The sequence below is a fragment of the Thamnophis sirtalis genome, unplaced genomic scaffold, assembly GCF_051295495.1.
Source record: "Thamnophis sirtalis isolate CommonGarterSnake01/CBP01778 unplaced genomic scaffold, rThaSir2_p1.2 scaffold_4, whole genome shotgun sequence".
Classification (NCBI taxonomy): Eukaryota; Metazoa; Chordata; class Lepidosauria; order Squamata; family Natricidae; genus Thamnophis; species Thamnophis sirtalis.
The window spans coordinates 135037593-135298043 of record NW_028261384.1 but is presented as its reverse complement, the minus strand read 5'-3'; the positions used below and the strand labels follow the sequence as shown (position 1 = coordinate 135298043).

Here is a 260451-nt window from a genome sequence, read left to right as displayed (position 1 = left end):
ATGGCTGCAGGCCTGACAACAGCAATGTTTCTCAACCTTGACAAAGTTAAGCTGTATGAAGTTCAACTCCCAGAATTCCCCAGTCAGCTCTGTTGGCTGGGGGATGCTGGGAGTTGCAATTCATACAGCTTAAAGTTGCCCAGGTTGAGAAACACTGGAATAGAGCATTAATGCATAAAATTCACAAAAACAGCATATAGAATATACATCAAAGTATAAAACACCAGAACAGTGAATTCTTTTTAAAATGCACAATATGAATGATGAATAGAATTATGCAAAAAAAACAACAACATTAAATTATGTATGAGCAGTTATTAGATTCCTAAACTTTTGACCAGATATCTAGATTATTTAGACATTGGGTAGCAGTATTCTCAAGATGATGTAATTCTTGCAAAGGCTCAGGGAACCTTCAGTGGGGCATTCCATCCAGTGGTGGGATTCAAAATGTTTACTACTGGTTATGTGAGCGTGGTTTGGTGAGGGTGGCATGGCTTGGCGGTTGTGGCTTGGTGGGTGTGGAAGGGGAAGGATACTGCAAAATCCCCATTCCCACTCCACTCCAGGGGAAGGTTACAGCAAAATCCCCCCTTCCTCCTGATCAGCTGGTACTCGAGAGGCAGAGAACAGATGGGGATGGGGCCAGTCAGAGGTAGTATTTACTGGTTCTCTGAACTACTCAAAAATTCCGCTACTGGTTCTCCAGAAGTGGTCAGAACCTGCTGAATACCACCTCTGATTCCATATCAATATGATGTAAAGCTTGCAAGACATTCTCACAATCACATTTAGTATTATCAACCAGCCTCTATTTGTTTTTCCAACATTGGCACCTGCCCTTGTCAGTTTGGATCTGATTGAGTGCTGTCTAGTTTCACCTTCAAAGATCAAAGCCGGAAGAGTATTCAACTCTATCAGATGGTAAATCAAACAGATCTGGTATGGAGTTGCCTATTCCTGGCACCATACTGTCTCAATATCAAAGTCTATCAAGTAATATTAATTAAACAGGAATTAATTGCTCTCTAGGTTTCCATGGTGGATTACAAAATCTGAGCCTGAATATTTGATCACGATGGGTTTGCCTCAAATTTTTTTCCACTCCCTTTTAAAAGCTGACTGTCTTCTAAGGTTTGTGGGTGGTATGTTAGATAGTACTGGCCATTCGGAAGGCATCAAATTCATCGTTCCTGCTTTTGTGTGAATACTATTTAGTCATACAGGAATGCAAGACTTGCAACTAGAATTAGAATAGAGCTGGAAAGGACCTTGGAGGTCTTTCAGTTCAACCCTCTGCTCAACCAGGAGAACCTATAATATTTCAGGCAGGTGACTGTCCAGTTTTTTTTCTTAAAATCCTTCAGGGGTGAAGCACCTACAACTTCTGGAGGCAGAAGTGTATGTGTTTGTTTGTTTGTTTGTTTGTGTGTATGTGTGTGTGTGTGTGTGTGTGTGTGTGTAGCAATAGCAATAGCACTTAGTCCTATATACCACCTACAGTGCTTTACATCCCTCTCTAAGTGGTTTACAGAATCAGCCTATTGCCCCCAACAATCTGGGTCCTCATTTTACCAACCTTGGAAGGATGGAAGAGAAAGTGAGATTTGAACTGCTGAACTGCGGCTAGCAATCAGCAGGAGTAGCTTGCAGTACTGCACACTATGGCTCTTTATGATATCTATCTATCTATCTATCTATCTATCTATCTATCTATCTATCTATCTATCTATCTATCTATCATCTACCATCTACCATCTACCATCCATCCATCCATCCATCCATCCATCCATCCATCCATCCAATCATCTATCATCTATCATCTATCATCTATCATCTATCATCTATCATCTATCATCTATCATCTATCATCTATCATCTATCATCTATCATCTATCATCTATCATCTATCATCTATCATCTATCATCTATCATCTATCATCTATCATCTATCATCTATCATCTATCATCTATCATCTATCATCTATCATCTATCATCTATCATCTATCATCTATCATCTATCATCTATCATCTATCATCTATCATCTATCATCTATCATCTATCATCTATATATCTATATTATCTATATGTGTATGTGTATGTGTTTGTGTGTATGACATACAGATTAATGGAGCATTATCCAACATCACAAGAGCAAGTGTGTGTGTGTGTGTGTCTGTGTGTGTCTGTGTGTGTGAAATCTGATTTTTAAAATTACTTTTATTTCCAAAAGAGGAAGAAGCAGTTTCTTGAATGGACAATTAACAATTTTCTTTTTTAAAGCCAGTTATAGGGAAAATGTTTAGTAGATAATTAGCTTTTCCTTGAAGAGTCCAAATTAGTGTGCACTGTGTTTACCTCCTTAAAGCTCCAGAGAGTTTCCAGAAAGCAGTGAAAACTAGAAAGCATGGATGAAAGAGGTTATAAACTAATCCTGGTCACATGAAGAACTTGGGGTGGTGGGAAGGGGTGAAGAGTTAAAGGGGATGTTTCAACATCTCTTCTTTCTTCAATCAGGCCAATTTCAGATTTGAGTTGTAGAAATCTCAGTCATTATCCATTATCTGTATCTCCATGGAAGTTTAAGGTTAGATTGATGCTTTTCTCCTAGGAAGTGTGTTGGGAAAACCTAGTATGTTAAGTCAGATCCATTGGTGTGTGTTGATATATTGGAGAGCTCTTTTAGAAGATTTTTGGGCTGTTGATGTATTATTCTTCCTGGTGTTCCCAGGGATCAAGGGGAATACACTCAACTGTTCAGGGGTCGATCCTTTTCCTATTCTGCATGAATGGTACCAACCAGGTGACCTCCTTATTGGAGCTGTGGTTTCACAGAACCTCTATCCCTTCAATGAACATTTATTCCAACAGCATCCATTTCAGGAGCTACATGGAATTTCAAAGTAAGCAGGTCCTACACATTGTTCCCTGAAAGGATGACTTGTTTATTCTAAGCTTCATTCAATGTCCACATCAGTTTCTTTGACTTACAATGATCTTAAAGAAGGCAGCTGAAGTTATAATACAGACCAAGCATTTACTGAATATTTTGAGATTTCAAATCCCACCTCTCGGTACTAATGAGAGAATATTTATTTATTTTGAAATATTTATTTTATTTTGGAATATTTATTCTATTTTGAAAAAAAAGAAATGCAAATGTAGACTAGACTAGACTAGACTAGACTAGACTAGACTAGACTAGACTAGACTAGAACAGAACAGAACAGAACAGAACAGAACAGAACAGAATAGAATTCTTTATTGGCCAAGTGTGATTGGACATACAAGGAATTTGTCTTTGGTGCATATGCTCTCAGTGTAGGTAAAAAGACAAGATACATACATCAAGAATCATAAGGTACAACCCTTAATGATAGTAAAACAAAATTCAAGTATGAATTTGAATGCCCAAGGAATACCTAAATTACTAATAAAAGAGAACATTTTTAGCCCAGATTCAACTATGCATTCCTTGGTGCTCTGTGACCTTGGTTGTTTTTTTTTGCAGATATTTTGTTACTTGGTTAGGTAATATCTTTAGTGTCCTAAAGAGCACTTGAAAGCACTGAATATCTTACTTTGTTGGGTAGCAAAATATCTGAAAGAAAACAATGAAACTCAGAGAGCACCACAGATATCACAATACCTAGAATATAAATACATGAAAGTGGGAATTCATAGTAGAAGAAAATGTTCAAAAATATGGGTTTCCTATTACATGGGGAATGGGTGGCTCAGTGGCTAAGATCCTGAGCTTGTCAATCAGAAGGTCAACAGTTGAGCAGTTTGAATCCCCAGCACCGCGTAATGGAGTGAGCTCCCATTACTTGTCCCAGCTTCTGCCAACCTAGCTTTTCAAAAGCATGTAAAAAGGCAAGTAGAAAAATAGGGACCACTTTGGTGGGAAGGTAACAGCGCTCTATGCACCTTCGACATTGAGTCATGCTGACCACATGACCATGGAGACGTCTTCAGACAGCACTAGCTCTTCGGCTTAGAAACAGAGATGAGCACTGCCCCCTAGAGTCAGGAACTAGTATGTATGTGCGTGGGAACCTTTAACATTACCTAGCACATAAAATAAGTATAAAATGGGAAAAGCATTCTTCCCAATTACCAGATTTCCAAAGAAGGAAGAGGAAATGGAGGGGGGAGAGAAATAATTAAAAGGAAAGTAAAAAATAAAGAAGTGGAATTAGTTTAGTTTACATAAAACAGGGCACACAATCTTTCCCATTGTTCATTAATAGAAATCATAAAAACATTAAGTAGTGTACTTTGTAATGAATGACTTCTATGATACAGTGCATAATGTACAAGGAAATTTGAACCATGATATTTTGAAGCAGTATAAAAGGAATTTAACTTAATTTGATTTAATTTAATTAATGAAGGATTCCCATGATATTATGCACAACAAAATCCACACCATGGTACTTTGAAGAAAAAGTAGAAAAGGAATTTAATCATTTTTTTTTATTTTGACCACGGAAATGGCCATTCTTGATAATTCCCTCATTTATTCACTGAAAAATTATTTTCTAAAAGATTTTTTTATTTGCAGTCTGATCACAAAATTCTATCAACATGTCCTTTCCTTGGTCTTTGCTGCTAAGGAAATCAATGAGAATTCAGAAATCTTACCGAACATTAGTCTTGGGTTCCATATTTATGACAGCTACTATGATGCAAGGCTGACTTATCGGACCACCCTGGACTTAATTTTCAAATCAGATAGATTTCTGCCCAACTACAGATGTGGCCTTCAGAAAAATCTCATGGCCATTATTGGAGGACTTGGGTCAGATACTTCATCCCATATGGCAGAAATTGTACAGTTCTACAAAATTCCTCAGGTAGGTCCAGGGATGAGGAAATTTCTCTTATTCTTAATTACTTAAGAGCCTTCTTCAGTATTTATTCTCATATGTTTGTCCCTACAAAAACATGATTGTAGAGTTCTACAAAATTCTACAGGTGGGTCAAAGGGATGAGGGAATTTTTATTCTTCTTAATTAGTTAAAAAAGAAGAAGAGCCTTCTTAAGTATACATTCTCATGTGTTTATCCCCACAACAACATGATTGGAAGGAAATCTGATTGCATCCTTAACAAAAGATTAGAAATAAAATATTAGCCTGCAATGGTCAAGATGGATTTATATACCAGCTGGTATTTGATCATGTTCCAACTAGAAAAAAAATGACAACAACTAAAATGGAACTGCATTCTTTTATAAATGGTAAGATATATGGGCAGTCTAGAAACTGAGAATAGAATAGAATAGAATAGAATAGAATTCTTTATTGGCCAAGTGTGATTGTACACACAAGGAATTTGTCTTTGGTGCATATGCTCTCAGTGTACATGAGGAGAATAAAATACATTCTTCAAGAATAAAGAGATACTTACTTAGTGATAGTCAAGGTTACTAATCAGCTATCAAATTGTGCTAGTAAACATATCAAACAATATAAATTGAAAGGTACAAGCAACATGGTGATTGTCATAAGTGGGAAGAGCTAGACTCTAGCAAGGAAGAGAAGAATAATAGTAATAAAGTCTTAATAGATAATTTGACAGTTTTGTGGGGATTAGTTGTTTAGCAGAGTGATGACAATCGTGGAAAAAACTGTCCTTTTGTCCAGTTGTTCTGGTGTGCAGAGCCCTATAGCATTGTTTTGAAGGTAGAAGTTGAAATAATTTATGCCAAGGATGTGAGATATTTTCACAACCCTCTTTTTGACTCGTGCAGTATACAGGTCCTCAATGGAAGGCAGATTGGTAGCAATTGGTTTTTCCCCCCCCTGCAGTTCTAATTATCCATCGAAGTCTGTGTCTGTCTTGTTGGGTTGCAGAGCCAAACCAGATAGTTATAGAGCTGCAGATGACAGACTCAATCATTCTTCTGTAGAATTGAATCACCAGCTCCTTGGACAGTTTGTGCTTCCTGAGTTGGCACAGAAAGAACATTCTTTGTTGTGCTTTTTGATGATGTTTTTGATGCTAGCTGTCCATTTTAAGTCTTGAGATATGATAGAACCTAGAAAGTTGAAAGTCTCTACTTTCAACTGTGTTGTCTAGTATTGTAAGAGGTGATAATATAGGAGGGATTCTCCTAAAATCTACCACCATTTCTATGGTTTTGAGTGTATTAATTCAAGGTTGTTCTGGCTGCAACACAAGGCTGGTTGTTCAACCTCCTGTCTGTATGCAGATTCATCGTTGTCTTGAATGAGACCAATCACTGTTGTATCATCTGCAAACCTCAGTATACATTCTCATGTGTTTATCCTCACAAAAACATGATTGGAAGTAAATCTGAAACTAAATAGAAACATGAGATATGAAATGAACGAACGAATGAACGAACAAACAAACAAACAAACAAACAAACAAATACATTATTTAAATCCTCTGATGAATATTCTTTTGTTTTCTTTTAGCTGCCATATGGATCCTTTCCCCCAAAAGAATTTCGTATCAGTAGATTATCTCCTTTTTATTGTATGGCACCAAACGAGGGTCCTTTATACATTGGGATTATCCGATTGCTTCAATATTTTGGATGGAAATGGGTTGGGCTCTTTGCTGTCGAAAATGAGAGTGGAGAACAATTTTTGAAGGAGCTACAGGGGATGCTTTCCCAGCATGGAATCTGTCCAGCCTTCATAGAAAGAATCCCCCTTCTGCTTCCAATGGATGACCTCCATACATTTAGCGATAAGATGAAAAGTTTGTATGTACATCTCACAGACATTAAAGCCAATGTATTTATTCTCTATGGAGAGGCTTATACAATTCTATGGCTCCTATCACCCATATTTCTAAGCCACCCTGAGGATCAATTAAATATATCCCTTAGAAAAGTATGGGTCACAACAAGTCAAGTTGACTTCATACTCACAGGGAGTCTAAAGATGTGGGATCTCCAATTCTTTGATGGAGCCATTTCTTTTCAGATACATTCAGGGGAAGTTCCAGCATTCAAAGAATTTCTGAAGTCCATAGAACCTTTTCGGAGACAAGAAGATGGATTTCTAAAGGATTTTTGGGAACAAGCATTTGACTGTTTCTTGTCTAATTCAGAAATACCAGCAATGGACATGGGAAAATGTACTGGGGAGGAGAATCTCCACAGCCTTCCTGGACCTCTCTTTGAAATGCAAATGACAGGTCATAGTTATAGCATCTATAATGGTATCTATGTTGTGGCTCATTCTTTGCAAGCCTTACTATCAAAAGAATCCAGTCAGAATAAAATATTGGTGGATAAAATCCCAGAACTTACAAATCTACCACCTTTTAAGGTAAAGTTGTCCAAAAACATATTAGAAAATGATTTGGATCACAAGATGGCCACAACTAATTTCTTGGTAAGCTAAAAAGAATAGGATAGACAGCTATTACCACCAGATGGATTTGTGTTCTGACCCCCTCCTCCGTCCAGTAACGAAAGCCAAGACACACTTAATGAGAATGTCCTTTAATAGCAAGTCCAGACTCTCAGTGGCTGAAAGCCAAATAAACAAACAGATAAGGACCTTGGCAGCAAGGCTGACAAACCTTGGCAGCAATTCAGACAAACTCTGGCGGCAATCCAGCCTGCCAAGTTAGTTTCTCTTTAGTCCAAGCGTTGACTTCTGCAAGAAGGGCGTGGCACAAGCAGTCTTTTTTATAGTCTGGAGAGGAGCCTAATGACCATCAGCTGAGTGTAATTACCTCCTGTAATTAAGTAGTTGTTCTTGACGCCGAGTAGCTCTTCGACGGCGTGCATCCCGGAACAACTCATTGTTGGTTTCTGGATCACTCTCCCTTGTCTCCTCCCCACTGATCCAAGGCTCAGGCGCCACCTGGTGGCCAACAAGTCTCTCTGCACCCTGCTCAGAGTCGGAACCCTGTCCAGGGTCCTCCACATCCTCCAGGGCCGACTCATAGGGTCCCTCGCTGTTGGAGTGTGGTGGCAGCTCCAAAGGCTCCTGCTGGGCCACAACAGATTTGTAACTGGCTGGCAAATCACACTTTATTTTTATTTATTTATTTTATTTATTTTGTCAAGCATGTATAAGATGACAGATATAAGTATAAACATGATTATGAATACAGGAAATGCATACAAATAAGTGGGGACAGTAGGACAGGGATGGTAGCCACGTTGGTATGCTTATGCATGCCAATTACAGACCTCTTAGGAATGGGGTGAGGTCAACAGTAGACAGTCTAAGCTTAAAGTTATGGGGGCTTAGGGATGAAACCACAGAGTCAGGCAGTGCATTCCTGGCATTGACAACTCTTTAGTTAAAGTTGTATTTTCTGCAATCGAGTTTGGAATGGTTTACGTTAAGTTTGAATCTATTGTGAGCTCCTGTATTGTTGTGGTTGAAACTGAAGTAGTCATTGACAGATAGGATATTGTAGCAGATAATTTTGTGTACAATGCTCAGGTCAGACTGAAGGTGGATTAATTCTAAGTTGTCTAAGCACAAAATTTCAAGCAGGTGGTATGTGAGCAGAGGAAGGGAGGACTCTTCTCGTGAAATATCCCTGGCCCTGCTCAATTGTATTAATGTCAGATTTGCAGTGTGGGTTCCAGACAGATGAGGTGTATTCGAGAATAGGTCTAGCAAAAGTTTTATATGCCCTAGTTAGCAGTACAATATTACCCAGAGAAGAAGCTTCACAAGATTAGGTTAACAACTCTTAATGGCCTTTTGGCGATGTTATTACAGTGAGCTCTGGCACTTAGATCATTAGAAATGAGTACTCCAAGGTCCTTGACAAAGTGAGGGTCATCCATGAGGTGTAGTCTTCAATTGAACTTCATCTAGATGGAAGGAAGGAAGTAGCGAGCACCCCAAAGTTCTGTTTTAGGCCCAGTAGTCTTCAACCTCGTTGCAAATAATTTACATGAGGAAATAGAAGGGTAACTCATCAAATTTCCAGACCAGCCAACACTTCAAGATTCAAATGCATTTCGACACAGTTATACATTGGGCCCCATCTAACAAAATGAAATTCAGTGTAGAGAAAAGTAAGGTTTTACACTTAAGCAAGGGGAGGGGGGAATCAAATATGTAGATATAGATGAGGTGAGATCTGACTCAATATCATTAACTGTGAAAAGGATCTTGAAGTCCTAGGAGACATTTTTTTAAAATTTGAGTCAGCAATGTGCAACAGCAGCCAGAAAAGCCAACGCAGTCCTAGGTTGCATTAACAGACGAATAGAATCAAGATTGCATGAAGTGTTAGTATCGCTTAATAAAGCCTTAGTATGACACCACATTTAGAACACTGCATCCAGTTTTTATAATATGCATATTATAAAAAAAGATGCAAAATATCTGAATACCATGCAGAAAAGATTATTAGGAGGCTGGAGGCTAAAACATATCAATAATGGTTGCAGGAATTTGGCTTGTCTAGTCTAGTGAAAAGAAGGACTAGGAGTGAAATAATAGCAGTTTCCAATGTTTGAGGGGCTGCCATAAAGAAGAGAGGGGTCAACCTATTATCCAACACCCCTGAATGCAGGACAAGAAACAGTGGATGGAGACTATTCAAGGAGAGAAGCAATCTAGAACCAAAGAGAAATTTCATCAATTAACCAGTGGACTGGCTTGCCTTCAGATGCTGTGAGTGTTCCATCATCGGAGGCTTGTAAAAAGAGACTGGGCAGCCCCTTGTCTGAAATGGTATAGGGCAAGGGTCAGCAATCTGTGGTTCTGGAGCCGCATGTGGCTCTTTCATCCCTCTGCTGTGGCTCCCTGTAGCTCAAAATATGTCATAACCGCAAACGTGTGTAACCAGCACACAATTTATTGAGCTTTTTGACACCCAGTAGGCCATCCATGTATAAATCCAAGAAAAGTTTCAGAAGAAAACAGAACCTTTAATTCAAATACATATGCTTGTTTTGTGAGCGGTCACGAAATAGTCAGGCGTGGGAATGGTTTTATGGCTCCCGGTGTTTTCTTTTGTCTGGGAAATGGATCCAAATGGCTCTTTGAGTGTTTAAGGTTGCTAACCTCTGGTGTGGGGTCCCCTACATGTACAGGGGTTGGGCGAGAAGACCTCCAAGGTCCCTTCCAACTGTGCTATTCTGTTATTCTATTAATGTCAGGGTTCTGATGGATGCCCTAATTAGAGTCTTAGACCAAGTTTCAAAGGAAATCCAGTTATTTATTAGGAGCAACATGTGGGCACATTACCCAAGTGAAGCTAACTCTGACCCCACATAATTTACAACCCAATTATGACCCTGTTTCCCCCCTCCCCCAGGGTGTGTCATAAATCACATCCTCCAATGGGCTGTACAGATCACGCCCCTTCGGCTGCTGCGGGTAACCTGGGAGACAGCCTTGAGAAATATATGTGTGGAATGTGCTTCTGTTTGTGGCTGCCATGCTGCGTTGTCAGTTCCCTACCTCCCTTGCCTATGGCAGAGATGCTTTCTGAGTTGACAATTAAGATGACCTCAGTCTTATTTCCAGACACAATATATCATTCAAATAGCTATGATTAAATCAATGATAAGCACATAAGGAAAATACTGTTCTTTTGCCTTTCGGTTAATCCTACCACTGGGTTATATTCAACTTTCTACCCAAGAAAAATATGTGAACTACTATTCATAGTACAGGTAGTCCTTATAATGGTTCTATTCTATATGCCATCAACCTTATAATGGTTGATTTAGTAACCATTCCAAGTTACAAGAGCCTGAAAATAGTGACTTATGAATTATTTTTCACACTTATGACCCAATAGTTATGTGATTTACATTCAGATGCTTAACAATTGATTGATATTTTTGATGGTTGCTCCTGATGGTTCAGGAGTCATTTCACGATCTTCCGACAAGCAAAGTCAAAGGACAACCCAGATTTACTTTACAACCATGTTACTAATATAACAGCTGCAGTGATTCATTTAACAAATGTTGCAGAAAAAAGGTAATCAAACGGGACAAATTCACAACAATTTTTTTAAAATTGAACATCATAAATTTTGTGGCTGTAAGTTGAGGACTGCCTGTAATACTTTTGCTTTTTTATATCCATGAAAATGGAAAACATGGTGCTCATTACTGTATATAGTGATGTACTCCTTGTTAATGTTAAACTGTAAAAATACATTTGGAAAGAAGGGGAAAATGTCTCATAGCATGTTTTATCCCTCTATTTTTAAAACTTCCTCTTTTTCTTCTTTTTTTCAAGTAGCTGCACCCATTTCTTCAAAGCATTTCTTTCAACAACTCAGCGGGGGAAACGGTGTCCTTTAATGAAAAGATGGAAAGTGCAGGAGGATTTGACATCGTCAACGTGATCACTTTTTCAAACAATTCCATCCAGAGAGTGAAAGTTGGCAAATTAGATGCCAATGCTCCAGAAGGAAATGAAGTGGTTATTAATGAAAATTTGATTGCATGGCACAAAGATTTTAAACAGGTATGGTTATTCTTGAGTGGGTCAGACTGCTGCAAAAATTTGCTACAACATGTGTCACATTCCTCCATTGTACTCATTAAAAAAAACTGGTGAATTCCTTTGCAACTTTTTTAAAATGGATTGATTATTATCAAACACATGATTGAATGGTTTTAGCCAGGTTCTTGAAAGGAAGAGACTTCAATTAAAATGTCTCCAAGCAATCTCTCCTGGCCATAATTCTCTTTACAGCATGTTTGTTAATGTTAATGTTTAATAAATTTATATGCCACCCAATCCCGAAGGACTCCAGGTGGCTTACATAAAAACAATTTAAAAATACTAAAAAAATTAAAAAATAGAAAGACAGGGAAGTTAAAAGACACAACATGCACTCAACCTTAGTGGGGCTGGACCTCATTCAAGAGGTCAACAGCCCCAGGCCTGCCGGAATAACCAGGTCTTAATAGACTTATGGAAGGCCGAGAGAGTGGGGAGGGTCCGGATCTCTGGGGGTAGATCGTTCCATAGAGCCGGGGCAGCTACAGAGAAGGCCCTCCCCCCAGGGACCACCAGATGACATTGTCTAGTCGGCGGCACCCGGAGAAGGCTGGATGACTAACTTGCTGTATCTCTCAGTGGATGAAAAAGCCAAACAATTTACAAATTACCTCTGCATTTGTTTTTGTTTTTTTCATGTTATGAATAGGTTCTTCCAGTTTCTCTGTGCAACGGACACTGTCACCCTGGGTATTGGAAGAGAAAATCTGAAGAGAACCTTTTTTGCTGCTATGACTGCATTCCCTGTCCGTGGGGGAAGATTTCAAGCAAGGCAGGTCAGTGATGAAGTCCTTAAATTTTTAGAGACACTGGCTGCAAAGAAATTGTTTTGTCAAACAAGTTACAGTTTGTTCAGATGCATGTATCTATGTCAGAGATGGGTTTCACATAATCTTACTGCCGGTTCGCTGTGCACAAATATGTGAGCGCACAGCCTTCCACGCATGTGTCTTGCTCGTGCGTGCAGCTTGCACGCATGTACGCAGCTTAGAAAATGTGACTTAAAAAGGATGGCATAGCACCAAGGCAGGTGGATGGCCCCATCTGCAGGTCCACACTTCCTATTTACCCAAACCGGTCTAAACCATCTGAATACCACCCCTGATCTCTTCCTTTCTAAAGATGAGGTTTCCCAACCTCTAAAGCAAGGAACAAGCATAATTTCTATAAACCTCGGTTAATAACAATTTGAGGATATTATGAGACTTTGCAGAATCCTAGCATGCATACATACAATCTCTTCTCTTATAACATTTTTAATCTCAGGTTTCAAAATACCAACTAGAAAACAAAAGTGATTGTTTATATGGCTTCCTCCAAATGTCATCTGTAAACCAAGATATACATAGTGACGACAGTCAAATCTTGGCCCAACCGCATTTTACATGGTGGCCACCCAAAAGCATTACATTTATATATGTATAAAAATGGCTGTGTGTGTGTATGTTCCAGCATAACTCTGGAACACCTGGAGCAATTTCAACCAAACTTGGTACACGATGACTTACTCTCTGGAAACAAACTTTTGGGGTAAGACACCCATAAAAACCCTTGGGGTGTGGGTTCTGTTAAGATATAGCCTGTTGTTCCTTAAAAAGGCTGCTACTGTACTGCCGTAAAATGGCTTCTACTGTGCAGTGCAGTAGAGTTGCCAGGGTAATGGCTACATAGTACTCCACAAGTGCGCTCCCTCTGGTAAGGGGGGGAATTCAACATTAGAAACATTGGGAAATATAGATATGTATGTATACACACACAGTTATATTGAGGAACATTTCTATCAGCTTGCTTAAATGTACACAAAAAATGTACTTCCTCTAAAATTCCGGAAAAAACAATTGAATGCAAACGATGTAAGTGATCTATGGACAAGAAAACAACACCTTACTGTAAGAATAATGGGAATGTATAGAACTGATATTCTTTCCACATTGCAGTCAGCCATGTTTGAACACAAGAATTAAACTGTAAGAATTTCAAAGGATTCATTTGTTGCTCACCAATCAAAATTTTTAGAACCTCTTCTGTAGGTGTGGCAAGCTTTGTGGGAGTGGCTTGCTGGCCATGTCACCAGGTGGGAGTGGCTTGGTAGTCATGTGAACTGGGTGGGAATGGCCAACTTGTAAAATGTGATGAAACTCACTTAACAACGCTTTTGCTTAGCAACCAAAATGTTGGCTCAGAAACTCTGGCATTTGAAGCACGCAAGTCTTAAAGCTTTCAAGTTACAAGACCCTTGCACCCCTAACCCTTTAGGAAAAAAAACCCAAGGGTGTTCAAACTTGACAGCTTTAAGACTTCAACTCCCAGAATTCCTCCTCTCGCTCTTCATCTTGATGATGTGCGGACAAGCAGGGCGAGGGAGCTGGAACTGGTTCTAAACGGCACTATAGATTTATGGAACTTCTTCTATAGAAGAGGTTGGAACTGGCAGGAACCCATCCCTGCTTTTAAGGTAAGCAGCTGAGCTTCTAAATGCTCCATTTTCAGCACTCCAGACAAGCGCTTAAAACGCATGCACCTACAAAGCATGTGCTTACCAAACCAGTTGTTAAACTGACAGCATCCCACCACTGGCTGCTGATATAAATTTTCTGTCTCTGCTTAAATAGAGGGGGATGGGACAAAAAAATCCCCTTTGAATTGAGTAAAATATTTAGAATGGTCTTTTGCAGTGGATAAATGAACAGGTGTATGAAAGGCAGTTTTTGAAAAGGACAATTCTGTAACACTCCCCCACCCCCACCTCCAAACACACATACAGTTTTCTCTTCTAAACCCAGATTTAGTAATTGGGATATTTCAAGGGATATTATTAAATAGAATTTATTTTTATTTTCAAAACAAACACAACACATAAAATCTTCCTTCTTTACATACTGTAGAAAGTGTATCAATTGGTTACCAAAGGTTTTCATTCGTCTCTTCCACAGTCATCAAGCACAATTCATATTAACTCAAGTATTTTAACTCAAATATTTATACATGTTACCCCTATACCACCATTTGTATTTGACTATAATTATTTAAACTTCCTTCATTATAAAATATACCAAGGTTTAATACATACCCACATACTGGCATTTCATTTAATATTTCTAAAATCCTCCAATAACACTGAATCCTCATGGCCTATTCTAGCTAAACATCCAAAATATTTAATAACAAACTTTTCTAATCCTCCTTTCAAAATCGCTGTTGGCAATTTTCATCTAGTTTCCTTATATTATACTCATACATATATATAGGTTATCATCATTATCCCTCCTTTATTTGACTATATCCTGTATCATAACATTTTCCCCCTAATAATCAAAACTTAACTGTATCTAACAGTTCTTTTTTAATAACCTTTGTATGTAATCCAAGAGAATTTCTAATCTTCCTTTCATGGGTACCATTCAATATTCATATCCAATTATTACTTATCATAACACTAGACATTGTATACATTATTATCATTATCAATTATTTATTTAACTATATCTATTATCACTAAATTTCACTGTTTAACTAGTTTTAAGTTATATTCCAGGGATATTATTGATGGATCATTTTCTAAAATTATTTCTGTCTTCAGCTTTACGTGTTGCTTAACAGTAAACAGTAAATCCAACAAAGACTTGAAAGAGATGTGATGAAGAAGGTCAGTTTTGCTTTAACGCTGTAAATTCTGCTTGGAACACAAGGCCATGGGGCCACAGGGCCAAGTCATATTGGAAGGAATGTCAGTCTTCAAACAATAGCATAGAACATTTGAGAAAGAAGTGGGAAATAGAAAGTGAATGAGGGTTTTTTTTTAATCTTTTTATCCAGACACAGAAGATTGTTTCAAATGTCCTGAAGATCAGTATGCAAGCAAGGAGCAAGATCGATGCCTTAACAAAACAATGAGTTTCCTGTCCTTTGAAGAACCTTTAGGAATCAGTCTGGCCTCAGCTGCTGTTTGCTTCTCCCTCATGACAATCAGTGTGCTTGGAATTTTCCTTAAGCGTAGAGAAACGCCCATCGTCAAGGCCAACAACCGAGACCTCTCTTACACACTACTCATTGCCCTTCTGCTCTGCTTTCTTTCTTCCTTGTTATTCCTTGGTCAGCCAGGGAAAGTAACCTGCCTTCTCCGGCAACCAGCATTCAGCATCATCTTCTCAGCTGCTGTTTCTTGTGTGTTAGCTAAAACTATTACTGTAGTTGTAGCTTTCATGGCTACTAAGCCAGGTTCTTCAATGAGAAAATGGGTGGGGAAAAGATTGTCTCTTGCCATTGTCCTTTCTTGTTCTCTTCTTCAAGCAGGCCTTTGCATTATATGGCTGGCAACCTCTCCTCCATTCCCTGAGTTAGACATGAATTCCCTTACAGAAATCATGATTTGGCAATGCAATGAAGGCTCCATCTTCATGTTCTATTGTGTCCTGGGCTATCTGGGCTTATTGGCCATTGCCAGCTTTATTGTGGCTTTCCTTGCCCGTAAATTACCTGACAGCTTTAATGAAGCCAAGTTCATCACCTTCAGCATGTTGGCCTTTTGCAGTGTGTGGATCTCCTTTTTTCCAGCCTATCTGAGCACAAAAGGACAAGCCATGGTAGCTGTGGAGGTCTTCTCCATCTTGTCCTCCAGCGCTGCATTATTGGGATGTATTTTTTCCCCAAAATGCTTCATCATTGTTCTTAGGCCAGAATTAAACACTAAGAGACTAATAAAATAATAAAATAAAATGAAGTTATTGAATCATGTGAAAGGGCAGCATGGTGGCCTTTTGGTAAAGATTGATGGTGAAGGTTGAAAGTTCAATCTTAGTTAGTGGCAGATAATTCTTGCCCAAGGCACAAAGGAAAAAAATCTGCTGTGAACTCCGTGTGGTGTCAGGAAGGACATCTCACCAATAAATCCTCAGCTCCATCCTGTTGCCCCAACTCTAACCTGGATTACGCTTTTACAGGGTCATAAAAAGAGAGGGTCTTTTAATTATATCACATAAGTGTTATTTTTTTCTCAAGGATATTGAGTTTAAATGGGGTGGATAAAATCCAGGGGTGGGCTCCTGCCAGTTCTAACCTCTTCTGTGGAAGAGTTTTCACAAATCTACAGTGCTGTTTAGAACCGGTTCTAAGTCCCTCCCCCCACCCATTCACACATCATCAAGATGAAGAGCGAGAGGAGGAATTCTGGGAGTTGACACACAAGGAATTTGTCTTTTTTGCATATGCTCTCAGTGTATACAAAAAGACAAGATACATTTGTCAAGAATCATAAGGTACAACACTAAATTGAATTGAATTGAATTTATTAAATTTATAGGCCACCCAATCCCGGAAGACTCCGGGCGGCTTACCCAAAACAAGAAAAGAAAAAAAATAAACAAAATAAAAATAAAGATTTAAAAATTATCCAACACACATTCAGAGTGGGGCTGGACCCTACATAATAAGGTCAACAGCCCCAGGCCTGCCGGAACAGCCAGGTTTTAACAGCTTTTCTGAAGGCCATGAGGGTGGGTGAGGTCCGGACCTCTGGGGGCAGCTGATTCCACAGGGTTGGAGCAGCCACAGAGAAGGCCCTCATCCGAGGCTCCGCCAGCCGACACTATCTGGCTGACGGCGTCCTAAGGAGGCCCACCCTGTGGGATCTTATCGGCCATTGGGAGGTATGCGGCAGTAGGCGGTCTCGCAAATACGCTGGTCCTAAGCCATATAAGGCTTTAATGGTAATGACCAACACCTTGAATTCCATTCGGAGACCAATTGGCAGCCAGTGCAGCTCACGGAGGATAGGTGTAATGTGGGTGTATCTCAATACACCCAATATTGCTCGCACAGCTGCATTCTGGACTAGCTGTAGTCTCCAAACGCTTTTCAGGGAGTCCCCACAACTTCTTCTTTTTTTTTTTTTTAAATATATTTTATTCAATTTTCACATTCCATTTGCAATCATTTATATACAGGGTATTCACTATAAGAAAAGAAAAAAAAAAGAAAAAGGGAATAAAACGAACAAATAAAAAGGAAACACAACTCATCATTCACAACCCCACCTAACCCTTCCATCCTCCATACACCCCATCTACCCCCTCCAACTTTCCTTTCTCCCTCTAACACTCCCCTCCTACTTCCCTTTCCCCTCAAACCTTCCTTCTCCCCTTACTCCCCAGACACCCTCCTTACATTCCCCTTACTCCTTACATTCCCCTTACTCCTTCCTTACTCCTCCCTCTTCCTTCCCTCTACCTCCCTCCTTGGTGTATGCCTTTATTCGAGTGTTGTTTGATCTGATAAAGGTAAAATGAACCAAGGAAAAAAAAAGAAAAAAAAAAGAAAAAAAAAGAACCACCGTATATAAATACATTCTTGTTCTTATTAAGGCTATGTTAACACCCCCCCACCCCACCCCCCACAAATCCCCATCCCTAATCCTCCCGACTTCCCAGGGCCCACACCTGGCGCTACCTTCTGTCTAAAATATCTTGTGTACATATGGATTAAAAAATAAAAGTAATATATCAAAAGAAAAAAAAACAAAGAAAAAACAGAGAAAGAAAAAAAAAGGGAAAAAAGAAAAAAGAAAAAAAAAGGGAAACCACTCTTTGTGTTGATCTCAGCCCCCCATCTTTATCTATGTTTAAATAGTATAAATCATTCTATCTATATTTTATTCTCGTCTCTTACTTCTTTGCTATTTACCCCAACCTTCTGTAGGTTCTCCCGTTCCTCTTCCTAAACCTCATGATCCCTTCCGATAAAATTTAAGCAACGTGGTTCATGCCATATATTCAAATATAACTTTACAGACAAGTAATCAAACTTTCCCTTCTAGTAAAATTTAAACAGCGTGAATGATCTTTCTTTACCCCCTTTTCAAACAGTAATTCGAAATAATCTAGCCAAGCTTCCCCTTCTTAGTAAAATTAAGCAGCGTAAATCAAATATTACTTTACACAGAAATCAATTTCTATCTTAAGATAATTCCAACCAACTTCCTCTTCTAATAGGATTTAAATAACGTAATTCATTCCACATGCATTTTACCCTCATCCCTTACTTGTCTGATATTTTTCCCTTCAAGTAAAAGTTAAATAGCATGGGTCATTCCACATATTCAAATAATACTTTCAGCAAGAGTCAGTTAACCTTCTATTTTAAAGTAGTCCCTTCTAACAAAGTTTAAACAACATAAATCATTCAGCATTCTTTTTACACATTATCTTAAAATAATCCCAACCGACTTTCTGTTCTAATAAGCTTTAAACAACATAAGTTTTACCCTCATCCCTTGCTTGTCTGATGTTTACCACAAATAACGTAGTTCATTCCACATGCATTTTACCCTCATCCCTTACTTGTCTGATATTTACCACTATCAAATTTATACTAGCATTTGTTTAAAATGTGACTCAGAGCAATTTCAACCAACTTTCCCTTCATATAAAAGTTAAATAGCATGGATCATTCCACATGTTCAAATAATACTTTCAGCAAGAATCAGTTAACCTTCTATTTTAAAGTAGTCCCTTCTAACAAAGTTTAAACAACATAAATCATTCCGCATTCTTTTTACACTTATCTTAAGATAATCCCAACTGGCTTTCTGTTCTAATAAGCTTTAAACAACGTAAATTTTACCCTCATCCCTTGCTTGTCTGATGTTTACCACTATCAAATTTATGCTAACGTTAATTTAAAATCTAGCTCAAAGTAGTTTCACCCAGCTTTCCCTTCTGATAAAAATTAGTCCGCTTTTTCTACCGGAGAGAGGTCTCAAACCCCCATTCAGTCCTCAACTTTAGCAAGCATTTTGAAATGTCTAGATTCTCGATCTCCGTTTTTCTGCTTCTCCGAGGGAGGAGGGGCTACCCCCTCCATCTTGCAACCACATGGCCAGCCGCTTGGCTTCTCCTTCCGCTTGTCTCTCCACTCTTCCAAGCGCGTCAGGAAGTCCCGCCTTCAGAATCCTACAATAGAAATCTTGAGCCTCCGAAACAGAGTTAAGACGAAATCTTTGATTCTCAAATGTAACCGTGATACCGGCAGGGGCCTCCCATCTGTATCGAATCTGTTGACTCCTAAGCTCCTTAGTTAAAAAGGCGTAATCCCTTCTTGCTTTCAGCATCTGAAAAGGAATATCTTTGAAAACAATCAGGTCCTGGCCGTCAACTCGGAAACTGTTATTATGAAGCTTTTGCACAATCGCATTTCTAGATTCTTTTGTAGAGAAATGTATAATTATGTCCCTCGGGAGCTGTCGCTGTTCCGCTATCAATGAGTTCTGGCGATAGATTTTCCGAATCTGCCAATCAAAGTTAAGTCCCGGGCTTCCCAGCGCATGGCTGAAGGCTTCAGCAAAGGTCTGTTTCAAATTCTCTTGCTCCTTTTCACGGAATCCTCTGACTCTTATTGCAGATGCCTTCCTATTAAAATTTATCATCATAAGCTGTTTTTCGTTATCTCTAATTTTTTGTTGTAAAATTTGAATATTGGTAGTCAAATTAAAATTAGCCTTCTCCAGACTTTCCAATTTGTTCTCTATTTCAGCAGAGTAATCTGACAGGGCAGACACAGCTGCAAACGTATTCGCCTTCATTTGATTAACTTTAGATTTTAAATCATCATATAATTCCAATACAAATTCCCTAATTTCTTTCTTAAAAGCATTAAGCATTTTAAAGAGATATTCCTGTGTTAAAAGTTCTCCAGCAGAGGGCATAGGAGACAAAGGCTGTGTTTCCAGTAAAGATTCTTTAAATTCTTTAGACACATTTGTAGCAAGACGCTTCTTTGACTTGGGTGCCATAATAAATAAACAAGTAAGCAGAGCTTCGCTCCCCTCTATTTCCAAAGAAGAAGAGTTTATTTTGTTAAGGAGCGGTCTGCAGGAAGATAAAACCGGCTAAGTACATCAATCATCCACGGAGAGAAATCGCCATTTTGAGGTCTATTTAGACAAAGAAGTCTCTAAGACGAATGGTGCTGGTATTTACGATAGTAATGAAAGCATAAATCTCACAGGAGTGGGACCCGCCCGTATCAATTCTAGCTTGAAAAAACTTTGTTTTGTCCTGGGGGGGGGCTAGCCTGTCTGGGGCTGCTAAAAAAAAAAAGGCAGCTGAGAAGAAATGGCTGGAGATAGAAGCTCCGCTTCGGCTGGATCTAATCTCTTTCCACAGCCAAAAAAAAAGAAAAAAGGCTGTGGCTTACGAATAGACCCTAGCCTACGGAGCTATCCTCCCTGCCCCTTTCTTAGCCAAAAAGGGGTGCTATCTATGATCTTATTTAGATATACAAACCAGATCTCTGAGGAGCTCGGTGGAGCCCTCCTCGGCAACAGGCCACGCCCCCAGGAAGTCGAGTCCCCACAACTTCTGAAGGCAAGATATTCCATTTGTTGATTGTTCTCACTGTCAGTTCCTCCTTATTTTTAGGTTGAATCTCTCCTTACTCACTTTCCATCATGGGTGGGTTCCTGCCAGTTCTAACCTCTTCTATAGAAGAGGTTCCATAAATCTACTGTGCCGTTTGGAACTGGTTCCAGCTCCCTCCCCCGCCCATCCACAAATCATCAAGATGAAGAGCGAGAGGAGGAATTCTGGGAGTTGAAGTCCACAAATCTCAAAGCTGTCAAGTTTGAACACCCCTGGAGTTTTTTTCTAAAGGTTTAGGGTGCAAGGGTCTTGTAACTTGACAGCTAATCAAGGAGAGAAGTAACTTAGAACTGAGGAGAAATTTCCTGACAGTTAGAACAATTAATCAGTGGAACAATTTGCCTCCAAAAGTTGTGAATGCTCCAACACTGGAAGTTTTTAAGAAGATGTTGGATAATCATTTGTCTGTAGTGGTGTAGGATTTCCTGCCTAAGCAGGGGATTGGACTCCAAGGTCCCTTTCAGCTCTGTTACTCTGTTTTCTGTTTTCTATATTCTAAAATTACTTTGCATTCTGAACAAAGTAAAATAATTATTTTTATTTAATTATTCAAAGAAGTTTTCGATTGTCTGATAAGAGGATGTGCTGCCAGGTAGACAAATTTACATTCAGCGAGAAAAGATTGAATAGATAATTAATTCTCCCTGGAATTGTCCAAATCAATATCATTTGACTACCTGCTCAAAGCCCCAGAGGTTTATTTAAAGATGAGAACAAATCTCCAAATACGTTATAAACTAACCCCAGTTCCATGGGGGTGTTTGGAAGAAACAAGCAAGCTACTCAGGTTTATTTCTTCTGATGTTTGTTTTTCATTTTACCAGGAAACTGCAAGATACAAGTTCTGGAAATCTCAGTCAGTCAGTCAGTACTCAAAATTGTATCTCTGCCAAAGTAAGGTTTTGTTTGATAGATTTCTCTTAGGAAACATGCTGGGGAAAAACACTTTGCTAAATCAAGTAATCTGTCTTGGTTAATACAGAGGATTAGAAGAATTCTTTGCTGCTGCTATGTTGTTCCTTCTCATATTTTTATCTACCATATATCCAGTGAATACTCTAAAGTGTCATGCAGATCCTTTTCTGGTTCCATATGAATGGTACCAGCCAGGTGATATTCTCATTGGTGGGATGACTTCTCAAATCATATACATTTTCAACCAACAGTTGTTTGACGAATATCCATCTCAAAAGCTGTTTAACATTCCCAAGTAAGCAAGAACCCAATATTACATTGCTTCTTGTCAATTGCTTCTTCTTCTGAATACAGCAAAAATAACAGATAACAGAAAACAAATAACAGCTTGTGTATCTATGACTAACAAGAGGCTGAAAGAAGATAAATAAAGATCTTACACAACCTGATTATTTCCCAAGTTTTCCTAGAATGTGTAACTCCAGACAAAGTGAGATTTTGAACTTTTATTCTTTTTAAAAAAATTAATTTTAAAAATGCACATATTGACTGTGTAGAGTTTAATTTTGGGAAGTGTTTTAGAACTTTAGAAAGGGAGACATGATAGCAGTGTTCCAATATTTGAGGGGCTCCCACAGAGAGGAAGGGACCAAGCTATTTTCCAAGGCACCAAAGGCCAGACAAGGAATAATGGATGCCAACTGACCAAGGAGAGATTCAACCTAGAAATGAGGAGAAACCTTCTGGCAGTGAGAACAATCAATCAGTGGAACAGACGCTGCCTTCAGAAGTTGTGGAAGCTTAATCACTGAAGACTTTCAAGGAGAGATTGGACTGCTATTTGTCAGAAATAGTGTCAGGTTAGGGAAATTGTGTAGGGTCTCCTGCTTGAGGGGGGGGGGTAAACTAAATGGTCTACAAGCTCCCTTCCAACTCTGGTAATCTAATCTCGATGCATATAAGGTAAAGTATCTGTGCATTGTCTCTCTAATCAAGTCCTCTGCCTGATTTGTTTCAAATGAATTTTTTTGAGACTTCAGTTTCTTCTTTTCTATTTTTGTTCCACAAATAAGCACCCACAAGAATAATCTCTTCTTGACTTTCACCCTGGTAGGATATGCATTGTTAGAAACTATGTTTCCTTCCTAAGACTTCAATTGTCTTTACAGATGCTGGTCATCACTATGCCAATTATGAAATATTTGAATATTATGTGCTACTGCATAATATGATAATAATAGAATAACAGAGTTGGAAGGGACCTCGGAGGTCTTTTAGACCAACCCCTTCTTTAGGCAAGAAACCCTATACCACTTCAGACAAGTGGTTATCCAACATCTTCTGAAAAACTTCCAGCATTGGAGCATTCACAAATTCTGGAGGCGAGTTGTTCCACTGATTAATTGTCTGACTGACTAGGGGAGACATGATAGCAGTGTTCCAATATCTCAGGGGCTGCCACAAAGAAGAGGGAGTCAAGCTTTTCTCCAAAGCACCTGAGGGTAGAACAAGAAGCAATGGGTTGAAACTAATCAATGAAAGAAGCAACTTAGAACTAAGGAGAAATTTCATGACAGTTAGAACAATTAATCAGAGGAACAACTTCCCTCCAGAAGTTGTGAATATTCCAACACTGGAAGTTTTTAAGAACTTAAGAATAACCATTTGTCTGTGGTCGTGTAGGGTTTCCTGCCTAATCAGTGGGTTGGACTGGAAGACCTCCAAGGTCCTTTCCAACTCTGTTATTCTATTCTATTCTATTCTATTCTATTCTATTCTATTCTATTCTATTCTATTCTATTCTACTCTACTCTACTCTACTCTACTCTACTCTACTCTACTCTACTCTACTCTACTCTACTCTATTCCAAGTGTATGCATTTAATTTACAGAAGATAATGAAATGAATAACAAAAAGATTATTTTCATTAAACTATTTGGACTATTGTTAAGAGTGATGCTTAATTTTGAAATATCAAAACATGGTTTTCTAAAGCAAATTGAAATTACATGGGAGAAATGAGACTTCAACCAACTTTCTTAGTGAAGGTTTTTTCTTTCTTTGCAGCATGATCACAAAGTTCTACCAGCATGTCCTTTCTTTGGTCTTTGGTGTAAAAGAGATCAATGAGAACCCACAAATCTTGCCCAATGTTACCCTTGGCTTCCACATCTGTGACAGCTACTACAGTGCAAGAATGACCTATCGGACCACTTTGGACTTACTTTTCAAATCAAATAGATTCCTTCCAAACTATAAATGTGGCTCTTCTAAAAATCTCATAGCCATCCTTGGAGGACTTGAGTCTGATACTTCATCCCATATAGCAGACATCATCGAATTCTACAAGATACCCCAGGTTGGTTGAGATACGGGGATAATTTTCTTCCTTTTTTAAATAATCAAAGCTCAAACAATGTACATAAGGGATCCCTCATCCTAAATTTACTCCCCAAAATTTGAAAATCCATTATTTCCCATAATTTAAAAGTAGAATCTCTTCCATCTTTGAGTACCTGGTCTGAACTCCAGGAATTATCTGTTTAGTTATCTATCTATCTATCTATCTATCTATCTATCTATCTATCTATCCATCCATCCATCCATCCATCCATCCATCCATCCATCCATCCATCCATCCATCCCTCTATCCCTCTATCCCTCTATCCCTCTATCCCGCTATCCCGCTATCCCGCTATCCAGCTATCTAGCTATCTAGCTATCTAGCTATCTAGCTATCTTCAATCTATCCACTATTTACCAGTATCTCTCTCTCTCTCCCTCCCTCCCTCCCTCCCTCCCTCCCTCCCCCTACCTACCTACCTACCTACCTACCTACCTAACTACGAATCTGTCCAATATGTACAAGATAACAAGTAGAGGTATGAATGTAAACATGAACAAAGGAGGTAAATATAGATAAATGGGGACAGTAGGACAGGGATGGTAGGCACACTGGTGTGCTTATGCATGCCCCCTTTACAGACCTCATAATAATGGGATGAGACCACGGCAGACAGTTTGAGTTTGAGGCTGTAACAATGGAGTCGGGTACAGCATTCCAGGTGTTCACCACTCTGTTGTTGAAGTCATATTTTCTGCAATTGAGTTTCAAGTGGTTTACCTTGAGTTTGCATCAATTGTTTGCCTGTGTATTATTGTGGTTGAAGCTGAAGAAGTCATTGAAAGGCAAGATATTATAGCAGACAATTTTGTGTATTATGCTTAGATCGAACCGCAGGCAGCACAGTTCCAGGTTGACCAAGCCCAAAATTTCAAGCCTGGTGGCATAAGGGAATTCTATTGTGAGCAGAAGAGTGGAGGACTCTTCTCGTGAAATACCTCTGGACCCACTCAATTGTACTCATGTCTGATATACAGTGTGGGTTCCAGGCTGATGAGCTGTATTCGAGGATTGGTCTGGTAAAGGTTTTGTATGCCCTAGTTTGCAGTACAAAGTTACCAGAGAAGAAGCTTCGCAAAATTAGGTTAACAACTCTTAATGCCTTTCTGGCAATTCTGTTACAGTGAGCTCTGGGACTTAGATCGTTTGAGATGAGAACTCCTAGATGCTTGACAGAGTGAGAGTCATCTTAAATCATATGATTATAAACCACGAAATTGATACTACAGGAACAATGTATTTAAATTTAAATTCTGCTGGCCAGTTCCTACAATTTTTCCATAAAAAATAGCAATAACATATCTGTACCACATCATAGAAGATAGAATAATACAGTTGGAAGTGACCTTGGAGGTCTTCTAGCAAGAGATCCTATACTATTTCAGACAAATTGTTGCCCAGTCTGTTTTTGAAAGTGCCCACAACTTGTGAAGGCAAAGCTATTGCATTGGTTGATTGCTCTCACTGTTAGGAAATTTCTCCTAAGTTCTAGGTTGCTTCTCTCTTTCCATCCATTGCTTCTTGTCTTGCCTTCAGATGCTTTGGAAAATAATTTGACACCCTTTGTTAGAGCCTCTCAAATATGGAATCTTTATACTTCCTTTTAGCTCACATATGGATCGTATCCCTCAGAAGGTTTTTCTAGAAATAAGGTACCTTCACTTTTCTTCATGGCCCCAAATGAGGGTCCCCTATACATTGGGATTATCCAATTGCTTAAATATTTTGGATGGAAGTGGATTGGACTTTTTGCTTCTCTGAATGAGAGCGGTGAACAATTTTTGCAAAAACTGCAAGGGATATTTTCCCAGAATGGAATCTGTCCAGCCTTTATACAACAAATCCCTGGAATACCCCATCTGGATAACTTGGATAACTTTTTTGATACCATGTCTAGCATTTACAGACACTTCGCCAATCGTAAAACGAGTACATTTGTTATGTATGGAGATACTTTGACTCTTGTGTGGTTCACCTTTCTCATCTTTTTTAGAGACCCCCAAAATAAGGAAAATGCATCCTTTAGAAAGGTATGGATTATGACAAGCCAAACTGATTTTATATTAAGCGGAATTCAGAAGAGTTTTGATCTCCATTTGTTTGATGGGGCCATTTCCTTTTCAATTCAGTCAAAGGAAATTCTGGGGTTCAAGACGTTTCTTCAGACCATAAAACCTTCTTGGAGGCACAGAGATGGATTCATAAAAGAGTTTTGGGAACAAGCGTTTGACTGTTTCTTTCCTAATTCAGGATCGCTAACAATGGATAATGGAAAATGCACTGGGGAGGAGAACCTGGGCAAACTTCCTGGACCTCTCTTTGAGATGCAAATGACTGGTCATAGTTACAGTATCTATAATGGTATATATGCTGTGGCGCTTTCTTTGCATGACTTACTATCAAGGAGATCCAATTGGCAAAAAAAAACACCAGTTCAAATCATTCAACTCCATGATCTCCAGTCTTGGCAGGTAATATCATTATGTAACACATTTTCTTTTTTTTCTTCCTTGGAAAATGTAGTACATGATTGGGTTGGTTCAAAGTGCTATGATTTAAGTCTGCAAATCCTACCAAGTGGATTGCACCCATATTTCTCCTCCATCCGCATCACATATGATTGTTTTACAGATCTTCAGTGATAATACATTGTAGGTTGACAACTTGTTCTGTGCATAGAATTTACAAATATTTAAATGTGATGCAATACCCAGAAAAAATATGGCATGCTTCACTTAATTCTCCAAGGAAAGATTGAAGGCAAATGAGGTCCAGGCAGAAGAAGAAAAGCATGGCTTCAAAACCTAAGGAACCGGTTTGGACAAAACTCAGTGGCATTTTTTTGTGTGGCTGTGTGGCTGTTGATAAAATTAGGATTGCCAACATGATTGTCAACGTATGATGATGGATATAGTGGAAGAAGAAGAAGACGAAGATGAAGACGAAGATGAGGAAGAGGAAGAGGAGGAGGAGGAGGAGGAGGAGGAGGAGGAGGAGGAGGAGGAGGAAGAGATAATACATTGTAGGTTTACAACTTGTTCTGTGCATGGAATTTACAAATGTTTAAATGTTTAAAGAAAGACTCAATATACTATATTTATTAAGACACCAAGCTAAAAACCAGAAATTCTAGTCCCAATTTAAGCACAAAGTCAGTTGGGTCTGCTAATGATTTTCTTTCAGGCCTAAGAAGAAAAGGACAGAAAATTGTGTCCAAAAAACTGTCTTGAAGGCTCGTTCCTCCCTGTCAAAAAATGAATCCATCTTGCATGTTGTCCTTTTTTTTTGTATATTAACCCGATTGGTCTTTCTTAGACAATAGTATGTTAAATATCTGGAAGCCTTAGTTCATTATCAATGGAGATTTTCAGTCATCCAGGTCATGGTTGTCCCAAAGGTGCTTTTTCAAAAGGCAAGTGGACTTTATATTTTTCTTGAAGGCATTTCACTTCTCATCCAAGAAGCTTCTTCATTTCTTCTTCAGAGCCTCTCAATAACTCTCTGAGAGAGCACTAATGAACAGATGACTGCAAAGAATATCAATCCTTGCATTCTTCACCATTCAGTGAGAACTGAAGAAGCTTCTTGGATGGGAAACAAAATGTCTTCAAGGAGAAACAAAATCTAGTTTCCTTTCTTTTAAAGTATCTTTTGGATTAATTGTTTCATTTGTTTCCACATCATTTTTCTTTCAATCCCCTGCTTCTTACTATTTTTAAAACAGCTCCATCCATTTCTTCAAGACCTATCTTTTAACAACTCAGCTGACGAGAGAATTTTTTTTAATGACAAAAGGCAAGTAACAGGAGGATTTGACATTGTCAACATGGTCACTTTTGCAAACAAATCATTCAAGAAAGTGAAAGTTGGAAGATTAGATCCCAATGCTCCAGAAGGAGACCAATTGACTATTAATAAAGATCGAATTGAATGGCACAAAAGCTTTAACCAGGTAGGATCAATCACATACTTTGAAAAGATGTTGTCACTTGGTTCATTAGAGACCTGGCATTTCTATTTTTCTATGCAGTGTAATCTCATCAGCAGTCAGCAGATTTATCTAATAAAGACTTAGTATAGGAGATGAGCCCAAGAGAGGAGTCAAATGTTTTATAAGTCACAAGTCCCTGCGTATACGCAAGAGATCTGAGTTCAATACCCTATGAATGCCTTTCTTATCCCCCACTCATTTCTCTTGACAGTTAGTTGGCCTGATTCTTGTAGATAGCTTAAGTTTGCAATAAATCTTTATACTCATTTGAATTGTCTGAATCTCCTAATTTCCCCTTGATACTTAGTGCAACATTACATTTTTCTTTTTTGAAAATGAAATGATCTAAAACTATACATGTAGAATTTGTGTATATTTAACAAGAGCTTCTTTAAATGTGGATGAGCAAGCAGATAAACATGATTTCATCGACTAATACAATCACATCCCTTTTTAAAGGGATGTGTAGTTTAATAATGAATAAAAGAATCGAAGCCTTTCCTCTTCTTAATAAACAACGCTCACGTTATTTGCAGGCTCTTCCCATTTCTCTTTGTAATGAGTATTGCCACCCAGGATACTGGAAGAGACGAATGGAAGGGGAAAAATTCTGCTGCTATGATTGTGTTCCATGTCCAGAAGGAAAGATTTCAGACAAGATGGGTCAGTTGATTGATGTTTAAAACAAATGGGTGGATCAGAATTAATAAATCATCATGCTGGGCATTTAGCTAGTCTAGTGGTTCTCTACCTATAGTCTGTGGACCAGTGGTGGGATTCAACATTTTTTACTACCCATTCTGTGGGCGTATCTTGGTATATAGACATTTGGTGTATAGCATTGGTGTATAGCATTGGTGTATAGACATTTGAGTACATTTTGATTGACCCTGTGTTTACTGTCTACGTAACCTGTGTTATGCCTGACTGCCCCTATTTTCTTGCCACTTGTATGATTTGTGCACATGGTATGGCACTCACTATTAAATGCTTGGTTTTGCTTGACAGCAGGACTGATAATCTTACCCGCACTAACATCTATGTTACATGCACTGATAACCCTATGAATTTTAGATTGCTGGGGACAGAAATGTTCTGTATCAATTAATTTTCTGTCCCCACTGTTCAGTTTAAATGTTTATCCAAAAAATCTTTGAATTTAGTGCCAAGTAACTCAGTCCCTTTCTTGGATGGGTGTAAACCATTTCTTTTGTACAAAAATGGACAAGCTGCAGGCATCCTGACTAATAAAACCAAAGCCTTCCCTTTTATACCACTCCTTTAGTCACACATTAAACTCTACTACAACCTGGCCCTTCCCTTTTTGTTCCTTATATACTGGTATAACCTGTGAGAAGATAAGCCTACAACCTATACTACAAAGTTCATACCCCAAGCTCTGGAAATCATTCTGCATAAAAAGTACATCTTTTGGGGACCAAGATGTATAATGGCATCAACATCACAGTCCTTACTTGCATTCTTGACTATCTTAAGAATATGCCTCTTGTCTCTGCTGGCAGTAGCACCTGGCAGACACCTGACCTCTTTCAAAACCTCCATATCCTTTCCTAAATTTACATCCCTTACAATTGAATCACCAACCAGAAGGTGACATCTCTTTTTGGATAACTTGCTCTTCTTGTGAGACCGATGTGTGATACTTGATTCACATATTTGCCTTTCCAAAGTATGTTCTTCATTTTGGACCACAACCCCCTGCTTATTTGAGTCATCATTATCACAATTATCTTGACTTGTCATTTTAGTGTCCCCATTAAGGTCAGCAAGGGCACTATATCTGTTATGCTGGGACACAGCAAAAGTTTTGTGTTTATGGTTCATAGCTCTCACCCTGCCAGATCCCAAAGTTGTCCAGACTGCTCTTCTCTTGCGGGATCTTTGTGGTAGAGGGGGCTGGTAGTACAGCATCTCGATACAGTGGAATGGCTGAATTGGGTAACTAATTTCTTCTTGGAGAGCACTGATTATTGCTCTCCAAAATCTAACTGCTTTTGTTTGCCTGTAACTCTCCTGCCTTGTGTTTACTTGGAAAAACCATCTTTTGGTATCGTACATTTATTCATCTATTCTTACGTATATAAAGAAGTTAATGAATCCTGCTGCATCAGTTATCTGTGTGTGCTTCTGGATTTGAATTTATGCACCAAACTCTGACAAATAATAATCAAGAAATCTGACTTTTTTTTTACTTTTACTCTAGAGATGGAAGATTGTTTCAAATGTCCTAAAAATCAGTATCCAAGCAAGGAGCAAGATAGATGCCTGAACAAAACAACCAGTTTCCTCTCCTTTGAAGAAACCTTAGGGATTTCTTTGGCATCAGTTGCTGTTGCTTTTGCTGCAATAACAGCCTGGATTCTCGGAACTTTTATGAAGTACAAAGATACTCCCATAGTTAAAGCCAACAATCGGGACCTCACTTATGTTCTCCTCGTGGCACTTATGCTCTGCTTTCTTTCATCCTTGCTATTTCTTGGTCAACCAGGGAAAATCACCTGTTGTCTTCGGCAACCAACCTTTGTCATTGTCTTTTCAGTGGCTGTTTCTTGTATTTTGGCCAAAACCCTCACTGTGGTTATGGCTTTCATGGCCACTAAGCCAGGCTCCAAGATGAGGAAATGGATAGGAAAAAGATTGGCCCTTTTTATTGTTCTTTCCTGCTCTCTTTTCCAAGCCAACATCTGTATTACATGGTTGACAAACTTTCCTCCATTCCCTGAGTTAGACATGCATTCTGTTATGGAAACCATGATTTTGCAATGCAATGAAGGTTTCATTGTCATGTTTTATTGTGTTCTGGGCTATTTAGGCTTCTTGGCTACTGCCAGCTTTGTTGTGGCATTCCTTGCCCGTAATTTACCTGACAGCTTTAATGAAGCCAAATTTATTACTTTCAGTATGTTGGCTTTTTGCAGTGTGTGGGTGTCCTTTGTGGCAACCTACCAGAGCACTAGAGGGAAAGCCATGGTGGCTGTGGAGATCTTCTCCATCTTGTCCTCCAGTGCTGCCTTATTGGGATGTATCTTCTTCCCAAAGTGCTTCATCATTGTGCTGAGGCCAGAATTGAACCACAGAGAGCAATTAATAATAAGAAATTAATTCATGTAAATATCATTTACTAATAACCTTTAAATGAATAATATGAATATCCAAGTAATACATGCAGAATCATTTTAGTTTAATCAAACTTTGAAGATTATGCGGCAAATTATGTTTCCTAATGTACAGAACAGTACAGACATGACTTGAAGAACAAATGTATTGAATTTACTCATCACATTTATATAGGTACTCATCTCACAAAACAGTGACTTTGAGTGGTATATAATAAAAGTTAAACGTAAAGGTAAAGTTTTCCCTGTCTGGTCATGTCCGACTCTAGGACACAGTGCTGATCTCCATTTCTTGGCTGAAGACATATTCCATGGTCATGTGGATAGCGTGGCTATATCCCAAAGGTGAATGGAACACTGTTTTCTTTCCATGAAAGTGGCACAAATTAATCTACTCACATTTGCATGCTTTTGAATTCCTAGGTGGGCAGGAGGTGGGGCAAGGACAGGAGCTCACCCCATTGTGGGATGCTCAGGCTTCAAATCTGGATTGTCAGCTGGAAAGTTCAGCATCTTTAACCACTGAGCCATCATAATCCCCCCATAATAAAAAATAAAAATAAAAGTTAAAACATTATAATTATTCAGAAAAAAATTAGAAAATTATGATTAAAGACTAAGTGAGTGCAGTAAAGTCAGGATGTCAAGAACAACAAAACCACCTCAGGACCTCACTGATACCTTGGGGCCAAGTTTTGAGGGACTTCTGAAAAATCAACAAGGATAGAGCTAGCTTCCCTTTGGTGGGGGAATGTTCCATTAGATGGCTGCCACGGCACACAAATATAGCTCCCTGGAAGATGGAACTGATAACATAACTGTTATTCCAGATATGATGGAGAAAGCAGATGTGATTGGATGGAGGCAGGCCCATAAATAACGAAGGCTGATGCCATGAAGGTTTTTAAGGGTTAAAACCAGCACTGTGAATAAGCCCAAGAGGCAACAGAGTTGACAGAGCAGAAGTGTCATGAGTGCAATTCTAGGGACGTGCATAGTTGCACATACCACTACATTGTACATAAGCTGAAGCTTCCAAATAATCTTCAAAGGCAGGTATTTGTGGAACACACTTCAGTATTTATTTATTTTTATTTAGTTAGTTAGTTTGTCAAACATGTACAAGATAACAGGTATAAGTATACACACGGACATGAACAAAGGAAATGAATACAAATAAATGGGGACAGTAGGACAGAGACAGTAGGCACAATGGTGCGCTTATGCACGCCCCTTTTAGGAACCTCTTAGGAATGGGGTGAGGTCCATGGTAGAAAGTTTGAGGTTGAAGCTGTGGGGGTTTGAGAATGTAACAATGGAGCATTTCAGGCATTCACCACTCTGTTGATGAAGTCGTAGTTTCTACAATCTAGTTTGGAGTGGTTTACCTTGAGTTTGTATCTATTGTTTGCCCATATATTATTGAGGTTGATGTTGAAGTAGTCATTAACAGTTAGGACACTGTAGCAGACAATTTTGTGTATTATGCTTAGGCCAGACCGTAGGCGGTGTAGTTCTAGGTTGTCCAAGCCCAAAATTTCAAGCCTGGTGGCATGAGGGATTCTATTGTGAGCAGGGGAATGGAGGACTCTTCTCGTGAAATACCTGTGGACCCTCTCGATCATATTAATGTCTGATGTACAGTGTGGATTCCAGGCAGACGAGCTGTATTTGAGAATTGGTCTGGAAAAGGTTTTGTATGCCCTATTTAGCAATACAATGTTACCAGAGAAGAAGCGTCGCAAAATTAGGTTAACAACTCTAAATGCCTTTTTTGACAATGCTGTTACAGTGAGCTCTAGGGGTTAGATTGTTTGAGATGAGTACTCCTAGGTCAGTGGTGGGATTCAGCCAGTTCGCACCTATTCGGGAGAACCGGTTGGTAACTTTCTAAGTAGTTCAGAGAATGATTGTTGGAAGAAATCTCCTTTTGTTTTTTTTTCCACTTTACAGGGCTAATCCTGTAAGGAAGGCAGGAAGGAAACATTCTAGTGTTGTTTCTAGCCTAATCTTTATTGTCCTGCTTACAGAAACTGCCTCTCCGGTTAACCCTTATTACATTGTAACAGCTAAGACGAAGCGCCCATTGACCTGAGTGACCTTGAGTTGGCCATGCCTACCCAGTCACATGACCACTGAGCCCCACCTACCCAGATGGTCATTAGGGCAGACAAACGCTTGTTAAATTATTTGACTCCCACCACTGCCCTAGGTCCTTGACAGAGTGATGGCCATCTATTCAGATGGGGGCTCATTAAGGGCATGAGTGACAGTGAGCAGAGTTTCTCAGTCCAGGAATGAGCAGAAATGGTACATTACTGAAAATCATGGATGCCATTTGTTCTTCCAGAAGGCTCTAAGCATATAAAATTCTCAAATGGTCTGGTGGATCTGTCTGGGCCACATATTTTATTATGCTGTTTATTAATTGTGTTATTGAGATGAGAAGAGAAGAGTATTATCTGTAAGGGTATTCCAATATACTTAAAGGATTACAAGATTATTTAAAATCAAAAGTAACTTCCTTTGATAACTCAAATGCTGAATGGAATGTAGAACCCTATGGTCAAACAACACAAGTGTTTGCTAACTTTTGTTTGTATTGTTTCATTATATCCATAACATTTTTTAGGAGAAAACTGGGAAAAAAAACATCCTAACAAACCAAAATTTGATCAGAGTTTAACAATAATTGCAGTGATTTTATTACTCGAAAATACTTAGATTCTTAAAATGATCTAAACACAGTGAAAAGAAAAAAGTAGAAAAAAGTAGAATTAATATGTATTTAATTTAACAATGCTAGCTTAGGAAATAGTATAACTATATGTGTGTGTGTGTGTGTTGTATTTGTGATGATAAATAAAGGAATTTATTAATTAATTTATTAATTATTAATTACACACACACGTTTGTGTGTGTGTCGTATTTGTGCTGATAAATAAATAAAGGGAGACTAGTGTAGATCTATTTCAAGCTATTTAGCTCTCATCAGCTAGCCATACCCTTACTGGGATTAGAACCTGTGCTGTATTACATCTTAGGCAGTAAAGGTATGGCTAGCTGATGAGAGCTAAATAGCTTGAAATAGATCTATACTAGTCTCCCTTTATTTATTTATCAGCACAAATACAACACAAATGTAACAAAGGCAACAGTAAAAATATTGGGTTTCTGTCTGGATGGTCTCTTGTGACGAGCCGATAGACAGAGATAGGAAGTAGTAAGCTTCCTCCCATATTTGTGCATACCAGGGGTTGTGACACTATGTATTTAGTGTGTGTGTGTGTGTGTGTGTGTGTGTGTGTGTATATGTATGTATGTATGTATGTATACACACACATGTATGTATGTATGTATGTATGTATATGTATACACACACAGAGACACAGACACACACACACACACACACATATGTATATATGTATGTATGTATGTATGTATGTATGTATGTATATGTATATATATTCCCTCTCCCTCGTTTTATTTTTATTTGGTTATGGCTTTTGATTCCACACTCACTTATTTATGAAGATGATTTGTGTTTGTTTACAATGTTTATACATTTGTATATGTAAGATAAGATAAAGTTTTCCCTCGCACATATGTAAAAGTCATCCCCAACTCTAGGGGGCGATGCTCATCTCCATTTCAAAGCTGAAGACATCTCCGTGGTCATGGGGCTGGCATGACTAAACACCGAAGGCACAGGGAACATGGTTACCTTCCCACCAAAGGTGGTACCTATTTTCCTACTTGCATTTTTACATGCTTTTGAATTGCTAGATTGGCACAAGCTGGGATAAAAAATAGGAACTCACTCCATTACACGGCACTAGGGATTTGAACCACCGAACTGCCGACCTTTCTGATAGACAACTTCAGAATCTTAGTGACTGAGCCACCACGTCCCTTGTTTATATATATACATACATACGTATATCAGTTTTGTTTTAGGGATAGAAAATAAGAAATAATTTTACACAGGGAGCCCTCAATTTAGGAGCATAGTTGAGCCCAAAATTTCAATTGCTAATCAAATCATTAATTTTGCCCCAAATTATAACCTTTCTTACCACAGTTGGTAAGTGAAACACTGCACTTGTTAAGTTAGAAATTCACTGTAGAGAAAAGTGAAGTCCAACTTAGGTAAGAAAAATCAAAAGGACACATATACACTGGGTGAAACCAGGCTTAATAGCAGTGACTGTTAGAGGGATCTTGGAGTCTTAGTGGACAACCAGCTAAATATGAGCCAGCAGTAGCCAAAAAACCAATGCAATCCTAAATTGCATTAACAGAGGGATATAATCAGGATCAAGTGAGGTACTAATACCACTCTATAAAGCCCTATTAAGACCACACCTAGAGTATTGCATCCAGTTTTGGTCACCACACTATAAAAAAAGATGTTGAGACTCTAGAAAAAGTGCAGAGAAGAGCAACCAAGATGATGAGGGGACCAGAGACTGAAACATATGAAGAATGGTTACAGGAACTGGGCATGGCTAGTCTAGTGAAGAGAAGGGTCAGGGGAGACGTGATAGCAGTGTTCCAATATTTGAAGGGCTGTCACAGCGAAGAGGGGGTCAAGCTATTTTGCAAACTACCTGAAGTCCAGACAAGGAATAATGGATGGAAAGTGACTAAGGAGAGACTCAACCTAAAAATAAGGAGGAATTGACAGTGAGAACAATCAACCAATGGAATATCTTGCCTTCAGAAGTTGTGGGGACTATCATTAAGTGCTGTACCTTATGATTCTTGACAAATGTATCTTGTCTTTTTGAATACACTGAGAGCATATGCAAAAAAAAGACAAATTCCTTGTGTGTCCTATCACACTTGGCCAATAAAGAATTCTATTCTATTCTATTCTATTCTATTCTATTCTATTCTATTCTGTTCTGTTCTGTTCTGTTCTGTTCTGTTCTGTTCTGTTCTGTTCTGTTCTCTGCTGTTCTGTTCTCGGCTGTTCCGTTCTGTTCTGTTCCACTCCGTTCCACTCTGCTCCACTCCACTCCACTCCACTCCACTCCACTCCATTCCATTCCATTCTATTCTATTCTATTAACACTTGAGGCTTTCAAGAAGAGATTGGACTGGCATTTGTCAGAAATGGTGTAGGGTCTCCTGCTTGAGTAGGGGGTTGAACTAGATGATCTATAAGGTCCCTTCCAATCTGCTAATCTGTTAGTGTGTTAAATGAATCTGGTCACAAAAGGTAATCACATGACTTCAGGAGACTCCAACTATCATAAATAAAAGCCAGTTGCCAAGTGTCCAAATTTTGATCATATGACCAGAAGGATGCTGCAATGGTCATAAATGTGAATAATAGTCACTTTTTTTCACTGCTGTTGGTTTGAATGGTCAGTAACAAAATGGTTGTAAGTTGAGGACCACCTTAGATGGATGTCTCAACCAAACTTGCTTTCTTCAGAAGAAGCTACTTCTGAGCTATATGAAATCCTACAATCCCACCTAAAAAAAAGGATCTACTCTCTATATATATAATCCTGGGAAATAATTCTATCAAAGTATGATTTTTACTCAAGAAATAACAACTGCAAATATGTTTCTGTGATTTGGGGTTTGGTTATTTTAAAAGTTGAATTTACAAAGAAAGTTTGTTTGTAAAGTTGATGATGATTAAAGCAAGAGTGCTTCAGGAAGAACAATTATACAATCATATCTATTTTTTTTACTACTTCACTGTTTATTACATCATTTCTTTTAATGACAGATGAGATTCAGAGCGAAATTGTTGCTTTCCCCTGGAATTATTTCAGTGACTGTAATTGGTTCACTTGGGCACTTAATTGGGCAAAGACATAAACATCTGAAGCAGAGACAAACAGTATGTTAATGAGAATGAGAAAGTATATAAAAGTATATAAAATCTTTAGAGATTTGCAAGGAAGAGCAAGAATTGGAAAGGGTAGAGTCTGTCATTTGCTTCAAACTGTGGTTTTCAATAGCAGGAGGGAGCCATCTTTTGAGCAGAGTGTTTTGTGGACTTGGCAAGTTTAATAAAGGACGTGCATTGAACTAAATTCTTGTTTTATATTAGTAGTAGCAGCAAAGTTATTCAGAGATGTAATTCAACCTGGCTAATATTTGCTAATGCAAGATTTTGACGGTAGCAAAATCACATCCTTCTGTATTGCAGAGGACTTTCTGCTACCCAGATGTTTCTTCTTCTTCTTTTAACGATCCCAGTAGTCAGAGTGAACAGTTTAGTGCATAATATGGGCGATCCAATAACTACTCCGTATGAGTGGTACCAGCAAGGTGATGTCATTCTCGGAGGAATGGTCTCTCTGATACATTACCATTTTAATGAACTTTCATTTCAGAAGCATCCTTCTCAGGATTTTTTTGCATTTCAAGAGTACGGATTTTCTATCTTCTCCTCTATAGCAGTTAGGAAAGTTTCAATGCATGGATGGAAAGAGAGAAAAAGTAAAGTGTTTTCTTATGGGATGGCATATTCTGTCTCTCTCTCTCTGAAGGTGTTTCTACATCTCTGGAATTCCAGACAGCTTTTAATGAATGACAATTCTGTCTACCAAATGTACAAAAATAGATCAGGTAACCTAGTTTATGTGATGGCAAGGTGGCATAGGGAAATAACATGGGCTTTTATCTAACATCAAGCCTACAAGACGAGAGAAAGTTATTATCTCATTAAAAGACTTTATTTTCAGTTGGTAGGAAAGAATGAAGAACAGTTTTAGGTTTTGAAATAGGAAGAAGTTTTATTCGTGAAAACCGATGATATGCTGATTCATTGTGCGACTCTGCCAATTGCAGACAGTTATTTCATTATGACAGAATTGTCAATTGACATAAAATACCTTTATCTAGTAGGGACACGTTGACTCAGTGGCTAAGACACTTTAAAAAAAATGTCATTGTCAATTTTAATTGGGTTTGGGATATCCTATTTAATTTCTTTTTAACTTTTGTATTATGTGTTTCTTTTAATGTTGTACGCCGCCCTGAGTCCTTGGGAGAAGGGCAGCATATAAATCAAATAAACCTAAACCTAAACACTGAGCTTCTTCTTCAGAAAGATCGGCAGTTCAGTGGTTCGAATCCCTAGTGCCATGTAATGGAGTGAGCTAGGTGAGTTACTTGTCCCAGCTTCTGCCAATCTAGCAGTTCAAAAAATTGTAAAAAAGGCAAGTAGAAAAATAAGGACCACCTTTGGTGGGAAGGTAACAGCGTTCTGTGCGCCTTCGGTATTTAGTCATGCCAGCCACAGGATCACGGAGACATCTTCGGACAGTGCTGGCTCTTCGATTTTGAAAAGGAGATTAGCACCACCACCCTAGAGTCAGGAACGACTAGCACATATGTACAAGGGGAACCTTTATCTTTACCTTTAGCTGTATCTAAAATATAGAGAGGGGGAAAGATTATAGATATATTTAAGTCAGCCAAAGCAATGACTATTGTTCAGACATAAAATCTAACTTATGAAAAGTGATTTTGTAGTTCACACATTGTACATTTTATTCACAGAGTGTTAACAAAATTCTACCAACACGTCCTTTCCTTGGCCTTTGCTGTGAAGGAGATCAACAAAAATCCACAAATCTTGCCTAATGTCACCCTTGGTTTTCATATCCATGACAACTATTATCACCCAATGATAACCTACCGGACAACCCTGGACTTACTCTTCAAATCCCAGCAATTTGTCCCCAACTACAAGTGTGACACTATGAAAAACTTTATGGCCATTATTGGGGGACTCACCTCTGAAACATCATCCTATATGGCAGACCTTGTAGGTTTATACAAGATACCACAGGTAGGTGCTGACATAAGAGAGTTACCTTTCAGCTTACAATCAACTTACTAAAGGAGGTGAATATGTTTACTGGCAATATCTTTCCACAAAATGTGTTTTTCTTTTCAGTTGACATATGGTTCATTTCCCCCTCGGAATAGTCATAATGATAAAATGTCATCTTCATACTCCATTGTTCCCAATGAATCTCCTCAGTACATTGGGATTGTTAGACTGCTGCGACATTTTGGATGGACCTGGATTGGGATCCTTACTACTGATAATATGAATGGGGAACGTTTCTTGCAGATCATGGAGTCCCTCTTTTCCCAACATGGAATCTGCTCTGCTTCCATTCAAAGAATCCCATATTTAACCCAATGGGATAAATTATTTGACATGGTTGGAAAAGCAACAATTATTTTTAACGGCATCACTGATAAGAATGTCATCACCTTTATTGTGTGTGGAGACGCTTTGACAATCGCATGGGTGACCACTATTATCTTCATGCTGGGTCCCACTTTCTTGGGGAAAGTGTGGATCATGACTGCCCAGATTGATTATGCCTTAACCGGAATGCAAAGAAAGTGGGATCGGCAGTTCTTCGATGGTGCCATTTTTTTCACAATTCACTCAAAACCAATTCCAGGGTTCAAGGAATTCATGAAGTCGGTAACACCTCCTTGGATTCAAGAAGATGGATTTTTCCCACTTTTCTGGGAACAAGCTTTTGATTGTTCATTGCCATCTCCTGATTCGACCCTAGCAGACAATGATATCTGTACCGGAGAGGAGAACTTAGAGAATATTGCTGGGTCTTTGTTTGAGATGCATGTTTCTGGGCACAGCTATAGTATCTATAATGCAGTCTTTGTATTGGCCCGAGCTCTACATACTCTCTTCTTGCATCAATGTAATCACAAGCATTTGAGGAGGCATAAATCACTAGACTATGAGGAGGCAAAGCCATGGCAGGTGATTTGTGTTGTATAAGGACATTCTGCTAAACAGTGGTATATACAAAGTGAGGCGATTTAATTCAAACAGAGAAGGAGGAACCATTAAAATACTTTGATAAAAAATACATTCATTCCTTTATTTCCATACTTTAATATGTTTTCCATTTTACTCCCTGAACAGCTTCAGAATGCAAGGATTAAGGCTTAAATGAAGTAATATCCAGGTCCTGGGTTTCAAATTCCTGCAGCTTTTTAGGCATTTCACCTATTATTGAAGATAATAAAAAGATATATTTTTTTAAAAAAAATTATCTTTATCACACATATGTGCTAGTCATTCCCAACTCTAGGGGGCAGTGCTCATCTCTGTTTCAAAGCCAAAGAGCCAGTGCTGCCTGAAGATGTCTCCGTGGTCATGTGGCTAGCATGACTAAATGCCGAAGGTACATGGAACGCTGTTACCTTCCCACCAAAGGTGGTCCCTATTTTTCTACATGCATTTTTACATGCTTTCGAACTGCTAGGTTGGCAGAAGCTGGGACAAGTAATGGGAGCTCACTCCATTGCTTTGCACTAGGGATTCGAACCGCTGAACTGCCAACCTTTCTGATCGACAAGCTCGGCGTCTTAGCCATTGAGCCACCACATCCCTTTTTGGAGATTATAGAGAAATTCTATTTAGTTGTGTCAGCTATCTTTCAGCTGTCTGTATCATGTTCATAGCAGCGTTAAGTACATGAGAATTGAATGAAATGAAAATGGGTAGAAAGTCATAAGCAGATCAGTCAGGCATGGCTTACTTAGAAAATGAGGAAATGATCAGAGAGCAAATGTGATTTTGGAAACTGTCTCTATAGTTCCACATCATTTTCAAGTTATGTTGGACTGAGAACAATCTTGTTGCAATTCACTTCTGTCATTTGATTATGACTCAAAAGTGTCTGACCCTTTGAATTATCCCCCAAATGCAGAGGGGAGCAAACAGGTTCTCAAGATGTTGGAGAAACAGACTGTCCATGTTTTCAGAGTTTCTCCCTCACACGTTAAGTACAACTAAGACAAAATTACTGATTTCTATTCTTTGTTTTCTATTTTTTCCCCATTCCCCATAATATAGCTTCACCAATTTCTTCAAGGCATGGCATTCAATAATTCTCTGGGAGACGTCTTGACATTTTATGATCAAAAAAAGATGGAAGGCGGATTTGATATTGTCAACATAGTCACCTTTCCCAATTCCACTTTCCAGAGACGTAAGATTGGAAAAGTGGATCCTGATGCTCTCCAAGGACAGGAATTGGTCATTAATGAGGACATGATTGTTTGGCATAGATCATTTAACCAGGTATAGTTTCAAAAAGAGTTTTTATGAGGCAATGCCATTTTCATATGGATTTATTTGGCTTGGAAATTTACTATTCTTCTAGATGACCCAAGAGAATTAAACAGATTAAAATGAAGTTACATTTTTCCACTTTAATTGTTAAAAACCAACTGCAGTAGTATTGTCAACAATATTTATTATCATTTATATTTGTACATACTATATTTATGATATGATATGATATGATATGATATGATACGATACGATAATGTAATGTAATGTAATGTAATGTAATGTAATGTAATATAATATAATATAATATAATATAATATAATATAATATAATATAATATAATATAATATAATATAATATAATATAATATAATATAATATAATATAATATAATATAATATAATATAATATAATATAATAAATATAATATAATATAATATAATATAATTAATATAATATAATAATAATATATTATAGGGATGTGGTGGCTCAGTGACTAAGATACTGAGCTTGCCAATCAGAAAGGCTGGCAGTTCAGTGGTTTGAATCCCTAGCATCGCATAACGGAGTGAGCTCCCGTTACTTGTCCCAGCTTCTGCCAACCTAGCAGTTCAAAAGCACATAAAAATGCAAGTAGAAATATAAGAACCACCTTTGGTGGGATGGTAAAAGCATTCTGTGGGCTTTTGGCATGTAGTCATCCCAGCCACATGACCATGGAGATGTCTTTGGACAGCGCTGGCCCTTCAGCTTTTAAATGGAGATGAGCAGCGCCCCCTAGAGTTGGGAACAACTAGTGCATATGTGTGAGGGGAATCTTTACCTTATTATTATTATTACACAATTGTATCACAGCGGCCAGTTGTTTCGCCGGATTTGGCATTGGTTACTAGTCGGGCCCCACCCAGGGGCCTAGGACGTCGTAACGTATTTTCGCAATATGCGTGCAGATCCAAGCAGTGCAGCTTTTTGCATTTGACTGATGGTGATTTTGTCAATTTTTAACTGTTTTAAATGTAATTCCAGTGCTTTTGGAATAGCACCCAGTGTGCCAATTACCACTGGAATTACCACTGCTGGTTTGTGCCATAGTCGTTGAATTTCGATTTTTAAGTCCTGGTATCTTGCGATTTTTTCATGTTCCTTCTCGGCGACCCTGCTATCACCTGGTATTGCGATGTCTATGATTGTGACCCTATTTTTCTCAACCAGTGTGATGTCTGGTGTATTATGCGCCAGTATTTTGTCGGTTTGTATACGGAAATCCCACAAGATCTTGACCATCTGATTTTCTGTGACTCTTTTAGGCTGATGTTCCCACCAGTTTGTTGCTGTTTTAATATTATAATTTTTGCACAAATTCCAATGGATCATTTGTGCTACTGAATTGTGCCGCAATTTATAATCAGTCTGTGTGATTTTTTTACAGCAGCTGAGTATGTGATCAACAGTTTCGTCAGCTTCTTTGCAAAGTCTGCATTTGGCATCATCAGAGGATTATTATTATTATTATTATTATTATTATTATTATTATTATTATTATTATTATTATTATTATTATTATTATTATACAATTGTATCACAGCGGCCAGTTGTTTCGCCGGATTTGGCATTGGTTACTAGTCGGGCCCCACCCAGGGGCCTAGGACGTCGTAACGTATTTTCGTAATATGCGTGCAGATCCAAGCAGTGCAGCTTTTTGCATTTGACTGATGGTGATTTTGTCAATTTTTAACTGTTTTAAATGTAATTCCAGTGCTTTTGGAATAGCACCCAGTGTGCCAATTACCACTGGAATTACCACTGCTGGTTTGTGCCATAGTCGTTGAATTTCGATTTTTAAGTCCTGGTATTTTGCGATTTTTTCATGTTCCTTCTCGGCGACCCTGCTATCACCTGGTATTGCAATGTCTATGATTGTGACCTTATTTTTCTCAACCAGTGTGATGTCTGGTGTATTATGCGCCAGTATTTTGTCGGTTTGTATACGGAAATCCCACAAGATCTTGACCATCTGATTTTCGGTGACTTTTTCAGGCTGATGTTCCCACCAGTTTGTTGCTGTTTTAATATTATAATTTTTGCACAAATTCCAATGGATCATTTGTGCTACTGAATTGTACCGCAGTTTATAATCAGTCTGTGCAATTTTTTTACAGCAGCTGAGTATGTGATCAACAGTTTCATCAGCTTCTTTGCAAAGTCTGCATTTGGCATCATCAGAGGATTTTTCAATTTTGGCCTTAATGGCATTTGTGCGGATAGCTTGTTCTTGCGCAGCCAGGATTAGTGACTCTGTTTCTTTCTTTAATGTACCTGTTGTTAACCATAACCAAGTTTGTTCACTGTCCACTTTATCTTTTATTTTTTCCAGAAATTGGCCATGCAGTGCTTTGTTCTGCCAACTCTCCATTCTTGATTTTATCACATCTTTTCTGTATTCTTGTTTCGTCTGTTGGGCCTTCAGTAGATTTTTGTTCTTTACTTCGATTAATAGATGTTCTTGACTTTCTTTTAAATAATCAGCCAGTGCATGTTTTTCTTCTTCAACTGTTTGCTTCACTTGTAATAATCCTCTGCCACCTGATTTTCGGGGCAGATATAGTCTATCAGTATCACCACGTGGATGTAAACTGTAGTGCATTGTCATTAGTTTCCTGGTTTTTCGGTCCAAAAGGTCCAAATCAGCTTGTGTCCAGTTAACTATACCAGCTGTATATCTTATAACTGGTATTGCCCAGGTATTTATGGCCTTGATTGTATTTCCACCATTCAATTTAGATTTCAAAATTTTCCTAACTCTGTTGGTGTACTCTCGCCTGACAATAGTTTTTACTTCTCCATGCTTGATGTTATCCAACTGCAGAATGCCTAAGTATTTGTAGGCTTCATTTTCTTTGCATTTAATTAATTGGCCATTGGGCATTTCAATTCCCTCACATTCAGTGATTTTGCCCCTTTTTATGGATACAGTGGCACATTTTTCCATGCCAAACTGCATTGAAATATCGGTGCTGAATACTCGGACTGTGTTTGTCAGTGATTGGATTTCTATTTCTGACTTTCCATAGAGTTTCAAATCATCCATATATAGTAAATGCGAAATTTTTTCAGCTTCTTTGGCTGTTTGGTAGCCTAATTTCATTTTTTTTAAGATTACTGATAGTGGGATCATTGCGATGATAAAGAGAAGAGGTGAAAGTGAATCACCCTGGAAAATTCCTCGCTTGATATTAACCATTCCATAGATCTCATTCCCTACCACCAACTCAGTTCTCCATTGTTTCATCGCCTTTTCAGTAAAGGATGTAATATTTTTGCTAATGCCAGTTGTTTCTAAGCATTTTATGATCCAACTATGTGGCAGTGAGTCAAATGCCTTTTTGTAATCAATCCAGACCATATTCAAGTTCGTTTTTCTGTTCTTACCATTTTCTAATATCATTTTATCAATTAGAAGCTGATCTTTTGTGCCCCTGCTCCTTCTTTTGTTGCCTTTTTGCTCTACTGGCAAGATGTTGTTTGTTTCCAAATAGTCCATCATGTTATCTGCAATAATGCCTGTGAGTAATTTGAAGGTTGTTGGCAAGCATGTTATTGGTCTGTAGTTTTCAGGTGTTGTTCCTTTAGTTGCATCTTTCTGAATCAAGTATGTTTTTCCAGTTGTCAACCATTCATCAATTTGGCCCTTTTGTAAAATTTCATTCAGTTGCCTGGCCAATATTGCATGTAAACTGGTCAGATATTTGAGCCAGAAACCATGTAATTGGTCCTTTCCAGGTGATGTCCAATTCTTTACCTTTTTTACTCGATTTTTGACCATCTCAGTTGTTATTTCTAATACTTGCATTTGTTTGTTGCCAATGCTTTTCTCAAAGTCATGTATCCACTTTGCTTCCTTGTTGTAGTCCTTTGCATTTTCCCACAATTCTTTCCAGAATTCAACTGTGGCCTGTTTTTCTGGTTTTTCACTTTTGGTGTCACCATTCACATTAAGACTTTGATAAAAACGCCGTTGGTCTGATCGAAATTGCTGATTTTGTTTATATTGGATGATTCGTGCCTCATATCTTTCAATTTTTCTAGCTGTTGCTGTTATCTGCTGTTTTACAATCTCTACAGCTTCATTGATGTTTCTTGTATCCAATCTATATCTCCTGATTAGCCGATCTATGATTTTGTTGTTTTTAAGTCGTTGTTCATGCATGTTCTTTAAGTTACTGGCATCTGCTCTTAATTTTTTGATTTTTTGTTCTAAACGGATTTTCCACTTTGGCTTTGATGCTTTTTCTGTTGTGTGATTAGGTACTTTAATTTTAATGCCTAGTTCATTAGTGACTATTACAGCTGTGCTGTACATTAACTGGTTTGTTTCCAAGATGGATTCCGGTTCAATTGTTGAAAACACTGCATTAACCATTTTCATGATAGGGGCCAAAATTTTCTTAGGCACAGTTTTTAGTGATGGTAAACGTTGCCTTTCCTCATTAAGCAGAAAATGCTCCATGATCTTATCCTTCAATTCTTTTTGTTTTTGAGTTAGTTCATCAGTTGGTTCAGTGATAACTGGTTCTAGTGGTGGTGATGTTATTTCCTCCCCGAGAGCTTCTTCTGGGAGTTCTACTATAATGTCTTTAGTTGTGTCTTGAATATTAGTTATTTCTGCTTGTGATATTGTTTTTGGGGTTTTGCAATTTGCCTGAATTTCCTCATGTTCAACTTCACTGAACACTTTATTCCGTATAATAAATCGCCTTTGATCTGCTAGTCGTTGTTCACTAACATTTGAATCTGGATATTGTTGTTTCCATAATTCATACATTCGCTTTAAATAGCCTCTTTTTTCTGGCTCTGAGTTGTAGTAACAGGCCATTATGGCACGGTTTTCATCTGCACTATATTTTTGTCGTTTTGTTGGCTGGTCCACTTGTAGCCCACTTGTCGACGGATGTCCAGGGACCCCAACATCCGCCGCGGCCCTTGTTAACCCGCGCGACGACCGATGCGGTATGGAATTCTTATTTGTTTTTTTCACCATATTGTATGGGTTGGCGGGGTTTTTTTTACAGGACCAGATGCCAACCTGACCCCAACCCTCCTCCTTTCTCATCCGGGCTTGGGACCGGCAACGGCGGAGTTATTATTATTATTATTATTATTATTATTATTATTAGGCCATTTTCATATGGATTCTTTTGGCTTGGAAATGTATTATTCTCCTTCCAGGCAGATCCTGAGTAATGACCAAATAAAATATATATTTTTTTCCATTTTAATTGTTGAAAACTAATTTCATGAATATTGGGTACATGATTTATTAGACTTCCCCTAAATCACAAACTTGAAAATATGAAATAAAATAAATGCATTTAAATAACAATGTTCCCTTAGTTGAGTGAAATTTTGATGTGATTTAATGCAAATTTGATTGACTCAATTCATCTGATCCAATGCATGAATTAAGGTAATGAATCACATATTCAATTTCTGGTATATTACAAAATTGGGAATCCAGAACTAGTATGCTCACAAATTCAAAAAGCAGATTTAAGGTCGATTTGAAATGTATTCTGAAATCCTATTTATTCCCTGATCCTGTTATATATATTATGAAGAGGACTTTTCATTTTAGTGTAATGGGGAAACACAATTGACCACTGATTTTTATTCAGAACAAGAAATCCTGATTTTCCAACATCTTTCATATTGCAATCTAGGTGCTTCCCATCTCTCTGTGCAATGAATATTGTCAGCCTGGTTATCAGAAAAGGAAGCATGAAGGGAAAAAATTCTGCTGTTATGATTGCATTTCATGCCCAGAGGGGAAAATCTCAAATATGATTGGTATGTTAACAACTTGTCTTATTTTGTTGCTATAGAGATGAATTTGAAATATTAGCCAGAGTGCCGTTACAAACAAGTACACCATGTGGGTTTTTTGAGAAGGTATTCTGCAACATTTCAGCTCATTAGTTTTCAGGTTGCATATTCACTAGTTGGAAACAGCAAGGATATACAAAAGTGATTGTAAAATATAAAAAAAAATACATAGTTATATTACAGTATCTATAAATGAGGAAGGGAAGGGAGGGATACCAAGCTCTAAACAATTAGATTTTCCTCTTTTAACAACCCCATCATCCCTTCAAGGATGAAGTCTGGGCAACTGAATGGAGCTCAGTGTTTACTGGCCGGATGCCCGTCCTGGTCACCAATGCGGAGTTTTGTTCAGCAGATATATTCTCATTGTGCCCAGAGAAAGAAATATCTGCCTCGACCTAGGATCGAAGTCACAGCCTTCTCATTGTGAAGCGAGAGCATCATCTCTAGGCCACCACACCACCCAAGCTCTAAACAATCCGATGATTTTATTTATTTATTTAGAAAATGTGTATGACTGCCCAACTCACTCATGGTGACTCTAGGAACTTTTCAAAAATAAAACCCCAATACAAAAGCCAATATACCCCTACGTCCCTGGCAACAGAAATCAAACCAACCAATTGATGAAGTCCATGGTACCCTGGAGACCCCAGGCTCATTAGTAATACCAATCTTTTCAAGGTCTTTCTATAAAGTGTCAAAGGGGGACCAATCTTAATTCTACAAAGAAGTTGTTCCACAGGGAAAGAGACAAAAGTCCTCCTTTGTGGTTCCACCAGATTGTTCTTTCCAGATGGACTTCCTTAAAAGAATGAACTTTTAACATATCCTGCCTCCCGTGTCAGGTTGGGTATAACTGGGAAAAGACCTCCCCCCTTCCCTGAAGCCATGTAGGACTTTTAAAGATGACAAGCAAAACCTTGAAAGGGCATCCAATGTAACCCCTGTAAAAGAGGTGACACATATACAGATCTAGGCCTGCATTCAACCTAGACAACCTACTTTTGAAACAATTGAAGTTCCCAGATACATTTTAAGTGCAGCCGAGGTAGAGCACATTGTAGTACTCAAATTTGAATGATATTCATTTAACCTCCATTGATGAGTAAGGAAGGAGGGAAGGAGGGAGGGAGGGAAGGAAGGAAGCAAGGATGGAAAGACTAGCATTTCATTATTAGACTAATGAAACATTTTGTCAACTGTATGACTAGTGAATGCAAAAACCGGAAACACTCTCGGGAACTTTGAATTCCCAAAACTAAAACTTTATTGGATGCACCATTTTGGTACTGAAGAATCAAAACCAGTTCAGGTTTTCCCATGCAAATTCTTGCTAGTTAAACAGTACTTTCCCATGCTTCCCACCCTTGGATGAACACATTGTCCATTTATGAGACATCATTTTGTTATGGGAATAGTCCATCTCTTTCTCAAGCACCTGCAGTGGTGACCTTGAAGTTTGCCAGTCCACGCACACATTCAAACATCCCATTTTCCCCTTACTTCCTCCCAGTTCATTGGCAAGTTGAGAAGTGTTAGGTTTGAAAGTAAAGTGATTCAATCTTAACACATTAATAACAACAACAATAATTATTATTTTAAATGCTAATTATTTCCATTGCTCAATTATATTTATTATGCTCCATTACTGCATTCTTTGGCTTTTTTGGAAAATCTTTGTTATTCATATTTTCCCTAGAGTGTTTTATGTATTTATTTTTTGACACCGAGTCCAGTATTTTATTTATGGAGACAAGCACAAAAATGAACTTTTAAAAAAGTGAAGGAAAAAAATAGAAAAAAAATTAAATAAAAATAATGTCTTGCAGCATTGGACAATTCTGTTTCCAATGTAGCTTGTCCTTGAAATATATGTAAGATATGTAAGATATTGCCTCCTTGATAGTTTGTCTTCCCTTTTCACTTGAAATTTAGGGAAAACATTTCATTTTCACACTCTTACTTGCTTTCAATTTCCTGGAGATCTATTATTATCATTTTGTTATAATTATAACAAAAAGATATGCATCAGGAAAACAATTAGCTACTTGCCTTATGGAGAACTTTTAGGAATCAGTTTAGTCATTGTTGCTACTCTGCATTTATTCACTGCAACATGGGTGGGTTTATTTTTTAATTTCAGATATGATAGCTTGCGTCCAATGCCCAGAAGATCAGTATCCAAATCAAGGAAAAAATGGATGCCTCCTGAAAAGGATAAACTTTCTGTCTTACAAAGAACCTTTAGGTTACAGTTTAGCTTGTCTTGCTGCTGTGTTCTCCCTTATTACAACATGGGTGCTGGGAACTTTTATTAAGCACAAGGACAGCCCTATTGTGAAAGCCAACAACCGGGATCTCACCTACACTCTACTCATCTCCCTTCTGTTCTGTTTCCTCTGCTCTTTGCTCTTCATTGGACAACCTGGGAGAATCACCTGTCTCCTAAGACAGTCTGCATTTGGTTTCATTTTCTCATTGTCCATCTCTTGTGTGTTGGCCAAAACCATCCTTGTTTCTCTTGCCTTCAAGGCCACCAAGCCAGGATCTCGGATGAGGACATGGGTGGGAAAAAGGCTAGCTGTTTCTATTGTCCTTTTCTGCTCTCTATTCCAAGCAGGCATCTGTATTGTGTGGTTGGCAACTTCTCCCCCATTCCCAGAGTTAGACGTGCACTCAATCACTGAAGAAATGGTTCTACAATGCAATGAAGGGTCAGTTTTTATGTTTTATTGCGTCCTGGGCTATATGGCCCTCCTTTCATTTGCCAGCTTCATTGTTGCTTTTCAGGCTCGCAAATTGCCTGATAGCTTTAATGAAGCCAAGTTCATCACCTTCAGCATGTTGGCTTTCTGCAGTGTGTGGGTCTCCTTTGTCCCAACCTATCTGAGCACCAGGGGAAAAGCCATGGTGGCTGTGGAGATCTTCTCTATCTTGTGCTCTACTGCTGCCCTCCTAGGATGCATCTTTTCCCCCAAGTGTTACATTATTGTGTTGAGGCCTGATTTAAACAACAAGGAACAGTTGATAAGAAGACATGCTTAATTATTTTTCATTGTTTGATTATGTTTTTAAGTTAATAAGAGTAAGATTCATCAAAATTAGGGGCAAAATTAAGTTATTCATAGTAAAGGGTCTTTAACATTCAGATTTACTTGTAACTCTGAACTCTGGATTTAGGGGAAATCTGCATTAGGTAGGGGGAAGTTTAAGTTTTTCTCCAATGATATTTTAGAATGTCTCACAAATATAGTATGGGAAGACTAGTGATTTTTGAGAACCAGAGAAAACAATTTTGTAATCAAGCGTTGATAATTTTCCAACTGTCCTCATATATGCTCTGGGCTGACACAATTACTTTTCAGGAACCATCCATTGTAAATGTGAGCATAATGATGAAGTTTAAAATGTAAAGTAGAATTCCCACTCTGCATTAGAAAGTTTCTTTTTTTAAGTTAAGATGTTGTGGTGTCTACTGTATAGTCACAGAAGTAATGTAAAATAATGTAAAGTAAATATATTTCTTTTAAAATCAACAATTATTTTAATAATAAAGCAAGCAAACAAAATTTATCATCTTGACTCATTATTGGAAGGATGAGCTAACATATGTTTGGTTGAATTTGTTTCTTGTTCACTACCATCAATAGTCTGGATATCTGTTGTCTTATTTCTTCTCCTTCAGTTCTTCCATGAAATTCAGGGAGAGAAGAAATCCATGAGACACAAAAGATTACATAGGTGGGATCCAGTCCATAACCTCAGCTTTCCCCTTCTTCCAAGCACGTTCATATGATTCCTGCATATAATCAGCTTAAACAGTCCATAACTTTTATGATATCCTTGTGGGGGCATTAGTCAACAATGAGCAGACTGATCTCTTAGATTTTTCCTCCCTGCAGTTGATAGTGCTACTGTCAGGGTTCTGATGGATGCCCTAATTAAATCATGAGCCCCGAGCCAAGCTTCAAAAGATCCAGTTATTTATTAGGAGCTTCATGTCGACACGTTCACAAGTGAAGCCAGCTCTGCCGGCACATAATTTATGGCCCTAATCATGACCCTGTTTCCACCCTCTCCTCCCATGGTGTGTTATCAATCACATTTGCCAATGGGGAAATTTGATGGGTTATAGAGATTCCTCCCCTTCGGCCACTGTAAGTAACCCTGGGATATAGCCTTGAGAGAGATAAGTCTGGAATGTGCATCTGTCTTTTGCTGCCATGCCGATTCATCTGTTTGCCACCCTCCCTTTCCTATGGCATCCCCCTTTACCCCAAGAGCCGAGGTGGCGCAGTGGTTAGGGTGCAGTACTGCAGGCCACTTCAGCTGACTGTTATCTGCAGTTCAGCGGTTCAAATCTCACCGGCTCAAGGTTGACTCAGCCTTCCATCCTTCCGAGGTGGGTGAAATGAGGACCCAGACTGTGGGGGCGATATGCTGACTCTGTAAACCGCTTAGAGAGGGCTGAAAGCCCTATGAAGCGGTATATAAGTCTAACCGCTTTCCTATTCCTAAGGGTCATTGCACATCTGTTGAACGATATCACTCAAATGAACTCCATGTTGTGGGAGCCTTGCAACGTGACCTGGAACCGAAGGAATCTGAGGAGGTGGACAAGATCTTCTAAGCTGTTAGTTTGGCCACTTGTGTAGTAGATCCATTGGTCTCCTGGATTATTAAAGTTGTGTAGAAAGGGATAGGGTCTGGTATCCCATCTTATTTAATGGGCAGTTAAGGAACCCATGATGAGGCTTTACTAGTAGATGATTAATCATTATGGCTGCAATCTGTACTTATTCTAATATTTTTAAAAAATATATTTAATTGTTTTAGAAAGAATGAATGAAAATAAAATTGAGTTGATCTATCAATTATCTTGTTTTCATTAATGTCCTCTACTCTTCCTTTAACTACCACTAGTTTCAAACTCTGCTGCAGAGCCTTAATAATCTATCACATGATGTACCGTACTCTCACATTCATTTTTTCTTAGCCTGCTAAATTTCCAAGTGCTTCCATTTCTTTTAACCCAACAATTTAAGCAAACAATAAAAATAAATCACACCTTGTAACTTATTTTAAACCAAGGGAGCATTGCCAAACCAAAGTCTATGTCTAGACTTTGTCCTTTTTAGCAGACATTAAAAGAGGTGCCAAAAAAGATCAGAGAATAATAAACAAAGAAAAATAATAATGTTGTGTTTCCTTTTATTAAATTTGTAGTAAAATCTGATTTTATAGAAAGGAAATAGAATAGCACAGCAAAAAGGCTTAAGTTTCAGACACAAAAACATGTTTTAGAAATTTTAAGTCTGTCTGTATGTATGTCTGTCTGTATGTCTTTCTTTCTTCCCTTCCTTCCTTCTTAAGCTGCTGAAGACCATAAGGTCTATATATTGGCCTTTACCAAAAAGAAATGGTAAAATGTGAAAACTGACATTTGTTGCTTTAGTAACTGATGGTACAACTAATTTAGGCAATGGAGGAGAGATTACAAGTACAAAATAGGAATGTTGATATGGAATGGAGAATGGGAAGGAAAATTGAAAAGACCAATTTCAATTTTCCTTTGCTAATTGTTGTGGCCCAGCAGGAGCTGTTGGAGCTGCCACCAGACTCCGACAGCGAGGGGCCCTATGAGTTGGCTCTGGAGGATGTGGAGGACTCAGGACAGGGTTCCGACTCCTAGCAGAGCGCAGAGAGGCTGGTTGGTCACCAGGACGCACCTGAGCCTTGGACCAGTGGGGAGGAGACAAGGGAGAGTGAGCCAGAAGCCCTTAGTGAGTTGTTCCTGGATGCACACCATCAAAGAGCTAATAGCCGTCAGGAACAATTATGCAATTATAGGAGGTGATTGCACATTAGGCTCCTCTCCAGACTATATCCCTTTTTGCAGAAGTCAACACAGAATTGAATGTCAGAGAACTTTGTATGAGCTTGTCTGTGCTGGGTTGCTGCCAAGGACCTGTTTGTCTGTTAATTAAATGCCGTAATTTATCTCTGGCTCAGAGTGTGCTTTGGTGTGGAACGAGGGGGGTCAGAACAGCTAATATTCTTCCCCTGTAAGTCATAAAGAATGTAGACCTAATTTAATTATTCCTTTTGATTAATTGGTGTCTGCTGTTAAGTTCTGACCTGAACACAATGATGAAGCATTTTGGGAAGAAGATGCAGCCCAATAACCCAGCACTGGAAGACAAGATGGAGAAGATCTCCACAGCCACCATGGCTTTTCCTTTGGTGCTCAGATAAGTTGGAACAAAGGAGATCCATACACTGCAGAAGACCAACATGCTGAAAGTGATGAACTTGGCTTCATTAAAGCTGTTAGGTAAATTACGGGCAAGGAAAGCCACAACGAAGCTGGCAATAGCCAAGAAGCCCAGATAGCCCAGCACACAATAGAACATGAAGATGGAGCCTTCATTGCATTGCAAAATCATGGTTTCTATAAGGGAGTGCATGTCTAAGTCAGGGAATGGAGGAGAGGTTGCCAACCACAGGATGCAAAGACCTGCTTCAAGAAGAGAACAAGAAAGGACAATGGCAAGGGACAATCTTTTCCCCACCCATTTTCTCATTGAAGATCCTGGCTTAGTAGCTATGAAAGCGACAACCACAGTAATAGTTTTAGCTAACACACAAGAAACAGCAGCTGAGAAGATGATGCTGAATGCTGGTTGCCGGAGAAGGCAGGTTACTTTCCCTGGCTGACCAAGGAATAACAAGGAAGAGAGAAAGCAGAGCAGAAGGGCAATGAGTAGTGTGTAAGTGAGGTCCCGGTTGTTGGCCTTGACAATGGGGGTATCTCTACGCTTAAGGAAAATTCCAAGCACACTGATTGTCATGAGGGAGAAGCAAACAGAAGCTGCGGCCAGATTGAGTCCTAAAGGTTCTTCAAAGGACAGGAAACTCATTGTTTTGTTAAGGCATCGATCTTGCTCCATGCTTGCTCCATACTGATCATCAGGACATTTGAAACAATCTTCTGCATCTGGGTAAAGGAACAAAAGAAAACTCACCTATTTCCTACTTACTACTTTTTAATAAATAGTCTATGGTACTGTTTAAAGATTAATAGTTCAATTTTTTTATCTTTTCCAGGTGTAGCTATACTCCAAGATTAAGTATTTACAGACTATATGAAACATTAATTATTTACTCAGGTGTGATATGAAAATATATAAAGTTGTAAAAATTCAATGGAATGAATAATTTAAATTTAGAATTTGTTTGCTGTTATTGTTATTATAATTTCATATATGGCAAGCTACACAGAGTCTTTTGGGGTTGTGTATTCCAGAAATGTGTTTGTTTATTTAATTAATTAGTTAATTGACTTGATCTATAGATTATATTGATTGCTGTGTAATTTTCCACTTAATTCTACAAGGAATATACCAGCAGTTCAAATGCTTTCTTAAATGTGCTTCTTTGCATTTCCACATAATTTTGTCTATAATATGGGTTGCCTTGTGGCAACATGGATGGCAAATAAATTTAACAGACAACTAATAAAAGAAAATATCCCCAGTTCCTGTGGGATATATGCATATATAGTTTCGAAATGAAAACTCTAAGTCTAAAATGTATTAAAAATAATTATTTTCTGTCCTTTATTTTAATATCCCAGTTTGTATTTCACTGAAATTTGGAGGAAGTGTTTGAAACATCCAAGATTTAACATGATGCTCTCAAGATTTTGAAAACTACTATGATATTTTCAGATTTTTGGGAATGCTACTAAATAAGGTTAATGTTATTTAGCAGCAGTTCCAGCACCCGAGAATCATCCTTAATAGTAAATAATTTTGTTGAAACCATTTTTGTAGACAAAATCATAAAATATTGAAGTATTTTATATAATATACACTGATAATATAATATAACATAATATAATATAATAACATAATATAACATAACATAGTATAATAAAGAAGGTAAAGGTTACACTTGCACAAATGTGCTAATCGTTCCCAACTCTCGGAGGCTGTCCTCAATTCTGTTTTAAAGCCGAAGAGCCAGCACTGAATGCTGTTACCTTCCCACCAAAGGTGGTCCCTATTTTTCTACCTCCATTTTTCACATGCTTTCGAACTGCGAGGTTGTCAGAAGCTGGGACAAATAACGGGAGTTCACTCTGTTATGCGGCTCTAGGGATACGAACTGCCGTACTGCTGACCTTTCTGATTGACAAGTTCAGCATCTTAGCCACTGAGCCACTGTGTTCCATAGATAGATAGATAGATAGATAGATAGATAGATAGATAGATAGATAGATGATAGATAGATAGATAGATAGATAGATAGATAGATAATAGATAGAGATGGATGGATGGATGGATGGATGGATGGATGGATGGATGGATGGATGGATAGATAGATAGATAGATAGATAGATAGATAGATAGATAGATAGATAGATTGATTGATTGATTGATTGATTGATTGATTGATTGATTGATTTTACAACCCACGGTATGCCCAAATATGGGAGGAAGATCACTACTTCCATTCTCTGTCCTTCGGCTCATCACAAGAGACCATCCAGACAGAACCCAATATTTTTTTACTGTTGCCTTTTTGTTACATATGTTATATTTGTGCTGATAAATAAATAAAGGGAGACTATACTAGTCTCCCTTTATTTATTTATCAACACAAATATAACATTTTATATCTATCTATCTATCTATCTATCTATCTATCTATCTATCTATCTATCTATCTATCATCTATCTATCTATTAGATTTTTACAACCCCTGGTAAGCCCCAATTATGGGAGGAAGCTAACTGCTTCCATCATCTGTCCTTCGGCTCGTCACAAGAGTCCATCACGACAGACACCCAATATTTTTACTGTTGCCTTTAATTTGTGCTGATTATATATATATATATATATATATATATATATATATATATATATATATATATATATATATATATATATATATATATATATATATATATATATATATATATATATATATATATATATATATATAATAAAAAATATAATAGTTTGAGCATGTTGGATATTGAACTTTTTCATTCAATTTTACAACAATTAAGTAGATAATTTTCAATTTTCTCCCTCTTGATATGCATTAGATTGTCATCTTATGTTCAGTTGACCACCATGCATAGTATTGTTGGGCCAAAATACAATTGGTCTACAGCAGTGGGTCTCAACCTTCCAAATGCCGCAACCCTTTAATACAGTTCCTCATGTTGTGGTGACCCCCAACCATAAAATTATTTTATGTTTTCCATATTTTTTCAAAAATATGTGTTTTCCGATGGTCTTAGGCAAACCCTGTGAAAGGGCCATTTCACCCCCAAAGGGGTCCCGACCCACAGGTTGAGAACCACTGGTCTACAAACAAAATCTGTAGGACCTCCCAAAAATTAATCATGTTTTTATTCTACTTCATATTCTTATATCTGACACAAAAAATGCTGTAACAAAAGAGCCATTGTGTGGTTTACAGGATTCTGCAGGATACGTTATTTTAAAACCTTGCTGATTATTACTAACTGGGATTAATAGTAACTGAGATTTGTAGGGGTTACCCATATTCCTTGCTTTATAGGTCAGAAAAAATCAATTTTAATAAGAAATGAATTCATTGTAACATTTGATGAAACAATTCCTTTACTACCCAATAAGAGAGCCAAGGTGGCACAGTGGTTAAATGCAGCACTGCAGGCTACTTCAGTTGACTGCAGTTCTGCAGTTCGGCGGTTCAAATCTCACCGGCTCAAGGTTGACTCAGCCTTCCATCCTTCCAAGGTGGGTAAAATGAGGACCCAGACTGTGGGGGCGATATGCTGACTCTGTAAACCGCTTAGAGAGCAGTTAGACTTATATACCTATGAAGCGGTATATAAGTCTAACTGCTATTGCTATTGCTAATGCTCTCAAATTTGTGTAGTTTCATAACTGACCTATCTTGTCTGAAATCTTCCCTTGTGGACATGGCACACAATCATAGCAGCAGAAGCTTTTCTCTTCAGATGTTCTCTTCCAATATCCAGGGTGACAGTATTCATTGCACAGAGAAACTGGAAGAACCTGTTCATGACATGAAAAAAGTTTGTACAGGTAATTGCTTTTTATTCAGCTTTTTCATCAGCTGAAATAAAGCCAACTAGTCATCCTATAAAAAGAATCATGACCAACAGATATCAGCTGGAGACATTTTAACTAAAATCTCTTCCATTATTTAAACAAGTTTTTTTTAAAAAAAAAATACTCTACATTTATGAAGTTCCATACCCGATTAAAACCTTTGTGCCATTCTATTAGATTTTCATTAATGATCAATTCATTTCCATAAGAAGCATCAGGATCTAACTTTCCAACTTTCACACTCCGGATGGACCTGTTTGGAAATGCAATCATATTGGTGACACTAAATCCACCTGCAACTTCCCTCTTCTCATTAAAGGTCACTACTTGTCCTGCTGAGTTGTTGAAAGAAAGGCCTTGAAGAAAGAGGTGGAGCTATTTGAAAGAGAAAGGGAAAGCAATGAAGTTGAATTTACAATGATAAGAGAAATCAACACATTAGAAGTTCCCAAACTCATTTTGAAGTTTCATTGGACAAAATGCCAATACAAAACAATAGAATAGAAAAGAATTCTTTATATATTGGCCATGTGTGATTGGACACACAAGGAATTTGTCTTTGGTGCATATGCTCTCAGTGTACATAAGGAGAATAAAATACATTCGTCAAGAATCATAAGGTACAACACTTAATGATAGTCAAGGTTACTAATAAGCTATCAAATTGTACTAGTAAACAAATAAAACAATATCAATTGAAAGATACAAGCAACATGGGTATAGTCATAAGTTGAAAAGAAGATAGGTAATAGGAAGGATGAGAAGAATAATAGTAATACAGTCTTAGTAACTAATTTGACAGTGTTGTGGGGATTAGTTGTTTAGCAGATTGATGGCATTCACTCTGTTAAAACTGTCCTTGTGTCTAGTTGTTTTGGTATGCAGTCCCCTATAGCGTCATTTTGAGGGCAGAAGTTAAAACAATTTATGTCCAAGATGTGAGGGGTCTGTAGATTATAAATTATAGATTGCAAAAAAATTCATAATCCCAATTTTCCCCAACAAATCAAAAAGTGAACCTACAAAGGTTCAAACAAATATGAATAACATATACAGAATTCCTTGAGACAGAATAAAGAATACACCAGCAGCCAAAACAGACAGGCAAACTATCCTCTAAGAGTCCAAAATATAGAGGAGAATAAAGAGAAAGTTCTCTTAAAAATGGTGAAAGAACCACGGATGGTGACTCTAGAGAGCCAACAACAAGAGATAGGTATCTTGGCATCAGATTAACTAAATCTGATGTAAGGAAATACAAGATCCCAGGGGAGAAACATGAAAGATTTACCAAAAAGTCTGTAAGAGTTGAAATTCTAAAAAGAGCAAGAGATGATGAAATAGATGTAGAATACTTCTGAATAGGGTCATTATTTTATTAAGAGTTAAAAAAGAGAGGTAGAAGTTAGAAATTGGGAAAATAGTATTATGTATACTGATGTAGAATAGAATATATTATAACTACAAGGGCTGGTATTCACCAGTAGTTGGTTCCAGATACCATTGCAGCTGGTACGGTGCTATGGGGCCAGGCATCTACCACATGAATGCGCACAGCATGCACACGTGTACTTACCGCCTGCGTCACTTTGTGATGCCTCCGCGATACTCCAGCTGCTCGGTGGAGCATTGCGCAGGTGGCATACGCTCCGTGTGCGGAAGCGCCAAAGAGCTCAAATACCAGTAAGGAGTGCAGGTGGGCCCTCCGGACCACTGTACCGGAACAGTACCTGGTGCTCCTGGCAGGCACTGGTAGGCCCATACCAGGTTGTACTGGTCATAACCCACTACTGGTATTCATTTCACATTCGCAAATGTGAAGACACATGCCCAGTTTGCGCATGCACTCAGCCATCCATGCATGTGCTTTGGTTTTAAAAAAGTGCCTAAATGGGATGGCATACAGTGGGGTGGGTGGTGGGCTACCAGTTCGGGCAAACTGGTCCAAACTGGCAGAATACCGCCTCTGATAACTACTATGTATAAACAAATGTTAGAAGTTGCAAGATTATGATTATGCATAATCATAATATTACTATTATTATTACTGTGTACAAAATGTCTTGACCCAGAGGTGGACAATACTTTGTCCATCAAGCACCTATGGATGTTCAATAAAAAAAATCTATAAATAAAATTATTATTTTTTTAAAAACCAAAGAATTCCTTGAGAAGAATGTTAAGTGAAATTAATTCGAGCAATGAGCATTTTTTAATCATAGCTCTTTGAACAATAGATTGTGCCCAGAATTAAAGCTTAGCTCATTTTGTGAGCTACATTATTTTGAAGTAAGTTCTTCACTGAAAAGAAAATAATCTTTGCTGCAGATATGTTACCCTAAAAGCTGGCAGTTCGGCAAATTCAGCGATTTTAACTGGCAAGGTTTTTCTCACATTGGATCCCTTGGATAGCATGCTATGCAAAGAATAAGCCACAGCATAAACCCCATTGTAGATGCTGTAGCTGTGACCTGTCATATGCAATTGAAACAGAGATTCAGGAAGGTTTCCCAGTTCTTCCTTCCCAGTGCATTTTTCTCCCTCTGTTGATGACAATTCTGAATTAGGAAGGAAGCAGTCGAATGCTTGTTCCCAAAAATGGTTTCGAAATCCATCTCCATGGGTTGAATATGGCTTTAGGGACCGAAGAAACTCCTCATATTCCAGATTTTCACTTGAATGGATTTGAAAGGCAATGGCCCCATCATAAAATTGGAGGTTCCAATCCCTTTGGGATCCTGGTAGCATGAAATCGATTTGGCTGGTGGTGATCCACACTTTGCTTAAAAATGCATTTCCCTTATTTGCAGCATCCCCTACCGATTTGAGTGCTGTGAGCAATGCAAGTGTAAAAGATTCTCCATAGATGATATATGTATTTGTTTTAACGTCTGAGAAGTGTGTATGAAAACTAAACATTATATCACTAAATTTGCCCAAGTCATCCAAACAGAATAATTTTGGAAATCTTTGTATGAAAGATAAACAGATTCCCTGCTGGAAAAACAAGAGCTCCAATTTCTGCAAAAAATGTTCTCCACTCTCGGTATCTGCAGCAAAGAGCCCAATCCATTTCCACCCAAAAAGTTGAAGCAATCGGATAATCCCGATATATTGCGGAACTTCATTTGGGGCCATAAAGTAAAGTGAAGATGATTGACAGCTATCAATTTCTTCCAGAGGAAATGATCCATATGTGAGCTAAAAGAAAACACCAAGACATGGTACAGGGAACCAGTGAAATCCTCTGAAGTCTGCTACCAGTTTGGTGAGTCTGCCGCTTTGTGCACGCATGTGTGCCCGAGGCGCACCCACGCAGCGTTAAAAGAGGAACACTTTGAAGCCTTCCAGGTAAGTAGACTAGTGAGGGGGGGAATCCATTGTGCCACTCGATTTAGATTAATTAGAAAGCAGGAAATCTGACAATTCTAGTTAATATAAATCACCCATCACAGCTGATCGTTGGAAATACCGGTTCGCCCGAACTGGTAGCAATTTTTTTACTACCGGTTTGGGTGAATTGGTAGCATTTTTTTACTATCAGTTTAGGCAAACTGATCCAAACCCGTAGCATTTCACCTCTGATACAGAGAAGTTATAGACAAATTGAATTATTGAATTGCCCTGTGGCAAGTTGTCCTGCTGCATGTTGGTCATGCTGAGTTGGCCACAGTGAGCTGTCCTATTCTACATCAAGACATCTAACTTTTATGAAGTCTTAGATGAAATTTACGAGAATGAAAATTTAAGGATGCTCTTGGGCCACGTTTAATCAATTGATTAATTCTTTAAATTGATTAACAGAAACAAGACAAATCCCCTCACCCCTGAGCCCACCTGTGGAACTTTGTAGAGCTGTACAATTTCTGCCATATGGGATGAAGTATCTGATCCAAGTCCTCCAATAATGGCCAAGAGGTTTTTCTGAAATCCACATTGGTAGTTAAGGAAAAATCTATCTGCTTTGAACAATAGGTCCAAAGTGGTCCGATAGGTCATCTTAGGATTATTGTAGCTGTCATAGATGTGGAATCCAAGGGTAACATTGGGTAAGATTTGTGGGTTCTCATTGATCTCCTTGACAGCGAAGGCCAAGGAAAGGACATGCTGGTAGAATTTTGTGATCACACTGCAAATAAAGGAAGTCTTTCATGAAACAATTGCACAATAGCAATAGCACTTAGACTTATATACCGCTTCACAGTGCTTTTACAGCCCTCTCTAAGCAATTTAAAGAGTCAGCATATTGGCCCCCAACAATCTAGGTCCTCATTTTACCCACCTCAGAAGAATGGAAGTCTGAGTCAACCTTGAGCCTGGTGAGATTTGAACTGTTGAATTGCAAGTAGCAGTCAGCTGAAGTAGCCTGCATTACTGTACAATGCATAGAAAAGTACTAAGAAGTTTATCCATCCATCCATCCATCCATCCATTTACTCATTCATTCATTCATTCATTCATTCATTCATTTATTCATTCATTTATTCATTCATTCATTCATTTAAATTTAGCAATCTTACCATGGGCTAACTCTGCCTTGAACTCTTTAAATATATTTGTAATTCTACATTTTATCTTTCAAATAAACTTATCTAAATTTGATGTTAATGCTCTTTCTTATGGATATATTTCTCTTCCTGGAAAAAAGAAATAAAGCCATTCTATTCTTTTATTTAATGGGACCATCTTTTTTAAAAAAAACATTTTATTATATTCCCTTTCTTAGGGATTTGCAATCTAGCTATTTAGCCATCATGTTTAGCCTACATAACATTTTATTTAAAATAAAATTGATGGGAAAGAAAATCTTATTTAACCTACAGCCAGGAACTCTCAGAAACTAAACTAAAACTAATATACTTAATCTCATCTGCTTTTTAGGCACCTTTTTTCATAGAAACAGATGTGGTCAGTTAGAAAAACTGAAGAAAAGAAACAAGGACTCATTAGGCGAAAAAAAAAGGTGAGATTTGCTTACTCTGAAAATTCATAGAGCTCCTGAGATGGATGTTCATAAAACAAATGCTCACTGAAGGCATAGATGATCTGTGAAGCCATCCCTCCAATGAGGACCTCACCTGGTTGATACCATTCATGTGGAACTGGAAAAGCATCAACCTCTGGGCACTTGAGGGCATTCACTTTGATCTTGGGGAACATCAGAATGAATAGTACATCAACAGCCCAAAAATCTTCCCAAAGAGATCTCCAACATATCAGTCCACACCAATGGATCTGAGCTAGCATGCTGGATCTTCCCAACACACATCGGAAGACCAAAGCATCAATCTAAACTTTTCATTTTGATGGAGATACAGACAAGTGCTTGAATAAACGACTGAGATTTCTACAACTCAGATTTGAAATTGGTCTGATCAAAGGAAGAACAGATGCTTCGGGAAATGAACCCAATAGCCCTGTTGGACTCTTCCATCCACTCCAAGCTCTCCATGGAACTGGGAGTAGTTTATAACCTTTTTCAAATTTGCTTTCTATTTTTCACTACTTTCTGGGAAATCTCTGGAGCTTTGAGCAGATAAACAAACAGAAGACAGTATTTTGGATCAATCCCAGGAAGGACCTATTAAAATATTCTCCCCTAGCTGGCCTTAAAAAAAACAAAAAACTACTTGTTAATTGTCAATTTGCCAAAGTATTTCCCCTCTTTCTGAAATAAAAATAATTTTAAAAATCAGCTGATTTTTACAACAATATGCACACACACTTGGAGACAGAAGGAAAGATGAAATATTGGGTTTAACTATTTTAATTCAGAATATAAAATACAGTCATGACCGGTTGAGACATTCTTTCAGGGATATTTCCTTAACTGATTCCTCAATGACATCAGCAATAAAAGTGCTTCCAATAAATTCCTTCACTGGGAAACTTCTTGAAAATTTAAAGAGATAATCAGAGGTCTGCATGCTTTGGAAATAGTGCATGTTGAATAGTATAGTGTTCTGACTCCCCCCCCTTCTCTGTCCAGGAACGAACGCCGAAACCAACGTAAATGAGAATGTTGTTTAATCAGTCCAGACTCTTGTTGGCTGCAAGCCAAATAAACAAAGAGATAAGCACTCCGGCAGCAAGTTCTACCAAACTTGGCAGCAGTGCAAACAAACTCTGGCAGCAATCCAGCCTGCCAAGTTTATTTCCTGTTAAACGTTAACGTTGAGTTCTGCAGAAAGGTGTGGCACAAGCAGTCTCTTTTATAATCAGGAGAGGATCTTAATGAGCATCAGCTGAGCATAATCATCTCCGGTGATTACGCAGTTGTTCTTGATGCCGAGTAGCCCTTCAACGGTGTGCATCCCGGAACAACACACAGGTGTTTTCTGGACCACTCATTCTTGTCTCCTCCCCACTGATCCAAGGCTCAGGCACCACCTGGTGGCCTGAGGTCTCTCTGCGCCCTGTTTGGAGTCAGAACTCGGTCCAGGGTCCTCCACCTCCTCCGACCCCTCGCCGTTGGAGTCTGGTGGTAGCTCCAATGGCTCCTGCCAGGCCAGAACAGTATAGTATTGCTTCATAACCTTTTGCCTTATGTCAGAAAATTTTTTGTACAATTTGCCAACTTTCAATTCCACAAAAGTCATGTCCAAATGTTGGACACATTTTGTAAGTTAGCTCATGTCAAGTACCCTGCCTGAAAAAGATTTTGTCTCAAGATGCAATGTTTTGGCCAATTAAGTTTACACAAACAATAATTTGAGCTGCTATATAGATTTAGTTTCATAATGATATCTGATATATTAGAATATCATTATTCCCTGCTCTCATCTTTCAACTCTTTGTTTGTTTGTTTGTTTGTTTGTTCATTCATTTATTCATTTATTCATTTATTCATTTATTCATTTATTCATTTATTCATTTATTCATTTATTCATTTATTCATTTATTCATTTATTCATTTATTCATTTTGTCATTTTGTCATTTTGTCATTTTGTCATTTTGTCATTTTGTCATTTTGTCATTTTGTCATTTTGTCATTTTGTCATTTTGTCATTTTGTCATTTTGTCATTTTGTCATTTTGTCATTTTGTCATTGTTGCGACTTCCTTGATTGTCTTACTGATAAAATGGCTTTGTTTATTAATGTATATAATCATTATTTTAAAAACCTACAATGATTCTCTGATAATAATTCAAAGAATTTTCCCACACCAGAGTTGGGTTGCTGCCGGTTCGGCCCGGATTGGGTGAACTGATAGTAGCAGCGGCAGGAGGCTCCGCCCAGATGCTTCTGCACATGCGCAAAAGTATTATGTTTGCCAGTTCGTATGCACGCACTCACGAGCAAACTGGTAGGAAAAAAATTAGAAACCCACCACTGTTCCACACTTGGTGTGTGTGTGTGTGTGTGTGTGTGTGTGTGTGTGTGTGTCTGTACACCAGAGGTGGTATTCAGCCAGTTCTGACAGGTTCTGGAGAAACAGTAGAGGAGATTTTGAGTAGTTCAGAGAACTGGCAAATATGCTGCCCCCACCCCCGCTCCTCCCAACCTCCCATCTGATCTTCTTTTGTTGCTCTGAACAGGAGAACAGAGATGGAAAGCAGGTTAGTGGAGTGAGGAGGTAATGGGAATTTTGCACTAACCTTCCCCCAGTAGTGGGGAGGGAATGGGGAATATGCAGTAACCTTCACCCAGTAGTGGGGAGGGAATGGGGATTATGCAGTAACTGTCAGCGTTCCAAATATCATGCAGAATTAAATCAGAGTCCAAGGCAAAATTATGCTTAAGGGTCCAATTTAATAATACAGACATGTTGGCACATAGCTATGGAATTCCAATACTGGAAATGACATCAGAATTCCACCCAGTTAAAAGTTCATGATCTTGTCCCCATACCCACAATCCATCACATGGTCCAATCTTCTTCTTCCATGCTGGCATCCACATCCAGCTTCTTCCGGTCAAGTGTACTGGTGCGGAGACAAAGGATGACCTTGGCTTCTAGTAAAGAATGAAAACAATACATTCCACAATCTCACTCCTGTCTATTCCCCCTCCCATCAACTATACTAAAGAAACAGCATAATGAAAGAAGAGAAAGTGTGGCAGGCCCAAATTCTAAAAGGAATATAAATGCAGGCCTGACAGTAACCTTCACCCAGTAGTGGGGAGGGAATGGGGATTATGCAGTATCCTTCCCCTGCCATGCCCACAAAGCCACACCCACAAAGCTATGCCATGCCCAGAAATCCATGCCCACAGAACCTTTGGTTAAAAAAAATGAATCTCACCATGGGTATGTATGTGTGTATATGTGTGTGTGTATGCATATGTGCATATGTGCATATGTGCATATGTGCATATGTGCATATGTGCATATGTGCATATGTGCATATGTGCATATGTGCATATGTGCATATGTGCATATGTGCATATGTGCATATGCGCATATGCATATGAATGTGTGTATACATATACATGTGTGTGCACATATACAACACCCACATGTATATATACACAGACCAGAGCATACCTCTATCAATAATACTCCACATTTAAAAAAAAATGTTTGTTCAGTATAGGAAATACTGTATTTAAGCACAAATTTTACTATAGACACAACATTTGTAAATAGTTTTGTGTGCTTGTAACTGGAGTATTTTAAAAGCCAAATTACTAGAGACAATTAGTCTGTTTGCAAAGTTGACACTGGGTGAACTTCCCAAAAGAGAAAAGTGATTCTGGGAGAAACTGCAGTGCCTGAGCAATTATCAAATCACATCTAATCTTTACAACTACATCACTATCGATTATATCATTTTTTTCAATAATAGATGACATGCAGAGCAAAATGAATGATCTTGCCACTAGAATTATTCTATTGACTGTAATTTGTTCACTTGATCTAAGATGTAAACATCTGAAGCAGAAACATCAAATCTATTAGTGAGGAGGAGAAGAAAACGTTTAAAGGTTTTGTCCCATAGAGAGTTGCAAATAAGAGTAACAATTGGAAAGGGTACAGTCTACAATTATTTTTATTTCAAACTGTGATTTGCCATAGTACCAGGGTGCTATCATTTGAACACAATGTTAGTTGGATTTTGGCAATCTGAATAAAGGACATGGATGGGTCTATACAATTGTTATACATAAGGAGCAGTAGAAAAGGTCTTAAGTGGTGTATTTAGCCTGGCTAATGCAGAATTCTGATTAAAGTGAAATCAGACTCATACGTATTTCAGAAGACTTCCTGTTGCCCAAATGTTTCCTTTTCTTCTTCTTTTTGTAACCCCAGTAGCCAGAGTCAATAGTCTGGAATGCCCTGTGGGAGAGCCAATACCTACTCAATATCAGTGGTACCAGGAAGGAGACATCGTTCTCGGCGGGATGGTTTCTATGATAAATTATCATTTCAATGAAGTTTCATTTCAGATGCACCCTGCTCAAGAGCTCTTTGAATTTCCAGAGTATGGATTTTTCTTATCTTGCTCCTCTGTACCATTTAGGAAAGTTTAATGCTTGCAGGGAAAGAGGGAGAGGTGGATTTTTTTTCTTTGCATCATGATAACTCTTTCTCTCTGTGGTTATTTTTACATCTCTGGAATTTGACACAGCTTTTAATCGATGTAAATTATGTCTGCCAGGTGCAAAATTAGACCAGGCAACCCAATTTATGGTAGCATCAGGATGCTAGCAAGAAATATCAAGGGCTGTTATATAACATCAAAAGTACAAGAAAAGTGCAACTCATGATTTCATTATACAACTTGATTGTAAATTGAGAACCAAAGAATGAAGTTTTTTTTTTTTTGAAATAGTAGAACATTTTTCTTTGTGGGAAGTGGCAATATTACATTCTGGCAGTGTTCTCAATTGAGATGGAATAGTGCTAGCTTAATCATGAAGATGATAGATAGATAGATAGATAGATAGATAGATAGATAGATAGATAGATAGATAGATAGGTAGGTAGGTAGGTAGGTAGGTAGGTAGGTAGGTAGGTAGGTAGGTAGGTAGAAGGATGGATGGATGGATGGATGGATAGGTATAGATTGATGATAGATAGATAGATAGATAGATAGATAGATAGATAGATAGATAGATAGATAGATAGATGGATGGATGGATGGATGGATGGATGGATGGATGGATGGATGGATGGATGGATGGATGGAAGGAAGGAAGGATGGATGGATGGATGAACAGACAGACGTATTGACAGATAGATTGACAGACAGACAGACAGACAGACAGACTGACAGAATGAATTCTTTAGTGGCCAAGTGTGATTGGACACACAAGGAATTTGTCTTTGGTGCAAATTCTCTCAGGGTACATAAGAAAAACAAAATAGAATACATTAATCAAGAATCATAAGATACAACACTTAGTGATAGTCATAGGTTACTAATAAGCAATCAGATTAGGAAACTAGGAAACAAATAAAACAATATAAATTTTAAAGATACAAGCAACATGGTTATAGTCATAAGTGGGAAGAGATAGGTACTAGGAAGGATGAGAAGAAGAATAGTAATACAATCTTAGTAAATAATTTGACAGTGTTGTGGGGATTAGTTGTTAGCAGAGTGATGGCATTCAGGGGGAAAAACTGTCCTTGTGTCTAGTTGTTCTGGTGTGAAGTGCCCAATAGTGTCATTTTGAGGGTAGAATAGGATGTGGGTGGTCTGCAGTTATTTTCACAGCCCTCTTTTTGACTCATGAAGTATACAGGTCTTCGATGGAAGGCAGGTTGTTAGCCATTGTTTTTTCTGCAGTTCTACTTATCCATTGAAATCTGTGTCTGTCTTGTTTGGTTGCAGAGCCAAACCAGACAGTTATAGAGGTGCAGATGACAGACTCAATAATTCCTCTGTAGAACAGAGGGAGAGGTTATTGTTATATTTAACTCAGTTATAGCAATTACCATTGCACAGACATAAATCTTCTTTAAAGTTCTGAAAGAGTGAAATCATTTTATTTACAGAGTACTAACAAAATTCTACCAACATGTCCTTTCCTTGGCTTTTGCTGTGAAGGAGATCAATGAAAATCCACAAATCTTGCCTAATGTTACCCTTGGTTTTCATATCCATGACAACTATTATCACCCAATGATAACCTACCGGACAACCCTGGACTTACTCTTCAAATCCCAGCAATTTGTCCCCAACTACAAGTGTGACACTATGAAAAACTTTATGGCCATTATTGGGGGACTCACCTCTGAAACATCATCCTATATGGCAAACCTTGTAGGTTTATACAAGATACCACAGGTAGGTACTTGAAGAATAGACATAAGAGTCTTATTTGTCTTCCCCTTTCTGGGAAACAATGATTAATGATAACCACTTAGCTGAATAACCTTACAAAAGATTGTTTTCATGAATGTGTTCTTTGTTTTAGCTCACTTATGGATCATTTACCCCTCTGGATAGTGATAATGGAGAGATGTCTTCCTTCTACTCCATTGTCCCCAATGAATCTTCTCAGTACATTGGGATCATCCAACTGCTTCAACATTTTGGGTGGACTTGGATTGGCATCTTGACTACCGATAATTGGAATGGAGAACGTTTCCTGCAGATTATAGAGTCCCTCTTTTCCCAACATGGAATCTGCTCTGCTTCCATTCAAAGAATCCCATATTTAACCCACTGGGATAAATTTCATGAAATGATTGATAAATCAACAAATATTTATAATGGTATAGCTGATGAGAAGATCAAGACCTTCATTGTCTCGGGAGACTCTTTGACCATTTCATGGGTGACTACTATCATGTTTTTTGTTTGCCCTGGATGTAAACAGAGTTCCTTGGGAAAGGTGTGGATCATGACTGCCCAGGTTGATTATTTATTAACTGGAATACAAAGAAAATGGGACCGACAGTTCTTTGATGGTGCTATTTTCTTTACAATTCACTCAAAGCAAATCCCAGGGCACAACGAATTCCTGAAGTTCATAAAACCTCCTTGGATTCAAGAAGATGGTTTTTTCCCACTTTTCTGGGAACAAGTGTTTGATTGTTCCTTGCCATCTTCTGGTTTGACTGTAGTGGATGGCAACATTTGTACAGGAGAGGAAAAGCTGGAGGATATTCCTGGGTCTCTTTTTGAAGTGCAGTTGACTGGGCACAGCTATGGTATCTATAATGCGGTCTATGTATTGGCTCAAGCTTTACATGCTCTCTTCTTACTTCAATCTAGTCACGGGGATTTGATGAAGCCTAAATTATTACACTATGAGGATGCACAACCTTGGAAGGTAATTTGCTTGAAAAAAATACTGTAACAGTACTGTAAATGAGGGAAGCAGTGGCTCACCGGCTAAGCTTGTCGATCAGAATGGTCAGCAGTTCGGCAGTTCGAATCCCTGGCGCCATGTAATGGATTGAGTTCCTGTTACTTGTCCCAGCTTCTGCCAACCTAGCAGTTTGAAAGCATGTAAAAAAGCAAGTAGAAAAATAGGAACCACCTTTGGTGGGAAGGTAACAGCGTCCCGTGCACCTTCGGCATTTAGTCATGCCGTCCATATGACCACAGAGACGTATTTGGACAGTGCTGGCTTTTGAAATGGAGATGCGCACCACCCCCTAGAGATGAGAATGACTAGCACATATGTGTGAGGGGAACCTTTACCTTACTGTAAATACAAAGTTATGTTGTATGAATTAATTAGGGTAAATGCAACTATCAAAATGGAATAGAATATTTTGTCTTTACAAAAAATACCTAGTCTTTATGACTTTATTTCCATCAATATAATATTTTCCATTTTACTCTTTGAACATCTTCAGCATGCAAGCATTAATTAAGATCCGGATCATAGTTTTTTTCAATTCCCATAGTTTTTAAGCATTTCACCTATTACTGAAAATAATATGTGGATGCTATTTAACCTAAATAGCTATCCTTCAGTCCTTACTACACCCACAGCAGCCTTATGTCTGTGAAAATTTAAATGAAAATAAAAAAATGAGTTGGAAGCAGTGGTGGGATTCAAATAATAAACAACCAGTTCTCTGCCCTAATGACCAGTTGGGTAGACGTGGATCGGTGGTCATGTGATTGGGTAGGCACGGCCAACTCAATGTCACTTATGTCAATGGGCGCTTTGCCTTAGCTGTTACAATGGAATAAGGGTTAACCAGAGAGGCAGTTTCTGAAAGCAGGGCAATAAAGATTAGGCTAGAAACAACACCAGAATGTTGCCTTCTTTCCTTCCTTACAGGATTAGCCCTGTAAAGTGGGGGGAAAAAAACAAAAGGAAATTTCTTCCAACAACCGGTTCTCTGAACTACTTAGAAAGTTAACAATCAATTCTCCCGAATAGGGGCCACCACTGGTTGGAAGTCAGAAGCAAATCAGAAAAGTGAGGCTTTCTTAGAAAAGGTGATAGGGAACCTGATTTTGGAAACTGTTTTTCTACTTGTTCACATACCACTTCTTAGACTACATTGAAAAGAAGGAGAGAAGAAGAAGATGCGGGACACTAGAATCCTGTTTATCTGGTGTTTGATCACTCACACTGAAATACCTGATCTTTCTTTTACTCGCATATGCAGAGGGGAAAAAAGAGGGTCTCAAGAAGTTGGAGAAACAGACTTTCAACATTTTCAGAGTTTCTCCCTGAAATGTAGAATACAACTGATAAAATTAGTTGAGTAATAGCTTTCTATTATTCATTGTTCTATTTTCTTTTTATTCCCAATTTAATAGCTCCACCAATTTCTTAAAGGCATGACATTCAATAATTCTCTTGGAGAGACCTTGACTTTTTATGATCATATGGACATGGAAGGTGGATTTGATATCATAAACATAGTCACTTTTTCCAATTCCACTTTCCAGAGACAAAAAGTTGGTAAAGTGGATCCTGATGCTGTCAAAGGACAGGAATTAGTCATTAATAAGGAGATGATTATTTGGCATAGATCATTTAACCAGGTATAGTTTCAATGAGAGTTTGTGTGACCATTTTCATATGGATTCATTTGGCTTGGAAATGTATTGCTGTCCTAGGTAATCCAAGAGAATTAAATAGATTAAAAAGAAATGACACCCCCCCCCACTTTTAGTTTTCGAAAACCAACTGCAATAGTATTGTGAACAATATTTATTACACTTCCTCAAACATTGAACTGAAAATTCTCAAATCCCACTTATCTCATGATGCTTTGATGCCTATTTTGACAGGACCTTTTTGTTGTAAATTAGCTGATAACCTGGTGTTTTCTGGTATTTATTTATAGGGGGGAAATGTCCGAACCAAATGTAATTTCTAATATTGGATTTTTCCCCCTGACCAGATGGAGCCCCCATGTGGGGTACTGTGAAGCCGTTACCATGGCAACTCCATTGTGCAGTATAGTAGAAGCCATTTGAAAACACAACAGACTGTATCATATCATATGTGTGTGTGTGTGTGTGTGTGTGTGTGTGTTTGTGTGTTGTATTTGTGCTGATAAATAAATAAAGAGAGACTAGTATAGATCTATTTCAAGCTATTTAGCTCCCATCAGCTAGCCATACCCTTACTGGGATTAGAACCTGTGCTGTATTACACATTAGGCAGTTGTGTTAACCACTAAGCCACAAGGTTCTCCTCCTTTATCAGCTGAGCCAGGGAAATAGGTATGTATTTAGTGTCACAACCCCTGGTATGCCCAAATATGGGAGGAGGCCTCCTGCTTCCTTTCTCTGTCTATCGGCTCATCACAAGAGACCATCCAGACAGAAAGCCATTTTTTTTTATTTTTTATTGTTGCCTTTGTTACACAAGAGCAATGTGAGATCGCAGCTGTTTCTTCCTTTTAACTGCCAGTGGGGGTGTGAGCAGTTTTTAACTGGCAGTTAAAAGGAAGAAACAGCTGCGATCTCACATTGCTCCTAGAAACACGAAGCTGAGTAAACCAGCCTAAAGATGACAAATGAGACTTTGTCGAAACGTCACCAAGACACTTCCAATTTTACGAGGGAGAAAACCTGCAAAAACCTCAGAAAACAAATATGTATGTATGTGTGTGTGTGTGTGTGTGTGTGTGTGTGTGTGTGTGTGTATATATATTACAACCCCCGGTATGCCCAAACATGGGAGGAAGATCACTACTTCCATTCTCTGTCCTTCGGCTCGTCACAAGAGACCATCGATTCCCAGTAAGGGTATGGCTAGCTGATGAGAGCTAAATAGCTTGAAATAGATCTATACTAGTCTCCCTTTATTTATTTACTTACACACACACACACACACACACACACACACACACACACACACACACACACACACATATATATATATATATATATATATATATATATATACATATATATATATATATATATATATATATATATATATATATATATATATATATATATATATATATATATATATATATATATATAGTGCACATTTCATTCATAGTATAACAACTGAACTTTCTTCAAAACAATAAATCTTCATTTTCTAACATTATGAAATTGAAATCTAGGTGCTCCCCATCTCTCTGTGCAATGAATATTGTGAGCCTGGTTATCAGAAAAGGAAGAATGAAGGGAAAAAATTCTGCTGTTATGATTGTGTTCTATGCCCAGAGGGCAAAATCTCAAATTTGATCGGTATGTTAACAACGTCTCTGATTTTGTTGTTATAGAGATGAACTTGAAATATCAGCCACAGTGCCGTTACAAACAAACATACAAGAATTTTTGTGAACAAGTTCTGCAGAATGTTTGCAGCTTTAAGTATATCGTTGGAAATTGAATGGGGCAATGAAAACCAAAAAAATATGAAGTTTTTTTTAAAAAAAAAACAAAGGAAGAAAATATTTAAAAATAAATAAATAAACATGAAATTTATGTAATATTCTTAATATTTCTAAATATGATAGGAACCTTTTACCCTTTAGTGTTATATGGAATATAAATGAATGACAAAATTTAAACCTTAATTCCTTTCATTTCCACCTCTCGTATTTTTCAGAATATAAGACACAACTTTTCCTTCTCCCCTGAAACAGGCTGAAATTTTATACTCTGAATGTAGCTTTTTTGAAGCTTTTTTCAGCCCTAATGAGGTGCTAACGAGTGGAGTGATCTTCTGTGCTTTGCCTGCTTTTCTCATTGCTTCTCTCTCCAATGATCAGCTGTGCTTTAGAAGCTTATTTTCAGCCCTAATGAGGCGATAATGAGTGAAGCAATCTTCTGTGCTTTTCCTGCTTTTCTCATTGCTTCTCTCTCCAAATGATCACCTGTGTTTAGAAGCTGTTTTTTATCCCCAATCAGAGAATTAAAAGCATATGCTTGTGCGCAGCAAACTTATGTGCTGAAGCTGACAGACAACTTACTTTATCCAGATGAATACCTGGCAGGCAAAAAAAAATTTCCCCTATTTTGCTACCCAAAAACTAAGGCGTGTCTTATACTCCGGTATATTTTGGAAAATATGATAGTTACTTTTAATATGTGGTATTTCTTCAAGTTTGGCTCCTCTGCAAAATCCACACCTAGAGTGTACATAGCCACATTCAATTTTGATGCCCGTGATTCCAATATTCTGCTTTTAGGGATTAGCACAAAAATGAAATGAACTGTAAGAGAAATAAAGGAAGAAAGCCAAATTAAGAAGAAACTTATTAAATAAAAATGATGCCTTGCAGCCTCAGAAAAAGAAAAATTCCTATGTAGTTTGCACTTGAAATATGTATGATATGATATTGATCATTTGGTATTTCCCCCGTGATATAATGTCTTGAATTTTAGGGAGAATATTTCATTTTCCTACTATATCTTGAAGTGAATATGAATTTAAAGATTTAACGATATCTTCACTGGAGCAGTTGTGTATAATAAAAACATAAATAAAATTAAAAATGGATAGAGATTTTCTTGGGATGTGCTTCAGTTCCTTGGGTATATTCAAATTAGATTTGAATTAATTTCAACAATGCATTAAATATACACAGGGAGATCAGAGGTGGGTTGTTCCCTATTTGGCCTGCATTAGGAGAACCAGTAGTAGCAGGAGTGGGAAGCTCCACCCACCAAGAGCAAGTGCACGAGAGCAAATCGATAGTAAAAAATTTTGAAACCCATCACTGAGGGATATATTCAAAGGTATTTTCACTCTCTGGCTTGTATATTTTGTATCAAATCACCATTACCAATAGCACTACCACTTGGACTTATAGTATATACTGCTTCACAGTGCTTTATAGCCCTCTCTAAGTGAGTCAGCCTAGTACTCTAACAAGAATCTGGGTCCTCATATTACCTGCTTTGGAAGGATGGAAAGCTGTGTCAACCTTAGGGTCCTAGTCAATTAATCTTCTTATGAATTCATGTTGAGATAAGGGTTTATGTTGTGGCCCAACAGGAGCCATTGGAGCTGCCACCAGAGTTGGCTCTGGAGGATGTGGAGGACCCTGGACAGGGTTCCGACTCCGAGCAGGGCGCAGAGAGACTGGTTGGCCACCAGGTGGCGCCTGAGTCTTGGACCAGTGGGGAGGAGACAAGGGAGAGTGAGCCGGACGCCAGCAGTGAGTTGTTCCTGGATGCCCGGCACCGAAGAGCTAATAGGCGTAAGGAACAGTTGCGCAGTTACAGGAGGCAATTGCACTCAGCTGGTGGTCATTAGGCTCATCTCCAGACTATAAAAAGACTCCTTGTACACACGGCCCTCTTGCAGAAGTGAACGCAGGAATTAATGACAGAGAACATTATTGTGAGCTGGATTGCTGCCAAGCCTTATCTGTGCTGGATTGCTGCCCAGGTTGTCTGTGCCAGTTTGCTGCCAAGGACCTGTTTGTCTGTTAATAAACATTTCATTTCCAACAGTTCAGGTCGCGTCCCTTTTACACATGCACCCGGCCTCAAAAATGTGCCTAAATAGGATGGTATAGAGCCGGGGTAGGTGGGTGGTTGGGAACCAGTCTGAATTGATTGAATACCACCTACGATCTATAAGCAAACTATGACAAAGATAAGTGCATCATGAGAACAATTAGCTACTTGCCTGATGAAGAATTTTTAGAAATCAGTTTAGCCATTGTTGACACTCTACATTTATTCACTAAAACATGGCTGGATTTTTTTTTTCCAATTTCAGATATGATAGCTTGCTTCCAATGTCCAGAAGATCAATATGCAAACCAAGAAAGAAATGGATGCCTCGTGAAAATTATAACCTTTCTGTCTTATGAAGAACCTTTAGGGTATAGTTTAGCTTGTCTTGTTGTTGTGTTCTTCTTCATTACAACATGGGTGCTGGGAACTTTTATTAAGCACAAAGACAGCCCTATTGTGAAAGCCAACAACCGGGATCTCACCTACACTCTCCTCATCTCCCTTCTATTCTGCTTCCTCTGCTCTTTGCTCTTCATTGGACAACCTGGGAGAGTCACTTGTCTCCTCAGACAGTCTGCATTTGGCTTCATTTTCTCATTGTCCATCTCTTGTGTGTTGGCCAAAACCATCCTTGTTTCTCTTGCCTTCAAGGCTACCGAACCAGGATCTCGGATGAGGACATGGGTGGGGAAAAGACTGGCTGTTTCTATTGTCCTTTTCTGCTCAATATTCCAAGCAAGCATCTGTATTGTGTGGTTGTCAACCTCTCCCCCATTCCCAGAATTAGACATGCACTCAATCACTAAAGAAATGGTTCCACAATGCAATGAAGGGTCAGTTTTTCTGTTTTATTGTGTCCTGAGCTATATGGCCCTCCTTTCATTTGCCAGCTTCGTTGTGGCTTTCCAGGCTCGTAAACTGCCTGACACCTTTAATGAAGCCAAGTTCATCACCTTCAGCATGTTAGCTTTCTGCAGTGTGTGGGTCTCCTTTGTGCCAACCTACCTGAGCACCAGAGGAAAAGCCATGGTGGCTGTGGAGATCTTCTCTATTTTGTGCTCTACTGCTGCCCTCCTAGGATGCATCTTTTTCCCCAAATGTTACATTATTGTGTTGAGGCCTGATTTAAACAACAAGGAACATTTGACAAAGAGACATTCTTAAATAACCTTTTCTCTGCATTTTTTAAAAGTTGGTCATAGTTAGAACAAGATTGAAAATTATTTTTTAATTATTCATTGGAAGGGGTGCTTACCATTTTGATTTATTTGTGGCTCTTAAATCTGGATGTTTGGGAAATTGTATCAAGTTTAAGCTTTTTTTCCAACAACATTCAAGGAAGTTTCACAGATTTAGTATGGGAGATGCAGAGATTTTTGTGGAAAACCAGATGCATATTATATACCTATAAATTCAAACCATTCCAGGCATTTCTCCTAGATCTGCAATAAGACCAGCATCAAACTGTTAGTGAATTCAAGTGATTTTATTTGTTAAATGCTGAACAATTTCTTCTGCATGTTCCTGAAGGAGGTTCTCTAAACCATCCTAAGAAGGCAGGTGACACCAAAAAGTGTGCTTTGGGATGGCTATATGCAGGCTTAATAAGGGTAGAAACATTCTGATGCTTCTCTTGCCTAAGGTAGACCTTAATATTTATAGTTGTTGTTACTGCCAGCAACATGTCTCTTCTGTCTTTTCTCTATAAAACCACGCCATAAAGCCTTAGTAAGATCACACAGAGAATACTGCAACAAGTTTTGGTCACCATACTATAAAAAAAAGATATTGAGACTCTAGAAAAAGTGCAGAGAAGAGCAAGAAAGAGGATTAGGGGATTGGATGCTAAAACATATGATGAATGGTTATAGGAACTGGGCATGGCTAGTCAAGTGAAGAGAAGGATAAGGGGAGACATGATTGCAGTTTTCTAATATTTGAAGGGCTGCCACAGAAAGGCACTCAGCAAACAAACTCCTGCCACTTTCTTATGTATAATAGCTTCCCTGGATGCCACCTTGGGAAATGAACAATAACTGACTCTGGAAACTTCAGAAGAGTCTTTGAGCTGTGAGGCCTGGAAAGTTTGGCTGCCCATACTTATAGTGATGCAAATAGTTGCTTTAATTTATCAAGATTTCTGTAACTGGTGAGGACTCTTTCTGGATTTTGGGTGCTGTCAGATTAATTAAAAAAAAACACACCAAGGATAATCCAATCTTGCACAAAGCTGATAACATTGCATACAGCATGAAATTCTATAAAAACACTATAAGAAACTCTACAAAAAGAGATGTGGAGACTCTAGAAAGAGTGCAGAGAAGAGCAACATTGATAATTAGGGGACTGGAGGCGAAAACATGTGAAGAACAGTTGCAGCACAGCTACCAATAACAGACCTTTTCCCTTTTAAAAAAGTATCCCTTTTTTATTCCATTTGTAACAGAAATACTAAGATTAAGTATTACTTTGGGATAATATGAAAGGAAATTGTATTGTAGATGCTAATAAATAAAAAAATAATTCCCCAAATTTTCATGTTTGCAAAAAAATGGGGGGAAATTCCTTCGAAACGATGGAGAGACTGATTCGTACAATGTCAGCATATTGACATGGCTTTTATACACAGTTTTCAATTGGATAGAGAAATAAAAACTCACTTTTACTTATTTTATACCAGTTGATTACCCGGCGTTACCTGGGTATTTATTTATAGGGGGAAAATCAGGGGTGGGTTTCTGCGGGTTCGCCCCTGATCGGGCAAGCCAGTAGTGGTGGCAGTGAGAGGCTTTGCTTACCTGCCTAGCCACTTCTGCGCATGTGATGAAGCATCATATGCATACACATGTACACACACATGCGTGGGTGAGCGAACCAGTAGTAAAATAAATTGAAACCCACCACTGGGGAAAATGTCCAGACCAAATGTAATTTATAATGTTGGATTTTCCCACTAACCAGAGGGAGCCCTCTAGTGGAGTACTGTGAAGCTGTTACCATGGCAACTCCACCATGTTGTACAGTAGATGCCATTTAATGGCACAACAGGCTGCATCTTAACAGAACACCGCCCACCCAAGCGGTTTTAGGGGTGTCTTACCCCCACTGTATTTTTTCCAGAGAGTAAGTCATTTGTATACCATGTTTGATTGAAATTTCTTGAGGCTTTCCAGAGTTATGCTGGAACACACACACACATACACACAAACACACACAGAGCTATTTTTATATAAAGACATATAACTTGCAATTATAAAAAAGACAAGTTTAAACCAATTTCCTCCTTGTTTTGTTCATTACAAAAATGCACATATATTATCTTTAAAAACTAGATTGTCAAGCAAACTAAATATAACACAAGGACACATACATAAATATTGTAACGTCATATGATTTTTAAAATGCATCTCAGTTCCATGGATATGATATCATAAAGACGATCCCAAATATCTTACAGAACCACAAGGCTCCAAGATGCCATCCCTGGAATTTCTGGACCTTCAAGTCATTGGAGAAGAATCTCTTCCCCTGAAAATAATAGCATATTAAATTTGAGTATGTTCCATCTGCTGAAACTTCTGATTCCACACAATAGAACTTTAGTTAATGCTGATTTTTTCCCCCATCAGGATCTTTGGAGACCATCTTTCCAATCCGAACTCTCTGGAAGGATTGATTGTGGAAGGTGATGAAGTTGAAGATGTCGCAACCTGGGTCAAACTCTCCTTTCTCATCAAAAAATATTCTTTTCCAACACTGTTATTAAAACGAGTGTTCCTCAGAAAGTAGTGAAGCTGGACTTGAGAGGAAGGAGAAGTCATATCAGTTATCTTGATCTTCCCCAAAATGTGGCTTCATTCAGAATTCCAACAGAGTTTCTGTAGTGAATCTTATCAGAATTGTAACTGAATTGCACTCTGGCTTGATTCAGATATCTCTTCAAACCAAGATGCACCATAGCCCATTTCCAATTTCAGTAATATCAGATCCAACAATTTCCTAATAGTTATTACTTCAACTGGAATATATTAACATACTGGCTGATAACACGGCATTGACTGTGGATATATTTATAGGGGAAAATGTCTGGACCAAACATAATTTCTAATGTTGGATTTTCCCCCTTACGAGAGGGAGCCCCCGTGTGGAGTACTGTGAAGCCATTACCATGGCAACTCCACTGCGCTGCACAGAAGAAACCATTTTATGGCAGTACAGTAGAAGCCATTTTAAGGCACAACAGGCTGTATCTTAACAGAACACAAATCCAGAAGGGAGTTAGGGTGCCTTACCCACACAGTATTTTTTTTCCAGAGAGAAAGTCATCTGTGTCATACATACATACATACATACATACATACATACATACATACATACATACATAATGAAGAGTATGGAGACAAACTAATACCATTTTACTTTTGGGCATTCAAATTTTGGAAGATGTTGGGTGTGAGAGTTTGCACAGAAGCTGCTAAAATCAATGGATTTTCAGTCCCACAAAAAGCACTAAGAAGATCTCCAAAACACAGCTCCTTCTACAGCTGGTTTGAGTTTGCAGATGATTCTTTAATATGATTGAGCTGCATTAGTTACTGAGTTGCAGACAAATATTTGCTAAAAGATAATTGGTTGCTGCAGAGAAACAAATCCAGAGTGTTTATATTGCTGCCTTCCCATCCCATCCACAATTGAGCGAGTCTCGAGATATTTCACGAGAAGAGTCCTCTGCTCCTCTGCTCGCGACAGAATACCTTATACCACCAGAACTGAAATTTTGGGCTTAGACAACTTAGAACTACAATGACTTTGGTCTGAAGCATAGTACATAAAATTATCTGCTACAATGTCCTACCTGTCAATGACTACTTCAGCTTCAACCACAACAATACACAAGCTCACAATAGATACAAACTTAAGGTAAACCGCTCCAAACATGATTGCAGAAAACACGACTTCAGCAAAAGAGTGATCAATGCCTGGAATACACTACCTGACTCTCTAGTTTCTTCCCCCAACCCTCAAAACTTTAACCTTAGACTGTCTAATGTTGACCTCACCCCATTCCTAAGAGGTCTGTAAGAGGTGTGCATAAGCACACCAATGTGCCTACCATCCCTGTCCTAATGTTTCTTTTTATTCCTATCCATTTCATGTATCCAAAATCATGTTTATGTTTATATATGTTATTTAATTCATGCTTGATGAAATAAATAAAGTAAAATAAAAAAAAAATCCTTCAGGGTTTCTATAAATGTATCTGAGAAGAGCAATGGCATACTCCCATGGCTGAAAATGCCAAAGATTTGATCCATCCTGATTCCCCAGAGGAGCTGGCCTTACCCCTTTTGCTCTGTTTGAATGCATTTCTTGCACTGCATGTGCTGCAAGATAAACCCCATTGTAGACATTGTAGCTCTCTCCAGACATGGTCATTTCAAACACAGAGCCAGAGATGGTCTTGAGTTTTTCCCTCCCAGTGCAGCGTTTAACTCCTTTCTGATATGGAGGCAAAGAACATTGAAACACATACTCCCAGAACCAATTAACATAAAGAAAGGGATGCACAAAAGGTCTTATTCTCTCAAGAAACTGCTGAAATCCTGGCACAGTCCTTGTATGGAGTGAGAAGTATAGGGAACCATTGAAAGTTGGGACTAGAACATTCCTTATTGGTGATAATCTCACTGTGAAATGCCACTGGTAGGTTGTGATCCATACTCTGTGATCTATTGGTTTTTTATTGTAAACTTCAGAAGAAAGTAGTCCTCATGGCAAAACCTCCATAGATTGAATAGTCCCATAGGCAAGGAATACACTAACATTTTTCACTAAGATAGTGTCTATTATGTTTGCTATATAATTGAAAAAGACATTTTTCTTTATGACTGCATCCATTATAATTGGCATCAACCCCGTCCAAGCAATGCAAATATGACTCTGGAAGAGTTTCAGTTGGATATTTTGGATAAAGGTTTCCCCACTCTCATCCTCTGAAACCAAGAGGCCAATTCAGTTCCATCTAAAATGTTTCAGTAAGTGGACAATCCCCTCGTATTGCAAATTTTCATTGGGAACCGTGCTGAAGAAGGAAGGGAACTGCCTTTTGTCACTCAGGACTGGATCAAAGGAACCATAATTGAGCTGTTGGGAAGAAGGATGCATAGAAAATTAAATTAAGCTTAGAGCTTTTCCATTCTCCATAAAATATTGGATTCTACTATGACATTAGCAATAGCAGTAGCTCTTCTTATATATGGCTTCATGGTGCTTTACAATCCTCTCTAAGTCATCTATAGAGTAAGCATATTGCTCCAACAATCTGGGCCCTCAGTTTACCAACCTCGTAAGGATGGAAGGCTGAGTGATTATTGAGATTCGAACTGCTAAATTGCTAGCAGTCGGCAGAAGTAGCCTGCAGTACTGCATTCTAACTACTGCGCCACCAGAGCTCAGTACATTAAAGCAATGGGAGAGGCAGCCTAGAAAATTAGAACATTGAACAATTAAATCATTGAAACAATTTGCCTCCAGAAGTTGTGTGTTCTCCAACAGTGGATGTTTTAAGAAGAGATTGCACAAACATTTCTCTAAAATGGGATAGGTTTTCCTCTTGAGTGGGGGTTGAAGTAGACATCTCACAAATTTCACTAGAATCATATTTCAGTGTTTAAAGAAAAAAATAAAAAAATAAAATATAAACCTACATGATAAGCAGCTTTAACCTAAAATTTATAATCAGAGTAGAGTGGAAAAAGTTTCTGATATAAATGTTATCTAGAAAATTGATATAGGCTGTTCATGCTGATTGGAGTTTCTTAGAAAACCTGAATGGAATGGAATGGAATGGAATAGAATAGATTAGAATAGAATAGAATAGAATAGAATAGAATAGAATAGAATAGAATAGAATAGAATAGAATAGAATAGAATAGAATAGAATAGAAGTGGAATGGAATGGAACGGAACGGAACAGAACAGAATAGAATAGAATTCTTTTTTGGCCAAGTGTGATTGGATACCCAAGGAATTTGTCCTGGTGCATATGCTCTCAGTGTACATAAAATAAAAGATACATTCGTTACGAATCATAAAGTACAATACTTAATGATAGTCATAGGGTACAAATAAGCAATTAAATCATATTAGGAAACAATCAATATAAATCATAAGGATACAAGCAATAAAGTTACAGTCATATAGTCATAAGTGGGAGGAGATGGGTGATAGGAATGATGAGAAGATTGATACTAGTGCAGACTTAGTAAATAGTAAATTAGGTTTGCAATAAAAAATTGGTAAGAGATTCAGTATGTCCTTTGCCAATTTTTTTAAAAAATAAATTTATCGGGATTTTAAATAAGGAAGAATAAAAAAACTAATGTCAAGTAATATTTAGAAAAAAATAGGCACAAAAGTAAAAAGAAACAAGGCCAAACATTTTATTACCAATTTCATGCTCACTCATTGTCATTTTGTTTGACTAAAATACCAGCTATGGGGTTTTTTTTAATGCTTTACACATATATGCATATACATATAATCATATCACAAATTATTATTATTAAAAATAATCTGATTTTCAAAATTATTTTTATTTCAGAAAGAGATTAGAACATACTCTCAAATTGTCAATTAACAATACATATATACATATCACATATATACATATATACATATCACAACTTATTATTATTATTAAAAATAATCTGGTTTTCAAAATTATTTTTATTTCAGAAAGAGGTTAGAACATACTCTCAAATTGTCAATTAACAATTTGGTGGATTTTGTTTTTAGATCAGTTACAATATGTGGAAAATGTTTAATTGATAATTAACTCTTCCTGGAATTGGTCCAAATTACTATAATGTGTTTATCTATCCAAAGCTCCAGAGATTTTCCAGAAAGCAGCAACAACTCTAAAGCATGGAGGAACAAAGTTATAAACTAACTCCAGTTCAATGGAGAGCTTTTGGTTGTGGGAAGAGTCAAACAGGGCTATTGGGTTCATTTCCTCCAGCATTTGCTTTTTCCTTTGATCAGACCCATTTCAGATTTGAACTGTAGAAATTTCAGTCATTATTCAAACATGTGTCTGCATCGCCATTGAAGTTAAACTTTAGATTGATTCTTTTCTCTTACGTTCGGAAAATCCAGGATGCTAAGTCAAATCCATTGGTGTGGGTTGATATGTTGGGGGCCTCTTTTAAAAGATTTTTGGGCTGTTGATGTGTTATTCTTTCTGGTGTTCCCTGTGATCAACGTGAACCCCATCAAGTGCCCAGAGGTTGATTCTTTTGCAATTCCACACGAATGGTACCAACCAGGAGATCTCCTCATTGGAGGAATGGCTTCACAGCATCTCTATGCCTTCAGTGAACATTCATTTTATGAATACCCATCTCAGGAGCTCTATGGACTTTCAGAGTAAGCAGATCTCATACCTTTCTTCACTTAAATGTTCCTTATTTCTTCTCAGCTTTTAAAGACGATGATGCCAACTCCTGTGAGTAAAGAAGTGCTTAAATAAAGCAGATGAAAACTTTATTGTCCGGTCAAGTGCTCCCTGATCCGTCCAATCTTTTCTTTAAAACTTCCAGTGTTGTAAGTTTATTGTATTTTTAAGAAGATGTCATGAGGGGTTGATCATGAATAATTAACGAGTAGTTAATTGCAAATCAGCTTGCAATTGTTACATCCTCAAACCTCCATAACTTTAACCTTAAACTGTCTAGCGTGGACCTCACTCCTTTCCTAAGAGGTCTGTAAGGGGATGTGCATAAGTGCACCAACATGCCTACCATCCCTCTCCTATTGTCCCCATGTATTCATATTCATTTTCTGTGTTCATATTCATGTTTATACTTATACCTATTATCTTGTACATGTTTGACTAACTAACTAACTAACTAGCTAACTAAAGATAGATAGATGATACATAGATAGATAGATAGATAGATAGATAGATAGATAGATGATAGATAGATAGATAGATAGATAGATAGATAGATAGATAGATAGATAGATAGATAGATAGATAGATAGATAGATAGATGGATGATAGATGATATAGATCAGTGGTTCCCAAACTTGGCAACTTTAAGACTTGTGGACTTCAACTCCCAGATATAGATGATAGATGATAGATGATAGATGATAGATGATAGATGATAGATGATAGATGATAGATGATAGATGATAGATGATAGATGATAGATGATAGATGATAGATGATAGATGATAGATGATAGATGATAGATGATAGATGATAGATGATAGATGATAGATGATAGATGATAGATGATAGATGATAGATGATAGATGATAGATGATAGATGATAGATGATAGATGATAGATGATAGATGATGATAGATGATGATAGATGATGATAGATGATGATAGATGATAGATGATAGATGATAGATGATAGATGATAGATGATAGATGATAGATGATAGATGATAGATGATAGATGATAGATGATAGATGATAGATGATAGATGGATAGATGATAGATAGATAGATAGATAGATAGATAGATAGATAGATAGATAGATAGATAGATAGATAGATAGATAGATCCCTAAGTCTAGACATGGGGACTTATTGAAATGAAGAAATCTTTAAAAGATAAGATCCACCCCTCTATTAAATAAAGTAAAAATAGAATTAATTGATTTTTTCCCCAGAGAAGCATTAACATCAGACTTTAGACAAAGTTAGAAATTGACCTACGATGCGCTTCATAACTGAAAAGATTACAAATGAGGAAATTTAGAAACAAAAGCTGTGTAAAACAAAGTAATTAGGAAATTTGTATATGAAAAATGGAAAGGCTCATCTCAAATCATAACACAATGTTTGAAGTGAAAAAGGCAGAAATTTATACCCACCTGAAATAGAAATAGTTAATAGTGCTTAATCAATTTATCGTTGTCCTGAGTAACTTCCCAGGTGGAATTAAAATCATGATAATTATACTTGACAAATAATAGATCATCTAAGTTAAAAGTAGTTAAAAGTAAAGTTAAGTACTTAGCGGTAGAAATTTTTAATCTTTTATTTGCAGCCCAAGCAGAGATTAGTATTTTTCATTTTTGTGTGTGTAGGAGAAGAATTTAATGTATGTCTCAATTTGTTTGAAATTAATTGCAAACACATTGTGAGCATTCTGTGAGAACTGAAAAGCTGTGAGCTGGAGGAAATTAGAGGGAAAATGAGTTTAAAGAAAAAAATATTTCAACTTTGAAATGCCCCTTCCCCAAGTATTAAGTTTAAAAAAAATAAGGTTGAAGGAGAAAAGTAAAGTGAGAAGAATAGGTTTATAATTTACCTATAGAGAAATAATTTAGAATCTTGCCACTGAACATAGCCTTAAAAACCTAAAAATATATTATTAGCATGTATTATTCTGAGTAACTTTAGAATAGAATAGAACAACAGACTTGGAGGTCTTCTAGTCCACCCCCCCCTGCTTATGTAGGAAACCCTACACCACTTCAGACAAATGGTTATCCAAAATCTTCTTTAAAAAGTCCAGTGTTGGAGCATTCATAACTTCTGGAGACAAATTGCTCTAACTATCAGGAAATTTGTCTTCAGTTCTAAGTTGCTTCTCTTGTTGTTGATTTGATTCCACCCATTGCTTCTTGTCTTACCCTCAGGTGCTTTGGAGAATAGTTTGACTCCCTCTTCTTTGTGGCAGCCCTTGAGATATTGGAACACTGCTATCATGTCTCCCCTAGTCCTTCTTTTCGCTAAACTAGACATACCCAGTTCCTGCAACCGTTCTTCATATATTATTGTTTTCTCTATTTGCAGTCTGATCACAAAATTCTACCAGCATGTTCTTTCCTTGGTCTTTGCTGTGAAGGAGATCAATGAAAACCCACATATGTTGGCCAACGTTACCCTTGGATTCCACATCTATGACAGCTACAACAACCCAAAGATGACTTATCGGACCACCCTGGACTTAATTTTCAAATCAGATAGATTTCTGCCCAACTACAGATGTGCCCTTCAGAAAAATCTCATGGCCATTATTGGAGGACTTGGATCAGATACTTCATCCCATATGGCAGAAATTGTAGAGTTCTACAAAATTCCACAGGTGGGTCTAAGGGGTGAGGGATTTATCCTCTTAATTGGTTTAAAGAATTAATCAATTCATTAAGCATGCCCAAGAGCATCCTCAAGTCTTCATTCTCATTAATCTCATCTAAGACTTAAGAAATGAATCAAAATCAAGGTTAGATTCATTGGTGAATGCCGATGATATTTTAACATATATGTTGGGAGTGGGGGTGGGATGGGGGAAATAAATGCCCAGGAATTTAACCATATTCTCAAAAGTTGAGAAATTATGGATGAGGTGTTAATTCTAAGCTGTCTAATCCAGAGGTCACCACCTGGTGGTCCACAGGGAAATTTGGGTGGTCTGCACAAAAATTATTTGCATTTTTATATTGCACTAAATCAGGAGTCCTCAATATACGCCCCCTGGACAATATACATGCAATGAACATTTTTGTTGCTGCAGAGAGTCTCTCCCTTTGGGGTCTTTTTGTGGGGTCAGAGGGGGGCAGAAATTACCACTTGGGGTCTGCTTCAATCTCCTGGTGCAGGGCATTGGCTGAAGGCTGGAGGGAAGTGCCACTGGTGATGAAGAGCCAGAGGGCCTTGTTCCAATGGGACTGCATCATGACCTGGAACTGGCTGACCATCTCAGCCCACTGAGCCTTCAGGCACCAGTACCTGTCATGGCACTCCCGCAGGTCTTCCCTCTGCTTGGAAAGCCTATGCTCGTAGTCCTTGGTGATTTGCTTCTGTTAAGCCTCCTTCTCTGTCTGATCCAATTTGAACTGAGCTGTTTTGCCAACTCTTTCTTGTGGTGGCTGCTTAGCTCCAACAACGGCTTCTTGTTGGGGCCCTAAGGAGCCCAGGTGGACAGGCAAAGAGTGGCTGGGAGGGGAGGGGTAAGTAGAGGCTGGTGAGGTGCCTCTCGACATGTGTGACATCAAGTTGCCCATGCCCACCCAGCCACATGACCACCTAGCCATGCCCACCCAGCCAGTCATTAGGCAGATGATATTAGTGGTCCGCAGGATTTAAAATTATGAATTTAATGGTCCTTCAGATCCAAAAGGTTGGTGACCCCCTGGTCTAATCAATTTTTGAAATGATCCATAAAACACATTAGCAAATCAAAAAAAAATTATCTATGACTTCTCTGTGCCATATCTTGATGTTTTGTTGTAGCTCGCATATGGATCATTTCCCATGGAAGAAATTGATGCCAGTAAATCACCGTCACTTTACTTAATGGCCCCAAATGAGACACCTCAATATCTCGGGATTGCTCGACTGCTTCAACATTTTGGGTGGAAATGGATTGGTCTGTTTGCTGCTGACACTGAGAGTGGGGAACATTTTTTGCAGAAACTGGAGCCCTTGTTTTCCGAGCGGGGAATCTGCTTGGCTTTCATGCAAAGATTTCCAAAACTATTGCGTTTGGATGACTTGGGCAAGTTTAGTGAAACAATGCTTCATTTTTGTATACATTTCGCAGATGTGAAAGCAAATACCTATATCATCTATGGGGAATCTTTGACATTGGCGTGGTTCACAGCGTTCCTATTTCTCTGGGATCCTGCCTATAACGACCATCTATCGTTAAGCAAGGTGTGGATTACTACAAGCCAAATTGATTTCATGCTAACAGGAGTCCAGAAGGATTGGAATCTCCAGTTTTTTGATGGGGCCATTTCTTTTCAAATCCATTCAAGTGAAAATCTGGAATTTGAGGAATTTCTTCAGTCCATAAAACCATATTCCAGGCCCAGAGATGGATTTCAAAGGCATTTTTGGGAGCAAGCGTTTGACTGTTCCTTTCCTAATTCTGAACTGTCTTTGGGAAGTCGAAAATGCACCGGTGAAGAGAATCTCCACAATCTTCCTGCCCCTCTCTTTGAAATGCAAATGACTGGTCATAGTTACAGTATTTATAATGCAGTTTATGCAGTGGCTCATTCTCTACATGGTCTATTATCGAAGAGCTCCAGTGAGAAAAAAATCTTGGCAGGTAAAAGAGCTGAATCTCTGGAACTACAATCTTTTCAGGTAACATTTTTTTTGAGAATTTTTTTTTATTGTTTTAGTTAAACAAAAACACACACACAAAAAGAATCATCTTTCATTACATCTTGTAGAAAACATTAGCGATGGGTTACAAATATATTCCATGCATTTCTTCCACAATCCTTACATATACTTCATTCAAATCGAGTTGTACATTTAAGTCAAGAAATAAAAATTATGTATTTTACTATCCCTGTACCACAATTATCATTTGGTTACCATTATTTAAACATGTTTTTTATCTAGAATCATTTATATTTAGAGACACAACCACCTACTGGCATTCATTTGCAGTTTCAATAGATCTCCAATAACATTACACTTTTATGACATATTCTAGAACAAATTCAGTTAAGTAAGATATCTAAGCACTCCCACCCGCATAACATGCCTGTATGTATCATTAAATATTTCCATTAACATTTCCTTGTTATTATTGTAGTTGACTAAAACTTATTTACTGTTTATCTCACCTCTCCTCTCCACAGGCCCACACAACATTATACCTTTATAGCCATTTTTAAACAATGATTTATTAATAAGATTTATTTATAGTACTTTTCCCTCAATCCCAAATTAGTTAATTACTTGTTAAGAAAATAAACATTAGACATCTAAGACAATCTAAGAGATGTTAACATTTCTCCTTTTCAGGTAACATTTTTCAAGCCAATAGGTTTTCCTTTCACTTAGAAAGAATATATACTTTCAGATTCATGAGGCTGCTTAAATCAATGTAAAACATAAGGAGTACGGCATCCAGTTTTGGTCACTATATTATAAAAAAAAGTGAAAGCAAAGAAGACCTAAATAGCCTCTTGATGTGGGAGAAGAAGGAGAATGCAAAAGTTAGCTTGAAACTCAATATCAAGAAAACTAAGATCATGGCATCCAGCGCTTTCAATGTCTGGAAAATAGATGGGGAAGAAATGGACGTAGTGACAGATTTTATTGTTCTGGGCTCCAAGATCATAGCAGATGGGGACTGCAGCCAATAAATTAAAAGACACTTGCTCCTGGGGAGGAAAGCTATGGCAAATCTAGACATCATACTAAAAAGCAGAGACATCACACTGCCAACAAAAGTGCATATAGTCAAGGCTATGGTTTTCCCAGTTGCAATGGATGGCTGTGAAAGTTGGATCATAAGAAAGGCTGAGTGCCAAAGAATTGAGGCCTTTGAACTACGGTGCTGGAGAAGACACCAGAGAGTCCTCTGGATTGCAAGGCGATCAAACTGGTCAGTCCTAGAGGAGATCAACCCTGACTGCTCTTTAGAAAACCAGATCCTGAAGATGAAACTCAAATACTTTGGCCACCTAATGAGAAGGAAGGACTCACTGGAGAAGAGCTCAATGCTGTGAAAGATTGAGGGGAAAAGAAGAAGGGGACGGCAGAGAATGAGGTGGCTGGATGGAGTCACTGAAGCAGTAGGCATGAATTAAATGGACTTAAATGGACTCCAGAGGATGATAGAGGACAGGAAGGCCTGGAGGAACATTGTCCATGGGTTCATGATGGGTTGGACATGACTTCACAACTAACAACAACAAATTATAAAAAAAGATGTAGAGACTAGAAAAAATTCAAAAAAGAGCAATAAAGAAGATTAAGGGGATAGAGGTTAAAACATATGAAGAACATTTGCAGGAATTGGGTTTGTCTAGTCTAGTGAAAAGAAGGACTAGGAATGACATGGTAGCAGTGTTCCTATATTTGAGGAGCTGCCATAAAGAAGTGGGGTCAACCTATAAGAAGGCTTTGGAAGAAGCTATGGATGTGAATCAATCAAGGCAAGAAGCAACCTAATAATGGAGAATATTCTATACTAAGGAAAAACTTCCTAATAGTGAGAATAATTAACCAGTGGAACAGTTTGTCTTCAGAGGTTTTGGGTATTTAATCACTGGATATTTTTAAAAAGACACTGGACTTGTCTTGACTGGTATAGGGTCTTCTGCTTTGTAGGGTGTTGGACTAGAAGATCTCCAAAATCCCTTCCAGCTCTGTTAGGCTGTTCTGTTGTAATGCAGCTTAATTGTGAAGCTAATTCATGCAATCTATTGTAAATCTTATCAGAATATACTGATGGCAACCCTTAAAAACCTAAATTGCCCCTTGTTTGTGATTTCTATATATTCTTTAAATTAAGACATGTTTTTGTTTTTGTTGAGACCAAATAAGCCAAGAGGCAGGAACTCTGGATCTATCATTTGCAAATATGTAGGCTTACACAATTTCCCCCTTTTGTAAAATGCATAGAGATCACAAAATTGAACCACACATTTCTGTATATTATTCACTGACAATATTTTGCGGGGTTGATCTCTTGCTCTATTGAGAAAAACTGAAAACATCAAGTGTTTCACAATAGTGTATATATTCATTCTTTTGCATTGGCATTTTGTCCAGTCAAACTGGTAAAAAAAAATGCAGAAACATTTAATATCTCATATGTTGATTTCTCCCACTATAGTTATTTTAACCTCCTTGCTTTCTTCTTCTTTTTCAAGTAGCTCCATCCATTTCTTCAAAGCATTTCTTTCAACAATTCAGCAGGAGAAACAATGTCCTTTAGTGGAAAGAGGGAAGTTGCAGGAGGATTTGACATCATCAATATAATTGTGTTTCCAAACAAGTCCATCCGGAGGGTAAAAGTTGGAAGTCTCGATCCCTTGGCATTGTACGGAAATAAATTGATCATTAATGGGAATTTAATTGAGTGGAATAAAGGCTTTAATCAGGTATGAAGCTGTCCCTGTGTTTAGTTTGCCAATTGCACAGTGGCAGATAGGACAGTGCTCCAGAGGATCACTGGTTGCCCTCTCCCCGCTTCGGAAGAGCTTTATAGCTCTTGCTGCCTTAAGAAAGTTCAAAACATTCTTAAAGATCCATCTCACCTTGGGCACCCTTCTTTTTTGAACTATTACCATCTGGCAGACGGTACAGGATAATAAAAACAAGGACAAATAAGCTGAAAAACAGCTTCTATTGCAGAGCAGTAACTATATTGAATTCTATAGTATAGTGCAATATGAATGCAATATAAGGGGTTTTCAATTCAATTCCTTAGAATGTGAAGGATGAGTGTTTGTGTTTTATTTTTATAGTTGTGATGTACACTGAAGATGGCATTGAATTTTGTTGTATGAGGTGCAATGACAACAGGGACGTGCAGTCAGGGGAGGCAGGGGAGGCAGGGCTTCACCACTGTCATCAAGATGAGAAAAAAATGTAAAAGGAAAAAGGCTGAGGTAGTTGCTGCCAGAGTCACAGTGGATGACTCTGCTTAGTGTTTAACTGTAAAAAAGCCTCTAAAAAATGCCCTCTACTGGGGGCGGCAGGAGAACGAGGTGCCTCATTTAGTCTGGGTTAAGGCAAGGGTTAAAAGCCGAAAAATTCCTTATGTAGATGAGGCACATGGTTCTCCTGCCTCCTGTAGAGAGCGTTTTTAGAGGCTTTATAGAGGCTCTGGGAGCAACTAGCTCAGTCTGACCTCAGAGCTCTTGCCTTTTTCCTTTTACATTTTTTTTCTTTTCATGATGGCAGGCAAGAGCAGAGTTGAAATCCTCTCTGGAGGATGGAAAAGGTTCATGTGTGGGGAGGGGGGAGGAATTCAAAAAGTTTGACTGCATGCAGAGCCATGTTGCCTTTTCAAACACACACAAATACACACAGCTGGATAAAAGTATATAAGCCCAGCTTCACTGATTACAAGTTTGAAAAGGCAACGTGGCTCTACCTGCAATCAAAGGCTCGGATCGGAAGGCAGCAGGGGAATGTGGGGGGAGGGTATGGCAGAGGTTCTGCCTTCAAGCCATTGGAAAATATATCCAATCCAACTTCTGTGTTTGTGTTTGTTTGAGAGTGAGTGAGTGAGAGAGGGATCCAACTTCTCTGTGTCCATGTGTCTGTTTGAGAGAGGGGGGAGGGAGAGAGGGAGGAAGGAGTGAGGGAGAGGGAGAAGAAAAAGAATGAAGGAAAACTTATTTCACAAAGGAGAAAAAATGCTGTCGCTTGAAATCGGAACTGAGCATGCCTGGCTGTGGAATTCTGGGAGTTGAAGTCCACAAGTCTAAAAAAATTTGAAACCCCTGTGTCAGTGCCTCACCAGCCATAAACCTCACCACACGTCACTGAATGACAATAAACTAAACTAACTACATGGTTTCACCTTCCTTAAAAGTTTTCAGTTAAATTGTCTCCAAATGATGGCCATGACTTATGTTATGTTGACTTTTTTTTTGATGGAAAAAAAAACCAGATAAAAAACTGGCCATTACCTGTGTAACCTTTTTCATGTTATGAGCAGGTTCTTCCACTTTCTCTGTGCAATGCATACTGTCTCCATGGATATTGGAAGAGAAAATCTGAAGATAAAAGCTTCTGCTGCTATGATTGTGTTCCATGTCAATGGGGCAAGGTTTCAAGCAAGACAGGTCAGTTATGAACTTCTATAAACATTTGAGAACATTAAACAGCAAAGGAATTGTTTCATCAAATGTTACGATTTGTCCTCATGCACATATTTGTTATTAAATGTGAAGTTTTCTAATGTAAAAACGAAGGGACACAGAGGCTCAGTGGCTAAGATGCTGAGCTTGTCAATCAGAAGGTTGGCAGTTCAGCAGTTCAAATCCCTAGCACCACATAATGGAGTGAGCTCCCATTACTTGTCTCAGCTTCTGCCAACCTAGCAGCTCAAAAGGACCTAAACATGCAAGTAGAAAAATAGGAACTACCTTGGTAGGAAGGTAACAGCGCTCCATGCGCCTTCGGCGTTTAGTCATGCTGGCCACATGACCACGGAGATGTCTTTTGACAGCATTGGTTTTTTGGCTTTGAAACAGAGATGAGCACTGCCCCCTAGAGTTGGGAACAACTATCACATATGTGCAAGGGGAACCTTTACTTTTACCTAACCTAAAAAAAACAAGGAACATGCATAACACACACAGACACACAGACACACACACAGACACACAGACACACACAGACACACACAGAGAGACACAGACACACACACACACACACACACACACACATAACACAAAATGTGTAACAAAGACAACAGTAAAAATATTGGGTTTCTGTTGTGATGGACTCTTGTGACAAGCCGATTGACAGATAATGGAAGCTGTTAGCTTCCTCCCATAATTGGGGCTTACCAGGGGTTGTGACACTATATATATATATATATATATATATATATATATATATATATATATATATATATATATAGATAGATAGATAGATAGATAGATAGATAGATAGATAGATAGATAGATAGATAGATAGATAGATATAGATATAGATATAGATATAGATATAGATATAGATATAGATATAGATATAGATATAGATATAGATATAGATATAGATATAGATATAGATATAGATATAGATATAGATATAGATATAGATATAGATATAGATATAGATATAGATATAGATATAGATATAGATATAGATATAGATATAGATGATATAGATATAGATATAGATATAGATATAGATATAGATATAGATATAGATATAGATATAGATATAGATATAGATATAGATATAGATATAGATATAGATATAGATATAGATATAGATATAGATATAGATATAGATATAGATATAGATATAGATGATATAGATATAGATATAGATATAGATATAGATATAGATATAGATATAGATATAGATATAGATGATATAGATATAGATATAGATATAGATTAGATATAGATATAGATATAGATATAGATATAGATGATATAGATATAGATATAGATATAGATATAGATATAGATATAGATATAGATATAGATATAGATATAGATATAGATATAGATATAGATATAGATATAGATATAGATATAGATATAGATATAGATATAGATATAGATATAGATATAGATATAGATATAGATATAGATATAGATATAATGGCATTTTTGCCCGAGATATAGGATTACAAACTGGAATACAAGCATTATTTTTTTTTAAGGGGGCTGAAAACCTCATCTGTCGACCAGATATACAGTATGCATACATATACATCCAAAGCATTGCATGACAATACAACACATACCAAAGAGGAAAAAAGTGAAAATTATCTAATTGATTCTTGTAAAATTGAATGCAAAATAATCCATATTCAATATGACATACAGAAACTGTGATATTGCTTTTAATCAATATATACTTTATGAAAATTTTGTTCTGTCAAAATTATTTATTGCTGCGGTACAGGAAGCACTAACTCATGTTAGTCTAATTTAGTAAGATTCTCAAAATGTGAAAAATATTATAATAGCTTTCCAAAATAGCAATAGCCCTTACTTATATACCGTTTCACGGTGCTTTACAGTCCTCTCTAAGCAGTTTACAGAGTTAGCATATCCCCCCCCCCACAAAAAAAATGGGTTGTCATTTTACCCACCATGGAAGGATGGAAGGCTGAGTCAACCTTGAACCTGGTGGGATTTGAACTGCCAAATTGCAGTCATCCGGCAGTCAGCAGAAGTAGCCTGCAATACTGCACTCTAACCACTGTGCCACCAAGGCTCATTTAAATCCTTAAAACACCTAATTGATTTTCAGATATTTCTGAAAACGTGCACCAAATATTCATTTAAAAAATACAAACTGGGGTATAAAAGGAGAAAGAGAAAAGAAAGAAAATGGCTATTTTAATATTTGTTTTAGATTTAGGGCTGTCATTTGGAAACTGTGTGTGCATCATGCAGAGCAGATATTTATCTCTCTGGGCACACTTAGAATATACACTATATTGCCAAAAGTATTTGCTCACCTGCCTTTACTCGCATATGAATTTACTGTAAGTGACATTCCATTCCTAATCTGTAGGGTTCAATATGACGTCGTTCCACCCTTTGCAGCTATAACAGCTTCAACTCTTCTGGGAAGGCTGTCCACAAGGTTCAGGAGTGTGTTTATGGGAATTTTTGACCATTCTTCCAGAAGCGCATTTGTGAGGTCACACACAGATGTTGGATGAATTTACTTGGCCTACCACTTCGTGGCTGAATTGCTGTCATTCCCAAACACTTCCACATTCTTATAATACAGCTGACAGTTGACTGTGGAATATTTAGGAGCGAGGAAATTTCACGACTAGATTTGTTGCACAGGTGGCATCCTACCACAGTTCCACAATGGAATTCACTGAGCTCCTAAAAGTATCCCATTCTTTCACCAATGTTTGTAAAAACATCTGCATGCCTAGGTACTTGATTTTATACATCTGTGGCCATGGAAGTGATTGGAACACCTGTTTCTGATTATTGATTATTGGATGGGTGAGCAAATACTTTTGGCAATATAGTGTGTCTGTTGAACAAAACTCCACATTGGTGACAGAAGGGCATCCAGCCATTAAAACACTCTGCTAGTTTTGTTCACTTGCCCAGATTCCACCTCAGAAGGGATTATAGGGTTCTTAAAAGATGATGATGATGACAGTATATTAAATTAAATAACCATTGGAATATAAGTATATAGGCAACTAATCAAAGATGAAGGTCAATTCATTAAATAATACCCCCCTCCAAAAAATGTTGAAAAATGGTAAATGAAAATAAATGAATTTCATTTTGATCTTTTATCTAGATGCAGAAGATTGTTCTAAGTGTCCTGAAGATCAGTATCCAAGCAAGAAACAAAATAGATGCCTTAACAAAACAATGAGTTTTCTTTCCCTTAAAGAACCTTTAGGGATCAGTCTGGCCTCAGCTGCTGTTTGCTTCTCCCTCATGACAACCAGTGTGCTTGGAATTTTCCTTAAGCATAGAGATACCCCCATCGTCAAGGCCAACAACCGGGACCTCACTTACACTCTCCTTATCACCCTTCTGCTCTGCTTTCTCTCTTCCTTGTTATTCCTTGATCAACCAAGGAAAGTAACCTGCCTTCTCCAGCAACCAGCATTCAGCATCATCTTCTCAGTTGCTGTTTCTTGTGTGTTAGCTAAAACTGTTACTGTGGTTGTTGCTTTCATGGCTACTAAGCCAGGTTCTTCAATGAGAAAATGGGTGGGGAAAAGATTGGCCCTTGCCATTGTCTTTTCTTGTTCTCTTCTTCAAGTAGGTCTTTGCATCCTGTGGTTGGCAACCTCTCCTCCATTCCCTGATTTAGATATGCGCTCCCTTATAGAAACCATGATTTTGCAATGCAATAAAGGCTCCATCTTCATGTTCTATTGTGTGCTGGGCTATCTGGGCTTCTTGGCTATTGCCAGCTTCGTTGTGGCTTTCCTTGCCCGTAATTTACCTAACAGCTTTAATGAAGCCAAGTTCATCACTTTCAGCATGTTGCTCTTCTGCAGTGTATGGATCTCCTTTGTACCAACTTATCTGAGCACCAAAGGAAAAGGCATGGTGGCTGTGGAGATCTTCTCCATCTTGTCCTCCAGTGCTGGGTTATTGGGCTGCATCTTCTTCCCAAAATGCTTCATCATTGTGTTGAGGCCAGAACTAAATAGCAGGCACCAACTAATCAAACGAAATAATTAAATTAGGTCTACAGATTAGTTCTACACTGTTTTTATGAATGACAAGCGAAAGATATTAGCATAGAAAAATTTAAGACTGGCCCTTTTTAATATTCCTTTCTATCCTCCATTCCAAACCAACATTTGTACTTTCTGAATGTAATCTATCCTTTAATTTCCTGAATCAGTTCTGACCTCAGTTACTGAAGTAGTGATTCTACAATGCAATGAATGTCACTTTTCATGTTTTAAACTTATTCAATGTGGGCTTTGTGGCCTTCAGAAACTTCACCATGGCTAAACAATAGGCAGCAATCAATAAAAATAATGATTAAATAGTGCATTTTTCTCAATGTATTGTCAAGTTCTTATATGTTAGCCAGTAAGAGAAATTGTGTCTTTAATTTAGGTCATTTTAACATGAAATATATATGTCATTTCCATTACAACTATTATCATCCAAAGATGTATGTTAGTTAAAAGTATTACAGTGGTTGTAGTTTTCATGCTACTCAGCCAGGTTCTTCAGTGAGAAAATGGGTGGGGAAAAGATTGCGTGACCTGACAAATGTGTGCACGACAAAAGTGCACCGACAAAACAGCGGCGAGAAAACAGCGATGTCATAAACGCGCCCACAACGCGCCGACAAAACCACGCCCACAAATGCATAGTAGCGATTTAAGGTAAGGGTTAGGTTCAGGGTTAGGTTCAGGGTTAGATTTAGGGTTAGGTTTAGGGTTAGGTTTAGGGTTAGGTTTAGGGTTAGGTTTAGGGTTAGGGTTAGGGTTAGGATTATTAGGTTGTTATTAGTTGTTTGTTGAAGGCGCGCTTTTGTCGGTGCGCTGTTGTTTGCGTGCTTCTGCGCTCATTCGTCAGCGTGATTTCAAATGCGGTTTCCTCGCCACGGTTTCGTCGGTGCGCATTTGTCAGTGAACCAAAAGATTGACCCTTGCCATTGTCCTTTTTTGTTCTCTTTGTCAGGCCTTCAGCCATCTTTTCTTTTGGATCTTTGGCCTGCCACACTTTCAACTATTCTACTGTAGGAAGTTATGACCCAGCCCTCTCCCAGAAAAATGAAATATCCTAGGAAATATTGAAAAGGCAGAATATTTCTCTGGATGTGAAAAGAAAGAAACATGTTTTAAAAGACAGAATAGCTGCCTGTAGCTTCCTGCCCATCCCCACTTTGTCAATGGGCCATTAAGAAGGCCAAGTTAGTCCACTTTACATAATAAAGACTTCTCCACAGCAGCTACAGGGGGATGGGATGAAAGCATGATAATATTGGCCCCAACTGACCAAATGGCATCTGAGAACTCAACCAAACCTGGATTCAAAATACAGCCTAGAGAGTTGCCCCTGCATGGCCCCATGGGAGTCTGACAACCAATCAGAATACATTTCTTACACAGGAACAGGAAACAGAGAGGTGGAACTGAACAGGTTATAAAAAGCCTAGCAAGCCCCTCCCTCAGCCCTTCTCTTCTTCTCCACCAACATTGAACCATGTGATTACCTTTTCTGTTCAGGACTCAAGCCATGTGGTCCTGTCCACCAATAAACCATCTTTCCAAGCAGCCTCCATATCTCCAGTGTCTTTTTCCCCACTTGGAGCTGAACCCAGAAGGACATTTCTTTCATCAGTACTATGCATTTTCTATCGTGGGAAAATGGGAGGGGGGGATTGTAGGAGTGAGATACTCCTTGTGGGTATGGGGGCAAGAACATGAGCGTTCAACTACGTGGGGAAAACTGGGAAGCTTTCAGATTTGGGTTTTCCCAGATGTGCCAACATGGCTCTCTTAATAAATTGGAACTTTGAGCAATACTTTGCCTTGGACTCTGATTTAATTTTGGATGCTATCTGGAACCCTGACTCTCTTCTTCGATCAGATCTTTGCATCCTGTGCTTGGCAAACTCTCCTCCATTCCCTGAGTTAGACATGCACTCCCATATAGAAACCATGATTTTGCAATGCACTGAAGGGTCCATCTTCATGTACTATCTGGGCTTCTTGTCTTCACTGGGTTGACAGTGGAATTCCTCAGATTCATGGTTTTGGGGGATTCTAATCTGCATACCCTAGAAGATTGACCTAATGTGGCACAGGGCTTTATGGCTAACATAGCAGCCACGGTGATCTAGAGATGGAGTTCTCACCTCACAATCAGAGGCTGTGAGTTTGACCCTAGGTAGAAGCATATGTTTCTCTCTCTGGGCACATTGAAAATATATCTGCCGAATATAACTCTGCCTTGGGGACAGGAAGGGCATCCAGCCAGTAAACACTCAGCTCCATTCAGTTGTCAGACTCCACCTCGCAAGGGATTATGGGGTTGTTAAAATATGATGATGATGATGATGATAGCAGCCATGGGCCAATACCAGATCACTCAGAGCCTTATATGGGACAGTAGTGACATACTGTCAACCTCCGAGATGACAACATTGAGCTCAGACCTCTGTGTGCCATTCTGGAGTTGCCATTTGCAAACAGGGGAAGTGGGTCATCACAGATGGGTGTGGTATGTTGGGTATTGATTCGGTATTTCTGTTGGAACAGTGGCAATGGGATTGAAAATTGGAGGGTGTGTATGTGAGGGAGGACACTGGGTGTTTCTGTTCTCATGGTGATATCTGCTATGATCTAGGCTTCCTGAGACAGTAAAAAGCACACACTTAGTCCCAAAAGCTCTCTTTTTATTTTAATGGCTGTGAATTATTACAGCCTGTAATAAGTAGCAAATAGTTTGTAAAGAGTTCAACAGAAGTCTGCCAAAGTCTTTTGGGATGAAATTGATAAGCAGCCACCTTCATCTCCCTTGAAACACTGCCAATCAGCTTTGCAAGGCCACATGGAGCACAGAGTCAAAACAGAGCTTCAAAATTTAAACTGCCCAGAATGAACAAAGTTGCTTCCTGCAAAGGCTCACATGCCTTTGCTCCTCTTTTACGTCTTATGGGAGGGGCCAAACATCTACAAGCCTTACTCCTGAGTTGCCCTTTGATCTTAACTGTTCTTGCCTTCTGGCACCTCTGTGCATGCTGGGAACAGGCTCCCCGTGTTTCTCTTCCTTGCTGATGTCAGAGTCTGGAGATTCCAGAGGCAGCACATAACTCTGAGATGGCCTTATCCCCTTCTCTGCCTTTGATACAGAGCCCTCGTCCAAGCCTTCCCCAGACTCCAGGACCGCCCTATGTTCCTCCCCAACCTCCTCACTGTCTGACTCCGCTGCCAGCTCCAGAGACCACCGACGGACCACAACAATATCATGCCCTGATTACCTTCAGATTCTTTGGCAGCGCTATCAACTGCAGGAGGCAAAACCTAAGAGATCAATCTGCCCATTGTTGACTAATGCAGCAAGAAGGGTATCATAAAATCTATGGACTTTTCAAGCTGATTAGCTGCATGATCCATATGAACCATGGGTCACTGCTTGGAATAGGGGAAAGCTAAGATTGTGGATTGGATCATGTTTATGTGACCTTTCATGGATGTCTCTCTGGGTTTCATGAAAGAATTGAAGGAGGTGAAATAAGACAACAGACATCCAGACTGCTGCTGGTAATCAACAAGGACCAAACTCAACCAAACACATGTTAGATCATCCTTCCAATAATCAGAATATTCATTTAATAAAAATAATTGGTTGATTGTAAAAAAAAATGGATTAATTAACATTTTCACTTTTAAAAGATAAATGTTTGAATGGAGAGTGGAGGTACAACTTCACATTTTAAATTTCATCACTATAGTTATATTTCCACTAAGTAATTCATAAAATGTAACTGTATCTTCACAGAGAACATAAAGAAACAGTTGGAAAATTGTCAAAGATTGATTATAAAATAGTTTTTCTTTGGGTCTCTGAAATCACTAGTCCTCCCAAGCTACATTTCTGAGACATCCTAGAATATCACTGGGGGAAAGATTCAACTTGATATAATTTCCCATAAACCTAGATTTCTGAACTACAAGTACTTTGGAATGGTAAACATCCTTTAATATGAATAAATTAGATATTAATTTGAAATTTCGATGAAACTCTTATCAACTTAAAAACATAATCAAACAAAGAAAAATTAGTTAAGCATGTCTTCTTATCAACTGTTCCTTGTTGTTTAAATCAGGCCTCAACACAATAATGTAACACTTGGGGGAAAAGATGCATCCTAGGAGGGCAGCAGTAGAGCACAAGATAGAGAAGATCTCCACAGCCACCATGGCTTTTCCCCTGGTGCTCAGATAGGTTGGGACAAAGGATACCCACACACTGCAGAAAGCCAACATGCTGAAGGTGATGAACTTGGCTTCATTAAAGCTGTCAGGCAGTTTACGAGCCTGGAAAGCCACAATGAAACTGGCAAATGAAAGGAGGGCCATATAGCTCAGGACACAATAAAACATAAAGACAGATCCTTCATTGCATTGTAGAACCATTTCCTCGGTGACTGAATGCACGTCTAATTCTGGAAATGGAGGAGAAGTTGACAGCCACACAATACAGATGCTTGCTTGAAACATTGAGCAGAAAAGGACAATAGAAACAGCCAGTCTTTTCCCCACCCATGTCCTCATCCGAGATCCTGGTTTGGTAGCCTTGAAAGCAAGAGAAACAAGGATGGTTTTGGCCAACACACAAGAGATGGACAATGAGAAAATGAGACCAAATGCAGACTGTCTTAGGAGACAGGTGACTCTCCCAGGTTGTCCAATAAAGAGCAAAGAGCAGAGGAAGCAGAACAAAAGGGACATGAGGAGAGTGTAGGTGAGATCCCGGTTGTTGGCTTTCACAATAGGGCTGTCTTTGTGCTTAATAAAAGTTCCCAACACCCATGTTGTAATGAGGGAGAACACAGAAGAAACACAAGCTAAACTATACCCTAAAGGTTCTTCATAAGACAGAAAGTTAATCCTTTTCAAGAGGCATACATTTCTTTCTTGGTTTGCATATTGATCTTCTGGACATTGAAAGCAAGCTACCATGTCTGAAATTGAAAAAAAAATCAACAATATTGTAATGAGTAAATGCAGAGTAGCAATAGTGGCATAACTGATTCCTAAAGTTACTTCATTGGAAAAGAAACTAGTTGTTTTCATGATGCACTCATCATTGTCATAGCTTGCTTATAGATCTCCAGGCTATTGAAAGCAAGCAAGGGTGTCTATTAAGAAGAAGAAAAACTTCTCTCAACATGGATTCATGAGAAAGTCAATTAATAATTTTTATAGTAAATGGAATGTTCTTACCAAATTTCAAGTGAAAATAAAAAAACAGTTATCAAGGAAGTAGATTAACATGTTACACATATTTCAAATGCAAAGTACATAGGAAAAATAATTTGTGATGTCACAAGAAATCATTTTATTTAATAATTTAATTTTTATTTTTTTTCCTTTGTTTCTTTTAAAGTTCTTTTATATTTATCTCAATAAATTATAAATAAGGGAACCAGGAGCATCACTCTTGGATGGATAGAATGGAAATGAAACAAAACAGAATAGAACAGAATAGAACAGAACAGAACAGAATAGAACAGAACAGAATAGAACAGAACAGAATAGGCCAAGTGTAATTGGACACACAAGGGATTGTGCATAAGCATAAGAGATTATTTGTTTTATTTTATTTGTTTCTTTTAAAACTCATTTCCAATTTCCAATAACCCAATAACCCTAACCCTAACTCAACACTAAATAGCTGAAAGCATGCTGCAGAATATGTTCACACAAATATCCATATTGTGTACTTGTTTGTAATGGCTGATATTTCAAGTTCATCTCTATAACAACAAAACTGAGAAGTCATTAACATACCAATCTTATTTGAGATTTTCCCCTCTGGGCATTGAATGCAATCATAACAACAGAATTTTTTCCCTTCATGCTTCCTTTTCTGATAACCAGGCTGACAATATCCATTGCACAGAGAGATGGGAAGCACCTAGTTATTAATTTAATAATGTTAGAAAATAAGGATTTATTGTTTTGAATAAAGTTCAGTTGTTAAACTGTAAATTAAATGTGCAGCATTGTTACAATAAAAAGTCCTATCCATAATATATAAAAAGGGTTAAGAAATAAATTGGATTTGAGAAAGTATTTCAACTCAAAATTAAGTTAAATCCACAGTTTGAATTTGTGAATGCACGTGACCTGGATTTCCCCTTTTTCAATCAGATTCCTATCAGGAATTGAATATGTGATATTTCATTAATCCAATTCATCTATTTGATCAGATGAATTGAGTCAATCAATCCTGCAGGACTGTAACTTTGTTGCTTGTATCCTTATGATTTATATTGAAATTGATTGTTTCCTGATTACTTATTTGTACCCTATGACTATCATTAAATGCTGTACCTCTTGAAGTATGTATCTTGTCTTTTTATTTAAGAGCATATGCACCAAAGACAAATTCAAATTCCTTGGGTGTACAATCACACTTGGCCAATAAAGAATTCTATTCTATTCTATTCTATTCTATTCTATTTTACTCTACTCTACTCTATAAAATTTGCTTTAAATCACATCAAAGTTTCATTCATCCAAGGAAATATAGTCATTTCAATGCACTCATTTTCTGTCACATTTTCAGCCTGCTATTTGAGTGAACTCTAATCATGTGCACAATGTTAGTGAAATTAGTTTTCCACATTTCAAGTGGAAAATGTCATTTTTTAAAATTTGGCTCTTCCTCATGATTTCCCTGGAAGGAGAGCAGTAAATTTCCAAGTCAAAAGATATTGAGACTCTAGAAAAACTGCAGAGAAGAGCAACCAGGATGATGAGGGGACTGGAGACTAAAACATATGACAAATGGTTACAGGAACTGGGCATGACTAGCCTAGTGAAGAGAAGGACCAGGGGAGACATGATAGCAGTCTTCCAATATTTGAGGGACTGCCACAGAGAGGAAGGGGTCAAGCTATTTTCCAAAGCGGCCAAAGGCCATGCAAGGAATAATGGATGAAAACTTATCAAGGAGAGATTCCACCTGGAAATAAGGAGTCTCCCTTGCAACTCTGCTAATCTGTCATATAAGACTAGGTCATAAAAATATACCTGGTTAAATGATCTGTGCCAAACAATCATGTCCTCATTAATGACTAATTCTTGTCCTGGGAGAGCGTCAGGATCCACTTTTCCAATCTTATATCTCTGGAAAGTGGAATTGGGAAAGGTGACTATGTTGACAATATCAAAGCCACCTTTTCTGTTCTTTTGGTCATAAAATGTCAAGATGTCACCAAGAGAATTGTTGAATGTCTTGTCTTTAAGAAACTGGTGGAGCTATATTATCAGGAATGAAATAGAAAACAAAGAATAGAAATCAGTAATTTTGTCTTAGCTGTACTCTACATCTGTGGGAGAAACTCTGAAAACAGGGAAAGTCTATTTCTCCAACCTCCAGCAACCGTTCTCCATATGTTTTAGTCTCCAGTCCCCTAATCATATTTGTTGCTCTTTCTCTAAACTCTTTCTAGAGTCTCCACAACTTTTCTACATTGTGGCGACCAAAACTGAATGCCGTATTCCAAGTGTGGCCTTACCAAGGCCTTATAAAGTGGTATTAACGCTTCACATGATATTGATTCTATCCGTCTGGTTATGCAGCATAGAACTGTGTTGGCTTTTTTGGCAGATGCTGCACACAACTGACTCATATTTAAATGGTTATCCACCAGGATTCCAAGATCCCTCTCACAGTTACCACTATTGAGTGAAGTACCACATATACTGTACCTGTGCATTTGGTTTTTCTTGCCTAAATATTCATCCAATGAATAAAAATTCATCAGAACCACTTGCTCCTGGCTTCCTACTCATTTTTCATTTAGTTTAATTCTTACAGATATAAGGCAGCTTTGGGAGTGGAAAGAACATAAGGATAACTGACTGCCCTAACTAAAATTCTTCTAGTTTCTTCAACAATAGGTGAAATGCCTAAAAAGCTATAGGAATTTGGGAACCTGCATTGAGAAGCTGCATTTTATTTCATTTCAGCAGTAATGTTCAGGCAGTAAATTTGAAAATATATAAAAGTATGTCACTTTTGCATGGTGTGGTACTGTATACATTCTTTATACTTCTTTATAAGTATCATATAAAGCATGGTATTCTGTACAGCACTATATAAAGTAAGGTACTATATAAACATTATATGAGATTTGTTAACAGAGTTGGAAAGGATCTTGCAGGTCATCTAGTCCACCCCCCGCCCCCTGCCCAAGCAGGAGACTCTACACCATTCCTGACAAATGGCAGTCCAATCTCTTCTTGAAAACCTCCAGTGATGAGGCTCCCACAACTTGTGAATGTGAGCTGTTCCATTGGTTGATTGCTTATCACTGTCAGAAAGTTCCTCCTTATTTCTAGATTGAATCTCTCCTTGTTCAGTTTCCATCCATTATTCCTTGTCTGGCCTTCGAGTGCTTTGGAAAATAGCTTGACCCCTTCCTCCTTGTGGCAGCCCCTCAAATATTGGAACACTGCTATTATATATTATTATATACTATATTATACTATGTGTTATACTATATAAGCATTAACTTTATCAAAGCAATGTACTTAATTTTAATGGCTGCTTTTCCCCCTTTCAGTATTTGTATCACACAAATCACCATTCTGATCAACAAGCTCAGTGTTATAGCCACTGAGCCACTGCTTCCCTCATTTACAGTACTGTTACAGTATTTTTTTTTCAAGCAAATTACCTTCCATGGTTGTGCATCTTCATAGTGTAATAATTTAGGCCTCCTCAAATGCCTGTGATTAGATTGAAGTAAGAAGAGAGCATGTAAAGCTTGAGCCAATACATAGACAGCATTATAGATACTATAGCTGTGTCCAGTCAACTGCATCTCAAAAAGAGACCCAGGAATGTCCTCCAGCTTTTCCTCTCCGGTACAAATGTCATTGTCCACCAGAGTTGAACGAGAAGATGGCAAAGAACAATCAAACACTTGTTCCCAGAAAAGTGGGAAAATACCATCTTCTTGAATCCAAGGAGGTTTTATCGACTTCAGGAATTCGTTGTACCCTGAAATTTGCTTTGAGTGAATTGTGAAAAAAATGGCACCATCAAAGAATCGTCGATCCCATTTTTTTTGTATACTTGTTAGTAAATAATCAATCTGGGCAGTCATGATCCACACCTTTCCCAAGGAACTGTGGTCAAGTCCAGGGAACATTGTAAAGATGATGGTAGTCACCCATGCAATGGTCAAAGAGTCTCCCGAGATAATAAAGGTCTTGATCTTCTCATCAGCTATGCTGTTGTAAATGTTTGCTGCTTTCTCAATCATGTCCTGAAATTTATCCCAGTGGGTTAAATATGGGATTCTTTGAATGGAAGCAGAGCAGATGCCATGTTGGGAAAAGAGGGACTCCATGATCTGCAGGAAATGTTCTCCATTCCAATTATCAGTAGTCAAGATCCCAATCCAGGTCCACCCAAAATGTTGAAGCAGTTGGATAATCCCAATGTACTGAGAAGATTCATTGGGGACAATGGAGTAGAAGGAAGACATCTCTCCATTATCACTATCCAGAGGGGTAAATGATCCATAAGCGAGCTGAAGCAAAGAACACATTCTGTAGACATATATTACCAGTAGCATATTTACCTCAGTTTTTCAATTCATGAAAACTATCTTTTCTAAGGTTATTCAGCTAAGCGATGATCATTAATCATTATTTTCTAGAAGGGAGGAACAGAATAAATCTGTTGTCTATTCTTCAGGTGCCTGCCTACCTGTGGTATCTTGTATAAACCAACAATGTCTGCCATGTAGGATGAAGTTTCAGAGCTGAGTCCTCCAATAATGGCCATGAGGTTTTTCACGGTGTCACATTTGTAGTTGGGGACGAATTGCTGGGATTTGAAGAGGAGGTCTAGGATTGTCCGATAGGTCATCATTGAATGATAATAGTTATCATGGATATGGAAACCAAGAGTGACATTAGGCAGGATTTGTGGATTCTCATTGATCTCCTTCACAGCAAAGGCCAAGGAAAGGACATGTTGGTAGAATTTTGTTAGTACCCTGTATATAAAATGATTTCACTCTTTCAGAAGTTAACTTTAAAGAAGATTTTATGTCAGAACAATAGCAATTGCTATAACTGAATTAAATATGTCAATAACCTCTCCCTCTCTCCATGGTTAAGCTAGGGCAATTCCTTATCAATTGAGAACTCTGCCACACTGAAAATTATTCTGTGATTGATATGGTTGCAGAATGAGTCAACATACTGCCAGTTTCCACGAACTAAATGTCCTCCTTTTTTTAAAAAAAAACTAAAATATTTTTTTATATATTTCCTATCATTTGCAATAACATCTCATAAGGAGAGTATAAATTGCAGTTTGCTTGTAGGCTTGATGTTATATAAGAGCCCCATGATATTTCTTTCTAGTATGCATTGGTAGAATTTTGTTAGTATCCTGAAAATAAAATGATTTCACTCTTTCAGAACTTAACTTTAAAGAAGATTTTACCTCTGAATAACTGTAATTGCTATAACTGAATTTAATATATCAATAATCTCTCTGTCTCTGTTGCTCTCTCTGTCTCTCTGTCTCTGTTGCTCTCTCTGTGTCTCTCTCACTATGTCTGTCTGTCTGTCTGTCTGTCTCTCTCTCTCTCTTTCTCTCTGTGTGTCTGTCTGCCTCTGTCTGTCTGTCTGTCTGTCTGTCTCTCTCTCTCTCTCTCTCTCTCTCAGATAGGACTATTCCATCTCAATTGAGAACTCTGCCAGAATGAAATATTTCCTGTGACTGACATGGATGAATATGAATCAACATATTGCCACTTCCCACAAAGAAAAATCTCCTACTATTATATATTGGTAGAATTTTATTAGTACCCTGTAAATAAAATGATTTCATTCGTTCAGAAGTTAACCTTAAAGAATAGTTTACATTGTAATTGCTATAACTGAATTAAATATATCAATAATCTCTCTCTCTCTCCCCCTCTTCCCCTCTCTGTCTCCATCTCTCTCTCTCTCTCTCTCTCTGTCTGTCTCTCTCTTTCTCCCTCTCACTCATTCTCTTTAAGCTAGGGATATTCCATCTCAACTGAGAACTCTGCCAGAATGAAATAGTTTCTATGACAGACATGGTTGCAAAATGCGTCAACATATTACCACTTCCCACAAACAAAAAATATCCTGCTATTTAAAAAAAAAAAGCAATTCTCTTTATTCTTTTATTCTCAACTTACAGGAAGGTTGTATAATGAAATCATGAGTGACATGTTTCTTGTTGGTTTGCCATTACACAACAACCCATGACATTTCTTGCTAGCATCCTGATGCTACCATAAATTGGGTTGCCTGGTCTAATTTTGCACACTCACATACACACACACACCGGCAGAAAGAATTTACATTGATTAAAAGCTGTCTTGAATTCCATAGGTGTAAAATACCCACAGAGAGAAAGAGTTTTCATGATGCAAAGAAAAAAAATCCACCTTTCCCTCTTTCCATGCATGCATTAAACTTTCTTAACTTGTACAGAGGAGCAAGATAAGAAAAATCCATACTCTGGAAATTCAAAGAGCTCTTGAGCAGGATGCATATGAAATGAAACTTCATTGAAATGGTAATGTATCATAGAAACCATCTCGCCGAGAACGATGTCTCCTTCCTGGTACCACTCATACCGAGTAGGTATTGGATCCCCCAATTGACATGCTAGACTATTTACTCTGACTTTTGGGATCACAAGAAGAAGAAGGAGAAGAAGAAGAAACATCTGGGCAGCAGAAAGTCTTCAGAAATATGGATGAGTCTGATTTCACTTTAATCAGAAATCTGCATTAACAAACATTAGCCAGGCTCAATTTGAGAGTTTTGCTATTACTCCTTAGGTATAACAATAATACAGATCCATCCATGTCCTTTATTCAGTTGGCCAAAATCCAACTAACATTGTGCTCAGACTCTGCGCACTCTGGCACTATGGCAAATCACACTTTGAAGTAAAAGACAAATATAAACTCTGTCCGTACCAATTGTTACTCTTATTTGCAACTCTCTATGGGACAAAACCATTTTCCCCTCTTCTCACTAATAGATTTGATGTCTCTGCTTCAGATGTTTACATCTTAGAACAAGCGAACAAATTGCAGTCACTAGAATAATTCTAGCGGCAAGATCATTAATTTTGCTCTTCATGTCATCTGTTATTGAAACAGATGATGTAATAGATAATGTAGTAGTAAATATTAGATGTGATTTTTTTAAAAATTGTTCAGCCACTGCAGCTTTCCCCAGGAGCACTTTTCTCATTTTGGAAGTTCAGCCAGTGTCAACTTTGCAAACAGATTAGTTGTCTCCATTAACCCAACTTTTCAAGCAATAAACTTTACTTTAAGCACACAGAGTTATTTACCGATGTTCTTTCTGCAGTAAAATTCATGCTTCAGTAGAATTATTTCCCATTATTTTCCATACAGAGCAAAGGCTTTTTTAAAATGTGGAATTTTAGACTTTCTTGAATAAATTTTATGGTGTAGATCTAGGACGGTGATGGCGAACCTAGGGCACGAGAGTTATCGCCCCAGCTGAGCTCCACCATGCATATATTGGCATCTTCTGCTGGCCAGCTGATTTTGGGGTCTCTGCAGCCTGGGTTGTTTAATCAAAATGCAGTTAAAACACTATACAAGCCATCGAGAATTGAACTATATACATCCAACAGGAAGAGAAAGTGTCTCACAGGTGCAGATAGAGGTAAATCCTAGAGAGGCAGGAAGTTCATCACTGAACAATGGAGATGAATCCTAGAGAGAAAATACAGGTAGTCCTCCACTTACAACAATTCACTCAGTGACCGTTGAAAGTTAGAACAGCACTGAAAAAAGTGACATACGACCATTGTTCACGCTTAGGACAATTGCAGCATCCCCATGGTCATGGGATTTATGTTTGAAAGCTTGATAATTGGTTCATATTTATGATGGGTGCAGTGTTCCGTGATCCTCTTTTGCAACAAAAAAAAAAAAGTAAATGGGGAAGTCAGATTCACTTAACAACCATGCTATCTTTTTTAACAACTGATTCACTTAACAAATGTAGCAAGAAAAGTTATAAAATATGGCAAAACTCACTTAACAAATTTCTCATTTAGCAAGATGAATGTTGGGCTCAGTTGTGATTGAAAGGCAAGCATAATGCATTATGTCCACATTTTCTCTGTCTATCTGCCTAACTGTTTCTATCATCTGTCTGTCTGTCTGTCTGTCTGTCTGTCTGTCTGTCTGTCTGTCTGTCTCTGTCTCTGTCTCTGTCTCTGTCTCTGTCTCTGTCTCTGTCTCTCTCTCTCTCTCTCTCTCTCTCTATCTATCTATCTATCTATCTATCTATCTTCTATCTATTTTCTATCTATCATCTATATCTATATCTATATCTATTTCTCTCTCTCTCAATCTTTATCTATCTACCTATCTACCTATCTACCTATCTACCTATCTACCTATCTACCTATCTACCTATCTACCTATCTATCTATCTATCTACCTACCTACCTACCTACCTACCTACCTACCTACCTACCTACCTACCTACCTACCTACCTATCTATCTATCTATCTATCTATCTATCTATCTATCTATCTATCTATCTATCTATCTTTCTATCTATCTTTCTATCTATCTTCTATCTTCTATCTTCTACCTATCACCTAGATCTATATCTATTTATCTCTCTCTCTCTTTCAATCAATATCCATCTATCTATCTATCTATCTATCTATCTATCTATCTATCTATCTATCTATCTATCTATCTATCTATCTATCATCTTCTATCTATTTTCTATCTATCATCTATATCTATATCTATATCTATTTCTCTCTCTCTCTCTCTCTCTCTCTCTCTCTCTCTCTCTCAATCTTTATCTATCTACCTATCTACCTACCTACCTACCTATCTACCTACCTACCTATTTATCTATCTATCTATCTTCTATCTTCTATCTTCTACCTATCATCTACATCTATATCTATTTATCTCTCTCAATCAATATCTATCTATCTTTCTATCTATCTATCTATCTATCTATCTATCTCTATCTCTATCTCTATCTCTATCTATCTCTATCTATCTCCATCTCCATCTCCATCTCCATCTCTCTCTCTCTCTCTCTCTCTCTCTCTCTATCTTCTACCTATCATCTACATCTATATCTATTTATCTCTCTCTCTCTCAATCAATATCTATCTATCTATCTATCATCTATCTATCTATCTATCTATCTATCTATCTATCTATCTATCTATCTATCTATCTATCTATCTATCTATCTATCTCTATCTCTATCTCTATCTCTATCTCTATCTCTATCTCTATCTCTACCTCTACCTCTACCTCTACCTCTACCTCTACCTCTACCTCTACCTCTATCTATCTATCTATCTATCTATCTATCTATCTATCTATCTATCTATCTATCTATCTATCTATCTATCATCTATGTTTTGCATATATGATAATCCTCAAAAAAGTTTTGAATCCTTATAAATTTTTATAAATTCTATCTATCATCTATGTCTTTCTGTCTTTCTGTCTCTGTCTGTCTCTCTCTACACACACACACACACACACACACACACACACACGGGGAGGGGATCTGTGTCTCTGTGTTTGTGTCTTATCTCTGTGCACTGAGTGGACTGTTCCAACTTTTACATTCAGTGGCTATCAACTACAGTTATAAGCTGAGGATTGATTGACTTTGGCTGTTTTCATTTTAGGGAACACCATGGGTTATTATAGCTTTTCTCTGTATATTAAATGAATCACATTTTCAAGATCACATCTTTTTTCAGCCACTTGTAATTAAGCTTTGTGTGAACTAACAAGTTGGCACTCATGTGAGGATTGATGTAGATAAATGTAGATAATGTAATTCTCAAAAGCCAAAGTTTCTGAAACTTTTCTGGCTATAAGGTCAAGGTAAGAGCAAAGAAGATTGGAAGGCAAGAGAAAGAAAACAGCACTTGCTTATGGAAACTATCTGTAACTCTTACAATAACCATGGACAGATTTTACACAAACACAATTTGCCTAAATTCCCAGGGAATACAGTATAAGGTTATAATTTGCAAATGTCTGTATTTCAGTTCTGTTTCTTGACAGCATCAAACCTGAACAAGGATGGCAAGGAGAAAACAAATCCAGAAAATCCTGCTGCATTTTGAAAGATCCCTCAAAATTGATCTTGTGCCACTGAAATCAAGGAAACCACTCTTTTTTATCTTTATTTTTTAAATTTATATATCTTCTGCTCTTTCAGTGGACATTTCCCATTTGGTCTAACCAAGGCATTTTTTTTTTTGCAAAGTTGACTGCTATATTTTGTTGACCATGTTTTCAAAAGGATGGAAGGCTGGCTCAGGTCTTCTGGCATTTAACCTTCTTCTGCTCTTCTTTCTATCTGGCAGTGTCAATCAGAATTTGAAATCAATCTGCTTCAAGCCCAATAATGTTCGCAGGATACATTTCACCTCTGCAGACAATATGATACTTGGGGGATTTTTTTCCTGTGTCAACCCTGATGAACGTACCCAGACTTTCAAAAAAGTGCCAGTAATCTCTGAATATGTAGTGTAAGTGCCTTGTTCTTCTTTGAGCAAAATGTAATATAACTTCAGACAAAGGTTATAGAATGTAGAGAAAAGGGAGATTATGCTGGTTCAATTATGGCACTGCTAGTTTGGCTGTCAAATTTCAAGATGTTAGCCATGTTAATCAAGGCTTCCGTTAAGAGATGTCCCTTAGGAAAACATGTATGTGGGACCTTCACATGTTTCAACGGATACTCAAGGAATCTAAAGGTGCATTTTCAACTTGGATTTTTGAAAAAAAAGCATGCTCCTCTCTTCATTTTAAAAATGGAAATACCACCAAGTTTATTTTATTTATTTATTTAATTTCATTAAGCATGAATTAGATAACACATATAAGTATAGACATGATTATCAATGCATGAAATGAATATGAATACCAGGGAACATTAGGACAGAAATGGTAGGCACACTGGTGCACTTATTCGCGTCCCTTAAATACCTCTTAGGAATGGGGTGAGGTCAACTGTAGACAGTTTAAGGTTAAAGTTTTGGTGGTTTGGGGAAGAAACCACAGTGTTGGATAGTGCATTCCAGGCATTGGCAACTCTGTTGCTGAAGTCGTGTTTTCTGCAATCAAGTGTGGAGTGGTTTGCCATAAGTTTGTATCTATTGTGAGCTTGTGTGTTGTTGTGGTTGAAGTTGAAGTATTCATTGACAGGTAGGGCATTGTAGCAGATATTTTTATGTACTACACTTAGGTCAAATCGAAGATTGCAAACTTCTAAATTGACTAAGCCCAAAATTTCAAGTCTGGTGGCATAAGGTATTCTCTTGCGAGCAGAGGAGTGGAGGACACTTCTTGTGAAATATCTCTGGACTAGTTCAATTGTATTTATGTCTGGTATGCAGTGCGGGTTCCAGACAGATGAGCTGTATTCAAGAATTGGTCTAGCAAAAGTTTTTTATGCCCTGGTTTGCAGTTCAATATTATCAAAAAAGAAGCTATGGTTAAAAGCTCTTAATACCTTTTTGGCAATGCAGTTACAGTGAGCTCTGGCACTTAGACTGTTTGAGATGAGTGCTCCAAGGTCCTTGACAGTGTGCGGGTCATCTACAAAGTCACATCCACCCAGCTTGTATTTTGTGTTCTGAATCTTTTCTGCCAATGTGTAAGACGGAGCATTTCTTGGTTGAGATTTGGAGTTGCCAATTGTTTGATCATTCTGACACATAGTCAAGGTGTTTTTGTAGGGTAGCAGCATTGTCAGTGGTAATGAATCATGAATGATGAATAATAATGAATAATGATGATGAATTATATCATCGGCGAAGATTTCATGGGAAATAGGATCATTTCTTCCCAATCATTGTCCATACCAGGATCTTTCATATCATCTATCTTACTGAGATCAGAATTCACAATTCGAATTCAGGCAAGTACATAACAGTAAAATGCTAAGGACAGATACATCAGGAATAGAATATCAAGTGACTCCTTGATAAGATGCACATCATCACCAAGTTGTTATTGATATTGATTGCTTCCTGATTGCTTATTTGCACTTTATGACTATCATTAAGTGCTGTTCCTTCTGATTCTTGACAAATATATCTTGTTTGAGCAGGCTCCATTTAATGTTGATGATATTAGTAATTTCATTTAAATAAAAAACTTTCATATTGATAATTTTAACATAAAAATATACATATACAGTAATCATGTTTTAAACACCCCACATCCCCCCCACAAGCTTGGGGGCCCTGGTTACAATTTTCAGCTATTCTGATCATAATATGGTATAGTTATACATCATTACATGCCCCACGTTTTAGGTTCTCTCCTTATAATCTCAGTAATTTTTCCATTGGAAATATATTTCAAGTTCCTCCTCCATTTTTTCATATCTTTACATAGCTTACATTTAATTATCTTTTAGTTACAATCCTTCCTATTCAATGTTTTTGCAATTCCATTAATCTGCTATATAACATGGCAAGCAATAGGCACCTCACTTATATTCATCTTCTTAAAAGTTATATGTATGTATGTATGTATGTATGTATGTATGTATGTATGTATGTGTATATCCATATTCCAAATATTTTAACTTATATTTAATTATTTTTTCATTACCATCATTGTTATTCAATCAATTAGCAACTCAGTTTAACTCTCATGTAAAAGAACAAATTCCTTGTGTTCCAATAAAAAATTCTATTCTATTCTATTATTTGGTGATTCCATTGGATGAAGAAAAGATTACAAGATTCAAAAGAACAGTGTAAAGATTTATTTTTGTGTAGTAGTTGCATGTAAACTTTTACAGCAGTTCTAGGAAGATCTAGATAGTTGATAATTTTATAAACTCTTCAATATACTTTTCCTATGAAAGAAGGAAGCTCCAACAAATCAGCAAACTATGAACTACAAGTTTGATTTATGGACCTGATCATATAATTTACTGCCCAAGATTAAAATTTTGTTGTTAGTTGCAAAGTTATGTCTGACCCGTCATGACCCCATGGAGAATGTTCCTCCAGGCCTTCCTGTCCTCTACCATCCTCTTCAGTGACTCCATCCAGCCACCTCATTCTCTGTCATCCCCTTCTTCTTTTGCCTTCCATCTTTCCGAGCATTAGGCTCTTCTCCAATGAGTCCTTCCTTCTCATTAGGTGGCCAAAGTATTTGAGTTTCATCTTCAGGATCTGGCCTTCTAAAGAGCAGTCGGGGTTGATCTCCTCTATGACTGATTGGTTTGATTGCCTTGTAATCCAAGGGACTTGCAGGAGTCTTCTCCAGCACCATAGTTCAAATGCTTCCATTCTTTGGCACCCAGCCATTCTTATGGTCCATCATTCACAGCCATACATTGTAACTAGGAAAACCATAGCCTTGACTATACACACTTTTGTTGGCAGGGTGATGTCTCTGCTTTTTAGTATGCTGTCTAGATTTGCCATAGCTTTCCTCCCCAGGAGCAAGCTTTTAAATTCTTGGCTACAGGCTCAATCTGTGGTTATCTTGGAGCCCAGGAAAATAAAATCTGTCACCACCTCCATTTCTTCCCCATCTATTTGCCAGGAATTGGGAGGGCTGGATGCCATGATTTTAGTTTTCTTACTAAGATTAGCATCTATCCAGCCAATGATAAGGTTGATTAGCTGATGTTCCCAGACTTTCAAAGAAAACACATCCTCTGTCAGAAGATGATATTGCAAAACAAGAGAGATGCACAAAACCAAGAGGGGCAAAAAACCAAGGATGAAAACCTGCTAGAATGCTTGTGGGTCAACATAAAATAATGTCATTGCCATAGGAATATACTCTAGGCCACCCAGCCAAGCATAAGAAACAGATGAATGGTTTGCTAAACAGTTAACCAATGTAATTCAAAATACACCACAGTAATAACAGGCCATTTTATTTACCCAGACAAAAACTGGGAGACAAACTCAGGAACAAAGGGGGGAAATCGGACGAGTTGATCCAACTGACAATTTTATCACTGAAAAGGTAGAGGGGGAAGCAAGAGGATCAGCTCTACTAGAATTAATTCTATGTCCTGTTCTTTTTTTAAAGTAAACTTTTTATTATTATTTTTAGAAACCTTTTTTTATTAAACAGGAGTTTTTTCTATTTTTCTATTTTTAACACAAATATCATATTTTCAACATTTCCACATTGGCATGCCTCCATTATATTCTTTTTGTCCGTACATGTACACACAAACACACACACACACACACACACACACACACACACACACACACTATCTATCTATCTATCTATCTATCTATCTATCTATCTATCTATCTATCTATCTATCATCTATCTATCTATCTATCCATACACATACACATACACATACACATACACATACACATACACATACACATACACATACACATACACATACACATACACATACACATACACATACACATACACATACACATACACATGTCCATCTACTAATATGTTAATTCACACTTATATTTCTTCTATACATATACTCTTTCAATGTGCAAATTCCTATACAATACATCTTATATCTATCTGTGTCCATATACTCCTCTTATAACTATTATTCTGTACTATTTTATATACAATATATCTTACTTTTTCTGCAGATTTATGATTTTTTTTCTGATTTCTTAATCTTTCTTCCCCTAATGCTATCTTGTTCTTTGCATCCTTCCTCTAGTCATTTGTACCATAAATTCCATACTAAGTATCATATTTTTCGGAGTATAAGATGCACCGAGTACAGTATAAGACACACCAAGATTTTGAAGAGGCAAATTAAAAAAAAAGTTTTTGCACTCTGCAGACCTGCCAAAAACAGACCATTTTTCACAAAAACTGGCTATTTTTCATCAAAAAAGGGGGCATGCATAGCCTTTAGGGGGCTTATAGAGTGCTCCTGAGGGCTAGGAGTGGGAGAAAATGAGCAAAATATGGCCCCTTTTCACTCATTTCTGCCCTTCCCAGCCCCCAGGAGCACTCTGGAAGTCTCCTAAACCCTATTCACAGCCATTTTGGTGAAGAGGCGGGGTTTCGGGAGGCCAAAAATTCTGTATTCAGTGTATAAGATGCACCCAGATTTTCACCCTCTTTTTTGAGGGAAAAGGTGCATCTTATACTCTGAAAGATAGGGTAATAATCAGATTCTCCGTTATCTTTTATTTATTTGTAAGTCTGTCCATATCAGCACACTCTAATACTTTTTTCACAATTTCCTTTGTTGGTATAATTTTGTTCTTCCAATTTTGTGTGTATAAGATTCTTGCTTATACACACGCTTATACAAGAGCCAAGGTGGCGCAGTGGTTAAATGCAGCACTGCAGGCTACTGCTAGATCAGCAGTTCAGCGGTTCAAATCTCACCGGCTCAGGGTTGACTCAGCCTTCCATCCTTCCGAGGTGGGTAAAATGAGGACCCAGATTGTTGGGGGCAATATGCTGACTCTCTGTAAACCGCTTAGAGAGGCCTGAAAGGCCTATGAAGCGGTATATAAGTCTACTGCTATTGCTATTGCTATTGCTATTGCTGCAGTTATTACACATAATATTTAGTATTGAATTCTTTAGAGCCGAGGTGGCGCAGTGGTTAAATGCAGCACTGCAGGCTACTGCTAGATCAGCAGTTCAGCGGTTCAAATCTCACCGGCTCAGGGTTGACTCAGCCTTCCATCCTTCCGAGGTGGGTAAAATGAGGACCCAGATTGTTGGGGGCAATATGCTGACTCTCTGTAAACCACTTAGAGAGGGCTGAAAGCCCTATGAAGCGGTATATAAGTCTACTGCTATTGCTATTGCTATTGCTATTCTCATAGTTCCCTGTAATTATCCATAGTAAAAATTGTTCTGTTTTTAGCTATCTTGATTGTGTAGTTATCTCTTCCATCCAGTTTTTTATTCTTGTCCAATATTTTTTTACTACTAAACCCATCAACAACATATGATAGAATGTTCCAAGGGCCTGACTACATTTCCAACAATTCTGTGAACAGTTTGGAAACATTTTTACTATTCTATGTTCTGTTCTAAAGAGGAACCATCACTTTCTCTGTTAGGGAATCGTCTTCCAGGCAACCTCTCCCAAATCCTTGCCTAGAGGCATTGGTGGGATTCAGCGAGTTCACACCACTTTGGGAGAACTGGGGGTTAATTTTCTGAGCAGTTTGGCAAACTGATGGTTGGAAGAAATCATTTGGGCAGAGAACCAGTTGTCAAATTACTTGAATCCCACCACTGCCTAGAGGTATAAGACAGGTCTTGCTAATCAGTGACTGTGAAGACAGTCAGAATAATGTGCAAAGCCAAAAGTCTTTTTCAATGAAATTCAACATTAAGCTCGGATGAATAAATTGCTGAAATTACCTATATAGTTGAGAACTAGATTTAGTTCTTTTTTGTGATTTGATTTTCTCCACTTCTGCACTTTTGTTTCAGCATAATACCAAAATATGCCCAGCATCCTCTTTCTATGTATTTTGCCATTGATGAGATCAACAAGAATGCCAAGCTCTTCCCCAACATTACACTAACACCGAAGATTTATGAGACTAGTTTCAATGCCATGAAGGCCAGTGAGGATGTTTTAGATTTTCTGTTTCTGAATCGAGGGAGTCCTATCAACTTCAATTGTGTTGGAAGAAGGAATCTGAACTTCTTGCCTATCATTGGTGACCTCCCTTCACGCAATTCCATCCAGATGGCCCACATGTTGAACATCTACAAGGTTCCACAGGTAAGACCACTTGCCAAAGATCAGCTTGATTGATAAAAAAGCCTCTGGTGGGTTTTTTGTTTTGTTTTTAATAGAATAGAATAACAGAATTAGAAGGGACCTTGAAGGTCTTCTAGTCCAACTCCCTGCTTAGGGAAATCCTACAGCACTTCAGACAAATGGATATCCAACATCTTCATAAAAACTTTCAGGATTGGAGCATTCACAACTTCTGAAGGCAAGTTCTTCCACTGACTAATTTCCCCTTACTTCTAGGTTGCTTCTCTCCTTGATTAGTTTCAACCCATTTCTTCTTGTTCTACCATTAGATGCTTTGAAGAATAGTTTGAATCCTTCTTCTTTGGGGTAGCCCCTGAGATATTGGTACCCTGCTATCATGTCACCCCCTAATCTTTCTTTTCATTAAAATAGACATACTCAGTCCCGCAACCATTCTTTGTGGCAGCCCCTTAAAAGCCTGTTGCCTGTCACACTCTTGGGCAAAGCATAGGAGCCATTTCCTCCTTTCAATGGTCCATAAAAATACATGAATAGTATGTAGATAATAAAGTCAAAAAAAGGTGAATGACATTTTTACATCTATAGATCCGTTGAGGCTGGGTGTGACAAGGAATGGCTGGGAAGGGAGGGGCCAGGCAAGACTCCCCTTGATGTGAGTGACATTGAGTTGACAACGCCCACCCAGTGACATGATCACCAAGCCATGTTCAAAAAGAAGCCACGCCTACAGAACTGGTAGTAAAAAAATTGAAACCCACCACAGATGACGATCAAAACTGGATGCCGTATTCCAAGGCCTTATCAAGGCATTATAAAGTGGTATTAACACTTCACGTGATCTTGATTCTATCCCTCTGTTTATGCAGCCTAGAACTGTGTTGGCTTTTTTGGCAGCTGCTGCACACGGCTGGCTCATGTTTAAATGGTTGTCCACTTGGACTCCAAGATCCCTCTCACAGTTACTACTCTTGAGCAAGGTACCACATATACTGCACCTGTGCATTTTTTTTTCTTGCCTAAATGTAAAACCTTCCTTTTTCCACCATTGAATTTCATTTTGTTAGATAGTGCCCGATGTTCAAGTTTGTCAAGATCCTTCTGTGTCTTAAGGCTATCTTCCGGAGTGTTGGCTACTCTTGCCAGCTTGGTGTCATTTGCAAATTGGATGAGCTTCCAATTTATTCTCTCATCCAAATCATTGATGAAGATGTTGAAGAGTACTGGGCCTAAAACAGAGCTTTGGGGCACTCCATTGCATACTTCCCTCCATGTAGATGAAGTTCCATTGAAGACTACACATTGAGTGTGGTTGGTGAGCCAGTTATGAATCTATCTGGTGGGATGCTGTCTAACCCACATTTTTGTACTTTATCTAGTAGTAGGTTATGATCTACTTTATCAAATGCCTTACTGAAGTCTAATTAAATCTTATCAACTAATTTTGTCGCTTTGTCAAACAATACAAATAGATTAGGCTGGCATGATCTGTTTTTGAAAAACCCATGTTGGTTTTTGGTTATTACTTTTTTTACTTCTAGGTGTTTGCTGATTTGTTGCTGCATTATCTTTTCCAGAATCTTCCTTGGTATTGAGATCAGCCTGATAGGTCTGAAGTATCCTGGATCTATTTTTTTTCCGTTTTTTGAATATAGGAACTACATCAGCTCTTTTCCAGTGCTCCAGTTTCATTTCTTTTTTTTTCTTTTCTTTTTTCTTGTCTGAATATTTTTATTTCATTTTCATTTTCATTTTATACAATCACTTATATACTGTGCATAAAAAAAAAGAAAAAAGGAAAAAAAAAAAAACCCAACATAACACTTCATTCCCCCATACACCCTCTCTTCTCCCCCTCCAACTTTCCTTTCACCCCTCCAGCATTCCCCTCTTCTACTTCCCTTCCCCCTCAGACATCTCCCCCTCCCTCCATTTACCCTCCTTACATTCCCTCTCACTCCCTCTTTACTTCTCCCTTCTCTTTCCCTCTTCTCCTCACTTTGGTGTATCCATACAATTCAGTTTGTTTTTTACAATAAAAGTAGAAAAAGAAAAAAAGAAAAAAAAAAAGAAAAACGGCAGTACACAAGTGAATTCTTATTGTTCTAAGGATTGAAACTGTAATTCCACCCTCCCCCCTCCCCCCTATAATTTTTTCTTTTCTTTTTTATGAACCCAAGCTTCTTTCAATTTTAGACAGGCTATCATTTACCAGTTCTGAGTTCCCAGAATCTACTATTGTGAATCTTATGATCTCTTTTTTTCAGGTAACACATGAGGGCAACCTTTGGGATTTTGAAATAAAGTCATAAAGACACAGTAGAATCCATTGTTCTATGGAGAATGGGAAAGCTCTAAGCTCTTCATGATAACAAAAGGATTCCCAATTGAACTTTCAATGCATCCTTCTTTCCAACAGCTCAATTATGGCTCCTCTGATCCAGTCTTGAGTGATAAAAGGCAGTTCCCTTCCTTCTTCAGCACGGTTCCCAATGAAAATTTGCAATATGAGGGGATTGTTCATTTACTGAAACATTTTGGATGGAACTGGATTGGCCTCTTGGTCTCAGAGGACGAGAGCGGGGGAGCTTTTCTTCAAAATGTCCAATCAAAGCTCTTCCAGAGTGATATTTGCATTGCTTGGATAGCATTGATCCCAATTTTAGCAGATGCACTCTTAAATAAAGATTTCATTCAGCAACGTGTAGACAACATAATAAACACTATCTTACAGAGGAATGTCACAGTATTCCTTGCTTCTGGGACTGCCCAATCTATGGAGCTTTTACAATGGGGGCTTTCTTCACGAGAATTTTACTATAAGAACCCAATAGATCACAGAGTATGGATCATGACCTACCAGTGGGATTTCACTGTGACTTTTTCATTAATAGACAGCTTCCTAGTTCAGACTTTCAATGGTTCCTTATATTTCTCCCTCCATACAAGGACGGTGCCAGGATTTCAGGAGTTTCTTGAGAGAATAAAACCTGATAAACATCCCTTTCTTTACATTAATTGGTTCTGGGAATTGGTGTTTGATTGTTCACTGCCTCCATATCAGAAAGGTGTTAAACGCTGCACTGGGAGGGAAAAACTCAAGACAGTCTCTGGCTCTGTGTTTGAAATGACCATGTCTGGAGAAAGCTACAATGTCTACAATGGGGTTTATCTTGCAGCACATGCGTTGCAAGCAATGTATTCAAAAAGAGGAAGAAGACCAAATCCAGCTCCTCTGAGGAATCAGGATGGATCAAATCTTCAGCATTTTCAGCCATGGGAGGTATGTTATTCTCAGATACATTTATAGAAGTCATGAAGGGGATGGGATAGGATGGGAAGGCAACAATAGAAAGACAATCTGGATTTGTTTCTCTGTAGCAATCAATATCTATTAGCAAATATTAGCAAAGCTGCAATAACTGATGCAGCTCAATAATACCTAAGAATTGTCTCCAAAGTCAAACCATCTCCAAAAGGAACTATGTTTGGGGATCTACTAAATGCTGGTTCAGGGAGCGAACACCCATTAATTTTATGCAGCCTTTGGTATGACCTAAGCATAGTACATAAAATTATCTACTACAATCTTCTACCTGTCAATGACTACTTCAGCTTCAACCATAACAGCACAGAATAGATACAAACTTAAGGTAAACTACTCCAAACTCGATTGCAGAAAATACAACTTCAGCAACAGAGTGGTCAATACCTTAAATGCACTATCTGACACTGTAGTTTCTTCCCCAAATCCCCACAATTTTAAGCTTAGACTGTCTACTCTCGACCTCACCCCATTCCTAAGAGGTCTGTAAGGGGCTTTCATAACGCACCAATGTGCCTAGCATTCCTGCCCTAATATTCCCTAGTATTCGTATTTCATGTATTCATAATCTTGTATGTACTTGTATCTATTATCATATACATGCTTGATGAAAGAAAGAAAGAAAATAAATCTCTCACACACAACATCTCCCAAAATTTAAAAAAACAAAATTAAAAAGTTTCTAGGTTGTCTCCATACTCTTCATTATAGAATCTCCTCCAATTTCATTGTGGTAAACAATATTTCTGTTCTTGCAATCCTTCCTCCTGTGCTATGGAACTGTTGATGTACTGTGTATATGGTAATAAAAACTTTTACGTATATGGTAATCCCTAAAATTTTGTGAATCCTTAGGAAGTCCTAATATTTCTACATAAACATGACCTAAAATATCACTGGTTTTCTGCACAAATCCTAAAACTAGATAAGGAGGACTGAAATAAACCTTCTGATTGATTTATTGAGTAAAATGGCAAAACATTTCATATTTGTGCATGCAGAAATAAACATATGTGGACCTGAAATCACTAGAAGATCATAATAACTAGATTGTGTCTTTATCTTAATGAATTAAATTTCCAATTCAAATTGGTGCATCGATTTGCAGTGTCACCCTTTGGATGTATTATATGTATTTGACACTCCAGATATACGGGACAGCAGGATTGGAATGACTAAGTTGAATGTCTACAACACTCTAAGTAATATTAATTTAAGGAAATATTGAATCATGCTAAATAAACTTTTACAAAGCTGTTAGTCAAGAAAAAGAGATGAAGAGTAATGTATTCCCCATCCTTCCCTTTTCTTCCCATCACATGTAATGGATATCTTACCTTATTTATGTGGAATTGTCTCTTTCCTCCAATTGTTTATTTATGCAAAAAAATTAAAAAATGTGTGAGAATCTGATGCCATGAATCTTAATTTTCTCTGTTACTATATTCCAGTTGAATCAATACATATTAGGAAATTGTTGGATCTGATATTAATGAAATTTAAAATGGGTTGTGGTCCATGGGTTGAAGAGATTTCTGAATCAAATCAGAAAGCAATTCAGTTACAATACTGATAAGATTCACTAAAGAAACTCAGTTGGGATTCTGAACAAAGCCAAACTTTGGGGAAGATTAGGATAAATGATCTGGCTTCTCATCTCTCTTAAATCCAGCTTCACTACTTTCTGAGAAACACCCATTTTAATAACAGTGGGGGAGAAGAAATCTTCTTTGATGAGAAAGGGGAGTTTGACCCGGGATATGACATCTTCAACTATGTCACCTTCCACAATAAATCCTTCCAGAGAGTCCGGATTGGAAAGATGGTCTCTAAATCTCTTGATGGGAAGAAATTCAATATTAATGAAAGTGCCATTGTATGGAATAACAAGTTTAAGCAGGTGGGATATTTGGTAAACTATAACTTGGTAGACACTTATTTGGAGGTGAAGATATTCTTCTCCAATGATCTGAAAGTCCATAAATGAAGGCCAGCTGATTTTTGCCCACACATGCACACCCAAAACCCAGAAGAGGAATAGGTGATGCCACGCCTGCCAGGCAATCTAACTCTGTTTTCCACTTTGGGTATGCATGCCAGAGGTTCACCATCAGGGCCCTATGTCTTTCTTGGTTTTCAGTCCTGGCAGATATAAGGAAATATCAAAAATATTCTAATCCTACAAAATGAAAATGGATGACATTTACTACATAATGAAATCCTTTATTACATCCTCAACTTCAGGTTGAAAACAGCCCTGATCTGATCTGTTTTCTAGTAGGATTCAAACACTACATGGGGCTGCCCTTGAAGTGCATTCGGCGACTGCAGTTAGTCCAGAATGCAGCCGCGCGAGTGATAGTGGGCGCACCGCGGTTCGCCCACATAACACCAATCCTCCGCAAGCTGCACTGGCTACCTGTTGATCTCCGGGTGCGCTTCAGGGTATTACTTACCACCTATAAAGCCCTCCATGGTAGTGGATCTGAGTACTTGAGAGACCGCCTCCTGCCGATTACCTCCCTCCGACCAATTAGATCGCACAGATTGGGCCTCCTCCGAATTCCATCCGCCAGTCAATGCCGACTGGCGACTACGCGGAGGAGAGCCTTTTCAGTAGCAGCTCCGACCCTGTGGAACGACCTCCCCGTCGAGATTCACACCCTCACCACCGTCCAGACCTTCCGCACAGCCCTTAAGACCTGGCTATCCCGTCAGGCCTGGGGATAAGTTTCTAATTCGCCCCACCCGAGTGTTGAGTGTTGAATGAAAGTTGTGTTTTTACTGTTTATTTTATTCACATATTGTTTATGTCTCTGTATTGCACCCCCCTTTTCCTATGAATGTAAGCCGCCTTGAGTCCCCTCAGGGAAAAGGCGGCCTATAAATCCCAAATAAATGAAAAATGAAAATGAAACTTTAGATATCCTCCACTAGAGACTACCATGCTCTCAACATTCTCTTTTTGTTGTTCTACAAGAACAAATGAGAATGGACGTGTTTCAGTAGCAGGATTTAAAAAAAATACTACCGGTTCTGTGGGCATGGCTTGGTGGGCATGGGAAGGGAAGGATACTGCAAAGTCCCCATTCCTTTCCCATTCTTGGGCATGGTTACTGCAAAATCCCCATTCCCTCTCCACCCCAATAACATGCTTTCCAGATCCCATTTCCTGTGCAGGGCAACAAAGAAGACCCTGCTGATCAGCTGGGATTTGGGAGGCAGCGAATAGATCAGGGACATGCTGCTCAAAATTTCTGCTACTGGTTCACCAGAACCGTTTTGAACCAGCTGAATGCCATCTCTGATGTGTTTGCAGAAAACTCAGAACTCATCCTAGGAAGAGGATGATTTGATGTAAGAATGGACACTCTCCAAATGCACTTGGGCCATGTTGACATCAGAAGATGATGCATCTCCTTGAAAGTACCAAGTTCTTCTAATTAAATGGAGAACGTGTACAACATCTTGATGAAACCTATTCCTAAAGTTTCTTGGGTTGTTTTTTTTTAGGTACGTCCCCGTGCCAGATGTGTAGAGAGCTGCCGTCAGGGGTACAGCAGGGTTGTTCAGGAGGGGAAACATACTTGTTGCTACAATTGTAGACAATGTCCCGAAGGAAGAATTTCAGTTGAAATGGGTAAGTAAAGGAAGAGACAGCCGAGAGTTGAGAGCTTCCAAATTCAACTTTTTTTGTTCTTTTCATCTCTGCTCTGCTATTTAGTGGAATGGGATTTGGGTGAACTGCAGTAGATTTTGTTTACAAAGGTGGGTCTAATTTAAATACTTGTATGAATTCATTCTATTTTGATCTCCTTTCTTGGTTGAGGGTTGCAATTCTCTCCAAAGCACTCCACCACTAATGCTGCAGTTCAAAGAAATAGATATGCATAAATTACAAGGCAGAATCCATATGCTTGTTAAGAAAGAATTATTGTGTATGTGTCATGGGGACTGTGAATGGCATCCCAAGCCATGATCTCTTTCAGTTAGCAGTATATATATATATTGACATATATAGTTGTAATCACAAGACCTTCTTCATGTATTTCAGATGCAGACCAATGTGAGAGATGCCCAGGAGATCAGTATTCAAATGCAGAAAAAGTCCAGTGCCTTCCCAAATGTTTCAGCTATTTATCTTATGGGGAACCCTTGGGAATCGTTTTGAGTTCTCTGACTCTTTTCTTTTCAGCAATTCTTATTTTGGTGGCAGTGACCTTCATTCTGCACTGGGACACCCCCATTGTCAAAGCCAACAACAGGAACATCACGTGCATCCTCCTTTCCTCTCTCCTGCTTTGTTTTCTGTGCTCTCTGCTCTTCATAGGTCAGCCTGGGAATGTGACTTGCTTTCTCAGACAAACTATGTTTGGCACCATTTTCTCTCTCTCGGTATCTTGTGTCTTGGCCAAGACCATCACGGTTGTTATGGCTTTCCTGGCCACTAAGCCAGGAAACCAGATGAGGAAATGGCTAGGAAACAGACTGGCGGCATCCATCATTGTCTTCTGCTCCTGTATTCAGGCTGTTATCTGTATGGTATGGTTGATCGTATCTCCTCCCTTCCCTGAGTGGGACATGCATTCACAGGTTCAAGAGATAATTGTTCAATGTAATGAAGGCTCAGATGCCATGTTTTACATAGTCCTGGGCTACTTGTGGCTCCTAGCCACCATCAGTTTCACTGTGGCTTTCTTTGCCAGAAAACTCCCTGATACTTTTAATGAAGCCAAACTGATCACCTTCAGCATGCTTGTGTTTTGTAGCATTTGGGTGTCCTTCATTCCAGCCTATCTGAGCACCAAAGGGAAATACATGGTGGCTGTGGAGGTTTTCTCCATCTTGGGCTCTACTGCAGGCCTCCTGGGCTGCATCTTCCTTCCAAAGTGCTACATCATTCTCCTGAACCCACATCTGAACACAAAGAAGCATCTAACCAGGAGAACAGATTAATAATCAATAATGCTATAATTCAGCATTTATCTGGTGACCAAAATCATCCATGTGAACAGTCCAAATATTCAAACTCGCAGCCTTAATCATGCAATTCAATGTTATTTATTTTATTTTCTTTATTTCTGTAAAATACTGTATATAATTAATCCCTAAGTGTTTATCTGAGCTGTCAAACAGCTAAATGGTTAGAAGATGGTTAGCTATATAAAAGTTTCAAAATAAACAAACAAACAAATAAAAATAAATAAATAGTACCAAAATTGCATTCAATTTTTTTTAATACTATGGAGACAATAAGAGTGATTTCGGAAATGCATGGTTTTTGTTAACACATGAGAACCTCTTTGGTTTCCAAGATGTCAAGTAGCTTTATTGAAAATTTCATTGATTGGTTCCATTTCCCACTCCTGATTTTATCAATTTGAGAAGTCCCACCTGGCTCTTCTGTTGTTGAAATGGGGTGATTTTTGGTCATCTGGAGGTGGGATAACTATTGAACAATATATATTAGGTTCCTATGTAAATATATATTAATTAGCTTGTTACCACATGTTATGTATGAGATCAAAACTGTTGATATTTGTTTAAGAATAGTATTGAAAATGCAATGAATTAACTCGCAAACATGAGAGTTTTTCAATGAGCAGAAGATTGACATTCAGCAGCTCCACAGTATCTTTCAAAATAAATGTATCTATTTCATACCATTACAACCCTAAATGGTATTTTTCCCTGCATCGCTCAGGTCCTTCCAGAGCTTTACATAAGGGCCACTTTCTGTTCCTGAGACTGCTTTTACTAGCAGACAAATCTTAATAAACAACATCAGAAAGCCAAACCAAGGACCCATAGGCGCAGACACTCCTACAACAAGGAATCATAATCTGAACAGGAAAAAAATGTCGAAATTTTCTAGCAATTTAGCTTGATGCATCTTCTCCTCTCTTGATATCCAAATACACTCCAAGCTGACTTTTCTGCTCTGTTTTTTCCCCAGCCGAGATTGGCTGGAAATGAGTCTGTGTTTTGCTCTGGCTATTTTATGATCCCATTTGTATTACTTTTATATAAAACTTCAAACATAGTTAATACTCCTTCATATAAGACTCCTTCGTGTAATTTAGCATTCACGTGTTTTACAGGAAAAAAATGTCTGTGAGATGAGTTGGGTGAAGACTGAGAAACATGGAAATCTGAGAAATAGGACAGATGTGATCAACTACACTCTACACTGAATTGGTTTGTGCATTACATCACACACACAGGGAGAGAGATTAACAGAATTGGAAGGGACCTTGCAACCCCCTGCCCAAGCAGGAGACCCTACATCTGCCTCTATCTAGGATCAAACTCACCACCTCCTGATTTTGATGCAAGAGCTCCACAAAATGATGAGCATTAGCCCATAACACAAATTCAAGGAAGGAACAAAATCTTGAAAGTTCAAATACTAAAGGGACAGTAAAATACCTTTAATAGTTATTTTCTGGTATTGTAAAAACTCATCTCCAACATATGTATGCTTTTAAAATGACATTTATTCTGACGAAAGCTTTAGCAAATCTTTGGAATTAGAATTTCCATACAACTGAAGGAAAAAATACTCTTAATGTTGTCAGATAAAATTAGTATGAGTCTTCTTAAAAATGCTGATCAAATGTTTGACCTGGTTTCTTTTTTGCAATTATTTTTTTCATATTATTTGGTGTTAGTTTTCAAATTTCTTGTTTAAAACCCCAATAATTTTTTTTAATGGCAAAACACTCTCAAAACCTCTTGCAATTTTTTAATTGCAAACCTAATTTAGGATTTCTAAGCATTCCCAACTCCAATCATGAAGAAGAGCCTATAGCAACTTTCAATATAACATTTACAGATACAGATGAACAGAGTTTGAAGGGACCTTGTGGGTCGTCTAATCCAAACCCCTCCCCTAAGCAGAAGACCCTACACCATTTCTGACAGATGGCAGTCCAATCTCGTCTTGAAAACTTCCAGGGATGAAAGTCCCACAACCCCCAAAAGCAACTTGTGTTTCATGGGTGAATTGTTCTCACTGTCAGAAAATTTCTCCTTATTTCCAGGTTGAATCTCTCTTTGATCTGCTTCAATCCATTCTTCCTTCTCTGGCCTTTATACAGTATCTGAGATGTTTAAAAATCACTCTACTCATATTATAAATTTGAAGCTAAAGCTGCTTATCGTGTGAGTTTCTCGTTCTTCTTGGTTTCACTGAAATATGGGGAGCCCAAAAGGAGAATATTTGAAATGATTCAACCCTGAGCTTCACATATTTTCCTTTATTGGTAGTGAAATATAATTTTGGTGAAATTTGGTAGATTTCTTGTATAGAAATATCAGATTGATAGATCTGATATTGGATGGATTATTTGAAGAGATAGAAAAAATACAGATAGTCCTTGACTTACAACAGTTTGTTTAGTGACTATTCAAAGATACAACGGAACTGAAAAAATGATTTATGACCATTTTTAAAGGTTATGGTCTTTGCAACATTCCCATGATCATGTGATCAAAATTCAGATGCTTGGCTATTGGTTCATATTTATGGCATTTGCACTCTCCTAAGGTCATGTGCTTACCTTTTGCGACATTTTTACAACTGACAATTAGGGTTCCAAGTAAGACCCCCAATGAAAGAAGACTCTGAGACTTGAAAGTTCCATTTTATTAGAAATATCATATTGGCACATCTGGGAAAACCCGAATCTGAAAGTTTCCAGGTTTCCCTTACCCCCAAAAAAGTTCAAGTCCCTGCTCAGCACCCACAGGTGCATCACATGATCCAATCACGCACCGTCCCATCTGGAGAGGCCTCATGGTTACACCCCTCCAGTTGCAGGCCAAGATGTCCTTGACTCTCTGAGAAAGGAATGTTATTATTACTATATATCTCCCATACTCCATATAAACCCTCCTCCCAATTTCCCACAGCATTAAATGTGGCAGGCCTGAAGGCCCAATGCAAGTGATGGCTTCCAGGCCTGACACTAACAAGAAGTCCATGAACAGGCCACTTTACTTAACAACTGGGTTATTAATTTATCAACTGCAGTGATTCACTTAAGAACTACTGTAATAATGGTTGCAAATTGGGGCAAACCTCACTGAAAAAAGTCCATTAGAAATTTTGGGCTCAAATATGGTCATAAGTGGAGGATTGATTTCTTTTCATTTTTTCATATTAGCGAAGACAATGAACTATTACAGCTTTTCTCTGTATATTAAATTAGATCATATCTTTCTGTCAGACCTTTGTAATTTAAGCTTTGTGTGATTTAACAAGTTGGCATCCATGTGGCGGTTTATGTAGATCGAGGTAGATAATGTAATTCTCAAAAGCCAAAGTTTCTGAAACTTTTCTGGATATAAGGTCAAGGTAAGAACAAAGAAGATTGCAAGGCAAGAGAAAGAAAACGGCACTTGCTTATGGAAACTACCTGTAACTCTTACAATAACCATAGACAGATTTTACACAAACACAATTTGCTGAAATCCCCAGGGAATACAGTATAAGGTTATAATTTGCAAATGTCTGTATTTCAGTGGTGTTTCTTGACATCATCACACCTGAACAAGGATGGGAAGGAGAAAAAACTCCAGAAAATCCTGCTGCACTTTAAAAGATCCCTCAAAATTTATCTTGTGCCATTGAAATCAAGGAAACCACTCTATTTTATCTTTCCTTTTTAAAATTTATATATCTTCCTCCTTTTCAGTGGATGTTCCCCATTAGGTCTAACCAAGGCAATTTTTTTTGCAAACTTGACTGCTATGTTTTGTTGACCATGTGTTCAAAAGGAGGGAAGGATGGCTCGGATCTTCTGGCATTTATCCTTCTTCTGCTCTCCTTTCTACCTGGAAGTGTCAATGAGAGTTTGAAATCAATCTGCCTCCAGCACAATAATGTTCGCAGGAAACTTTTCACCTCTGCAGATAAAATGATACTTGGAGGACTTTTTTCCTTTGTCAATCCTAATGAACATATCCAGAGTTTCAAAAAAGTGCCATCATTTTTTAAATATGGAGTGTAAGTTCCTCAGTCATTGAGTAACATGCAATATGATTTCAGACAAAGGTGATAGAATGTAGAGAAAAGGTAGATTATACTGGTTCAATTATGGCACTGCTAGTTTGACTGTCATATTTCGAGATGTTAGCCATGTTGATCAGGGCTTCCACTGAGAGATGACCCTTAGAAAAAAAATGCATGTGTCTCTGCTTTTTAGTATGCTGCCTAGATTTGCCATAGCTTTCCTGCCTAGGTGCAAGCGTCTTTTCTTGGCTGCCGTCCCCGTCTGCAGTGATCTTGGAACCCAGGAAAATAAAATTTGTCTCCACCTTCATTTCTTCCCCATCTATTTGCAGTAATTAGGAGGGCTGGATGCCATATTCTTAGTTTTCTTACTAAGATTAGTATCTATCTAGCCAATGATAAGGTTGATTTCCTGGTGTTCCCAGACTTTCAAAGAAAATACATCCTCTGTCAGAAGATGATATTGCAAAACAAGAGAGATGAATATAACCAAGAGGGCACAAAACCAAGGATGAAAACTTGGTAGAATGCTTAAGGGTGAACATAAAAGAAAGACATTGCCATAAGAATATACTCTGGGGCACCGAACCAAGCATAGGAAATAGATGAACATTTTGCTAAACACTTAACTGATATATGTCAAAATACACCACTGGAGTAATGGGTTCATTTTTATTTACCCAGACATTAACTGGGAGACAAACTCAGCAACAAAGGGAGGAATCCAATGGGTTGACTCAGCTGACAACTTTGTGACGCAGCAAGAAGGACAGCTCTACTAGAATTTATTCAATGTTCTGTTCTTTTTTTTAAGTAAACTTTTTATTATTGTTAAAAATATTTTTATTAAACAGGGTTTTTTCCCATTTTTAACACCAATATCATGTTTCCAACATTTCCACATTGTTATGCTTCCATTATATACGTTTTGTCCATACATACATGTATACATACACAAACACACACAAAAATACATTTCCATCTACTAATATGTTAATTCATATTTATATTTCTTCTATGCTTATTATTCTTTCAATGTGCTAATTTTTATGCAATGCATCTTATATCTATCTGTGTACATATATTCCTCTTATATATATATTATTCTGTGCTATTTTATATGCAGTAAATCTTATTTTTTTTCTCCTCTTATTTATTTATGTGGTTTTATGATTTTTCTCTGATTTCTTAATCTTTCTTCCCTAAATGCTTTCTTATACTTTGCATCTTTCCTCCACCCATTTCTGCCATAAATTCCATTCTAAGTAATAATCAGATTCTCCTTTATCTTTTATTTCTGTAATTCTGTCCATTTCAGTGCATTCTAATGCTTTTTTTAAAATCACATTTCCTCTGTTGGTATAGTTTTGTTCTTCAAATTTTCTGCATAAATGATTCTTGCTGCAGTTATTACATATAATATTAAGTATTTTTTCTCATAGTTCCCAGTAATTATCCCTAAGAAAAATAATTCTAGTTTTAGCTCTATTGATAATATAGTTATCTCTTCCAGCCAGTTTTTTTATTCTTGTCCAATATTTTTTTGCTACTGTACACATCCACCACATATGATATAATGTTCCGTGGGCTTGACTACATTTCCAACAATCTGGTGAACAGTTTTGAAACATTTTTGCTATTCTATGTTCTCTTCTAAAGAGGACCCATCACTTTCTCTGTTAGGGAATCGTCTTCCATTCAACCTCTCCCAAATCCTTGCCTAAAGGCATTGGTGGGATTCAGCCAGTTCACACCACTTCAGGAGAACAGGGGGTTAACTTTCTGAGCAATTTGGCAAACTGGTGATTAGAAGAAATCATTAGGGCAGAGAACCGGTTGTTAAATTACTCAAATCCTACCACTGCCAAGAGGTATAGGACAGGTCTTGCTAATCAGTGACTGTCAGAGATGGTCAGAATAATGTGCAAAGCCAAAAGTCTCTTTCAATGAAATTCAAAATTAATCTCTATTGAATAAATTGCTTAAATTACCTATGTCATTGAAAACTGATTGAGTCCTTTTTTGTGATTTGATTTTCTCCACTTCTGCACTTTTATTTCAGCATAATACCAAAATATGCCCAGCATCCTCTTTCTATGTATTTTGCCATTGAGGAGATCAATAAGAAGGCCAAGCTCTTGCCCAACCTCACACTAACACTGCAGATTTATGAGACTAGTTTCAATGCCATGAAGGCCAGTAAGTATGTTTTAGATTTTCTGTTTCTGAGTCAAGGGAGTCCTATCAACTTCAACTGTGTTGGAAGAAGGAATCTGAACTTCTTGCCTATCATTGGTGACCTCCCCTCGCTCAATTCCATCCAGACGGCCCACATGTTGAACACCTACAAGTTTCCACAGGTATCACCATTTTCCACAGATCAGTTTGTTTCTTGTTTCTTCTTTATTTCTTTTCTTTTTATGAACCCTAGCTTCTTTCAATTTTAGCCAGGCTATCATTTATCAGTTCTGAGTTCCCAGAATCTACTATCATGAATCTTATGATCTGTTTCTTCATGTAAAATTTGACAGAATCCTTTGTGATTTCACAATAAAGTCATAATGTCACAGCGGAATCCAACATTCTATGGAGAATGGAAAAGCTCTATGCTCTTCATGATCACAAAAAGTCTCTCAATTCAATTTTCTATGCATCCTTCTTTCTAACAGCTCAATTATGGTTCCTTTGATCCAGTCCTGAGTGACAAAAGGCAGTTCCCTTCCTTCTTCAGTATGGTTCCCAATGAAAATTTGCAATATGAGGGAATAATTCATTTACTAAAACACTTTGGATGGAACTGGATTGGCCTTTTGGTCTCAGAGGATGAGAGCGGGCAAGCCTTTCTTCAAAATCTCCAACCAAAGCTCTTCCAGAGTGATATTTGCATTGCTTGGATAGTGTTGATCCCAATGTTAGCAGATACAATCCTAAATAAAGATTTCTTTCAGGAACGTGCAGACAACATAATAGACTCTATCACACAGAGGAATGTCACTGTATTCCTTGCTTCTGGGACTGCTCAATCTATGGAGCTTTTACAATGGGCCCTTTATTCTCGTGAAGTGTACGAAAAGAATCCAACAGATCACAGAGTATGGATCATGACCTACCAGTGGGATTTCACTGTGAGTTTAGCAACAAAAGAAAGATTCCCAGTTCAGACTTACAATGGTTCCTTATACTTCTCCCTCCATACAAGAACTGTGTCAGGATTTCAGGAGTTTCTTGAGAAAATAAAACCTTTGGTGTATCCCCTTTATCACATTGATTCCTTGTGGGAATTTGTTTTTGACTGTTCACTGCCTCCATATCGGAAAGGTGTTAAACGCTGCACTGGGAGGGAAAAACTCAAGACAGTCTCTGCCTCTGTGTTTGAGATGACCATGTCTGGAGAGAGCTACAATGTCTACAATGGGGTTTATCTTTCAGCACATGCGTTGCAAGCATTGCATTCAAAAAGAGCAAAAAGAGCAAAGCCAGCTCCTCTGAGGAATCAGGATGAATCAAATCTTCAGCCTTTTCAGCCATGGGAGGTATGTCATTGCTCTTCTCAGATATATTAAAGAAGCCCTGAAGGGGATGGGATGGGAAGACAGCAATATACAGCAGTGGTGGGTTCCTACCAGGCCGCACCATTACGGTAGTGTGATCAGTAGTGTGAAATTGAGCATCCATTTCTGTACTGGTGGAGCCAGAGGCCCCGTAACAGTACGGCCACTCTCCTGATTTCTCCCCACCCCATTGCAAATGAGGCAGGTGTCAAAGAGAATGAAACATGGGCTTCTTCCAACAGCCAAGGAAGGAACAGGAGCAGATTGCTCAGCTGTTGAGCCAAGGTGGCGCAGTGGTTAAATGCAGCACTGCAGGCTAAGAGCAGCACTGCAGGCTGCAGGCTAAGAGCCAAGGTGGCGCAGTGGTTAAATGCAGCACTGCAGGCTACTGCTAGATCAGCAGGTCAGCGGTTCAAATCTCACCGGCTCAGGGTTGACTCAGCCTTCCATCCTTCCGAGGTGGGTAAAATGAGGACCCAGATTGTTGGAGGCAATATGCTGACTCTCTGTAAACCGCTTAGAGAGGCCTGAAAGGCCTATGAAGCGGTATATAAGTCTACTGCTATATTGTTGGAATAAGCCCTGCACTTTGTTCTCTTTGATAGTCACCTAGTTTGCAATGGGGTGGGGAGAAAGAGTTCAAAATCAGTGAAGGTGGTGTGTGGCTGGTGTGGTGTTCCAACTTTCCCCAGGTGCAAAATACTTAAAAAAATAAAGTTTTAGTTTTTGGGAGGGTGGGTCTGTAAAGGATTAGGGGTGCAAGGGTCTTGTAACTTGATAACTTTAAGTCTTGCACACTTCAAATGCCAGAGTTTCTGAGCCAACATCACTGGAGGAGGAATTCTGGGAGTTGAAGTCCACAAGTCTTAAAGCTCTCAAGTTTAAATACCCCAGGGTTGAGGGTGGTGGTAAAGGTCTTGTAACTTGACAGCTTTAAGACTTGCCTGCTTCAAATGCAAGAGTTTCTGAGCCAACATTTTGGTTGCTAAGCAAGAGTGTTGTTAAGTGAGTTTCACTGCATTTTACAAGTTGGCCATGCCCACCTGGTCACATGAATGCCAAGCCATGCCCACAAAACAGGCCTCGCCCACAGAATAGGTAGCAAAAAATTTAAAACCCACCCCTGATATACAGTAATGATTGGCTGTCTGAAAAAAGAAAGCAAGGTCATGGCACACACTTGAAAGTAAACTTCCAGGTTTACTTGAAAGTAAACTGTAATTGTGGGGTCTGTCTGGCAAGAACAAAGAATGCTTATCCACAGGAAATATGCATCTGTAAAGCTTGAAAACAGTGGTGGGTTTCAAAAATTGTTTGAACCTACTCTGTGGGTACTTTGTGGGAGTGGCTTGCTGCCCATGTGACTGGATGGGAATGGCTTGCCGCCCATGTAACCGGATATGAAGATGCCGACGACACTTGTCAGAACCACCTTAAATTACCTCACACACAGCACTGGCATGCATAAGAATATGATGTAAACTTGTTTTTTAAAAGGCATCTTTGGTTTGCGTTAAAACAACTTCAACACACGCAATGTTCTGATTGCACCACAAGCGCAGTAGTCATCCTTACCTTTCACAGAGGCACTGAGGTTTATAAATATGAGCATGATAGTGTAGAATAATCATATCCAAGGACCAGTAGTGGGTTTCAAAAAAATTTGGAACCTCTTCTGTAGGTGTGGCCTGCTTTGCAGGTCCACTGGTGGAACCTCTTCTAACCGGTTCGGTAGATTTGACGAACCGGTTCTACCGAATAGGTGCGAACTGGTAGGAACCCACCTCTGCTTGAAATCATTCTGGGTAGTTAGAAAGCTGATAAAAGTAACCAAGAGTTAGACAACTTGCAGATCTCAGCTGAAAGTTAGGAATAGAAATGGCCAGCAGCCAATGAAATGTGTATTAGATAACTCCTGGGGCATTCATTAGCCAAAGCTTAGGAATAGGGACAGCTAGCGACCAATAGAACAAATGGTAGAATTATTACTACAATGTTTATTAGATGATATTTCTTATTATGTCACCTTGTCCCACCTTCTCCTTTAGTGAAAATGTATAAAGCTTCTTAATCCCTTGTTTTTGGTTCTTGGCATTTGAGCCAGGAGCCCCTTTCCTTGGAGCGCTCCAATAAAAAGCAATCAGAAAACATGCACCTTGTGTCTGGTGTCTATCATTGGCTTTGGCACCAGGCTCTGACCCAAACTGGGGACAACAGTATAGACACTCTGAATTTCTTTCTCTGCGGTAACCAATTATCTGTTACGAACATTTGTCTGCAATAACTATTGCAGCTCAGTCAGACCTAAGAATCATCTCCCAAGTCAAACCAGCTTCATTAAGAGCTACATTTGGAGATCTGCAACTAAATGCTGTTTCAGGGAGTGAAAATGTATGAATTTTAGCAGCTTCTGTGCAAACTCTCACACCCAACATCTCCCAAAAATTTAATGCACAAAATTAAAAAGTTTTTACGTTGTCTCCATACTCTTCATTATAGTATCTCTCCTAATTTCTCTGTAGTAAACAATACTTCTGTTCTTGCTATACTAACTATTGTGCTATGGAACTGTTGATGTGAAAAAACTTTTACATATATGGTAATCTTGAAAAGTTTGTGAAGTTTTAATATTTATACATAAACATGACCTAAAATATAACTGGTTTTCTGCACAAATCCTAAAACTAGATAAGGAGGGCTGAAATAAACCTGCTGATTGATTTTTTTTGAGTAAAATGGCCCAAGACTTCATATTTGTGCAGGTCTGAGGACCTAAAATCACTAAAAGAAAATAATAAGTGGACTGTGTTTTTATCTTAATTAATAAAATTTCCAATTCCAATTGATGGATCAGTTTGCGCTGTAACCCTTTGGATGTATTATATGCATATGGCAGTCCAGACATATGGGACAAGAGGATTGGAAAGACTAAGTTAAATTTCTACAAGACTCTAAGTAATATTAATTTAAGGAATTTAATGATTCATATGAAAGAAAATTCTACAAAGCTGTGAGTCAAGAGTAAGAGGTGGAGAGAAATGCATTCCCTGTCCTTCCCTTTTCTTCCCATCACATGTAATGGATATCTTACCTTATTTATGTGGGATTGTCTCTTTCCTCCAATTGTTCATTTATGCCAGAACTAAAAAAATAAACTGTGTGAGAATCTGATGCCATGAATTTTAATTTTATCTGTTACTATATTCCAGTTGAATCAATACATATTAGGAAATTGTTGGATCTGATATTACTGAAATTTAAAATGGGTTGGGGTCCATGGGTTGAAGAGATTTCTGAATCAAACCAGAAAGCATTTCAGTAAAAATTCTGATAAGATTCGTTAAAAAAAAAATCCTCAGTTGGGATTCTGAACAAAGACAAATTTTGGGGAAGATTAGAATAACTGATTGAACTTCTCATCTCTCTCAAATTCAGCTTCATTACTTTCTGAGAAACACCCGTTTTAATAACAGTGTGGGAGAAGAAATCTTCTTTGATGAGAAAGGGGAGTTTGACCCAGGATATGAAATCTTCAACTTTGTCTCCTTCCACAATCAATCCTTCAAGAGAGTCCGGATTGGAAAGATGGTCTCCAAATCTCTTGATGGGAAGAAATTCACTATTAATGAAAGTACCATTGTGTGGAATCACAAGTTTCAGCAGGTGGGAAATTTGGTAAACTCTAACTTGGTAGACTACTATTTGGAGGTGAAAATATTATTCTCCAATGACCTGAAAGTCCATAAGCAAAGGATAGTGATGGTACTCTGGAATCTCATGGTTTTGCTAGATATTTGGGGTGGTCTTTATGAAGATCTCTACATGCCAAGAAGAGCAACAAAAATGATTAGGTGGCTGAAGGCTAAAACATATGAAGAATGGTTGCAGGAACTGGATATTTCATATTTTGTTTGTCTTTTGATATTGCACCCCCTTCCCTGTGATTGTAAGCCGCCCTGAGTCCCCTCAGGGAAAAGGGCGGCCTATAAATCTTAATAAAATGTCAAATGTCAAATAGTAAAAAGAAGGATGAAGGGTGATATGGTAGCAGTGTTCCAATATCTAAGGAGCCATTAGAAAGAAGAGAGGGTCAACCTGTTCTCCATAGCAACTGAAGGCAGAACAAGAAGCAATGGATGGATACTAAGCAAGGAGAGAGACAGCATGGATAAGGAGAAATTTCCTGACAATTAGAACAGTTAATTATTGAAACAGCTTCACTGCAGAAGTTATGGGTGCTCCAACACTGGATGTTTTAAGAAGAGTTTGTACAAAACATTCTCTAAAATGGGATAGATTTTCCTGCTTGAGCAGGAGGTTGGAGTAGAAGACCTCCACGTTACCTTCCATCTCCGCTATGTTGGAGATTAATTTCAAAAGTTGCCTTTTGAAATTAAAATGATATAAGTATATTTATGTATGTGTCCTTGTCTTTCATTCAGTTTCCTCGACAGGCTGCTAATTTCCTAAAAAAACAATTTATAGGCTTTTTTTTTTGTAATGAACAGAATACATTTTGCATTTTCCCAATGTGATATTCAATCTTAGGTATTGCTGTTATGAATGGAGTAAAAAGAGGATACTTTCTGTATGGAGAAAAAGTTTATTATAGATGGCTGTACTCTAATGGAGCCCATGTTAGAGAAATCTCAACATACAAATGATACTTATTGGAATATAATCAGGATTCCCAGATAGGAGGTGTTCATTTCAGAAGACAAAGTCACAGTTGAACATGGAAAGTTTGATTGAGTATATCTATAGTGATGCTAACAGTTGCTTTACTTTGTTAATATTTCTGTCTACAGGTGAGGACTGATCAGAAGTAAGTCCCTTTGTCAGTGAGTCCCTTTTCGGTGCTGAATACTGAAAAGAGAGCTTGCATGCACACATGCTCATTGCGGCTACAACCAGGAAAAGAAGCTGCCCAGGGAGCATGCTCCCACTGGAAAATGAACATCAGGTTTCCATAATGTGTGCTGGCAACCTACTCTTCTTGTTACTTGCACAATGATCAGTTGGCCATAATGCATGATTGCACTGGAAAACAAAGATCAGTCCTTCCAGTTTCCAGAACTTTGATACACATGAAGGCCAGCTGATTTTTGCCCAAACATGCACACCCAAAACCCAGAAGTGGAATAGGTGACGCCACGCCTGTCATGCAATCTGGCTCTGTTTGCCACTTTGGGAATGCGTGCCAGGGGTTCATCATTATGGCCTATGTCTTTCTTGATTTTCAGTCCTGGCAGATATAAAGAAACATCAAAATATTCTAATCCTAGAAAATGAAAATGGAGGACATTTCATACATAATGAAATCCTTCATTGCATCCTCTACTTCAGGTTGAAAAGTGCCCTGATCTGATCGGTTTTCTAGTAGGATTGAAACACTTTTGATATCCTCCACTAGAGACTCCCATGCTCTCAACCATCTCTTTTTGTTGTTCTACAAGAACAAATGAGAATGGACATGTTTCAGTAGCAGGGTTTTAAAAAAAATACTACCTCTTCTGTGGGCATGGCTTGGTGGGCATTGCAAAGGAAGGATACTGCAAAGTCCCCATTCCCTTCCCATTCCTGGGGATAGTTACTGCAAAATCCCCATTCCCTCCCCACCCCAGCCCAATAATTTGCTTTCCAGATCCCTTTTCCTGTGCAGGACAACAAAAGAAAACCCAGCTAATCAGCTGGGTCTTGGGGGGCAGCAAATAAATCAGGGACAGGGGCAGCCAGAGGTGGTATTTGCTGGTTCTCCTAACTGCTCAAAATTTCTGCTACTGGTTCACCAGAACCGTTTAGAACCAGCTGAATGCCATCTCTGATGTGTTTGCAGAAAACTCAGAATTCATCCTAGGAAGAGGATGATTTGATGTAAGAATGGACACTCTCCAAATGCACTTGGGACATGTTGACATCAGAAGATTATGCATCTCCCTGAAAGTACCAAGTTCTTCTAATTAAATGGAGAACGTGTACAACATCTTGATGAATCCTATTCCTAAAGTTTCTTGGTTTTTTTTTAGGTACGTCCCCATGCCAGATGTGTAGAGAGCTGCCGTCAGGGGTACAGCAGGGTTGTTCAGGAGGGGAAACATACTTGTTGCTACAATTGTAGACAATGTCCTGAAGGAAGAATTTCAATTGAAATGGGTAAGTAAAGGAAGAGACAGCTGAGAGTTGAGAGCTTCCAAATTTAACTTTTCTTTGTTCTTTTCATCTCTGCTGTGCTATTTAGTGGAATGGGATTTGGGTGAACTGCAGTAGATTTTGTTTACAAAGGTGGGTCTAATTTAAATACTTGTATGAATTCATTCTATTTTGATCTCCTTTCTTGGTTGAGGGTTGCAATTCTCTCCAAAGCACTCCACCACTAATGCTGCAGTTCAAAGAAATAGATATGCATAAATAACAAGGCAGAATCCATATGCTTGTTAAGAAAGAATTATTGTGTATGTGTCATGGGGACTGTGAATGGCATCCCAAGCCATGATCTCTTTCAGTTAGCAGTATATATATATATTGACATATATAGTTGTAATCACAAGACCTTCTTCATGTATTTCAGATGCAGACCAATGTGAGAGATGCCCAGGAGATCAGTATTCAAATGCAGAAAAAGTCCAGTGCCTTCCCAAATGTTTCAGCTATTTATCTTATGGGGAACCCTTGGGAATCGTTTTGAGTTCTCTGACTCTTTTCTTTTCAGCAATTCTTATTTTGGTGGCAGTGACCTTCATTCTACATTGGGACACACCCATTGTCAAAGCCAACAACAGGAACATCACATGTGTACTCGTTTCCTCTCTCCTGCTGTGTTTTCTGTGTTCTCTGATCTTCATAGGTCAGCCTGGGAATGTGACTTGCTTTCTCAGACAAACTATGTTTGGCACCATTTTCTCTCTCTCGGTATCTTGTGTCTTGGCCAAGACCATCACGGTTGTTATGGCTTTCCTGGCCACTAAGCCAGGAAACCACATGAGGAAATGGCTAGGAAACAGACTGGCGGCATCAATCATTGTCTTCTGCTCCTGTATTCAAGCTGTTATCTGTATGGTATGGTTGATCATATCTCCTCCCTTCCCTGAGTGGGACATGCATTCACAGGTCCAAGCGATAATTGTTCAATGTAATGAAGGCTCAGATGCCATGTTTTACATTGTCCTGGGCTACTTGTGGCTCCTGGCCACCATCAGTTTCACTGTGGCTTTCTTTGCCAGAAAACTCCCTGATACTTTTAACGAAGCCAAACTGATCACTTTCAGCATGCTTGTGTTTTGTAGCATTTGGGTGTCCTTCATTCCAGCCTATATGAGCACCAAGGGGAAATACATGGTGGCTGTGGAGGTCTTCTCTATCTTGGGCTCTACTGCAGGCCTCCTGGGCTGCATCTTCCTTCCAAAGTGCTACATCATTCTCCTGAACCCACATCTGAACACAAAGAAGCATCTAACCAGGAGAACAGATTAATAATCAATAATGCTATAATTCAACCTTTATCTGGTGACCAAAATCATCCATGTGAACAGTCCAAATATTCAAACTCGCAGCCTTAATCATGCAATTCAATGCTATTTATTTTATTTTCTTCATTTCTGTAAAATACTGTATATAATTAATCCCTAAGGGTTTATCTGAGCTGTCAAACAACTAAATGGTTAGAAGATGGTTAGCTATATAAAAGTTTCAAAATAAACAAACAAACAAATAAAAATAAATAAATAAATAGTAGAAAAAATGCACTCAATTTTTTTAATACTATGGAGAGAATAAGGGTATTTTGGGAAATGCATGGTTTTTGTTAACATGTGAGAACCTGTTTGGTTTCCAAGATGTCAAGTAGCTTTATTGAAAATTTTATTGATTGGCCCCATTTTCCACTACTGATTTTATCAATTTGAGAAGTCCCACCTGGCTCTTCTGTTGTTGAAACGTGGTGATTTTTGTCATCTGGAGGTGGGACACGTATTGAAAAATATATATTAGGTTCCTATGTTAATATATATTAATTAGCTTGTTACCTTATACAGTATGTTATACATGAGATGAAAGCTGCTGAAATTTGCTTAAGAATAGTATTGAAAATGCAATGAATTAACTTGCAAACATGAGAGTTTTTCAATGAGCAGAAGATTGACATTCAGCAGCTCCACAGTATCTTTCAAAATAAATTTATCTATTTCGTACCATTACAATCCCAAATGATATTTTTCCCTGCGTCGCTCAGGTCCTCCCAGAGCTTTACATAAGGGCCACTTTCTGTTCCTGTCACTGCTTTTACTAGCGGACAAATCTTAGTAAACAATGTGAGAAAACCAAACAATGCACCCATAGGCGCAGACACTCCTACAACAAGGGAATCATAATCTGAACAGGAAAAAAATGTGGACATTTTCTAGCAATTTAGCTTGATGCATCTTCTCCTCTCTTGATATCCAAATACACTCCAAGCTGACTTTTCTGCTCTGTTTTTCCCCCATCCGAGATTGGCTGGAAATGAGTCTGTCTTTTCCCCTGGCTATTTTATGATCCCATCTGTATTACTTTTATATAAAATTTCAAACATACTTAATACTCCTTCATATAAGACTCATTCATGTCATTTAGCATTCACGTGTTTTACAGGGAAAAAAATGTCTGTGAGATGAGTTGGGTGAAGACTTAGAAACATGGAAATCTGAGAAATAGGACAGATGTGGTCAACCACACTCTACACTGAATTTGTTTGTGCATTACATCACACACACACACACACACAGAGAGAGAGAGAGAGAGAGAGATTAACAGAATTGGAAGGGACTTTGCAACCCCCTGCCCAAGCAGGAGACCCTACATCTGCCTCTACCTAGGATCAAACTCACCACCTCCTGATTGTGATGCAAGAGCTCCACAAAATGATTAGCATTGGCCCATAGCATAAATTCAAGGAAGGAACAAAATCTTGAAAGTTCAAATACTAAAGGGTTAGTAAAATACCTTTAATATTTATTTTCTGGTATTGTAAAAACTCATCTCCAACATATGTATGCTTTTAAAATGACATTTATTCAGACAAAAGATTTAGTAAATCTTTGGAATTAGAATTTCCATACATCTGAAGGAAAAAATACCCTTAATGTTGTCAGATAAAATTAGTATGAGTCTTCTTAAAAATGCTGGTCAAATGTTTGACCTTATTTCTTTTTTCAATTATTTTTTTCATATTATTTGGTGTTAGTTTTCAACCTCCTTGTTTAAAATCCCAATAAAAAAATTTAATGGCGAAACACTCACAAAAGGGCAAAATGAACCTCGTACATTTTTTTTTGTTGCATAGATGCTTGGATGGATTATTTCAAGAGATAGAAAAAAATGCAGGTAGTCCTTGAGTTACAACAGTTTGTTTAATGACTATTCAAACATACAACGGAACAGAAAAAACTGATTTATGACCATTTTTAAAGGTTACGGCCTTTGCAACATCCCCATGATCATGTGATCAAAATTCAGATGCTTGGCAATTGGTTCATATTTATCGCAGTTGCAGTGTCCTAAGTTCATGTGATCACCTTTTCTGACATTCTGACAACTGACAATTAGGATTCCAAGTAAGACCCCGAAAGAAAGAAGACTCCGAGTTGGTACATCTGAGAAAACCCGAATCTGAAAGTTTCCAGGTTTCTCCCACCCAAAAGAAAATTCAAGTCCCTGCTGAGCACCCACATGTGCATCACATGGTCCAATCAGGCACCGTCCCAACTGGAGATGCCTCCCAGTCACATCCTTCCAGTTGCAGGCCAAGATGTCCTTGACTCTCTGAGAAAGGAATGTTATTATGACTATATCTCACCCATACTCCACTTAATCCCCCCTCCCAATTTCCCACAGCATTAAATGTGGAAGGTCTGAAGGCTTCCAGGCCTGACACTAACAAGAAGTCCATGAACAAGCCAGTTTTACTTAACAACTGGGTTATTAACTTATCAGCTGCAGTGATTCACTTAACATCTAAGGCAATAATGGTCACAAAACCTCACTGAAAAAAGTACATCAGAAATTTGGGGCTCAAATACGGTCATGTCGAGAATTGATTTATTTTGTTTTTTTTTTTCGTTTTAGCAAAGACAATGGACTATTAGAGCTTTTCTCTATATATTAAATTAATCCCACTTTCAAGATCATATCTTTCTTTCACTCTCTTGTAATTAAGCTTTATGTGATCCAAGAAGTTGGCATCCATGTGGATGTTGATGCAGATCGAGGTAGATAATGTAATTCCCAAAAGCCAAAGTTTCTGAAACTTTTCTGACTATAAGGTCAAGGTAAGAGCAAAGAAGGTTACAAGGCAAGAGAAAGAAAATGGCACTTGCTTATGGAAACTAACTGCAACTCTTACAATAACCATGGACAGATTTTACACAAACACAATTTGCTGAAATCCCCAGGGAATACAGTATAAGGTTATAATTTGCAAATGTCTGTATTTCAGTGGTGTTTCTTGACATCATCACACCTGAACAAGGATGGCAAGGAGAAAAAACTCCAGAAAATCCTGCTGCACTTTAAAAGATCCCTCAAAATTTATCTTGTGCCACTGAAATCAAGGAAACCACTCTATTTTATCCTTACTTTTTAAATTTATATATCTTCTTCCTTTTCAGTGGATGTTCCCCATTAGGCATTTTTTTTCCAAACTTGAGTGCTATATTTTATTGACCATGTTTTCAAAAGGATGGAATGATGGCTCGGATCTTCTGGCATCTATCTTTCTTCTGATATTCTTTCTACCTGGCAGTGTCAATCAGAGTTTGAAATCAATCTGCCTCCAGCCTAATAATGTTCACAGGAAATTTTCCACCTCTGGAGATGAAACATTACTTGGGGGATTTTTTTCCTTTGTCAAACCTGATGAACGTACCCAAAGTTTCAAAAAAGTGCCAGTAATCTCTGAATTTGGATCGTAAGTGACTCGTTCTTCCTTGACTAAAATGCAATATAATTCAGACAAAGGTGATAGAATGTAGAGAAGGGGGAGATTATACTGGTTCAATTATGGCTTATTACATATATTATATAATAAATTAGAGATATAATAACCTGTTGTCATAGCAATAACAATTCAAATAATAATAATATCAAGAATAATAATTTCCATTTTAAAAATGGAAATACCACAAAGTTCGTGGGGAATAGGATCATTTCCTCCTAATCTTTTTCCATTCAGCAAATACTGGGTTCTTTCATATCATCTATTTGACTAGGATCAGAATTCACAAATTAAAATCCAGTCAACTACAATCCTTTCTAGTAAAGTTTTGGTAGCACTTTCTCAAAGGAATACAAAACCAAGAGACTCCTTTCTGAGAAATTGCAATGCACATCATCACCACCACCAAGTTTTTTATTAGCTGATGCCATGGGCTGAAGAAAAGACCATACAATTCAAAAGAACAATGTAAAGATCTATTTCTATCTTAAACATTGACCTATATTGATTGAAGTGTGTAGTAGTTGCATGTAAACTTACTGTATACAGCAGTTCTAGAAAGATCTAGATAGTTGATAATTTTATAAACTCTTCAATATACCTTTCCTATGAAAGAAGGAAGGTCCAGCAAATCACCAAACTATGAACTAAAAGTTTCATTTATGGACCTGACCATATAATTTACTGCCCAAGATTAACATTTTGTTTTTAGTTGTGAAGTCTTGTCTGACCCATCGCAACCCCATGGACAAGGTTCCTCGAGGCCTTTCTGTCCTCTACCATCCTCTGGAGTCCATTTAAGCTCATGCAAACTGGTTGTTGGAATAAATCATTAGCACAGGGAATCAATTGTTAAATTACTTGAATCCCACCACTAACTAGAGGTATAGGACTGATCTTGCTAATCAGTGACTGTGGAGATGGTCAGAATAATGTGCAAAGCCAAAGGTCTCTTTTATTGAAATTCAAAATTAATCTCTGCTGAATAAATTGCTGAAATTATCCTCAATGTTACATGGGCAAACAATAGATACGAACTCAAGGTAAACTGCTCCAAACTCGATTACAGAAAATATGACTTCAGCAACAGAGTGGTCAATTCCTGGAATGTACTACCTGACTCTGTTGTTACATCCTCCAAACCCCATAACTTTAACCCATAAACTGTCTACCATCGACCTCACCCCATTCCTAAGAGGTCTGCAAGGGGGCTTGCATAAGAGCATGAGAGTGCCTACCATCTCTGTATTACTCTTCCCATCTATTTGTATCCATTTCCAGTGTTCATGTCCAAGTTTATACTTATACCTGTTGTCTCGTACATGTTTCACAAACTAACTAAATAAAAATAAAGAAATATATAGTTTGGAAGTAGATTGAGTTCTTTTTTTGTGATTTGTTTTTCTCCACTTCTGCACTTTCATTGCAGCATAATACCAAAATATGTCCAGCATCCTCTTACTATGTATTTTGCATTTGATGAGATCAAGAAAAATGCCAAGCTCTTCCCCAACCTCACACTAACACTGCTGATTGCTGAAACTTGTTTCAATGCCATAAAGGCCAGTAAGTTTGTTTTAGATTTTCTGTTTCTGAGTCAAGGGAGTCCTATCAACTTCAACTGTGTTGGAAGAAGAAATCTGAACTTCTTGCCAATCATTGGAGACCTCACCTCACTCAATTCCATCCAGATGGCCCACATGTTGAACATCTACAAGTTTCCACAGGTATGACCATTTTCCACAGATCAACTTGTTTGACCAAAAATCCTCTCGTATGTTTTTTTGGTTTTTCTTTCTTGTTTTTTCTTTGGTCTTTCTTCTTCTTTTTCTTTTCTTCTTATGAATCCTAGCTTCTTTCAATTTTAGCCAGTCTATCGTTTACCAATTCTGAATTCCCAGAATCTACCAGCATGAATCTTATGATATCTTTCTTTATGTAACACTTGATGGCAACCTTTGGGATGTTGCAATAAAGTCATAATATCACGGCAGAATCCAAGCTCTTTTTCTTGATGATCACAAAGGGACTCTCAGCTTAATTTTCTATGCATCCTTCTTCCCAACAGATCAATTATGGTTCCTTTGATCCAGTCCTGAGTGATAAAAGGCAGTTCCCTTCCTTCTTCAGCACGGTTCCCAATGAAAATTTGCAATACGAGGGGATTGTTCTTTTACTAAAACATTTTGGATGGAACTGGATTGGCCTCTTGTTCTCAGAGAATGTGAGTGGGGAAGCCTTTATTCAAAATCTCGAACCAAAGCTCTTCCAGAGTGATATTTGCATTGCTTGGATAGCTATGATCCCAATTTTAGCAGATGCACTCTTAAATAAAGATTTCATTCAGGAACGGATAGACAACGTAATAGACATTATCTTACAGAAGAATGTCACTGTATTCCTTGCTTCTGGAACTGCCCAATCAATGGAGATTTTACAATGGGGGCTTTATTTGCGTGAAGTTTGCCAAACCCCAATAGATCACAGAGTATGGATCATGACCTACCAGTGGGATTTCACTGTGAGTTTATTGCCAATAGATAGCTTTCTAGTTCAGACTTTCAATGGTTCCCTATACTTCTCCCTCCATACAAGGACTGTGCCAGGATTTCAAGAGTTTCTTGAGAAAATAAAACCTTTGGTTCATCCCTTTTCATATGTTGATTGGTTCTGGAAATCTGTGTTTGATTGTTCACTGCCTCCATATCAGAAGGGTGTTAAACGCTGCACTGGGAGGGAAAAACTCAAGACAGTCTCTGGCTCTCTGTTTGAAATGACCATGTCTGGAGAAAGCTACAATATCTACAATGGGGTTTATCTTGTAGCACATGCGTTGCAAGCAATGCATTCAAAAAGAGCAAAAAGAGCAAAGCCAGCTCCTCTGAGGAATCAGGATGCATCAAATCTTCAGCCTTTGCAGCCATGGGAGGTATGTCATTGCTCTTCTCAGATACATTTATAGAAGCCCTGAAAGGGATGGGGTAGGATGGGAAGGCAACAATAGATAGACAATCTGGATTTGTTTCTCTGTAGCAACCAATATCTATTAGCAAATATTAGCAAAGCTGCAATAATTGATGCAGCTCAATAATACCTAAGAATCATCTCCAAAGTCAAACCAGCTCCAAAAGGAACTGTGTTTGGAGATCTACTATTTAATGCTGTTTCAGGGAGTGAAAACTCATTAATTTTATGCAGCCTTTGGCAGGCCGAAGCATAGTTCATAAAATTATCTACTACAATGTTCTACTTGTCAATGACTACTTCAGCTTCAACCACAACATTACAACAGCACAGAATAGATACAAACTTAAGGTAAACTACTCCAAACTCAATTGCAGAAAATACGACTTAGCAACAGAATGTTCAATCCCTGGAATGCACTACCTGACACTGTGGTTTCTTCCCCAAACCCCCACAACTTTAAGCTTAGACTGTCTACTGTCGACCTCACCCCATTCCTAAGTGGTCTGTAAGGGGCTTTCATAAGCGCACCAATGTGCCTAGCATTCCTGCCCAAATATTCCCTGGTATTCGTATTTCATGTATTTCATGTATTCATAATCTTGTATGTACTTGTATCTATTATCTTATACATGCTTGACGAAACAAATAAATAAAATAAAACTCTCACACCCAACATCTCCCAAAATTTAAAAGAACAAAATTTAAAAGTTTCTAGATTGTCTCCTTACTCTTCATTATAGAATCTTCTCCAATCTCATTGTGGAAACAATATTTCTGTTCTTGCAACCCTACCTACTGTGCTATGGAACTGTTGATGTACCATGTATATAGTAATAAAAACTTTTACATATATGGTAATTCCGAAAATTTTGTGAATCCTTAGGAAGTCTTAACATTTCTACATAAACATGATCTATAATATTACTGGTTTTCTGCACAAATCCTAAAACTAGATAAGGAGGACTGAAATAAACCTGATGATTGAATTATTGAGTAAAATGGCCCAACACTTCATATTTGTGCTTGCAGAAATAAACATATATGGACCTGAAATCACTAGAAGATCATAATAACTAGATTGTGTCTTTATCTTAATAAATGAAATTTCCAACTCAAATTGGTGCATCGATTTGCAGTGTAACCCTTTGGATGTATTGTATGTATTTGACAGTCCAGATATACGGGACAGGCAGGATTGGAAAGACTAAGTTTGGATTTGGATTGGATTGGATTTATTAAATTTATAGGTCGCCCAATCCCAAAGTACTCCGGGCAGCTTACAGAAAATGAATTTAAAAAAGAGTTAAAAACAAACAAAGAAGAATAGATTAAAAGAAGCACATCATGCACCCAGTCTAATCGGGGCTGGACCTCGATCGAGAGGTCAACAGCCCCAGGCCTGCCGGAATAGCCATGTTTTAATAGCCTTTCGGAAGGCCATGAGAGTGGGTAGGGTCCGGATCTCTGGGGGTAGTTCATTCCATAGGGTCAGAGCAGCTACAGAGAAAGCCCTCCCCCAGTGTACCACCAGCCAACATTGTCTGGCTGATGGCACCTGGAGAAGGCCCACCCTGTGTGATCTTATTGGTCGTTGGGAGGTGTGTGGCAGAAGACGGTCTCACAGATATCTGGGTCCTAAGCCATGTAGGGATTTAAAGGTAATAACCAACACCTTGAATCATGCTCAGAGACCGATAGGGAGCCAGTGCAGCTCGCTTAGGATAGGTGTAGTGTGAAGGAAGAATGTCCTGAAGGAAGAATGTCCTGAAGGAAGTATCGCCTGCGCGGCTGCATTCTGGACTAATTGTAGTCTCTGAACACTTTTCAGGGGCAGCCCCATGTAGAGCGCATTACAGTAGAATGTCTACAACACTCTAAGTAATATTAATTTAAGGAAGTTATTGATTCATGCGAAATAAACTTTTACAAAGCTGTTAGTCAAGAATAAGAGGTGGAGAGCAATGTATTCCCTGTCCTTCCCTTTTCTTCCCATCACATGTAATGGATATCTTACCTTATTTATGTGGGATTGTCTCTTTCCTCCAATTGTTTAAAAAACCTGTGTGAATCTGATGCTATAAATTTTAATTTTATTGGTTACTATATTCCAGTTGAATCAATACATATTAGGAAATTGTTGGATCTGATACTACTGAAATTTAAAATGGGTTGTGGTCCATGGGTTGAAGAGATTTCTGAATCAAACCAGAAAGCAATTCAGTTACAATTCGGATAAGATTCACTAAAGAAACTCAGTTGGGATTCCGAACAAAGCCAAACTTTGAGAAAAATTAAGATAACTGATATGACTTCTCCTCTCTCTCAAATCCAGCTTCATTACTTTCTGAGAAACACCCGTTTTAATAACAGTGTGGGAGAAGAAATCTTCTTCGATGAGAAAGGGGAGTTTGACCCGGGATATGACATCTTCAACTATGTCTCCTTCCACAATAAGTCCTTCCAGAGAGTCCGGATTGGAAAGATGGTTTCCAAATCTCTTGATGGGAAGAAATTCACTATTAATGAAAATACCATTGTGTGGAATCACAAGTTTCACCAGGTAGGAAATTTGGTAAATTCTAACTTGGTAGATTATTATTTGGAGGTGAAGATATTCTTCTCCAATGATATGAAAGTCCATAAATGAAGGGCAGTGATAGTACTCAGGAATCTTGTGGTTTTGCTAGATATTTGGGGTGGTCTTTATGAAGACCTCTACATACCAAGAAGAGCAACAAGCATAATTAGGTGGCTTAAATATATGAAGAATGGTTGCAGGAATGGATATGTCTTAGAAAAAAGATGGAAGATGTGGTAGCAGCGTTCCAACATCTAAGGAGCCATGACAAAGAAGAGAGGGTCAACCTGTTCTCCAAAGCAACTGAAGGCAACTGGGTCTCGGGAGGCAGCAAATAAATCAGGGGCAGAGGTTGCTAGAGGTGTTATTTGCCGGTTCTCCTAACTGCTCAAAATTTCTGCTACTGGTTCACCAGAACCATTTAGAACCAGCTGAATGCTCTCTCTGATGTGTTTGCAGAAAACTCAGAACTCATCCTAAGAAGCGGATGATTTGATGTAAATATGGAGACTCTCCAAATGCATCTTCGGACATGTTGACATCAGAAGATTACGCATCTCCCTGAAAGTACCAAGTTCTTTTAATAAAATGGAGAACTTGTACAACATCTTGATGAATCCCATTCCTAAAGTTTCTTGCTTGTTTTTTTTCCAGGTACATCCCCATGCCAGATGTGTAGAAAGCTGCCATCAGGGGTACAGCAGGGTTGTTCAGGAGGGAAAACATATTTGTTGCTACAATTGTAGACAATGTCCTGAAGGAAGAATTTCAATTGAAATGGGTAAGTAAAAAAAGATACAGCTGTTGTAGGAAATGACAGGACACACAAGCCAGCTCTTTAGAGAAGAAAAAGTTTATTTACACAGGTTCATAGCAAAGAATAAATGGCCTGAATACCGAGTGAAATTCAGGAACTTCCTTATATAGTTTATCACTTTCAGCTAAAGCCATCTGTTAGTTTTGGAAAGACCTCTCAAGATTTGTCCTTGAGTTACAGAAAGTATCTCTACAGGATGTAATAATGCATGGGTCAGCTAACGGACATGCATAGCTCGTATTTTGAGGAACTAACAATATGTGTCTACCACACAAATTAACAGCCAAGCCAGATGATGGGCTAAAATAGATGCTTTACTTCAGCATATTACATTTAGATTTAGATTTAGATTTAGATTTATTTGTATGCCGCCCTTTTCCGGGAGGGACTCAGGGCAGTGAACAACTCAAAGGGGGAAAGGGAACATAGAACATAATACAAGTGATTAAAATAACCAAGAATCATACAGCCATACAGGTCGAAAGGGGAGGGGAACTCATCAACCCCAGGCCTGCCGGCACAGCGAGGTTTTGACAGCTTTCCGGAAGGCCTGGAGAGAGGTGAGGGTCCGAATCTCTGCGGGGAGTTCGTTCCAAAGGGCCGGAGCTGCCACAGAGAAGGCCCTCCCCCAGGTAGTAGCCAGATGGCATTGGCTGGTGGACGGAACCTGGAGGAGGCCGACCCTGTGTGATCTAATGGGTCTTTGGGAGGTAATTGGCAGCAGGCGGTCTCTCAAGTACCCAGGTCCAATACCATGAAGGGCTTTGTAAGTTACGATAAAGTTACAGGCCTTCCAGAAAGCCGTCAAAACCTGGCTGTGCTGGCAGGCCTGGGGTTGATGAGTTCCCCTCCCCTCTCGACCTGTGTGGCTGTATCATTCTTGGTTATTTTAATCACTTGTATTATGTTCTATGTTCCCTTTCCCACTTTGAGTTGTTAAGTTACATGTGCAGACTTCCTTCTAACTCATGTCTAACTGCACTATATCCTAAAAGCAAACCTTGCAATTTCTATATGAACAGTTAAAGCTTAATATTGTGAAACCCTAGTTTGGTTCAGGCTTGAGGCCTACTTCAGTTCAGCCTGCCATCTCACAGCGGAGAGTTGAGAGCTTCCAAATTCAACTTTTCTTCATTCTTTTAATCTCGGCTATCCATAATGCTGTTTCCAGTTAAGTAAACCAGTTGTTGAGAAAGGAAGATATTGGAAGCAAGGTCTATACTCTGGCACCCCCTGTGCATTTACAACCTCTGTATCCATCTGGCGCAAAGGCCCAAGAAAGTCCTGCTTTGCAGCTGCCACTACTGCTCTGGCCGCAGCTGCCCTAATCACTACTCCAATCGTTATATCACCCCCAACAGCCCCCTCATCCTCATCACTCTCAGCATCCTAACCCAGAACAAATGGTTGTTTCTTTATGGCCTTTTTCTCCTTACATCGCACATCCTGTATATTTCATGTGCAGACTTCCTTCTAACTCATGTTCTAAAAGCAAACCTTGCAATTTCTATATAAACAGTTAAAGCTTAATATTGTGAAACTTTAGTTTGGTTTGGGTTTGAGGCCTACTTTCGGTTCAGCCTGCCACCTCACAGCGGAGAGTTGAGAGCTTCCAAATTCAACTTTTCTTCATTCTTTTAATCTCTGCTATGCTGTTTAGGGGAATGGGATTGGAGTGAACTGCAGTAGATTTTTTTTCAAAGGTGGGTCTAATTCAAATACTTGTATAAATCCATTCTATTTTGATCTCTTTTTTTGGTTGAGGGTTGTAATTCTCTCCAAAGAACTCCCCCACTAATCTGCAGTTCAAAGAAATAAATATGCAGAAATAACAAGCCAGAATCCATACACTTGTTAAGAAAAGGTTATTGTGTAGGGGACTATATGTAGCATTACTATATGTCATGGGGACTGTGAATGGCATCCCCAGCCATGATTTATTTCAGTTAGCTGTATATACATATTGTCCTATATAGTTGTAAATGACAAGGTCTTCTTCATGTATTTCAGATGCAGACCAATGTGAGAGATGCCCAGAAGATCAGTATTCGAATGCAGAAAATGTCCAGTGCCTTCACAAACGTTTCAGCTATTTATCCTATGGGGAACCCTTGGGAATCGTTTTGAGTTCTCTGACTCTTTTCTTTTCAGCAATTCTTATTTTGGTGGCAGTGACCTTCATTCTACATTGGGACACGCCCATTGTCAAAGCCAACAACAGGAACATCACATGTGTACTCGTTTCCTCTCTCCTGCTGTGTTTTCTGTGCTCTCTGCTCTTCATAGGTCAGCCCGGGAATGTGACTTGCTTTCTCAGGCAAACAATGTTTGGCACCATTTTCTCTCTCTCGGTATCTTGTGTCTTGGCCAAGACCATCACGGTTGTTTTGGCTTTCCTGGCCACTAAGCCAGGAAACCAGATGAGGAAATGGCTAGGAAACAGACTGGCGGGATCCATCATTGTCTTCTGCTCCTGTATTCAAGCCGTTATCTGTATGGTATGGTTGATCGTATCTCCTCCCTTCCCTGAATGGGACATGCATTCACAGGTTCAAGAGATCATTGTTCAATGTAATGAAGGCTCAGATGTCATGTTTTACATAGTCCTGGGCTACTTGTGGCTCCTAGCCATCATCAGTTTCACTGTGGCTTTCTTTGCCAGAAAACTGCCTGATACTTTTAACGAAGCCAAACTGATCACCTTCAGCATGCTTGTGTTTTGTAGCATTTGGGTATCCTTCATCCCAGCCTATCTGAGCACCAAAGGGAAATACATGGTGGCTGTGGAGGTCTTTTCCATCTTGGGCTCTACTGCAGGCCTCCTGGGCTGCATCTTCCTGCCCAAGTGCTACATCATTCTCCTGAACCCACATCTCAACACAAAACAACACCTGGCTAGGAGAATAGATTAATAGTTTAATTTGACCTTACATGATTCAGTCTTTATGTGGTGATGAAAAGCATCCATATGGAAAGTCCAAATATTCAGGAAGGCAATTGCAACGATGCTATTCAATTATATCCTTTTTCTGTTCTTTATGTATGCCTTATATATGATAAATCCTTAAGGCTTTGTATGAGCTGAAGAATAATAGTGAAATCCTACTTTGTATTTTTTGACATTTCCCTGGTGATCACCAGGAACCATGCGGGAGACTCCAAAACATTGGAGAAGACAGCCAGAAACAAATAATAGAAACTTTCTCCTTTCATATATGCTTTGCATCTTTGTTGCATGTAAGAAAGGGGCAGGACATTGTTTTCTCAGTCAAAACTCTTTATCTTCTCTGTTTGGTGTCCCTTACATTGACCTTCATTGAAAGGACTATACTCCATTGCTGCTTTTGTTGATGTTGATATAAATGTTCTATTATTCCATTAACTTCTGCTGTAGTTTGACTGGTATATTATTTTGGTATTTACTCTTCATGTTTATTCCAAAGGTATCCCTGTGATGATTTCTTTACAACATGAAAAATGTATAAGGAAATATATAAAAAAGTATAAAAATGTATAAATAAAAATGTACAATCATAGTTTAATAATATGACAGCAAAGAAGCATGTCTTTTGTTTGGCAGGCCTGTCCTACGGAATGCTTTGCCTCTTGAATTTTGGCAGGACGTTACCCTTCTAGTAGAGGTGGCATTCAGCTGGTTCGGACCAGTTTGGGTGAACTGGTAGTGGAAATTTTGAGTAGTTCAGAGAACCAGCAAATACCACTTATGGTTGGGCCTGCCCTCCTGCCCCCATCATTCCCTGTCCTATATTCCCTTGTTTTTTAGCTCAGCTGATGCATTTGGCAGTGGATTGTTGTGCCTCAGCTGGGGTAAAAAACAGCTCAGCTCACCAGTTCTGACCCCGAAGGTGGTCTTTGAAGGCTGCATGCATATGTGCACAAAGCACGAGCGCACAAACGAAGCACTCTCTCATAGAACCAGTAGGAAAAGATTTGGAATCCCACCACTGCTTCCTAGCCTTTCATAAAACTCATAAGACCTGGGTTTTTTCTGCCAAGATGCGATACGATTGGATGACTATACATTAGAAGTGTGACTGGGTGACATAATTTCTTGTTTTTAATACTTCAATTTAACGTTGTAGTTTAAACATTGGTTTATATGTTCTTTTAACTTAACCATCAAACAGGGTTGGTTAGAAGATGGTTGGTTGTTCTGACCCCCCCCCCCCTGGCCTGTGAATAAAACAGAACACAGGCTTGGCTGTTTGTCACTATTTAATGAATGTGATAACCAGTCCTTTGGCTGAAGGTCCAGGTAAACTCACGTTCAAGATAATCGATTGGCAGCAACCCAGAAGCTCCAAGAAAGCAACACAGATAATTCCACAAGACACGTCTAGAACACAGATTTCTTCAATAATCGTTCAAATGGTTGTTTCCTGCAAATGTCCCCTCCCAACACCTCACTTATAAACCCTCTTGGGAGGGGCCCAGGCACAACCACCTGTGCATAATTATCATCTATGAGACTGCCTACGGAGTTGCTGCTTCTATTTCTCAGCCCTACACAATCTAGCATCAGGAACAAACTGCCTCTGATCCTCCCCACTGCTCCATGCCTCAGGCGCCTCCTGGTGGCCAGCCAGCCTTTCTGCTCCCTGCTCTGAGTCTGAACCCTGCCCAGGGTCCTCCACATCTTCCATGGCAGACTCATATGGTTCCTCGCTATCCGAGTCCATCAGCAGCTCAACTGGATCCTGCTGGGCCACAACAGTTGGCTATATAAATATTTGAAGGGGATAAAATAATAAAAGTATGATGATTGCATTGGAATTTTTAATACTTTGGGGAGATGTAGCATGCTAAGGTAGTTTGGATAATGTAGGGATCAACTCTGAATCAAACCTGGCTGAAGCCATCTTTTGCTGCTTCATAGTGGCCATGTACTATGGGGAGAGGATGAGGGGGAAACAGCTAGACCAGGAGTGTCAATCTCAATTCCATTGAGGGCTACATCAAGGTTGTGTTTGACCTCGGGGAGCTGGAGTAAGCATGGCCAGCTTTAGGTCACTGATGTTGGAGAAACTGTGGTGGCCTGAACACTCTGTCACCCACCCAGGATCTCTTTTTGCTGGCAGAGGCATAATGGGCCATTCCTTCACTGATTCCAGGAAAGCCCATCAGGCCAGATCTCGGAATCCTATGTGCCTTGAGTGTTCCAAGTAACACCACCAGCTAAAGACTGACATTGAAGAAGACTGACATTGAGTTTGACACCCCTGAGCTAGACCATATCATGGACATAATAAAGGGCTCTTTTGTGGGAACCAAGGTCATCCCAACAGGTGGCAATTGGAGGAGGAACAGATATGACCAAGAAGCCCGCCAACTGTTTTGATTGGAGAATGTGACTGGTGACATTTGGGGAGGGAAACTTTTACTCTTTTAATTATACCGTAAATGCGGGAATTTTTTAGAGTTAGTTTATTGGATGTATCCAATAAATATGTTCTCTGAGGAGTTTTCCTACCTTTTGTCAGCCCTCAGGCTGCCATCCAGGGGGAACCTGCCCATCACCATGCCTGCTGGGTCATGCTTACACGCCACTAATGCTGCCACGTTGATGTTGCCTCTCTGATGTCGATTGAGCCTGTACCTGCATGTGGCTCTTCTATTCGGGTGCAACTGCCTACTCTGATGTAAGTCTTCTACTCAGGTGCAACTGCCTACTCTGATGTAACTCTTTTGCTCGGATGCGGCTAACCAGGAAAGAGGCTATGATGACACTGAATGGGGGTGTGGCTGAGGGTGTGGGTCATGGTGATTGGTGATGGTGGGTGGGTGTCATCTGGGTGGAGTTGTGGGTGGAGCTGGGTGGTGTAATGGTATATATATATGGGTGATGGTGTTAACTTGGTTATAGTTTTAGTTTAGTTTATAGTTTATTAACATTTATAGGCCGCCATTTTCCCTGAGGGGACTCAGGGCGGCTCACATAAAATCAGGAAAGGGGAATACAAACAATGACGTCGACACACATAAGTAAAAATAATGAGCAACATTCATTCATCATTCGGGAGGGGCGGCTATCTTTGTCCCCAGGCCTGACGGGCTAGCCAGGTCTTAAGGGCTATGCGGAAGGCCTGGACGGTGGTTAGAACTGACTTGGATTTGATTACCTTTGTATCATTGTCATTTAGTGCTGGTTATCACGTAGTTTCTTAGATAGAGATAAAAGTTTTTCATCAAACAAACTGAATCTCTGTTTGTATGCAACGTGAACGTTGGAACCTGACACCTTTCTTCTGATTTCTTCAGATGGATTACTCGGAACATTGACAGCAGATTTCTTATAGAGTTGAGAGAACCACTTTACTAGAAAAAAAGTTTTCAAGATGTCAATGAGCTTCACTGAAAATTGTATTTATTGGCCTCATGTTCTACCTTTGTTTGTTTGTTTTTTAATTTGAGAAGACATAGCTAGCTTTACCGCTGTGGAAATGGGGTGATTTTGTTCTTCTTGAGTTGAGGTACCTATAGAAAAATGCATAAAGGTAATCCTTGGTATCCTTGGTCACCATTCAAAGTTACAACAGCCCTGACTCAGAGGTGGGATTCAGCCAGTTCAGACAGGTTTGGGCAAACCAGATGTTAATTTTATATCTGGTTGGCCGAACCAATAGTTCCAAGGACTGACTGGCCTTACCCACCCTTCTCCACCCCTCCCAGAAGTCTCCATGTTACCCATTTTGGATGACAGGTAAGTGCACGACCCACACGGAGGACTTGGAAGTCAAAAACCAGGCCTCCAGAAGTTCTGGAACTCCAGAAATGGGCTAATTTCCGGCATTTGGACGGCCTTCGGATGGCTTCCGAAGCCTGGAGGAGATCATTTTCGCCCTCCCAGAGGCTCGAAGGATGCCATAAAATTATATTTCTGTGTCACCCCTGCAATCTACTCAAATCATATGCCAATTGTGGCAAGAAAATTTGTAAAATGTGGCAAAATTCAATTAAAAATTATCTCACTTAGCAACATAAATTTTAGGGTCAATTTATGGTTTTAAGTTGAAAATTACCTGTACATTTTCTTGGTTTAAACACTGAAATATTAATTCTGGTGGAATTTGTGAGATTTCTAGTGTAGGAATAGTTGATTGACAGATGCTTGGATGGATTATTTGAAGAGAGAGAAAAAATGCATTAATTTATTTTGGCATTTTCATTTTAGGAAACACTAATGGACTTTTATAGCTTTTCTCTCTCAATTAAATAATGAATTCTCAAGATCGTATCTTTCTTTCAGCCCCTTGTAATTAAGCTTTCTGTGATCTAACAAGTTGGCATCCATGTGATGGTTAATGTAGATTGATGTAAGTAATTCTCAAAAACAAAAGGTTTTGAAACTTTTCTGTATATAAGATCAAGGTAAGAACAAGGAAGATAGCAATAGCACTTAGACATATACTGCTTCATAGTACTTTACAGCCCTCTCTAAGCGATTTACAGAGTCAGCATATTGATACCAAATAATCTGGGTCCTCGTTTTAACGACCTTGGAAGGATGGAAGGCTGAGTCAATCTTGAGCCTGGTGAGATTCGATCTGCCAAACTGCGGGCAGCTGGTGATCAGCAGAACTAGCGTGAAATACTGCACTCTAACCACTGCACCACCGTCTCTCATTGAAGGCAAGAGAAAGAAAATGCTTGCTATGGGACACTAATTGTAATGCTTACAATAGCCATGTACAGATTTTAGTTTGCCCAAATCACAAGGGAGTAGAGGATTTGGTGCAAAGGTATGATTTGTCCTCTAATTTGCAAAATGACTGTATTCCACTTCTGTTTCTTTGGTAGCATCCCACCTGAATAAGTATAGGTGAAAGATTTTTTAAAAAAAAGACTTGCTGCACTTTGAAAGATCTCTTTATATTTATCTTATGCCACTGAAATCCGAGTCAAGAAGACTGTTCTGTTTTAGCTTTCCTTTTTAATTTGCACGTAGAACAATATCTTCCTCCTTTTCAAGAGACATTTCTCATTAGCAATAACACTTAGACTGATATGCCACTTCACAGTGGTTTACAAAGTCAGTATATTTCCCCCAACAACCTGGGTCCTCATTTTACAAACCTTGGAAGGATGGAAGGCTGAGTCAACCTTGAGGCACTCGGAATCGAACTCGACTCCTGGCAGTTGGCAGAATTAGTTTGCAATAGTGCATTCTAACCATTATGCCACCGTGACTCTTTAGATCTAAACAAGGCATTTTTTGTTTCACATCTGTATTTTTTTTTGACCATGTATTTGAAAGGATGGAATGATGGCTCAAGTCTGCTAGTACTTAAATTTATTCCACTCTTCTTTTTTCCTGGCAGTGTCAATGAGAGTTTGACATCAATCTGCTGCCAGCCCTCTAATGTTGCAAGGAAATCTCCCACCTCCAGAGCTAAAGTGATACTTGGGGGATTTTTTTCCTTTATAAAAGCTGATGAACGTACACAGAGTTTCAAAAAAGTTCCACATATTTCTGAATATGGCATGTAAGTGCCTCATTCTTCTTTGAATAAAATGTATTTACTTATTTATTAGTTTGTCAAACATGTACAAGATAGCAGATATAAATTTGAACATGGACATGAATGAAGGAAATGAATACAAATAAATAGGTATGGTAGGATAGGGATGGTAGGCAGACTGGTGCGCTTATGAACGCCCCCTTTACAGACCTCTTAGGAATGCGGTGAGGTCCATGGTAGACAGTTTAAGGTTGAAGCTGTGAAGGTTGGAGGACATAACAAATGAATCAGGTAGAGCATTCCAGGTGTTGACCACTCTGTTGCTGAAGTCGTATTTTCTGCAATCTACTTTGGAATGGTTTATCTTGAGTTTGTATCGATCGTTCTCCCATGCATTATTGAGGTTGAAGTTGAAGAAGTTATTTTTTATTTATTTATTTATTTATTTATTTTTTTAAAAACCTGGCTTTTTATTTATTTGTTTTCTTTAAAAAAAACAACACAAATATGTCATCATTTGTCAATCATTAAGACATTGAAGTACAATTTTTTTTTGTGTGTGTGTACCCCTCCCTCCCTCCCTCCACCCCCCCACCCCCTTCCTCCTTCCCCCCCCCCCGACTTCCCAGAACCCGTACCCAGTATGGATTTTTAACTAACACAGTCTAAAATCTATTGAGAAAAAAGAAATAAAGAAATTAATGACATTCTAGATTGACCTTAGCTTCTTCTTACTGAACTGACTTTTAACAGTTTAAATCATTTCTGATCTTAAGCATAGGCTAACTGGAATTTCTTAGTCCCATATTTATTTTGTATATAGTCAATCCATTTTTTCCAGTCTCGTTTATATCTCTCATTTGAATGATCTTTGAGATATGCCGATATTTTAGCCATTTCAGCTAAGTTTGTTACTTTCAATGTCCATTCTTGGATTGTAGGCAAGTCTTCCTTCTTCCAATATTGCGCCACCAACAGTCTTGCTGCAGTTATCAGGTGCAGAATCAAATTGGTCTCTACCACTGTAAAGTCAGTACATATACCTAGTAAAAATAACTGAGGACTAAACTTTATCCTTCTTTTAAAAACATTTTGCATGACCCACCATATTTTTATCCAAAATGCCTTAACCTTTTGGCAGGTCCACCATATATGATAATATGTAGCATCGAGAGAACCACACCTCCAACATTTAGGCTGTACATTCGGATACATAGAAGCCAACTTTTTAGGATCTAAATGCCATCTATAGAACATCTTGTAAAAATTTTCTCTCAGATTTTGAGCTTGTGTAAATTTCACATTTCTTACCCAAATTCTTTCCCATGTATCCAACATTATTGGTTCCTCAATATTTTGAGCCCATTTTATCATACAATCTTTAACTAATTCTGTTTCCGAATCCATCTGTATTAATACATTATATATCCTCTTTATATGCATTAAGCTTTGATCTCTTATTTGTTTAAACAGATTATCCTCAACTTGAATAAAACCAATTTTTTGATCTATTTTCCACCTAGCCTGTAATTGCCCATACTGGAACCATGTTTGAACTACCTTCTCCTCTTTTAATACCTCTAAAGATTTTAATTGTAATACCCCCCTTTCCGAGGTAAGAAGCTGTCTGTAGATAATTCTGTCCTGTTTTTGTGCTGTATTCATATTTTCAATTGCGTGTCTAGGAATTGCCCACATGGGTATCTTGTCATTTAATTTATATTGGTATTTCTTCCAGACCCGCAATAAAGCATTTCTTAAAATATGACTTTTAAAGTTCTTATCCAATTTTTTGTTGAATAACAAGTAAGCATGCCAACCAAATAGCAGATCGTGTCCCTCAATGTTCAATATTCTATCATTGGTTAAGTGAATCCAATCACTAATTACAGATAATTCCACTGCATCATAATATAGTTTTAAATTAGGTAGTTTCAATCCTCCTCTCTCACGTACATCTTGCATTATTTTCATCTTTACCCTCGGCTTCTTTCCTGCCCACACAAATTTGTTGATACCCTTCTGCCATTCTAAAAGGTTCGCATCTTTTTTTAATATAGGTAACATTTGGAAGAGAAATAAAAATTTTGGTAGAATGTTCATTTTCACTGCCGCTATCCTACCCAGCAAAGATAGGTGCAATTTCTCCCATTTTTTCATCTCTGTCTGTATACTATGCCAAAGTGGTTCATAATTATGCTTATATAGTTTCCCATTTGAAGTTAAAATGTTAACTCCAAGATATTTGACTTTTTTAACTACCTCACATCCTAGCATCACTCCTAATTCTTCCTTTTGTTTAATATTCATATTTATAGCTAATATTTTGGTTTTTCCTAAGTTTATTTTAAAGCCCGACACTTGACCATATTGATTAATCATATTCATTAAAACCATACTAGATTCCTGCGGTTGTTCCAATATTATGACCAAATCATCCGCAAAAGCGCGGACTCTATATTCTTGCTGCCTAATCTTGATCCCTTTTAAACCATCCAAGCCCCGTATTTTATTCAACAATACTTCCAAAGTTATAATAAACAATAATGGGGACAAAGGACAGCCCTGTCTTGTACCTTTTCCAATTTGAAAAGAGTCTGTTAGACTTCCATTGACTATGATTTGTGCTGTTTGCTGTTGGTATATTGCTTTAATTGACTGTAAAAAGTTATCTCCTATCTGCATTTTTTGCAGTATCTTCAACAGAAATTGCCAGTTAACTCGATCAAAGGCCTTCTCAGCATCCAAAAATATAAACGCAGCTGGAATCTGGTTGTTCTTTCCCAAATATTCTAATGCATTGATAATTAATCTAACATTACTTTTCATCTGTCTCCCTTGTATAAAACCTGTTTGGTCCGTATGTATCAATTGTTGAATGACCAACATTAACCTATTTGCTAATATTTTAGTAAAAATTTTATAATCTACATTCAGTAATGAAATAGGTCTATAATTTTTGGGTTGAGTAGTATCTTGATCTTCTTTGGGTATCAAAGATATAAACGCTGTCTTCCAAGATGGAGGAACTTTACCTTCGATTTGAATCATATTAAATAATTCTCTAAGAGGTTCTACCATTTCTAACTGTAAGTTTTTATAGTAAACCGCTGTCAAGCCATCTGTACCTGGTGCTTTCCCTGACTTTAATTGCTTAATTACCTGCAGGATTTCCCCCGAGGTTATTGGTTGATTCAATTTTTGCCTGTGTTCTTCTCTAACTGAAGGTATTTTCTCTATGTCTAAATATTTGTCTATGTCTAAACCATTAATTTTATCCCCTTTATACAGTTCTGTAAAAAATTCCCAGAAAGCCTTTTGAATCTCTTCCTGTTGAAACACCTCCTTCCCTCTGTAAATCAGTTTAGATATATTTCAAGTTTTCCTTTTTTTCCTAATCTGATAAGCTAACCATCTGCCAGGTTTGTTTGCATTACAAAAAGTATTGTGTTTTGCATATAATAGATTAGTAGCCACCTGGTCAGAGATCAACATGTCAAATTGAGATTTTAATATGTTAATAGCTTCCTTAACCTTTGTATCATCTGGGTTCATTGTTAACTCCAGCTCTTTTCTCTTAATTTCCTCTTCCAGTTCTGTTCGTTTTAACCCTTGCTTATTTCTATGTGTTTTATTTATATTCATCAAAACTCCTCTCATATACGCTTTGCTTGCGTCCCATACAAATTCCATAGATGTACCCTTATTCATATTCAAAACAAAATATTCAGATAGTATTTTTTTTACAATCATTAATATACTTTTCATATCTAAATAAGTTTTCATTCAATCTCCAAGACCTTCTTGCCTGCACTACCCTTCCCAACTCCATCCAAACTGGGTTATGGTCCGAAAGGATCCTAGCTGCAATCTTTGTTTTCTTGACCCTAGAAAGCAAATCATTAGTGGTTAGAATAAAATCAATCCTTGAGAGGGATTGATGCCTGTCCGAGAAGAAAGTGAAGTCACATTCCTCTGCATTTCTTTCTCGCCAAATATCTCTCAATTCAAAATCATCCATAATGTCAAAGAAAGATTTGGGTAACTTTGCTCGCATCTTGGTATTTAGGCGGGAAATCTTCTTATCTCTCTTAGTGTCTATCACTCCATTCCAGTCACCCAATAGTATACAGGAACTATAGTCCCATTGAACTAATTTAGCATGAAGATTTCTATAGAATCTATCTTGCTGTTGATTGGGAGCATAAATTCCCAAAAGTAATGTCTTTTTCCCTTCTAAGATTAAGTCTAAAGCAATATATCTTCCGAAGGGATCTGCTTCTATTAATTCAGCTTTCACGTCTTTTCTTAAGTATACAACTATACCATTCTTCTTTTCCATAGCAGAAGCTACAAAATGTTGACCAAGTTTTGAGTTAATCAAATATTTTTGATCAGTTGACTTGATATGAGTTTCTTGCAAACAAATTACATCGTTCTTAAACTGTTTGAGATAATGAAATATTTTCTTCCTCTTCTGTGGAGAGTTCAGTCCGTTAACATTCCATGTTAAAATCTTAGTTGTCATCTTTGGTTGGTTGAAGCATTTTTAGAGCTTCCTGCACGGCCTGTTTAACCTTAGGTCTAGCTCCTCCCATTGCTTCCAGATTTGTTGTTGTAGATCCTTGATCGATGGCCGATGATTGTTGATGCTGTTGCTTTTTAGCTTGTTTCTCCATGCGTCTAGTAGTCATGCGGCTAGGTCTTGGTTCCATAGCACCTTGCACTTCTAGAGAAGAGAGATGCTCCATCTTGTCTGGTGGTTGTATAGTTTGCTGTCTATCCTGTCCTTCTTGTGGTCTTTCTCTAGGTCCAGATGGTGCAGGGTGTCCGGCCTTCAATATATTATAATAAAAATCTCGGGCTTTCCATACAGCGTTGAGGCGGTATCTTTGCTTATCAAATGTAAATATGATGCCAAATGGTGCATCCCATCTATACTGTATCTGACGATTTCTGAGTTCTTCGACCAAAAAAGCGTAGTCTCTTCTGGCTCTTAACATTTGAGGTGGTATCTCTTTCAAAACAGCCAGGTCTTGACCGCCAATTTGAAGCTTAGTGTTATAAGATGCTTGCAGTACCATATTTCTAAACTCTCTTGTAGTAAAATATATAACTATGTCTCGAGGAAGCTGCTTCTGCTTTGCCAGCCAGGAGTTAACGCGGTAAGCTTTGTCAATTCGCCAATCTTGATTGGTCCCTGGTCTTCCCATCAGGCGGTCAAAAGCTTCCGATAGGATCTGTTTCAGGTTCTCCTGTTTCTCCTCACGCAGCCCCCTTACTCTTAATGCGAACTCCATTTGTCGGTACTGTATCATAATAATTTCTTTTTCAGCATTTTCCACTTTTTGTTCCACCACCTCTGTTTTCACTGTCAAGTTAGCATTGGCATCATTAAGAACCTCTAGAGTATCTTCCACTCCAGAAATATGTTCTGTTAATACAGTTACAAGACTCAGCATGTCGTCTCTAATTTTATCAACCTTAGCCTCAAATTTCTCATACAGCTCCTGTTTAAGTCCTTTTATTTCACTTTTAATTTCTTCTTTCATTTCTTTTATTTCCTCTTTTCTCTCCTCTCTATTATCTCTAAATTTATCTTCCATTTTAATTGTCTGTGCATTAAGAGCCTCGCTTAGATTACTCAGGAAAAATTCTTTCGTTAACACATCCCCAGCAGGGGGCGTAGGAAGCGGAGGCTGCAGCTTTGTGCCAGGCACTAAGGATGTGCCCCTGGAAGTAGAGGGTGACGACTTCAAGTTAATATTTGGTTTTGAGGCCATTTCAAAATTTATCTGCCTGCAGTTAATAAAACTCTAGTGCCTAAATATGCAGCTTTAAATAAAGAGGCTTTTATTTTGAAGTTTAAGGCTTGGCAAAACTTTCAGTGAGTAAACATTGTAACAAGACCATTCAGCAGATTCATCACCATTTAACTTCCAAATAAGCAAGGTTAATGAAGGAGTAAAATTCTTCTATTGTGAAACCAAAACAAGTGATAAGCTATCTCTTTTGTTTTGAATTCTTGTGAGGATTAGCAGAAAGTGTTCGTTATTACCGGAGAAACCAGCCTACTCGGCGCCATTTTAGAAGCCTCTGAGTAAATAATTTTTCGGAGGAGAAAAAAAAAGAAGCTAAAATATTGATAAGCAATTATTGTCCACAGTAAACGGATCCAGCTCGTGATAAGAATAAATCAAACAAAACTTAGAGCAGAGTGGGAGAGACCTACTTTGTCCTGCACAAGGCAGTTTGAAGTTCCCAGCACGGACAGCCGTTCTGCCTTGGGCTAGCCCCCCTTTCCTTGCAAGCACAAAAGCTGCAAAAATCGAAGAGCATTTGCCAGCAAAACAGTTTCTTCTTTCCTTCTTGCCTGAAGGATAAGAAAACCTGATAAGACGTCAGATGGAAGATCCTCTAAACAGGTACGTAGCCAGGAATTCGGAGGCAGCTGATTTTTTGCTGCCTCCACCAGTAGGCTCCTCAAGTTGAAGAAGTTATTGACAGGTAAGATATTGTAGCAGATAATTTTGTGTACTATGCTTAGATCAGAGCACAGAGGGCGCAGTTCCAGAGTGTCCAAACCCAAAATTTTGAGCCTAGTGGCATAAGAGATTCTATTGTGAGCAGAGGAGTGGAGTATTCTTCCTGTGAAATACCTCTGGATCCGCTTAATCATTTTAATGTCCGATATACAGTGTGGATTCCAGGCAGATGGGCTGTATTTGAGAATTGGTCTGGCAAAGGTTTTGTATGCCCTAGTTAGAAAATACAATGTTACCAGAGAAGAAGCTTTGCAAAATTGGGTTAACAATTCTTAATGCCTTTTTGGCAAAACTGTTACAATGAGTTAGACAGAGGAATGGGAGACAGTGGAAAAGAGTTAGAATAGCCACTATCTAGAATCTCTCAGGGTATTTCCATTAGGATGTTAATAGTAAGGATTAAATATGGGTAGATTTTGCCTACAGTGTGTAAGCAAATAAAAAACTTGATTTTTGGTACAATTTTGGTATGTCATTTTTGGGCTTAACCTTCACAGTGATATGTTTTTTATTTTATTTCCTGAGCCTAGTAAACTTGTGGTGAACAATTCAAATAGGGGGAAAAGCAACTACAACATGGATTTGAACAAATTGCATCATTTCATTTCCATCATTGTAATATGTTTTATGACTTGATGATCTTCAGGAAATTTTCAGATGAAAGGACTAAGGCTTAAGTGAACGAACAACCAAATCCTGGTTTCCAAATTCCAAATAATTTTAATTTTTACTGAAAATAATTGAGGAATGTTGCTTAGCTGAGCCAATTATCCAATTATCAGTACTTATCATGTCCTTAGCAGCCGTATAGCTGTGAAAATGTTATGCAATGAAAAGTGGGTGAGAACAAATTGGGAAAATGTTTCTCTAATTTTCCATATGTCTCTTCCTAGGCAACATGAAGGGTTTAAAAAGATATGGAAGGCTGGAATACACAGTATATTACTTTTGACTATTGTTCAAATTGAAATATCTGATTTTGTTATCCCCATATGCAAAAGATAGCATTCTCAAGAGACTGGAGAAAGGAACTTTAAATGTTTGCAGAGTTTCTCCCTCAAAAGTATAGTACAAATATGACAAAATTGCTCATACATTTCATAGAACAGAACGGAATGGAATGGAATGGAATGGAATAGAATAGAATAGAATAGAATAGAACAGAACAGAACAGAACAGAACAGAACAGAATATTCTTTATTGGCCAAGTGTGATTGGACACACAAGGAATTTGTCTTTGATGCATATGCTCTCAGTGTACATAAAAAGACAAGATACATTTGTCAAGAATCATAAGGTACAACACTTAATATACAACTGATAGGGTACGAATAAGCAATCAGAAAACATTCAACATTAATGTAAATCATACGGATACAAGCAACAAAATTGCAGTCCTGCAGTCATAAATGGGAGGAGATGGGTAAATAGGAATGGTGAGAAGATTAATAGTAACAGTAATGCAGCCTTAGTAAATAGTTTGACAGTGTTGAGGGAATTATTTGTTCATCAGAGTAATGGCGTTCAGGAAAAAAAACTGTTCTTGTGTCTAGTTGTCTTGGTGTGCAGTGCTCTATAGCATCGTTTTGAGGGTAGGCGTTGAAACAATTGATGTCCAGGATACGAGGGGTCAGTAAATATTTTCACAGCCCTCTTTTTGACTTGTGTAGTATACAAGATCCTCAATGGAAGGCAGGTTCGCAACAATTGTTTTTTGGGTTTTTTTTGCTGCAGTTCTCATTATCCTCTGAAGTCCGTGTCTGTCTTGTTGGGTTGCAGAACCAAACCAGACAGTTACAGAGGTGCAGATGACAGACTCAATAATTCCTCTGTAGAACTGTATCAGCAGCTCCTTGGGCATAAAATGGAAGAGGAACACATCAAAGAAGCAATGATAGCATGGGCAAAAATATTTGGCTATATGATAGAATTATATAAATGAAAAAAAAATTTGGGACAGGAACTATAAACTGACAATGGCTCTTTTATATAAGGAAAATCTTTATAAAATATTTTATAGGTGGAATTTGCCACTGGCAAGATTGGGAAAAATGTTTAGTAATATGTCTGCCAAATATTGGAAATGTAATCAGACCCCAGGCACTTACTATCATATGTAGTAGATTTGTATGAAAGCAAGAAAATATTGGAAGAAAATACATACTTGGTTGGAAAAGATTATTAAGCAACATATAGATTTGAAACCAGAATTTTTTTTGGGGGGGAGTATAATGCTGGAGGGTTGTGATAAAGGGACCATATATTTAGGTTTGCATATACTGACAGTAGCAAGGATTGTATTTGCACAATATTGGAAAAATGAGAACACTCCATTAGACAAGGATGTAATTTGAAAAATATTAGAATGTGCAGAGATAGATATATTGACTTTAAAAATAAAGGACAAAAATGACACAGAATATTACTTTGCATGCAATAGATTTTATGAGTAGTTAGAGATAAGAGGCAGAAAGTAGATGAAGAAAGATTATTGCTATGTATGAATTAAATATAAAGATGGTTTATAATTATAAACATGCCAATATAATTAATAGGAATTATGAATAAGCTAATATAAAGAGAAATTGATCCAAAACTATTCTATTATTACTACTTCAAAATCTAAGTGACTGGTTTGGACAAAACTCAGCAGCACTTTTTCGTGCAGCTGTTGATAAAAATAGGATCACCAACATGATCGCCAATGGGCAATGATGGATATGGAAGTAGAAGTAGGAGAAGAAGTAGGAGGAGGAGGAGGAGGAGGAGGAGGAGGATGAGGAGGAGGAGGAGGAGGAGGAGAAGAAGAAGAAGAAGAAGAAGAAGAAGAAGAAGAAGAAGAAGAAGAAGAAGAAGAAGAACAAGAACAAGAAGAACAAGAAGAACAAGAAGAAGAAGAAGAAGAAGAAGAACAAGAACAAGAACAAGAACAAGAACAAGAACAAGAACAAGAAGAAGATTTCTCCCTCCATTTAGAAAATGGAAATACCACAGAGTTTATAGGAAATAGGGTCATTTCCTCTAAATATTTTTCCATTCAGCAAATACTGGGGTTTTCATATCATTTATCTCATTGAGATCAGAATTCACAAGCTGAAATTCAGGAAAGCACAATTCTTTATAGCAAACTATTACAAGCACAATCTTACAGGAAGATGGGTGGATGGATGGATGGATGGATGGATGGATGGATGGATGGATGGATGGATGGATGGATGGATGGAAGACTTGATAGATCAATGAATGGATGGGTGGATGGATGGATGGATGGATGGATGACTGGATCGATCAATGGATGGATGGGTGGGTGGGTGGATGGATGGATGGATGGATGACTGGATAGATCAATGGATGGATGGGTGGATGGATGGATGACTGGATAGATCAATGGGTGAATGGATGGATGGATGGATGGATGGATGGATGGATGGATGGATGGATGACTGGATAGATGAATGGATGGATGGATGGATGGATGGATGGATGGATGACTGGATTGATCAATGGGTGAATGGATGAATGACTAGATGGATGGATGACTAGATAGATGAATGAATGGATGAATGGATGGATGAGTGTGTGGGTGGGTAGATGAATTGATGAATGAATGAAAAGTATTCTGCTTTTCATATGTGTCAAGAATACAAGAAGTCAAGTTTTATAACTGGTAGAGTTCAAATACAATCTTTCAATGCTAATGACAAATGTTTAAATCACTCCTGATTCAGATAGAAGGAATTGATGCTATATTACAAAGGATTCAGGTGCATAGCTCCTATTCCATTGCTCAACAATCAACAGCTCTTGAGGAGTCAGAATAATGTTCAAAGCAAAAAACTATCCTTCATTGAAATTCAGATTTAATTTCCTCCATAAACATTGCAGAAATTGCCTACATTGCGTACAATTAGATCTAGTTCTTCTTTTTGTGTGATATACTTACCTGTAGTTTGGCACTTTTATTTCAGCATGATACCGAAATATGCCCAGCATCCTCTTTCCATGTATTTTGCCCTTGATGAGATCAACAAGAACGCCAAGCTCTTCCCCAATGTCACACCAGCACTGGAGATTTATGAATCTAGTTTCAATGCCTTGATGGCCAGTCAGCATGTTTTGAATTGTCTATTTCTGAATAAAAGGAGTCCTGTGAACTTCAACTGTGGTAGAAGGAGGGGGATGGACTTCTTGCCTATCATTGGTGACCTCACCTCCCTCAATTCCATCCAGATGGCCCATATGTTGAACATCTATAAGTTTCCACAGGTATGACCATTTTTCACAGATCAGCTGGTTTGGTGAAAACAGGCAAAGAAAACCTCCGTTTTTATACATCCTATCTTCTATCCGTTTAAGCCAGGCTAAAAGTGTTCCCTAAGACCCTCTATTATGAAGCTTCTGATCTCTTTCTTCCATGGAATCACCTTTGGGATTTTGTAATGCAGTCACAATAATCCATAATGTAACAATAGAATCCAATATTCTATGGAGAATTGAAAAGCTCCATGCTCTTCTCCAAAGCACCTGAAGGTAGAACAAGAAGCAATGGATGGAGAGAAACAATTTAGGACTGAGGAGAAATTTCCTGACAGTTAGAACAATTAATCAGTGGAACAACTTGCCTCCAGAAGTTGTGAATGCTCCAACACTTGACGTTTTTAAGAATATATTGGATATTCATTTGTCTGAAATGTAGGGTTTTCTGCCTAAGTAGGGGGTTGGACTAGAAGACCTTCAAGATCCCTTTCAACTCTGTTATTCTGCTATTCTGTTAATTGGTACAATTCAGAATAGAGCTGGAAGGGGCCTCGGAGGTCTTCTAGTCCAACCTCAAGCAGGAGACCCTATATCATTTCAGACATGTGGCTGTCCAGTCTCTTCTTAAAATCCTCTAGTGATGAAGCACCCACAACCTATGAAGCAAGCTGATCCACTGGTTAATTATTCCCACTGTTAGGAAGTTTCTCCTTAATTCCAGGTGATTTCTCTCCTTGATTAGTTTTTCATCCATTGTTTCTTGTCTTAACTTCTGGTGTTTTGGAAAATAAGTTGACCCCCCCCATTCTTTGTGGGGGGCCCTCAAATACTGGAATGTGCTAACATGTCACTTCTTGTCCTTCTTTTCTCCAAACTAGCCGTGCCCAAATCCTGCCATTCTTCATATGTTTTAGTCTCCAGGCTTTTAATCATCTTAGTTGCTCTTCTCTGCCCTTTTTCTAAAGTCTCAACATCTTTTTTGTGACCAAAACTGGATGCTGTATTCTCGATGTGGTCTTACTAAGGTTTCATAAAGTGGTACTAATGCTTCACATCATTTTGACTATATGCCTCTGTTCAAACAACCAAGGATAATATTTTGGCTGCTGCTGCACCCTGCGGGCTCATGTTTAAGTGATTGTCCACTAGGACTCTAAAGTCCCTCTCTCAGCTTTTGTTCTTGAGCCAGGTTCCACTTAATCCGAACTTGTACCTCTGATTTTTTTTCCTACCCAATAGTAAAACCTTGCTTTTCTCCACATTAAATTTCATTTTGTTGGCTAAGACCATTGTTCAAATCTGTCAAAACCCTTTTGGATCCTTAGCTTGTTTTCTTGGGTGTTGGCTATTCCTGCCAATTTAATGCCATCAGCAAATTTGATATGGAAGAAGAAGAAGGAGAAGGAGAAGGAGAAGGAGAAGGAGAAGGAGAAGGAGAGGGAGAGGGAGGAGGAGGAGGAGGAGGAGGAGGAGGAGAAAAAGAAGAAGAAGAAGAAGAAGAAGAAGAAGAAGAAGAAGAAGAAGAAGAAGAAGAAGAAGAAGAAGAAGAAGAAGAAGAAGAAGAAGAATATTTCTCCCTCCATTTCAAAAATGGAAATACCACAGTTTATAGGAAATAGGGCCATTTCCTCTTAATATTTTTCCATTCAGCAAATACTGGGGTTTTCATATCATTTATCTCATTGAGATCAGAATTCACAAGCTGAAAATCAGGAAAGCACAATTCTTTATAGCAAACTATTACGAGCACAATCTTACAGGAATGAAATTCTAAGTGGTTCCATTCTGAGAAACCTCCATTCAAACCATCATCCACAAATTATTTATGACTTTAGATGAAAGAGAACACTGAAAAAACTTTACAAGCTTCAGAAGAACAAAAATTTGATTTTGTTATCTTGTTATCTTGTTATTAAATTCCATTTTGTTGGCTAGAACTATTGTTCAAATCTGCCAAGATCCTGTTGGATGTTTAGCTTGTTTTCTTGGGTATTGGCTATTCCTGCCAATTTAGTGCCATAAGCAAATTTGATGAGTTCCTCTTCTATTCTTTCATCACATATGGTGCAAGCTACAATGTCTACAATGGGGTTTATCTTGCAGCACATATGGTGCAAGCAATGCATTCAAAAAGAGCAAAGCCTGCTCCCCTGAGAAATCAGGATGGGTCAAATCGTTGGCATTTTCAGCCATGGGAGGTATGTCATTGTTCGTCTCAGATATATTTCTGAATTTTTTTCTCCTCTGCAGCAACCACTTAACTGTTAGCAAGCATTTGCCCTGAAATTCAATAACCTAGTGCAGCTCAAACATATCAAGTCATTTATGAAAATATTGAAGAGTACTGGGCCTAAGACAGAACTTTGTGGTACCCCATTGCTTCCTTCCTTCCATGTAGATCTAGTTCCATTAAGGACTACTCATTGAGTTTGTCAGTCAGTGATAAATCCATCTGGTGGTGATGTTGTCTAACCCACATTTTTCTAGCTTACCAAGAAGTAGGTTGTGGTCTACTTTGTAGAATGCATTACCGAAATCTATGCATATTAAGTCGATGGCATTTTTTGGTTCTACTAATATAATCACTTTGTCAAATTTGAATTTGAAAATTGAAAAAAGATTTAAAAATTGAAAAAAAGACATTTAAAAGAAGAAAAAAGAAAAAAAAGAAAGGAGAAGCTCAAAAAATTGAAAGATGAAGTTAACAGTTAAAATTGAAAAAAAAAGAAATTTGAAAAGGTGAAAAAAGAATTTTTAAAAAATTCAGAGATTTTAAACATTTAAACATTTACAAAAGTTCTTGGCCCTTTATGAAGTGATATACCCTACTTTTGGCTGAACATCACAGCGTGTTTTTCAGGAGATGCTTTGCCTATGACCCTCTATTCCCTGCTTTGAAAGTTTATCACTTTCCTCCTGTGTTTTATATTTATCCTTTTCTGCCTTACTTTCTCGTACTTCAGTTCCCTGGCCACTGCCGAAGTTTTCAAGTACGATGTGCTGATCTGGGTGCTCTGCTCTTCACGATCAAAAAAGGACTCTGAATTTAATTCTCTATGCATCCTTCTTCCCAACAGCTCAATTATGGTTCCTTTGATCCAGTCCTGAGTGACAAAAGGCAGTTCCCTTCCTTCTTCAGCATGGTTCCTAATGAAAATTTGCAATACGAGGGGATTGTCCATTTACTGAACCATTTTGGATGGAACTGGATTGGCCTCTTGGTCTCAGAGGACGAAAGCGGGCAAGCCTTTCTTCAAAATCTCGAACCAAAGCTCTTCCAGAGTGATATTTGCATTGCTTGGACAGGGTTGATCCCAATTATAATGGATGCAGTCATAAACAAGTATGTTCTTTTTGATCGTATAACAAACATAATAGACACTATCTTAGTGAAGAATATCAGTATATTCCTTGCCTCTGGGACTGCCCAATCTATGGAGACTTTACAATGGGGGCTTTATTCTACTGAAATTAACCATCAGAATCCAATAGATCACAGAGTATGGATCATGACCTATCAATGGGATTTCACCATGATTTCATCAGCACGAGGGAGATTCCAAGTTCAGACTTTCAATGGTTCCTTATACTTCTCCCTCCATACTAGGATTGTCCCAGGATTTCAGGAGTTTCTTGAGAGAATAAAACCCGATAAACATCCCTTTCTTTACATTAATTGGTTTTGGGAATCGGTGTTTGATTGTTCACTGCCTCCCTATCGGAAAGGTGTTAAAAGCTGCACTGGGAGGGAAAATCTCAAGACCGTCTCTGGCTCTCTCTTTGAAATGACCATGTCTGGAGAGAGCTACAATGTCTACAATGGGGTTTATCTTGCAGCACATGCGGTGCAAGCAATGCATTCAAAAAGAGCAAAGCCTGCTCCCCTGAGAAATCAGGATGGGTCAAATCATTGGCATTTTCAGCCATGGGAGGTATGTCATTGTTCGTCTCAAATATATTTGTAGAAGCTCAGAAGTGGATAGGAAGAGAAGCAGCAGTATATACATTCTGAATTTTTTTCCCCTCTGCAGCAACCACTTAACTGTTAGCAAGCATTTGCCCTGCAATTCAGTAACCTAGTGTAGCTCAAACATATCAAAGCATTGTCCCAAAAGTCAGAACAGCTCAAGAAGGAGCTTTGTTTTGGAGATCTGCCATTTAGTGTTGTTCCAGGATAGGAAATTCCATTAAGATCAACTACTTCTTTGCAAACGCTCATACCAGACAGCACCAAAATTTGAATGCACAAAACTAAATTGATTTTAAGTGGTCTCCATACTCTTCATTGCAATCTCTCTCCTATTCTCTTCAAGTAAACTGTTTCGGTTAAACTAGCTGCTATGTTATAAAATTGTAAAAGTTTTCAATGTCTGTCTGTCTGTCTGTCTCTCTCTCTCTCTCTCTCTCTCTCTCTCTCTCTCTCATATCTATCTATCTATCTATCTATCTATCTATCCATCCATCCATCCATCCATCCATCCATCCATCCATCCATCCATCTATCATCTGTCTCTTCTATCTATCATCTATATCTATTTATATATCTATATCTATCTATCTATCTATCTATCTATCTATCTATCTATCTATCTATCTATCTATCTATCTATCTATCTATCTCTCTGTCTGTCTGTCTGTCTGTCTGTCTGTCTGTCTGTCTCTATCTCTATCTATCTATCTATCTATCTATCTATCTATCTATCTATCTATCTATCTATCTATCTATCTATCTATCTATCTATCTATCTATCTATCTATCTATCTTCTACCTATCATCTATATCTATATCTATTTATCTCTCTCTCAATCAATCTCTATCTATCTATCTATCTATCTATCTATCTATCTATCTATCTATCTATCTATCTATCTATCTATCTATCTATCTCCATCTATCATCTATCTTATATCTATCATCTATATCTATTTATATATCTATATCTATCTATTTATCTGTCTGTCTGTCTCTCTGTCTCTATCTATCTATCTATCTATCTATCTCTCTGTCTGTCTGTCTGTCTGTCTGTCTCTATCTCTATCTATCTATCTATCTATCTATCTATCTATCTATCTATCTATCTATCTATCTATCTATCTTCTACCTATCATCTATATCTATATCTATTTATCTCTCTCTCAATCAATATCTATCTATCTATCTATCTATCTATCTATCTATCTATCTATCTATCTATCTATCTATCTCCATCTATCATCTATCTTATATCTATCATCTATATCTATTTATATATCTATATCTATCTATTTATCTGTCTGTCTGTCTCTCTGTCTCTATCTATCTATCTATCTATCTATCTATCTATCTATCTATCTATCTATCTATCTATCTATCTATCTATCCTTTTACATATATGGTAATTCTCAAAAAAGTTTTGAATCCTTATACATTTTTGCATATATATTTTGCATATATGGTAATTCTCAAAAAAGTTTTGAATCCTTATAATTTTTTAAAAACTGTACATAACTATGATTTGTTTTCCAAACAAAATCAACTATAATTACTACAACTAAAAAATCTACTACAAATACAACTAGATAAGCAGGATCGATTAAACTTGTTCATTAGTTTAGTGAGGGGGAAAATGATCCAAAGCTACATATTTGTGCATGTGGAGAAAAACCTAGAAGTTTCTGTAATGAGCACACAAACATCTTAACTCAGCTGTAGTTTTACTTATTTATAAAATTTTCAAGTCCAGTTTTAATATATAAAAAATATAACATTATAGTATAGCCAGAGATATAGGATACACAGGATTGGAAATGCTAATTTAAATGTCCAAGATATCAAACAACGTAAGTAATATTAACTTCAGAAGTTTATTGATTCAGATTGAAAGAAGCTTCTGCAAGGCTGTGTGAGAATCTTATATCAAGATCTCTTATACCAAAAATCTTAATATAACTCTTAACATATTCCAGTTTAAGGAATAAATAAGGGCCGAGGTGGCTCAGTGGTTAGAGTGCAGTATTGCAAGCTACTTCAGCTGACTTTTAGCTGCAGTTTGGCAGTTCAAATCTCACCGAGTCAAGGTTGATTCAGCCTTCCATCCTTCCAAGATGGGTAAAATGAAGACCCAGATTGTTGGGGGCATATGCTGACTCTATAAACTGCTTAGAGAGATTTGAAAAAAAGCGCTATGAAGTGGCATATAAGTTTAAGTGCTATTGCTATAAATGTAAGGAAGCCTTTGCATCTGATATTGCTGAAATTGGAAATGAGATGTGGTGAGTGTTCGGAGACTGCAGTTGGTCCAGAATGCAGCCGCGCGAGTGATATCAGGTATCAGGTTACACCTATCCTCTGCGAGCTGCACTGGCTTCCTATTAGTCTCCAGACGTGCTACAAAGTGCTGGTGATTACCTTTAAAGCCCTACATGGCATTGGACCTGGATATCTGAGAGTCCGTCTCCTGCTACACACCTCCCAAGGTCCGATAAGAACCCACAGGTTAGGCCTCCTCCGGGTGCCATCGGCCGGTCAATGCTGACTGGCGATCACTCGTGGGAGAGCCTTTTCTGTAGCTGCTCCGGTTCTGTGGAATGAGCTACCAGCAGAGATCCGGACCTTCCCCACCCTTGTGGCCTTCCAAAAAGCCACCAAAACCTGGCTGTTCCAGCAGGCCTGGGGTTGCTGATTCAACCCCCAATTAAACCGGATGTATGTTGTGTTTTTAAACTGTTTGTATTGTTTGTATTCTCCCCCTCTGTGTTATTTTATTTCATTCGTATTTGTACGCCGCTCTGAGTCCCCGGGATTGGGCGGCATATAAACCCATTAAATTGCGAATTGCGAATTGTGATGGCTTGAAGAGATTTCTGAATGAAACCAGAAAGTAATCCAGTTACAATTCTGATAAGATTCACTAAAGAAACTCAGTTGGGATTCTGAACAGAGCCAAACTTTGCGGAAGATTAGGATAACTGATCTGACATCTCCTCTCTATCAAATCCAGCTTCACTACTTTCTGAGGAACACCTGTTTTAATAACAGTGTGGGAGAATAAATCTTCTTTGATGAGAAAGGGGAATTTAACCTGGGATACGACATCTTCAACTTTGTCACATTCCACAATCAATCCTTCCAGAGAGTCCAGATAGGAAAGATGGTCTCCAACGCTCCTGATGGGGAAAAATTCAGCATTAATGAAAGTTCCATTGTGTGGAATCACAAGTTTCAGCAGGTGGGATATTTGGTATATTAGAATTAGGTAGACTATTATTTGGAGGGGAAGAGATTTTTCTCCAATGACTTGAAAGCCCAGAAGTGAAGGACAGCGATAGTATCCTGGAGCTTTGTGGTTTGGCTAAATATTTAGGATGGTCTTTATGAAGATCATCTACATGGAACTTAGTTGCATTTTGAAATTAATATGATATGTGAACATTTGGGTATGTGTCCTTGTTGTTTCATTTAATTTGTTTGACATGCTACCATGTTTCCATGAAAATATGTTTCACCTGAAAACAAGCTGTAGTCCAATGTTCATCCCTGTGCCTAATATAAGCCTCATCCCAAAATTAACTCTAGTTAGGCCCTGGCCACCATCTGGTTGTATTGTCTGGGTTGGGGGGGGGGTGAGAAATTTTGACTTGGGGTCTGCTTCAGCCTCCTGGTGTAAGGCTTGGTGAAGGCTGGGGGGAAGCACCGCTGGTGGCGAAGTGTCGGAAGGCCTTATTCCAGTGGGACTGCATCACAGCCTGGAACTGGCTGACCAGCTTAGCCTGCTGAGCATCCAGGTGCCAGCACCTGGCCTTGCACTCCTGCAGGTCTTCCCTCTGCTTGTTAAGCCTATGCTCATAGTCCTCAGTGAGATGCTTCTCCTTCTCAGTCAGATCCAATTTGAACTGAGCTGTTTTGCCAGCTCTTTCTCATGGTGGCTGCTTAGCTCCAACAACTGCTTCCTGTTGAAGCTCTAAGGAGCCCAGGTGGGAGATGAGGAGTGGCTGGGAAGAGAGGGGTGAGTAGAGGCTGGCAAGGTGCCCCTTGACATGAGTGACATTGAGTTGGCCATGCCCAGTCACATGGCCACCTAGCCATGCCCACACAGCCAGTCATTAGGCAGATCATATTAGTGCTCCATGGAATTTAAAGTTATGAATTTAGTGGGCCAAAAGGTTGGTGGCCCCTGCCCTAGGCCGCCCAGATTTCTAGCAGGATAGAAACATTTAGATATTCCACATCAGAGACTCCCACGCTCTCTACTGTCCATTTTTCCCTACTATTCAAATGAGAATGGATGTGATTGCAGAAAACTCATAACTCACAATCCTATTCACAGGATGATTTGCTGCAAACATGGATACTCTCCAAAAGCATGGTGGGACTTATTGTCATGCTCCTAAATTTACTAATTCCTCCTGATAAAATGGAAGAGTGGAAATGAGCATCTTACTAGGCTTTGGATGCTTCTGGATTGAAAGGGTTAGCCAGTTATAAGCAAAAGACTTAACTCTGCAAATTATTCAGGGAAGCTCCTTTTATGTTCCACAATAAATAGCAATAGAACTTTGACTTACCATAGAAGACACACCTTTTTCCCTCAAAAAATAGGCTGAAAAATAGGGTGCATCTTATACATTGAATACAGCATTTGTTGCCTCCCGAAACCTCACCCCTTCACCAAAATGGCCGTGCAGAGCCTGTAGAAGGCTTTCAGACAGCTCCTGAGGGCTGGGGAGGGCAAAAATGAGTGAAAAACGGGCCCTGAGCTTCTGGGAGTACTCAATAAGCCTCTTAAAGGCCATGCATGCAATTTTTTTGATTAAAAATGGCTCCGTTTTTGCAAAAAAACTGGATGTTTTCTGCTCCTTTTTTGGGGAGGTCTCACCCCCAAGGGGCACTCTGCAAGCTCCCTGAAGGCTATTCATGCCCTTTTTTCAAAACGTTGGTGCGTCTTATACTCAGGTGCATCTTATACTCCAAAAATATGGTATATACCGCTTTAGAGTGCTTTACAGCCTTCACTAAGCAGTTTTACCGAGTCAGCATATTGCCCCCAACAATCTGGGTCCTCATTTTACCCACCTCAGAAGGATGGAAGGCTGAGTCAATCTTGAGCCTGGTGAGATTGGCAGCTGGTGATCAGCATACATAGCCTGCAGTACTGCACTCTAACCACTGCACCACTGTGGCTCACAGTGAGGAAACTCAAACAACATCTGGATGAATCAGGCTCCTAAACCTTCTTGATGTTTTTTTCCCAGGTGCCTCCTCGTTCCAGATGTGTAGAGAGCTGCCGTCAGGGGTATAGCAGGGTTGTTCAGGAGGGGAAACATACTTGTTGCTACCATTGTAGACAATGTCCCGAAGGAAGAATTTCAATTGAAATGGGTAAGTAAAGGAGACAAATGAGAATTGAGAGTTTGCCAAACTCAACTTTTCTTCATTCTTTATTATCTTCATTATTTCATGGAATAGAGTTTGTGGTAAGCTGCAATAGATGGTTTTTTTAAAAAAATAATTAGATGGAATTTAAATACTTGCATAAATCCATTCTATTCTGATCTCCTTTGCTATGTTGAGAGTTGCTATTCTTTTCAGTGCCCATGCCAAGTAAAATTCAATTTCAAAGGTATACATTGGCATCTGTGGTGGGATTCAAATTTTTTTTACTACCAGTTCTGTGGGCATGGCTTGTTGGGCCTAGCATGGCTTATTGGGCATGGCTTGGTGAGCATGGGAAGGGAAGAATCCTGCAAAATCCCCATTCCCTCTCCATTCCTGAGGGAAGGATACTGTAAAATCTCCATTTCCATCACCCTCCTGGGGAAGGATACTGTAAAATCACCATTCCCTCCCCACTCCACTAACCTGCTTTCCAGCTCCTTTCCCCTGTGCAGGGCAACAAAAGAAGACACAGCCAATCAGCTGGGACTCTGAACAGATGGATTCGGGAGTCAGCAAATATATCTGGGCTGGGGCCAGTCAGAGGTGGTATTTGCTGGTATTCTGAACTACTCAAAATTTCTGCTACTGGTTCACCAGAACTGGCCATAACTGACTGGATACCATCTCTGCTTTTCATAAATAATAGCTCAGAATCTATACAATAGTTAAGAAAGCATTACTATATGTCATAGGGACAGTGAATGGCAATCCCAGCCATGATCTCTTTCAAATAAGTCTCTATATATTGTCTTATATAGTTGGAAATGACAAGGTCTTCTTCATGTATTTCAGATGCAGACCAATGTGAGAGATGCCCAGGAGATCAGTACTCAAATACAGAAAAAGTCCAGTGCCTTCCCAAGCGTTTCAGCTATTTATCCTATGGGGAACTCTTGGGAGTCATTCTGACTTCCTTAATCCTTTTCTTTTCATCAACCCTCGTTCTAGTGGCCGTGACTTTTATTCTGCACTGGAACACCCCCATTGTCAAAGCCAACAACAGGAACATCACGTGCATCCTACTTTCCTCTCTCCTGCTGTGTTTTCTGTGCTCTCTGCTCTTCATAGGTCAGCCTGGGAATGTGACTTGCTTTCTCAGGCAAACTATGTTCGGCACCATTTTCTCTCTCTCGGTATCTTGTGTCTTGGCCAAGACGATCATGGTTGTTTTGGCTTTCCTGGCCACTAAGCCAGGAAACCAGATGAGAAAATGGCTAGGAAACAGACTGGCTGGATCCATCATTGTCTTCTGCTCCTGTATTCAAGTTGTTATCTGTATGGTATGGTTGATTATGTCTCCTCCCTTCCCTGAGTGGGACATGCATTCACAGGTTCAAGAGATCATTGTTCAATGTAATGAAGGCTCAGATGCCATGTTTTACATTGTCCTGGGTTACTTGTGGCTCCTGGCCACCATCAGTTTCACTGTGGCTTTCTTTGCCAGAAAACTGCCCGACACTTTTAACATAGCCAAGCTGATCACCTTCAGCATGCTTGTGTTTTGTAGCATTTGGGTGTCCTTCATCCCAGCCTATCTGAGCACCAAGGGGAAATACATGGTGGCTGTGGAGGTCTTCTCCATTTTGGGCTCTACTGCAGGCCTCCTGGGCTGCATCTTCCTGCCCAAGTGCTACATCATTTTGCTGAACCCGCATCTCAACACAAAACAACACCTGATCAGGAAGACAGATGAATAGTTAAATATAATAATCTCTTATTCAGCCTTTCTCTGGTAATTAAAAGTCTTGGTCAGAAAAATTTCAGCTTTATAAATATTGTGAATGAATGAATGAATGAATGAATGAATGAATGAATGAATGAATGAGTACCATGACTTGACTGGAACTTTTAATAGTTTGGTGAGATAGATAAAGCAGGGATAGTTTGAGAAATTCATGGTTTTTGTAGACATGCCAGAACCTCTGGAAAATAAGCTTTCCCAGATGTCATATAGGTTCATTCAAAATTGTTATCATTGGTCCCATATTCTACCTTTGTTTTTCATCTATTTGAGAAGCCACACCTTGGTCCTCTGCTCTGGAAATTATATAATTATAATTCTTATGAAATACGGCCTCTGCACAGGTCTCCTGGGATGATTTTTTCTCCCCAAGTGCAATATCATACTCTTCCACCAACTTCTAAACACAAAATATCTAACCACAAGGAGAGTTTCATTGTAAAATCAAACTTTCTATTATTTGGCATATATCTGGTGACTTAATTATCCATATGGACGGTCTAAATATTCAAGGTGCCCCCCCCCAACGAGGTTAGCCAAAATGTTTCCTGGGTTATCTCCACTGTGTTGGAAATGTGGAAGAAAGGATGGCACATTCTATCATATTTGGTGGTCCTGTACTGAGGCCACGAAATACTGGAGAAGGATTAAAAATGGCTAAAAGAGGTTACCGGGGCAAGCATGGAATGGAGACCCGAGAACCTTTTGCTAAGCATTAAATCAGAAAACATGAGCAATTCAATATGGCATTTGAGCCTACATATAATTGTGGCCGCAAGAATAACTTATGCACAATTTTGGAAATCCACTACCATACCGTCGGAAGATGCTATAATTAAAAAGATCTATGAATGTGCAGAAATGGACAGAATGACGGGTTGGCTGAGGGACAAAGGAGAAACGGAACATTACCTTAGCTGGAACCTATGGTATATGTGGGCGACAAGGAGAACAGCAGGGACTTAAAACGGGGAAAGTTAAAAGTGAACATGGGTATTGTAATAGATCCCTGAATTTTGTAATGAGAAGATGTGGCTTAGAGACCTAACAATGAGGAAGGAAAAAAAGTTGGGCTGTGAATGACTGTCACCGTGGGGCGGGGAGGGGGGGTTGTATGTTTAAAATTGTATTTGTATTTGTATGTTTTACTCTTAAAAAAATGTATAACTAATAAAGATTACTTAAAAAAATATATTCAAGGTGGCAATTGTATGAATGCATGTCCTGTCCTGCTGGGTTTGAAATCTTTATTGAAGCTTTGCCAGCCTTGAATAGTATTTCCCTCATATTCACCCTGTGCAGTAACCAGGCCCAAACTCAATGAGTCCAATCCAGGAACCCAACAAGTCTGTAAAGTCATCCACCTGATTTAGAGTCAAAAAACAAGTCCATGGTCCAAACACAAAATACTAAGACCAAAGGTCCAAGTTTCAAGAGGCAAAGTCCAAAGTCTGATGACCAAAATCTAATAGCAAAGTCAACCTTTTAATTCACAGCAAAAATTACACTTGGCCAATAAAGAACGATTCTGTTCTGTTCTGTTCTGTTCTGTTCTGTGCTGTGCTGTGCTGTGCTGTTCTGTTCTATTCCATTGCATTGCATTGCATTGCATTGCATTGCATTGCATTGCATTGCATTGCATTGCATTGCATTGCATTGCATTGCATTATTCCACATTCTATATTCTATTTTACATTCTATATCCTATTCTACATTCTATTCTACGTTCTATTCCACTGTACTGCACTGTACTGTACTGTACTGTACTCTGCTCTGCTCTGCTCTATATTCCTTTCTATTCCATTCTATTCCATTCCATTCCATTCTTCTATATTCTATTCTATATTCTATAGTCTACATTCTACATTCTACATTCTACATTCTACATTCTACATTCTACATTCTACATTCTACATTCTACATTCTACATTCTATTATATTCTATTCTAATCTAGTCTAGTCTAGTCTAGTCTAGTCTTGATTAGCCTATTCCATTCCATTCGTCTATATTCTATTCTACATTCTACATTCTACATTCTGCATTCTATTCTATTCTATTCTATTCCATTCCATTCTGTCGAAAATAATTAATTCGTACCCAAATTCATTTTGTTTTAGTGTTGAGTGAACAATTTGTTTAATAAGCATGTTGTAGCCATTATAATCCCCAGTTTATTATAATATATTTTCTTGAACCTATGGGATGTCACATTTTGGCCTATGTCATTTAGAGTCAAGGTAACGTTCAGGTTGATATCTTGCAAATTGAAGGGAATCCAGTAACTGCCTCATGGACAAACAATGGGATAGATGTATTCTGAAAGCAGGCACCGGGTGTCAATCCACTCAAATTAATTGCACTGCATGGACTACAAATCCCTCCTAGATAGATGTGGATCAGATTCTGATTTCTGAAGGAAACAAACACCATTTTAGAAGAAGCAAGCCATGAGGAGAAATTCCTGAGGTAGGGGCACAAGGAGCAGAGAGAGAAAAGCAACAGACAGGATGTCTGCAGAGACCAGAAGAGACCAGATTACAATCCAGCAAAGAATTTCTAAGAAGAAAAAACGGGAACAATGATGGCATTTCATCTGTGGTGATAAGACTCCTTTAAAAAAAGTCTGTTTACAACAAAGAAAAAACAACAGATGGACAAGTTGCTGTTGCAAAATTTAGCTACTGTAATAGCAGAGACAAATGGTTAATAGATAGTGGGGCCAGTCAAACAATTGTTAATAATTCAAAACTGTTTTTCGGAATGTGTCTAGCTGGAGGAGGTGCTGCAGCTTTGGCAAATGGCCAGAAGGCTAAAGTCATAGGAAAAGGCAATGTGCTGATTCCATGTCTGGAGGAAAAGTTTAATAACATATTATGTGTGCCTGAAATGGAGCATAATTTATTGAGTGTCTCCAGCCTAGAAAAACAAGGGTTTGAGACCACATTTGTAAATGGGAGATGTCTCATAAAAAGAAATGGGAGTGTATGTGCACAGGGCATAAAACAGGATAATCTTTATGTGTTACGGGGCGAAAGGTTTAGTGTGCATAAACAATGAAGAACTACCTGCTGGAGGATTCTGGTCTGAGCAGGTTATATTGGGGTGAAGCCATGTTGACTGCCAATTATTTAATCAATAGGTTGTGGAGTTCATCTATTAATGATACTCCATGTGCTGTGCTATATGGGAGAAAGCCATCTCTGGAACATTTAAGGGTGTTTGGAAGCAATGCATGGGTGCATATTCCAAAAACAATCAGAAGAAAGGGTCAACCAAAGGCTAGAAAGCTCAGGTTTATGAGCTATCCCTTTAGCGATGGGAGCAAAAGAATCATGATTTCCAGGTCTACTAGCTTCTCAGAGCAAAATTGGAACATAATTGATGACAATTTTTGGAATGATCCAATTAGTTACCGTGATCCACTTAGTGACACTAACTCACTTACGGTGTCAGTGTTCAGGGAGGAGAAGCTGAAAAGGGACACAAAAAGGAGTCAAGAGGAGATGATGACTCAGATATGAAGCAAGAGATTTTTGAAACACAGGAGCAGGCAATGCCACACAGATCAGAGCAATGGAACAAAGGGATTCCACCTGATAGGTATTCTGCTAGTAAAGTAAAAGTATGCAATATGTGGTATGAGCCAAGGAACTATAAGGAAGTATTGGCACTACCCCAAAGTTGAGCAAGTAAAGTGGAATGAAGTCATGGACAAAGAAATGGAATCCATGGATGAACGTAAAGTGTTCCCCTCTATGACTTTGCCACGGGGTTGCAAAGCAGTAGGATTTAAATGGGTGTAGAAAAAGAAAGTACTACCCAACAACGAGGTCCAGTATAAGGCAAAATTAGTGGCACAAGGGTTTTCACAAAAGAAAAATGTGCCCTATGATGAGGTATTCACACCTATGGTAAAGAGTGATAGCATAAGGTTGTCACCAGTGTTACCAGCAGCACCTGACCATAAAATTTGGCATTTTGATATAACCCCAGCATTACTCAATGCAGAATTAGAGCAATAAATTTACATGGTTCAAACCAGACTATGAAAGCAAAAGGCTCAACACTGTGTATAAATAGAACAGGGCCATTTATGGGCTGGAAGCAGTCAGCCAGGAATTGAAATATCTGTTTAGATACAGCATTGAAGGGTCTTGGGTTCAAGAGTTGCAAAGCTGATGGTTGCATTATATATACTGGAAAGTTACAAGGTGGGGATTGTCAATTATTAACATTAGAGGATCTTTGTCTCATTGCAAATAATCTGTCACAGGTAAAAGAATTTGCTAATAAGTTAGAGAAGAGGTTTAAATTGAAACATATTTTCACAACAATTTGGGTGAGGACAAAATATCCATAGCAACAAGTCAGCCAATTGAAAATGTTTGGTGACTGAGACACAGGATTTGTTGTATGAACCATGTGAGACATCTTGGTGCCTGGGTGTGGCTTACCTTAACTGTTCTGTGCTGTGAGAGTAAGTTTGTCTTTGCTTGAGAGTACTTCCTTGAGAGAACTTCTTCTCTCTATCATGTTGCAAGAGCTGCATGGGTATGGTATACATGCATCATGTTTTATATTCTTGTATATAAAGACGTTTCTTCTATATAATAAATCCTGCTGAATTATTTGCTTGTGTGTTGGCTGGATTACTACAAATTCCAAAAAAGTCCAGTGTTTCTTATGGTGAATCTTGCATGAATATAAAAAATACTTTTTAGCTGAAAAGTGGGAACTGACCGGATTTAATGCTCAAAGTGTACCAATCAGATGAATTGAAGTTCCCCTCTGAACTTATTTCTATGTCACAAAGAGATACTAAATTAAACATATATATTTGTGTGTGTTTGTGTATGTATGAATATGTACTCTCTGTGCGTGCATACACAAACATACACATACAAGCATACACAAACAAACAAACACACATAAACATACACACACCATATTTTTCAGAGTATAAGACGCACTAAGGTTTGGAAGAGGCAAGTTTAAAAAAAGTTTTTGCACTCTGCAAACCGACCAAAAATGCCGTTTTTCACAAAAACGGGCCCATTTTTTTTTTAAAAAAGGGCATGAATAGCCCTTTGGAGGCTGATAGAGTGCTCCTTGGGAGGGGGGGCAATAACGAGTAAAAACGGTCCATTTTTCACAAAAATGAGCAGGATTTTTTGCCAAAAAAGGACATGGATAACATTTAGGAAGCTTACAAAGTGCTCTTGGGGCTGGGGGGGGGGTAAAATTGATCAAACATCAGCCCATTTTTGCTCATTTCTGCCCTCCCCATCCCCCAAAAGCTCCCTGAAAGCCTCCTACAAGCTATGCAGGGCCACTTTGGTGAAAGGGGGGTGGGGTTTATGAGTTTATGAGTTTATTATTTATAGGCCGCCCTTTTCCCTGAGGGGACTCAGGGCGGCTTACAATTTATAGGGAAGGGGATACAAGGCAATAAAACACTAAACACGAAAACAGTGCAAGTAAAAAATAAAACACAACATTCATCATTCGGGTGGGGACAGATTACGATCTTTATCCCCAGGCCTGATGGGATAGACAGGTCTTGAGGGCTGCGCGGAAGGTCTGTAGGGTGGTGAGGGTACGAATCTCCACGGGGAGATCGTTCCATAGGGGTTTTGGGAGGCAGAAATGCTGTATTCAGTGTATAAGATGTACCCAGATTTTCAGTCTCTTTTTTGAGGGAAAAAGATGTGTCTTATACTCTGAAAAAATATGGTACATATTGATACATATACTCACACAAAGAGAGAGAGAGAGAGAGGGAGAGGGGGAGGGAGGGAGGAGAAAGAGAGAGCGAGAGCGAGAGAGCAAGAGAGAGCAAGAGAGAGAGAGAGAGAGAGAGAGAGAGAGAGAGAGAGAGAGAGAGAGAGAGAGAGAGAGAGAGAGAGAATGAACTCCCCACTGAAATTATTCCAATGATGATAATATTCTCCAGTCATCAAAACTGTAAACAAATGAAGAAGACATCAGAGAATAGAAAATATAGAAAAAGACTGTCCCATGGGCACTGGGGAGTAGAAGGCAAGAACACACAAGTCTTGTGATTTCAACTGCCCCAAATTAAGTTGTGTTACTGGAACTCTACATGGCCATTGAGACCTTTTTCAGGATTATCACTACATGCAATAAGAATCAGGGCTAAGAGTCAGGCTTCAGCCTTGCTCTTGACAGCAATATTGAGGCTATTGTAAGCAGAGTAACATGGGAAGCTGCTGCTTGAGGAAGGTCCATACTTAGAGAGCATTTAATGTGCAGAATGCTCTTCATTCTCCTATTTCCACTCTTCAGAGTGGAGTCTCTGCCGTGTCACCCAGGAGAAGCCATACCTGTTCCAAATGAATGGTACCAGCAAGGGGACTTTGTCATCGGTGGGATGGTATCCATGGCTAACTATCAATTTAATGAAGTTTCATTTGAGCAGCATCCTTCTCAGGAGTATTTTGGACATCCAGAGTAAGCAATTCTTAGCATTCAACCTTTGTGTTATCTCTATTTGCAATGAATAAAGAGATTATTTTATTTCACAATGAGAACATTCTGTTATGTGGGACAATGTGTTTTCAGGGATGTTGGCTACACTTTGATTCAATCTGGAACAATGGGAATCAAAAGTTCAGTGCAGGAGAGTTAAGAATAGAGTTGGATTGGTCATTCTCCAATTGTGCATGCATATGGGGTAAAGCAACTCTCTGAAGTTCCAGGAAAAATAATCAGGAAATATTTAATGATATGTGTAAATTCATCCCGTTTTCAGCGTGCTAACAAAATTTTACCAACATGTCCTTTCCTTGGTCTTTGCTGTGAAGGAGATCAATGAGAATCCAGAAATCTTGTCCAATGTCACTCTTGGCTTCTACATTCACGATAGCTACTACAATGCCATCATGACCTATCGGACCACAATGGATCTGCTCTTCAGATCAGATCAGAGATTAGTCCCCAACTATAAATGTGACACCAGGAGAAATCTCATCTCTATCATAGGAGGCCTCAGCTTGGGAACGTCTTCCTATATCACAGATCTCGTGAAGTTTTACAAGATTCCACAGGTAGGATTTTTGGAAACACAGGCATTAAAATTCCCTCCTTCCTTCTTTCTTTTTTCCCAAACTGGGTCTATTAAAAAATGGTTACAGCCACACACCTCAACAATCTGACAAAATTTGTTGGAAAATATGAAGAAAAAAGATACTGATATATTTCCATAATATGTGTTTCTTTTAGCTCACATATGGCTCATTTACCCCACAAGATGCTTACAGCACAGAGGTTCCCTTCTATTACTCCATGGTCCCAAATGAGTCTTCACAGTACATTGGGATAATCCGACTGCTTCAACATTTTGGGTGGATTTGGGTCGGGCTCTTTGCTATTGATAACCCTGAAGGAGAACATTTTCTGCAGATCATGGAGTCCCTTTTTTCCCAGCATGGCATCTGCTCTGCTTGTATGGAAAGAATTCCATTATTAACCTACTGGGGTAAAATTTTTGAGATGATGAAGAAAGTGGAAAATATTTACAAACACATAATCAATGAGAAGCTCAACTCCTTTGTCATCTGTGGAGAATCTTTGACCATTGCATGGTTAACAAATATAATTTTTTGGTTTGATCCTGGACTTCCGCAGAGTTCCTTGGGAAAGGTGTGTATCATGACTGCCCAGATGGATTATTTATTAACAGGAATGAATAAAAAATGGGATCGGCGTTTCTTTGATGGTTCCATTTGCTTTACCATTCACTCCAAAGAAATTCCAGGGTTCAAGGAATTCTTGAAGTTCATAAAACCTCCTTGGATTCCAGGAGATGGTTTTTTCCCACTTTTCTGGGAACAAGTCTTTGATTGTTCATTACCATCCCCTTCTTTGACCGAAGTGGACAATCACATATGCACTGGAGAGGAGAAGCTATGTGATATTCCAGGGACTCTTTTTGAGGTGGAGATATCTGGGCACAGCTATAGTGTCTATAATGCTGTCTATATATTGGCTCAAGCTTTACATGCTCTCTTCTCACTTCGATCTAATCACAGGCATTTTTTGAGGCATAAATTGTCAGAATATGAAGAATCACAGCCATGGCAGGTGATTAGTGTGCTGCAAGCATTTTGTATGAGACAATAGCAAAGTACAAACTTGGGGTATGTAGTTCTGACAGGGAAGTGCAACTACAGCACTAAAATGGATTTGAATATTTTTTTTCTATTGATGATATTTATTTGCAAACCTCTATTTCCATGCCTGTAATTCTTCTAAATGGCAAATGTAAAAGTGAGCTGATATAATGGACTATGGTGAAGTGGCAATTTTCTTGGAAGAAGGGAGCACATTTCAGAAATTGTTTGCAGGGGAGAGAAGAGGCAGCACAGTCTCAAACTTCAGAGGAGACAGAGGAAGAGGAGACAGTAGGAAAGAGTTATCTAGAATCTCTCAGGGTATTTCCATTAGGATGTGAATAGTAAGAATTAAATATAGGAAGATTTTGCTTACATTGTGTAAGCAAATTAAAAACTTGATATTTGGTAAAAATTTTATATGTCATTTTTGGGCTTAACCTTCACAGTGATATGTTTTCCATTTTATTTCCCGACCCTAGTAAACTTGTGATGCACAATCCAAATAGGGGGAAAAGCAACTACAACATGGATTTGAACAAATTGCATCATTTCATTTCCGTCACTGTAATATGTTGTATGACTTGATGATCTTCAGGAAATTTTCAGTTGAAAGGACTAAAGCTTAAGTCAACTAACAACCAAATCCTGGTTTCCAAATTCCAAATAATTTTAATTTTTACTGAAAATAGTTGAGGAATGCTGCTTAGCTGAGCCAATTATCCAATTTTGAGTACTTATTATGTCCTTAGCAGCCGTATAACTGTGAAAATGTTATGCAATGAAAAGTGGGTGGGATATCTCAAATATATGATCTTCTTATCCCAGTATGCACAAGAGAATAAACAGGTTCTCAAAAGGCTGGAGAAATGGACTTTGTATGTTTGCAGAGTTTCTCCCTCAAAACTATAGTGCAACTATGACAAAATTGTTTGTACATTTCATAGAATTCTTTACTGGCCAAATGTAATTGGACCCAAGGAATTTGTATTTGGTGCATATGCTCTCAGTGTATATAAAAATGCTATATACATTCATCAAGAATCATCAGGTAAAACATTTATTGATGATCATAGGATACATATAAGCAATCAGGAAACTACCAATATTAATTGTAAGGACACAAGCAGCAAAGTTACAGTCCTATGGTCATAAGTGGGAGGAGATGGCTGATAGGAACTATTTTTATTGTTTTATTTACCTGTTTTATCATTCCCAATTATATAGCTCCACCTATTTCTTAGAGGCATGAAATTCAACAATTCTCTTGGACACATCTTGACATTTTATGATCAAAAGAAGATGGAAGGTGGATTTGATATCGTAAACATAGTTGCCTTTCCCAATTCCACTTTCCAGAGACACAGGATTGGACAAGTGGATCCTGATGCTGCAAAAGGAGAGGAATTAGTCATTAATGAAGATATGATTGTTTGGCATAGATCATTTAACCAGGTATGGTTTCAATAGAATTTTTATGACCATTCTGTAATCCTTTTGGCTTGGAAAACAGTAAAATGAAAATGTGTCAGAAAATAAATGCATTTAAATGACTGTATTTCCTTGGTTGAATGAAACTTTGATGTGATTTAAAGCAAATTTGCTGTCACAAAGAAGAGGGAGTCAAGCTATTCTCCAAGGCACCTGAGGGTAGAACAAGAAGCAATGGCTTGAAACTAATCAAGGAGAGAAGCAACATAGAACTGATGAGAAATTTCATGGCAGTTAGAACAATTAATCAGTGGAACAACTTGCCTCCATAAATTGTAACTGTTCCAACACTGGAAATTTTTAAGAAGATGTTGGATAACCAATTGTCTGAAGTGGTGTAGGGTTTCCTGCCTAAGCTGGAGGTTGGATTAGAAGACCTCCAAGGTCCCTTCCAACTCTTTTATTCTATTCTATTTTAAATTTGATTGACTCAATCTGTATGAACAAATGGATGAATTGAAATAATGAAACATCACATATGGATTTATTAGATTGGCAAATTTACTTTTATTCTCCTGGGTAACCCAAGAATAAAAACCAAATTAAGAAATGGTTTTTTTCTCTTTAATTATTAAAAGATAACAATATCTGGTATTGTGCACTATATTGCAATGTAAATGAGAAAGAAAAAGTGCTTTTAAGGGACTATGTTTCCCTAGTTGAGTGAAGCTTTATGAAATCTGTGTGTTCAAACCAGGGGTGAAATTCAGCAGGTTCTGACGAATTCTGAAGAACTGATAGTAGAAATTTTGTGTAGTTCAGAGAACTGGCAAACACCACCTCTGACTGGCCCCGCCCCATCTATTCTCTGCCTCAAGAGTCCCAGCTGATTGGGAGGAAATGGGGATTTTGCAGGAATCTTCCCCTGGAGTGGGGAGGGAATGCAGTATCCTTCCCCTACCATGTCCACCAAGCCATGCCAACCCAACCCAAACCTGTGATGGACTGACTCAAAACTTCTGGTCAAATGGATATCTTGAATTAATAAATTATATATTGAAATTCTCATATGGATTTAATTAAACAAAAACTGGAAATCCAGATCAATTATGGTCACAAAATAAAATCAGAGGGCAAATTGAATTGTACTTCGTTGCTTTTGATATAAATCATCAAGTCCAATCAATTTCTTCTTTTACACATTTAGATGGAACTTTTCTTTTTAACGGAACAGCATATTTTATCTTCAATGTAACAACTGAATTTTTTTGAAAACAATAAATTTTCATATTCTAATATTTTAATATTGATAACTAGGTGCTTCCCATTTCTCTGTGTAATGAACATTGTCATGGTGGATATCAGAAAAGGAAGAAGGAAGGAAAAAAATTCTGCTGTTATGATTGTATTCCCTGCCCAGAGGGAAAAATCTCCAAAGAGATGGGTAAGTTTACAAATCATTTAATTTTATTGTTATACTGTCTATTGTGGGGAACCCTTTCAACTAATTAAATTGTCTGATTGTGCATGGATGAGCATTTCCTTGGAAACTGAATGGGACAATGAAATCAAATTCATTAATACGTGAAAAATTATAGGCCCCAACAATGGAATTATAGGTGATGATAATAACCACACAACAATGTCTTAAATAATTAATAAATAAATAAATATAGAAAGAAAGAAAGAAAGAAAGAAAGAAAGAAAGAAAGAAAGAAAGAAAGAAAGAAAGAAATCAATCTTGGAATGGCTTCAGCTTTATAACCAAGCAATCATCATAGTGGAGATTCAGAAACATTGGCAATGTAGAGAATGTATAGATGAATAGACAAAAATAATTATTTCAGAGATTTCTTTTTAAGATTGAAAATGAGAAAAAACAATAAAAGTGATTCTACAATTTAAAAATTACATATAATACAGTGACTGGAAAGGAAGGAAGGAAGGAAGGAAGGAAGGAAGGAAGGAAGGAAGGAAGGAAGGAAGGAAGGAAGGAAGGATTCAGAAGTGACATCTTGTTATTTACACTGAAACATTTGGTATTACTATGGAATCGAAAAAACTCCAGAGTGCACCAACTAAATAAGGATACTCTTGAAATACCATAATGAAAACAATTTATGACATTTATGGAAGTGAATATTTATTTCTTAGGAAGAGTTGACAAACTAATGAAACATATCTCTTAACAATGAGAATCCTGTAGGCATAATGAGAAATATGATTAAATCACTTGCTACTTTAAAATTTAAATCTTTTTCATTTCCATCCAGTCACTACCTATCTACCTACCTGCCAATTTACCTATTTCTGTGCAATTTTGTTTCATTGAAAAACACTTATTCATATTTCTAAAAGTGTGTAGCTCTTTTGGATGTGTATTATCTAAATATGTATGATATATATAATGCTGATTGATTCCAATATTCTTTTTATGGGGGTAAAAATGAGAAATGAATTGTTAAAAGAAAGAAAGTAAGCAAAAATAACAATATTAAATAAAAAGGGATATATACTCTTACAGAAACAGATAATCCTATTTCCATTATAGTTTTCACTTGAAATACGTAATAACTCATCTTTTTACAATTTCATCCTTCATACATTATCTTTCATTTTCACTTTGAATTTGTGGAATATTTATTGTATTCAACTTTATTTATTGTGTTTATTTAGTTCTATAACACACAAACACACACATACACACAAACACACACACATATATATATACCTACACTCAGACAAACACAATGTATTTATAAAACATAGAAATCTATCCATCTATTTATCTACCGTATATACATTTATTGTTTTCAAATATTATGAATATTTGTTGAATACTTATGTATCAGATTTTGAAATGAGGTCAATATGATACCATATTCAATAAATCTAAATGGTTTTAAATTTGAAAATGATCCCTTTTGATATTCATAACCTTCACTGGAGCATTCCTCCTATTGAATCTGTGTTGATTTTTTTTTCTTTAGATGCTGTTGCTTGCTTTCAATGTCGTGATGATCAATATGCAAACCAGAAGAAAGATGGATGCATCATGAAAACAATTAGCTTCTTGTCTTATGACGAACCTTTAGGACTCACTTTAACCACTGTTGCCACTTTATTTTTCCTCACTACAATATGGGTGTTGGGAATATTTATTAAACACAAAGACAGTCCTATTGTGAAAGCCAACAACCGAGATCTCACCTACACTCTCCTCATCTCCCTTCTGCTTTGCTTCTTCTGCTCTTTGCTCTTCATAGGACAACCTGGAAGAGTCACCTGTCTCCTCAGACAGTCTTCATTTGGACTCACCTTCTCATTGTCCATCTCTTGTGTGTTGGCCAAAACCATCCTTGTTTCTCTTGCCTTCAAGGCCACCAAGCCAGGATCTCGGTTGAGGACATGGGTGGGGAAAAGACTATCTGTTTCTATTGTCCTTCTCTGCTCTCTATTCCAAGCAAGCATCTGTATTGTTTGGTTATCCACATCTCCCCCATTCCCAGAATTAGATGTGCACTCAATCACTGAAAAAATGGTTCTCCAATGTAATGAGGGGTCAGTTGTTATGTTTTATTGTCTCCTGAGCTATATGGCCCTCCTTTCATTTGCCAGCTTCATTGTGGCTTTCCAGGCTCGTAAACTGCCTGACACCTTTAATGAAGCCAAGTTCATCACCTTCAGCATGTTGGCTTTCTGCAGTGTGTGGGTCTCCTTTGTGCCAACCTACCTGAGCACCAGAGGAAAAGCCATGGTAGCTGTGGAGATCTTCTCTATCTTGTGCTCTAGTGCAGTGCTTCTAGGATGTATCTTCTTCCCCAAGTGCTATATTATAGTATTTAGGCCTGGGTTAAACAACAGGGAACAATTGATAAGAAAAAATGTTTGAATACCTTTTTCCATCAGGGGTATAGGGTCTCCTGCTTGAGCAGGGAGTTGGACGAGAAGACCTCCATGGTCCCTTCTAACTCTATTATTCTGTATTCTGTATTCTCTATTGACACCTCTAGTGCAAATGAAGACAAAACTTGAAAAATTGAAAAGGAGAATTTTTAATTCATTCACTCTATTACTGTGGTTCTCAAACTGTGGGTCATGACCCCTTTGGGGATTGAACAACCCTTTCCCTTTCCCAGCGGTCACCTAAGACCATTGGAAAACACATATTTTGAAAAAATATGGAAAACGTAAAATAATCTTATGGTTGGGGGTCACCACAACATGAGGAACTGTATTGAAGGTCCGTGGCATTAGGAAGGTTGAGAACCATTGCTCTAATATATCCCATTCAAGTGGTTCTTTCCCCCATAGTATTTACAAGACCAATAAAACTAATTTTATGATATTGAAAATGATCCAAATGTTAAGGCTGAAGAACTACTACATCCCACAATTTCACACTGTTTATGAGTAATGAAATTAAGTGGAAAGGTTCTGGTTTTCAAATGTGATTAGTTTATCATATTATAAAATACAAGGGGAAAATAGAAACAAAAAAGACGTAAACAAAACAAAACTGAAAAAGAAAAAAGTACATATATTTCATATGTGAATCAATAGTAATAAAAGCTTTACATAAACATTTTGCAGTATATTGAGAATTGGGGCTATTTGAACAAACAGAGTTTTTTTTTAGCTTATCTGAAATAGAAAATTTTAAATTTAAATTCATGTCTTAATTACCATGCAATTCATTTTATGGTGTGTATTCACATAGGTAGGTGAATTTAGTACTTGAGAATATTAAAACTTTTATCATAGCAGAAGAGGTTAAAAAGGGGATCTCAATGGATGTTACAATTGTAAAAACTGTCATAGGCTCTTTTAGGTAGAAAATATTGGTTCTTTCAAAGGGAAAAACCTTTGAGCTTTGGTTGTATAACTGGCTCGGATGGCCGTGGATAAAGCAGATTATCTGGATCGATTTCACTTAGGAATCAGGCCCAGGTATTGGATAGAAAGGACATTGGTTGCACTTTTGGATTATCTCTGGAATTGGTGAAATGGGCTTTGTTAGGGTTCTGGATTACACCTGTCATTTCCAGTGCTCTCAGCGGATCCGGGCTGTCATTCCATTGGTGCGGAGATTCGTGACTGGGGCGTTTCATCACTTGGATTGCTGCTGTGCCACACGTGTTTCCCTGCTGCACGAATAGTTTGAAGGACATCAAGATTCTGCCGTGACTTTCATGTGGAATGGCACAAGCAAATGCAAGGCAATGTAAACCAGCATGGTCCGTCACATCATTGGAGTATTTTGGGTGCATTGCATGCACATAGGAGGTGGGCCACAGGAAAGGCAGGACACAGGAGGGTTGAAATGGTGGAGGAATTACAGGCTTGACTTTCATTCGCTCATATTTTGCACTGTGTGTTTGTTGGAAGTACCGGAAGAGGCTTTTAACGATTACATTTACCATGAACTGCCTGCTTAGTCATCTTGTTTGTTTCCTTTCCCTGAACGGAACCTGACAACACTTATTGCAAACAGAACTCTGAGGCAGGTTGATTCCTCGGAGAACAGTTTTATTTGGAGATATCATCTTGGCACAGATTGGTGGAATTCCAACTCTGAGAATTCTCGCATTTTCCACCTCATTAAAAATTGAAAGTTTCCTCTTCTCCCAAACAATAAGTCACGTTGTCCAATCTGGGTGCTGGCTGGTTGCCTGGTTAATTTTCTCCTCCTCCTCTGGCTAACCAGCAGATGGAATGTCCTTGGCTCATAAGAAAACATTTTTTTTTGCTACAAAGCCCCAGTATCTGTAATTACCCCCCCCCACGCACACACACACACAAGAGCTCCAGGGAGTGTCAAGCCTGCAGCCTTACAAAGAAAAATCCCTATAGAAAAGGCTACAGAAAATAAAATAGCCACAGCCAGACCAGCTTCAGGGTTGACCCTTGATGTCTTGGTGACTTTCAGTACTATTGATCATGTCCTCTGGAGCAGCTCAGAGAAATGGTGGTGGGTGGCATGGTGTTGGGAAGGTTTTCCTCCTTTTTTTCAGGGTCAATTACAGCAGATAGAACCAAAAGAGTCGAGTTCCTCTCCAAGTGGGGGGAAAAACCAAATGCACAGGTACAGTATAGGTAGTATCTTGCTTAAGAGTAGTAACTGGGAGTGGGATCTTGGAGTCCCAGTGGACAACCATTTAAATAGGAGCCAGGCGTGTGCAGCAGCTGCCAAAAAAGCCAACACAGTTCTAGGCTGCATAAACAGAGGGATAGAATCAAGTTCACGTGAAGTGTTAATTTGGTAAGGCCACACTTGGAATACAGCATCCAGTTTTGGTCACCACGATGTAAAAAGAAAAGGTTGAGACTATGGAAAGAGTACAGAGAAGAGCAACCAGGATGATTAGGGGACTGGAGACTAAAACATATGAAGAACGGTTGCAGGAACTGGGTATGTCTAGTTTAATGGAAAGAAGGACTAGGGGAGACATGATAGCAGTCTTCCAATATCTCAGGGGTTGCCACAAAGAAGAAGGAGTCACACTATTCTCCAAGGCACCTGAGGGTAGAACAAGAAGCAATGGGGGGAAACTAATCAAGGGGAGAAGCGACGTTGAACTGAGAAGAATTGTTTAAAAACATTTTTTGACCATGTTTTAAAGTTGAGAGGGTACATATACAGTACATAGCATGCTTTCCTGAAAATAAAACAGGGTCTTATTTTCTTTTGGCCCCCCAAATAAGTGCTTGGCCTTATTTTCAGGGACATCTAATTATTTTAGGGTACTGGAGACGGTGAGGTTATTTTGGGGGAAGGTCTTATTTTAGTGCATCAGCTCAAAAGCTCAATTGGGTTGAGGGGCATTAAGATCTTGCCCCTGTCATGGTCAGATCACTTCCTGGTGAGGCTTGACTTCCGGAAACCCCCACTGTAGGGAGTTGGAACCGATGAGGTGGCTCCGTCCAGGCGCCTGATGGACCCTATGGGATTTCAGACGGCACTTGGGAAGAAACCTGAATCTCTGGCCCACAGTCCGGCAGAGTCCTTGGTCGCTGCTTGGAATACAAGCAGCGGCGGCAGAGGCTCTGAACCGGATCGCTCCTTTACGGCCTCTCCGCAGCAGTGGATCCAGGAGGGCTCTTTGGTTTACCAAGGAACTCCGGGAGATGAAGCACCAAAATAGACGCCTACAGCGATGATGGAGGGCTAGTAACTCTGAATCTGACCGAACACAATTAAGAGCCTTTGTTAGGACTTATCTAATGGCGATACGGGTGGCAAAATGTGCACATATTTCTGCTCTTATCGCATCCGCAGAATTGCGCCCTGCCGCCCTGTTTAGGATAGCCCGCTCCCTCTTGAAAGGGAGGGATGCGGACAAACCTCTACAGGGTAGAGCTGAGGAATTTGCCCAGTTTCTGTCGGATAAAATCACTCGGATTCGGACGGACCTGGACTCCACTTGGACGGTACCAGCCGAGGTGCAGGGGGAAGGTCCTGATCGGATTTTATGGAATGAGTTTCAACTTATCGCTCCTGAGGAAGTAGACAAGGCCATGGGAGTGGTGAGTGCCTCCACCTGTTTACTGGATCCGTGTCCTTCCTGGCTGGTCTCGGCCAGCAGGGAGGTGACGCGTGGTTTGCTCCAGGGGATTATTAACACCTCTCTTCAGGAGGGATCCTTCCCGCACCCCCTAAAAGATGCGGTGGTGAGACCCCTCCTCAAAAAACTTTCTCTGGATCCAGCCATTTTGAACAACTATCTTCCAGTCTCCAACCGCCCATTCGTGGGGAAGGTTGTTGAGAAGGTGGTGGCCTTTCAATTCCGACGGACCTTGGATGAAACAGATTATCTGGATCCCTTTCAGTCGGGTTTCAGGCCTGGTTACGGCACCGAAACTGCTTTGGTCGTGCTGACCGATGATCTCTGGTGAGCCAGGGATAGAGGTCATTCTCTATCCTGGTGCTTCTTGACCTCTCAGCGGCCTTCGATACCATTGACCATGGTATCCTTCTGCGATGGTTACGGAAGGTGGGAGTGGGAGGCACCGTCCTAGGGTGGTTCTCCTCCTACCTCTCAGACAGGTCGCAGTCAGTGTTGGTTGGGGGACAGAGATCGACCCCTAGGCCCCTCAAATATGGGGTGCCGCAGGGTTCGGTCCTGTCCCCCCTCCTGTTCAATATCTAGATGAAGCTGCTGGGTGAGATCATACGCCGGCACAGGATTAAATATCATCAATATGCGGATGATACACAATTGTATCTGTCCACCCTGTGCCAACTCAGTGAAGTAGTTGAAGTGATGTGCCAGTGCGTGGAGGCTGTCAGAATCTGGATGGGAGCAAACAAGCTTGCACTCAATCCAGACAAGACCGAGTGGCTAACCTCAAGACTTGATTACTGTAACGCGCTCTACATGAGGCTGCCCCTGAAGAGTATCCGAAGACTACAGCTGGTCCATTATGCAGCCGCACGAGCGATAATGGGTGTACCGAGGTACACCCATGTTACACTTATCCTCCGTGAGCTGCACTGGCTTCGTATTGGTCTCTGGATCCGCTTCAATGTGCTAGTCGTTACTTTTAGAGCCCTACTTGGTATTGGACCTGGCTACCTATTAGACCGCCTCCTGCCATTTACCTCCCAACGACCAATAAGATCACACAGGTTGGGCCTCCACCGGGTGCCATCGACCGGACAATGCTGGTTGGTGGCTCCCCGAGGGAGGTCCTTCTCTGTAGCTGCACTGGCCTTGTGGAAGGAGCTACCTGCTGAGATCCGGACCCTCACCACTCTCCCGGCCTTCTGTAAAGCAACCAAGACCTGGCTGTTCCTGCAGGCCTGGGGCTGTTGATTATTCCAGCCCCATTTGATGAAATGGATGTTGTGTTGATTTTAATTCTGTAATTTTAAATGTTTTAAATGTTTTTACTTTTTGTGAGCCGCCCAGAGTCCCTAGGGAGTGGGCGGCATACAAATTCCATTAAAGTTTGAAACTTTGGGATTATTATCCAGGGAGGACTTATTTTCAAGGAAACAGGGTATACATATGCATATACATGTATGTATATATACTGTGTATATCTGTCTGTCTGTCTATATAAAAACATGTTTGTGTTTGTATATGTATGTATGCATATTAATGTAATGAACCTATACAGTAAATATGCACACATACGTGCACACACACAAACATATTGAATTTAGTACCTCTTTGTGACATAGAGGGGAAGTTCAGAGGGGAACTTTAATTCATCTCATAGCTAAAAAAATACTGAAGTTTCACCATAACAAACACTGGACACACTTAAACAAAGTGTATTTATGGTGTAAAACGAATGATTACAAATATCGCTTCCCAGGGCATTTTGGGAATAGAACATTGTCCCATTTGTAATATTTAGGCCTTGTCACATTGTGACACAACTAATCAACTACATTAACCTGCAGAAGCTGATCCAAATTTATCTGGAAGCGATATTTGCCTGAATCCTGTCTGGAAAGGATCCCGATAATCTTCTTCATTCATGGTCTTCTGAACCAATTGTGCAAGGAGGTGTTTTAACAGGTATGGGATTCAGCCGGTTCATATCGGTTCAGATGAACAGGTTGTTAAATTACCAGCACCACCCTGCTTTCAAATCTTGGGCACTACACTACACAGCAATGCAAAAATGGGTAATGGAACATCTGCCACAATGGAATGAGAAGGTCACAGTGCATTGTCCAGGATCCCTTTTGATAGCTGGGTGGTGGTGGTGGTAATTTAACAACTTGTTTGCCCAGGGTCAGATTGGCTGTCATGGGATGCTCCTCCCACATGTGCAATGGAGCTAGAGGATGGGGATGTCCCATGCCTTCTACAACATGAAACCTGACCCTGGGTGAACCGGTTGTTAAATTGCTACTACTAGTCAAACAGGTGTATTATTTGGAACCCTGACAACCCCCATTGCACCAGTGCCAGAGATCATCCAAAAGTGCAACCAATGTCATTTCTGCTCCCGTCTTTCTATAAATCTTGGTGGTGGTGGGTGGAGTGCTGGCTTTGTTTCAGCAAGTGGATTGATTGGATGTGTGGCTGCATCATGATTGATAGATTGGTGCTTATTGGTGCTGGTTTTGTGTCCGTTATTGTTTTGTGTTGTAATGGCTTAGGTGGTGGGTGGGGCTTGTTTGTTGACTGGGGCTGGTTTCCAGATGTCTGGTAGGCAGTTGGTATCATCATGTTTATTCATGTTGTGGGAATGTTAATTATTTACTTTGCTCAGCTGATAAGGGAGGAGAGCTTGTGGCTCAGAGGCTAATACAACTGCATAATATGTAAAAGCAGCCCAGGTTCAAATCCCAATAAGGGTTTGGCTAGGTGCTGAGAGCTAAATAGCTTGAAATAGATATATACTAGTCCCCCTTTATTTATTTATTAGCACAAATGCACACACACATGTACAGAAACATATATATGTACACACATGTATGTGTGTTTATATGTATGTATATACATGTATGTATATAGACATGTATGTATGCATATATACATATATGTGTGTGTGTGTATATGTATATGACTATGTCCTGTATATGTATATATGTATATGTGTGTGTGAAAGGATATGCCTGTATCCTGTATATTTACACACACACACAAACACACAAACACACACAAACACACACACACCATATTTTTTGGAGTATAAGACGCACTGAAGTGTAAGACGCACCAAGGTTTTGAAGGGGCAAATAAAAAAAGTTTTTGCACTCTACAAACCTCCCAAAAATGATCCATTGCAGAGTGCTCCTGTGGGTATGGGCAAAATCAGCAAAAGTCCTGTTTTTTCACAAAAACAGTCCCATTTTTTGCTCATTTCTCCCCTCCCCAACCCCCAGGAGCTCTCTAAAAGCATCCCAGAGGCTATACATGGCCCTTTTGGTGAAGTGGGTGAGGTTTCAGAGGCAAAAGCTGCTGTATTCAGTGTATAAAGACTGGATGAGAGCAAACAAGCTGATACTCAACCCAGACAAGACCGAGTGGCTGTTGTGTTTTCCTCCCAAAAATTTGACCAACATACCATCACTCAGGCTGGGGGGACAAAACTTACACCCCTCAGAAAGGGCCCGCAACTTGGGAGTCCTCCTGGACCCACAGCTGACTTTTGACCATCATCTCTCAGCTGTGACCAGGGGGGCATTTGCCCAGGTTCGCCTGGTGCGCCAGTTGCGGCCCTACCTGAATCGGGAGGCCCTCACAACAGTCACTCGAGCCCTTGTGATCTCCAGGCTGGAATACTGTAATGTGCTCTACATGGGGCTGCCCTTGAAGAGCATCCGGAGACTTCAGCTAGTCCAGAATGCGGCCGCGCGAGTGATTGTGGGCGAACCGTGGTGCATAACACCGATCCTCCGTGAGCTGCACTGGCTACCTGTCGATCTCCGGGTGCACTTCAAGGTTCTACTCACCACCTATAAAGCGCTCCATGGTAGTGGATCTGGCTATTTGAGAGACCGCCTTCTGCCAATTACCTCCCTGCGTCCCATCAGATCGCATAGAGTTGGCCTCCTCCGTATTCCATCCGCCAGTCAGTGCCGACTGGCGACTACTCGGAGGAGAGCCTTCTCTGTTGCGGCTCCGACACTATGGAACAATCTCCCCGTGGAGATTCGTACCCTCACCACCGTCCAGGCCTTCCGCACAGCCCTCAAGAACTGGCTAGCCCGTCAGGCCTGGGGATAAGTTTACTTTTGCCCCTCCCGAATGTTGAGTGAATGTTGAGTTTTACTATTTAATTTACCTTGTGCACATTTCTTTTTGTATTGTCTGACACTCCCTTCCCTTTTGACTGTAAGCCGCCCTGAGTCCCCTCAGGGAAAAGGGCGGCCTATAAATGTCTAATAAAACAAAAAAACAAAAACAAACAATAAGATGCACTCAGATATTCAACCTCTTATTGGATCTTATATTCCAAAAAATATGGTATGCATATATACATACATACATACAAACATACATACATACATACATACATACACACACACACACGTATGTATGTGTGTATGTCTGTATGTGTGTATATGTGTATATGTGTATATGTGTATATGTGTATATGCGTATATGTATATGTATGTAAAGATGTATGTATATATGTTTGTAAACATGTATGAATATATGTATATGTATGTGTATATATACAAACAAATATGTATACATTATGTATACATACATGTTTGTGTGTGTCTGTGTGTGTATTATCTCCTCTATGAAATTATTCCAATGGTGATAATATTCTCCCTTCATCAAAACTGTAAACAAATGAAGAAGACAGCAGAGAATAGAAAATATAGAAAAAGACTGTCCCATAGGCATTGGGGAGTAGAAGGCAAGAACACACAAGTCTTGTGATTTCAACTGCCCCAAATTAAGTTGTGTTGCTGGAAATCTACATGGTCATTGAGACCTTTTTCAGGATTATCACTACATGCAATAAGAATCAGGGCTAAGAGTCAGGCTTCAGCCTTGCTCTTGACAGCAATATTGAGGCTATTGTATGCAGAGTAACATGGGAAGCTGATGCTGGAGGAAGGTCCATACTTAGAGACCATTTAATGTGCAGAATGCTCTTCATTCTCCTATTTCCACTCTTCAGAGTGGAGTCTCTGCCGTGTCACCCAGGAGAAGCCATACCTGTTCCAAATGAATGGTACCAGAAAGGGGACTTTGTCATTGGTGGGATGGTATCCATGGCTAACTACCAATTTAATGAAGTTTCATTTGAGCAGCATCCATCTCAGGAGTATTTTGGACATCCAGAGTAAGCAATTCTTAGCATTCAACCTTTGTGTTATCTCTCTGCAGGAATTTGCAATGAATAAAGAGAAAAGTAGATTATTTTATTTTACAATGCTAACATTCTGTTATGTGGGAAAATGTGTTTTCAGGGATATTGGCTACACATTGATTCAATCTGCACCAATGGGACTCACAAGTTCAGTGTAGGAGAGTTAAGAATAGGGTTCAATTGGTGATTCTCCAATTCTGTATGCATATAGGGTAAAGTAACTCTCTGAAGTTTCAGGAAAAATAATCAGGAAATATTTAATGATATGTGTAAATTCATATCGTTTTCAGCATGCTAACAAAATTTTACCAACATGTCCTTTCCTTGGTCTTTGCTGTGAAGGAGATCAATGAGAATCCAGAAATCTTGTCCAATGTCTCTCTTGGCTTCCACATTCATGATAGCTACTACAATGCCATCATGACCTATCGGACCACGATGGATCTGCTCTTCAGATCAGAGAGATTAGTCCCCAACTATAAATGTGACACCAGGAGAAATCTCATCTCTATCATAGGAGGCCTCAGCTTTGGAACTTCCTCCTATATCACAAATGTCGTGAAGTTTTACAAGATTCCACAGGTAGGATTTTTGGAAACACAGGCATTAAAATTCCCTCCTCCTTTCTTTTTTTTATAAACTGGTTCTATTAAAAAACGGTTATGGTACAGCCACACACATCAACAATCTGACCAAATTTATTAGAAATTATACAGAAAAAAGATGCTGATATATTCCCATAATATGTGTTTCTTTTAGCTCACATACGGATCATTTACCCCACAAGATGCTTATAGCACAGAGGTTCCCTTCTATTACTCCATGGTCCCAAATGAGTCTTCACAGTACATTGGGATAATCCGACTGCTTCAACATTTTGGGTGGATTTGGGTCGGGATCTTTGCTATTGATAATCCTGAAGGAGAACATTTTCTGCAGATCATGGAGTCTCTTTTTCCCCAGCATGGCATCTGCTCTGCCTTTATGGAAAGAGTTCCATTATTAACCCACTGGGATAAATTAGTTGAGATGGTTAAGAAAGGGCACAATATATACAATCACATAACTGATGAGAAGATCAACACCTTTGTCATCTTTGGAGAATCTTTGACCCTTGCATGGTTAACAAATATCATTTTTTTGCTTGATCCTGGACACGAGCAGAGTTCCTTGGGAAAGGTGTGGATCATGACAGCACAGATAGATTATTTATTAACAGGAATGAATAAAAAATGGGATCGGCAGTTCTTTGATGGTTCGATTTGCTTTACAATTCACTCCAAAGAAATTGCAGGGTTCAAGGAATTCTTGAAGTTCATAAAACCTCCTTGGATTCCAGGAGATGGTTTTTTCCCACTTTTCTGGGAACAAATCTTTGATTGTTCATTACCATCCTCTTCTTTGACCGAAGTGGACAATCACATATGTACCGGAGAGGAGAAGCTATGGGACATTCCTGCGGCTCTTTTTGAGGTGGAAATGTCTGGGCACAGCTATAGTGTCTATAATGCTGCCTACATATTGGCTCAAACTTTACATGCTCTCTTCTCACTTCGATCTAATCACAGGCATTTTTTGGGACATAAATCATCAGAATATCAAGATTCACAACCATGGCAGGTGATTTGTATATTAGTAAATAGTAATTAGTAAATAGTAATTTGTATTAGTAAATTATAATTTGTATTAGTAAATTATAATTTGTATTAGTAAATTATAATTTGTATTAGTAAATTATAATTTGTATTAGTAAATTATAATTTGTAATAGTAAATAGTAAAGTACAACGTTAGGGTACATGATTCAGACAGGGAAGTGGCAACTACCATACCAAAATACATTTGAACATTTGTCTATTAATGATATTTACTTGCCTCCCTCTATTTGCATCCCTGTAATTGTTGGAAATGGCAGAAGTAAAAGATAGCTGATATGATGGACTATGGTGAAGGGAGCACATTTCAGAATTTTTTTGCAGGAGAGAGAAGAGGCAGCACAGCCTCAAACATTAGAGGAGACATGGTTTGATAGGGCACTCCTCATTTTAACTAATTATTGCTTGTTTGACAGCAACACAGCTATCCACTTGTGCAGGGATCCGAAAATGCCATAAGGGATTAGTTTTAACAGTAGCTTGTCATTGAATCAAAGGTTTTACAGAAGTCTATATAAATTGCATCTATTGCTTTATCCTGGTCTAGCTGTGTAGTTTTATGTCTTTTTAGTAATTTTACCTTTTACTGAAGATAGATGAGGAATGCTGCTTAGCTGAATCAATTATCCTTCAGTACTTATCATGTCCTTAGCAGCTGGATAACTGTGAAAATATTACACAATAAAAATGGGTGGAAACAAATTTGGAAATTGCTTCTCTAGTTTTTCGTATGTCTCTTCCTAGGCAACAGGAAGGACTGGGTTCAAAAAGATATGGAAGGCTACAATACACCTTATATTTCATTTGACTATTGTTCAAACTTAAATATCAGAACTTGTTATTCCCATATGCAAAAGATAGCAAACAGGTTCTCAAGAGGTTGGAGAAATGGACTTTGCATATTTGCAGAGTTTCTCCATCAAAAGTATAGTACAACTATGATGAAATTGCTCATACATTTCTATTGTTTTATTTTCCCTCTTTTATAATTCTGAATCCTATAGCTCCACCAATTTCTCAGAGGCATGAAATTCAACAATTCTATTGGAGAAACGCTGACTGTTTATGATCAAAAAAAGATGGAAGGTGGATTTGATATCATAAACATAGTTGCCTTTTCCAATTCCACTTTCCAGAGAAACAGGATTGGAAAAGTGGATCCTGATGCTGCAAAAGGAGAGGAATTAGTCATTAATGAAGACATGATTGTTTGGCATAGATCATTTAACCAGGTATGGTTTCAAAAGAGTTTTTATGACCATTCACCTGTGGATTCTTTTGGCTTGGAAATTTAATGTTCTCCTTCCAGGCAAACCATGAGGAAGAGCCAAATGGAAAAAAAATGGCATTCAAACGTGGAAAACTAACTTCACTAATGCCTGGCATATTATTAGAGTTCCCCCTAAACAGTAAACTGAAAATGTGACAGAAAATAAATGCATTTAAATGACTATATTTCCTTGGTTGAATGAAAGCACCCGAGGGTGGGACAAGAAGCAATTGGCGAAAACTAATCAAGGAGAGAAGCAACTTAGAACTAAGAATAAATTTCCTGATTAATTAAACAGTGGAATAACTTGCCTCCAGGTGTTTTGAATGCTCCAACACTGGAAGTTTTGCAGAAAAGATTGGATAATCATTTTTCTGAGCAGTGTAGGGTTTACTGGCTAAGCAGGGGGTTGGACTAGAAGACATCCAAGGTCTCTTCCAATTCTGTTATTCTATTCTATTCTGTTCTGTTCTGTTCTGTTCTGTTCTGTTCTATTCTATTCTAAACTTAATTGATTCAATCCATCACTTTATCAAATCTGTGTTCATACCTGGAATGGATTGACTCAATACTTCTGGTCAAATGGATGGTTTGAATTAATAAAACATATGTTGAAATTCTCATATGGATTTAATTAAACAAAAACTGGAAATCAAGATCAATCGTGCTCACAAAATAAAATCAGAAGGCAAATTGAAATTTATTTCATTGTTTTTGAAATAGATCATCAAATCCAATCAATTTCTTGTTTTACAGTCTTTAGATGGAACTTTTCTTTTTAATGTAACAGCATAATCTATGTTCAGTTTAATAATTGAATTTTCTTGAAAACAATAAATCCTAATCTTCCAACATTTCAATAAATAGGTGCACCCCATTTCTCTGTGTAATGAATATTGTTACCATGGATATCAGAAAAGGAAGAAGGAAGGGAAAAAATTCTGCTGTTATGATTGTGTTCCCTGCCCAGAGGGAAAAATCTCCAAAGAGATGGGTAAGTTTACAAATCATTTGATTTTTTTGTTATACTGTCTATTCTGGGGAACCCTTTCAACTAATTAAATTGTCTGATTGTGCATGGATAAGAGTTTTCTTGGAAACTGAATGGGACAATGAAATCAAATTCATTAATATGTGAAAAATTATAGGTTCCCACAACAGAAATACACATGATGATGATGACCACTCAACAACAATCACAATGTTTCAATCAATCAATCAATCAATCAATCAATCAATCAATCAATCAATCAAATAGATAAATAGATAGATAGATAGATAGATAGATAGATAAATAAATAAATAAATAAATAAATAAATAAATAAATAAATAAATAAATAAATAAATAAATAAATAAATAAATAAATAAATAAATAAATCTTGGAACTGTTTCAGGTTTATAACCAAGCAACCATCATAATGGAGATTCAGGCATTTTGGCAATTTTGAGAATATATGGACATGGACACACAAAAAATATTTCAGACATTTAAAAAAAAAGCATGAATAATAAGAAATTGCATGTGATTGTACAGTTTAAAAACTACTTATAATACAATGACTATAGTCATTGTATTGGAGGGAGGGAGGGAGGGAGGGAGGGAAGGAAGGAAGGAAGGAAGGAAGGAAGGATTTCAGAAGTTATTTCTTGTTATTTAAATTGAAATATTTGGTACTTCTCTGGAATCCAAATACCTCCACAGTGCGCAAACTAAATAAGGACAGTCTTGAAATGCAACAATGAAAACAAGAACTTCTGAAATTTAAGGATGTGAATATTTATTTCTTCGGAAGAGTGGGCAAACTAATGAAGCATCTCTCTTAACTGAATGGGACAATGAAATCAAATTCATTAATATGTGAAAAATTATAGGTTCCCACAATAGAACAACACATGATGATGATGACCACTCAACAACAATCACAACAATCTTTCTATCAATCAATCAATCAATCAATCAAATAAATAAATCTTGGAACTTTTTCAGCTTTATAACCAAGCAACCATCATAATGGAAATTCAGAAACATTGGCAATTTAGAGAATATATGGCATGGACACACACAAACACACAAAATATTTCAGACATTTTTTTAAAAAGTATGAATAATAAGAAATTACATAAGTGATTGTACAGTTTAAAAACTACATATAATACAATGACTTTAGTCATTGTATTGGAGGGAGGGAGGGAGGGAGGGAGGGAGGGAGGGAAGGAAGGAAGGAAGGAAGGAAGGAAGGAAGGAAGGAAGGAAGGAAGGATTTCAGAAGAGATTTCTTGTTATTTAAATTGAAACATTTGGTATTTTCCTGGAATCCAAAAACCTCCACAATGCACCAACTAAATAAGGACACGCTTGAAATGCAATAATGAAAAAAAGAACTTCTGAAATTTAAGGATGTGAATATTTATTTCTTAGGAAGAGTGGACAAACTAATGAAACATCTCTCTTAACAATAATGAAAATCCTGTAGACATAATGAGGAATATGATTAAATCACTTGCTACTTTAAAACCCAATTCTTTTCATTTCCATCCAGTCACTACATATCTACCTACCTACCTATTTACCTATTTCTGCACAATTTTGTTTCACTGAAAAATCCTTTTTCATATTTTCCTCAAAGTGTGTAGCTTTCTTGGATGTGTATTATCTAAATATGTATTTTATCTGTAATGCTGACTGATTCCAATGCTCTCTTAATGGGGGTAATTACAAGAAATGAAATATTTAAAAAATCATATAAGGAAAGCAAAAATAAAAAAAAATTAAATAAAAAGGGATATATACTTCTCTTACAGAAACAGATAATCCTATTTCCTTTACAGTTTTCACTTGAAATATGTAATTACTGATTACTCATCTTTTTACAGTTTCCTCCTTGATACATTATATTTCATTTTCACTTTGAATTTCTTGAATATTTATTGTATTCAACTTTATTTCTTATATTTTATTGTATTTATTTATATAAATGTGTGTATATATAATGTATTTATAAAATATATAAATCTATCTATCTATCTATCTGTCTGTCTGTCTGTCTGTGTCTGTCTGTCTGTCTGTCTGTCTGTCTGTCTAGCTAATCATCTATCTATCTATCTATCTATCTATCTATCTATCTATCCATCCATCCATCCATCCATCCATCCATCCATCCATCCATCCATCCATCTATCCATCCATCATCATCATCATCATCATCTATCTATATTATATACATTTATTGTATTCAAATATTATAAAAATTTGTTCAATATTTATGTACCATATTTTGAAATGAGGTGAATATGATTCAATATTCAAAAAGTCAACATGATTTTGAATATGGAAATGATCACTTCAGATATTCACAAGTCTTCATTGGAGCATTTCTTATTATAGGAAAGCAAATAAAGATAAAATGGATTTTCATGTGGTTTGCAATTTTTCTTGTGTATAATAAAAGTAATATTTGACTTAATATCACAACACACAAGATATAGATAGGGAGAAGTTCAAATGTATTTTCATACTGTAGATCCTATATTTGGTACAAAGGCATAAACATCAGGGTGTGGGATCCATATGAAAGTTATTAGTTATCATTCTTATGAACCTGTGTTGATATTTTTTTTCTTTTTAGACGCTGTTGCTTGCTTTCAATGTCCTGATGATCAATATGCAAATCAGAGGAAAGATGGATGCATCATGAAAACAATTAGCTTCTTGTCTTATGAAGAACCTTTAGGACTCATTTTAACCACTCTTGCCACTTTATTTTTCCTCACTACAATATGGGTGTTGGGAATATTTATTAAACACAAAGACAGTCCTATTGTGAAAGCCAACAACCGGGATCTCACCTACACTCTCCTCGTCTCCCTTCTGCTTTGCTTCTTCTGCTCTTTGCTCTTCATTGGACAACCTGGAAGAGTCACCTGTCTCCTCAGACAGTCTGCATTTGGACTCACCTTCTCATTGTCTATCTCTTGTGTGTTGGCCAAAACCATCCTTGTTTCTCTTGCCTTCAAGGCCACCAAGCCAGGATCTCGGTTGAGGACATGGGTGGGGAAAAGACTAGCTGTTTCTATTGTCCTTCTCTGTTCTCTATTCCAAGTAAGCATCTGTATTGTTTGGTTATCCACGTCTCCCCCATTCCCAGAATTAGATGTGCACTCAATCACTGAAAAAATGGTTCTACAGTGCAATGAGGGGTCAGTTGTTATGTTTTATTGTCTCCTGAGCTATATGGGCCTCCTTTCATTTGCCAGCTTCCTTGTGGCTTTCCAGGCTCGTAAACTGCCTGACACCTTTAACGAAGCAAAGTTCATCACCTTCAGCATGTTGGCTTTCTGCAGTGTGTGGGTCTCCTTTGTGCCAACCTACCTGAGCACCAGAGGAAAAGCTATGGTGGCTGTGGAGATCTTTTCTATTTTGTGTTCTAGTGTAATGCTTCTAGGATGTATCTTCTTCCCCAAATGTTATATTATTGTATTTAGGCCTGGTTTAAATAACAGAGAACAATTGATAAGAAGAATTGTTTGAAAACCTTTTGTCTTTTTCTGACTATGTTTTAAAGTTGAGAGGATACATATACAGTACATCCCATGTTTTCCACTAAGCCTGGTAACCAAATGAGGAAATGGCTAGGAAATGGACTGGAGGGATCCATCATTGTCTTCTGCTCCTCTATTCAAGCTGTTATTTGTATGGTGTGATTGATTATATCTCCTCCCTTCCCTGAATGGGACATGCACTCACAGGTTCAAGAGATCGTTGTTCAATGTAATGAAGGCTCAGATGCCATGTTTTACATTGTCCTGGGCTACTTCTGGCTCCTAGCCATCATCAGTTTCACTGTGGCTTTCTTTGCCAGAAAACTGTCAGATACTTTTAATGAAGCCAAGCTGATCACCTTCAGCATGCTTGTGTTTTGTAACATTTGGGAGTCCTTCATCCCAGCCTATCTGAGCACCCAGGGGAAATACATGGTGGCTGTGGAGGTCTTCTCCATCTTGGGCTCTACTGCAGGCCTCCTGGGCTTCATCTTCCTTCCGAAGTGCTACATCATTCTCCTAAACCCACATCTCAACACAAAACAGCATCTAACCAGGAGAACAGATTAATAATCAACAATGCTATAATTCAGCCTTTATCTGGTGACCAAAATCATCCATGTGAACAGTCCAAATATTCAAACTTGCAACCTTAATCATTCAATTCAATGCTATTTATTTTATTTTATTCATGTCTGTAAAATATATAATCAATCTTTAAGGGTTTATCTGAGCTGGCAAACAGCTAAATGGTTAGAAGGTGGTTAGCTATATAAAAGTTTCAAACTAAACAAAAAAACAAATAAAAATAAATAAATAGTACCAAAATTGCATTCATTTTTTTTAATACTAGAGAGAATAAGGGTGATTTGGGAAATGCATGGTTTTTGTTAACATGTGGGAAACTTTGGTTTCCAAGATGTCAAGTAGTTTTATTGAAAATTTTATTTATTGGGCCCATTTTCCACTCCTGATTTTATCAATTTGAGAAGTCCAACCTGGCTCTTCTGTTTTTGAAACGGAGTGATTTTTGGTCATCGGGAATTGGAATACCTATTGAAAAATATATATTAGGGTCCTCTGTGTGTGTGTGTGTGTGTGTGTGTGTGTGTGTGTATATATATATATATATATATATATATATATATATATATATATATATATATATATATATATATATATATATATATATATATATATATGTGTGTGTGTGTTTTTATTTGTGCTGATAAATAAATAAAGGAAGACTAGTATAGATCTATACTAGTCTTCCTTTATTTATTTATCAGCACAAATAAAAACACAAATATAACAAAGGCAACAGTAAAAATATTGGGTTTCTGTCTGGATGGACTCTTGTGACGAGCCTAATGACAGAGAGTGGAAGTGTGACCTTCCTCCCACACTTGGGCATACCAGGGGTTGTGACTTTAAGTATATATATATATATATATATATATATATATATATATATATATATATATATATATATATATATATATATATATATATATATATATATATATATATATATATATATATATATATATATATATATTAGCTTCTTACCTTATACAGTATGTTATGCATAAGATGTAAGATGCTGAGATTTGCTTAAGAATAGTATTGAAAATGCAATGAATTAACTCACAAACATGAGAGTTTTTCAATAAGCAGAAGATTGACATTCAGCAGCTCCACAGTATCTTTCAAAGTAAATTTATCTATTTCGTACCATTACATGCCCAAAGGTGATTTTCCCTGCATTGCTCAGGTCCTTCCAGAGCTTTACATAAGGGCCACTTTCTGTTCCTGAGACTGCTTTTACTAGCGGACAAATCTGAGTAAACAACCTGAAAAAACCAACAAAGCACTCATAAGCGCAGACACTCCTACAACAAGGGAATCATAATCTGAACAGGAAAAAAAATGTAAATTTTCTAGCAATTTAGCTTGATGCATCTTCTCCTCTCTTGATATCCAAATACACTCCAAGCTGACTTTTCTGCTTTGTTTTTTTCTAGCCGAGATTGGCTGGAAATAAGTCTGTGTTTTGTCCTGGCTATTTTATGATCTCATGTGTATTATTTTTATATAAAACTTCAAACATACTTAATACTCCTTCATAGAAAACTCCTTCATGTAATTTAGCATTCATATGTTTTACAGGGAAAAAAATGTCTGTGAGGTGAGTTGGGTGAAGACTGAGAAACATGGAAATCTGAGAAATAGGACAGATGTGATCAACCACACTCTACACTGAATTTGTTTGTGCATTACATCACACAAACACACACACACACACACACACACACACACACACACAGATTAACAGAATTGGAGGGGACCTTGCAACCCCCTGCCCAAGCAGGAGACCCTACATCTGCCTCTACCTAGGAACAAACTCACCACCTCCCGATTGTGATGCAAGAGTTCCACAAAATGATTATCCTTAGCCCATAGCACAAATTCAAGGAAGGAACAAAATCTTGAAAGTTCAAATACTAAAGGGACAGTAAAACACCTTTAATAGTTATTTTCTGGTATTGTAAAAGCTCATCTCCAATATATGTATGCTTTTAAAATTACCTTTATGCAGACGAAAGTTTTTGTAAATTTTTGGAATTAGAATTTCCATAAATCTGAAGGAAAAAATACCCTTAATGTTGTCAGTTAAAATTAGTATGAGTCTTCTTGAAAATGCTGGTAAAATGTTTGACCTTATTTCTTTTTTTCTTTTATGCAATAATTTTTTATAATATTATTTGGTGTTAGTTTTAAACTTTCTTGTTTAAAACCTCAATAATTTTTTTTAATAGCAAAACACTCACAAAACCTCTCACAATTTTTTTTATTGCAAACCTAATTTAGGATTTCTAAGCATTCCCAACTCCAATCAGGAAGAAGAGCCTACAGCAACTTTCAAGTTAACATTTACAGATACAGATGAATAGAGTTTGAAGGGGCCTTGTGGGTCATATAATCCAACCCCTCACCCAAGCATGAAGCCCTACACCATTTCTGACAGATGACAGTCCAATTTTCTCTTGAAAACTTCCAGTGATGAAGGTCCCACAACCCCCAAAAGCAACTTGTGTTCCATGGGTGAATTGTTCTCATTGTCAGAAAATTTCTCCTTATTTCCAGGTTGAATCTCTCTTTGATCCACTTCCATCCATTCTTCCTTCTCTGGCCTTTATACAGTATCTGAGACCTTTAAAAATCACTCTACTCAGATTATAAATTTGGAGCTAAAGGTGCTTATCGTGTGGGTTTCTCGTTCTTCTTGTTTTCCCTGAAATATGCGGAGCCAAAAAGGAGAATATTTGAAATGATTCAACCCTGAGCTTCACATATTCTCCTTTATTGGTAGTGAAATAGGATTTTGGTGAAATTTGGGAGATTTCTTGTATAGGAATATCAGACTGATAGATGCTTGGATGGATTATTTCAAGAGATAGAAAAAAATACAGGTAGTCCTTGACTTACAACAGTTTGTTTAGTGACTATTCGAAGATACAACGGAACAGAAATAACTGATTTATGACCGTTTTTAAAGATTACGGCCTTTGCAACATCCCCATGATCATGTGATCAAAATTCAGATGCTTGGCAATTGGTTCATATTCATGGCGGTTTCAGTGTCCTAAGGTCATGTTATCACATTTTGTGACATTCTGACAATGGACAATTAGGGTTGCAAGTAAGACCCCCAATGAAAGAAGACTCCAAAGTCTTGAAAGTCCCATTTTATTAGAGATGTCATATTGGCACATCTGGGAAAACCCAAATCTGAAAGTTTCCAGATTTTCCCCACCCAACTGAAAGTTCAAGTCCCTGCCCAGCACCCACATGTGCATCACAAGGTCCAATCAGGCACCGTCCCAACTGGAGATGCCTCCGGGTCACACCCCTCCACTTGCAGGCCAAGATGTCCTTGACTCTCTGAGAAAGGAATGTTATTATGACTATATTTCACCCATACACCATTTAATCCCTCCTCCCAATTTCCCACAGCACTAAATGTGGCAGGCCTGAAGGCCCAATGCAAGTGGCGCAGTGGTTAAATGTAGCACTGCAGGCTACTTCAGCTGACTGCAGTTCTGCAGTTCGGCTGTTCAAATCTCACCGGCTCAGGGTTGACTCAGCCTTCCATCCTTCCGAGGTGGGTAAAATGAGGACCCGGATTGTTGTTGGGGGCAATATGCTGATTCTTTAAACCGCTTAGAGAGGGCTGAAAGCCCTATGAAGCGGTATATAAGTCTAACTGCTATTGCTATTGCTATTGCTAAGTGATGGCTTCCATGCCTGACACTAACAAGAAGTCCATGAACAGACCAGTTTTACTTAACAACTGGGTTATTAACTTATCAACTGCAGTGATTCACTTAACAACTAAGGCAATAATGGTTGCAAAATGGGGCAAACCTCAGTGAAAAAATGCATCAGAAATTTTGAGCTCAAATAGAGTCATAATTCGAGGATTGATTTCTTTTGGTTTTTTCGTTTTAGCAAAGACAATGGATTAGTACAGCTTTTCTCTGTATATTAAATGAATCACATTTTCAAGATCACATCTTTCTTTCAGCCCCTTGTAATTAAGCTTAGTGTGATCTAAGAAGTTGGCATCCATGTGGAGGCTGATGTAGATCGAGGTAGATAATGTAATTCTCAAAAGTCAAAGTTTCTGAAACTTTTCTGGATATAAGGTCAAAGTAAGAGCAAAGAAGATTACAAGGCAAGAGAAAGAAAATGGCAGTTGCTTATGGAAACTAACTGCAACTCTTACAATAATCATGGACAGATTTTACACAAAGACAATTTGCTGAAATCCCCAGGGAATACAGTATAAGGTGATAATTAGCAAATGTCTGTATTTCAGTTCTGTTTCTTGACATCATCACACCTGAACAAGGATGGCAAGGGGGGAAAATCCAGAAAATCCTGCTGCACTTTGAAAGATCCCTCAAAATTGATCTTGTGCTACTGAAATCAAGGAAACCACTCTATTTTATCTTTACTTTTTTAATTTGTGTATCTTCCTCCTTTTCAGTGGATGTTCCCCATTAGGTCTAACCAAGGCAAAAAAGTTTGCCAACTTGAGTGGTCAATTTTGTTGACCATGTTTTCAAAAGGATGGAAGGATGGCTCAGGTCTTCTGGCATTTAACCTTATTCTGTTCTTCTTTCTACCTGGCAGTGTCAATCAGAGTTTGAAATCAATCTTCCTCAAGCCCAATAATGTTCGCAAGAAATTTTCCACCTCTGGAGATGAAACATTACTTGGGGGATTTTTTTCCTGTGTCAACCCTGATGAACGTACCCAGACTTTCAAAAAAGTGCCAGTAATTTCTGAATATGGATCGTAAGTGCCTCGTTCTTCCTTGAGTAAAATGCAATATAAATTCAGACAAAGGGGATAGAATGTAGAGAAAAGGTAGATTATACTAGTTCAATTATGGCACTGCTAGTTTGGCTGTCATATTTACAGATGTTAGCTGTGTTGATCAGGGCTTCCATTGAGAGATGGCCCTGAGGAAAACATTCATGTGGGACCTTCACATATTACAACAAACCCTCTTAGAGATCTAGAAATCTAAAAATGCATTGTAAGGTAAACTTGGATTTTTGAAAAAAAATTGCTCCCAGAGCAAATACTCTTTTGTTTTTTTTTATTTTCTGCTTAGTTTTTTTATTGAAAACAATGGGAAAAGAATAATGCTATCATATTGTTTTTATCTTTCATAGATTTTTAAAAATCTATTTTTAAACTGATCAAAGGATATCGGCTACTAGAAATACATAATATGCTTATTATATTTCTGACATAATAAATTAGAGATATACTATCCTGTAGTCACAGCAATAACAATTCAAATAATAATATCAAGAATAAAAATCTCCATTTAAAAAATGGAAATACCACAAAGTTTGTGGGAAATAGGATCATTTCCTCCGAACCTTTTTCCATTCAGCAAATACTGGATTCTTTCAGATCATCTATCTGACTGGGAATCAGAATTCATAAACTGAAATCCAGTCAACTACAAATCTTTCTAGTAAGGTTTTAGAAGCACTTTCTCAAAGGAATACAATACCAAGTGGCTCCTTTCTGAGAAATTGCAATGCACATCATCATCACCAAGTTTTTTTTTATTAGCTAATGCCATGGGCTGAAGAAAAGACCATACAATTCAAAAGAACAGTGTAAAAATCTATTTCTATCTTAAACATTGACCTATGTTGATTTTAGTGTGTAGTACTTGCATGTAAACTTACTGTATACAGCAGTTCTAGAAAGATCTAGATAGTTGATAATTTTATAAACTCTTCAATATACCTTTCCTATGAAAGAAGGAAGTGCCAACAAATCACCAAACTATGAATTAAAAGTTTCATTTATGGACCTGATCGTATAATTTACTGCCCAAGATTAACATTTTGTTGTTAGTTGTGAAGTCATGTCCAACACATTGCAACCCCATGGACAATGTTCCTCCGGGCCTTTCTGTCCTCTACCATCCTCTGGAGTCCATTTAAGCTCATGCAAACTGGTTGCTGGAAGAAATCATCAGCGCAGGGAACCGATTGCTAAATTACTTGAATCCCACCACTGACTAGAGGTATAGAACAGATCTTGCTAATCAGTGACTGTGGAGATGGTCAGAATAATGTACAAGCTAAAAGTCTCTTTCAATGAAATTCAAAATTAATCTCTACTGAATAAATTGCTGAAATTATCTATGTAGTTGACAACTAGATTTAGTTCTTTTTTAGGATTTGATTTTCTCCACTTCTGCACTTTTATTTCAGCATAATACCAAAATATATCCAGCATCCTCTTACTATGTATTTTGCCCTTGATGAGATCAACAAGAAGGCCAAGCTTTTCCCCAACATCACACTAACACTGCAGATTTATGAAACTAGTTTCAATGCCATGAAGGCCAGTGAGTATGTTTTAGATTTTCTGTTTCTGAGTCAAGGAAGTCCTATCAACTTCAACTGTGTTGGCAGAAGGAATCTGAACTTCTTGCCTATCATTGGTGACCTCACCTCACTCAATTCCATCCAAATGGCCCACTTGTTGAATATCTACAAGTTTCCACAGGTATGACCATTTTCCACAGATCAACTTGTTTGACCAAAAATCCTCTCGTAGGTTTTTTTTGTTTTTCTTTCTTGTTTCTTCTTTTGTCTTTCTTCTTCTTTTTCTTTTCTTCTTATGAATCCTAGTTTCTTTCAATTTTAGCCAGTCTATCATTTACCAATTCTGAATTCCCAGAATCTACCAGCATGAATCTTACGATATCTTTCTTTATGTAACACTTGATGGCAACCTTTGGGATGTTGCAATAAAGTCATAATATCATGGCAGAATCCAAGCTCTTTTTCTTGATGATCACAAAGGGACTCCCAGTTTAATTTTCTATGCATCCTTCTTCCCAACAGATCAATTATGGTTCCTTTGATCCAGTCCTGAGTGATAAAAGGCAGTTCCCTTCCTTCTTCAGCACGGTTCCCAATGAAAATTTGCAATACGAAGGGATTGTTCATTTACTAAAACATTTTGGATGGAACTGGATTGGCCTCTTGGTCTCAGAGAATGAGAGTGGGGAAGCCTTTATTCAAAATCTCGAACCAAAGCTCTTCCAGAGTGATATTTGCATTGCTTGGATAGCGTTGATCCCAGTTTTAGCAGATGCACTCTTAAATAGAGATTTCATTCAGGAACTGGTAGACAACCTATTAGGCATTATCTTACAAAAGAATGTCTCTGTATTCCTTGCTTCTGGAACTGCCCAATCAATGGAGATTTTACAATGGGGGCTTTATTTGCGTGAAGTTTGCCAAACCCCAATAGATCACAGAGTATGGATCATGACCTACCAGTGGGATTTCACTGTGAGTTTATTGCCAATAGATAGCTTTCTAGTTCAGACTTTCAATGGTTCCCTATACTTCTCCCTCCATACAAGGACTGTGCCAGGATTTCAAGAGTTTCTTGAGAAAATAAAACCTTTGGTGCATCCCATTTCATACATTGATTGGTTCTGGGAGTATGTGTTTGATTGTTCACTGCCTCCGTATCGGAAAGGAGCTAAACGCTGCACTGGGAGCGAAACACTCAAGACCGTCTCTGGCTCTGTGTTTGAAATGAAAATGTCTGGAGAAAGCTACAATATCTACAATGGGGTTTATCTTGCAGCACATGCGTTGCAAGCAATGCATTCAAAAAGAGCAAAAAGAGCAAAGCCAGCTCCTCTGAGGAATCAGCCTTTGCAGCCATGGGAGGTATGTCATTGCTCTTCTCACATACATTTATAGAGGCCCTGAAAGGGATGGAGTAGGATGGGAAGGCAACAATAGATAGACAATCTGGATTTGTTTCTCTGTAGCAACCAATATCTATTAGCAAATATTAGCAAATCTGCAATAACTGATGCAGTACAATAATACCTAAGAATCATCTCCAAAGTCAAACCAGCTCCAAAAGGAACTATGTTTGGAGACCTACTTCTTAATGCTGTTTCAGGGAGTGAAAACCCATTAATTTTATGCAGCCTTTGGTCTGACCTAAGCATAGTTCATAAAATTATCTACTACAATGTTCTACCTGTCAATGACTACTTCAGCTTCAACCACAACATTTCAACAGTACAGAATAGATACAAACTTAAGGTAAACCACTCCAAACTTGATTACAGAAAATAGGACTTCAGGAACAGAGTGGTCAATCCCTGGAATGCACTACCTGACACTGTGGTTTCTTCCCCAAACCCCCACAACTTTAAGCTTAGACTGTCTACTGTCGACCTCACCCCATTCCTAAGAGGTCTGTAAGGGGCTTTCATAAGCGCACCAATGTGCCTACCGTTCCTGCCCTAATATTCCCTGGTATTTGTATTTCATGTATTCATAATCTTGTATGTACTTGTATCTATTATCTTGACGAAACAAATAAATAAAATAAAACTCTCACACCCAACATCTCCCAAAATTTAAAAGAAGAAAATTAAAAATTTTCTAGGTTGTCTCCTTACTCTTCGTTATAGAATCTCCTCCAATTTCATTGTGGTAAACAATATTTCTGTTCTTGCAACTCTACCTACTGTGCTATGGAACTGTTGATGTATCATGTATATAGTAATAAAAACTTTTACATATATGGTAATTCCTAAAATTTTGTGAATCCTTAGGAAGTCTTAATATTTCTACATAAACATGACCTAAAATATAACTGGTTTTCTGCACAAATCCTAAAACTAGATAAGGAGGACTGAAATAAACCTGATGATTGATTTATTGAGTAAAATGGTGCAACTTTTCATATTTGTGCATGCAGAAATAAATATATGTGGACCTGAAATCACTAGAAGATCATAATAACTAGATTGTGTCTTTATCTTAATTAATGACATCTCCAATTCAAATTGGTGCATCGATTTGCAGTGTAACCCTTTGGATGTATTATATGTATTTGACAGTCCATATATATGGGACAGGCAGGATTGGAAAGACTAAGTTGAATGTCTACAACACTCTAAGTAATATTAATTTAAGGAAGTTATTGATTCATGTGAAATAAACTTTTACAAAGCTGTTAGTCAAGAATAAGAGGTGGAGAGTAATGTAATCCCTGTCCTTCCCTTTTCTTCCTGTCACATGTAATGGATATCTTATCTTACTTATGTGGGATTGTCTCTTTCCTCCAATTGTTTATTTATGCAAAAAATTAAAAAAAATGTATGAGAATCTGATGACATGAATCTTAATTTTATTGGTTACTTTATTCCAGTTGAATCAATACATATTAGGAAATTTTTGGATCTGACGTTACTGAAATTTAAAATGGGTTGTGGTCCATGGGTTGAAGAGATTTCAGAATCAAACCAGAAAGCAATTCAGTTACAATACTGATAAGATTCACTAAAGAAACTCAGTTGGGATTCCAAATAAAGCCAAAGTTTGGGGAAGATTAGGATAACTGATATGACTTCTCATCTCTCTCAAATCCAGCTTCATTACTTTCTGAGAAACACCCGTTTTAATAACAGTGTGGGAGAAGAAATCTTTTTTGATGAGAAAGGGGAGATTGACCTGGGATATGACATTTTCAACTATGTCTCCTTCCCCAATAAATCCTTCCAGAGAGTCCGGATTGGAAAGATGGTCTCCAAATCTCTTGATGGGAAGAAATTCATTATTAATGAAAGTATCATTATGTGGAATCACAAGTTTCAGCAGGTGGGATTTTTGGTAAACTCTAACTTGGTAGACTATTATTCAGAGGTGACGATATTCTTCTCCAATGATTTGAAAGCCCATGGAGCTTACTCCCACCAGAAACTGAACTTCTGGTTTCCAGCATGCGTGCCGGCAACCTACCCTTCTTGTTACTTGAACAATGATCAGTTGGCCGGCATGCATGATTGCACTGGAAAACAAAGATCAGTCCTTCCAGTTTCCAGAACTTCCATACGCATGAAGGCCAGCTGATTTTTGCCCACACATGCAAATGAGCAAATAAGAATGGACGTATTTCAGTAGCCGGATTTTTTTTAAAATACTACCGGTTCTGTGGGCATGGCTTGGTGGGCATGGCAAGGGAAGGATAATGGAAAGTCCCCATTGCCTCCACACCCCAATAACTTGCTTTCCAAATCCCCTTTCCTGTGCAGGGCAACAAAAGAAGACCCAGCTGATCATATGGGTCTCGGGAGGCAGCAAATAAATCAGGGGCAGGGACAGCCACAGGTGGTATTTGCCGGTTCTCCTAACTGCTCAAAATTTCTGCTACTGGTTCACTAGAACTGGTTAGAACCAGCTGAATGCCATCTCTGATGTGTTTGCAGAAAACTAAGAACTCATCCTAGGAAGAGGATGATTTGATGTAAATATGAACACTCTCCAAACGCATTTTGGGACATGCTGACATCAGAAGATTACTAATCTCCCTGAAAGAACCAAGTTCTTTTAACAAAATGGAGAACTTGTACAACATCTTGATGAATCCCATTCCTAACATTTCTTGTTTTTTTATCCAGGTACGTCCCCATGCCAGATGTGTAGAGAGCTGCCATCTGGGTTACAGCAGGGTTGTTCAGGAGGGGAAACATATTTGTTGCTATAATTGTAGACAATGTCCTGAAGGAAGAATTTCAATTGAAACAGGTAAGTAAAAAAAGAGACAGCTGAGAGTTGAGAAGTTCCAAATTCAACTTTCCTTTGGTCTTTTCATCTCTGCTATGCTATTTAGTGGATGGGATTTGGGTGAACTGCAGTAGATTTTCTTTTCAAAGGTGGGTCTAATTTAAATACTTGTATAAATCCATTTTATTTTCTTTGAGGGTTGCAATTCTCTCCAAAGCACTCCACCACTAATGCTGCAGTTCAAAGAAATAGATATTCATAAATAACAAGGCAGAATCCATACGCTTGTTAAGAAAGAATTATTGTGTATGTGTCATGGGGATCGTGAATGGCATCCCCAGCCATGATCTCTTTCAGTTAGCTGTATATATATTGTCGTATATAGTTGGGAATGACAAGGTCTTCTTCATGTATTTCAGATGCAGACCAATGCGAGAGATGCCCAGAAGATCAGTATTCGAATGCAGAAAAAGTCCAGTGCCTTCCCAAACGTTTCAGCTATTTATCCTATGGGGAACCCTTGGGAATCGTTTTGAGTTCTCTGACTCTTTTCTTTTCAGCAATTCTTATTTTGGTGGCAGTGACCTTCATTCTACATTGGGACACCCCCATTGTCAAAGCCAACAACAGGAACATCACGTGCATCCTCCTTTCCTCTCTCCTGCTGTGTTTTCTGTGCTCTCTGGTCTTCATAGGTCAGCCTGGGAATGGGACTTGCTTTCTCAGGCAAACAATGTTTGGCACCATTTTCTCTCTCTCGGTATCTTGTGTCTTGGCCAAGACCATCACGGTTGTTATGGCTTTCCTGGCCACTAAGCCAGGAAACCAGATGAGGAAATGGCTAGGAAACAGACTGGCGAGATCCATCATTGTCTTTTGCTCCTGTATTCAAGCTGTTATCTGTATGCTATGGTTGATCGTATCTCCTCCCTTCCCTGAATGGGACATGCACTCACAGGTTCAAGAGATAATTGTTCAATGTAATGAAGGCTCAGATGCCATGTTTTACATTGTCCTGGGCTACTTGTGGCTCCTAGCCATCATCAGTTTCACTGTGGCTTTCTTTGCCAGAAAACTGCCCGATACTTTTAACGAAGCCAAGCTGATCACCTTCAGCATGCTTGTGTTTTGTAGTATTTGGGTGTCCTTCATCCCAGCCTATCTAAGCACCAAGGGGAAATACATGGTGGCTGTGGAGGTCTTCTCCATCTTGGGCTCTACTGCAGGCCTCCTGGGCTGCATCTTCCTGCCCAAGTGCTACATCATTCTGCTGAACCCACATCTGAACACCAAACAGCATCTGACTAGGAAGACAGATTAATGGTTAAGTCTAACATTCTATACTTCAGCCTTTAACTGTGACCAAAAGTATCACTAGAGAAAGTTCAAATATTCAAAGTGGCACCTTAACCATGCAATTTAATGCTATCTTTTTTCTGTACTTTGTATGCACAACATATATAATAAATCCACTAGGTTTTATCTAAGCTAGAGGATAAACAGTGAAATCCTACTTTTTTTTTTACACTTCCCTGGTGCTCGTGAGGAATCATAGGAGAGTCGTAAGATATTGAAGAAGACAACCAGAAACACATTGCCCTGTTCCAGTCCCCTGCATGCACACATGAGGAGTTTTATAACTTTATAGAGGTGATAGAATTTCCATGTGGCATTTCTTAAGGTCCCACTCACACTAACCATAAGTTCTATAAGGTCGATTCTGCTAAGTCTAGGTGTCTCTGTATGCTGGTTTGTGTATGAATAGTAAATTAGTTTCACTGGAGTATTGTATGTCTGAAGATAACATCGCAGATCATTTTACCAAGGCCCAAGAGAATATAAATATAACCGTTGTTGCGATGAATATAGATTACGATTGTAAGATTTATATATTGTCCTACCCAAAGGGGAGAATGTTAGGAATATAATTCTAACGGTTGAGTTGGCAATATATCAACCATATAGTAATGCTGTAATTGTTTCTTTAAATCATACTGTAAAGTGTGATTGGTTGCTGTATTCCTCAATCGGCCATAAGAGGAAGCCAGAATGCCTGTTAGTTCTCTCTCTGTTTGTTAGATGCTGGGCTGATATGATCTGAGTGCCGTAAGCTATTGTAAGTTTTGCAACTGTTAGCAAACCTTGATTACTGGACTGATTATATGTTACTGGACTATGTTATTTGGATTATCCCTTTACCGAGAGACATTGAAAGCTGACTGACTTATCCATGTATGAGTTGGACTGTTTGATGGACTCTGATACCTCTATTTCCACGAAAGTAAAAGCCTATTTAAACTGCAGTGTCTTTGTATGCTGGTTTGTGTGTTCTCCAACACAACTCTCACAACGCTTCGCTGAAGTACTCGCTCTCCCAATGGGGAGCTTACCTAACAAGAGCCACAAAGTCCAATGGCAAAGGTACAAGTCTGCAAGTTCACACACATGAAGTTCGAATTTCAGACACATTCCAAAGTCCACCCACAGGAGTCAAGGCAAGGTTCCAGGCCAATATGCAAAAAGAAGCCGAAGGACAATTACGTGGTCCAACAAATCACAGGTCTCTTTCAATACAGCAATGCACAATCTGGGCTCTGGTAGAGAAGGAAGTTCATTCTCATCCACCCTGATTGGCTACATCTGTAATCCTTCTCCACCCCATACTTCTGACTGGCTGTTTGAGCTCTAAAGCTACAGCTGCATCTTTCTCCCTTCCTTTCCAGCCATGTGTTAATTTGGTAGTTCCCCTGATTCTCCCTCTAAAGTTCCCGGTCTCTCTTCTTTCTTTGGCTCATTTACTCCCAACTCGGAGATCTTGGCATCTTCCTGATGCTCCTCCACAACCCTTCCGAAGTTCCCAGAATTGATTCTTCCTTGTGGTCCAAGCTGGAGTCCAGGGAGGCCATTCAACCTATAATTAAAGCTTTCCCCCTTTTTCATTGGTTATGCATCTAAAAAAATAACATGAGTTTCTTTGCTGAATCAGAACTATCTTCACTGTTTCTCGTGCCCCACCATATTCTTTATTGAAAGGACTATAGTCAATTTGTGATTAGGTTAATCTTAAAGTAGATATTCTATTATTCCATAAGTACTCCACAGTTTGATTGATGTGTAACTTTGGTATTAACACTTAATGTTGACTCAAAACAAAACAAAAAAAAGACGCCAGTGATGATTTCCTTTGCAACATCTAAAATGTATAAACATTGATACTATCTCAGTTTAAGATACTGAGAGCATGGAAAAGCCATGGTGGTGCAGTGGTTAGAGTGCAGGACTGCAGACTACTTTTGTTGACTGCAAGGATGACTTGAATTTGGCAGTTAAAATCTCACCAGGCTCAAGGTTAACTCAGCCTTCTACTCTTCCAAGCAGGGGTGGGTTGCTGCCAGTCCCCGCTGGTTCTCGTGAACTGGTTGGTCACTGGACCTGGAAGTAAGCTTGCTCCACCCCCAGCCCTGTATACCCATCCCAGCCAGCCGGTATTTTGTCCCTTCTGTCTCCTTGTTGCTCAGAAAAGCAACTTAGGCAGCCCTTGAAGAGTATTTGGCGACTTCAGCTTGTCCAGAATGCAGCCGCGCGAGCGATCGTGGGTGCGCTTCGGTTCACCCACGTAACACCTATCCTCCACGAGCTGCACTGGCTGCCTGTTGATCTCTGGGTACGCTTCAAAGTGCTAGTTGTCACCTACAAAGCCCTTCATGGTATTGGACCTGGGTACTTGAGAGACCGCCTACTGCCAATTACCTCCACTAGACCAATTAGATCCCACAGACTAGGCCTCCTCCGAATTCCATCAGCCGGCCAGTGTCGACTGGCGACTACCCGGAGGAGAGCTTCTCTGTGGCTGCTCTGACCCTCTGGAACGAACTCCTCGTGGAGATTCGTACCCTCACCACCCTCCAGGCCTTCCGCATAGCCCTTAAAACCTGGCTGTTCCGACAGGCCTGGGGCTAAAGACTCACTGCCCCACTTTGAATGGTATGATTGTTGTGCTTTTAACTATGTATGGTTTCTATGTTTTTTGTAACTCTGTTTGTATTTCCCCTCCCTTTTTGAGTTGTGAGCCGCCCTGAGTCCCTTCAGGGAAAAGGGCGGCATACAAATAAATTAAACCAAACCTAAACCAAACTTCGGGAAGGTCCTTTGCTAGCAGGCAGATTCTAGGATACCTGCCACCACCAAATGACCTTCCCGGAGTTGCTTTTCTGAGCAATGGGGAGACAGAAGGGACAAAATACCGTCTGTTTTCCCCGTGCTCAGAAAAGCAACTTCAGGAAGGTCCTTTGGTGGTGGCAGGCATCCAAGAACCTGCCTGCTAGCAAAGAACTTAACCGGGCTCCCACGCAAACTACCACCTGTTGTGCTCAGAAAGCAAGTCCGGCCCAACCTCATAAAGTGGCGAGGAAAGATCCGTGTTTAAAGATGGGAGTCTTAAACGCCACTGAGGCCTGTTGTTCAAAGAAGCAGACAGAGGAAGCAATCACTCCTTGTTCCAGGCCAGTTTGGCTGCAATGCAGGGGTGGGTTTCAGTCTGTTCTAACTGGTACGCTATGTCTCATTCATTCATTCAGGCAGCCAAGAACGAAAGGAAATCTCATAGCCTAGGACAAAGGAGCCTGCAGCCTCCTTCATTCAAACGTTCAGGCAACGGGGATGGCGGGGCTTTCTCACATGGCTTCTTTCTCTGAAGCCGCGCCGGATTCAGCAAACCCGGCAGCGCGTGCCCTTGGGCTTGTGCAGCAGCCAAATCCTCTCCTCCTGTTCTTCGGCTGCTGCACAAGCCCACAGGCACGGGCTGCCCGCTTCTCTCTGATAGCCGCCTGGTTAAAAAGGAGGAAGAGGAGGCTCCGCTGGTCCAGAGCCCATCCGCGGGGGCAGAGATCCCCCTCGCATTCCTCATCTTCCTGGATGGGCTCCTCATCCTTTTTAACCAGGCGGCTATCAGAGAGATGAGGGCAGCGTGTGCCCATGAGCAACAACTGCAAAGGAGGAGCAAAACGGCCTTAATCATGTTGAGCTGCCCAGTCAAGAAACCTTTCCCTTCTGTAGAAAAAAAAAGGGGGGGAAATTCCAGACTGAAGGAGGGAATCCTCAGCCAGGTCACCCTTTGCTCTGCCACAGCAGCCTTTTCAAGCAGGATCAGACTAGTTTGAAAGCCTTGCCTTCTACTTCGGCGGGGAAATTCCCTGCCACCAAAGCTCCATCCCGCAGAAAAAAATCCCCTTCGCCAAAGCTTGAGAGGCGCGCGCTGCCTCCGCCTGCCAGAATCTCCGGTGAGAACTTTGCAACTAGTTGAGGAGCGGCGAGCAGTGGACTTGAGCATTTGCACACATTCAGCCAAGGTCCTGCTGAGCCCCACTACTTTGGATGACCCGATGGATTTTATGATGGACATGCACCCCTGGAAGGTCTTGAAGGACAGGCAGCTCAGCCTGATCCAGGATGACAGGCGCGACAGCAGCTTACAGACAGAGAGAGAGGGGGAGAGAGAAAGAGACAGACAGACAGACAGACAGACAAACAGAGGCACAGAGAGAGGGGGGGAGGGAGGAGATACAAAGAGAGAGAGACAGACAGACAGACACACCCACAGACACACAGAGAGAATGACAGAGAGAGACACAAAGGGAGGGAGGGAGATAGAGGCAAAGAGTCACACAGAGAGTGAGAGACAAACAGAGAGAGAGAGAGAGAGGCAGAAAGAGAAAGAGAGAAAGAAATAAAAACTTAAGAAAAAGAAAGTGGGAGAGAATGAAAGATAGATAGATAGATAAGGGAGAAAGAGACAAAAGGAAGGAAAGAGAGAAAGAAAGAAAGAAAGAAAGAAAGAAAGAAAGAAAGAAAGAAAGAAAGAAAGAAAGAAAGAAAAAGAGGGAACTTATGACAACAGTTGAGTCCCAAATTTTGGTTACTAAGCAAAAGTGTTGTTAAGTGAGATTCAGCACATTTTTCAAATTGACCACGCCTACATGGTCACATGACCACTGAGCCACTCCCACAAAACAGGTCACACCTACAGAATAGGTGTGGAATAGTTCTAAAAAAATTTGAAACCCACCATTGCTTCCGAGGTGTGTAAAATGAGGACCCAAATTGTTGGAGGCAATATGCTGACTCTGTAAACCATCTAGAGAGGGCTATAAAGCACTGTAAAGTATTATATAAGTCTAAGTGCTAATGTTATGTGTTCCCAGAGCAGTCTTCCCTTATGGAACACTCTTCCCCATGCAGTTTGAAAGCCTCTACCTTCCTAGTCTTCCATGAAGCTTTAAAGATCTGAGTTTTCTGCCAAGTGCTGAGTCATAATAAAGGATTCGGTCATATTAGATACCTTGGAAGTGTAATTTTGTGTCCGTTTTTTCTTGTTTTCAAAATATTGATATATTTAATTTTGTAGTTGGAATATTGTTTCATATGTTGTTTTAACTTTCGATTAGGTTACCCAGAGTTGGTTGGAAAATGATGGGCTGTATAAAAGTTTAAATAAAATAAAACAAACTTAGAATGGAGTACCACAATTGCATTGGAATGTTTAATACTTTAGGGAGATAGAGAGAACAAGACCAATTTGGCAATGCATGGCTCTCCTAGGTCGAAGACATTTTCCGTGGCCATGTGATCAGTATGGCTATATACCAGTGAGGGCTAGCCTTTTTGGTGCTGAGTGCCCAAAGTGTGTTCACAACCCCAAAATGCAAAGTAAGCATCCACCGCGCATGCACCCCTCCCTCATTTTTGGCTTCCAGGTTGGTGCAGGAGGCCTTCCAGGCCCAAAACAGGGCACGGATGGCACGCATGCTTGTCAACCCCTTACGTTAAATGTGAGCACCTCCCTACACATGCGGCAGAAGTAGCTTCATCAGTCACGGTGGGTTGCACATTTTGTTACTTGTTCCCCCCCCCTGTGTGTGCCCACTTTGCACACATGTGTACATGAAGCGAATGCACATGTGCTTTCTGTGAATATGCCCGGCCTCAAAAAACGTGCCTAAATAAAATAGCATAGGGTGTGTGGGTGTGCGGGTGGGTTGAAGATGTCACCCACAATTTCCACTACCAGTTCAGATGAACTAGTCCGAACCAACTGAATGCCACCTTTGTTCATCAGTCAAAGAGTCACAGAGTCATTGAAATGTACCAACTAGTGTCACACCAACTGTAGAGATTCCTTTCCAAAATGTATTGCAATATGTCAATGAAGACTCAACCATCCAGACCATAAGTATCTAAAAAGGTTAAATTGTTGCAGCAGATTGAGCCTTTCGCCACAATGCTCAAGAAAAACGGAACGTGAGATCATGAAGGTGCATGAGAAACAGGTTTATTGATGTATCGAGTTCAGCGTGTTCACATACCAAAATCTGAACTGCCTGGGCTTTGCCCAGGACACTACTTTTATGCCGTGTTCCACACTGTGCATTCTCAAGGCGTTTCCATACACGAGACAAACATGACATTTCGAAAAGGAGAAGTTCATTTTGGAATGTTACAAACAGAGAAGCGCATAGGAAAAATACAGAAAGAGAAGTTCCTATAATGTCCTAAGCTATCAGCAGTTTCACTTTTGTTCTATCCTACATCCACACTTGGCTTCCTGTGCCCCTCCTTTACAGCGTCTTGCCATACTGTTCCAGTAAGGTTTGTTGCAACTTCATAAAAATCCATATTAAGTCTGTATTGATATTCAAAAGCTAGTTAGAGCCTGGGGGCTCATATACCCAGGTGATATGGTCATATTTTGGCCGTTTTCTCCCGGCTGCCTCAAAATCAGAGCAATTAAGTTAGTTAAAAGTTGAATAAACTTTGATCCAGTTGCCTGGGTTGCCACAGAACTCTCTACTTTTGCCATTCCATTTTAAAAATCTACATGAAGCAACTGGGTGACAAATGGCATCAAAACAACATTTGTGCAAATAAAAGCTTTAGTAAATCTTTGGAACTAGAACTTCAATACTTTGGAAAGAAAAGAAAAACACAGCTGGTAATTTATTCAAATATAGCATGAAGATACAACATGTTCTGATAATAAGGCCATGCCATATTTTTGGGTGGGAAAAATTATAAGCCCTCCCCTGAAAATAAGCCCCTTGAACACTCCCCCTCCAGCCAGGCAGAGCGCCACTCAGAAACCTAGCGATATCCAGAAGGCGCCAAGCTGTAGGAGCCGGGAAGGGGAGGGGGGCAAAGGGGCTCACTTTGCTTGCTGCCTTCAGGATACTGCAAGGTTGGTGAGTGGTGCTGTGCCCAGCTGGAGCGGGAGGTTGCCTGGCGATTGGTCTCTTATGAGCGGGCACCTGAAGAGCCGGGCACAGCCTCAGGGGCAAATGGCTGTGTTGCACTGTCGCAGCAGTGCAACACAGCAGCCATGAGGTGACCATGCTCACAAGCAGCTGCCTGGCAACTCCCCTTTCCAGCCAGGCAGAGTGCCACTCACTGACCCAGTGATATCCCAAAGGCACTAAGCCACGTGGCGCTCTGCCAATCCCCAGCTCCCGTGGCTTGGCGCATTCAGGAGACTTTTAGGTCAGTGCATGGTGCTCCACCTGGCTGGAAAGGCAGGTTGCACGAGCACCTATTCTGCCCCCACCTTGCGTGCCCCCCAGAAGCAACCTGCCCTGACCCAGCTTTCCCTGCAGGACCAAGGCACCGCCGTGGCTCTCTGAGCATAACCTATTCTCTGGCTTCCAAACTCCGGAGATCCACTGCTGTGTCTTCCGGCAGCGGCCCCTCTGGGGGTATGCTCTATGGTTGTGGACCAGCTGCCAGAAGTCTCTCTGTCTCACTTTGGGATATCACTGTGTCAGTGAGTGGCTCTCTGCCAAGTTGGAAAGGGGGGCTGCTCATGAGCATGATCACCTCATGGCTGATGTGTTGTGCTGCTGTGATAGTGCAACACAGCCCTTTGCCCCCGAGGCTGTGCCCGGCTCTTGGGGCACCCGCTTGCAAGAGAGTAGCCACCTGGCAACTCCAAAACAATAACCCACCCCAGTAATAAGGCCCAAGCAATATTTTGTGAGTCAAAAGAAAATAAGATCCTATTTTATTTTTGGGAAAACACGGTAGTCAGAGAGAATGAGTCAGCACAAAAACACAGGTAGAATGTTTGGCATTGTTTCTTTTTCATTTTGTACTTATTTGGTACTTTTTTTCTAAATATTACTTAGCATTCATTTTTTATCTTTCTCATTTAAAATCCCAATAAAGTTATTTTAAAAAAAAATGGCAAAGAGCAAAGTGAGCCTCTTCCTAATTCTTTATTGCAAACCTAATTTAGGTTATCTAAGAAACGCCAATCCTCAAGAACAGCCTATAGCAGTTGTCAAGATAACATTTTAAGCTGAGATTTTACAACTCCTATTTGAAGCCAAAGATGCTTATCATATCCTGTTTCTTCTTGGGTTAAACACTGAAATGTGATTCTGGTGAAAATTGTGAGATTTTTAGTATAGGAATAGTTGATTGAGAGATGTTTAAGTGGATTGTTTGAAGAGGTGGAAAGAATTACATTCATTTGCTTTGGCTTTTCCATTTGAAGGAACACCAATGTACTGTTGTAGATTTTCTCTGTATATTGGAGTAATCACATTCTCAAAGTCACATCTTCAGTGGGATTTCTGTGACCTAACAAGTTAGCAATAATGTCAGAGGTAATGTTAGTTGATGTAGGTAATGTAATTCTCAAAAGTTTAAGTTTCTGTTTTTTTTTCCCCCTATGTGTAAGGTCAAGGTAAGAATAAAGAAGATTGCAACAGAAGAGAAAGAAAATAGCACTAGCTATGGGACATTAACTGCAGTTCTCACAATAACCATGTACAGAGTTTAGACAAACAAAATTGCCTAAAATCACAAGGGAGTAGAGGATAAGGTTATGATTTACAAAATGACTATATTCCACTTCTGTTTCTTTGGCAGTCTCAAACTTGAATAAGGACATCTGGGAGAAAAAGAGTAAAAAAAAAATCTGTACTTTGAAAGATTACTCATAATTCACCTTAGGCCACCACCATCTCATTTAGCCAAGTCAAGGAAACAATTCTTTTTTATCATTTACTCTTGCAAAACCTCCTTCTCAGCCAACATTTCCCATTAGGTCTAACCAAAGCCAGTTTTGGGGGAAATCTGATAGCTATATTTTCTTGACCATGTACTGGAAAAGATGGGACGATGGCTCAGGTCTCCTGGCATTGAAATGTATTCTCCTCCTCCTCCTCCTCCTCCTCCTCCTCCTCCTCCTCCTCCTCCTCCTCCTCCTCCTCCTCTTCTTCTTTTTCTTCCTCCTCCTCCTCCTCCTCTTCCTCTTCTTCTTCCTCTTTCTCTTCCTATATATGTATGTATACACACACACACACACAAACGCACACACATATATATTGTGTCACAACCCCTAGTATGCCCAAATATGGGAGGAAGTCTAATGCTTCCATTCTCTGCCTATCAGCTCATCACAAGAGACCATCCAGACAGAAAGCCATTATTTTTTTTACTGTTGCCTTTGTTACATTTGTGTTGCATTTCTGCTGATAAATAAATAAACGGAGACTAGTATAGATCTATTTCAAGCTATTTAGCTCTCATCAGCTAGCCATACCCTTACTGGGATTTGAACCTGGGCTGTACATATTAGGCAGTTGTATTAGCCACTAGGCCACAGGCTCGCCTCCTTTATCAGCTAAGGGAAATCAGGGAAATAGGAATGTATTGTATGTATGTATGTATGTATGTATGTATGTATGTATGTATGTATGTATGTATGTGTGTCTGTGTGTCTGTGTGTCTGTGTGTCTGTGTGTCTGTGTGTCTGTGTGTCTGTGTGTCTGTGTGTCTGTGTGTCTGTGTGTCTGTGTGTCTGTGTGTCTGTGTGTCTATGTGTCTGTGTTGTATTTTTGCTGATAAAGGGGATATTTGGGCATACCAGGAGTTGTGACTCTAAATACATGCATGCATGCATGCATGCATGCATGCATACATGCATACACATATACACATATACACATATACACATATACACATATACATACATACATACATACATACATACATACATACATACATATCTCCTACTTTCTAACTTCTGTTTCTATTGTCTATCCATTGGTAAAATACCTCCCCCGTCAAAAAATATTCAGTTTCTTCTATATCTTTAACAATGAGCATTAGGTTGATAGATCGAAGAGTATAATTTAAAACTAGCTAAACTTAGCTAAACTTAGTGACAATAGGTATAGTTAAATAAAAATTGATAATGATAGTAATATATACAATGTCTAGTGTTAATGATAAGTAATAATTGGATATGAATATTGAATGTTACCCTTGAAGGGAAGGCTAGAAATACTTTTGGACTATATTTATAAAGGTCATTAATAACAATTACAATTAAAAAAGAACAAAATTAGACACATCTAACTTTTAATTATTAGGGGGGAAATATTAGGATATAGGATCTAGTTAAATAAAGGATAATGATAATAAAGTATATATATATATATATATATATATATATATATATATATATATATATATATATATATATATATATATATATATATATATATATATATATATATATATATATATATATATATATGTATGGGTATAATATAAGGGAATTAGATGTAAATGGTAAACAGGAATTTGGAAAGGATGATTAGAAAATTTTGGTATTAAATATTATGGATGTTTAGCTAGAATAGGATATGAGGATTTAATGTTAATGGAGGATTTTATAAATAAGTAAATGAAAGGCCAGTACGTGGTTATGTATTAAATCTTGGTATATTTTATGATGAAGGACGTTTAAATAATCATAGTTAAATAAAGGTGGCGGTATGATGATGGTAATATAATAAATATCTGAGTTAATATATTAGAGTTAATATGAATTATATTTGATGATGGTGGAAGAGATGCACAAAAGCCTTTTGTAACCAACTGATACACTTTCTACAATATGTAAAGAAGGAGGATTTGTATGTTTCTTTTGAAAATAAAAATATATTTTTAAAAAAACCAATGAGCATTCCTCTGTCCATTTCTGTCCATTCTAATATTTTGTTTCATTACACTCTCATCTGACGGTACTTCATCTTTTTTCCATTCTTGTGCAAATACAATTGTAGTTGCAGTTAATATATGTAAGACAAGATACATAGTCTTTCTGTCATATTATCTGAGCACCAAAGGGAAATACATGATGGCTGGAGAGACCAGAAGAGACCAGATTACAGCCCAGCAAAGAATTTCTAAGAAGAAAAAATGGGAACAATGATGGCGTTTCATCTGGGGTGATAAGACTCCTTTAAAAAAAGTCTGTTTACAACATAGAAAAACAACAGATGGACAAACTGCCATTGCAAAATTTAGCTATTGTAATAACAGAGACAAATGGTTAATAGATAGTCGGGCCAATCCAGAGGTAGGGTTCCTACTGGTTCGCACCAGTTCGGTAGAACTGGTTTGTCAAATCTGCTGAACCTATTAGAAGAAGTTCCACCAGAGGACCCGGAAAGCAGGTCACACCTACAGAAGAGGTTCCAAAAAATTTTGAAACCCACCACTGGGCCAATCAAACAATTGTTAATAATTCAAAACTGTTTTTCGGAATGTGTCCAGCTGGAGGAGATGCAGTAGCTTTGGCAAATGGCCAGAAGGCTAAAGTCATAGGAAAAGGCAATGTGCTGATTCCATGTCTGGAGGGAAAGTTTAGTAACATATTATGTGTGCCTGAAATGGAGCATAATTTAGATTGGGGTGAAGCCAGGTTGACTGCCAATTATTTAATCAAATGGGCCCATTTTTTTTCAAAAAAGGGAATGAATAGCCCTTAGGAGGCTTATAGAGTGCTCCTGGGTGGGGGGGCAATAACGAGCAAAAACGGTCCATTTTTTGTGAAAATGGGGTTTTTTTTTGCCACAAAAGGGGCATTGATAACCTTTAGGAAGCTTACAGAGTGCTCCTGGGGCCTGGGGGAACAAAACTGAGCAAAAATCAGCCCATTTCTTTGTTCATTTCTGCCCTCTCCAGCCCCCAGAACAGTGATGTGCAGTGAGGTTCATGGCCGGTGAGGCAAGCAGGCAAAAGCCTCCCTATGTCTGCCAGCACCGGGGCTTCGGCGGGGCTTTTCCGAAAGACCCGCCGAAGCCCTGCTGCTGTGTCTGCCATACACAGGGGATGCATCCCGCTCTATAGTGGACACAGTGGCAGGGCTTTAAAAATTAAAAAAAAAAAAGTGCCAGCCCGCGCACCAACAGAGGGAGGTAAAACACACACACGCACACACACACACACAAACACACAAATTACTTACAATAATACAAATTACAATTACTTACAAATTACAATAATTTTGAATTCCTCCCCCCTCCCTCCAACCCACATACCTTTTCCACCTGTTTCACAGAGGATTTCAACTCTCCTCTTGTCTGCCATGATGAAAATGTAAAAAATGTAAAAAGAAAAATGCAAGAACTGCTAAAGTCAGGCTGGGTTAGCTGCTGCCAGAGCCTCCAATGAATGACTCTGCTTAACTGTTTAAAAAAAGCCTCTAAAAATGTGCCCTCTACAGGAGGAGGCGAGAGAACCACGTGTCTCATCTACATAAGGAATTTTTCACCTTATAACCCTTGCTTAACTCTGCTCAAGTGATCATAAAGATAGACTAAATGAGGCACGTGGTTCTCTCGCCTCCTCCTAGAGGCACTTTTTAGAGGCTTTTTTAAACAGTTAAGCACTAAGCAGAGTCATCAACTGTGACTCTGGCAGCAACTACCTCAGCCTTTTTTCCTTTTATTTTTTTTTTCTTTTCATGATGACAGTGGTGAAGCCCTGAATCCCCTGCCTCCCCTGACTGCACATCCCGGTCCCAGAATCTCTCTGAAAGCCTCCTACAAGATATGCATGGCCATCTTGGTGAAGGGAAAGGGTTTTCGGGAGGCAAAAATGCTGTATTCAGTGTATAAGATGCACCGAGATTTTCAGCCTTTTTTTTTTTAATGAAAAAGAAGTGTCTTCTACTCTGAAAAAATATGGTATATATTTATACACACACTCACACACACAGAGAGAGGGAGAGAAACATAATGAAGTCCTCACTGAAATTATTCCAATGGTGATAATATTCTCCAGTCATTGAAACTGTAAACAAATGAAGAAGACATCAGAGAATAGAAAATATGAAAAAGACTGCCCCATGGGCACTGAGGAGTAGAAGGCAAGAACACACAAGTCTTGTGATTTCAACTGCCCCAAATTAAGTTGTGTTGCTGGAACTCTACATGGCCATTGAGAGCTTTTTCAGGATTATCACTACATACAATAAGAATCAGGGCTAAGAATCAGGCTTCAGCCTTGCTCTTGACAGCAATATTGAGGCTGTTATATGCAGAGTAACATGGGAAGCTGCTGCTGGAGGAAGGTCCATACTTTGAGAGCATTTAATGTGCAGAATGCTCTTCATTCTCCTATTTCCACTCTTCAGAGTGGAGTCTCCGCTGTTTCACCCAGAAGCCATACCTGTTCCAAATGAATGGTACCAGCAAGGAGACTTTGTCATTGGTGGGATGGTATCCATGGCTAACTACCAATTCAACGAAGTTTCATTTGAGCAGCATCCATCTCAGGAGTATTTTGGACATCCAGAGTAAGCAATTCTTAGCATTCAACCTTTGTGTTATCTCTATGTAGGAATTTGCAATGAATAAAGAGAAAAGTAGATTATTTTATTTCACAATGAGAACATTCTGTTATGTGGGACCATGTGTTTTCAGGAATATTGGCTACATTTTGATTCAATCTGCAACAATGAAAATCACAAGTTCAGTGGAGGAGAGTTAAGAATAGAGTTGGATTGGTCATTCTCCAATTGTGCATGCATATGGGGTAAAGAATCTCTCTGAAGCTCCAGGAAAAATAATCAGGAAATATTTAATGATATGTGTAAAATTATCCCCTTTTTAGCGTGCTAACAAAATTTTACCAACATGTCCTTTCCCTGGTCTTTGCTGTGAAGGAGATCAATGAGAATCCAAAAATCTTGTCCAATGTCACTCTTGGCTTCTACATTCACGATAGCTACTACAATGCCATCATGACCTATCGGACCACGATGGATCTGCTCTTCAGATCAGAGAGATTAGTCCCCAACTATAAATGTGACACCAGGAGAAATCTCATCTCTATCATAGGAGGCCTTAGCTTTGGAACATCTTCCCATATCAAAGATCTAGTGAAGTTTTACAAGATTCCACAGGTAGGATTTTTGGAAACACAGGAATTAAAATTCCTTCCTTATTTCTTTCTTATATTCCCATAATATGTGTTTCTTTTAGCTAACATATGGATCATTTAGCCCACAAGATGCTTACAGCACAGAGGTTCCCTTCTATTACTCCATGGTCCCAAATGAGTCTTCACAGTACATTGGGATAATCCGACTGCTTCAATATTTTGGGTGGATTTGGGTCGGGCTCATTGCTATTGATAAAATGGAAGGGGAACATTTTCTGCAGATCATGGAGTCCCTTTTTTCCCAGCATGGCATCTGCTCTGCTTGTATGGAAAGAATTCCATTATTAACCTACTGGGATAAATTTTTTGAGATGTTTAAGACAGGGCAAAATATTTACAAACACATAATTGATATGAAGATCAACACCTTTGTCCTCTGTGGAGAATCTTTGACCATTACATGGTTAACAAATATAATTTTTTGGCTTGATCCTGGACACGAGCAGAGTTCCTTGGGAAAGGTGTGGATCATGACTGCCCAGATGGATTATTTCTTAACAGGAATGAATAAAAAATGGGATTGGCAGTTCTTTGATGGTTCCATTTGCTTTACAATTCACTCCAAAGAAATTCCAGGCTTCAAGGAATTCTTGAAGTTCATAAAACCTCCTTGGATTCCAGGAGATGGTTTTTTCCCACTTTTCTGGGAACAAGTCTTTGATTGCTCATTACCATCCCCTTCTTTGACCGACGTGGACAATCACATATGCACCGGAGAGGAGAAGCTATGGGACATTCCTGGGGCTCTTTTTGAGGTGGAGATGTCTGGGCACAGCTATAGTCTCTATAATGCTATCTACATATTGGCTCAAGCTTTACATGCTCTCTTCTCACTTCGATCTAATCACAGGTATTTTTTGAGGCATAAATCATCAGAATATCAAGAATCAGAGCCATGGCAGGTGATTTGTGTGTTAGTAAATAGTCATTTGTATTAGTAAATAGTCATTTGTATTAGTAAATTGTAATTTGTATTAGTAAATAGTAAAGTACAACATATGGGTATATGATTCAGACTGGGAAGTGGCAACTACCATACCCAAATGGGTTTGAACATTGGTCTATTAATGATATTTACTTGCCTCCCTCTATTTGCATCCCTGCAATTGTGGGAAATGGCAAAAGTAAAAGATAGCTGATATGATGGACTATGGTGAAGGAGCAATTTTCTTGGAAGAAGGGAACACATTTCAGAAACTGTTTGCAGGAGAGAGAAGAGGCAGCACAGCCTCAAACTTTAGAGGAGACAGAGGAAGAGACTTAGAGTTAATGTTCTCTTTTCAATTCTGCTACTTACCCCTCTTCTTCTACCTTTTTAGTTTATTATGGCCCTGTTTCTAATGGGTCTTCCAAAATAAATACTAAGTCATCTGTGAACACTTGTGGTTTATACTTTTCCTTTTTTACTTTCATACCCTTTATCTCTGTATCCTGACAAATGTTTCTATTCAATACTCCCGGTGTCATTGTAAATAGCAGGAGAGACAGGAGACATCCTTGTCTTGTATCTTTCTTAATTTTAATCTTGTCAGTTATGTCTCCATTTACTATCGCCTTTGCATTTTGTTTGTAATATATCACTTTGATCATGTTAATAAATCTCTCCCCAAAGTGCAATAGTTGTTTTTGCTTTGTAGGGCAGCAGTATTTGTCGGTGGGGTTAAATAGTTTTACGTCATCAGCGAAGAGGATGCAACGGCTCATAATATGATTGCAAAGGTCATTTATGTAAAGCACAAAGAATGTGGCTCCTAAAACGCTGCCTTGGGCTACACCACTCTTAAGTGGTGCAGGGTTTGATAGGACACTCCTTATTTTAACTACTTTTTGCTGTTTGACAGGAACACAGCTATCCACTTGTGCAGGGATCCGGAAATGCAATAAAGGGATTAGTTTTAACAGTAGCTTGTCATTAAATCAAAGATTTTACAGAAGTCTATATCAATTGCATCTATTGCTTTATCCAGGCCTAGATGTGTAGATAATGGTTTTTTAGTAATTTTACCTTTTACTGAAGATAACTGAGGAATGCTGCTTTGCTTAACCAATTATACTTTAGTACTTATGTCCTTAGCAGCTGAAAATATTACACAATAAAAAAAATGGGTGGAAACAAATTTGGAAATTGCTTCTCTAGTTTTTCGTATGTCTCTTCCTAGGCAACATGAAGGACTGGGTTCAAAAAGATATGGAAGGCTACAGTACACCTAATATTTCATTTGACTATTGTTCAAACTGAAATATCAGAACTTGTTATTCCCATATGCAAAAGATAGCAAACAGGTTCTCAAGAAGTTGGAGGAATGGACTTTGCATGTTTGCAGAGTTTCTCCATCAAAAGTATAGTACAACTATGATGAAATTACTCATACATTTCTATTGTTTTTCCCTCTTTTATAATTCTGAATCCTATAGCTCCACCAATTTCTCAGAGGCATGAAATTCAACAATTCTCTTGGAGAAGCTCTGACTTTTTATGATCAAAAAAAGATGGAAGGTGGATTTGATATTGTAAACATAGTTGCCTTTCCCAATTCCACTTTCCAGAGACACAGGATTGGAAAAGTGGATCCTGATGCTGCAAAAGGAGAGGAATTAGTCATTAATGAAGACATGATTGTTTGGCATAGATCATTTAACCAGGTATGGTTTCAAAAGAATTTTTATGACCATTCTCCTGTGGATTCTTTTGACTTCGAAATGTAATGTTCTCCTTCCAGGCAAACCACCACGAAGAGTCAAATGAGAAAAAAATGACATTCAAACATGGAAAACTAACTTCACTAATGCCTGGCATACTATTAGATTTCTCCCAAACAGTAAACTGAAAATGTGTCAGAAAATAAATGCATTTAAATGACTATATTTCCTTGGTTGAATGAAACTTTGATTTGATTTAAAGCAAATTTGCTACCACAAAAAGAGGGAGTCAAGCTGTTCTCCAAAGCACCCAAGGGCGGGACAAGACGCAATTGGTGAAAACTAATCAAGGAGAGAAGCAACTTAAAACTAAGGAGAAATTTCCTGATTAATTAAAGAGTGGAATAACTGGCCTCCGGATGTTTTGAATGCTCCAACACTGGAAGTTTTGCAGAAAAGATTGGATAACCATTTTCTGAGCAGTGTAATGTTTACTGGCTAAGCAGGGGGTTGGGCTAGAAGACATCCAAGGTCCCTTCCAACTCTATTATTCTATTCTATTCCATTCTAAACTTGTCTGATTCAATCCATCACTTTTTCAAATCTGTCTTCAAACCTGGGATGGATTGACTCAATACTTCTGGTCAAATGGATGGTTTGAATTAATAAAACATATGTTGAAATTCTCACATGGATTTAATTAAACAAAAACTGGAAATCCAGATCAATTGTGATCAAAAAATAAAACCATAAGGAAAAATGAATGTTCATAATCTATGTTCAGCATAACATCTGAATTTTCTTGAAAACAATAACTTTTTAAATTCTAATATTTTAATATTGATAACTAGGTGCTTCCCATATCTCTGTGTAATGAATATTGTTACCATGGATATCAGAAAAAGAAGAAGGAAGGAAAAAAATTCTGCTGTTATGATTGTGTTCCCTGCCCAGAGGGAAAAATCTCCAAAGGGATGGGTAAGTTTACAAATCATTTGATTTTGTTGTTATACTGTCTATTCTGGGGAACCCTTTCAACTAATTAAAATGTCTGATTGTGCATGGATAGGAGTTTCCTTGGAAATTGAATGGGACAATGAAATCAAATTCATTAATACGTGAAAAATTATAGGTTCCCACAATAGAATTACACATAATGATGATGACCACTCAACAGCAATCACAACAATGTTTCAATCAATCAATCAATCAATCAATCAATCAATCAATCAAATAAATAAATAAATAAATAAATAAATAAATAAATAAATAAATAAATAAATCTTGGAACTGTTTCAGCTTTATAACCAAGCAACCATCATAATGGAGAATGAGAAACATTGGCAATTTTGAGAATATATGGCATGGACACACAAAAACACACAAAATATTTCAGACATTTTTTAAAAAAGTATGAATAATAAGAAATTACATAAGTGATTCTACAATTTAAAAACTACATATAATACAATGACTATAGTCATTGTATTGGAGGGAGGGAGGGAGGGATGGAGGGAGGGAAAGAAGGAAGGAAGGAAGGAAGGAAGGAAGGAAGGAAGGAAGGAAGGAAGGAAGGAAGGATTTCAGAAGTGATGTCTTGCTATTTAAATTGAAACATTTGGTATTGCTATGAAAAACCTCCGGAGTGGACCAACTAAATAAGGACACTCTTGAAATACCATAATGAAAACAATTTATGAAATTTATGGAAGTGAATATTTATTTCTTAGGAAGAGTGGACAAACTAATGAAACATCTCTCTTAACAATAATGAAAATCCTGTAGAAATAATGAGGAATATGATTAAATCACTTGCTACATATCTACCTACCTACCTATTTACCTATTTCTGAGCAATTTTGTTTCACTGAAAAATCCTTTTTCATATTTTCCGCAAAGTGTGTAGCTCTCTTGGATGTGTATTATCTAAATATGTATTTTATGTGTAATGCTGACTGATTCCAATACTCTCTTAATGGGGGTAAACACAAGAAATGAAATATTTAAAAAATCATAGAAAGAAAGCAAAAATAAAAAAAATATTAAATAAAAAGGGATATATACTTTTCTTACAGAAAAAAAGATAATCCTATTTCCTTTAGGGTTTTCAATTGAAATATGTAATTACTCATCTTTTTACAATTTCCTCCTTGATACATTATCTTTCATTTTCACTTTGAATTTCTTGAATATTTATTGTATTCAAGTTTATTTATTATGTTTTATTGTATTTATTTATATAAATTTTGTGTCTGTGTGTGTATAATGTATTTATAAAATATATAAATCTATCTATCTATCTATCCATCCATCCATCCATCTATCTTTCTATCTATCTATCTATATTATATACATTTATTGTATTCAAGGATTATAAGAATTAGTTGAATACTTATGTACCATATTTTGAAATGAGGTGAATATGATTCAATATTCAATAAGTCAACCTGATTTTGAATATGGAAATGATCACTTCAGATATTCACAAGTCTTCATTGGAGCATTCCTTATTATAGGAAAGCAAATAAAGATAAAATGGATTTTCATGTGGTTTGCAATTTTCCTTGTATATAATAAAAGTAATATTTGACTTAATATCACAACACACAAAATATAGATAGGGAGATGTTCAAATGTATTTTCATACTGTAGATCATATTTTTGGTACAAAGGCATAAACATCAGGGTGTGGAGCCATATGAATATTATTAATTATCATTCTTATGAACCTCTGTTGATATTTTTTTTCTTTTTAGACGCTGTTGCTTGCTTTCAATGTCCTGATGATCAATATGCAAACCAGAAGAAAGATGGATGCATCATGAAAACAATTAGCTTCTTGTCTTATGAAGAACCTTTAGGACTCATTTTAACCACTGTTGCCACTTTATTTTTCCTCACTACAATATGGGTGTTGGGAATATTTATTAAACACAAAGACAGTCCTATTGTGAAAGCCAACAACCGAGATCTCACCTACACTCTCCTCATCTCCCTTCTGCTTTGCTTCTTCTGCTCTTTGCTCTTCATTGGACAACCTGGAAGAGTCACCTGTCTCCTCAGACAGTCTGCATTTTGACTCACCTTCTCATTGTCCATCTCTTGTGTGTTGGCCAAAACCATCCTTGTTTCTCTTGCCTTCAAGGCTACCAAGCCAGGATCTTGGTTGAGGACATGGGTGGGGAAAAGACTAGCTGTTTCTATTGTCCTTCTCTGCTCTCTATTCCAAGCAAGCATCTGCATTGTTTGGTTATCCACCTCTCCCCCATTCCCAGAATTAGATGTGCACTCAATCACTGAAAAAATGGTTCTACAATGTAATGAGGGGTCAGTTGTTATGTTTTATTGTGTCCTGAGCTATATGGCCTTCCTTTCATTTGCCAGCTTCATTGTAGCTTTCCAGGCTCGTAAACTGCCTGACACCTTTAACGAAGCCAAGTTCATCACCTTCAGCATGTTGGCTTTCTGCAGTGTGTGGGTCTCCTTTGTGCCAACCTACCTGAGCACCAAAGGAAAAGCCACGGTGGCTGTGGAGATCTTCTCCATCTTGAGCTCTAGTGCAGTGCTTCTAGGATGTATCTTTTTCCCCAAGTGCTATATTATAGTATTTAGGCCTGGTTTAAACAACAGGGAACAATTGATAAGAAAAAATGTTTGAATATCTTTTTCCATCAGGGATATATGGTCTCCTGCTTAAGCAGGGAGTTGGACGAGAAGACCTCCAAGGTCCCTTCTAACTCTATTATTCTGCGTTCAGTATTCTCTATTGACACCTTTATTGCAAATGAAGACAAAACTGAAAATGAGAATTTTGAATTCATTCACTCTGTTACAGTGGTTCGTGGGTTAGGATCCCTTTGGGGGTCAAACAACCCTTTCACAGGGGTTGCCTAAGACCTTTTGAAAACATATATTTTGAAAAAATATGGAAAACATAAAATAATCTTATGGTTGGGGGTCACCACAACTTGAGGAACTGTATTAAAGGGTCTCGGCATTAGGAAAAGTTGAGAACCATTGCTCTATTATATCCCATTCAAGTGGTTTTTTCCCCCAATGTATTAATATTATTTTGTGATATTGAAAATGATCCAAATGTTAAAGCTGAAGAACTACATTCCCTAAATCCACACTGTTTATGAGTAACGAAATTAAGAGGAAAAGTTCTGGTTTTCAAATGTGGTTAGTTTATCATATTATAAAATACAAAGGGAAAATAGAAACAAACAAGATGTAAACAAAACAAAACTGAAAAAGAAACAAGTAGATATATTTCATATGTGAATCAATAGTAATAAAAGCTTTACATAAACATTTTGTGGTATATTGAGAATTCAGGCTATTTGCACGAACATAGTTTTTTTTTTAGCTTATCTGAACTAGAAAATTTTAAATTTAAATTCATGTCTTAATTACCATGTAATTTATTTCATGGTGTATATTCACATAGGTAGGTGAATTTATTACTTGAGAATATTAAAACTTTTATCATAGCAGAAGACATTAAAAAATGGATCTCAATGGATGTTACAATTGTAAAAACTGTCATATTTGTTCTTTCAAAGGGAAAAACCTTTGAGCTTTGGTTGTGTAACTGGCTCGGATGGCTGTGGATAAAGCAGATTATCTGGATCCATTTCACTTAGGAATCAGGCCCAGATATGAGACAGAAATGACATTGGTTGAACTTTTGGATGATCTCTGTCATTGGTGAAATGGGGGTTGTCAGGGGTCCATAATACACCTCTCAGTCCCAGTGCTCTCAGCGGCTCCGGGCTGTCATTCCATTGGTGGGGAGATTTGTGACTGGGGCATTTCATGACTTGGATTGCTGCTGTGCCACACGTGTTTCCCCGCCTCGCGAATAGCTTGAAGGACCTTCAAATCCTGTGGGATTTTCATATGGAATGGCACAAGCACATGCGAGGCAATGTAAACCAGCATGGTCTGTCACAACATTGGAGTATTTTGGGGTGTATTGCATGCATGTAGGAGTGAGTGGGCCACAGGAAGGCAGGGCACAGGATGGTTTAAATGGTGGAGTAATTACAGGCTTGACTTTAATTCGCTCGTGTTTTGCACTGTATGTTTGTTGGAAGTCCCGGAAGAGGCTTATAAAGATTATATTCACCACGAACTGCCTGCTTAGTCATCTTGGTTGTTTCTTTTGCCTGAACGGAACCTGACAACACTTATTGCAAACAGAACGCTAAGGCAGGTTGATTCCTCAGAGAAGAGTTTTATGTGGAGATATCATCTTGGCACAGATTGGTGGAATTCCAACTCTGAGAATTCCCGCATTTTCCACCTCATTAAAAATTGAAAGTTTCCTTTTCTCCCAAACTATAAGTCATATTGTCCAATCTGGGTGCTGGCTGGTTGCCTGGTTAATTTTCTCCTCCTCCTCTGGCCAACCAGCAGTTGGAATGTTCTTGGCTCATAACAAAACTAATTTGCTTTTGCTACAAAGCCCCTGCATTTCTAATAAGCCCCCACGCACATACAAACACACAAGAGCTCGAAGCTGTGTCAAGCCTGAAGCCTTACAAAGAAAAATCCCTATAGAAAAAGCTACAGAAAACAAAATAGCCACAGCCAGACCAGCTTCGGGGTTGACACATGATGTCTTGGTGACTTTCAGTACTATTGATCATGGACCAGCTCAGAGAAATGGTGGTGGCATGGTGTTGTGTAGGTTTTCCTCAGGATCAATTACAGCAGAGAGAGCTAAAAGAGTCGAGTTCCTCTCCAAGTGGGGGAAAAAACCAAATGCACAGGTACAGTATAGGTGGTACCTTGCTCAATAGTAGTAACTGTGAGAGGGATCTTGGAGTCCTAGTGGACAACCATTTAAATAGGAGCCAGCAGTGTGCAGCAGCTGCCAAAAAAGGCAACAAATTTCTAGGCTACATAAACAGAGGGATAGAATCAAGATCACGTGAAGTCTTAATATCACTTTATAATGCCTTGGAAAGGCCACACATGGAATACTGCATTCAGGTTTGGTTGCTATGATGTAAAAGAAAAAAGGTTGAGACTATGGAAAGAGACAAGGAAGAATAACAAAGATGATTAGGGGACTGGAGACTAAAACATATGAAGAACGGTTGCAGGAACTGGGTATGTCTAGTTGAATGAAAAGAAGGACTAGGGGAGACATGATAGCAGTCTTCCAATATCTCAGGGGTTGCCACAAAATGAGGGAGTCACACTATTCTCCAAGGAACCCGAGGGTAGAACAAGAATAGCAATAGCAGTAGCAGTAGACTTATATACCGCTTCATAGGCCTTTCAGGCCTCTCTAAGCGGTTTACAGAGAGTCAGCATATTGCCCCCAACAATCTGGGTCCTCATTTTACCCACCTCGGAAGGATGGAAGGCTGAGTGAACCCTGAGCCGGTGAGATTTGAACCGCTGACCTGCTGATCTAGCAGTAGCCTGCAGTGCTGCATTTAACCACTGCGCCACCTTGGCTGGAAACTAATCAAGGAGAGAAGCTTCCAATGGCTGGAAACTAATCAAGGAGAGAAGCAACGTAGAACTGAGAAGACTTGTTTAAATATTTTTTTTCACCATGTTTTAAAGTTGAGAGGGTATATATACAGTACATAGCATGCTTTCCTGAAAATAAGACAGTGTCTTATTTTCTTTTGGCCCCAAAAATAAGTGCTTGGCCTTATTTTCGGGGAAATTTAATTATTTTAGGGTACAGGAGACGGTGAGCATGGTCATCTCATGGCTGCTGCTGTGTTGCATGTATATGTGTGTGTGTGTCTGTGTGTGTCTGTGTGTGTATTATCTCCCCTATGAAATTATTCCAATGGTGATAATATTCTCCAGTCATCAAAACTGTAAACAAATGAAGAAGACATCAGAGAATAGAAAACACTGTCCCATGGGCACTGGAGAGTAGAAGGCAAGAACACACAAGTATTGTGATTTCAACTGCCCCAAATTAAGTTGTGTTGCTGGAACTCTACATGGCCATTGAGACCTTTTTCAGGATTATCACTACATGCAATAAGAATCAGGGCTAAGAGTTGGGCTTCAGCCTTGCTCTTGACAGCAATATTGAGGCTGTTGTATGCAGAGTAACATGGGAAGCTGCTGCTGGAGGAAGGTCTATACTTAGAGAGCATTTAATGGACAGAATGCTTTTCATTCTCATATTTCCATTCTTCAGAGTGGAGTCTCTGCCGTGTCACCCAGGAGGAGCCATACCTGTTCCAAATGAATGGTACCAGAAAGGGGACTTTGTCATCGGTGGGATGGTGTCAATGGCTAACTACCAATTTAATGAAGTTTCATTTGAGCAGCATCCCTCTCAGGAGTATTTTGGACATCCAGAGTAAGCTATTCTTAGCATTCAACCTTTGTGTTATCTCTATTTGCAATGAATAAAGAGATTATTTTATTTCACAATGAGAACATTCTGTTATGTGGGACAAAGTGTTTTCAGGGATGTTGGCTACATTTTGATTCAATCTGCCACAATGGAAATCACAAGTTCAGTGGAGGAGAGTTAAGAATAGAGTTGGATTGGTCATTCTCCAATTGTGCATGCATATGGGGTAAAGCAACTCTCTGAATTCCAGGAAAAATAATTAGGAAATATTTAATGATATGTGTAAATTCATCCCATTTTCAGCGTGCTAACAAAATTTTACCAACATGTCCTTTCCTTGGTCTTTGCTGTGAATGAGATCAATGAGAATCCAGAAATCTTGTCCAATGTCACTCTTGGCTTCTACATTCACGATAGCTACTACAATGCCATCATGACCTATCGGACCACGATGGATCTGCTCTTCAGATCAGATCAGAGATTAGTCCCCAACTATAAATGTGACACCAGGAGAAATCTCATCTCTATCATAGGAGGCCTCAGCTTGGGAACGTCTTCCTATATCACAGATCTCGTGAAGTTTTACAAGATTCCACAGGTAGGATTTTTTGAAACACAGGCATTAAAATTCCCTCCTTCTTTCCTTTTTTTTCTAAACTGGGGCTATTAAAAATGGTTGTCATACAACCACACAATCTGACTTAATTTTTTGGAAAATATGAAGAGAAAAGATGCTGATATAGTCCCATAATATGTGTTTCTTTTAGCTCACATATGGATCATTCACCCCGCAAGATGCTTATAGCAGAGAGGTTCCCTTCTATTACTCCATGGTCCCAAATGAGTCTTCACAGTACATTGGGATAATCCGACTGCTTCAACATTTTGGGTGGATTTGGGTCGGCCTCATTGCTATTGATAACCCTGAAGGAGAACATTTTCTGCAGATCACGGAGTCCCTTTTTTCCCAGCATGGCATCTGCTCTGCTTGTATGGAAAGAGTTCCATTATTAACCTACTGGGATAAAATTTTTGAGATGGTTAAGAAATTGCAAAATATTTACAAACAAATAATCGATGAGAAGATCAACACCTTTGTCATCTGTGGGGAATCTTTGACCATTGCATGGTTAACAAATATAATTTTTTGGCTTGATCCTGGACACGAGCAGAGTTCCTTGGGAAAGGTGTGGATCATGACTGCCCAGATGGATTATTTATTAACAGGAATGAATAAAAAATGGGATCGGCAGTTCTTTGATGGTTCCATTTGCTTTACAATTCACTCCAAAGAAATTCCAGGCTTCAAGGAATTCTTGAAGTTCATAAAACCTCCTTGGATTCCAGGAGATGGTTTTTTCCCACTTTTCTGGGAACAAGTCTTTGATTGTTCATTACCATCCCCTTCTTTGACCGATGTGGACAATCACATATGCACCGGAAAGGAGAAGCTATGGGACATTCCTGGGGCTCTTTTTGAGGTGGAGATGTCTGGGCACAGCTATAGTCTCTATAATGCTGTCTACATATTGGCTCAAGCTTTACATGCTCTCTTCTCACTTCGATCTAATCACAGGTATTTTTTGAGGCATAAATCATCAGAATATCAAGAATCAGAGCCATGGCAGGTGATTTGTGTATTAGTAAATAGTCATTTGTATTAGTAAATAGTCATTTGTATTAGTAAATTGTAATTTGTATTAGTAAATAGTAAAGTACAACATATGGGTATTTGATTCAGACTGGGATCTACAGCTGACTTTGGACCATCAGTTGTCGGCTGTGACCAGGGGGGCATTTGCCCAGGTTCGCCTGGTCCGCCAGTTACGGCCCTACCTGAACCGGGAGGCTCTCACAACAGTCACTCGAGCCCTTGTGATCTCTAGGCTGGAATACTGCAATGGGCTCTACATGGGGTTGCCCTTGAAGTGCATCCGGCGACTGCAGTTAGTCCAGAATGCAGCCGCGCGAGTGATAGTGGGCGCACCACGGTTCGCCCACATTACACCCATCCTCCGCGAGCTGCACTGGCTACCTGTCGATCTCCGGGTGCGCTTCAGGGTATTGATGACCACCTTTAAAGCACTCCATGGTAGTGGATCTGGGTACTTGAGAGACCGCCTTCTGCCGATTACCTCCCTTCGACCGATTAGATCGCACAGACCGGGCCTCCTCCGGATTCCATCTGCCAGTCAATGTCGACTGGCGACTACACGGAGGAGAGCCTTTTCTGTTGCAGCTCCGACCCTGTGGAACGATCTCCCCGTTGAGATTCGTACCCTCACCACCATCCAGACCTTCCGCACGGCCCTTAAGACCTGGCTCTCCCAGCAGGCCTGGGGATAAGCTCTTAAATTACACGCCCGAGTGTTGACTGTTGAATGCAAGTTGGTGTTTTATTATTTATTTTGTTTATTCACTGTTTGTCTTTTGTTATTGCACCCCCTTCCCGTGATTGTAAGCCGCCCTGAGTCCCCTCAGGGAGAAGGGCGGCCTATAAATCTTAATAAATGTAAATGTAAAAATGTAAAATGGGAAGTGGCAACTACCATACCCAAATGGGTTTGAACATTGGTCTATTAATGATATTTACTTGCCTCCGTCTAATTTCAACCCTGTAATTTTGGGAAATGGCAGAAGCAAAAGATAGCTGATATGATGGACTATGGTGAAGGAGCAATTTTCTTGGAAGAAGGGAACACATTTCAGAAACTGTTTGCAGGAGAGAGAAGAGGCAGCACAGCCTCAAACTTTAGAGGAGACAGAGGAAGAGACTTAGAGTTAATGTTCTCCTTTTAATCCTGCTACTTACCCCTCTTCTTCTACCTTTTTAGTTTATTATGGCCCTGTTTCTAATGGGTCTTCCAAAATAAATACTAAGTCATCTGTGAACACTTGTGGTTTATACTTTTCCTTTTTTACTTCCATACCCTTTATCTCTGTATCCTGACTAATGTTTCTATTCAATACTCCCGGTGTCATTGTAAATAGCAGGAGAGACAGGAGACATCCTTGTCTTGTATCTTTCTTAATTTTAATTTTGTCAGTTATGTCTCCATTTACTATCGCCTTTGCATTTTGTTTGTAATATATCACCTTGATCATGTTAATAAATCTCTCCCCAAAGTGCAATAGTTGTTTTTGCTTTGTAGGGCAGCAGTATTTGTCGGTGGGGTTAAATAGTTTTACGTCATCAGCGAAGAGGATGCAACGGCTTATAATATGGTTGCAAAAGTCATTTATGTAAAGCACAAAGAATGTGGCTCCTAAAACGCTGCCTTGGGCTACACCACTCTTAAGTGGTGCAGGGTTTGATAGGACACTCCTTATTTTAACTACTTTTTGCTGTTTGACAGGAACACAGCTATCCACTTGTGCAGGGATCCGGAAATGCAATAAAGGGATTAGTTTTAACAGTAGCTTGTCATTAAATCAAAGATTTTACAGAAGTCTATATCAATTGCATCTATTGTTTTATCCAGGTCTAGATGTGTAGATAATGGTTTTTAAATAATTTTACCTTTTACTGAAGATAACTGAGGAATGCTGCTTTGCTTAACCAATTATACTTTAGTACTTATGTCCTTAGCAGCTGAAAATATTACACAATAAAAAAAAATGGGTGGAAACAAATTTGGAAATTGCTTCTCTAGTTTTTCGTATGTCTCTTCCTAGGCAATATGAAGGACTGGGTTCAAAAAGATATGGAAGGCTACAGTACACCTAATTTTTCATTTGACTATTGTTCAAACTGAAATATCAGAACTTGTTATTCCCATATGCAAAAGATAGCAAACAGGTTCTCAAGAGGTTGGAGGAATGGACTTTGCATGTTTGCAGAGTTTCTCCATCAAAAGTATAGTACAACTATGATGAAATTACTCATACATTTCTATTGTTTTTCCCTCTTTTATAATTCTGAATCCTATAGCTCCACCAATTTCTCAGAGGCATGAAATTCAACAATTCTCTTGGAGAAGCTCTGACTTTTTATGATCAAAAAAAGATGGAAGGTGGATTTGATATTGTAAACATAGTTGCCTTTCCCAATTCCACTTTCCAGAGACACAGGATTGGAAAAGTGGATCCTGATGCTGCAAAAGGAGAGGAATTAGTCATTAATGAAGACATGATTGTTTGGCATAGATCATTTAACCAGGTATGGTTTCAAAAGAAATTTTATGACCATTCTCCTGTGGATTCTTTTGACTTCGAAATGTAATGTTCTCCTTCCAGGCAAACCACGACGAAGAGTCAAATGAGAAAAAAATGACATTCAAACATGGAAAACTAACTTCACTAATGCCTGGCATATTATTAGATTTCTCCCAAACAGTAAACTGAAAATGTGTCAGAAAATAAATGCATTTAAATGACTATATTTCCTTGGTTGAATGAAACTTTGATGTGATTTAAAGCAAATTTGCTACCACAAAAAGCGGGAGTCAAGCTGTTCTCCAAAGCACCCGAGGGCGGGACAAGACGCAATGGGTGAAAACTAATCAAGGAGAGAAGCAACTTCGAACTAAGGATAAATTTCCTGATTAATTAAAGAGTGGAATAACTTGCCTCCGGATGTTTTGAATGCTCCAACACTGGAAGTTTTGCAGAAAAGATTGGATAACCATTTTCTGAGCAGTGTAATGTTTACTGGCTAAGCAGGGGGTTGGGCTAGAAGACATCCAAGGTCCCTTCCAACTCTATTATTCTATTCTATTCCATTCTAAACTTGATTGATTCAATCCATCACTTTTTCAAATCTGTGTTCAAACCTGGGATGGATTGACTCAATACTTCTGGTCAAATGGATGGTTTGAATTAATAAAACATATGTTGAAATTCTCACATGGATTTAATTAAACAAAAACTGGAAATCCAGATCAATTGTGCTCAAAAAATAAAACCAGAAGGAAAATTGAATGTTCATAATCTATGTTCAGCATAACATCTGAATTTTCTTGAAAACAATAACTTTTTAAATTCTAATATTTTAATATTGATAACTAGGTGCTTCCCATATCTCTGTGTAATGAATATTGTTACTGTGGATATCAAAAAAGGAAGAAGGAAGGAAAAAAATTCTGCTGTTATGATTGTGTTCCCTGCCCAGAGGGAAAAATCTCCAAAGAGATGGGTAAGTTTACAAATCATTTGATTTTGTTGTTATACTGTCTATTCTGGGGAACCCTTTCAACTAATTAAAATGTCTGATTGTGCATGGATGAGAGTTTCCTTGGAAGCTGAATGGGACAATGAAATCAAATTCATTAATACGTGAAAAATTATAGGTTCTCACAATAGAATTACACATAATGATGATGACCACTCAACAGCAATCACAACAATGTTTTAATCAATCAATCAATCAATCAAATAAATAAAAAAATCTTGGAACTGTTTCAGCTTTATAACCAAGCAACCATCATAATGGAGAATGAGAAACATTGCCAATTTTGAGAATATATGGCATGGACACACAAAAACACACAAAATATTTCAGACATTTTTTTAAAAAGTATGAATAATAAGAAATTACATAAGTGATTCTACAATTTAAAAACTACATATAATACAATGACTATAGTCATTGTATTGGAGGGAGGGAGGGAGGGAAGGAAGGAAGGACAGACGGAAGGAAGGAAGGAAGGAAGGAAGGAAGGAAGGAAGGAAGGAAGGAAGGAAGGAAGGAAGGAAGGAAAGATTTCAGAAGTGATGTCTTGCTATTTAAATTGAAACATTTGGTATTGCTATGAAAAACCTCCGGAGTGGACCAACTAAATAAGGACACTCTTGAAATACCATAATGAAAACAATTTATGAAATTTATGGAAGTGAATATTTATTTCTTAGGAAGAGTGGACAAACTAATGAAACATCTCTCTTAACAATAATGAAAATCCTGTAGACATAATGAGGAATATGATTAAATCACTTGCTACATATCTACCTATTTACCTATTTCTGAGCAATTTTGTTTCATTGAAAAATCCTTTTTCATATTTTTCGCAAAGTGTGTAGCTCTCTTGGATGTGTATTATCTAAATATGTATTTTATGTGTAATGCTGACTGATTCCAATACTCTCTTAATGGGGGTAAACACAAGAAATGAAATATTTAAAAAATCATAGAAAGAAAGCAAAAATAAAAAAAAATATTAAATAAAAAGGGATATATACTTCTCACAGAAAAAAATAATCCTATTTCCTTTAGGGTTTTCATTTGAAATATGTAATTACTCATCTTTTTACAATTTCCTCCTTGATACATTATCTTTCATTTTCACTTTGAATTTCTTGAATATTTATTGTATTCAAGTTTGTTTATTATATTTTATTGTATTTATTTATATAAATTTTGTGTCTGTGTGTGTATAATGTATTTATAAAATATATAAATCTATCTATCTGTCTGTCTATCTATTAATCAATCAATCATCTATAGTATCTATCTATCTATATTATATACATTTATTGTATTCAAATATTATAAGAATTTGTTCAATACTTATGTACCATATTTTGAAATCAGGTGAATATGATTCAATATTCAATAAATCAACCTGATTTTGAATATGGAAATGATCACTTCAGATATTCACAAGTCTTCATTGGAGCATTCCTTATTATAGGAAGGCAAATAAAGATAAAATGGATTTTCATGTGGTTTGCAATTTTCCTTGTGTATAATAAAAGTAATATTTGACTTAATATCACAACACACAAAATATAGATAGGGAGACGTTCAAATGTATTTTCATACTGTAGATGCTATATTTGGTACAAAGCCATAAACATCAGGATGTGGATCCATATGAAAATCATTAATTATCATTCTTATGAACCTGTATTGATATTTTTTTTCTTTTTAGACGCTGTTGCTTGCTTTCAATGTCCTGGTGATCAATATGCAAACCAGAAGAAAGATGGATGCATCATGAAAACAATTAGCTTCTTGTCTTATGAAGAACCTTTAGGACTCATTTTAACCATTGTTGCCACTTTATTTTTCCTCACTACAATATGGGTGTTGGGAGTATTTATTAAACACAAAGACAGTCCTATTGTGAAAGCCAACAACCGAGATCTCACCTACACTCTCCTCATCTCCCTTCTGCTTTGCTTCTTCTGCTCTTTGCTCTTCATTGGACAACCTGGAAGAGTCACCTGTCTCCTCAGACAGTCTGCATTTGGACTCACCTTCTCATTGTCTATCTCTTGTGTGTTGGCCAAAACCATCCTTGTTTCTCTTGCCTTCAAGGCTACCAAGCCAGGATCTCGGTTGAGGACATGGGTGGGGAAAAGACTAGCTGTTTCTATTGTCCTTCTCTGCTCTCTATTCCAAACAAGCATCTGTATTGTTTGGTTATCCACCTCTCCCCCATTCCCAGAATTAGATGTGCACTCAATCACTGAAAAAATGGTTCTACAATGTAATGAGGGGTCAGTTGTTATGTTTTATTGTGTCCTGAGCTATATGGCCTTCCTTTCATTTGCCAGCTTCATTGTAGCTTTCCAGGCTCGTAAACTGCCTGACACCTTTAACGAAGCCAAGTTCATCACCTTCAGCATGTTGGCTTTCTGCAGTGTGTGGGTCTCCTTTGTGCCAACCTACCTGAGCACCAAAGGAAAAGCCATGGTGGCTGTGGAGATCTTCTCCATCTTGTGCTCTAGTGCAGTACTTCTTGGATGTATCTTCGTCCCCAAGTGCTATATTATAGTATTTAGGCCTGGTTTAAACAACAGGAAACAATTGATAAGAAAAAATGTTTGAATATCTTTTTCCATCAGGGGTATAGTGTCTCCTGCTTGAGCAGGGAGTTGGATGAGAAGACCTCCAAGGTCCCTTCTAACTCAATTATTCTGTGTTCAGTATTCTCTATTGACACCTTTATTGCAAATGAAGACAAAACTTGGAATCTAGAAAAATTGAAAATAAGAATTTTGAATTCATTCACTCTATTACAGTGGTTCTCAACCTGTGGGTTGGGACGCCTTTGGGGGTCGAACAACCCATTCACAGGGGTCACCTAAGACCATTGGAAAACACATATTTTGAAAAAATATGGAAAACATAAAATAATCTCTTTTTTTTAAAATATACTTTTTTATTTTCCATTTTCCTAACATATAATCACATGTATACTATTACATAGCCAATATCCTATTGTATTAAGTAGTAATTACATCAGTTCCTCTTGCTATCAACGCCCAGAAAGATAAAAACCCATTATTAGCTCTTCTGCTCTCCATACACCTCTTTCTTCTACCTCTCTCCTACCTCCTTTCTTCCCTCCATCATCCTTTTCTACTCTACTTCCCCTTCCTTTCTCCTTCTACTCTCTCTTCATTCCACTCCTCCTTATCCTCCTCATCTTCCCCCCTTACCCTCTCTCCTATCCCTCTCTTCCTATCTTTCTTCTCTCCTCTGTTTCCCACTCTTCCTCTCATTCACTTGGTGTATTCCTCTCATTCACTTGGTGTATTTCGGCTTCTGAGCAAACTCCATTCTATGTTGATGGTATTTATGCTTCCATATCAATATACTTAACATATCTTAGTTTTAAAGAAAAAATAAGAGAAGACATGTGCAATCATATTACTTTAAAATCTAACACCCCTAGTCAAGCCTAATATACATCCCACCCTCCCACCTCCCCCCAAACCCCCAGCCTTCCCTCCCCTGACTTCCCAGAACCCATACACGGTATAAATCTTTAACAAAAACAGTCTAGAATATATTTGAAAAAAGAATAGAAAATTGATAACATCTTTAAATTGAACTTAGCTCCTCCTTACGCTAACTTCAAACAATTTATATCATTTCTGATCTTAATCATAGGCTATTTGGAATTTCTTAGTCCCATTTTTATTTTGTATAATATCGATCCATTTTTTCCAGTCTCATTTATATCTATCGTTTGAATGGTCCTTAAGATATGCAAATATTTTAACCATCTCGGCTAAATTTGTGATTTTCAATATCCATTCTTGAATTGTAGGCAAATCTTCCTTCTTCCAGTATTGCGCCACCAACAATCTAGCTGCAGTTATTAAGTGCAAAATCAAATTAATCTCTACAGCTGTACAATCAGTAATTATACCTAACAAAAATAATTGAGGAATAAACTTTATCCTTTTTTAAAGAACATTTTGCATAATCCACCATATTTTTTATCCAAAATGCCTTAACCTTTTTGCAAGTCCACCATATATGAAAATATGTAGCGTCAAGAGAATCACATCTCCAGCATTTGGGTTGTAAGTTCGGATACATAGAAGCCAACTTTTTAGGATCTAAATGCCATCTATAAAACATTTTATAAAAGTTTTCTCTCAAGTTTTGGGCTTGTGTAAATTTTACATTTCTTACCCAAATCCTTTCCCATGTATCCAACATTATTGGTTCTTCAATATTTTGAGCCCACTTTATCATACAGTCTTTAACTAATTCTGTTTTGGAGTCCATCTGTATTAATACATTGTATACTCTCTTTATATGCATTAAGCTTTGATCTCTTATTTGTTTAAATAAATTATCCTCGACTTGCATAAAACCAATTTTTTGATGTGTTTTCCACCTGGCCTGTAGCTGTCCATACTGGAACCATGTTTGAATTACCTTTTCCTCTTTTAATTCATCCAAGGATTTTAGTTGTAATACACCCCTTTCTAGGGTAAGAAGCTGTCTGTAAGTAATTATATCCTGTTTTTGTACTATGTTCATATTTTCTATTGCATGTCTAGGAATTGCCCACATGGGTATCTTATCATTTAATTTGTATTGATATTTTTTGCAGACCCGCAGTAAAGCATTCCTTAAAATATGACTTGTAGAATTCTTGTCCACTTTTTAGTTATATAGCAAGTAAGCATGCCAGCCATATACCAGATCATACCCCTTGATATTAAGTATCCTATCATTTGTTAAATTAATCCAATCACTAATTACAGATAAAGCTACTGCGTCGTAGTATAGTTTTAAATTGGGTAATTTCAAACCTCCCCTCTCACACGCATCTTCCATTATTTTTAGTTTTACTCTCGGCTTCTTCCCTGCCCATACAAATTTATTAATACCCTTCTGCCATTCTAACAGGTTCACATCTTTTTTAAGTATAGGTAGCTTTTGGAAAAGAAATAAAAATTTAGGTAGAATATTTATTTTCACTGCTGCTATTCTTCCCAGCCAGGATAACTGTAACTTTCCCCATTTTTTCATCTCTGTCTGTATACTATGCCAAAGTGGTTCATAATTATACTTATATAACTTCCCGTTTGAGGTTGAAATATGAACTCCTAAATATTTGACCTTTTTAACTATTTCGCATCCTATCATTCCTTCTAGTTATTCCTTTTGTTTAGTATTCATATTTGTAGCTATTATTTTTCTTTTCCCTAGATTAATTTTAAATTCTGACACTTGACCATATTGATTAATCATATTCATTAAGATAATACTAGATTCCTGCGGTTGGGTTAATATTATAACCAGATCATCCGCAAAAGCACATACTCTATATTCTTGCTGCCTAATCTGAATTCCCTTTAGGACCTCCAAGCCGCGTATTTTATTCAACAATATTTCCAATGTTATAATAAACAGTAATGGGGACAAGGGACAACCCGGTCTTGTACCTTTTTCAATTTGAAAAGAATCTGTTAAACTTCCATTAACTATAATTTGAGCTGTTTGCTGTTGATATATTGCTTTAATTGATTGTAAGAAACGTTCTCCTATTTGCATTTTTTGCAATGTTTTCAACAGGAATTGCCAGTTAACTCGATCAAAGGCTTTCTCAGCATCCAGAAATATGAGCGCAGCAGGAATTTGGTTATTCTTTCCCAAATATTCTAGTGCATTAATGATTAATCTTACGTTACTTCTCATTTGTCTCCCTTGAATAAAACCTATTTGATCATTATGAATCAATTGTTGAATAACCAACATTAACCTATTTTTGTAAAGATTTTATAATCTACATTAAGTAGTGATATAGGTCTGTAGTTTTTGGGTTGGGTGATATCTTGGTCTTCTTTGGGTATCAGGGACATAAAAACTGTCTTCCAAGATGGAGGTACCTTACCTTCCATTTGAATCTTATTAAATAATTCCTTAGAAGGTTCTACCATTTCTAATTGTAGATTTTTATAGTAAGCCGCTGTCAAGCCATCTGTACCAGGTGCCTTCCCTGCCTTTAACTGCTTAATTACCTGTAAAATTCCCCCCAAAGTTATTGGTTGATTCAATCTTTGCCTCTGCTCTTCTTTAACTATGGGTATTTTTTATTTATCCAAGTATCTCTCTATATCTAGACCTTTAATTTTGTCACCCTTGTACAACACTGTAAAGAATTCATGAAAGACCTTTCGAATCTCACCCTGTTGAAACACTTCTTTCCCTCTGTAGTGCAATTTGGCTATGTTACGAAAAAAAATTTTTTTCCTAATCTGATATGCTAACCATCTACCACATTTATTTGCATTGCAAAAAGTGTTATGTTTTGCATATAACAGACTAGTGGCTACCTGGTCTGAGATTTAACATATTAAATTGGTCTTTTAATAAGGTAATTGCTTCTTTAATCTTTATATCTCCTGGTTTTAAAGTTAACTCTTGCTCTTTTTTCCTAATTTCATCTTCCAGTTCTGTTCACTTTACCCCTTGTTTACGTCTATGTAATCTATTTAGATTTATCAAAGCTCCTTTCATATACGCATCCCATACAATTTCGATAGATGTACCCTTATTTATATTAAAAACAAATATTCTGTTAA

General features: G+C 38.4%; 16 protein-coding genes and 1 pseudogene across 16 annotated transcripts; 15 read left to right on the top strand and 2 right to left on the bottom strand.

Annotated features, from left to right (window-relative positions):
- The first annotated feature begins 4498 nt into the window (after positions 1-4498).
- Positions 4499-16199, top strand: LOC148046768 (vomeronasal type-2 receptor 26-like). The gene is made up of 5 exons (XM_087714940.1): positions 4499-4861; positions 6451-7314; positions 11227-11454; positions 12143-12269; positions 15310-16199. Exons 1-5 carry the CDS (start codon positions 4499-4501, stop codon positions 16197-16199), a joined length of 2472 nt encoding a protein of 823 aa, XP_087571066.1.
- Positions 16200-23890: 7691 nt separating this feature from the next.
- On the top strand, positions 23891-32911 carry LOC148046767 (vomeronasal type-2 receptor 26-like). Its single transcript, XM_087714939.1, has 6 exons — positions 23891-24181; positions 25834-26697; positions 27951-28178; positions 28754-28880; positions 30442-31328; positions 32855-32911. Exons 1-6 carry the CDS (start codon positions 23891-23893, stop codon positions 32909-32911), a joined length of 2454 nt encoding a protein of 817 aa, XP_087571065.1.
- A 4694-nt stretch (positions 32912-37605) lies between these two features.
- LOC148046766 (vomeronasal type-2 receptor 26-like) lies at positions 37606-50380 on the top strand. Its single transcript, XM_087714938.1, has 6 exons — positions 37606-37748; positions 38885-39176; positions 39285-40133; positions 41235-41462; positions 47170-47296; positions 49479-50380. Exons 1-6 carry the CDS (start codon positions 37606-37608, stop codon positions 50378-50380), a joined length of 2541 nt encoding a protein of 846 aa, XP_087571064.1.
- Positions 50381-53427: 3047 nt separating this feature from the next.
- On the bottom strand, positions 53428-62718 carry LOC148046765 (vomeronasal type-2 receptor 26-like). The gene is made up of 6 exons (XM_087714937.1): positions 62450-62718; positions 61309-61600; positions 59809-60672; positions 57619-57846; positions 57288-57414; positions 53428-54332 (listed from the first exon to the last, which is right to left on the bottom strand). The coding sequence occupies exons 1-6, from the start codon at positions 62716-62718 to the stop codon at positions 53428-53430; spliced, it is 2685 nt and encodes an 894-aa protein (XP_087571063.1).
- A 4100-nt stretch (positions 62719-66818) lies between these two features.
- LOC148046764 (vomeronasal type-2 receptor 26-like) lies at positions 66819-76444 on the top strand. Its single transcript, XM_087714936.1, has 6 exons — positions 66819-66898; positions 68419-68710; positions 68841-69701; positions 71156-71383; positions 72928-73054; positions 75543-76444. Exons 1-6 carry the CDS (start codon positions 66819-66821, stop codon positions 76442-76444), a joined length of 2490 nt encoding a protein of 829 aa, XP_087571062.1.
- A 9665-nt stretch (positions 76445-86109) lies between these two features.
- On the top strand, positions 86110-96946 carry LOC148046763 (vomeronasal type-2 receptor 26-like). The gene is made up of 5 exons (XM_087712100.1): positions 86110-86394; positions 87543-88403; positions 90938-91165; positions 92734-92860; positions 96045-96946. Exons 1-5 carry the CDS (start codon positions 86176-86178, stop codon positions 96944-96946), a joined length of 2337 nt encoding a protein of 778 aa, XP_087568226.1. The 5' UTR covers positions 86110-86175.
- Positions 96947-101016: 4070 nt separating this feature from the next.
- LOC148046762 (vomeronasal type-2 receptor 26-like) lies at positions 101017-108565 on the bottom strand. Its single transcript, XM_087714935.1, has 6 exons — positions 108486-108565; positions 106688-106979; positions 105648-106508; positions 103996-104223; positions 102748-102874; positions 101017-101918 (listed from the first exon to the last, which is right to left on the bottom strand). Exons 1-6 carry the CDS (start codon positions 108563-108565, stop codon positions 101017-101019), a joined length of 2490 nt encoding a protein of 829 aa, XP_087571061.1.
- Positions 108566-118732: 10167 nt separating this feature from the next.
- LOC148046761 (vomeronasal type-2 receptor 26-like) lies at positions 118733-127046 on the top strand. Its single transcript, XM_087714934.1, has 4 exons — positions 118733-118768; positions 123763-123990; positions 125604-125730; positions 126145-127046. Exons 1-4 carry the CDS (start codon positions 118733-118735, stop codon positions 127044-127046), a joined length of 1293 nt encoding a protein of 430 aa, XP_087571060.1.
- Positions 127047-130858: 3812 nt separating this feature from the next.
- LOC148046760 (vomeronasal type-2 receptor 26-like) lies at positions 130859-142127 on the top strand. Its single transcript, XM_087714933.1, has 6 exons — positions 130859-131100; positions 133169-133466; positions 133776-134639; positions 138093-138320; positions 140684-140810; positions 141226-142127. Exons 1-6 carry the CDS (start codon positions 130859-130861, stop codon positions 142125-142127), a joined length of 2661 nt encoding a protein of 886 aa, XP_087571059.1.
- A 4959-nt stretch (positions 142128-147086) lies between these two features.
- Positions 147087-155547, top strand: LOC148046759 (vomeronasal type-2 receptor 26-like). Its single transcript, XM_087714932.1, has 5 exons — positions 147087-147350; positions 147692-148552; positions 150923-151150; positions 151823-151949; positions 153996-155547. The coding sequence occupies exons 1-5, from the start codon at positions 147087-147089 to the stop codon at positions 154895-154897; spliced, it is 2382 nt and encodes a 793-aa protein (XP_087571058.1). The 3' UTR covers positions 154898-155547.
- Positions 155548-158683: 3136 nt separating this feature from the next.
- Positions 158684-175232, top strand: LOC148046758 (vomeronasal type-2 receptor 26-like). Its single transcript, XM_087714931.1, has 4 exons — positions 158684-158706; positions 160325-160489; positions 170979-171276; positions 174345-175232. Exons 1-4 carry the CDS (start codon positions 158684-158686, stop codon positions 175230-175232), a joined length of 1374 nt encoding a protein of 457 aa, XP_087571057.1.
- Positions 175233-178382: 3150 nt separating this feature from the next.
- On the top strand, positions 178383-182379 carry LOC148046757 (vomeronasal type-2 receptor 26-like). Its single transcript, XM_087714930.1, has 3 exons — positions 178383-178475; positions 180499-180625; positions 181475-182379. The coding sequence occupies exons 1-3, from the start codon at positions 178398-178400 to the stop codon at positions 182377-182379; spliced, it is 1110 nt and encodes a 369-aa protein (XP_087571056.1). The 5' UTR covers positions 178383-178397.
- A 2805-nt stretch (positions 182380-185184) lies between these two features.
- LOC148046756 (vomeronasal type-2 receptor 26-like) lies at positions 185185-195046 on the top strand. Its single transcript, XM_087714929.1, has 7 exons — positions 185185-185370; positions 185885-186024; positions 188731-188895; positions 189197-189491; positions 189667-190527; positions 191784-192011; positions 194978-195046. The coding sequence occupies exons 1-7, from the start codon at positions 185185-185187 to the stop codon at positions 195044-195046; spliced, it is 1944 nt and encodes a 647-aa protein (XP_087571055.1).
- A 10027-nt stretch (positions 195047-205073) lies between these two features.
- On the top strand, positions 205074-212236 carry LOC148046755 (vomeronasal type-2 receptor 26-like). The gene is made up of 5 exons (XM_087714928.1): positions 205074-205364; positions 205542-206402; positions 207441-207668; positions 208574-208700; positions 211335-212236. The coding sequence occupies exons 1-5, from the start codon at positions 205074-205076 to the stop codon at positions 212234-212236; spliced, it is 2409 nt and encodes an 802-aa protein (XP_087571054.1).
- Positions 212237-212442: 206 nt separating this feature from the next.
- Positions 212443-224721, top strand: LOC148046754 (vomeronasal type-2 receptor 26-like). Its single transcript, XM_087714927.1, has 8 exons — positions 212443-212626; positions 214417-214435; positions 217447-217611; positions 219060-219357; positions 219699-220541; positions 222267-222494; positions 223295-223421; positions 223820-224721. The coding sequence occupies exons 1-8, from the start codon at positions 212443-212445 to the stop codon at positions 224719-224721; spliced, it is 2766 nt and encodes a 921-aa protein (XP_087571053.1).
- A 6552-nt stretch (positions 224722-231273) lies between these two features.
- LOC148046753 (vomeronasal type-2 receptor 26-like) lies at positions 231274-244989 on the top strand (annotated as a pseudogene).
- A 1768-nt stretch (positions 244990-246757) lies between these two features.
- Positions 246758-256447, top strand: LOC148046752 (vomeronasal type-2 receptor 26-like). Its single transcript, XM_087714926.1, has 7 exons — positions 246758-247083; positions 248515-248679; positions 248980-249274; positions 249444-250304; positions 252608-252835; positions 253684-253810; positions 255546-256447. The coding sequence occupies exons 1-7, from the start codon at positions 246758-246760 to the stop codon at positions 256445-256447; spliced, it is 2904 nt and encodes a 967-aa protein (XP_087571052.1).
- Positions 256448-260451: the final 4004 nt, after the last annotated feature.

What these genes read in the sequence shown, in the direction of transcription:
- LOC148046768 (XM_087714940.1), top strand. Translation starts at nt 4,499, where the DNA reads ATGGCCATTCTTGATAATTCCCTCATTTATTCACTGAAAAATTATTTT. An exon ending in CAAATCTACCACCTTTTAAG is followed by an intron (nt 7,315 to 11,226) that starts GTAAAGTTGTCC and finishes TTTTTCAAGTAG; the next exon opens with CTGCACCCATTTCTTCAAAG. An exon ending in GAAGATTTCAAGCAAGGCAG is followed by an intron (nt 12,270 to 15,309) that starts GTCAGTGATGAA and finishes CTTTTTATCCAG; the next exon opens with ACACAGAAGATTGTTTCAAA.
- LOC148046767 (XM_087714939.1), top strand. Translation starts at nt 23,891, where the DNA reads ATGATCACAAAGTTCTACCAGCATGTCCTTTCTTTGGTCTTTGGTGTA. An exon ending in AATTCTACAAGATACCCCAG is followed by an intron (nt 24,182 to 25,833) that starts GTTGGTTGAGAT and finishes ACTTCCTTTTAG; the next exon opens with CTCACATATGGATCGTATCC. An exon ending in ATGATCTCCAGTCTTGGCAG is followed by an intron (nt 26,698 to 27,950) that starts GTAATATCATTA and finishes TTTTTAAAACAG; the next exon opens with CTCCATCCATTTCTTCAAGA.
- LOC148046766 (XM_087714938.1), top strand. Translation starts at nt 37,606, where the DNA reads ATGGGCGATCCAATAACTACTCCGTATGAGTGGTACCAGCAAGGTGAT. An exon ending in GGCATAGATCATTTAACCAG is followed by an intron (nt 41,463 to 47,169) that starts GTATAGTTTCAA and finishes ATTGCAATCTAG; the next exon opens with GTGCTTCCCATCTCTCTGTG. An exon ending in GAAAATCTCAAATATGATTG is followed by an intron (nt 47,297 to 49,478) that starts GTATGTTAACAA and finishes TTTTAATTTCAG; the next exon opens with ATATGATAGCTTGCGTCCAA.
- LOC148046765 (XM_087714937.1), bottom strand. Translation starts at nt 62,718, where the DNA reads ATGCTAGCTCAGATCCATTGGTGTGGACTGATATGTTGGAGATCTCTT. An exon ending in GAGCTCTATGAATTTTCAGA is followed by an intron (nt 61,601 to 62,449) that starts GTAAGCAAATCT and finishes CTTTATTTGCAG; the next exon opens with TGTGATCACAAAATTCTACC. An exon ending in AGCTCTACAAAGTTCCACAG is followed by an intron (nt 60,673 to 61,308) that starts GTGGGCTCAGGG and finishes GTTTTCTTTTAG; the next exon opens with CTCACATATGGATCATTTCC.
- LOC148046764 (XM_087714936.1), top strand. Translation starts at nt 66,819, where the DNA reads ATGGTTTCTATGATAAATTATCATTTCAATGAAGTTTCATTTCAGATG. An exon ending in GAGCTCTTTGAATTTCCAGA is followed by an intron (nt 66,899 to 68,418) that starts GTATGGATTTTT and finishes TTTTATTTACAG; the next exon opens with AGTACTAACAAAATTCTACC. An exon ending in GGCATAGATCATTTAACCAG is followed by an intron (nt 71,384 to 72,927) that starts GTATAGTTTCAA and finishes ATTGAAATCTAG; the next exon opens with GTGCTCCCCATCTCTCTGTG.
- LOC148046763 (XM_087712100.1), top strand. Translation starts at nt 86,176, where the DNA reads ATGTTGGCCAACGTTACCCTTGGATTCCACATCTATGACAGCTACAAC. An exon ending in GGAATAAAGGCTTTAATCAG is followed by an intron (nt 91,166 to 92,733) that starts GTATGAAGCTGT and finishes TGTTATGAGCAG; the next exon opens with GTTCTTCCACTTTCTCTGTG. An exon ending in CAAGGTTTCAAGCAAGACAG is followed by an intron (nt 92,861 to 96,044) that starts GTCAGTTATGAA and finishes TCTTTTATCTAG; the next exon opens with ATGCAGAAGATTGTTCTAAG.
- LOC148046762 (XM_087714935.1), bottom strand. Translation starts at nt 108,565, where the DNA reads ATGGTTTCTATGATACATTACCATTTCAATGAAGTTTCATTTCATATG. An exon ending in GAGCTCTTTGAATTTCCAGA is followed by an intron (nt 106,980 to 108,485) that starts GTATGGATTTTT and finishes TTTTATATACAG; the next exon opens with GGTACTAACAAAATTCTACC. An exon ending in AAGATGCACAACCATGGAAG is followed by an intron (nt 104,224 to 105,647) that starts GTAATTTGCTTG and finishes CTGATAATATAG; the next exon opens with CTCCACCAGTTTCTTAAAGA.
- LOC148046761 (XM_087714934.1), top strand. Translation starts at nt 118,733, where the DNA reads ATGGCCCACATGTTGAACATCTACAAGGTTCCACAG. An exon ending in GGAATAACAAGTTTAAGCAG is followed by an intron (nt 123,991 to 125,603) that starts GTGGGATATTTG and finishes GTTTTTTTTTAG; the next exon opens with GTACGTCCCCGTGCCAGATG. An exon ending in AAGAATTTCAGTTGAAATGG is followed by an intron (nt 125,731 to 126,144) that starts GTAAGTAAAGGA and finishes CATGTATTTCAG; the next exon opens with ATGCAGACCAATGTGAGAGA.
- LOC148046760 (XM_087714933.1), top strand. Translation starts at nt 130,859, where the DNA reads ATGTGTTCAAAAGGAGGGAAGGATGGCTCGGATCTTCTGGCATTTATC. An exon ending in AGCCTTTTCAGCCATGGGAG is followed by an intron (nt 134,640 to 138,092) that starts GTATGTCATTGC and finishes TCTCAAATTCAG; the next exon opens with CTTCATTACTTTCTGAGAAA. An exon ending in GGAATCACAAGTTTCAGCAG is followed by an intron (nt 138,321 to 140,683) that starts GTGGGAAATTTG and finishes GTTTTTTTTTAG; the next exon opens with GTACGTCCCCATGCCAGATG.
- LOC148046759 (XM_087714932.1), top strand. Translation starts at nt 147,087, where the DNA reads ATGTATTTTGCATTTGATGAGATCAAGAAAAATGCCAAGCTCTTCCCC. An exon ending in AGCCTTTGCAGCCATGGGAG is followed by an intron (nt 148,553 to 150,922) that starts GTATGTCATTGC and finishes TCTCAAATCCAG; the next exon opens with CTTCATTACTTTCTGAGAAA. An exon ending in AAGAATTTCAATTGAAATGG is followed by an intron (nt 151,950 to 153,995) that starts GTAAGTAAAAAA and finishes CATGTATTTCAG; the next exon opens with ATGCAGACCAATGTGAGAGA.
- LOC148046758 (XM_087714931.1), top strand. Translation starts at nt 158,684, where the DNA reads ATGTTACCCATTTTGGATGACAG. An exon ending in TTACCCATTTTGGATGACAG is followed by an intron (nt 158,707 to 160,324) that starts GTAAGTGCACGA and finishes TTTTCCTGGCAG; the next exon opens with TGTCAATGAGAGTTTGACAT. An exon ending in ACATCTATAAGTTTCCACAG is followed by an intron (nt 171,277 to 174,344) that starts GTATGACCATTT and finishes TCTTCCCAACAG; the next exon opens with CTCAATTATGGTTCCTTTGA.
- LOC148046757 (XM_087714930.1), top strand. Translation starts at nt 178,398, where the DNA reads ATGGTCTCCAACGCTCCTGATGGGGAAAAATTCAGCATTAATGAAAGT. An exon ending in GGAATCACAAGTTTCAGCAG is followed by an intron (nt 178,476 to 180,498) that starts GTGGGATATTTG and finishes TTTTTTTCCCAG; the next exon opens with GTGCCTCCTCGTTCCAGATG. An exon ending in AAGAATTTCAATTGAAATGG is followed by an intron (nt 180,626 to 181,474) that starts GTAAGTAAAGGA and finishes CATGTATTTCAG; the next exon opens with ATGCAGACCAATGTGAGAGA.
- LOC148046756 (XM_087714929.1), top strand. Translation starts at nt 185,185, where the DNA reads ATGTGTCTAGCTGGAGGAGGTGCTGCAGCTTTGGCAAATGGCCAGAAG. An exon ending in GAGTATTTTGGACATCCAGA is followed by an intron (nt 188,896 to 189,196) that starts GTAAGCAATTCT and finishes TCCCGTTTTCAG; the next exon opens with CGTGCTAACAAAATTTTACC. An exon ending in GGCATAGATCATTTAACCAG is followed by an intron (nt 192,012 to 194,977) that starts GTATGGTTTCAA and finishes TTTTTTCTTTAG; the next exon opens with ATGCTGTTGCTTGCTTTCAA.
- LOC148046755 (XM_087714928.1), top strand. Translation starts at nt 205,074, where the DNA reads ATGCTAACAAAATTTTACCAACATGTCCTTTCCTTGGTCTTTGCTGTG. An exon ending in AAGATTCACAACCATGGCAG is followed by an intron (nt 206,403 to 207,440) that starts GTGATTTGTATA and finishes TGAATCCTATAG; the next exon opens with CTCCACCAATTTCTCAGAGG. An exon ending in GGCATAGATCATTTAACCAG is followed by an intron (nt 207,669 to 208,573) that starts GTATGGTTTCAA and finishes TTCAATAAATAG; the next exon opens with GTGCACCCCATTTCTCTGTG.
- LOC148046754 (XM_087714927.1), top strand. Translation starts at nt 212,443, where the DNA reads ATGCACTCACAGGTTCAAGAGATCGTTGTTCAATGTAATGAAGGCTCA. An exon ending in GGAATCACAAGTTTCAGCAG is followed by an intron (nt 222,495 to 223,294) that starts GTGGGATTTTTG and finishes TTTTTTATCCAG; the next exon opens with GTACGTCCCCATGCCAGATG. An exon ending in AAGAATTTCAATTGAAACAG is followed by an intron (nt 223,422 to 223,819) that starts GTAAGTAAAAAA and finishes CATGTATTTCAG; the next exon opens with ATGCAGACCAATGCGAGAGA.
- LOC148046752 (XM_087714926.1), top strand. Translation starts at nt 246,758, where the DNA reads ATGTTCTTGGCTCATAACAAAACTAATTTGCTTTTGCTACAAAGCCCC. An exon ending in AAGAATCAGAGCCATGGCAG is followed by an intron (nt 250,305 to 252,607) that starts GTGATTTGTGTA and finishes TGAATCCTATAG; the next exon opens with CTCCACCAATTTCTCAGAGG. An exon ending in AAAAATCTCCAAAGAGATGG is followed by an intron (nt 253,811 to 255,545) that starts GTAAGTTTACAA and finishes TTTTCTTTTTAG; the next exon opens with ACGCTGTTGCTTGCTTTCAA.